We start from the raw sequence: 276,000 nt of genomic DNA on the forward strand, positions 1-276,000 counted from the left end.
TGCCATGGCCCATGGCTAGACCTTACACCTCTGGTGCTGCCAATGTGGGGCCACTAGTACAAATTTTTTCCAGGGCCGCTTTTTGTTCCCAATCCGCCACTGCCCCTACCAGACCTGTCCCTGCACACACACCCGGTCCCCTACCAGACCTGTCCCCGCACACTCACCCTGTCCCCTATCAGACCTGTCCCTGCACACACACCCTGTCCCCTACCAGACCTGTCCCTGCACACACACCCTGTCCCCTACCAGACCTGTCCCTGCACACTCTCCCTGTCCCCTACCAGACCTGTCCCTGCACACTCACCCTGTCCCCTACCAGACCTGTCCCCTCACACTCACCCTGTCCCCTACCAGACCTGTCACCACACACTCACCCTGTCCCCTACCAGACCTGTCCCCGCACACTCACCCTGTCCGCTACCAGACCTGTCCCTGCACACTCACCCTGTCCCCTACCAGACCTGTCCCCACACACTCACCCTGTCCCCTATCAGTCCTGTCCTGTACACTCAGCCTGTCACCCACCAGACCTGTCCTTGTATACTCACCCTGTCACCCACCAGACCTGTACTCCATGCCCACAGCGTGATAAAAATGAGGTTGTGGCTCGTTGGTATGGCACTGTGACGCCACAACCCTTGTTATGAGACCACACTCACCTTCCCAGGAGCGTGCGCAAAAGCCAACACCCCCCCCCCCCCTCCCGCCTTCCCCTATCATGGTGTTTTGGATCCGCCCCTGCTTCTACCCCATCACCCGTCCTAACCCTCTGCTACATGCTGTCTGCCCCTCCGCTTGTAAGCAGGGCCCTCTCTCCACATGAGCTATTCCCTCTCTTAGGGCAATATTGAAGTCGGATTATCCAAACAGGCGAAGAACGGACATTTTCGCCCGCTGATACGTGGCTTTTGTCGAATTTGCGGGCGTTTTCGCCCATGCGGATTCGACAAAAAAAAAGTCTAATCCTCATGGTCGAAAATGTATTAAAAAAACGTTGAAAACGCCCACTATTGAATACTGACAGTCAAATTAGTGCCGGGTTTTCGGCATGCAGAAAATGAATCGGATATACCTATTAGACTATTTTCTACTCCATACTTTCTTCAATAGCACCTACACCTTGGTTTCTGCCACCCTGATGATTATGTCAGTGTTCTACCCCCTGATGCAGCAATGTTTATATACCATGTACTTGTCCTACATTACCTTCACACTCACTCTGTCCCCTACCAGACCTGTCCCCGCACACTCACCCTGTCCCCTACCAGACCTGTCCCCTCACACTCACCCTGTCCCCTACCAGACCTGTCCCCGCACACTCACCCTGTTCGCTACCAGACCTGTCCCCGCACACTCACCCTGTCCCCTACCAGACCTGTCCCCTCACCCTATCCCCTACCAGACCTGTCCCCGCACACACACCCTGTCCCCTACCAGACCTGTCCCCACACACTCACCCTGTCCCCTATCAGTCCTGTCCTGTACACTCAGCCTGTCACCCACCAGACCTGTCCTTGTATACTCACCCTGTCACCCACCAGACCTGTACTCCATGCCCACAGCGTGATAAAAATGAGGTTGTGGCTCGTTGGTATGGCACTGTGACGCCACAACCCTTGTTATGAGACCACACTCACCTTCCCAGGAGCGTGCGCAAAAGCCAACACCCCCCCCCCCCTCCCGCCTTCCCCTATCATGGTGTTTTGGATCCGCCCCTGCTTCTACCCCATCACCCGTCCTAACCCTCTGCTACATGCTGTCTGCCCCTCCGCTTGTAAGCAGGGCCCTCTCTCCACATGAGCTATTCCCTCTCTTAGGGCAATATTGAAGTCGGATTATCCAAACAGGCGAAGAACGGACATTTTCGCCCGCTGATACGTGGCTTTTGTCGAATTTGCGGGCGTTTTCGCCCATGCGGATTCGACAAAAAAAAAGTCTAATCCTCATGGTCGAAAATGTATTAAAAAAACGTTGAAAACGCCCACTATTGAATACTGACAGTCAAATTAGTGCCGGGTTTTCGGCATGCAGAAATTGAATCGGATATACCTATTAGACTATTTTCTACTCCATACTTTCTTCAATAGCACCTACACCTTGGTTTCTGCCACCCTGATGATTATGTCAGTGTTCTACCCCCTGATGCAGCAATGTTTATATACCATGTACTTGTCCTACATTACCCGCACACTCACCCTGTCCCCTACCAGACCTGTCCCCTCACACTCACCCTGTCCCCTACCAGACCTGTCCCCGCACACTCACCCTGTTCGCTACCAGACCTGTCCCTGCACACTCACCCTGTCCCCTACCAGACCTGTCCCTGCACACACACCCGGTCCTCTACCAGACCTGTCCCCGCACACTCACCCTGTCCCCTACCAGACCTGTCCCCGCACACACACCCTGTCCCCTACCAGACCTGTTCCTGCACACACACACGGTCCCCTACCAGACCTGTCCCCGCACACTCACCCAGTCCCCTACCAGACCTGTCCCTGCACACACACCCTGTCCCCTACCAGACCTGTCCCTGCACACACACCCTGTCCCCTACCAGACCTGTCCCTGCACACTCTCCCTGTCCCCTACCAGACCTGTCCCTGCACACTCACCCTGTCCCCTACCAGACCTGTCCCCTCACACTCACCCTGTCCCCTACCAGACCTGTCCCCACACACTCACCCTGTCCCCTACCAGACCTGTCCCCGCACACTCACCCTGTCCCCTACCAGACCTGTCCCCACACACTCACCCTGTCCCCTATCAGTCCTGTCCTGTACACTCAGCCTGTCACCCACCAGACCTGTCCTTGTATACTCACCCTGTCACCCACCAGACCTGTACTCCATGCCCACAGCGTGATAAAAATGAGGTTGTGGATCGTTGGTATGGCACTGTGACGCCACAACCCTTGTTATGAGACCACACTCACCTTCCCAGGAGCGTGCGCAAAAGCCAACACCCCCCCCCCCACCCGCCTTCCCCTATCATGGTGCCCCCCCTGTCATTTTGTTCTGGATCTGCCCCTGCTTCTACCCCATCACCCGTCCTAACCCTCTGCTACATGCTGTCTGCCCCTCCGCTTGTAAGCAGGGCCCTCTCTCCACATGAGCTATTCCCTCTCTTAGGGCAATATTGAAGTCGGATTATCCAAACAGGCGAAGAACGGACATTTTCGCCCGCTGATACGTGGCTTTTGTCGAATTTGCGGGCGTTTTCGCCCATGCGTATTCGACAAAAAAAAAAAAGTCTAATCCTCATGGTCGAAAATGTATTAAAAAACGTTGAAAACGCCCACTATTGAATACTGACAGTCAAATTAGTGCCGGGTTTTCGGCATGCAGAAATTGAATCGGATATACCTATTAGACTATTTTCTACTCCATACTTTCTTCAATAGCACCTACACCTTGGTTTCTGCCACCCTGATGATTATGTCAGTGTTCTACCCCCTGATGCAGCAATGTTTATATACCATGTACTTGTCCTACATTACCTTGTACTGTAAAGTGGCTGTGTGGCTCATTTACTTATGTACTTTGCTAGGCACTGCAGAACCCTTGTGGTGCTATATATATATATATATAAACAATGATAATAATAATAAAGCAAAATTTCAAATAATAAATATTTTTGTAAACAAAATGTTAGTTATTTGGTGTGTTTGGTGCAAATGATGTACAAGGTTACTCTCATTTTCTCCTAGTTTATATATATAAATATATATATACATATGTTGAGAGGCACTCAGTTATGCTGTACAGCTGCCGGGGTGCCGTTCCTATGAATAATCCACAGCAGATCCCATATATATGGGAAGGATGGCACTCCACGGACTTCTTAATCAGAATACATTTATTGTCCAACGTTTCAAGGCCTAAACAGCCTTTTTATCAAGGTGCTGATAAAAAGGCTGTTTAGGCCTTGAAACGTTGGACAATAAATGTATTCTGATTAAGAAGTCCGTGGAGTGCCATCCTTCCCATATATATGGGATCTGCTGTATATATATATATATATATATATATATATATATATATATATATATATATATATATACACACACACACAGGTATGTGATCTGCAGAAAGTCCTAATAATGTCATAAAGGTCCGTTTCTTCTCTCAGGCACTATTAGGAGTGCTGCTACTGTTACACTCTGGGGAAGATGACGGTCCCGCTGTCAGCCTCTGACAACACTGCTTCCCCCCCTCCCCCCCATAAGCAAATCACAATTTCCTTTGTAATAAATTCCTTTTATTCAAGGACGGTTCAGCCTATCAGAGAAGTATGTAATGAACGGGTATGGATCAATGAGTCAACCTGAATGGGTCGACAGTCAATAGGTCAACATGGGAAAAGGTTGACACAGTAAGTAAGGTCGATGCTGGAAAGGTCAACACATGAAAATGTTTTGGTGTCGTTCTCTCCGTAACATACTGTAGACCAGGAACACAATTAGTGCGACGCATCCCCTTGCATGGTTTGTTTCGCTGACCATGCTGTGGGCAAAGTTACGTTTTTCTTTTTTAAAACCTCATGTTGACATTTTCATGTGTCGAACATTGCCATGTTGACCTTTTAACAATGTTGCCCTTTTATTCATGTTGACCTAATGCACGTCGACCAACAGTGGTCAACCTAAGTACTGGCGACATAACATCCGGATACCATAATCAACATAATTTTTCTTACAGCAATTGCAAATACAAATGCAGCCACGCTCATCTGTGCCACATGGATGGCGCGACTAGTGTGCCCGTGAATGAGTCGCACGCCATTCATTCCTATACGCAAGCAGTCGATGTTCCTCATTATTGCGTCGGTGCGGCACATGTGAGCGCAGTTACAAAGGACTGTGCGATGTCTCTGCTGGCCGTCTATTCTTTTCTGGGCAGTAGAATCACTTGCATTGATTAGCAATTCCCTTGCCTAAAGATTCACAACTGCGCAGGTTAGTACACGCAACATTGAATAATGTCGTCTATGTATTGTCTCACTCTCTGAGGACACAGAACGTGGTCTGGGAAGGATCTAAAGCACCTATAGAAATCCAGACTGCGCTGGAGGCGGACGGGAAGAAAAACAGTTGGCCGCTGTTGATGTCATGGCCAGCGGCCAGGGACTACTTCCAGGCTCCACATGACCCAGTCACACATCAGGCTCCTCTTCTGCGATGGCCTCTCCGGCATCCACCGGCTTCTGGCTCTTCTGTCCTGCGGCTGCCCCTCCAATTCCAGTAACCGGGAACATTTGTGTGTCCTGAAGGCAGTTATTGGGACGCTGGGACAGAAGCCCAGACACCAGGACGATCCCACGATCCTAGGAAAACTAGGATGTCCCTACTTTGGCTCTTCTTTATAATGCTCAGTGCAAGATTAACAATGGGGCAGATGGGACTACAGCCCCAGGCCTAAACATAGCTCCACCACTGTTGGGATGCAGACGCCGGAAATCCATCTCCACTCAGGACATCGGCACAGAGTCACTGACAGCCGACATCCCGTAGGTGAGCATCGGTGTAAGGCCCGGGGCGGGGAGTGTTAGCCCTAGCCACAAACCACGAGGGTTAGGTATAGCCGCTACCCCCTGAGGGTTAGGGTAGGGGGGGGGTGAGAAATACTTACCCCCTCCCATGTCGGGATGCCACGGTTGGTCATGTGACCGCCGGGATATAGTATGTATTCCCTTATGACAACATGATGCTGACCAAATGGTGCAAGTTTTCTTCTTTTACATATTTAGGAAGACAGTGGGGCTGATAGTGTAGGGATGTACATGCCCACATAGCACTGGCCACACCCACAGCACTAACCACACCCACACAGCACTGGCCACGCCCACACAGCACAGCGTCGGCATTACATGCCGTTTTGGGATTTCGGCACCGGCATTCCGACTGCTAGGATCCCGAATGCCGGAATCTTGCCCGGATCCCTTTAGCACACTCTTATCAGTTTATGACTCAACAGCTTTACTGCAGGAGCCGACCATGGGTCTTCATTTCAGATACAAGATTCACATGGACAGAGTTGACCATATAACTTCCTGGCCGGTGCTGAATTTGTATATACTGTATATTAGTCTTTAATGCCTTAGTTTACATTGCTAACACTGTCACTAGCAGTTCTTGCCGGTGGCCACTAGATGGCAGTGCAAGATCCCAACTGCAATAGCATGGCCAAACAAGTTATCTCTTAGGGCCCAATTCAGACCTGATCGCTGCTGTGCGAATTCACAAGGCGGACAATTATCGATCGACTGGGCATGCGGACGGATCGTAGTGAGCACGCGCGAGCCCACACTGCGACTGGTATCCAAGGCTCACCCCTCCAGTGCAGAGTCTGCACTGCTGTAAACAGCTGTTGACTAGGAGGTCAGCACTGAGGGTGAAGCCTGTGAGGCAAATACAGCGAACTGAGGCTATGGGCTAGGACAGAGGTTCCCAAACGTGGTCCTCAAGGCAGGGCCGAAACTAGGGATTTTTGTCACCCGGGGCAAGGTAGTCATTTGACCCCCCCCCCCCCCCCCATACAATAAATAAATAAAAAAATAAAAAAATTAAACAATTTAAAATAAATAAATAAATGAATAAAAATATTATATATACATATATATACATATATATATATATATATATATATATATATATATATCTTTCAGAACTTTTTTACCTGAAAAACTGCCTTTTCTAACATAAATTTCATATCCAGGAAAAAGTGTCCCCATTTTACACATTGCGGCAGACAGGTGTCCCCATTTTACACATTGCGGCAGACAGGTGTCCCCATTTTACACATTGCGGCAGACAGGTGTCCCCATTTTACACATTGCGGCAGGAAAAAGTGTCCCCATTTTACACATTGCGGCAGACAGGTGTCCCCATTTTACACATTGCGGCAGACAGGTGTCTCCATTTTACACATTGCGGCAGGAAAAAGTGTCCCCATTTTACACATTGCGGCAGACAGGTGTCCCCATTTTACACATTGCGGCAGGAAAAAGTGTCCCCATTTTACACATTGCGGCAGACAGGTGTCCCCATTTTACACATTGCGGCAGACAGGTGTCCCCATTTTACACATTGCGGCAGGAAAAAGTGTCCCCATTTTACACATTGCGGCAGACAGGTGTCCCCATTTTACACATTGCGGCAGGAAAAAGTGTCCCCATTTTACACATTGCGGCAGACAGGTGTCCCCATTTTACACATTGCGGCAGACAGGTGTCCCCATTTTACACATTGCGGCAGACAGGTGTCCCTATTTTACACATTGCGGCAGACAGGTGTCCCCATTTTACACATTGCGGCAGGAAAAAGTGTCCCCATTTTACACATTGCGGCAGACAGGTGTCCCCATTTTACACATTGCGGCAGACAGGTGTCCCCATTTTACACATTGCGGCAGACAGGTGTCCCCATTTTACACATTGCGGCAGACAGGTGTCCCCATTTTACACATTGCGGCAGGAAAAAGTGTCCCCATTTTACACATTGCGGCAGACAGGTGTCCCCATTTTACACATTGCGGCAGGAAAAAGTGTCCCCATTTTACACATTGCGGCAGACAGGTGTCCCCATTTTACACATTGCGGCAGACAGGTGTCCCCATTTTACACATTGCGGCAGACAGGTGTCCCCATTTTACACATTGCGGCAGACAGGTGTCCCCATTTTACACATTGCGGCAGGAAAAAGTGTCCCCATTTTACACATTGCGGCAGACAGGTGTCCCCATTTTACACATTGCGGCAGGAAAAAGTGTCCCCATTTTACACATTGCGGCAGACAGGTGTCCCCATTTTACACATTGCGGCAGACAGGTGTCCCCATTTTACACATTGCGGCAGGTACGTGTCCCCATTTTACACAGTACGCTGGCAAGTGTCCCCATTTTACACATTGCGGCAGGAAAATGTGTCCCCATTTTACACATTGCGGCAGGAAAAAGTGTCCCCATTTTACACATTGCGGCAGGAAAAAGTATCCCCATCTTACACATTGCGGCAGGCACAGGTCCCCATTTTACACATTCCGGCAGGTGGTGGGGAGAGGGAGGGAGAGAGAGAGAGAGAGAGAGGAAGGGAGAGGGGCTGACTTACATTTGAAGCGGTTCTCGCCGCTCTTCAGCCGCCTCTCCCTCCTCGTCTGCGCGGCTCCCCCTTCTCCCGAGTGCCCAGCTCGGGGGGCGGGGTTTCGTGGAATGATGCGTTTGCGTTGTGACGTCACGACGCAATCGCGTCATTCCGCAAGACCCCGCCCCCCGAGCTGGGCACTCAGGAGGAGAGAGAAGGGGGTTTCAAAGTACGAAGAAGTGCCGCGGCGGGCGCCCCGTGCGGTTGCACGGCTCGCCCGCCGCAAGAAACGGCACTGCTGCTACCATTGGGAGGGGGTGTTAGGGGGTCTCGGCGCCCCCTCCAATCCGGCACCCAGGTCGCCTGCCCCCCTAGCCCCCCCCTAGTTTCGTCCCTGCTCAAGGCTCCCAATGGTCCTGGTTGTAAATGTATCCATGCTTGGCCACAGGTGACTTAATTAGCACCTTAATCAATTTAATTTAACCATCTGTGCTGAGCCATGGCTATACCTAAAATCTGGACTGTTGGGGTGCCTTGAGGACCGCCTTTAGGAACCTCTGGGCTAGGACGTTACATATGTTTTACACACGTACAAAGTAGCAAATGAAGCACAATGTAACGTGACGCGAGAAAAATCAGCGGCCGCTCCATCGCAGCACTTCGTATATACTATATACTTTGTATAAAGCAGGAACCTACTAAGTCCCTATGCAAAGCGGATGTCCAACCAAAAGACAAAAAAACTTCACTAATGGAAACCAGTGGCCAATATCCGCACCAGCTCTGTGCTTCTGGGACTCGTGGAGATGGAAAGACTAAAAAACCTGTATTGTGCCCCCTCTATACTTACCTCCGTCTTTATTATGTTTGTGAGTACTATGATTGCGTTCGCCGTGTTCACTGATTAAAGCCTCCATGAGCCTATGTAAATCCTCATATGTAACCCGGTCCTCAACGGTGTTTAGGAGCTCCTCATTCTTCACGGAATTACCGGCGGACGGTTAAATCCATCTCCTGAGGCGGCTGCCTTGCGCAGCTATCATGTGTGACCATATTCACTTATTTTGAAATAGTCACGTATACTGTCATGGCCTGGGAACGGTATCTGGACTTTTGCCACCCGTTAAGATACCACTACTTGGTGGCCAACGAGAAGGTGGTAAAACTCAAAACTGGTAGTCTGATCTTCTCTCTTACGGCTAGGGCAATTCCCGGACCATTTTTTTCAATCACGGGTATTGGGAATTAAAAATGGTCAATCCCGGGTTCCCGGTTTTGGCTTTTTCCCTGTGTGTCCACCTCATCCCCCCCCCCCCCCACACCATTGGCGTTTCTATAATGGCTAAAAGCTTTGACTGTTCCCATGATGCATAGCGCCGCCTCCTCTATAACCCCGCCTCCAGGCACACAAGCTCAGTTTTGTCAACCAGCCCAACGCAGTAGCAGGTAAAAGAGATGACAACCGTTAGTAGCCACATACACCCCATTCTCACGACAGCAGAAGGTATCAGCGGCTAATGCCACACAAACCCAAAGAAGCTAAGTGCGTCAGGGTGGGCGCCCTATGGAACCCAGTGTACCTCGCAGAAAGAGATTTAACAACGGTAAGTTCTTACCATAAATCTATTCTGCAGCGGGGTACACTGGGTTCCACAGGGATAAAATCGGGGATGTTCTAAAGCAGTTCCTCATGGGAGTGGACGCATCGTAGCAGGCACAAGGACCTGGCGTCCAAACAAAGCATCCTAGGAAGCCTAAGTATTGAAGGCATAGAACCTTATGAACGTGTTCACTGAGAACCACGTAGCCACATTGCACAATTGTTCAAGGGTCGCACCACGGCGGGACGCCCAAGTAGGTCCAACCGACCGAGTAGACTGGGCTTTGATGGTAGCAGGAGCTGGAAGACCAGCCTGTACATAAGCTTGTGCAATCACCATTCTAATCCATCTGGCCAAGGTCTGCTTATTCGCAGGCCAGCCAAGTTTGTGAAAACCATAAAGTACAAAGAGAGAATCATACTTCCTAACGGAGGCTGTCCTCTTTAGATACGGAGAGCCCGTACCACATCCAAAGACCGCTCTTTGGATGATAAATCAGGAGAGATAAAGGCTGGAACCACAATCTCTTGGTTAAGGTGGAAAGAAGGCACCACTTTAGGTAGATAACCAGGGCGTGTCCGAAGAACCGCCCGGTCACGGTGAACAGTCAGAAAAGGTGACCGACAGGATAAGGCACCCAAGTCTGAAACCCGTCTAGCAGAGGCAATAGCCAGAAGAAAACAATACCTTAAGAGTAAGCCACTTAAGGTCCACAGATTCAAGAGGTTCAAACAGAGACTCTTGCAAGGCCTCCAGAACCACGACAAATCCCAAGAAGCCACCGGCGGGACATAGGAAGGTTGAATCCTTAGCACACTCTGAAACCATAAAGACAAGGCAGAAATATGAACCTTGATGGAGGCCAGACGAAGGCCTAAGTCCAGGCCCAGTTGTAGGAAGGACAAAAGTTTGGCTGTACTAAACTTGTAAGGGTCATGATTGTTAGAAGCGCACCAAGCAAAGTAAGAATTTCAGGCCCTATGATAAATCCGGGCCGAAGCCGGCTTACGGCCCTTCAACATGGTTTGAATGACTGCCTCAGAAAAATCCTTTGGCCCTCAGAACTGAAGCTTCAAGAGACATGCCGTCAAAGGCAGCTGGCCCAAATCCTGGTAGACACAAGGGACCTGAATGAGGAGGTCTGGGCGTTGCAGAAGTAGAAGAGGACACTCTATCGAGAGACCCTGCAGGTCTGAGAACCAATGCCGTCTGGGCCACGCTGGAGCAATCAGAAGTAGGATTCCTCCTTCTTGCTTGAACTTCCTTATCACCCTGGGCAGAAGTAATACCGGAGGGAACACGTATGGCAGCCAAAAGTTCCATGGAATTGCCAGTGCGTCCATGAACGCTGCTTGAGGATCCTTTGTCCTTGCTCCGAAGACCGGAACCTTGTGATTGGTCGAAACGCCATCCGGTCTACGTCTGGTAGGCCCCACTTGTCCACTAGAAGTTGAAATACTTCTGGTTGGAGGCTCCACTCTCCGGCGTGTACGTCCTGACGACTGAGGAAGTCCGCTTCCCAGTTGAGAACCCCCAGAATGAACACAGCCAATATGGCTGGCAGATGGCGCTCCGCCCACTGAAGAATCTTTGACACGTCCATCATTGCCATGCAGCTTCGAGTGCCGTCTTGATGATTTATGTACGCCACCATGGTGGTGTTGTCAGACTGTACTTGAACAGGCCTGTTCTGTATAAGATACTGGGCCAGGGTCAGAGCATTGAACACCGCCCGCAATTCCAGAATGTTTATCGGGAGCAGTGACTCCTCCCTAGTCCACCGACCCTGAAGAGAGTGTTGCTACAACACCGCGCCCCAACCCCTCAAACTGGCATCCGTTGTCAGTAGGACCCAGTTGGAGATCCAGAAGGGACAACCCCTGCTCAATCGTTGGTCCTGTAGCCACCAGCTCAGTGACAGACGAACCTCCGGAGACAAGGAGTTCATGGGAGACCCGATTCGGTGAGGCAGGCCGTCCCACTTGGCAAGAATCAGCTTCTGCAGTGGGCGGGAATGAAATTGAGCGTACTCTACAATGTCGAAAGCCGACACCATGAGGCCTAGTACTTGCATCGCTAAGTGTATCGACACTCGTGGGCGAGAGAGGAAGCACTGAATCCTGTCCTGAAGGTTCAGGACCTTCTCCTGAGACAAGAACAACCACTGGTTGTGAGTGTCCAACAATGCCCCTAAGTGCGCCATGCTCTGAGCAGAGACCAGGGAAGATTTCTTCCAGTTGATTAGCCTCCTGTGGGCTTGTAGAAACTGGACTGTCAGATCCAGATGACGGAGGAGAATTTCTGGGGAATTTGCCAGGATCAGCAAATCGTCCAGATACGTCAGGAGCCTGACAACCTGACGGCGGAGTAGGGCAGTCATTACCGCCATGACCTTTGTGAATACTCGCGGAGCCGTGGTCAATCCGAAAGGTAAGGCCCAAAATTGATAATGGATGTTGCCAATAGCAAACCGCAGATATTGCTGATGCGACATGGCAATAGGAATATGGAGGTAAGCATTCTGTATGTCCAGGGAGACCATATAGTCCCCGGGTTCCAAAGCCAGAACATTAGAGCAAAGAGTTTCCATATGAAACATGGAGACCCTCACAAATTTGTTCAAGGACTTGAGGTTGAGAATGGGCCTGGAGGAACCATTCGCTTTCGGGACTAGGGACAGCGGTCATTAATACCCCTTACCTCTCTGAGGCAGAGGCACTGGCACTACCACTCCTGTGTCCAGGAGGGATTGCACCACCAAATGAAGAGTTCTTGCCTTCACCTGATCCGAAGGAATGTCTGTCAGGCAAAATCGATGAGGGGGACATTTCTTGAAGGATATGGCTTATCCATGAGTTACGACTTCCCATACCCAGGCATCGGAAGTGGTCTTCAACCATTCCTCTGTAAACCGTAGAAGTCGGCCTCCCACCCTGGTATCCCCCAGGGGGTGGCCCGTCCCGTAATGCAGTAGGCTTGTCTGATTTGGAAGCATGCTGACGGGCAGCCCAGGCACCTTTAGGTTTGGGCTTAGTGGTTTTGGAAGTGCGAGCCTGTTTTGGGTACGCCTTACCCTTTGCTTTACCTGGAAGACGAAAGGAATGAAAGGAAGTACTCTTAACCTTCGGGACCGAAGGAGCAGTACTAGGTAGACATGCCGTCTTAGCAGAAGCTAAGTCAGCCACAATCTTGTTGAGATCCTCACCAAAAAGAATGTCTCCCTTAAAAGGGAGCACCTCCAGGGTTTTCTTAGAGTCCAGATCCACAGACCAGGACCGTACCCAGAGAATCAGGCGAGTCAAAATGGACGTAGTAGAAGCCTTGGCCGCCAGAATACCAGCATCAGAGGTCGCCTCCTTAACGTAATAAGATGCTATGACAATGGCCCTCATTCCGAGTTGATCGCTAGCTGCTTTCGTTCACAGCGCAGCGATCTGGCAAAAAATCTGCACTTCCGCAAATGCGTATGCGGCTCAATACGCACGTGCGATGTACTTTCACAAAAGACAATGCAGTTTTACACAAGCTCTAGCGACGCTTTTCAGTCGCACTGATGGTGGCAGAGTGATTGACAGGAAGTGGGTGTTTCTGAGTGGTAACTGACCGTTTTTGGGGAGTGTGTGTAAAAACGCAGGCGTGTCAGATAAAAACGTAGGAGTGGCTGGGGAAACGTAGGGGTGACTTGGCGAACGCAGGGCGTGTTCGTGACGTCAAAACAGGAACTAAATAGTCTGAAGTGATCGCTAGCTAGGAGTAGGTCTCGAGCTACTCAGAAACTGCACAATCTTTTCTTGTAGCAGCGCTGCGATCCTTTCGTTCGCAATTCTGCTAAGCTAAGATACACTCCCAGAGGGCGGCGGCTTAGCGTTTGCACGGCTGCTAAAAGCAGCTAGCGAGCGAACAACTCGGAATGAGGGCCAATATATGAGAGACATTGTCTAGCATTATCAGAAAAATTGGACGCCAGCTCCGCTTCCACCTCCTGAGCCAACGCTTCAATAGCTTCTGCAGCCCAAGTAACTGCAATAGTGGGCCGATGCACAGCTACTGCAAGGGTGTAAATCGCCTTCAAGCAACCCTCCACACGCTTATCCGTCGGTTCTTTCAGAGAGGTGATGGTAGTTACAGGCAGAGCAGAGGATACCACCAGCAGCGCCACTTGCGAATCCACCAGCGGTGGTGTTTCCCAATTCTTACTTAGTACTTAGCTCCGGAGCGAGGGGATAGCGAGCCGGCATCTTCTTGTGAGGTGTGACTTTCTTTCCTGGATTTTCCCAGGATTCCTGACGTATGTCAACTAAGTGGTCAGAATGAGGTAAAACTTGTTTAATAATCTTCTGACGTTTAAATCTGTCCGGTTTCTTAGAGGTAACTACAGGTTCTGGGTCCTCCTCAATTTGAAGAATCAGCCTGATAGCCTCTAATAGGTCAGGAACATCCACCTGCGAAACAGATTCCCCATCAGAAGCATCTGGATCAGTGTCTGAGGGGTCAGTATACACGCCATCTTCATCAGACGTAGTGTCTGGAACATGGGTGGATTGTGAGGAAGTAATTGCCCGCCTAGAGGACCCCTTGGTCTTAGGCGGGCGAGGGTTAGGTTTCTGTTTGTTCAGTAATTCAATTGCTGTAACTGAGAGGACAGGAGATCTGCCCATGGCGGATTAACCGCAGGGACAATATGTGGCTGCACCGGCACGTGAGGTCCCATAGGGGGCGTAAGTCTAGTTACCAGCGTATTCAATAGAGTAGAGAAAGTAGCCCAAGGTGGGTCATTATGGACCCCCGCTGCCACAGCCCTACTGGGGGGTAGGGAACCCCCAGAACCTGAACCCTCCGCTGCTATGTTTTCCTCTAATGTGTCTGCGGATTCACCACCACGTAATGTGGGATCAGCCCCAGCACCGACGCCCCTTGAGGCGGACATATCTGAAAGCGTAAACACGGGCAACACAGTACACTATCAGCAGTATAATACCTGACCAAGAACCCCCTGTGCAGTGTGATAGCACAAACAGAGGATTCAAGAGGTATACAGTGACTGAAAATCAGAGAAAAATACAAAATAAGTATATCCTGTGAAACACCTACAGTATATCAAATAATAACCCTGATGCACTTAGCCCCCTCAGGGTACAGAATATAGGGATAGCAATCTGAGTGAGATACACTAAGTAGAAATCACACAGCAGCTATATGCACACACAGAGTCACATGTACAAAGCAGAAATTATGACAAGCAATAAAACTGCACTGGACTAGCAATACTAATTAATACTAAGTAAAGCTACAGAGACTTATAGATATATCAATGCACAGTAAAGACTGGATGTATATCACAGGGTACTTGTACTACATAACATTGAAGTAATGCACTGTTTCTAAACGAACACTGTCAACAGACATGTAGAATACTTAAGTGTCCTGTAAAATGCACAGCGCTGATAATGCAGGAGGCTTAACAGAGGAGGCTTTGCCCATACAGTCCCAGGATCAGCTCAGCATGTGAAGATGGCGCCCAAACGCTGACAGGGAGTGAGGGAGAGAGATGCAGTTCCAGGGTGGGAACATTTACTCTAAATGGCGCCCTGAGACTGGGGGAGGGGCTACAGGTTAGAGCCTTATCCCCTTGCTGGACTTCAGCACCGGGTACTGTGGGCCGTAGTAAAACAGTTTTTAGTGAAACCGACCTGTGGCACTGCCCTGGTGGTCTAGTGGGGTCCCTGTGCTGACACAGTGTCCACGCCAGCACGCGCGGCCCGCCTCCTAATGGCCACGCCGGATCGTGATTTCCAGCAGGTCCCACCTGGGGGACCCTCTTACCTCCTCCCTAGATGCGGCCACGCGATCCCAGAGAGCTGCGGAGAGTGTGTGTGCATGACCTGCCGAACCGGAGCCCTCCGCTGTAAGTACCCGGCAACCAGAGCGCGGGAGTATACAGCGCCGCCAGGGGAGGTGATGGAGCTGCAGGAGGAGATGTCAGAATGATATCTAGCACTAGAGTGCTTCTGCTGCAGCCCTTGAAGTCTTCTATCTTCACTTTTAAAAGCTCTTTTCAGGGCTGCTGCCTGTTAGCAGCCTGCACTGCAGTCACCAACTTACAAACTGAGCTCCTGTGCACGGAGGCGGGGTTATAGAGGAGGCGGCGCTGAGCATCTTGGGAACAGTCAAAGCTTTTAGCCTGTTGGTGCCTCGGATCAAGATCCTACTCTACACCCCAATGTTATCCCTGTGGAACCCAGTGTACCCCGTTGCAGAAAACCTTTCATTTGTCTTACACTCTCAAGAGTCGAGGAATAAAGTGTTCCACACACATTTACTCAGCTTTTCCATTTTCTTGACGAGCACTCTGTTAGTTTTCATTCGTTACAGACCAATGCGGCCATCCGCTCGCTGCGCACAATCGTAGTTCCATGGCGGGTCTGGTCACCCCTCCCCTCTTCGATCCTCTTATATATGGACTGAAAACAAAAGATCAGAAAATAAAAGTGATTCGCCACCTACGGAAATTGCACTTTTCCAGTATTCAAACACAAAACAGGGAAAAAGGGAAGGTGACACACTGCTTCTGCACCAAAGGGTTTGAAAATCACTTTTGTGTCCCCAAGTAATTGTGACGTTTCATGGGACAAGTATGGTGTGGGGATGCAGCCTGAGACAATAAATACAATTAGTTGATTAGGAATACAAAGAAAATAAGAATTTACTCACCGGTAATTCTATTTCTCGTAGTCCGTAGTGGATGCTGGGAACTCCGTAAGGAAGGGGGCGAGTGCGGCAGTCAGAGGTCGTCCACGGCATTCTCCTTCGGACTGTGCGGCAGCTGAGCAGTCACCGGCTGCAGTGTCACCAGGGTGCAGGGAGTGTACAGGGAGGAGGGAAAGAGGGGACTGGGCGGAGATGGGGAGGGGACTGGGTGGGGAAGGGCGGACCGAGGGAGGGTACTGTTCCTGGCCTGCATCCAGCCACCCGGATCTGTGACTGTGACTCCGCCCAGCATTAGAACGGCAGGCACAGAGTCACAAGGCTATTATATAGGATATTCCATTGTGCGCCAACAAAGAGACAATCTTTTCTCTGACGTCCTAGTGGATGCTGGGAACTCCGTAAGGACCATGGGGAATAGACGGGCTCCGCAGGAGACTGGGCACTCTAAAAGAAAGATTAGGTACTATCTGGTGTGCACTGGCTCCTCCCTCTATGCCCCTCCTCCAGACCTCAGTTAAGGAAACTGTGCCCGGAAGAGCTGACACAACAAGGAAAGGATTTGGAATCCAGGGTAAGACTCATACCAGCCACACCATTCACACTGTACAACTTGTGATAACCATACCCAGTTAACAGTATGAACAACAACTGAGCCTCAGTAACAGATGGCTCATAACAATAACCCTTTAGTTAAGCAATAACTATATACACGTATTGCAAAGAGTCCGCACTTGGGATGGGCGCCCAGCATCCACTACGGACTACGAGAAATAGAATTACCGGTGAGTAAATTCTTATTTTCTCTGACGTCCTAGTGGATGCTGGGAACTCCGTAAGGACCATGGGGATTATACCAAAGCTCCCAAACGGGCGGGAGAGTGCGGATGACTCTGCAGCACCGAATGAGCAAAGGCAAGGTCCTCCTCAGCCAGGGTATCAAACTTGTAGAACTTAGCAAATGTGTTTGAACCCGACCAAGTAGCAGCTCGGCAAAGCTGTAAAGCCGAGACCCCTCGGGCAGCCGCCCAAGAAGAGCCCACCTTCCTTGTGGAATGGGCTTTTACCGATTTAGGATGCGGTAACCCTGCCGCAGAATGAGCTTGCTGAATCGTGTTACAGATCCAGCGCGCAATAGTTTGCTTTGAAGCCGGAGCACCCAGTTTGTTGGGTGCATGCAGGATAAACAGCGAGTCAGTTTTCCTGACTCCAGCCGTCCTGGCTACATAGATTTTCAAAGCCCTGACTACGTCCAGCAACTTGGAAGCCTCCAAGTCCCGAGTAGCCGCAGGCACCACAATAGGTTGGTTCAAATGAAATGCTGATACCACCTTTGGGAGAAATTGGGAACGAGTCCTCAATTCTGCCCTGTCCATATGGAAGATCAGATACGGGCTTTTACATGACAAAGCCGCCAATTCTGACACACGCCTAGCTGAAGCCAAGGCCAACAGCATGACCACCTTCCACATGAGATACTTTAGCTCCACGGTCTTAAGTGGCTCAAACCAGTGTGATTTCAGGAAATCCAACACAACGTTAAGATCCCAAGGTGCCACTGGAGGCACAAAAGGGGGCTGAATATGCAGCACTCCCTTAACAAACGTCTGAACTTCAGGCAGTGAAGCCAGTTCTTTTTGAAAGAAAATAGATAGGGCCGAAATCTGGACCTTTATGGATCCTAATTTTAGGCCCATAGTCACTACTGACTGTAGGAAGTGCAGGAATCGACCCAGCTGGAATTCCTCTGTAGGGGCCTTCCTGGCCTCACACCAAGCAACATATTTTCGCCAGATACGGTGATAATGTTTTGCTGTCACATCTTTCCTAGCCTTTATCAGCGTAGGAATAACTTCATCCGGAATGCCCTTTTCCGCTAGGATCCGGCGTTCAACCGCCATGCCGTCAAACGCAGCCGCGGTAAGTCTTGGAACAGACAGGGCCCCTGCTGTAACAGGTCCTGTCTGAGAGGCAGAGGCCATGGGTCCTCTGAGATCATTTCTTGTAGTTCTGGGTACCAAGTTCTTCTTGGCCAATCCGGAACGATGAGTATAAACCGACTGGTACACCCACGGTGTCACTAGTGCGTCCACAGCTATCGCCTGAGGGTCCCGTGACCTGGCGCAATATTTTTTTAGCTTTTTGTTGAGGCGGGACGCCATCATGTCCACCTGTGGCAGTTCCCAAAGGTTTACAATCTGTGTGAAGACTTCTTGATGAAGTCCCCACTCTCCCGGGTGGAGGTCGTGCCTGCTGAGGAAGTCTGCTTCCCAGTTGTCCACTCCCGGAATGAACACTGCTGACAGTGCTAGCACGTGATTCTCCGCCCATCGAAGAATCCTTGTGGCTTCTGCCATTGCCATCCTGCTTCTTGTGCCGCCCTGGCGGTTTACATGGGCGACCGCCGTGATGTTGTCTGACTGAATCAGTACAGATTGGTTTTGAAGCAGGGGCTCTGCTTGACTCAGGGCGTTGTAGATGGCCCTTAGTTCCAATATATTTATGTGTAGAGAAGTCTCCAGACTTGACCACTGTCCTTGGAAGTTTCTTCCCTGAGTGACTGCCCCCCATCCTCGGAGGCTTGCATCCGTGGTCACCAGGATCCAGTCCTGTATGCCGAACCTGCGTCCCTCGAGAAGATGAGCACTCTGCAGCCACCACAGCAGAGACACCCTGGCCCTTGGGGACAGGGTGATCAACCGATGCATCTGAAGATGCGATCCGGACCATTTGTCCAACAGATCCCACTGAAAGATCCTTGCATGGAACCTGCCGAAGGGAATTGCTTCGTAAGAAGCCACCATCTTTCCCAGGACTCGCGTGCAGTGATGCACCGACACCTGTTTTGGTTTCAGGAGGTCCCTGACCAGAGATGACAATTCCTGGGCCTTCTCCTCCGGGAGAAACACCTTCTTCTGTTCTGTGTCCAGAATCATTCCCAGGAAAAGCAGACGCGTCGTAGGGATCAGCTGCGACTTTGGGATATTCAGAATCCAGCCGTGCTGTTGCAACACTTCCTGAGAGAGTGCTACACTGACCAACAACTGCTCTTTGGACCTCGCCTTTATGAGGAGATCGTCTAAGTACGGGATAATTATAACTCCCTTTCTTCGAAGGAGTATCATCATTTCGGCCATTACCTTGGTAAATATTCTCGGAGCCGTGGAGAGACCAAACGGCAACGTCTGGAATTGGTAATGACAGTTCTGTACCACAAACCTGAGGTACTCCTGGTGAGGTGGGAAAATGGGGACATGCAAGTAAGCATCCTTGATGTCCAGCGACACCATAAAATCCCCCTCTTCCAGGCTTGCAATAACCGCCCTGAGCGATTCCATTTTGAACTTGAACTTCTTTATATAAGTGTTCAAGGATTTTAAATTCAGGATGGGTCTCACCGAACCGTCCGGTTTCGGTACCACAAACATTGTGGAATAGTAACCCCTGCCCTGTTGAAGGAGGGGGACCTTGATTATCACCTGCTGGAGGTACAGCTTGTGAATTGCCGCCAGTACTACCTCCCTTTCCCTGGGAGCAGCTGGCAAGGCTGATTTGAGGTAACGGCGAGGGGGAGTCGCCTCGAACTCCAGCTTGTATCCCTGAGATACAATTTGTACAGCCCATAGATCCACTTGTGAGCGAACCCACTGGGTGCTGAAGTTTCGGAGACGCGCCCCCACCGCACCTGGCTCCGCCTGTGGAGCCCCAACGTCATGCGGTGGACTTCGTGGAAGCAGGGGAGGATTTTTGTTCCTGGGAACTGGCTGCCTGGTGCAGCTTCTTTCCTCTACCCTTGCCTCTAGCCAGAAAGGATGCTCCTCTGACCCGCTTGCCTTTCTGAGGCCGAAAGGACTGCATTTGATAATACGGTGCTTTCTTAGGCTGTGAAGGAACCTGAGGCAAAAAAGTCGACTTCCCAGCAGTTGCTGTGGATACGAGGTCCGAGAGACCGTCCCCAAATAGTTCCTCACCCTTATAAGGCAAAACCTCCATGTGTTTTTTAGAATCAGCATCACCTGTCCACTGCCGAGTCCATAATACTCTCCTGGCAGAAATGGACATTTCATTAATTCTAGATGCCAGCAGGCAAATGTCCCTCTGTGCATCCCGCATATATAAGACGACGTCTTTTATTTGTTCGATGGTTAGCAAAATAGTATCCCTGTCGAGGGAATCAATGTTGTCTGACAGGGTATCAGTCCATGCTGCTGCAGCACTACACATCCAGGCTGAAGCAATAGCAGGTTTTAGTAGAGTACCATAGTGTGTATACACAGACTTCAGGATAGCTTCCTGCTTTCTATCCGCAGGATCCTTTAGGGCGGCCGTATCCTGAGACGGCAGTGCCACCCTTTTAGATAAGCGTGTTAGTGCCTTGTCCACCCTAGGGGATGTTTCCCAACGTAACCTATCCGTTGGCGGGAAAGGGTACGCCATCAGTAACCTCTTAGAAATCACTAGTTTCTTATCAGGGGAACTCCACGCTTCTTCACACAAATCATTTAATTCATCAGATGGGGGAAAAGTCACTGGCTGCTTTTTCTCCCCAAACATAATACCCCTTTTGGTGGTAACCGGGTTAATATCAGAAATGTGCAATACATCTTTCATTGCAGTAATCATGCATCGGATGGCTTTTGTAGACTGTACATTTGTCTCATCCTCATCTACACTGGAGTCAGACTCCGTGTCGACATCTGTGTCTACCATCAGAGCTAGCGGGCGTTTATGAGCCCCTGACGGCTTCTGAGTCGCCTGGGCAGGCGCGGGCTGAGACCCCGGCTGTCCCAAGGCTGCTGCGTCATCAAACCTATTATGTAAGGAGTTGACACTGTCGGTTAAGACCTTCCACATATCCATCCAATCAGGTGTCGGCCCCGTAGGGGGCGACACCACATGTATCTGCCCCTGCTCCGCCTCCACGTAACCCTCCTCATCAAACATGTCGACACAGCCGTACCGACACACCGCACACACACAGGGAATGCTCAGACTGAGGACAGGACCCCACAAAGTCCTTTGGGGAGACAGAGAGAGAGTATGCCAGCACACACCACAGCACTATATAACACAGGGATTTTTACTGCTAATAAGTGATTTTCCCAATAGCTGCTTGTTTGTATCGATTTGCGCCTAAATTTATGTGCCCCCCCTCCCTTTTTAACCCGTCTTGTACCTGGATACTGCAGGGGAGAGCCTGGGGAGCGTGCTTCCAGCGGAGCTGTGAAGGGAAAATGGCGCTGGTGTGCTGAGGAAGAAGGCCCCGCCCCCTCAGCGGCGGGCTTCTGTCCCGCGTTTTGTGTGACTTAATGGCGGGGTTTTTCACACATATACAGTGCTAGACTGTATTATGTGTGTAATTTGTGCCAAAAGGTATTATAATTGCTGCCCAGGGCGCCCCCCCCCAGCGCCCTGCACCCTACAGTGACCGGAGTGTGTGGTGTGCTGTGGGAGCAATGGCGCACAGCTGCAGTGCTGTGCGCTACCTTAATGAAGACCGGAGTCTTCTGCCGCCGATTTCATCTGTTCTTCTGTCTTCTGGCTCTGCAAGGGGGACGGCGGCGCGGCTCCGGGAACGGACGATCGAGGTCAGGCCCTGTGTTCGAACCCTCTGGAGCTAATGGTGTCCAGTAGCCTAAGAAGCACAAGCTAGCTGCAAGCAGGTAGGTTTGCTTCTCTCCCCTCAGTCCCACGTAGCAGTGAGTCTGTTGCCAGCAGATCTCACTGAAAATAAAAAAACCTAACAAATACTTTCTTTCTAGCAAGCTCAGGAGAGCCCACTAGGTGCATCCAGCTCTGGCCGGGCACAGATTCTAACTGAGGTCTGGAGGAGGGGCATAGAGGGAGGAGCCAGTGCACACCAGATAGTACCTAATCTTTCTTTTAGAGTGCCCAGTCTCCTGCGGAGCCCGTCTATTCCCCATGGTCCTTACGGAGTTCCCAGCATCCACTAGGACGTCAGAGAAAAGATTGTCTCTTTGTTGGCGCACAATGGAATATCCTATATAATAGCCTTGTGACTCTGTGCCTGCCGTTCTAATGCTGGGCGGAGTCACAGTCATAGTTCCGGGTGGCTGGATGCAGGCCAGGAACAGTACCCTCCCTCGGTCCGCTCTTCCCCACCCAGTCCCCTCCCCATCTCCGCCCAGTCCCCTCTTTCCCTCCTCCCTGTACACTCCCTGCACCCTGGTGACACTGCAGCCGGTAACTGCTCAGCTGCCGCACAGTCCGAAGGAGAATGCCGTGGACGACCTCTGATTGCCGCACTCGCCCCCCTCCCACCTGCGGCACCCACAGCCTTCACAACATCCGCACCCCACCTGCGGCACATGCCCCGCTCCTACCCGCACCCTGCCCCCTGCGGCACCCACACCTGCAGCATCCCCCACCAGCGGCACCCACAGACTTCATAACATCTGCCCCCCACCCGCCGCACACGCCCCGCTCCTCCCACCAGCGGCACCCACACCTGCAGCACCCCCCGCCCCTCCCCCACCCATTGCACCCACATCTGCAGCACCCCCCGCCCCTCCCCCACCCATGGCACTCCCGCCCCTTCCCCACCCGCGGCATTCCCGCCCCCACCCATTGCACCCACACCTGCAGCACCCCCGGCACTCCCGCCCCTCCCCCATCCGCGGCACATGCCCCTCCCCGACCCACGGCACTGCTGCTCCCTCCCCCACCCGTAGCACCCACACCAGCAGCACCCCCCCGCCCCCTCTCCCACCCACGTAACTCCCGCCACCTCCCGCAGCACCCCCCACCGGCAGCACCCACAACTGTCCCCCACCCAACGTTACACGCCCTCACCCACCACTCCTGCCCCCTTCCCCACCCGTAGCACCCATAAACAACGCCATCCCCACCCCTCCCCCCTACACCCCCTCAACCCCACCCGCCCCTCCCCCACCCGCACCACCCACAGTATCCATTACATCCGCCACCCACCCATAGTACCCACACCCGCAGCACCCCCTGCCCCTCCCCGCGACACTCCCGCCCCCACCAGAAGCACCCCACCCGCCGCACCCACATCCGTCCCCCACCCCGGCACACGCTCCTCCCCCACCCGCGGCACCCATATCACCCACAACCCGCAAAACCCCCGCCCCTCTCCCAGCCGCAGCACCCCCGCACCTCGACCACCCCACCCCCATACCCACCTCTCCCCCCCGCTACACCCCTGCACCCTCCACCCGCCCCGCCCACGGCACCCCCCCCACCCCACCCCCATACCCCCCTCTCCCCCCCCCGCGCCCTCACCTCCCCCACCCGCGGCACCCACAGCATCCACATCTGCCCCCCACCCGCGGCACACGCCCCTCCCCCACCTGCTGCACTCCCTCCCCCACCCGCAGCACCCCCGCACCTCTCCCCCCCCCACTACACCCCCGCACCCTCCACTCCGCCCGCCCCTCCCCCACCCGCGGCACCCACAGCATCCATCACATCCGACCCCCACCCGTGGCACATGCCCCTCCCCCACCCGTAGCACTCACTGGCACTCCGGCTCCCCCATACCCACCCCACCCACAGCATCCATCCCCCACCCGCGGCACACGCCCCTCCCCCACCCTCCCATAGCACCTACATCCGCAGCACCCCCTCCCTTGCCCGCAGTGCATCCAGACCCCCACCACACCCCAGCAGCCGCACCTCCCCCACCCCCACCCCTCCCCGCACCCTCCACCCCACCCGCGGCACCCACAGCACCCACCACATCCGTCCCCAACCCGCGGCACTCCCGCCCCCACCACTCCCCCCAGCTACACCCCCGCCCGCCCCTCCCCCACCCGCGGCACCCACAGTATCCACCACATCCAACTCGCACCCCCTACCCTACCTGTAGCACCCACACCTGCAGCACCCCCCGCCCCTCCTCCACCCGTGGCACTCACCACATCCGTCCCCCACCCCCGGAACACGCCCCTCCCCCACCCACAGCACTCCCGCCCCCTCCACCACCCGTATCACCCAAAACCCGCAAACCTCCCCCCCCCCCCGCCCCTCCCCCACCCGCGGTACCCCCACACCTCCCCCATACCAACCTCTCCCCCTGCCCGCACCCTACACCCCACCCGCAGCACCCACAGCATCCACCACATCCGCCCCCCACCCGCAGCACACGCCACTCCCCTACATGTAGCACCCACACCCCCAGCACCCACCACCCGCGCCACCCCCAAACCCCAATACCCACCCCTCCCCCACCTGCGGCACCAACAGCATCCACCACATCCGCCCCCACCCGCGGCACACGCCCCCCCTCCCACCCACAGCATCCACCACATCCCCCTCCCACCCGCGGCACTCCCTCCCCCACACGTAGCACCCACACCCGCAGCACCCCCCCCTCCCCTGCCCGCAGCGCATCCAGACCTCCACCACACCCCTGCAGCCACCACTCCCCCAACCACAGCACCTCCGGACCCCTCCCCCACCCACATCATCTATAAACACCTTCCCCCATTCGTGGACCTAACACACCTCCCCCACCCGCAGCACCTCCGGACCCCATCCATGGCTCCCCTGTAGCCACCCCTCCTCCACCCGCAGCACTTCTGGAACCTATCACCCAACCTCACCCCCCCTGCAACCCCACCTCCCCACACACACACCCCCACTGCATCGCCGCTCCCCCACGCACACCACCTCCAGACCCCCTCCTTCATCCACAGACCCCCGCACCCACCCCTCCCCCACCAACAGCATCTACACTCCCCTTCCGCACCCGCACCTCCCCCACCCGCAGCACTTCTAGACCCCCTCCCCCATCCGCGCCCCCTCCACACCTATCCCTCCCCCACCCACAGCACCTCTGCACCCTTTCCGCCATCCGTGCCACTGCACCCACCCCTCCACCACCCGCAACCCCTCTGGACCACCTCCCGCACCCACCCCTCCACCACACGTAGCACCTCGGACACCATCCGCAGCCCCTACAAGTGATTCCCTGAATCGGGGTGATCAGCGGCACAGATAGGCACCTCCACCTCACTGAACCCACCCCCTTTCCAAACCCCCCCCCCCACACACACACACACTGAACTTCTGTGAGTATAGTTCCTACCAGTGGACATTGGATTAATAAAAAAAATTAATACTGTGGCCATTATGTGTCTAAGCAACACTGCTACCTGTGGCCATTGTGTATAAGTGGCACTGCTACCTGTGGGCACTGTGTGTATACGCGGCTCTGCTACCAGTGGCCATTGTGTGTATAAGTGACACTGCTACCTGTGGCCATTGTGTATAAGTGGCACTGCTACCTGTGGCCATTGTGTGTATAAGTGGCGCTGCTGCCTTTGGCTATTGTGTGTATAAGTGGCGCTGCTGCCTGTGGCCATTGTGTGTATAAGTGACACTGCTACCAGTGGCCATTGTGTGTATAAGCGGTGCTGCTAAAAGTGGCCATTGTGTGTATAAGTGACACTGCTACCAGTGGCCATTGTGTGTATAAGCGGCTCAGCTACCTGTGGCCACTGTGTGTATAAGCGCCTCTGTTACCTATGGGAATTGTGTGTAGAAGTGGTACTGCTACCGGGGGCCATTGTGTGTATAAGAACCACTGCTACCTGTGGACATTTTGTGCACAAACTGCTTTGCTACCTGTGGGCACGTTGTGTATAAACGTCTCTGCTACCTGTGGGCACTGTGTGTATAAGCGGCTCTGCTACCTGTGGGCACGTTGTGTATAAACGTCTCTGCTACCTGTGGGCACTGTGTGTATAAGCGGCTCTGCTACCTGTGGGCACTGTGTGTATAAGCGGCTCTGCTACCTGTAGGCACTGTGTGTATAAACTGCTTTGCTACCTGTGTGCACGTTGTGTATAAATGTCTCTGCTACCTGTGGGCACTGTGTGTATAAGTGGCTCTGCTACCTGTGGGCACTGTGTGTATAAGCGGCTCTGCTACCTGTGGGCACGTTGTGTATAAACGGCTCTGCTACCTGTGGGCACTGTGTGTATAAGCGGCTCTGCTACCTGTGGGCAGTGTGTGTATAAGCGGCTCTGCTACCTGTAGGCACTGTGTGTATAAACTGCTTTGCTACCTGTGGGCACGTTGTGTATAAACGTCTCTGCTACCTGTGGGCACGTTGTGTATAAACGTTTCTGCTACCTGTGGGCAGTGTGTGTATAAGCGGCTCTGCTACCTGTAGGCACTGTGTGTATAAACTGCTTTGCTACCTGTGGGCACGTTGTGTATAAACGTCTCTGCTACCTGTGGGCACTGTGTGTATAAGCGGCTCTGCTACCTGTGGGCAGTGTGTGTATAAGCGGCTCTGCTACCTGTAGGCACTGTGTGTATAAACTGCTTTGCTACCTGTGGGCACGTTGTGTATAAACGTCTCTGCTACCTGTGGGCACTGCGTGTATAAGCGGCTCTGCTACCTGTAGGCACTGTGTGTATAAACTGCTTTGCTACCTGTGGGCACGTTGTGTATAAACGTCTCTGCTACCTGTGGGCACTGTGTGTATAAGCGGCTCTGCTACCTATGGGCACTGTGTGTATAAGCGGCTCTGCTACCTGTGGGCACTGTGTGTATAAGCGGCTCTGCTACCTGTGGGCACTGTGTGTATAAGCGGCTTTGCTACCTGTAGGCACTGTGTGTATAAACTGCTTTGCTACCTGTGGGCACGTTGTGTATAAACGTCTCTGCTCCCTGTGGGCACTGTGTGTATAAGCGGCTCTGCTACCTGTAGGCACTGTGTGTATAAACTGCTTTGCTACCTGTGGGCATGTTGTGTATAAACGTCTCTGCTACCTGTGGGCACTGTGTGTATAAGCGGCTCTGCTACCTGTGGGCACTGTGTGTATAAACTGCTTTGCTACCTGTGGGCACGTTGTGTATAAACGTCTCTGCTAGCTGTGGGCACTGTGTGTATAAACTGCTTTGCTACCTGTGGGCACGTTGTGTATAAACGTCTCTGCTACCTGTGGGCACTGTGTGTATAAGCGTCTCTGCTACCTGTGGGCACTGTGTGTATAAGCAGCTCTGCTACCTGTGGCCGCTGTGTGTATAAGCGGCTCTGCTACCTCTGGCCACTGTGTGGATACGTGGCTCGGATACCTGTGGCCACTGTGTGTATAAGTGCCTCTGCTACCTGTGGGTATTGTGTGTATACGCAGCTCTGCTACCTGTGGGTATTGTGTGTGTATAAGCGGCTCTGCTACCTGTGGGTGTTGTGTGTATAAGCTGCCCTGCTACCTCTGGCCACTGTGTGGATACGTGGCTCCGTTACCTGTGGCCATTGTGTGTATAAGCGGGTCAGCTACATGTGGCCATTGTGTGTAGACGCGGCTGATACCTCTGGCCACTGTGTGTATAAGCTGCGCTGCATACACTAGCAGTATGTACTACACTATGTTATTCATTGTGCCCAGCGGCCACTCTTCACGCCCTCACAAAGGCCTACACCCCCTTGACAATCGCACGCCCTTCCCCTTTGCAATATTTACCCACTAGCATAAATTTTTCTGCAGGTAATACTCCATATAATAACAATTATAGCACAGCTGAAGCCCGTGCAGGGGTTAACGGGTCGTAGCCTCTTGCAACGGTATTTTCTGTCTGACACCTTCCCTCTCTTTATCCTCTCCCTACCACCCTGCCTCTCCCTATCCTTTACGCATCGCACAGCGTTTCTGTACATTCCCTTTCTCCCCCCCCCCCCCCCCCCCTACGCCTCTCTGTTTTTTCTCAATCGGACACCATTTCTGTATGCCCTCTATACTGCCCTGCATTTCTGGATCTGTTATCTGCCGGCCTGCGTATGTTCACAGGCATGCAGGGGTTAACGGGGCATAGCCCCTAACGACGGTGTGAAAAGCGCCTGTAGGGCGCGATGAATCACCTAGTTGTATATGAAATCTAACCTTTATTGGATATTCATTAAAATCACCTCTTAGTGAAAATAAGTTTAAAAACGTTTTTGTGAACTTACCTTTCGTCTTACCTAAGAATCTTAATGAGTAACCCCAGAAGCCTATTCTTACAAGACCTTTACTACTGACTAAGTGCTCTCAGTGGAATAAATCGATTTCTAGATTTATCTCAAATGATGTAGACGCCTCCTGCTGCAGTAGTGATCCGAGCTCATCCTAAGGCACAGCATCGGATCACTGCGGCACCACGGAGATCCCTGGTCTCTTCCCTCCCCCTAAACGGCGGGCATACATGGGAAACGAAGTCAGTCTTCGCCCCCTTCCTGCCCCCCAAACGGCAGCAGACTGTCCATCACTGACAGTTTGCTACCGTTCTGCTTCCTATACAGCAGGACCCGTTCATGCACACGCAGAACGGGTCCTGCTCATGCCCAAAGTACCAATAATCAGTACTTTGCATCCCAGCCCGGGATAGTAACATAGTATCTAAGGTTGAAAAAAAGACAATTGTCCATCGGGTTCAACCTATTTGTGGTCTCCTATGAAGGATTATTTTATTTAAAATTTTGACTGATGTTGATGACTGCCGTTACGTTTTACCCCTCTTTTCTCATACGTCCTAGAGGATGCTGGGGCGACATCAAGACCATGGGGTATAGATGGGATCCACAGGAGACATGGGCACTCTAAAGACTTTTCATTGGGTGTGAACTGGCTCCTCCCTCTATGCCCCTCCTCCAGACCTCAGTTTTAGAAATGTGCCCAGGTCGACTGGATGCACTCTGAGGAGCTCTACTGAATTTCTCTGAAAAGACTTATGTTAGGTTTTTTATTTTCAGGGAGAACTGCTGGCAACAGTCTCCCTGCTTCGTGGGACTGAGGGGGCAGAAGTAGGAACCAACTTCCTTAAGAGTTTCATGGCTCTGTTTCTGGCTGACAGGACACCATTAGCTCCTGAAGGGAACTGAACGCTAGCCGTGTCTAGATGCTCACTCCCACAGCACGCCGTCACCCCCCTCACTGAGCCAGAAGTCAGAAGACAGGTGAGTATGAGAAGAATGATCTTCAATCAAGTAAGTGACGGCTAAAGGTACCGCGCGGCTGGCGGGAGCGCAGCGCGCCATGTTGCCCACACATACACAGGCACTGCGGGGTGCGGGGCGCCCTGGGCAACATGAAACCTATGGAAACTGGCATAAATAAGGGGCATAAGTTGCTGAGGCACAGTCCTACCCCCACCAGTATAAAAAATTACCTCATAAAAGTTGAGGAGAAACACACCATGGAAGAGTGGAGCTTCTTCCTCAGTCAGCCAGCACGCTGCTCTGCGCCATTTTCTCTCTCTCCTCAGGCTGCAGAGACAAGGCTGGTCCTCCTCCACTACTGAACAAGTATCAGGGTGCAAAACAGGGGGGGGCACAGTGAATTTGGTGCTATATAATTGTGTGATTAACATTATAAAAGCGCTGAATGTCAGTGAGCATTTTGTGTTCACAGACATTGTGTTACTGGCGCTGTGTTGTGAGCTGGCAAATCCCATCTGTTTCCCACTGACAGATTTTAATGTGGGTCTGTCCCCCTATAAGTCCCGGAGTGTCTGTGGTGTGGTTCTGCACGTGTGTGACATGTCTGTGGCAGGGAACTCTGTGAAGACATGTTAGGGACACAGAGGTGTAATATGACACCAAGAGCCTGACTGGGTGAAAAGTTAAATGATAGTGTGAATCATATCAGTAAGAGGTTGGACTGAATCTCATACAGAAAATGAAAATAATCTGTTGAAGATGTGATTTTTAATAGTTCTGCCTTTCATCCACAGGAACCTTTCTGGGTCACATACAAATTTGCACAAGTAGTACAAACTGATACCGACACGGACTCTGATTCCTGTGTCGACACTAGTGATTTCAGGGGAATAGGTCCTAAGTTAGCAAAAAAAGCATTCAAAACATGTTTTAGCTATAAAGCAGGTGTTAGAAGTTACGAAGCACCCTCTTTTACCACAAGGAGAGGGTTTACTTTAGTAAAGAAGTAATGTAATTTTCCCTCCACCTCAGGTCTGATTTAACCTGAAAAGAAATGTCAGATTCCCAAAAGGAATTCAGGCAGCTTACCTTTTTCAAAAAAAGGTGGCGGTCACCCCACATTTTAGACAGGGCCCTGTCATAAAAGAGAAAAGGTGTTTCTCCCTGCGCCTGGAATGGCTTCACTTAAGGAGCCAACAGACCGCAAGCGAGTGAGGTGATTTATTGATGTGGCCAATGGGACACTACTCAGGCCTATCATTGTCTGTGAGTGGGTGAGTAGTGCTATTGAAAAGTAGTCAGAAAACAGTCATTAGACATTGACACAATAGAAGGAGACGAGATACTCCTAACGTTAGGTCATATCAAAGACGCTGCTGCGTACGTACTAGAATCCATGAAATATATTGGTTTCTTGGGATCAAGAACCGCTACCATGGCAGTATCGGCTCGGAGGGCGTTGTAGATTCGCCAGTGGAATGCTCATGTAGATTCCAAATTAAAATATGGAGGCTCTCCCATATAAAGGTGAGACCTTGTTTGGTGATGGGCTGGATGCGTTAGTCTCGGCGGCTACCGCAGGTAAGTCGACATTTTTGCCTTATGCTCCTATACCGGCGAAAAAGACATCACTCTCACATACAGTCCTTACGGTCCAACAAATACAAAAAGGCCAAAGGTCTCCCCTTTGTTTGCAGGTAGGGGAAGGGGAAAAGGAAAGAAATCTGCAGCGTCTCCCGGATCGCAGGAGCAGAAGTCCACCCCTGCTTCTGCCAAATCTGCAGCATAACGCTGGGGCTCCCTTGCGGGAGTCCGCTCGGGTGGGAGCACGTTTTAAACTTTTCAGCCAAATCTGGATTCAATCTGGCCTGGACCAATGGGTCTTACAAATAGTGTCCCATGGGTACAAACTAGAGTTTCAAGACGTCCCCCCATGCCGATTTTTCAAATCGACCTTGCCAGCTTCTCTTCCGGGAAGAGAAGCAGTAACAACGGCAATTCAAAAATTATGTCAGGATCAGGTAATTGTCCTGGTACCCTTGGCACAGTAAGGAGAAGGTTTTTTTATTCAAGCCTCTTCGTAGTTCCGAAGCCAGACAGCTCGGTCAGACCGATTTTAAACCTGAAAATCTGAATCTCTACCTGAAAAGGTTCAAGTTCAAGATGGAATCCCTGAGGGTAATGATTTCCAGTCTGGAAGAGGGGGACTTCATGGTGTCAGTAGACATAAAAGATGCTTACTTGCATGTTCCCATTTATCCTCCTCACCAAGCTTATCTGAGATTCGCAGTACAGGATTGCCATTACCAGTTTCAGACATTGCTGTTCGGACTCTCCACGGCACCAAGGGTATTCACAAAGGTGATGGCGGAGATGATGGTCCTCCTTCGTTAAAAAGGAGTCAATATAATGCCTTATCTGGACGATCTCCTGATAAAAGCGAGATCCAGGGAACAGTTGGTGCAGAACATCGCACTCTCCCTGTCAATACTCCAACAACACGGTTGGATCATGAATTTTCCAAAGTCGCAGTTGGAACTGACGACAAGATTGTCCTTTTTAGGGATGATTCTGGATACAGAAGTACGGAGAGTATTTCTTCCAGTGGAAAAGGCTCTGGAAATCTAGAAAATGGTCAAACAAATATTGAAACCAACAAGCGTGTTGATCCATCAATGCATTCGGTTGTTGGGGGAAATGGTAGCGGCCTACGAGGCCATACAGTTTGGCCGATTTCATGCCAGAGTATTCCAGTGGGACCTGTTGGACAAGTGGTCCAGATGCCACCTACACATACACCGCAAAATAATCCCCCAAAGCCAGGATTTCCCTCCTGTGGTGGCCACACAGTTCTCACCTACTAGAGGGACGCAGGTTTGGGATTCACGGCTGGGTCCTAATAACCACGGATGCAAGTCTCCGAGGCAGGAGAGCTGTCACACAGGGGGAAAGCTTCCAAAGAAAAGGGTCAAGTCAGGAAGCCTGCCTTCACATAAACGTTCTGGAATAGAGAGCCATTTACAACGGCCTTCTAAAAGCGGTACATCTTCTTCAAGATCCCGTGCAGATCCAGTCGGACAATGTAACAGCAGTCGCGTACATAAACAGGCAAGGCGGAACGAAAAGCAGAGCGGCAATGGCAGACGTGACAAGGATTCTCCTCTGGGCAGAAAGACATGTTCGAGCTCTGTCAGCAATTTTCATTCCGGGAGTGGACAACTGGGAAGAAGACTTCCTCAGCAGACACGATCTCCATCCAGGAGAGTAGGGCCTCCACCAAGAAGTCTTCGCAGAGGTGACGAGTCTTTGGGGAGTACCTCAAGTAGACATGATGGCATCTTGTCTAAACAAGAGGCTTCAGAGATATTGTTCCAGGTCGAGAGACCCTGAAGCAATAGCAGTGGATACACTGGTGACCCAGTGGGTGTTTCGGTCGGTATATGTTTTCCCTCCACTTCCACTGATTCCAAAAGTTCTCAAAATAATAAGAACAAGAGTTTGAGCAATCTTCATTGCCCCAGACTGGCCAAGGAGGGCTTGGTATCCAGATCTTCAGGAGTTGCTCATAGAAGATCTTCGGCTTCTTCCTCCTCGAGAGGACCTACTACAGCAAGGGCCGTGTGTGTATCAAGACTTACCGCGGCTACGTTTGACGGCATGGCTGTTGAGCGTCGGATCCTAGCCCGAAAGGGTATTCCCAAGGAAGTCATCCCCACTCTTATTCAGGCCAGGAAAGGAGTAACGTCTAAACATTACCACTGTATTTGGAGAAAATATGTGTCTTGGTGTGAATCCAAGAAGGCTCCTACGGAAGAGATTGAGTTAGGACGTTTTCTCCATTTTCTGCAGGCTGGTGTGGATGCGGGCCTTAGATTGGGGTCAATCAAGGTCCAGATTTCGGCCTTATAAGTTTTCTTTCAAAAACAATTGGCCTCCTTTCTAGAAGTTCAGACGTTCGTGAAAGAGGCTCTGCACATCCAGCCTCCATTTGGGCCTCCAGTGGCACCATGGGACCTTAATGTGGTGTTGCAGTTCCTTCAATCGGGTTGGTTTGAGCCTCTACAAGAAAGAGAGTTGAAGTTTCTCACTTGGAAAGTGGTGATGCTTTTGGCGTTGGCATCCGCAAGGCGGGTGTCTGAATTGGGGGCCTTGTCCCACAAGAGCCCTTACCTGATCTTCAATGAAGATAGGGAAGAGTTGAGAACTCGTCAACATTTTCTTCCAAAGGTGGTTTCCTCTTTCCACATAAACCAACCTATTGTGGTGCCAGTTGCTACTGACACGTTCGCTGAGTCAAAGTCTCTAGATGTGGTTAGAGCTTTGAAGATTTATGTCGCTAGAACAGCTCGAATACGGAAAACAAAGGTTTTCTTTGTCCTGTATGCTCCCAACAAGATTGGGTGTCCTGCTTCCAAGCAGACTATTGCGCGCTGGATCAGAGGTACGATACAGCAAGCTCATTCTACGGCTGGATTGCCGTTACCGATGTCGGTGAAGGCCCATTCTACTGGGAAGGTGGGCTCCTCCTGGGCGGCTGCCCGAGGGGTCTCGGTATTACAACTTTGCCGAGCAGCTACTTGGTCAGGGTCAAACACATTTGCAAAATTCTACAAGTTTGACACCTTGGCCGATGAGGACCTAAAGTTTGGTCAATTGGTGCTGCAGGGTCATCCGCACTCTCCCGCCCGTACTGGAACTTTGGTATAGACCCCATGGTCTTGATGTCGTCCCCAGCATCCTCTAGGACGTATGAGAAAATAAATAATTTACTCACCGGTAATTCTATTTCTCGTAGTCTGTAGTGGATGCTGGGACTCCATAAGGACCATGGGGAATAGCAGCTCCGCAGGAGACTGGGCACAACTAAAAGAAAGCTTTAGACTAACTGGTGTGCACTGGCTCCTCCCACTATGACCCTCCTCCAGACTTCAGTTAGGATACTGTGCCCGGAAGAGCTGACACAATAAGGAAGGATTTTGAATCCCGGGTAAGACGCATACCAGCCACACCAATCACACCGTATAACTCGTGATACAATACCCAGTTAACAGTATGATAACAACTGAGCCTCTCAACAGATGGCTCAACAATAACCCTTTAGTTAAACAATAACTATATACAAGTATTGCAGACAATCCGCACTTGGGATGGGCGCCCAGCATCCACTACGGACTACGAGAAATAGAATTACCGGTGAGTAAATTCTTATTTTCTCTGACGTCCTAAGTGGATGCTGGGACTCCGTAAGGACCATGGGGATTATACCAAAGCTCCCAAACGGGCGGGAGAGTGCGGATGACTCTGCAGCACCGAATGGGCAAACTCTAGGTCCTCCTCAGCCAGGGTGTCAAACTTGTAGAATTTAGCAAATGTGTTTGACCCCGACCAAGTAGCTGCTCTGCAAAGTTGTAGAGCCAAGACCCCTCGGGCAGCCGCCCAAGAAGAGCCCACCTTCCTCGTGGAATGGGCTTTCACTGATTTAGGATGCGGCAGTCCAGCCGCAGAATGTGCAAGCTGAATCGTACTACAGATCCAGCGAGCAATAGTCTGCTTTGAAGCAGGTGCACCCAACTTGTTGGGCGCATACAGGATAAATAGCGAGTCAGTCTTTCTGACTCCAGCTGTCCTGGAAACAAATTTTCAGGGCCCTGACTACGTCCAACAACTTGGAAGCCTCCAAGTCTTTAGTAGCCGCAGGCACCACGATAGGTTGGTTCAGATGAAAGGCTGATACCACCTTAGGGAGAAATTGGGGACGAGTCCTCAATTCTGCCCTATCCATATGGAAAATCAGATAAGGGCTTTTACATGACAAAGCCGCCAATTCTGATACACGCCTGGCCGAAGCCAAGGCCAACAACATGACCACTTTCCACGTGAGATACTTCAATTCCACGGTTTTAAGTGGCTCAAACCAATGTGACTTTAGGAATCCAACACCACGTTGAGATCCCAAGGTGCCACTGGAGGCACAAAAAGGGGCTGAATATGCAGCACTCCCTTAACAAAAGTTTGAACTTCAGGTAGTGAAGCCAGTTCTCTCTGGAAGAAAATCGATAGAGCCGAAATCTGGACCTTCATGGAACCCAATTTTAGGCCCATAGTCACCCCTGACTGTAGCAAGTGCAGGAAACGGCCCAGCTGAAATTCCTCCGTTGGGGCCTTCCTGGCCTCACACCACGCAACATATTTTCGCCATATGCGGTGATAATGGTTTGCGGTTACTTCTTTCCTAGCTTTAATCAGCGTAGGAATGACTTCCTCCGGAATGCCCTTTTCCTTCAGGATCCGGTGTTCAACCGCCATGCCATCAAACGCAGCCGCGGTAAGTCTTGGAACAGACAGGGCCCCTGCTGCAGCAGGTCCTGTCTGAGCGGCAGAGGCCATGGGTCCTCTGAGATCATTTCTTGAAGTTCCGGGTACCAAGCTCTTCTTGGCCAATCCGGAACAATGAGTATAGTTCTTACTCCTCTTCTCCTTATTATCCTCAGTACCTTTGGTATGAGAGGAAGAGGAGGGAACACATAAACCGACCGGTACACCCACGGTGTCACTAGAGCGTCCACAGCTATCGCCTGCGGGTATCTTGACCTGGCGCAATATCTTTCTAGCTTTTTGTTTAGGCGGGACGCCATCATGTCCACCTGTGGCCTTTCCCAACGGTTTACAATCAGTTGGAAGACTTCTGGATGAAGTCCCCACTCTCCCGGGTGGAGGTCGTGCCTGCTGAGGAAGTCTGCTTCCCAGTTGTCCACTCCCGGAATGAACACTGCTGACAGTGCTAACACGTGATTTTCCGCCCATCGGAAAATCCTTGTGGCTTCTGCCATCGCCGTCCTGCTTCTCGTGCCGCCCTGTCGGTTTACATGGGCGACCGCCGTGATGTTGTCTGACTGGATCAGCACCGGCTGGTTTTGAAGCAGGGGTTTTGCCTGACTTAGGGCATTGTAAATGGCCCTCAGTTCCAGAATATTTATGTGTAGGGAAGTCTCCTGACTTGACCATAGTCCTTGGAAGTTTCTTCCCTGTGTGACTGCCCCCCAGCCTCGAAAGCTGGCATCCGTGGTCACCAGGACCCAGTCCTGTATGCCGAATCTTCGGCCCTCTTGAAGATGAGCACTCTGCAGCCACCACAGCAGAGACACCCTGGTCCTTGGAGACAGGGTTATCAGCCGATGCATCTGAAGATGCGATCCGGACCACTTGTCCAACAGGTCCCACTGAAAGGTCCTTGCATGGAACCTGCCGAATGGAATTGCTTCGTAAGAAGCTACCATCTTTCCCAGGATCCGCGTGCAGTGATGCACCGACACCTGTTTTGGTTTTAGGAGGCCTCTGACTAGAGATGACAGCTCCTTGGCCTTCTCCTCCAGGAGAAACACTTTTTTCTGTTCTGTGTCCAGAACCATCCCCAGGAACAGTAGACGTGTCGTAGGGACCAGCTGTGACTTTGGAATATTTAGAATCCAGCCGTGCTGTTGTAGCACCTCCCGAGATAGTGCCACCCCGACCAACAACTGCTCCCTGGACCTCGCCTTTATCAGGAGATCGTCCAAGTACGGGATAATTAAAACTCCCTTCTTTCGAAGGAGTATCATCATTTCGGCCATTACCTTGGTAAAGACCCTCGGAGCCGTGGATAGACCGAACGGCAACGTCTGGAATTGGTAATGACAATCCTGTACCACAAATCTGAGGTACTCCTGGTGAGGATGGTAAATGGGGACATGCAGGTAAGCATCCTTGATGTCCAGTGATACCATGTAATCCCCCTCGTCCAGGCTTGCAATAACCGCCCTGAGCGATTCCATCTTGAACTTGAATTTTTTTATATATGTGTTCAAGGATTTCAAATTTAAAATGGGTCTCACCGAACCGTCCGGTTTCGGTACCACAAACATTGTGGAATAGTAACCCCGTCCTTGTTGAAGTAGGGGCACCTTGACTATCACCTGCTGGGAATACAGCTTGTGAATTGCCTCTATCACTGCCTCCCTGCCTGAGGGAGTTGTTGGCAAGGCAGATTTGAGGAAACGGCGTGGGGGAGACGTCTCGAATTCCAGCTTGTACCCCTGAGATACTACTTGAAAGATCAAGGGATCCACCCGTGAGCGAGCCCACTGATCGCTGACATTTTTGAGACGGGCCCCCACCGTACCTGGCTCCGCCTGTGGAGCCCCAGCGTCATGCGGTGGACTTAGAGGAAGCGGGGGAGGACTTTTGCTCCTGGGAACTGGCTGTATGCTGCAGCTTTTTCCCTCTACCTCTGCCTCTGGGCAGAAAGGACGCGCCTTTAATCCGCTTGCCTTTCTGGGGCCGAAAGGACTGTACTGTACCTGATAATACGGTTCTTTCTTTGGCTGTGAGGGAACATGGGGTAAAAATGCTGACTTCCCAGCTGTTGCTGTGGAAACGAGGTCCGAGAGACCATCCCCGAACAACTCCTCACCTTTATAAGGCAAAACTTCCATGTGCCTTTTTGAGTCTGCATCACCTGTCCACTGCCGAGTCCATAACCCTCTCCTGGCAGAAATGGACATTGCACTTATTTTAGATGCCAGCCGGCAAACATCCCTCTGTGCATCTCTCATGTATAAGACTGCGTCTTTAATATGCTCTACGGGTAGCAATATAGTGTCCCTGTCTAGGGTATCAATATTTTCTGACAGGGAATCTGACCACGCAGCTGCAGCACTGCACATCCATGCTGACGCAATAGCTGGTCTCAGTATAATACCTGTGTGTGTATATACAGACTTCAGGATAGCCTCCTGCTTTCTATCAGCAGGTTCCTTTAGGGCGGCCGTATCCGGAGACGGTAGTGCCACCTTCTTTGACAAGCGTGTAAGCGCTTTATCCACCCTAGGGGATGTTTCCCAACGTGACCTATCCTCTGGCGGGAAAGGGTACGTCATTAGTAACCTTTTAGAAATTACTAGTTTCTTATCGGGGGAAGCCCACGCTTCTTCACACACGTCATTTAACTCCTCAGATGGAGGAAAAACTACTGGTAGTTTTTCTCTCCAAACATAATACCCTTTTTTGTGGTACCGGGGGTAACATCAGAGATGTGCAACACATTTTTCATTGCCTCAATCATGTAACGTGTGGCCCTATTGGAAGTTACATTAGTCTCATCGTCGTCGACACTGGAGTCAGTATCCGTGTCGACATCTGTGTCTGCCATCTGAGGTAGCGGGCGTTTTAGAGCCCCTGATGGCTTTTGAGACGCCTGGGCAGGCACAGGCTGAGAAGCCGGCTGTCCCATATTTGGTATGTCGTCAAACCTTTTATGTAAGGAGTCGACACTGTCACGTAGTTCCTTCCACATAACCATCCACTCAGGTGTCGACCCCGCAGGGGGTGACATCACATTTATAGGCATCTGCTCCGCCTCCACATAAGCCTCCTCATCAAACATGTCGACACAGCCGTACCGACACACCGCATACACACAGGGAATGCTCTGACAGAGGACAGGACTCCACAAAGCCCTTTGGGGAGACAGAGAGAGAGTATGCCAGCACACACCAGAGCGCTATATAACACAGGGATCTCACTATAAATGAGTGTTTCTTCCCTTATAGCTGCTTATATTATATATACTGCGCCTAAATTTAGTGCCCCCCCTCTTTTTTTTACCCTTATGTAGCTTGACACTGCAGGGGAGAGCCAGGGAGCGTCCTTCCAGCGGAGCTGTGAGGGAAAAATGGCGCCAGTGTGCTGAGGGAGATAGCCCCGCCCCTTTTCCGGCTGACTTCTCCCGCTTTTTCTGGAATTCTGGCAGGGGTATTTTTACACCTATATAGCCTTCCTGACTATATATGGTGTAGATTTGCCAGCCAAGGTGTATTATATTGCCCTCAGGGCGCCCCCCCCCCCCCCCCCCAGCGCCCTGCACCCATCAGTGACCGGATGTGAGGTGTGCATGAGGAGCAATGGCGCACAGCTGCAGTGCTGTGCGCTACCTTGTTGAAGACAGAAGTCTTCTGCCGCCGATTTTCCGGAACACTTCTTGCTTCTGGCTCTGTAAGGGGGACGGCGGCGCGGCTCCGGGACCGAACGATCGAGGTCGAGGCCTGTGTTCGATCCCTCTGGAGCTAATGGTGTCCAGTAGCCTAAGAAGCCCAAGCTATCTCCAGTCAGGTAGGTTCGCTTCTTCTCCCTTTAGTCCCTCGCTGCAGTGAGTCTGTTGCCAGCAGATCTCACTGTAAAATAAAAAACCTAAAATATACTTTCTTTCTAGGACCTCATGAGAGCCCCTAATGTGCATCCAGCTCAGCAGGGCACAAGATTCTAACTGAAGTCTGGAGGAGGGTCATAGTGGGAGGAGCCAGTGCACACCAGTTAGTCTAAAGCTTTCTTTTAGTTGTGCCCAGTCTCCTGCGGAGTCGCTATTCCCCATGGTCCTTACGGAGTCCCAGCATCCACTTAGGACGTCAGAGAAAATAAGATTTTACTCACCGGTAAATCTATTTCTCGTAGTCCGTAGTGGATGCTGGGGACTCCGTAAGGACCATGGGGAATAGATGGCTCCGCAGGAGACTGGGCACATCTAAGAAAGATTTAGGACTATCTGGTGTGCACTGGCTCCTCCCCCTATGACCCTCCTCCAAGCCTCAGTTAGGAACTGTGCCCGGAAGAGCTGACACAATAAGGAAGGATTTTTGAATTCCGGGTAAGACTCATACCAGCCACACCAATCACACCATATAACACGTGATAGGAACCCCGATTAACAGTATGATAACAAATTGGAGCCTCTGAAGAGATGGCTCACAACAAAACACGATTTTTGTAACAATAACTATGTACAAGTATTGCAGACAATCCGCACTTGGGATGGGCGCCCAGCATCCACTACGGACTACGAGAAATAGATTTACCGGTGAGTAAAATCTTATTTTCTCTGACGTCCTAGTGGATGCTGGGGACTTCGTAAGGACCATGGGGATTATACCAAAGCTCCCAAACGGGCGGGAGAGTGCGGATGACTCTGCAGCACCGAATGAGAGAATTCCAGGTCCTCCTCAGCCAGGGTATCAAATTTGTAGAATTTTGCAAACGTGTTTGCCCCCGACCAAGTAGCTGCTCGGCAAAGTTGTAAAGCCGAGACCCCTCGGGCAGCCGCCCAAGATGAGCCCACCTTCCGTGTGGAATGGGCTTTTACAGATTTAGGCTGCGGTAAGCCTACCGCAGAATGCGCCAGCTGAATAGTGCTACAAATCCAGCGCGCAATAGACTGCTTAGAAGCAGGAGCACCCAGCTTGGTGGGTGCATACAGGATAAACAGCGAGTCAGTCTTCCTGACTCCAGCCGTCCTGGAAATATAAATTTTTAGGGCCCTGACTACGTCCAGCAACTTGGAATCCTCCAAGTCCCTAGTAGCCGCAGGCACCACAATAGGTTGGTTCAAGTGAAAAGCTGAGACCACCTTTGGGAGAAACTGAGGACGGGTTCTCAATTCTGCCCTATCCATATGGAAAATCAGATAAGGGCTTTTACAAGACAAAGCCGCCAATTCTGAAACCCGCCTGGCCGACGCCAAGGCCAACAGCATGACCACTTTCCACGTGAGATATTTTAAATCCACAGTCTTAAGTGGTTCGAACCAATGTGATTTCAGGAATGCCAAAACCACATTGAGATCCCAAGGTGCCACTGGGGGCACAAAAGGAGGCTGAATATGCAGTACTCCTTTGACAAAGGTCTGAACTTCGGGCAGAGAAGCCAGTTCTTTTTGGAAGAAAATCGACAGAGCCGAAATCTGGACCTTTATGGACCCCAATTTGAGGCCCAACGTCACCCCTGCTTGCAGGAAGTGCAGGAATAGACCCAATTGAAATTCCTCCGTCGGAGCCTTCATGGCCTCACACCAAGCAACATATTTTCGCCAAATGCGGTGATAATGTCTTGCGGTGACATCCTTCCTGGCTTTGATCAGGGTAGGGATGACTTCCTCCGGAATGCCCTTTTCCTTCAGGATCCGGTGTTCAACCGCCATGCCGTCAAACGCAGCCGCGGTAAGTCTTGGAACAGACAGGGTCCCTGCTGCAGCAGGTCTTGTCTGAGCGGCAGAGGCCAAGGGTCCTCTGTAAGAATCTCTTGAAGTTCCGGGTACCAAGCTCTTCTTGGCCAATCCGGAACCACGAGTATGGTTTTCACTCCTCGCCTTCTTATTATTCTCAGTACCTTGGGTATGAGAGGTAGAGGAGGAAACACATAAACCGACTGGTACACCCATGGTGTCACTAGAGCGTCCACCGCTATCGCCTGAGGGTCTCTTGACCGGGCGCAATATCTTTTCAACTTCTTGTTGAGGCGGGACGCCATCATGTCTACCTGTGGTTTTTCCCACCGGTTGACCAGCATTTGGAAGACTTCTGGATGAAGTCCCCATTCTCCCGGGTGGAGGTCGTGCCTGCTGAGGAAGTCTGCTTCCCAGTTGTCCACTCCCGGAATGAACACTGCCGTCAGTGCTAACACATGATTCTCTGCCCATCTGAGAATCCTTGTGGCTTCTGCCATCGCCATCCTGCTTCTCGTGCCGCCCTGTCTGTTTACATGGGCGACCGCCGTGATGTTGTCTGACTGGATCAGTACCGGCTGGTTTTGAAGCAGGGGTCTTGCCTGGCTTAGGGCATTGTAAATGGCCCTTAGCTCCAGGATATTTATGTGAAGAGAAATCTCCTGATTTGACCACAGTCCTTGGAAATTTCTTCCCTTTGTGACTGCCCCCCAGCCCCGAAGGCTGGCATCCGTGGTCACCAGGACCCAGTCCTGTATTCCGAATCTGCGGCCCTCTAGTAGATGAGCCCTCTGCAGCCACCACAGCAGCGACACCCTGGTTCTGGCCGATAGGGTTATCCGCTGTTGCATCTGGAGATGGGACCCGGACCATTTGTCCAACAGGTCCCACTGGAACGTCCTTGCGTGGAACCTTCCGAATGGAATTGCTTCGTACGAAGCTACCATTTTTCCCAGGACTCGTGTGCATTGATGTACCGACACTTTTCCTGGTTTTAGAATGTCTCTGACCAGAGATGACAATTCCTCGGCTTTTTCCAGTGGAAGAAACACTCTTTTCTGGTCTGTGTCCAGAATCATTCCCAGGAACAGAAGACGTGTCGTCGGGACCAGCTGTGACTTTGGAATGTTTAGAATCCAGCCGTGCTGTTGTAGCACTTCCTGAGAAAGTGCCACCCCCACTATCAACTGTTCTTTGGACCTCGCCTTTATCAGGAGATCGTCCAAGTACGGGATAATTAAAACTCCCTTCTTGTGAAGGAGTATCATCATTTCGGCCATTACCTTGGTAAAGACCCTCGGTGCCGTGGATAACCCGAACGGCAGCGTCTGGAACTGATAGTGACAGTCCTGTACCACAAATCTGAGGTACTCCTGGTGCGGAGGGTAAATGGGGACATGCAGGTACGCATCTTTGATGTCCAGGGATACCATGTAATCCCCCTCCTCCAGGCTCGCAATAACCGCCCTGAGCGATTCCATCTTGGACTTGAACCTTTTGATATAAGTGTTCAAGGTTTTTAAATTTAAGATGGGTCTCACCGAACCGTCCGGTTTCGGTACCACAAACATTGTGGAGTAGTAACCCTTTCCTTGCTGAAGGAGGGGTACCTTGACGATCACTTTCTGTGAATACAGTTTTTGAATAGCCACCAACACTGCCTCCCTGGCAGAGGGAGTTGCCGGCAAGGCAGATTTTAGGAAACGGCGGGGGGGAGACGTCTCGAATTCCAGCCTGTACCCCTGAGATACTACTTGAAGGACCCAGGGATCCACTTGTGAGAGAGCCCACTGTGTGCTGAAAAACCTGAGACGTGCCCCCACCGTTCCCGATTCCGCCTGAGCAGCCCCAGCGTCATGCTGTGGACTTACCGGACGCAGGGGAGGACTTCTGCTTCTGGGAACTAGCTGTGTGTTGCAGCTTTTTCCCCCTTCCTCTGCCCCTCGGCAGAAAGGATGATCCTCTAGCCCGCTTATTTTTCTGGGGCCGAAAGGACTGTACCTGATAATACGGTGCTTTCTTTTGCTGTGGGGTAGCCTGTGGCAAAAAGGTCGATTTCCCAGCAGTAGCTGTGGAAACGAGGTCTGAAAGACCTTCCCCAAAAAGTTCCGCCCCTTTATAGGGTAAAACTTCCGTGTGCCGCTTGGAGTCGGCATCACCTGACCATTGCCTAGTCCATAGCCCCCGTCTGGCGGCAATGGACATAGCACTTATTTTTGATGCCAGCCGGCAAATATCCCTCTGTGCATCACGCATGTATAAGACCGCATCTTTTATGTGGTCAATCGTTAGCAAAATATTGTCCCTATCCATGGTATCAATGTTTTCCGACAGGGAGTCTGACCACGCAGCAGCAGCACTGCACATCCAAGCTGATGCAATAGCGGGTCTCAATATAATGCCAGTGTGTGTGTATATAGCTTTTAGGGTACTTTCCAGCTTTCTATCAGCAGGTTCTTTTAGGGCGGCCGTATCCGGAGACGGTAGTGCCACCTTCTTTGATAAGCGTGTCAATGCTTTATCTACCCTAGGGGGTGTTTCCCAGCGTGACCTATCCTCTGGCGGGAAAGGGTACGCAGCCATTAACCGTTTGGAAATGATCAATTTCTTATCTGGGGAAGTCCACGCTTCCTCACACACCTCATTTAATTCGTCAGATGCAGGAAAAACTACTGGTAGTTTTTTCTCACCAAACATAATACCCTTTTTTGTGGTACCTGGGGTATCATCAGAAATGTGTAATACATTTTTCATAGCCTCAATCATATAACGGGTGGATCTATTGGAGGGTACACTCGTCTCATCATCGTCGACACTGGAGTCGGTATCCGTGTCGACATCTGTATCTGTCATCTGAGGTAGCGGGTGTTTTATAGCCCCTGATGACATTTGAGACACTTGGACAGGCACAAGCTGAGTAGCCGGCTGTCCTATGTCGTCAAACCTTTTATGTAAGGAGCTGACACTGTCACGTAATTCCTTCCATAAGTCCATCCACACTGGTGTCGACCCCGCAGGGGGTGACATCACATTCACAGGCATTTGCTCCGCCTCCACATCATTATCCTCATCATACATGTCGACACAGCAGTACCGACACACAGCAGACACACAGGGAATGCTCTTACAGAGGACAGGACCCCACAAAGCCCTTTGGGGAGACAGAGGGAGAGTATGCCAGCACACACCAGGGCGCTATATAACACAGGGATATCACTATACAGAGTGTTTTCCCCTATAGCTGCCTATAATATACATATACTGCGCCTAAATTTGTGCCCCCCCTCTCTTTTTTACCCTTTCTGTAGTGCAGGACTGCAGGGGAGAGCCAGGGAGCGATCCTTCCAGCGAAGCTGTGAGGGAATAATGGCGCCAGTGTGCTGAGGGAGTTGGCTCCGCCCCTTTTTCGGCGGGCTTTCTCCCGCTATTTTATCGTTTCTGGCAGGGGTTAATATACACCTATATAGCCTCTGGGGCTATATATGGTGTTAGTTTTGCCAGCCAAGGTGTTATTATTGCTGCTCAGGGCGCCCCCCCCCCAGCGCCCTGCACCCATCAGTGACCGCAGTGTGTGGTGTGCATGAGGAGCAATGGCGCACAGCTGCAGTGCTGTGCGCTACCTTGGAGAAGACAAAAGTCTTCAGCCGCCGATTTTCCGGACCACCTTCTTGTTTCTGGCTCTGTAAGGGGGACGGCGGCGCGGCTCCGGGAACAGACGACGAGGTCGGGTCCTGTGTTCGATCCCTCTGGAGCTAATGGTGTCCAGTAGCCTAAGAAGCCCAAGCTACCACCACTTAGGTAGGTTCGCTTCTTCTCCCCTTAGTCCCTCGTTGCAGTGAGCCTGTTGCCAGCAGGACTCACTGAAAATAAAAAACCTAAACTATACTTTCTTCTAGGAGCTCAGGAGAGCCCCTAGTGTGCATCCAGCTCAGCCGGGCACAGAAATCTAACTGAGGCTTGGAGGAGGGTCATAGGGGGAGGAGCCAGTGCACACCAGATAGTCCTAAATCTTTCTTAGATGTGCCCAGTCTCCTGCGGAGCCGTCTATTCCCCATGGTCCTTACGGAGTCCCCAGCATCCACTAGGACGTCAGAGAAAATAGGATTTTGATAACCTACCGGTAAATCCTTTTCTCCTAGTCCGTAGAGGATGCTGGGCGCCCGTCCCAGTGCGTACTTTACCTGCAGTTATTACAGTTACACAAGTTGTGTTATCTTGGTTTCAGCATGTTGCTGCAATTAGTTCATGCCTGTTGGCGTGCTATGTTGAATGCCATGTGTGCGGCATGGTTGAGGGTGTGAGTTGGTAGATATCTCACCACTAGTTAAGTAATTCCTTTCCTCAAAATGTCAGTCTCCCTGGGCACAGTTCCTACAACTGAGGTCTGGAGGAGGGGCATAGAGGGAGGAGCCAGTTCACACCCAATAAAAAGTCTTTAGAGTGCCCATGTCTCCTGCGGATCCAGTCTATACCCCATGGTCTTGATGTCGTCCCCAGCATCCTCTACGGACTAGGAGAAAAGGATTTACCGGTAGGTTATCAAAATCCTATTTTTTATAATAACCATAGTGTGGGACTATGCCCCATAACCATGGATATCCTTATCCATTAGGAATTTATCTAACCCATTCTTAAAGGGGTTGACTGAGTCGGCCATTACAACTCCCTCAGGCAGGGAATTCCAAACACGTATCGTCCTTACCGTAAAAATAGGATTTTGGTACTTACCAGGTAAATCCTTTTCTTTGAATCCATAGGGGGCACTGGAGTACTCTTGGGATATGGACGGCTTCCGTAGGAAACAGCACTGAATATTTAAATTTAGCACACTCCACCCCTCCATATCCCCGAGTACCTCAGTGTTTTATACTGAGTCGAACAGGAACTATAGAGAGGTTGACAATGGAGTATTACATATAACATAACGGACAACAACGAAGTTGACACATAACGTTACTGACAACTAAACAGTTGACACCATAACCAGCACTTGATAATTTGAACCAGTCGGTGAGAGTGTGTTACCATAAGATCCTCAGAACTTACCACAAAACAGGTAAAACTGCTCTGGGTGGGCGTCTAGTGCCCCCTATGGATTCAAAGAAAAGGATTTACCTGGTAAGTACCAAAATCCTATTTTTTTTTTCATCCACTAGGGGTCACTGGAGTACTCTTGGGACGTACCAAAGCTTCCCCCGTGGGCGGGAGAGCTGTTTGGCACCTGTAACACTAGGCGGCCAAAGCTAGATGCTGATGCCGCAAACGTATCAAACTTGTAAAAGCGCACAAACGTGTGCACTGATGACCATGTAGCCGCACGGCAAAGCTGCGTCGTAGAAGCTCCCCGACCAGCTGCCCATGAAGTTCCCACAGAACGTGTGGAATGAGCTGTTACTGATGTAGGCGGCTGTTACCTAGCATGAAGGTAAGCCTGACGTATGGTCAGTTTTATCCATCTGGATAAGGTTTGTTTAGACGCTGGCCAACCCATCTTGGCAGCATCATAGAGAACAAACAACGTATCCGTCTTACGAACTGAAGACGTTCGTGATACATAAACGCGTAATGCGCGTACCACATCCAGAGTTCCAGAATGTGCTGTCAACACAGGAACTACTATTGGTTGATTGATGTGAAAAGATGACACTACCTTTGGTAAGAAAGCGGGATTCGACCGAAGTTCCGCTCTGTCATCATGAAACACCAAATACGGTGGCTTGCATGACAAGGCACCCAAATATGAAACACGCCTTGCCGAAGCTAAGGCTAGAAGAAAAATTGTTTTCCAAGTGAGAAACTTTATATCCACTTGCTGTAAGGGTTCAAAATATGTAGACTGTAAGAAATCTAAAACCATATTCAAGTCCCATGGCGCTGTAGGTGGAATGAATGGAGGCTGTACTCTGAGGACACCCTGCAGAAAAGTGTGTACCGACGGCAACAGAGCCAATCGTCTTTGAAAATAAATTGACAACGCAGATACCTGCACCCTTAGTGTAGATAAACGCAGTCCTCCATCTAACCCCGTTTGTAGACATAACAGAAGACGGGATAACTTGAAAGATGATGTCGGAAACTTACGAGTTTCACACCAACCTATATAGGCACGCCAAATTCTGTAATAATGAGCTGCCGTAACTGGCTTCCTAGCTCGTAACATGGTTGGTAGAACCGATTCTGGAATGCCCTCTCTTCTTAAGAGGGCGGTCTCAACAGCCACCCCGTCAAACGCAGCCGCGCTAAATCGGGGTATAGGAACGGACCCTGTTGTAACAAGTCCGGACGTAGAGGGAGCGGCCAAGGTTCGTCTGCGAGTAGTCCGCGGAGATCCGAGAACCAAGCTCTTCGAGGCCAATGAGGCGCCACTAGTATGACTGTGACAGACTCTCTTTTGATCCGTTTTAGCACCAGAGGGAGTAACGGAAACGGTGGAAATAGATACACAAGACTGTACGGCCACGCGACGGTGAGAGCATCCACTGAAACTGCCTTTGGATCTCTCGTTCTGGACACATACTGGAGCGTTTGGTGATTGTGTCGAGACGCCATCAGGTCCACCTGAGGATAACCCCACCGCTGAACCAACATGTGAAACACTTCTGGATTTAATGCCCATTCTCCTGGATGAAAATCCCGACGACTGAGATAATCCGCTTCCCAGTTGTCTACTCCCGGAATGAACACTGCCGACAATATCACCTGGTGGTATTCCGCCCAATTGAGGATTCGAGCTACTTCCCGCATTGCCATGCGGCTTCTCGTTACTCCTTGTTTGTTGATGTATGCGACCGCCGTCGCATTGTCTGACTGCACCTGGACAGAGTGAGACCGAAGCATGTGCACTGCTTGTCGTAGCGCATTGTAAATTGCGCGGAGTTCCAGGACATTTATAGACAGCAATCTTTCGTGATCCGCCCAGAAACCCTGGAGCTGACAATTTTGAACTACAGCTCCCCAACCTCTGAGACTGGCGTCCGTCGTTAGAATTATCCAATTCCAGCCGACGAACAGTCTCCCTGCAGTTAGATTGTGTTCCTTGAGCCACCAGAGCAGAGACACCCTTGCCCTTGGCGACAACCTCACCCTGTGGTGAATCTGCAGATGCGAGCCCGACCACTGTGCGAGCACATCCAGTTGAAATGGACGCGAGTGAAATCTTCCGAACTGAAGCGCTTCGAAAGCTGCCACCATTGTGCCTAAGAGGCGAATGCACAAATGTACAGACACTGTGCGTGGCTTGAGCACTAATTGTACCAGATGTTGTAGAATCTGTACTTTCTGTTGTGGTAGGTAAATTCTTTGATTGACCGTATCGAAAATCATACCTAGGAATTGAAGGCGTTGAGACGGAATTAGATGTGATTTCTTGAAGTTGACACTCCAACCGTGGTGAACCAGTACATTGTACGTTAGCAGCGCATGTTGGAGAAGTATGTGTTGAGACGGAGCTTTGATGAGCAGATCGTCTAAATACGGAACTATTGTCACTCCCAGGGATCTGAGATGAGCTATCATCACAGACATCACTTTGGTGAACACCCGAGGCGCGGACGATAGGCCAAACGGTAGAGCCTGAAACTGGTAATGGTTTTGGCGTATTGCAAACCGCAAGAATCTCTGATGAGGCTGCCAAATCGGAATGTGTAAGTACGCATCCTTGAGATCTAGCACAATCATGAATTCCTTTGGCTCTAAACCCGCAATCACGGAACGCAGAGATTTCATCTTGAATCTGTAGTAAGTTACGTACCGATTGAGACCCTTTAAGTTCAATATTGGTCTGACTGAGCCATCCGGCTTCGGTACCACAAACAGACTGGAATAATAACCCTGACCCTGTTGATGTACAGGGACCGGAATCAAAACTGCTGAATCCAGTAGGGACTGAATGGCAATTCGTCCGACAGAGGCAATCCTGTCTTGAAAAACCGCAGTGGCGGAAGACAGTCGAACTCTATTTTGTAACCTTTTAACACTAAATTGCGGATCCACCCATCCACGGATGTCTGGAACCACGCCAACTGGAACGTCTGAAGGCGTGCTCCCACAATCGGAGAACCGAGATGGGCTGGTAGCCCGTCATGCCACTGGCTTGTCGGTAACCTTAGCGTCCTGACGACTTGTGTTGGTTTGTTGGAAACCACGTCCACGTCTACCAGGCGAGGCTGTTCCTCTGCCACGTCTTCGAAAGGACTGAGGTCTAAAGGATTTGAACGAAGGTCCAGAGTACCTCCTTCTTGGTACCGGTGGAGGCAACGGTAAGAAAACCGACTTTCCTCCCGTAGCCTCAGCAATCCATGTGTCCAATTCAGGACCAAACAACTTCTTCCCATCGTAAGGTAACGCCTCTATACCTCGTTTGACCTCTGCCTCCGCTTGCCAAGCACGCAGCCAGAGTGCTCGTCGTGCCGCAACTAGCGACGATGAAATACGAGAAGTGAGCTGACAGACGTCAGTAGAAGCTGTACAGAGATACTCTGCAGCCTCACACATTTGATCAGCAAGAAGTATAAGGTGTTCGTCATGTAAGGCAGACTTAAGTTCTGTTATCCATACTATGAGCGCCTTAGTGACCCAGATACCAACCAAGCCAGGTCTCAGCAGCACTCCTGCTGCTACATACATGGACTTTAGCATAGTTTCTATTTTGCGGTCTGAAGGGTCTTTAAGCGTAGTAGCCACTGGCACTGGTATGGTTAATTTCTTTGTAAGCTTCGACACTGACGAATCAACTATTGGTGGATTCTCCCATGTACAGGTCACCGAGTCTGGAAACGGGTAACTAGACTTAAATCTGCGAGGTATAGAAAACCGTTTATCTGGAGTCTGCCGTGTTTCTACTAACATCTGATTAAGAGACTCCGACACAGGAAAACTTATTGGAGTTCTTTGTCGTTTAGTAAATACGACCTGATCATTTGTGAGAGGCTCCTCAGTTTCTGTAAACTTCAGAGACTGACGCACCGCTCTGATGAGATTATCAATGCCGGAACTGTTAAAATCTTCACTATCTGACTCCACTTCGCCCTCCTCACCCTCATCTTGTGCCGTGAGGTCTGGCATGGAATCGTCGGAATGCAACATAGCAGAAACGGGGAAATCATAAGACATATGAAATTTATCCCGTCTACCCAAAATGGATTTGGACCTTTCGCAAGGCTGAGATGCCTCCGGTAGTTCTGGCGGTCTCACCCTAGACTCAGCTCTTGCCGTTTCCCGCTCCTGTCGAGCGGCGGTCAATTCTGATTGCAAACCAGCCATTACATTGGCTAGCATTTCCCAAGGAGGGTTCGAGGAGGAAATTGGCTTTAAAACCGGAGCCGAAATTGTATTCTGAACCGAATCCACAAAACATACTGTACATGTGGTAGATCCATCCGGTAACACATTGCTACAGACTTTGCAATTATGCTTTTTAGTTTTTGCTGGTGCCTTACTCATTATGGCGACAGACAATACAATACACAAAAAAAACAGACACTTGCACGACTCAGTAAAATAGTACGAAGGTGTCTCTATATATATATATATCTGGCCAAGTGCAGTACACGTGGCCAGTACTATGAAATGTGATCCCAAATCCCCACTAACACCCCTGCGCCTCCGGTGGAGTAGAGATGTAGTACTGGAACGTTCTGGAATCACAGAGGAAGACACAGGAAGCATGGTTAAAAATGGCTGCCATGCTTAAAGTTATAATCACAATACAGGTTACCACCTTAAAGTGACATTTATCCTGTGTAATTAACCCTGCAGCCTAGCATACTGCTGGTGCTGCAGGGTATCCCCCCTCATGCCGCTTATTATATATCACCGTAATGCCCCCCCCCCCCCGTACTCCGTGCAGTGCGGGCGGCAGCGTTTGGGGCCGCCAGCGGGAGCCGGGTATTGGGACGCAGGGACCGACAGCGGGGAGCGCGTATTGAAGCGCTCTGAGCAGCGCCGGAGCAGCGGTGGGGGCTGGCGACGGCCAGAGCAGCTGTGGGGCTGGCGACGGCCGGAGTAGCGGCGGCGGGCTGTAGCATATAAACAATGTCCCCACACATCGGGGCGGCAGCGGGAGCTGACCGCCCCGTTCCACATACCTTCACTCCTGCTGCTGTGGTAAGGCTCCGACGGGGCTTCTCAGTAAGCGCCGGCCAGCCTGTGTGCAGGAGATCTCTGTGTGGCTGTGAGGGAGCTCATTTAGTGAGGACCGACACGCCACTGCTGCTATCAGCAGCCTTGCACTATCCCTGACCCTGCCTTTTGGAAGAGGGAAAGGGATGTGTATAAAATAGAAAAAAAAATATTCAAAGTAATTGTGGACTCAGCCACAGAGCTGTTACTACTTCGAGCACAGAAAAAACACTGAGGTACTCGGGGATATGGAGGGGTGGAGTGTGCTAAATTTAAATATTCAGTGCTGTTTCCTACGGAAGCCGTCCATATCCCAAGAGTACTCCAGTGACCCCTAGTGGATGAAAAAGAAAAAGCCTTTACGCCGTATTGTGCGGAATCTCCTCTCCTCTAACCTGAGCGAGTGTCCACGAGTTCTCTGTGTTGATCTAACCAAAAATAGGTCCTGCGCAAGATCTGTATATTGTCCCCTTATATATTTGTAGATGTTGATCATGTCCCCTCTTAATCTTTTCCAGAGTAAACATGCTTAGTCTTGCAAGCCTTTCCTCGTATTCCAGCGTCTCCATACCCTTAATTAGTTTGGTCGCCTGCCTTTGAACCTTTTCTAGCTCCAGGATATCCTTTTTGTAGTAAGGTGCCCAGAATTGTACACAGTATTCAAGATGTGGCCTCACTAGTGATTTATATAACGGGAGTATAATACTGTCGTCCCTAGCATCAATTCCCCGTTTTATGCATGTTATATGCTAATATCTTATTATCAGTCAGGATTCTGCCTGTTGGGGTCCACACATCACGGTGCAGGAGAGGTAAGCCGCAGGAGGGGGGGGGGGGTTTAGGCTTAGGCAGCGGGGACGGGGGGTTAGGTTTAGGCACTTACAGGGGAAGGTTAGTGTTAGGCAGCAGGTTGGGAGGGTTAGGAGGGTAGGGGAGAGGGTATAACAGCCCTTTCTCACCTCTGTCGGCTTCTTCGCAATCGGGATCCCAACGTCAGTATTTTGCACGTCGGGATCCTGGCCGCCGGCTTTCCCTACTGAACCCCCCAGTCCCCAGCTACAATTATTAATCCCAGTACCCACGGGCCGATTCGGGGAGAGATGTGTGCTGAGCGGTTCGCTCATCACACATCTCTCCCGCCGCTCAGCACAGCGCGAAGTGTGCTGAGCGTGCGGGGGGAGACGGGGGGCCGCTCATTTCACCCAGCAGGTAAAGTGAACGACCCGCTAGATTGGCCTGCTAACAGGTGATTTAGATTAATTTATTAATAAATTTGGATCTGGAAGTACATACATTTTGACTGCTTTTAAATCTATCAAAACCGACCTTTAGTAAAATTTCACACTCAGTAAGAAAAAGTCCAGAAAAGACTCAGCAAGTCAGAGAGTCTGGCATCTACTTTCCTTCGTCTTGCTTCCAATGTACGTGCAGAGGAGGAGGAATGAGAGCCCCGGAATGACCCTCTGGTGTAAACCTGCATCTGCTGTCAGCGTGGAGTGTCTGGCTCCTGCAGATGATCACCGATGAGAGTGCAGGAAACAGGTAAGAGAAAATAACTTATAGTAAAGCGCTGTCTGTAGGGTATGGTCTGTTTCCTGCGGGTCCTGCTGGGAGCACATATCCTGACGATGTCCCGGCTTGTACACAGACTCTCGCTGGAGGTGTATATCTGGCTCTGATTAAGCATATGCTTTTTTAATCTTTATGATACGTGTTAAATTAACAAGCATTGACTAATCATGTTCTAATGTACACGTTGTTCTATAAGTATATTCGCCATCCTAAAAACATATATATTGTCACGTCTGAGATTTCTAAGGGGGAAGAAGCTTAGACATTTAAGATGTTGAAAGCTAAAAATAAGAATTTACTTACCGATAATTCTATTTCTCGGAGTCCGTAGTGGATGCTGGGGTTCCTGAAAGGACCATGGGGAATAGCGGCTCCGCAGGAGACAGGGCACAAAAAGTAAAGCTTTAGGATCAGGTGGTGTGCACTGGCTCCTCCCCCTATGACCCTCCTCCAAGCCAGTTAGGTACTGTGCCCGGACGAGCGTACACAATAAGGGAGGAATTTTGAATCCCGGGTAAGACTCATACCAGCCACACCAATCACACCGTACAACTTGTGATCTAAACCCAGTTAACAGTATGATAACAGCGGAGCCTCTGAAAAGATGGCTCACAACAATAATAACCCGATTTTTGTAACTATGTACAAGTATTGCAGATAATCCGCACTTGGGATGGGCGCCCAGCATCCACTACGGACTCCGAGAAATAGAATTATCGGTAAGTAAATTCTTATTTTCTCTATCGTCCTAGTGGATGCTGGGGTTCCTGAAAGGACCATGGGGATTATACCAAAGCTCCCAAACGGGCGGGAGAGTGCGGATGACTCTGCAGCACCGAATGAGAGAACTCCAGGTCCTCTTTTGCCAGGATATCAAATTTGTAGAATTTTACAAACGTGTTCTCCCCTGACCACGTAGCTGCTCGGCAGAGTTGTAATGCCGAGACCTCTCGGGCAGCCGCCCAAGATGAGCCCACCTTCCTTGTGGAATGGGCCTTAACCGATTTAGACTGTGGCAGGCCTGCCTCAGAATGTGCAAGTTGAATTGTGTTACAAATCCAACGAGCAATCGACTGCTTAGAAGCAGGCGCACCCAACTTGTTGGGTGCATACAGTATAAACAGCGAGACAGATTTTCTGACTCCAGCTGTCCTGGAATATATTTTCAGGGCCCTGACAACTTCTAGCAACTTGGAGTCCTCCAAGTCCCTAGTAGGTGCAAGGCACCACAATAAGCTGGTTCAGGTGAAACACTGACACCACCTTAGGGAGAGAACTGGGGACGAGTCCGCAGCTCTGCCCTGTCCGAATGGACAAACAGATATGGGCTTTTTTGAGAAAAAACCACCAATTTGACACTCGCCTGGTCCAGGCCAGGGCCAAGAGCATGGTCACTTTTTATGCGAGATGCTGCAAATCCACATATTTGACTGGTTTTAAACCAATGTGATTTGAGAAATCCCAGAACTACGTTGAGATCCCACAGTGCCACTGGAGGCACAAAAAAGGGGTTTGTATATGCAATACTCCCTTGACAAACTTCTGGACTTCAGGAACTGAAGCAAATTCTTTCTGGAAGAAAATTTACAGGGCCGAATTTGAACCTTAATGGACCCCAATTTGAGGCCCATAGACACTCCTGTTTGCAGGAAATGCAGGAAACGACCGAGTTGAAATTTCTTTGTGGGGCCTTCCTGGCCTCACACCACGCAACAAATTTTCGCCACACGTGGTGATAATGTTGTGCGGTCACCTCCTTTCTGGCTTTGACCAGGGTAGGAATGACCTCTTCCGGAATGCCTTTTTTCCCTTAGGATCCGGCTTTCCATCGCCATGCCGACAAACGCAGCTGCGGTAAGTCTTGGAACAGACATGGTACTTGCTGAAGCAAGTCCCTTCTTAGCGGCAGAGGCCATAAGACCTCTGTAAGCATCTCTTGAAGTTCCGGGTACCAAGTCCTTCTTGGCCAATCCGGAGCCATGAGTATAGTTCTTACTCCTCTACGTCTTATAATTCTCAGCACCTTAGGTATGAGAAGCAGAGGAGGGAACACATACACCGACTGGTACACCCACGGTGTTACCAGAACGTCCACATCTATTGCCTGAGGGTCCCTTGACCTGGCGCAATACCTGTCCCGTTTTTTGTTCAGACGGGACGCCATCATGTCCACCTTTGGTATTTCCCAACGGTTTACAATCATGTGGAAAAAACTTCTCAATGAAGTTTCCACTCTCCCGGGTGGAGGTCGTGCTGAGGAAGTCTGCTTCCCAGTTTCCATTCCCGGGATGAAAAACTGCTGACAGTGTTATCACATGATTTTCCGCCCAGCAAAAAGTCCTTGCAGTTTCTGCCATTGCCCTCCTGCTTCTTGTGTCGCCCTGTCTGTTTACGTGGGCGACTGCCGTGATGTTTTTCCCACTGGATCAATACCGGCTGACCTTGAAGCAGAGGTCTTGCTAAGCTTAGAGCATTATAAATTTACCCTTAGCTCCAGTATATTTATGTGGAGAAAAGTCTCCATACTTGATCACACTCCCTGGAAATTTTTCCCTTGTGTGACTGCTCCCCAGCCTCTCAGGCTGGGCTCCGTGGTTACCAGCATCCAATCCTGAATGCCGAATCTGCGGCCCTCTAGAAGATGAGCACTCTATAACCACCACAGGAGAGACACCCTTGTCCTTGGATATTGGGTTATCCGCTGATGCATCTGAAGATGCGATCCGGACCATTTGTCCAGCAGATCCCACTGAAAAGTTCTTACGTGAAATCTGCCGAATGGAATTGCTTCGTAGGAAGCCACCATTTTTACCAGGACCCTTGTGCAATGATGCACTGTTTTTAGGAGGTTCCTGACTTGCTCGGATAACTCCCTGGCTTTCTCTTCCGGGAGAAACACCTTTTTCTGGACTGTGTCCAGAATCATCCCTAGGCACAGCAGACGTGTCGTCGGGATCAGCTGCGATTTTGGAATATTTAGAATCCACCCGTGCTGATTGTAGCAGTATCCGAGATAGTGCTACTCCGACCTCCAACTGTTCCCTGGACTATGCCCCTATCAGGAGATCGTCCAAGTAAGGGATAATTAAGACGCCTTTTCTTCGAAGAAGAATCATCAATTCGGCCATTACCTTGGTAAAGACCCCGGGGTGCCGTGGACAATCCAAACGGCAGCGTCTGAAACTGATAGTGACAGTTCTGCACCACGAACCTGAGGTACCCTTAGTGAGAAGGGCAAATTTGGGACATAGAGGTAAGCATCCCTGATGTCCCGGGACACTATATAGTCCCCTTCTTCCTGGTTCGTTATCACTGCTCTGAGTGACTTCATCTTAATTTGAACCTTTGTAAGTGTTCAAAAAAAAATTTTTTAGAATAAGTCTCACCTAGCCTTCTGGCTTCAGTACCACAATATAGTGTGGAATAATACCCCTTTTCTGTAGTAGGAGGGGTAATTTAATTGTCACCTGCTGGGAACACAGCTTGTGAATTTTTTCCCATACTACCTCCTTGTCGGAGGGAGACTTGGTAAAGCAGACTTCAGGAGCCTGCGAAGGGGAAACGTCTCGACATTCCCATCTGTACCCCCGGGATACTACTTGTAGGATCCAGGGGTCCTGTACGGTCTCAGCGCCATGCTGAGAACTTGTCAGACGCGGTGGAACGCTTCTGTTCCTGGGAATAGGCTGCCTGTTGCAGTCTTCTTCCCTTTCCTCTATCCCTGGGCAGATATGATCTTATAGGGACGAGAGGACTGAGGCTGAAAAGACGGTGTCTTTTTCTGCAGAGATGTGACTTAGGGTAAAAAACGGTGGATTTTCCAGCAGTTGCCGTGACCACCAGGTCCGATGGACCGACCCCAAACAAGTCCTCTTCCTTTATACGGCCATACTGTGCCGTTTGGAATCTGCATCACCTGACCACTGTCGTGTCCATAACATCTTCTGGCAGTTATGGACATCGCGTTTATTCATGATGCCAGAGTGCAAATATCCCTCTGTGCATCTCGCATATATAGAAATGCTCTATAGTCAATAAAATACTGTCCCTGTCAAGGGTATCAATATTTTTAGTCAGGGAATCCGACCAAGCCACCCTAGCTCTGCACATCCAGGCTGAGGCGATCGCTGGCCGCAGTATAACACCAGTATGTGTGTATATACTTTTTATTATATTTTCCAGCCTTGTCAGCTGGTCCTTGAGGACGGCCCTATCTATAGACGGTACCGCCACTTGTTTTGATAAGCGTGTGAGCGCCTTATCCACCTTAAGGGGTGTTTCCCAACGCGCCCTAACTTCTGGCGGGAAAGGGTATACCGCCCATAATTTTCTATCGGGGGGAACCCACGCATCATCACACACTTTATTTAATTTATCTGATTCAGGAAAAACTATGGTAGTTTTTTCACATCCCACATAATACCCTCTTTTGTGGTACTTGTAGTATCAGAAATACGTAACACCTCCTTCATTGCCTTTAACGTGTGGCCCTAATAAGGAATACGTTTGTTTATTCACCGTCGACACTGGATTCAGTGTCCCTGTCTGTGTCTGTGTCGACCGACTAAAGTAAACGGGCGTTTTAAAACCCTTGACGGTGTTTTTGAGACGTCTGGACCGTACTAATTGTTTGTCGGCCGTCTCATGTCGTCAACCGACCTTGCAGCGTGTTGACATTATCACGTAATTTCCTAAATAAGCCATCCATTCCGGTGTCGACTCCCTAGAGAGTGACATCACCATTACAGGCAATTGCTCCGCCTCCTCACCAACATCGTCCTCCTACCTGTCGACACACACGTACCGACACACAGCACACACACAGGGAATGCTCTGATAGAGGACAGGACCCACTAGCCCTTTGGAGAGACAGAGGGAGAGTTTGCCAGCACACACCAAAAAACGCTATAATTATATAGGGACAACCTTATATAAGTGTTTTCCCTTATAGCATCTTAATATATATATAAGCATATCGCCAAATTAGTGCCCCCCCTCTCTGTTTTAACCCTGTTTCTGTAGTGCAGTGCAGGGGAGAGCCTGGGAGCCTTCCCTCCAGCCTTTCTGTGAGGGAAAATGGCGCTGTGTGCTGAGGAGATAGGCCCCGCCCCTTTTTCGGCGGCCTCGTCTCCCGCTCTTAACGGATTCTGGCAGGGGTTAAATATCTCCATATAGCCTCCGGAGGCTATATGTGAGGTATTTTTAGCCAAAATAGGTATTCATTTGCCTCCCAGGGCGCCCCCCTCCCAGCGCCCTGCACCCTCAGTGACTGCCGTGTGAAGTGTGCTGAGAGGAAAATGGCGCACAGCTGCAGTGCTGTGCGCTACCTTTAGAAGACTGAGGAGTCTTCTGCCGCCGATTCTGGACCGCTTCTTACTTCAGCATCTGCAAGGGGGCCGGCGGCAAGGCTCCGGTGACCATCCAGGCTGTACCTGTGATCGTCCCTCTGGAGCTGATGTCCAGTAGCCAAGAAGCCAATCCATCCTGCACGCAGGTGAGTTCACTTCTTCTCCCCTAAGTCCCTCGTTGCAGTGATCCTGTTGCCAGCAGGACTCACTGTAAAATAAAAAACCTAAGCTAAACTTTCCTAAGCAGCTCTTTAGGAGAGCCACCTAGATTGCACCCTTCTCGGCCGGGCACAAAATCTAACTTGCTTGGAGGAGGGTCATAGGGGGAGGAGCCAGTGCACACCACCTGATCCTAAAGCTTTACTTTTTGTGCCCTGTCTCCTGCGGAGCCGCTATTCCCCATGGTCCTTTCAGGAACCCCAGCATCCACTAGGACGATAGAGAAACATAGAATTATTTTCCAATCCTCTCCTTTAACAAAACAAAAATATCAACGAAAGAAAGACGCATATAAAAAGACAACACAACAGGGTGAAATAACGTAGCCGGAGTTTATTTTAACACCAGTCTCACAATATCGCTACAAAATAAAAAAAGCGAGAAAAAGTTTTTACGACGTAGAAAACAAAGTGGACATTACCGTAACGAGGTAAACACAATATAAGGGAGGAACACGTCTTGTTTCTGTAATGAAGATCTTCTTAGAATCCTGTAAATCAAGTTGATCACACGTCACTTAAAGCTCCGGACCAGAGAGGAGAACGCCGCTGTAGGCTTAGGTTTCCTCGGTCGCAGTTTGGTACAATGGGGCTATTCTATTACATAGTGGGGGGATAGCATCAAATGCTGGGGTACAGGTATCTCTGCAAATAAACAGGTGCAGAAACAATATCGACCAATCGGATGCCAGGCTTTCATTTTATAAACTGCACTTAAAGGGGGGTAAAAAAAAAAAAAATCCAAATCTTTTGGATTGCAATATATTGCACAGAGAGACCCCAGTCCCGGCCCCCCACCCCAGAATGGAATGATACCAATACAAGGTGTATATAACGCTATGACATTATATACAGGAAGCAGTATACAGACGCCAGCGACACAGACAATGACCGCATATATTTAGTGGTCTTAAACCGTTACAAAAGTCGCTTTAAAGATGAACCTGGAAAATAATAGGAATCGTTTTGAAATGACAAATCAGGGAACTTTCAGCTATCCCTGTTGATCAATAACATTAAACAAATAAACGCCCAGGGTGGGAATTCTATTGTACGTATATCCCGTTTGCCCCCACTGTCGGCAGATGTAATGTGTAGCAAAAGTGTTTGCCCCTCTACCCCTGCCCCACATTAGTGCATTTGAGGTATGGGGAGAGCGCAAGCCTTGTGGTCCGCACCAGTTACTACGGTGTATAGGGACCCCTGCTGGTCAGCGCTGGAAATTTAGTGGCACGAATCCGAAAATCCTAACAAACACAAAGGGCAGCTACCGCAGCGGGGAACATCCATCCGTACACCATAGCGGGGTCTCCGGGAGCTGAAAGGTGCTTTGTAAAACCGTTCTATGTAACAGGGATCAACAATGCAGAGAAGACGTCTTTTCCAACTGGCGGAAACCATATGAAACCTTACTGCAAGGCACAAAGTAACAGCACCCCTTCCTTGTCAGCACCTACTGTGCAAGTAGTATTCTCGTAAAAAAATAAAATAAAGCACGTTGAAATACAGCCCAAACACAGGACACGGACATCTACATAACAATGAAACGAATATACAGCGCTCAGTCGCAGGACAGCAGAAGCAGTGCATTGAGAAGAACATATACTAGTGCAATACGGGTGCCCCCCCAGACAAGGAGGAACCGCTTCCAATTACAGTGCAAAAAGGCGTCAATCCAAACACAAGAAGCAGCAGATTGTGTATTAGGGCAGTGGTTTATGGACTATACAGCTCGGGAAGTACCAGCAATCTGCAACCAACTCCGCGGTCCAACAGCATCTCCAAGATGCCGTGCGCAGAGCCATGCGGAGCTCTGACGCTCCATGAATAACGCGTCTGTGCTCCCGGCTCTGCTATGCTGTATATGGGTTTATCCCATAACAGGCACATTGTGCTGCAGATCAGGATGGAGTAACAGCAGTGTTATCAATGGATCCTGTTTTCTCTCTAAAGCATGAACTAAGCTGGAAATAGTAATTATTAGAAAGCCGGCTGTAACATTTACAGACGTGCAGGATTTAGTGAGTGGTATTGTTATGTAAGAATGAGGGCACTGGCGTAGAGTGTGTCTGTCTATCTATAACTAAAGTGCAGAGCAATTCCAACATATTTTATACGTTCTCACTTATGGGTATTTCAAATCGAGGCATTCTGTATGGTAAAGCTGGCATTCCGGGATTCATCCCAGCCTGAAACTCCGCCAAAACCGGTTTTAGCTCAGAAAGGATATCTGGGGGCATGTACCAACAAATATCAGATCGACATGGTTCGTAAAACACAACAAGCAACTTACTGTATGTGCCTAGGCAAAAATGGGCAATTAAGGGGAAAATTATTATTCACTATAAGCAGGATGAGGGGTAGTAATAGAGAGAGAGAGAGAGAGAGACACAGAGAGAGAGAGAGAGAGAGAGAGAGAGAGAGAGAAAAAGAGAGGGAGGGAGGGGGGGGGGAAGAGAGAAACATGCACAAGACAAGAGTGCACTGGCTGGAGAGTGGACACAGAGCGCATGAGAGGCACGCAGGTAGAGAGAGCGCATGAGAGGCACGCAGGTAGAGAGAGCGCAGGAGAGGCACGCAGGTAGAGAGAGCGCAGGAGAGGCACGCAGGGAGAGAGAGCGCAGGAGAGGCACGCAGGGAGAGGGCGCAAGAGAGGCACACAGGGAGAGGGCGCAGGAGAGGCACACAGGGAGAGGGCGCAGGAGAGGCACACAGGGAGAGGGCGCAGGAGAGGCACACAGGGAGAGGGCGCAGGAGAGGCACACAGGGAGAGGGCGCAGGAGAGGCACACAGGGAGAGGGCGCAGGAGAGGCACACAGGGAGAGGGCGCAGGAGAGGCACACAGGGAGAGGGCGCAGGAGAGGCACACAGGGAGAGGGCGCAGGAGAGGCACACAGGGAGAGGGCGCAGGAGAGGCACACAGGGAGAGGGCGCAGGAGAGGCACACAGGGAGAGGGCGCAGGAGAGGCACACAGGGAGAGGGCGCAGGAGAGGCACACAGGGAGAGGGCGCAGGAGAGGCACACAGGGAGAGGGCGCAGGAGAGGCACACAGGGAGAGGGCGCAGGAGAGGCACACAGGGAGAGGGCGCAGGAGAGACACACAGGGAGAGGGCGCAGGAGAGGCACACAGAGAGAGGGCGCAGGAGAGGCACACAGAGAGAGGGCGCAGGAGAGGCACACAGAGAGAGGGCGCAGGAGAGGCACACAGAGAGAGGGCGCAGGAGAGGCCCACAGAGAGAGGGCGCAGGAGAGGCACACAGGGAGAGGGCGCAGGAGAGGCACACCCGGAGAGGGCGCAGGAGAGGCACACAGGGAGAGGGCGCAGGAGAGGCACACAGGGAGAGGGCGCAGGAGAGGCACACAGGGAGAGTGAAAACCGATCACTTTTCTCAACACACAAATTGCCAATTACTTAGTGTAGCATACATTTCTCAGACACACATCTAGAGTACATTATGGTGGTCATTCCGAGTTGATCGCTAGCTACTTTCGTTCGCTGTGCAGCGATGATGCAAAAAAACGGCACTTCTGCGCATGCGGCGCAATGCGCACGCGCAAAATAATTTTACAACGAACTATGTAGTTTCACACAAGGTCTAGCGAAGCTTTTCAGTCGCACTGCTGGCCGCAGAGTGATTGACATGAAGCGGGCGTTTCTGGGTGGCAAATGACCGTTTTCAGGGAGTGTTCGAAAAAATGCAGGCGTGCCAGGAAAAACGCAGGCGTGGCTTGGCGAACGCAGGGCGTGTTCATGACGTCAAAACAGGAACTAAACAGTCTGAAGTCATCGCAAGCGCTGAGTAGGTATTGACCTACTCTAAAACTGCACAAAAAAATTATGCCGCCGCTCTGTGATCCTTTCGTTCGCACTTCTGCTAAGTTAAAATATACTCCCAGTGGGCGGCGGCAAAGCATTTGCACGGCTGCTAAAAACTGCTAGCGAGCGAACAACTCGGAGTGACCACCTATAAGCCTTACTAATGATCTTGCTATAAATCCCCTGGGCTGGAGTGAGACAGAGCACTGTCCCCTACATCAATGACATGGAAAGAGTGAGAAATCTTATTTTGTAATCAAACAAAAATCTAAACTCCTGCACACTGTCTGCGCGGCTCTGATGTAACGCATTGGTGAGCATCTTAAAAGGCTAATTTCACCAAAAAGATCCAATTTCCAGCATCTACACAGTGAGTAGACACTGAGCAAACTAGATGACAAAGGTGATCTAGATACATGAGGACAATGTAAGTCAAGCATCCCCCTGCCACCCTGTGAACAGAACAAAATATTCCTAATTACCTCTGTCCTCTGAACAGATAAGCAGAATTTTTTTTAACCACGCAGTGCGACGGCCTTTGTTCAGGTACCGCATTTTGAGCTATTTACCTCTTAAAATCAGCTCTTACAACTGATCAAATACCACCAACAACCTAATATCTAGCTTAGTGTTCCTACAATCTATAGGACAAAAAAAAAAAAAAAAAAGGTTAAACCATATATATAACATAGATCAGAAGCAGTATTTACAGCAATCTCTCCAAGTCATACTGTACAGTACATGGGATTGCAAGAAGATGGGTTTTACCTTGTGGAGCCATTTACAGGACTGACTGCTAGATAACGCATGGGTGCGCTATTAATTTGCCAGTAAATAAAGGTTTTAAATGGAAACTCTGCTGTAATACTACTACTTGGTCACAAGATGGCGCACTTGACACAGTAGATTCTCTTCCATGATTCACATACAGATTATCCTGATTTGCAATAACTGAGGCTGGTCACTGCGCTTAGTGTACAGCAGGTTACTGTAAAATATCCTTCTACAGCGCTACTACCATAGTCACAAGCCTAAAATAATAACTTTGATAATATACGCTGTTAATAGACTGTTCCTTAAACTTAATGCTAACAGCAACACAATATAATTTATTTTTACTACCCTAAAGTAAATGAAATGGTGCAGATATCTACCAAAGAGTATGTCTGTCTTCAGACATTCCTCCCTATCCTTCTCCCGTCCCGAGAAAAAGACGGATCCCATCCAAAATCTCCCATCGGCAAAGCTTAATCGTTAACACGCAAACGAATACTAGACACAAAACTAAGAGCAGAGTGTGTACTGTCCACCAATCGCAGAGCAGTGTCGCCATCATAATAAACAATATAATACTCCAACTGAATCCAGACACCTAAATCTAGATCACTACCGGAGCCAGACCAAAACTTCTAGCGGAAACGCCAAAGCTTACGGCAATTCCCTTTTAATACAGATACATAAGTAAAAAGTACACAGAAAAATAAATTAACATAAACGGCAAATGAACACAAACTGCCAAAATGAACACTAAAGCATCTTTGTCGAAATGTTTGTAACCCGAGTTTTCAACTTTTTTTTTTTTTTTTAAGGGGACCCATCACGTAGGCGCAATTCCGGCAGCCATACTGGAGGTTTAACCGCTATTCAGGCCGATGATAATTTCCGTAGGGACTAGAGGGAACGACCTCACCTGACTAGCTTCTACAGAACGGATTGTCTGCATGGTCATGAATATGGTATCAACTCCCAAAAAGGCCGCCAGAGGTGACAGGTCCACTTTAGGTGGAGTAATAAAGAAAGACCAGCAAGTGGCCGTTCCTGGTCACCCGTTCGTAGACTCGATAAATTATTTGGTCAAAAGCGGACAAACAAAATACAATCACAATGCAGAAATATCTTAAGCGAAGGGAAAAAAAAAGACGACAGATTAAGGTTTCCTTTTCTGAAGTGTCACCATAGTGTGATAACTCGCGTCCGCAGTGTCCTATCATGTTGTGCTGATTAATTGTCCATTTACTGCGGACACCACCCAGGATAGTGCAGACAGGGGCACTGTGTAATCTGCCCAGGAGCTGAGTGGTAGGGGCAGGAGATTACACTGCTGAGACCTCCTTACACAGATCTCCAGACCAGCCCATTCTTGCTGGGTTCCAGAAACTCCTCCACCAAAACCTGGATGACTTTCTTCAGCTCTTCCTCTAGGAAGGGTCGGTCACTGCAGAGACAGATACAGACACGTCGTGACACGTGATCGGTTAACTCAGGAAAGACACGGCGCAGAATTAACACTCACACAGCGGGACCCGGCGCTCCTATTGGCACTCACCTCTGTCCGGGTTTCCCGCACATCTCGGCGTAGTACTTGATCTTTGGTTCAGTGCCGCTTGCTCTCAAGGTGGCCACGCAGCCGTTCTGAAACGTGAACGTGATCATCTGGCTGTTCCTGCTCACGGGAAGTAACTGCAAGAGACGGGTGAGGCGGTGAGGACACGGGGGGAGACGGTGACATTATCTGCACTAAGATGACACTAACGCCTCATTATCAGTCCCAGGAAACATGATCATCCTTCACATTACACATAAAACAACTCACGACAAGTGTTTGCTGTTCAGATAATGGTTCTATTCTAAATGAAGTTGTAGTTATAGGACATGAATGAAATAACCAGTCACTGGGCATATGAGACAACCCTCTGATGTCTGTCGCAGCAAAAGCTACGTAGATTATTCCATTATTGCGTTACAGTTCTTACACATCGCTTGTCCTGCTGACTGCTGTCGTAGCCCACTGTTACGTCTCGCACATAGAGGACACCGTAGGCCCCGCACGACTGGGGGTACTGCTTCGGGGCGTTGTAATTGCGCAGCCGTTCGAATATCCTCTGGATGGTCGCAGGGTCGTAGCACAGGAAATAGGAGGTTTTCGATATGTGGTAACCATATCTGGAAATGGTGACAACAAAGGGGGTCATTCAAACCTGATCGCGCTAGGTTTTTTCGCTGCGCTGCGATCAGGTCAGAACTGCACATGCGCCACAATGCGCAGGCGCGTCGTACGGGTACAAAGTGGATTGTTGCTGAGCGATGGATTTAACGAAGAATCCATTCACACAGCCGATCGCAAGGAGATTGACAGGAAGAAGGTGTTTATGGGTGGCAACTGACCGTTTTCTGGAAGTAGCTGGAAAAACGCAGGCGTGTCCAGGCGTTTGCAGGACGGGTGTCTGACGTCAGTTCCGGGACCGGACAGGCTGAAGTGATCGCAGCGGCTGAGTAAGTTCTGAGCTACTCAGAAACTGCACAAAACTTTTTGTACCGCTCGGCTGCACATGCGATCGCAGGCTTGCAAAGCTAAAATACTCTCCCCTATAGGCGGCGACTATCTGATCGCAGCGCTGCTAAAAATATCTAGCGAGCGATCAGGTCTGAATTAGGCCCAAAACGCGCTAAGAGGACACGTGTGGAAATAGACGGCACAGAACATACAGTGCCTTTTGTGTTTTATCTGGATTTGCTAGGCTTTGGTTAAAGCTAGAGAAACTAAACAATGTAGAAACAACCTTAGTGCCTCGTGCCTCCAGAGCTGCTGGACGGCTTTAAAACCGGCCTGTCCCCAGCAGATATAATAAATACTAGCATATGCAGGGTCACCTCAGCCCGCCGCCGCTCCGCCCATCCCTGTCCAGCTCCGCCCCCTTGCAATGCTTACCTGCGCCAGTACAGGATCTGCGCCACTGACTCGTCCCCTCTCCGCTGGCGGGGAAAGGACGTGCGCTGCGGGCTCTGGACATGGCGTTATTATATATATTTTGTATCTAGTGTGGTATACTGAACATAAAGATATTCCCTGCATAGCCAATGAGAACAACTCTGATCACCCGCCCCTGTACTAGCCACATCTCTGAGGCACGAGGCACAAGGTGCAGAATAGTTTACTGATAAATGGAAAGGAGGAATCGCCTCCCTGTCACTGCATTATAATGAAAGCGTTCCAGCAATACAGTGTCTGCCAGCGACCCTGACGGCGCACACTTGTCACAATCCAGACGCAATGCCAGTTATCCGCAGAGGTTATACCAGCGGCGTTTAGTGACCCCCGGGGGAGGGGAGGAGTAAGGAACAGGATGTGTTACACTGACCGCTGTCTGCCGCAGACCGTCCCCTAACTCACGTCTCATAGATGTGGATGAGCTGCCGCTCCATGTTCGTACTGAGGCTGTCCAGGTAAGTCGCCATCTCTGCAACAACCACAGCGGCGCTCACCCCATCCTTGTCCAGCACGGCCGTCCCGCACATGAAGCCTGAGGGTAGAGCCAGGTCGTCAGAGTATATTACTGTATACCCCCTGCTCACAGCACCGGAACGATAGCACAGGCGGTGTTATAAAGGAAGAAGATATAACTCTGAACGGGATGCGGTCAAGATGCCCGGCAGACGAAATAAAGGCGCCGGGATCCCGACACCCTTCAGAATCCCGATGTCGGAACTCTGAATAAGTCAGGGATCCCTGGCATCCCGACCGTAAGGCTATCTTAGGTTTAAGGCTGGGGGGTAGGTTCAGGCAACAGGTGGGGGGGGTTGGGGTTAGGCTGCGGGGGAGAAGGGGGGAGGATAGGGTAAGGCTGCCAGGGAAAGGGGGAGGATTAGGGTTAAGCTGCGTGGGGGGGGGGGGGGATAAGGGTTAGGCTGCGGGGGAGAAGGGGGGAGGATTAGGGTTAGGATGCAGGGGAGAAGGGGGGGAGGATAGGGTAAGGCTGCCAGGGATAGGGGGAGGATTAGGGTTAGGCTGCGGGGGGGGGGGGGGGGGGAGGGGGGGGGGAATTAGGGTTAGGCTGCGGGGGAGAAGGGGGGGGGGAGGGTTAGGGTTAGGCTGCGGGGGAGAATTAGGGTTAGGCTGCAGGGGAGAAGGGGGGAGGATTAGGGTTAGGCTGCAGGGGAGAAGGGGGGAGGTTAGGGTTAGGCTGCCGGGGAAAGGGGGAGGATTAGGGTTAGGCTGCGGGGGAGAGGGGGGGGGGGGGGATTAGGGTTAGGCTGCGGGAGGAGAAGGGGGAGGATTAGGGTTAGGCTGCGGGGGAGACAGGGGGAGGATTAGGGTTAGTCTGCAGGGGAGAAGGGGGAGGATTAGGGTTAGGCTGCGGGGAAGAAGGGGGAGGATTAGGGTTAGGCTGCGGGGAAGAAGGGGGAGGATTAGGGCTAGTCTGCAGGGGAGAAGGGGGGAGGATTAGGGTTAGGTTGCGGGGGAGAAGGGGGAGGATTAGGGTTAGTCTGCAGGGGAGAAGGGGGAGGATTAGGGTTAGGCTGCGGGGAAGAAGGGGGAGGATTAGGGCTAGTCTGCAGGGGAGAAGGGGGGAGGATTAGGGTTAGGTTGCGGGGGAGAATTAGGGTTAGGCTGCGGGGGAGAAGGGGGGAGGATTAGGGTTAGGCTGCAGGGGGAGAAGGGGGAGGATTAGGGTTAGGTTGCGGGGGAGAATTAGGGTTAGGCTGCGGGGGAGAAGGGGGGAGGATTAGGGTTAGGCTGCAGGGGGAGAAGGGGGAGGATTAGGGTTAGGTTGCGGGGGAGAATTAGGGTTAGGCTGCAGGGGGAGAAGGGGGAGGATTAGGGTTAGGCTGCGGGGGAGACGGGGAGGATTAAGGTTAGTCTGCAGGGGAGAAGGGGGGAGGATTAGGGTTAGGCTGCAGGGGAGAAGGGGGAGGATTAGGGTTAGGCTGCGGGGGAGACAGGGGGAGGATTAAGGTTAGTCTGCAGGGGAGAAGGGGGGAGGATTAGGGTTAGGCTGCGGGGGAGAAGGGGGGAGGATTAGGGTTAGGCTGCCAGAAGGGAGCGTTCGGGTTGTGGGGAGAGGGTAGAACACCCCTTACCCACACCCCTGTCGGTCTTCTCATCAGCGGGATCCCAGCATCAGTATAACGACTGCCGGGATATCATACTGATTCCCGCTGAAATAATACATCCTGATGAAGTACTGTGCAGAGTACATGATATAGGGAGGGGTAATAAAGCACGGTATATGCAGAAGCTTTATGTACGTTCTATGAGGACCCGTCTATAATATGAAACGTTGCAATGATTACGCACCTATAGATTCCTCAAACGCAAACAGGACCGTCTTCCCTTTATCCAGGAGAAGTTTCACTCTGTTACCGATCCACTTGAACCCTGGCAGAGTCTCCTGTAAGAGAAGAGCACAGATCCCAGATACTGTCGCTGCAGGCTTACTCACGCTCCCTCCGTCATTGTGTAATTACCCCTCTGCCCCCTCAACACTGTGGTGCAAACCTTCAATGAGAAATCCGGCAGGGGGAACATCGCTGCCCCCCGGCTGTCCCTATACAGAATTACAATGTGGCCGGTGGAGGGAGCAGGTGCCAGTTCTGCTGTGTGATATACTGGGAGAAATGTATTACGGACGTATAATCACACAGCATCCTGGCACTGACTCGCAGAGAGCGGCATCTCAGCTGTTAGCGTCGCTCTCCCACCAGCCCCACGCAGGCTCCGATTGGGGTCTGCGTCACACACTAGAAGTCTGGTGTGCATAGGACAAAACACTTTGCCCGTAGAACTAGAAGCCTGCTCAGCTTTGGTGCAGATTGTGTACGTATGGCACGGGAGTTTTCTTGCATGCGCCAATTTCTCAGTAGCAGCATCTCTGGCGGCGAGACTAACCTCTAACTGGAAGCCCTCCCTGGAGGCGATCGCCCGCAGGATGGTGGAGGAGACGCTGGTGGCCAGCATGTAAACATCCTTGACGTCGGATTTCATCGCAGAATTCTTCCAGCAAAAGAACATCCACCACCCGAGGAGGGTGGCAAGCTCATTGCCAGTGAACACCTTCCAGCGGCCCCTGCGAGACAACATAATGACCCCTATATTACACAGACGGAAGCTACAGTATACAGGTGACAGAACAACACAAGCTGCAATCCCATGACAAATATTGATCTCCAGCAATCCGCACACAAAACTAGGGAATCAGTTAGTATGCAGCTGTCGGGATCCGGCGTCGGCTTCCTGAACGCCGGGAACCTGACAGACAGTATTTTACCTGCATCGCAGATCTAGGTCTGAGCAAGTGTTTTTATTCTGCAAAAAGGTAAAAAAAAAAAAAAAAACACTATCAAAAGAACACTCATATCAAAAATGACCTGCGCTCACTTCTGCCTGTCCTGGGGGAATATACTGTACAAAGGCTACAGAAAGTCTTCCCTGGAATAAATCAGACAGGACAGTCTTTACATGAGCTCTGCAGGTAAAGTTTAGGCAACCACCAGGGTCTACGGAGAGACAAAACGCATTGTAAGCAATAAGGCAATGGTTGCATAAATAACATCAAGCCCTGAGGAAGAGGTTATACACCTCGAAACGCGTTGGAAATTAGACATCTACACGTTTGGCTATTGGGACATCCACACTTCTGGGTCCAGGACGTTTGCGGATAGACTTCCATTGGTAAGCTTCGGAGCCAGAGCAGGGTGAAGTCTGGACTACCCTGCCGTATATACCACCTGCGGCTCCTTTGCTACCCTTTGGGTACGATTTCATTCTGAGTTTGGGACATTTGTCCTTAGGAATGTTTTATGCATGTTTGTTTTATCATATTGTATTAAATTTATTGTCATTTTTTATATAATTGGATGACATTCATTTTGAGATATTTACTGATTATACTGGTTAAAAAAGTGAATAATCAGTAATTACATCTGCACCCAGCCACTGAAAGGGGGCGCCCAGGTCACTCGATCATACATTTTCAACGCTGTAAACTGTTGCCATGAAGGCAGAGCTTCCCCCTAATGACACGCTGACGATAATGCCACCGTCCCTTTAGATATAGCGTCCCTGGGATGAGACAAGCTAGCGGAAATAAAACAATAATGGACTACATGGCTCAGAAGGCAAAACTAGAGGAAACACCCAAGAGAAACCGGAAAACACCACAATAACTGCGAGGAACCACAACTTAAATGAGCAAAACCAGATCTTGGATCAGAATGAGAATGTAAAACTGCTTACGTGTCTTGTAATTCAGCCACGGCTAGCCGGTCAGCATCTGGGTCTGTGGCCAAGACAATTCTGGCACCCTTCTTTTCTGCCAGCCTGAGCGCCAGCTCCTAGGACAAGCAGAGAAAAACACGTTAGCACTGCCAGTGGAAAGGATTTATTATTGACCTCTCTATACGTGTCTCCAAACAGCTCCCAGCATCCCAGTAACATCTAGTCCAAACAGCTCCCAGCATCCCAGTAACATCTAGACTCAGGACTCCTCTCTATGGAAGCCACCATCCTGTAACTATCTCAGCAGGATAGGAAAGTCACTATAGACGACGCTATTCAGCTGTAACATACAATATAGATTTAGAGGTTGGTTGACAGATCTCTTTAACGTTTAACCCCACACAAAGCCATCAGACAAGCCCCGTGTGCCCTCCATTTACCAGCACGCACTCTCCTTCCTCCGGGTTTGGACATTTCACAGTTGAGAAGTTATGGTCCGGGTCCTTCTGTTCGGGGACCGGAATGGGTGGGTTAAAACCAAACACTTTGAAAGCGGACTGGACGTAATCGTGGCCAACTCCGTGAAAGGACGTGTGGACGAACTTCAGCGAGGTCTTCTGGTTCAGCTCCCTGCAATACATGGAGATCAAAGCCACATTGAAGGATTACTAATCTAAACCCTACATCAGAGGTTCTCAAAAGCGTTCCTCAAGGCACCCCAGCGGTCCAGGTTTTAGGTACATCCTTGGCTCAGTGTAGATGGTTAAATCAAACGAACTAAGGTGCTAATTAGACATTTAAGACATAAGAGGGTGTGGTAGGTAGACCACTGAGTGGAAGAGGGGTGTAAGATCCTTCTAACACTGCTCACGCACAGAACTAAGGGAGGTGATGTATTAAACAGTGAATGAGTGGTGAAGTTGCCCATAGCAACCAACCAAGCATCAGGGTAGCATTTATCATCAAGAGCTTTCTATAAAATGGTAGGTACAAGTCGATGGGTTGCTACAGGTAACGTCTCCATTCTTTACACTGTTATATACTGTATCCCGAAACACGTCTCCTTCCCAAGACAAATCAAATACCTGTGGAAACAAACCATTCGGAGGTCCTCCATGTAGCTCTTGGTGATGTCTCCCAGGGGGTCTTTCATCAGTGGGCTGCACTCCACCAGGTTCTCGCTCCAGGAATCTGCCCAGGGTTCCGGGTACTGTGCCACGCTGTTCAGGATCTCTTTGTCATGCGGGGAGTTGATCTGAGCCCCGTTCTCCCAATACACCTGCATAGAGTGAGAGGGATCCCATACCTCAGTCAGTGTGTAACTGCACCATGCGCTAATGGGGGCTCATACACCGGGCAGCTACCGGGGCAATTCTCTATCTGTGTAGGCGCCTGCTGCTCTCGTTCCTCTTACCTTTCATTTGTTACACAACTCTGTACCCAGTGTTTTCTATGGTTACATTTCACTATACTCTGTATAGGATGTATGAACATTATATTACAATTGTGTTTCGACCGTGTATAAAACAATTATAGTTAATGTAAAATGTATAAGAGGGCACGAGAAGAAAAGCAGAGGAGGCATTATCAAGCAAGCGTTACTCTCTCCTTCAGGAAGTCATAGACAGACGCCCCTATTCTCATCTAACACAGGATCCACGGAACAAGTACCGCAACACACACATCATCACCTTGTAGCCATTGTCTTCTTTCCGATTGTGAGACGCAGTGATCATTATACCAGCGACGGCCTGGAGCATCTGAACAGCATAGGGCTGGAGAGAGAGAAGATGCCAGGTTTACTCAACATTGATTCACATAAATAACCAATACACGTCTTTCTGAGATGAAGGACTGTCCCATAATTAGTCCCACGCTCTAGAACTGTTTACATAAGGTCACGTGATCAATTCCATCACCTAGGACTGTGTACCTAGTGTCACGTGATCAATTCCATCACCTAGGACTGTGTACCTAGTGTCACGTGATCAATTCCATCACCTAGGACTGTGTACCTAGTGTCACGTGATCAATTCCATCACCTAGGACTGTGTACCTAGTGTCACGTGATCATTTCCATCACCTAGGACTGTGTACCTAGTGTCACGTGATCGTTTCCATCACCTAGGACTGTGTACCTAGTGTCACGTGATCAATTCCATCACCTAGGACTGTGTACCTAGTGTCACGTGATCAATTCCATCACCTAGGACTGTGTACCTAGTGTCACGTGATCAATTCCATCACCTAGGACTGTGTACCTAGTGTCACGTGATCAATTCCATCACCTAGGACTGTGTACCTAGTGTCACGTGATCGTTTCCATCACCTAGGACTGTGTACCTAGTGTCACGTGATCAGTCTCTTTACTGAAGACCGTCTATAGTGTATGTGTATATATCACATGGTAAGGCTACGCGCGCACTCAGAAGTAAGCAGAGATTGCCAGATACAAAGCACAAAGACTGAAACAGTAACATCTGTATGAAGGAAAATGACAGCGGTACTGTCACATACTTGTATTATCGCTCTCATACTATTACCGCAGATCCCAAACAATGGGTGGTTCTGGGTCCCATTTACCTAGAAGCGGTGATAGTAGAACACAGACCACCCACACGGTGCAGTGACAGCTGGGAGTGCAGTATCAATGTGCCGCATTATAAATGTCACCATCAGAATCTGGCACTTACCACAAACGGAGTGGGGACGTATGTGGAGAACAGGTACACCGGTACATCCCTGCTGAGGAGAACAGTGGCTGCCAGCTTCGCCAGTCTGCAACACAAATCAGGAGACGGGCACGTCAGCATATAATAAAGGGGGATGGGAGGGGGGGGGGGGGGCACAGATGTAATTCCAGGAATATTACTGCAACCGTCTACTATTCAAAATTCATATCATCACGGAGCTGCAATAATAAAATGGGGATTCTGTGCCACAAGAGCTTACAATCACAGTGATCCAGCTGCAGCAGGTAATGTAGGTGTTACATAGCGACGAGTAGACTGTACACCTTATTACTGGCTGTGTATGTGTACAGGTGAGGAGCACACAGTATATACCACTGCCCTGTGCTCACACCTTATTACTGGCTGTGTATGTGTACAGGTGAGGTGCACACAGTATATTCCACTGTCCTGTGCTCACACCTTATTACTGGCTGTGTATGTGTACAGGTGAGGAGCACACAGTATATACCACTGCCCTGTGCTCACATCTTATTACTGGCTGTGTATGTATACAGGTGAGGTGCACACAGTATATTCCACTGCCCTGTGCTCACATCTTATTACTGGCTGTGTATGTGTACAGGTGAGGTGCACACAGTATATTCCACTGCCCTGTGCTCACACCTTATTACTGGCTGTGTATGTGTACAGGTGAGGTGCACACAGTATATTCCACTGCCCTGTGCTCACACCTTATTACTGGCTGTGTATGTGTACAGGTGAGGAGCACACAGTATATACCACTGCCCTGTGCTCACATCTTATTACTGGCTGTGTATGTGTACAGGTGAGGAGCACACAGTATATTCCACTGCCCTGTGCTCACACCTTATTACTGGCTGTGTATGTATACAGGTGAGGTGCACACAGTATATTCCACTGCCCTGTGCTCACATCTTATTACTGGCTGTGTATGTGTACAGGTGAGGTGCACACAGTATATTCCACTGCCCTGTGCTCACACCTTATTACTGGCTGTGTATGTGTACAGGTGAGGTGCACACAGTATATTCCACTGCCCTGTGCTCACACCTTATTACTGGCTGTGTATGTGTACAGGTGAGGAGCACACAGTATATTCCACTGCCCTGTGCTCACACCTTATTACTGGCTGTGTATGTGTACAGGTGAGGAGCACACAGTATATTCCACTGTCCTGTGCTCACACCTTATTACTGGCTGTGTATGTGTACAGGTGAGGAGCACACAGTATATACCACTGCCCTGTGCTCACATCTTATTACTGGCTGTGTATGTATACAGGTGAGGTGCACACAGTATATTCCACTGCCCTGTGCTCACATCTTATTACTGGCTGTGTATGTGTACAGGTGAGGTGCACACAGTATATTCCACTGCCCTGTGCTCACACCTTATTACTGGCTGTGTATGTGTACAGGTGAGGTGCACACAGTATATTCCACTGCCCTGTGCTCACACCTTATTACTGGCTGTGTATGTGTACAGGTGAGGAGCACACAGTATATACCACTGCCCTGTGCTCACATCTTATTACTGGCTGTGTATGTGTACAGCTGAGGAGCACACAGTATATTCCACTGCCCTGTGCTCACACCTTATTACTGGCTGTGTATGTGTACAGGTGAGGAGCACACAGTATATACCACTGCCCTGTGCTCACACCTTATTACTGGCTGTGTATGTGTACAGGTGAGGAGCACACAGTATATTCCACTGTCCTGTGCTCACACCTTATTACTGGCTGTGTATGTGTACAGGTGAGGAGCACACAGTATATACCACTGCCCTGTGCTCACACCTTATTACTGGCTGTGTATGTGTACAGGTGAGGAGCACACAGTATATTCCACTGTCCTGTGCTCACACCTTATTACTGTCTGTGTATGTGTACAGGTGAGGAGCACACAGTATATTCCACTGTCCTGTGCTCACACCTTATTACTGGCTGTGTATGTATACAGGTGAGGAGCACACAGTATATTCCACTGTCCTGTGCTCACACCTTATTACTGGCTGTGTATGTGTACAGGTGAGGAGCACACAGTATATTCCACTGCCCTGTGCTCACACCTTATTTCTGGCTGTGTATGTGTACAGGTGAGGTGCACACAGTATATACCACTGCCCTGTGCTCACACCTTATTACTGGCTGTGTATGTGTACAGGTGAGGTGCACACAGTATATTCCACTGCCCTGTACTCACACCTTATTACTGGCTGTGTATGTGTACAGGTGAGGTATACACAGTATATTCCACTGCCCTGTGCTCACACCTTATTACTGGCTGTGTATGTGTACAGGTGAGGAGCACACAATATATACCACTGCCCTGTACTCACACCTTATTACTGGCTGTGTATGTGTACAGGTGAGGAGCACACAGTATATTCCACTGCCCTGTGCTCACATCTTATTACTGGCTGTGTATGTGTACAGGTGAGGAGCACACAGTATATACCACTGCCCTGTGCTCACACCTTATAACTGGCTGTGTATGTGTACAGGTGAGGAGCACACAGTATATTCCACTGCCCTGTACTCACACCTTATTACTGGCTGTGTATGTGTACAGGTGAGGAGCACACAGTATATTCCACTGCCCTGTGCTCACATCTTATTACTGGCTGTGTATGTGTACAGGTGAGGAGCACACAGTATATCCCACTGCCCTGTGCTCACATCTTATTACTGGCTGTGTATGTGTACAGGTGAGGTGCACACAGTATATTCCACTGCCCTGTGCTCACACCTTATTACTGGCTGTGTGTGTGTACAGGTGATGTATACACAGTATATTCCACTGCCCTGTGCTCACACCTTATTACTGGCTGTGTATGTGTACAGGTGAGGAGCACACAGTATATTCCACTGCCCTGTACTCACACCTTATTACTGGCTGTGTAGGTGTACAGGTGAGGAGCACACAGTATATACCACTGCCCTGTACTCACACCTTATTACTGGCTGTGTATGTGTACAGGTGAGGAGCACACAGTATATTCCACTGCCCTGTGCTCACACCTTATTACTGGCTGTGTATGTGTACAGGTGAGGTGCACACAGTATATTCCACTGCCCTGTGCTCACATCTTATTACTGGCTGTGTATGTGTACAGGTGAGGAGCACACAGTATATTCCACTGCCCTGTGCTCACACCTTATTACTGGCTGTGTATGTGTACAGGTGAGGTGCACACAGTATATACCACTGCCCTGTGCTCACACCTTATTACTGGCTGTGTATGTGTACAGGTGAGGTGCACACAGTATATACCACTGCCCTGTGCTCACACCTTATTACTGGCTGTGTATGTGTACAGGTGAGGAGCACACAGTATATACCACTGCCCTGTGCTCACACCTTATTACTGGCTGTGTATGTGTACAGGTGAGGAGCACACAGTATATACCACTGCCCTGTGCTCACACCTTATTACTGGCTGTGTATGTGTACAGGTGAGGTATACACAGTATATTCCACTGCCCTGTGCTCACACCTTATTACTGGCTGTGTATGTGTACAGGTGAGGAGCACACAGTATATACCACTGCCCTGTGCTCACACCTTATTACTGGCAGTGTATGTGTACAGGTGAGGAGCACACAGTATATTCCACTGCCCTGTGCTCACATCTTATTACTGGCTGTGTATGTGTACAGGTGAGGAGCACACAGTATATACCACTGCCCTGTACTCACACCTTATTACTGACTGTGTATGTGTACAGGTGAGGAGCACACATTATATTCCACTGCCCTGTGCTCACACCTTATTACTGGCTGTGTATGTGTACAGGTGAGGAGCACACAGTATATACCACTGCCCTGTGCTCACACCTTATTACTGACTGTGTATGTGTACAGGTGAGGAGCACACAGTATATTCCACTGCCCTGTACTCACACCTTATTACTGGCTGTGTATGTGTACAGGTGAGGTGCACACAGTATATACCACTGCCCTGTGCTCACATCTTATTACTGGCTGTGTATGTGTACAGGTGAGGTATACACAGTATATTCCACTGCCCTGTACTCACATCTTATTACTGGCTGTGTATGTGTACAGGTGAGGTGCACACAGTATATACCACTGCCCTGTGCTCACATCTTATTACTGGCTGTGTATGTGTACAGGTGAGGTGCACACAGTATATACCACTGCCCTGTGCTCACATCTTATTACTGGCTGTGTATGTGTACAGGTGAGGTATACACAGTATATTCCACTGCCCTGTACTCACATCTTATTACTGGCTGTGTATGTGTACAGGTGAGGTGCACACAGTATATACCACTGCCCTGTGCTCACACCTTATTACTGGCTGTGTATGTGTACAGGTGAGGTATACACAGTATATTCCACTGCCCTGTGCTCACACCTTATTACTGGCTGTGTATATGTACAGGTGAGGTATACTCAGTATATTCCACTGCCCTGTGCTCACACCTTATTACTGGCTGTGTATTTGTACAGGTGAGGTATACTCAGTATATTCCACTGCCCTGTACTCACACCTTATTACTGGCTGTGTATGTGTACAGGTGAGGAGCAAACAGTATATTCCACTGCCCTGTGCTCACACCTTATTACTGGCTGTGTATGTGTACAGGTGAGGAGCACACAGTATATTCCACTGCCATGTACTCACACCTTATTACTGGCTGTGTATGTGTACAGGTGATGTATACACAGTATATTCCACTGCCCTGTACTCACATCTTATTACTGGCTGTGTATGTGTACAGGTGAGGAGCACACAGTATATACCACTGCCCTGTGCTCACACCTTATTACTGGCTGTGTATGTGTACAGGTGAGGAGCACACAGTATATTCCACTGCCATGTACTCACACCTTATTACTGGCTGTGTATGTGTACAGGTGATGTATACACAGTATATTCCACTGCCCTGTGCTCACACCTTATTACTGGATGTGTATGTGTACAGGTGAGGTGCACACAGTATATTCCACTGCCCTGTGCTCACACCTTATTACTGGCTGTGTATGTGTACAGGTGAGGAGCACACAGTATATTCCACTGCCCTGTGCTCACACCTTATTACTGGCTGTGTATGTGTACAGGTGAGGAGCACACAGTATATTCCACTGCCCTGTACTCACACCTTATTACTGGCTGTGTATGTATACAGGTGAGGAGCACACAGTATATACCACTGTCCTGTGCTCACATCTTATTACTGGCTGTGTATGTGTACAGGTGAGGTGCACACAGTATATTCCACTGCCCTGTGCTCACACCTTATTACTGGCTGTGTATGTGTACAGGTGAGGAGCACACAGTATATTCCACTGCCCTGTGCTCACACCTTATTACTGGCTGTGTATGTGTACAGGTGAGGAGCACACAGTATATTCCACTGCCCTGTGCTCACACCTTATTACTGGCTGTGTATGTGTACAGGTGAGGAGCACACAGTATATTCCACTGCCCTGTGCTCACACCTTATTTCTGGCTGTGTATGTGTACAGGTGAGGTGCACACAGTATATACCACTGCCCTGTGCTCACACCTTATTACTGGCTGTGTATGTGTACAGGTGAGGTGCACACAGTATATTCCACTGCCCTGTACTCACACCTTATTACTGGCTGTGTATGTGTACAGGTGAGGTATACACAGTATATTCCACTGCCCTGTGCTCACACCTTATTACTGGCTGTGTATGTGTACAGGTGAGGATCACACAGTATATACCACTGCCCTGTGCTCACACCTTATTACTGGCTGTGTATGTGTACAGGTGAGGAGCACACAGTATATTCCACTGCCCTGTGCTCACATCTTATTACTGGCTGTGTATGTGTATGTGTACAGGTGAGGAGCACACAGTATATACCACTGCCCTGTGCTCACACCTTATAACTGGCTGTGTATGTGTACAGGTGAGGAGCACACAGTATATTCCACTGCCCTGTACTCACACCTTATTACTGGCTGTGTATGTGTACAGGTGAGGAGCACACAGTATATTCCACTGCCCTGTGCTCACATCTTATTACTGGCTGTGTATGTGTACAGGTGAGGAGCACACAGTATATCCCACTGCCCTGTGCTCACATCTTATTACTGGCTGTGTATGTGTACAGGTGAGGAGCACACAGCATATTCCACTGCCCTGTGCTCACACCTTATTACTGGCTGTGTACGTGTACAGGTGAGGAGCACACAGTATATACCACTGCCCTGTGCTCACACCTTATTACTGGCTGTGTATGTGTACAGGTGAGGAGCACACAGTATATTCCACTGCCCTGTGCTCACACCTTATTACTGGCTGTGTATGTGTACAGGTGAGGAGCACACAGTATATTCCACTGCCCTGTGCTCACACCTTATTACTGGCTGTGTATGTGTACAGGTGAGGTATACACAGTATATTCCACTGCCCTGTGCTCACACCTTATTACTGGCTGTGTACGTGTACAGGTGAGGAGCACACAGTATATTCCACTGCCCTGTGCTCACACCTTATTACTGGCTGTGTATGTGTACAGGTGAGGAGCACACAATATATACCACTGCCCTGTACTCACACCTTATTACTGGCTGTGTATGTGTACAGGTGAGGTGCACACAGTATATTCCACTGCCCTGTGCTCACACCTTATTACTGGCTGTGTACGTGTACAGGTGAGGAGCACACAGTATATTCCACTGCCCTGTACTCACACCTTATTACTGGCTGTGTAGGTGTACAGGTGAGGAGCACACAGTATATACCACTGCCCTGTACTCACACCTTATTACTGGCTGTGTATGTGTACAGGTGAGGAGCACACAGTATATTCCACTGCCCTGTGCTCACACCTTATTACTGGCTGTGTATGTGTACAGGTGAGGTGCACACAGTATATTCCACTGCCCTGTACTCACACCTTATTACTGGCTGTGTATGTGTACAGGTGAGGTGCACACAGTATATTCCACTGCCCTGTGCTCACATCTTATTACTGGCTGTGTATGTGTACAGGTGAGGAGCACACAGTATATTCCACTGCCCTGTGCTCACACCTTATTACTGGCTGTGTATGTGTACAGGTGAGGTGCACACAGTATATACCACTGCCCTGTGCTCACACCTTATTACTGGCTGTGTATGTGTACAGGTGAGGAGCACACAGTATATACCACTGCCCTGTGCTCACACCTTATTACTGGCTGTGTATGTGTACAGGTGAGGAGCACACAGTATATACCACTGCCCTGTGCTCACACCTTATTACTGGCTGTGTATGTGTACAGGTGAGGTATACACAGTATATTCCACTGCCCTGTGCTCACACCTTATTACTGGCTGTGTATGTGTACAGGTGAGGAGCACACAGTATATACCACTGCCCTGTGCTCACACCTTATTACTGGCTGTGTATGTGTACAGGTGAGGAGCACACAGTATATTCCACTGCCCTGTGCTCACATCTTATTACTGGCTGTGTATGTGTACAGGTGAGGAGCACACAGTATATACCACTGCCCTGTGCTCACATCTTATTACTGGCTGTGTATGTGTACAGGTGAGGAGCACACAGTATATACCACTGCCCTGTGCTCACACCTTATTACTGGCTGTGTATGTGTACAGGTGATGTATACACAGTATATACCACTGCCCTGTGCTCACATCTTATTACTGGCTGTGTATGTGTACAGGTGAGGTGCACACAGTATATTCCACTGCCCTGTACTCACACCTTATTACTGGCTGTGTATGTGTACAGGTGAGGTGCACACAGTATATTCCACTGCCCTGTACTCACATCTTATTACTGGCTGTGTATGTGTACAGGTGAGGAGCACACAGTATATTCCACTGTCCTGTGCTCACACCTTATTACTGGCTGTGTATGTGTACAGGTGAGGAGCACACAGTATATTCCACTGTCCTGTACTCACACCTTATTACTGGCTGTGTATGTGTACAGGTGAGGTGCACACAGTATATTCCACTGCCCTGTGCTCACATCTTATTACTGGCTGTGTATGTGTACAGGTGAGGAGCACACAGTATATACCACTGCCCTGTACTCACACCTTATTACTGACTGTGTATGTGTACAGGTGAGGAGCACACAGTATATTCCACTGTCCTGTGCTCACACCTTATTACTGGCTGTGTATGTGTACAGGTGAGGAGCACACAGTATATTCCACTGTCCTGTACTCACACCTTATTACTGGCTGTGTATGTGTACAGGTGAGGAGCACACAGTATATACCACTGCCCTGTGCTCACACCTTATTACTGGCTGTGTATGTGTACAGGTGAGGTGCACACAGTATATTCCACTGCCCTGTGCTCACATCTTATTACTGGCTGTGTATGTGTACAGGTGAGGAGCACACAGTATATACCACTGCCCTGTACTCACACCTTATTACTGGCTGTGTATGTGTACAGGTGAGGAGCACACAATATATACCACTGCCCTGTACTCACACCTTATTACTGGCTGTGTATGTGTACAGGTGAGGAGCACAGAGTATATTCCACTGCCCTGTGCTCACACCTTATTACTGGCTGTGTATGTGTACAGGTGAGGTGCACACAGTATATTCCACTGCCCTGTACTCACACCTTATTACTGGCTGTGTATGTGTACAGGTGAGGATCACACAGTATATACCACTGCCCTGTGCTCACACCTTATTACTGGCTGTGTATGTGTACAGGTGAGGAGCACACAGTATATTCCACTGCCCTGTGCTCACATCTTATTACTGGCTGTGTATGTGTATGTGTACAGGTGAGGAGCACACAGTATATACCACTGCCCTGTGCTCACACCTTATAACTGGCTGTGTATGTGTACAGGTGAGGAGCACACAGTATATTCCACTGCCCTGTACTCACACCTTATTACTGGCTGTGTATGTGTACAGGTGAGGAGCACACAGTATATTCCACTGCCCTGTGCTCACATCTTATTACTGGCTGTGTATGTGTACAGGTGAGGAGCACACAGTATATCCCACTGCCCTGTGCTCACATCTTATTACTGGCTGTGTATGTGTACAGGTGAGGTGCACACAGTATATTCCACTGCCCTGTGCTCACACCTTATTACTGGCTGTGTACGTGTACAGGTGAGGAGCACACAGTATATTCCACTGCCCTGTACTCACACCTTATTACTGGCTGTGTAGGTGTACAGGTGAGGAGCACACAGTATATACCACTGCCCTGTACTCACACCTTATTACTGGCTGTGTATGTGTACAGGTGAGGAGCACACAGTATATTCCACTGCCCTGTGCTCACACCTTATTACTGGCTGTGTATGTGTACAGGTGAGGTGCACACAGTATATTCCACTGCCCTGTACTCACACCTTATTACTGGCTGTGTATGTGTACAGGTGAGGTGCACACAGTATATTCCACTGCCCTGTGCTCACATCTTATTACTGGCTGTGTATGTGTACAGGTGAGGAGCACACAGTATATTCCACTGCCCTGTGCTCACACCTTATTACTGGCTGTGTATGTGTACAGGTGAGGTGCACACAGTATATACCACTGCCCTGTGCTCACACCTTATTACTGGCTGTGTATGTGTACAGGTGAGGAGCACACAGTATATACCACTGCCCTGTGCTCACACCTTATTACTGGCTGTGTATGTGTACAGGTGAGGAGCACACAGTATATACCACTGCCCTGTGCTCACACCTTATTACTGGCTGTGTATGTGTACAGGTGAGGTATACACAGTATATTCCACTGCCCTGTGCTCACACCTTATTACTGGCTGTGTATGTGTACAGGTGAGGAGCACACAGTATATACCACTGCCCTGTGCTCACACCTTATTACTGGCTGTGTATGTGTACAGGTGAGGAGCACACAGTATATTCCACTGCCCTGTGCTCACATCTTATTACTGGCTGTGTATGTGTACAGGTGAGGAGCACACAGTATATACCACTGCCCTGTGCTCACATCTTATTACTGGCTGTGTATGTGTACAGGTGAGGAGCACACAGTATATACCACTGCCCTGTGCTCACACCTTATTACTGGCTGTGTATGTGTACAGGTGATGTATACACAGTATATACCACTGCCCTGTGCTCACATCTTATTACTGGCTGTGTATGTGTACAGGTGAGGTGCACACAGTATATTCCACTGCCCTGTACTCACACCTTATTACTGGCTGTGTATGTGTACAGGTGAGGTGCACACAGTATATTCCACTGCCCTGTACTCACATCTTATTACTGGCTGTGTATGTGTACAGGTGAGGAGCACACAGTATATTCCACTGTCCTGTGCTCACACCTTATTACTGGCTGTGTATGTGTACAGGTGAGGAGCACACAGTATATTCCACTGTCCTGTACTCACACCTTATTACTGGCTGTGTATGTGTACAGGTGAGGAGCACACAGTATATACCACTGCCCTGTGCTCACACCTTATTACTGGCTGTGTATGTGTACAGGTGAGGTGCACACAGTATATTCCACTGCCCTGTGCTCACATCTTATTACTGGCTGTGTATGTGTACAGGTGAGGAGCACACAGTATATACCACTGCCCTGTACTCACACCTTATTACTGACTGTGTATGTGTACAGGTGAGGAGCACACATTATATTCCACTGCCCTGTGCTCACACCTTATTACTGACTGTGTATGTGTACAGGTGAGGAGCACACAGTATATTCCACTGCCCTGTACTCACACCTTATTACTGGCTGTGTATGTGTACAGGTGAGGTGCACACAGTATATACCACTGCCCTGTGCTCACATCTTATTACTGGCTGTGTATGTGTACAGGTGAGGTATACACAGTATATTCCACTGCCCTGTACTCACATCTTATTACTGGCTGTGTATGTGTACAGGTGAGGTGCACACAGTATATACCACTGCCCTGTGCTCACATCTTATTACTGGCTGTGTATGTGTACAGGTGAGGTGCACACAGTATATACCACTGCCCTGTGCTCACATCTTATTACTGGCTGTGTATGTGTACAGGTGAGGTATACACAGTATATTCCACTGCGCTGTACTCACATCTTATTACTGGCTGTGTATGTGTACAGGTGAGGTGCACACAGTATATACCACTGCCCTGTGCTCACACCTTATTACTGGCTGTGTATGTGTACAGGTGAGGTATACACAGTATATTCCACTGCCCTGTGCTCACACCTTATTACTGGCTGTGTATATGTACAGGTGAGGTATACTCAGTATATTCCACTGCCCTGTGCTCACACCTTATTACTGGCTGTGTATTTGTACAGGTGAGGTATACTCAGTATATTCCACTGCCCTGTACTCACACCTTATTACTGGCTGTGTATGTGTACAGGTGAGGTATACACAGTATATTCCACTGCCATGTACTCACACCTTATTACTGGCTGTGTATGTGTACAGGTGATGTATACACAGTATATTCCACTGCCCTGTACTCACATCTTATTACTGGCTGTGTATGTGTACAGGTGAGGAGCACACAGTATATACCACTGCCCTGTGCTCACACCTTATTACTGGCTGTGTATGTGTACAGGTGAGGAGCACACAGTATATTCCACTGCCATGTACTCACACCTTATTACTGGCTGTGTATGTGTACAGGTGATGTATACACAGTATATTCCACTGCCCTGTGCTCACACCTTATTACTGGATGTGTATGTGTACAGGTGAGGTGCACACAGTATATTCCACTGCCCTGTGCTCACACCTTATTACTGGCTGTGTATGTGTACAGGTGAGGAGCACACAGTATATTCCACTGCCCTGTACTCACACCTTATTACTGGCTGTGTATGTGTACAGGTGAGGTGCACACAGTATATTCCACTGCCCTGTGCTCACATCTTATTACTGGCTGTGTATGTGTACAGGTGAGGTGCACACAGTATATTCCACTGCCCTGTACTCACACCTTATTACTGTCTGTGTATGTGTACAGGTGAGGAGCACACAGTATATACCACTGCCCTGTACTCACATCTTATTACTGGCTGTGTATGTGTACAGGTGAGGAGCACACAGTATATTCCACTGCCCTGTGCTCACACCTTATTACTGGCTGTGTATGTGTACAGGTGAGGTATACACAGTATATACCACTGCCCTGTGCTCACATCTTATTACTGGCTGTGTATGTGTACAGGTGAGGAGCACACAGTATATTCCACTGCCCTGTGCTCACACCTTATTACTGGCTGTGTATGTGTACAGGTGAGGAGCACACAGTATATTCCACTGCCCTGTGCTCACACCTTATTACTGGCTGTGTATGTGTACAGGTGAGGAGCACACAGTATATTCCACTGCCCTGTACTCACATCTTATTACTGGCTGTGTATGTGTACAGGTGATGTATACACAGTATATTCCACTGTCCTGTGCTCACACCTTATTACTGGCTGTGTATGTGTACAGGGGAGGAGCACACAGTATATTCCACTGCCCTGTGCTCACACCTTATTACTGGCTGTGTATGTGTACAGGTGATGTACACACAGTATATTCCACTGCCCTGTACTCACATCTTATTACTGGCTGTGTATGTGTACAGGTGAGGAGCACACAGTATATTCCACTGCCCTGTGCTCACACCTTATTACTGGCTGTGTATGTGTACAGGTGAGGTGCACACAGTATATTCCACTGCCCTGTACTCACACCTTATTACTGGCTGTGTATGTGTACAGGTGAGGATCACACAGTATATACCACTGCCCTGTGCTCACACCTTATTACTGGCTGTGTATGTGTACAGGTGAGGAGCACACAGTATATTCCACTGCCCTGTGCTCACATCTTATTACTGGCTGTGTATGTGTATGTGTACAGGTGAGGAGCACACAGTATATACCACTGCCCTGTGCTCACACCTTATAACTGGCTGTGTATGTGTACAGGTGAGGAGCACACAGTATATTCCACTGCCCTGTACTCACACCTTATTACTGGCTGTGTATGTGTACAGGTGAGGAGCACACAGTATATTCCACTGCCCTGTGCTCACATCTTATTACTGGCTGTGTATGTGTACAGGTGAGGAGCACACAGTATATCCCACTGCCCTGTGCTCACATCTTATTACTGGCTGTGTATGTGTACAGGTGAGGTGCACACAGTATATTCCACTGCCCTGTGCTCACACCTTATTACTGGCTGTGTACGTGTACAGGTGAGGAGCACACAGTATATTCCACTGCCCTGTACTCACACCTTATTACTGGCTGTGTAGGTGTACAGGTGAGGAGCACACAGTATATACCACTGCCCTGTACTCACACCTTATTACTGGCTGTGTATGTGTACAGGTGAGGAGCACACAGTATATTCCACTGCCCTGTGCTCACACCTTATTACTGGCTGTGTATGTGTACAGGTGAGGTGCACACAGTATATTCCACTGCCCTGTACTCACACCTTATTACTGGCTGTGTATGTGTACAGGTGAGGTGCACACAGTATATTCCACTGCCCTGTGCTCACATCTTATTACTGGCTGTGTATGTGTACAGGTGAGGTGCACACAGTATATACCACTGCCCTGTGCTCACACCTTATTACTGGCTGTGTATGTGTACAGGTGAGGTGCACACAGTATATACCACTGCCCTGTGCTCACACCTTATTACTGGCTGTGTATGTGTACAGGTGAGGAGCACACAGTATATACCACTGCCCTGTGCTCACACCTTATTACTGGCTGTGTATGTGTACAGGTGAGGAGCACACAGTATATACCACTGCCCTGTGCTCACACCTTATTACTGGCTGTGTATGTGTACAGGTGAGGTATACACAGTATATTCCACTGCCCTGTGCTCACACCTTATTACTGGCTGTGTATGTGTACAGGTGAGGAGCACACAGTATATACCACTGCCCTGTGCTCACACCTTATTACTGGCTGTGTATGTGTACAGGTGAGGAGCACACAGTATATTCCACTGCCCTGTGCTCACATCTTATTACTGGCTGTGTATGTGTACAGGTGAGGAGCACACAGTATATACCACTGCCCTGTGCTCACATCTTATTACTGGCTGTGTATGTGTACAGGTGAGGAGCACACAGTATATACCACTGCCCTGTGCTCACACCTTATTACTGGCTGTGTATGTGTACAGGTGATGTATACACAGTATATACCACTGCCCTGTGCTCACATCTTATTACTGGCTGTGTATGTGTACAGGTGAGGTGCACACAGTATATTCCACTGCCCTGTACTCACACCTTATTACTGGCTGTGTATGTGTACAGGTGAGGTGCACACAGTATATTCCACTGCCCTGTACTCACATCTTATTACTGGCTGTGTATGTGTACAGGTGAGGAGCACACAGTATATTCCACTGTCCTGTGCTCACACCTTATTACTGGCTGTGTATGTGTACAGGTGAGGAGCACACAGTATATTCCACTGTCCTGTACTCACACCTTATTACTGGCTGTGTATGTGTACAGGTGAGGAGCACACAGTATATACCACTGCCCTGTGCTCACACCTTATTACTGGCTGTGTATGTGTACAGGTGAGGTGCACACAGTATATTCCACTGCCCTGTGCTCACATCTTATTACTGGCTGTGTATGTGTACAGGTGAGGAGCACACAGTATATACCACTGCCCTGTACTCACACCTTATTACTGACTGTGTATGTGTACAGGTGAGGAGCACACATTATATTCCACTGCCCTGTGCTCAAACCTTATTACTGGCTGTGTATGTGTACAGGTGAGGAGCACACAGTATATTCCACTGCCCTGTACTCACACCTTATTACTGGCTGTGTATGTGTACAGGTGAGGTGCACACAGTATATACCACTGCCCTGTGCTCACATCTTATTACTGGCTGTGTATGTGTACAAGTGAGGTATACACAGTATATTCCACTGCCCTGTACTCACATCTTATTACTGGCTGTGTATGTGTACAGGTGAGGTGCACACAGTATATACCACTGCCCTGTGCTCACATCTTATTACTGGCTGTGTATGTGTACAGGTGAGGTGCACACAGTATATACCACTGCCCTGTGCTCACATCTTATTACTGGCTGTGTATGTGTACAGGTGAGGTATACACAGTATATTCCACTGCCCTGTACTCACATCTTATTACTGGCTGTGTATGTGTACAGGTGAGGTGCACACAGTATATACCACTGTCCTGTGCTCACACCTTATTACTGGCTGTGTATGTGTACAGGTGAGGTATACACAGTATATTCCACTGCACTGTGCTCACACCTTATTACTGGCTGTGTATATGTACAGGTGAGGTATACTCAGTATATTCCACTGCCCTGTGCTCACACCTTATTACTGGCTGTGTATTTGTACAGGTGAGGTATACTCAGTATATTCCACTGCCCTGTACTCACACCTTATTACTGGCTGTGTATGTGTACAGGTGAGGAGCACACAGTATATTCCACTGCCCTGTGCTCACACCTTATTACTGGCTGTGTATGTGTACAGGTGAGGTATACACAGTATATACCACTGCCCTGTGCTCACACCTTATTACTGGCTGTGTATGTGTACAGGTGAGGTGCACACAGTATATTCCACTGCCCTGTGCTCACACCTTATTACTGGCTGTGTATGTGTACAGGTGAGGAGCACACAGTATATTCCACTGCCATGTACTCACACCTTATTACTGGCTGTGTATGTGTACAGGTGATGTATACACAGTATATTCCACTGCCCTGTACTCACATCTTATTACTGGCTGTGTATGTGTACAGGTGAGGAGCACACAGTATATACCACTGCCCTGTGCTCACACCTTATTACTGGCTGTGTATGTGTACAGGTGAGGAGCACACAGTATATTCCACTGCCATGTACTCACACCTTATTACTGGCTGTGTATGTGTACAGGTGATGTATACACAGTATATTCCACTGCCCTGTGCTCACACCTTATTACTGGATGTGTATGTGTACAGGTGAGGTGCACACAGTATATTCCACTGCCCTGTGCTCACACCTTATTACTGGCTGTGTATGTGTACAGGTGAGGAGCACACAGTATATTCCACTGCCCTGTACTCACACCTTATTACTGGCTGTGTATGTGTACAGGTGAGGTGCACACAGTATATTCCACTGCCCTGTGCTCACATCTTATTACTGGCTGTGTATGTGTACAGGTGAGGTGCACACAGTATATTCCACTGCCCTGTACTCACACCTTATTACTGTCTGTGTATGTGTACAGGTGAGGAGCACACAGTATATACCACTGCCCTGTACTCACATCTTATTACTGGCTGTGTATGTGTACAGGTGAGGAGCACACAGTATATTCCACTGCCCTGTGCTCACACCTTATTACTGGCTGTGTATGTGTACAGGTGAGGTATACACAGTATATACCACTGCCCTGTGCTCACACCTTATTACTGGCTGTGTATGTGTACAGGTGATGTATACACAGTATATTCCACTGTCCTGTGCTCACACCTTATTACTGGCTGTGTATGTGTACAGGTGAGGAGCACACAGTATATTCCACTGCCCTGTACTCACACCTTATTACTGGCTGTGTATGTGTACAGGTGAGGTGCACACAGTATATTCCACTGCCCTGTGCTCACACCTTATTACTGGCTGTGTACGTGTACAGGTGAGGAGCACACAGTATATTCCACTGCCCTGTACTCACACCTTATTACTGGCTGTGTAGGTGTACAGGTGAGGAGCACACAGTATATACCACTGCCCTGTACTCACACCTTATTACTGGCTGTGTATGTGTACAGGTGAGGAGCACACAGTATATTCCACTGCCCTGTGCTCACACCTTATTACTGGCTGTGTATGTGTACAGGTGAGGTGCACACAGTATATTCCACTGCCCTGTACTCACACCTTATTACTGGCTGTGTATGTGTACAGGTGAGGTGCACACAGTATATTCCACTGCCCTGTGCTCACATCTTATTACTGGCTGTGTATGTGTACAGGTGAGGAGCACACAGTATATTCCACTGCCCTGTGCTCACACCTTATTACTGGCTGTGTATGTGTACAGGTGAGGTGCACACAGTATATACCACTGCCCTGTGCTCACACCTTATTACTGGCTGTGTATGTGTACAGGTGAGGTGCACACAGTATATACCACTGCCCTGTGCTCACACCTTATTACTGGCTGTGTATGTGTACAGGTGAGGAGCACACAGTATATACCACTGCCCTGTGCTCACACCTTATTACTGGCTGTGTATGTGTACAGGTGAGGAGCACACAGTATATACCACTGCCCTGTGCTCACACCTTATTACTGGCTGTGTATGTGTACAGGTGAGGTATACACAGTATATTCCACTGCCCTGTGCTCACACCTTATTACTGGCTGTGTATGTGTACAGGTGAGGAGCACACAGTATATACCACTGCCCTGTGCTCACACCTTATTACTGGCTGTGTAAGTGTACAGGTGAGGAGCACACAGTATATTCCACTGCCCTGTGCTCACATCTTATTACTGGCTGTGTATGTGTACAGGTGAGGAGCACACAGTATATACCACTGCCCTGTGCTCACATCTTATTACTGGCTGTGTATGTGTACAGGTGAGGAGCACACAGTATATACCACTGCCCTGTGCTCACACCTTATTACTGGCTGTGTATGTGTACAGGTGATGTATACACAGTATATACCACTGCCCTGTGCTCACATCTTATTACTGGCTGTGTATGTGTACAGGTGAGGTGCACACAGTATATTCCACTGCCCTGTACTCACACCTTATTACTGGCTGTGTATGTGTACAGGTGAGGTGCACACAGTATATTCCACTGCCCTGTACTCACATCTTATTACTGGCTGTGTATGTGTACAGGTGAGGAGCACACAGTATATTCCACTGTCCTGTGCTCACACCTTATTACTGGCTGTGTATGTGTACAGGTGAGGAGCACACAGTATATTCCACTGTCCTGTACTCACACCTTATTACTGGCTGTGTATGTGTACAGGTGAGGAGCACACAGTATATACCACTGCCCTGTGCTCACACCTTATTACTGGCAGTGTATGTGTACAGGTGAGGTGCACACAGTATATTCCACTGCCCTGTGCTCACATCTTATTACTGGCTGTGTATGTGTACAGGTGAGGAGCACACAGTATATACCACTGCCCTGTACTCACACCTTATTACTGACTGTGTATGTGTACAGGTGAGGAGCACACATTATATTCCACTGCCCTGTGCTCACACCTTATTACTGGCTGTGTATGTGTACAGGTGAGGAGCACACAGTATATACCACTGCCCTGTGCTCACACCTTATTACTGACTGTGTATGTGTACAGGTGAGGAGCACACAGTATATTCCACTGCCCTGTACTCACACCTTATTACTGGCTGTGTATGTGTACAGGTGAGGTGCACACAGTATATACCACTGCCCTGTGCTCACATCTTATTACTGGCTGTGTATGTGTACAGGTGAGGTGCACACGGTATATACCACTGCCCTGTGCTCACATCTTATTACTGGCTGTGTATGTGTACAGGTGAGGTATACACAGTATATTCCACTGCCCTGTACTCACATCTTATTACTGGCTGTGTATGTGTACAGGTGAGGTGCACACAGTATATACCACTGCCCTGTGCTCACACCTTATTACTGGCTGTGTATGTGTACAGGTGAGGTATACACAGTATATTCCACTGCCCTGTGCTCACACCTTATTACTGGCTGTGTATATGTACAGGTGAGGTATACTCAGTATATTCCACTGCCCTGTGCTCACACCTTATTACTGGCTGTGTATTTGTACAGGTGAGGTATACTCAGTATATTCCACTGCCCTGTACTCACACCTTATTACTGGCTGTGTATGTGTACAGGTGAGGAGCAAACAGTATATTCCACTGCCCTGTGCTCACACCTTATTACTGGCTGTGTATGTGTACAGGTGAGGAGCACACAGTATATTCCACTGCCATGTACTCACACCTTATTACTGGCTGTGTATGTGTACAGGTGATGTATACACAGTATATTCCACTGCCCTGTACTCACATCTTATTACTGGCTGTGTATGTGTACAGGTGAGGAGCACACAGTATATACCACTGCCCTGTGCTCACACCTTATTACTGGCTGTGTATGTGTACAGGTGAGGAGCACACAGTATATTCCACTGCCATGTACTCACACCTTATTACTGGCTGTGTATGTGTACAGGTGATGTATACACAGTATATTCCACTGCCCTGTGCTCACACCTTATTACTGGATGTGTATGTGTACAGGTGAGGTGCACACAGTATATTCCACTGCCCTGTGCTCACACCTTATTACTGGCTGTGTATGTGTACAGGTGAGGAGCACACAGTATATTCCACTGCCCTGTGCTCACACCTTATTACTGGCTGTGTATGTGTACAGGTGAGGAGCACACAGTATATTCCACTGCCCTGTACTCACACCTTATTACTGGCTGTGTATGTATACAGGTGAGGAGCACACAGTATATACCACTGTCCTGTGCTCACATCTTATTACTGGCTGTGTATGTGTACAGGTGAGGTGCACACAGTATATTCCACTGCCCTGTGCTCACACCTTATTACTGGCTGTGTATGTGTACAGGTGAGGAGCACACAGTATATTCCACTGCCCTGTGCTCACACCTTATTACTGGCTGTGTATGTGTACAGGTGAGGAGCACACAGTATATTCCACTGCCCTGTGCTCACACCTTATTACTGGCTGTGTATGTGTACAGGTGAGGAGCACACAGTATATTCCACTGCCCTGTGCTCACACCTTATTTCTGGCTGTGTATGTGTACAGGTGAGGTGCACACAGTATATACCACTGCCCTGTGCTCACACCTTATTACTGGCTGTGTATGTGTACAGGTGAGGTGCACACAGTATATTCCACTGCCCTGTACTCACACCTTATTACTGGCTGTGTATGTGTACAGGTGAGGTATACACAGTATATTCCACTGCCCTGTGCTCACACCTTATTACTGGCTGTGTATGTGTACAGGTGAGGATCACACAGTATATACCACTGCCCTGTGCTCACACCTTATTACTGGCTGTGTATGTGTACAGGTGAGGAGCACACAGTATATTCCACTGCCCTGTGCTCACATCTTATTACTGGCTGTGTATGTGTATGTGTACAGGTGAGGAGCACACAGTATATACCACTGCCCTGTGCTCACACCTTATAACTGGCTGTGTATGTGTACAGGTGAGGAGCACACAGTATATTCCACTGCCCTGTACTCACACCTTATTACTGGCTGTGTATGTGTACAGGTGAGGAGCACACAGTATATTCCACTGCCCTGTGCTCACATCTTATTACTGGCTGTGTATGTGTACAGGTGAGGAGCACACAGTATATCCCACTGCCCTGTGCTCACATCTTATTACTGGCTGTGTATGTGTACAGGTGAGGAGCACACAGCATATTCCACTGCCCTGTGCTCACACCTTATTACTGGCTGTGTACGTGTACAGGTGAGGAGCACACAGTATATACCACTGCCCTGTGCTCACACCTTATTACTGGCTGTGTACGTGTACAGGTGAGGAGCACACAGCATATTCCACTGCCCTGTGCTCACACCTTATTACTGGCTGTGTACGTGTACAGGTGAGGAGCACACAGTATATTCCACTGCCCTGTGCTCACACCTTATTACTGGCTGTGTATGTGTACAGGTGAGGAGCACACAATATATACCACTGCCCTGTACTCACACCTTATTACTGGCTGTGTATGTGTACAGGTGAGGTGCACACAGTATATTCCACTGCCCTGTGCTCACACCTTATTACTGGCTGTGTACGTGTACAGGTGAGGAGCACACAGTATATTCCACTGCCCTGTACTCACACCTTATTACTGGCTGTGTAGGTGTACAGGTGAGGAGCACACAGTATATACCACTGCCCTGTACTCACACCTTATTACTGGCTGTGTATGTGTACAGGTGAGGAGCACACAGTATATTCCACTGCCCTGTGCTCACACCTTATTACTGGCTGTGTATGTGTACAGGTGAGGTGCACACAGTATATTCCACTGCCCTGTACTCACACCTTATTACTGGCTGTGTATGTGTACAGGTGAGGTGCACACAGTATATTCCACTGCCCTGTGCTCACATCTTATTACTGGCTGTGTATGTGTACAGGTGAGGAGCACACAGTATATTCCACTGCCCTGTGCTCACACCTTATTACTGGCTGTGTATGTGTACAGGTGAGGTGCACACAGTATATACCACTGCCCTGTGCTCACACCTTATTACTGGCTGTGTATGTGTACAGGTGAGGAGCACACAGTATATACCACTGCCCTGTGCTCACACCTTATTACTGGCTGTGTATGTGTACAGGTGAGGAGCACACAGTATATACCACTGCCCTGTGCTCACACCTTATTACTGGCTGTGTATGTGTACAGGTGAGGTATACACAGTATATTCCACTGCCCTGTGCTCACACCTTATTACTGGCTGTGTATGTGTACAGGTGAGGAGCACACAGTATATACCACTGCCCTGTGCTCACACCTTATTACTGGCTGTGTATGTGTACAGGTGAGGAGCACACAGTATATTCCACTGCCCTGTGCTCACATCTTATTACTGGCTGTGTATGTGTACAGGTGAGGAGCACACAGTATATACCACTGCCCTGTGCTCACATCTTATTACTGGCTGTGTATGTGTACAGGTGAGGAGCACACAGTATATACCACTGCCCTGTGCTCACACCTTATTACTGGCTGTGTATGTGTACAGGTGATGTATACACAGTATATACCACTGCCCTGTGCTCACATCTTATTACTGGCTGTGTATGTGTACAGGTGAGGTGCACACAGTATATTCCACTGCCCTGTACTCACACCTTATTACTGGCTGTGTATGTGTACAGGTGAGGTGCACACAGTATATTCCACTGCCCTGTACTCACATCTTATTACTGGCTGTGTATGTGTACAGGTGAGGAGCACACAGTATATTCCACTGTCCTGTGCTCACACCTTATTACTGGCTGTGTATGTGTACAGGTGAGGAGCACACAGTATATTCCACTGTCCTGTACTCACACCTTATTACTGGCTGTGTATGTGTACAGGTGAGGTGCACACAGTATATTCCACTGCCCTGTGCTCACATCTTATTACTGGCTGTGTATGTGTACAGGTGAGGAGCACACAGTATATACCACTGCCCTGTACTCACACCTTATTACTGACTGTGTATGTGTACAGGTGAGGAGCACACAGTATATTCCACTGTCCTGTGCTCACACCTTATTACTGGCTGTGTATGTGTACAGGTGAGGAGCACACAGTATATTCCACTGTCCTGTACTCACACCTTATTACTGGCTGTGTATGTGTACAGGTGAGGAGCACACAGTATATACCACTGCCCTGTGCTCACACCTTATTACTGGCTGTGTATGTGTACAGGTGAGGTGCACACAGTATATTCCACTGCCCTGTGCTCACATCTTATTACTGGCTGTGTATGTGTACAGGTGAGGAGCACACAGTATATACCACTGCCCTGTACTCACACCTTATTACTGGCTGTGTATGTGTACAGGTGAGGAGCACACAATATATACCACTGCCCTGTACTCACACCTTATTACTGGCTGTGTATGTGTACAGGTGAGGAGCACAGAGTATATTCCACTGCCCTGTGCTCACACCTTATTACTGGCTGTGTATGTGTACAGGTGAGGTGCACACAGTATATTCCACTGCCCTGTACTCACACCTTATTACTGGCTGTGTATGTGTACAGGTGAGGATCACACAGTATATACCACTGCCCTGTGCTCACACCTTATTACTGGCTGTGTATGTGTACAGGTGAGGAGCACACAGTATATTCCACTGCCCTGTGCTCACATCTTATTACTGGCTGTGTATGTGTATGTGTACAGGTGAGGAGCACACAGTATATACCACTGCCCTGTGCTCACACCTTATAACTGGCTGTGTATGTGTACAGGTGAGGAGCACACAGTATATTCCACTGCCCTGTACTCACACCTTATTACTGGCTGTGTATGTGTACAGGTGAGGAGCACACAGTATATTCCACTGCCCTGTGCTCACATCTTATTACTGGCTGTGTATGTGTACAGGTGAGGAGCACACAGTATATCCCACTGCCCTGTGCTCACATCTTATTACTGGCTGTGTATGTGTACAGGTGAGGTGCACACAGTATATTCCACTGCCCTGTGCTCACACCTTATTACTGGCTGTGTACGTGTACAGGTGAGGAGCACACAGTATATTCCACTGCCCTGTACTCACACCTTATTACTGGCTGTGTAGGTGTACAGGTGAGGAGCACACAGTATATACCACTGCCCTGTACTCACACCTTATTACTGGCTGTGTATGTGTACAGGTGAGGAGCACACAGTATATTCCACTGCCCTGTGCTCACACCTTATTACTGGCTGTGTATGTGTACAGGTGAGGTGCACACAGTATATTCCACTGCCCTGTACTCACACCTTATTACTGGCTGTGTATGTGTACAGGTGAGGTGCACACAGTATATTCCACTGCCCTGTGCTCACATCTTATTACTGGCTGTGTATGTGTACAGGTGAGGAGCACACAGTATATTCCACTGCCCTGTGCTCACACCTTATTACTGGCTGTGTATGTGTACAGGTGAGGTGCACACAGTATATACCACTGCCCTGTGCTCACACCTTATTACTGGCTGTGTATGTGTACAGGTGAGGAGCACACAGTATATACCACTGCCCTGTGCTCACACCTTATTACTGGCTGTGTATGTGTACAGGTGAGGAGCACACAGTATATACCACTGCCCTGTGCTCACACCTTATTACTGGCTGTGTATGTGTACAGGTGAGGTATACACAGTATATTCCACTGCCCTGTGCTCACACCTTATTACTGGCTGTGTATGTGTACAGGTGAGGAGCACACAGTATATACCACTGCCCTGTGCTCACACCTTATTACTGGCTGTGTATGTGTACAGGTGAGGAGCACACAGTATATTCCACTGCCCTGTGCTCACATCTTATTACTGGCTGTGTATGTGTACAGGTGAGGAGCACACAGTATATACCACTGCCCTGTGCTCACATCTTATTACTGGCTGTGTATGTGTACAGGTGAGGAGCACACAGTATATACCACTGCCCTGTGCTCACACCTTATTACTGGCTGTGTATGTGTACAGGTGATGTATACACAGTATATACCACTGCCCTGTGCTCACATCTTATTACTGGCTGTGTATGTGTACAGGTGAGGTGCACACAGTATATTCCACTGCCCTGTACTCACACCTTATTACTGGCTGTGTATGTGTACAGGTGAGGTGCACACAGTATATTCCACTGCCCTGTACTCACATCTTATTACTGGCTGTGTATGTGTACAGGTGAGGAGCACACAGTATATTCCACTGTCCTGTGCTCACACCTTATTACTGGCTGTGTATGTGTACAGGTGAGGAGCACACAGTATATTCCACTGTCCTGTACTCACACCTTATTACTGGCTGTGTATGTGTACAGGTGAGGAGCACACAGTATATACCACTGCCCTGTGCTCACACCTTATTACTGGCTGTGTATGTGTACAGGTGAGGTGCACACAGTATATTCCACTGCCCTGTGCTCACATCTTATTACTGGCTGTGTATGTGTACAGGTGAGGAGCACACAGTATATACCACTGCCCTGTACTCACACCTTATTACTGACTGTGTATGTGTACAGGTGAGGAGCACACATTATATTCCACTGCCCTGTGCTCACACCTTATTACTGACTGTGTATGTGTACAGGTGAGGAGCACACAGTATATTCCACTGCCCTGTACTCACACCTTATTACTGGCTGTGTATGTGTACAGGTGAGGTGCACACAGTATATACCACTGCCCTGTGCTCACATCTTATTACTGGCTGTGTATGTGTACAGGTGAGGTATACACAGTATATTCCACTGCCCTGTACTCACATCTTATTACTGGCTGTGTATGTGTACAGGTGAGGTGCACACAGTATATACCACTGCCCTGTGCTCACATCTTATTACTGGCTGTGTATGTGTACAGGTAAGGTGCACACAGTATATACCACTGCCCTGTGCTCACATCTTATTACTGGCTGTGTATGTGTACAGGTGAGGTATACACAGTATATTCCACTGCCCTGTACTCACATCTTATTACTGGCTGTGTATGTGTACAGGTGAGGTGCACACAGTATATACCACTGCCCTGTGCTCACACCTTATTACTGGCTGTGTATGTGTACAGGTGAGGTATACACAGTATATTCCACTGCCCTGTGCTCACACCTTATTACTGGCTGTGTATATGTACAGGTGAGGTATACTCAGTATATTCCACTGCCCTGTGCTCACACCTTATTACTGGCTGTGTATTTGTACAGGTGAGGTATACTCAGTATATTCCACTGCCCTGTACTCACACCTTATTACTGGCTGTGTATGTGTACAGGTGAGGAGCACACAGTATATTCCACTGCCCTGTGCTCACACCTTATTACTGGCTGTGTATGTGTACAGGTGAGGTATACACAGTATATACCACTGCCCTGTGCTCACACCTTATTACTGGCTGTGTATGTGTACAGGTGAGGTGCACACAGTATATTCCACTGCCCTGTGCTCACACCTTATTACTGGCTGTGTATGTGTACAGGTGAGGAGCACACAGTATATTCCACTGCCATGTACTCACACCTTATTACTGGCTGTGTATGTGTACAGGTGATGTATACACAGTATATTCCACTGCCCTGTACTCACATCTTATTACTGGCTGTGTATGTGTACAGGTGAGGAGCACACAGTATATACCACTGCCCTGTGCTCACACCTTATTACTGGCTGTGTATGTGTACAGGTGAGGAGCACACAGTATATTCCACTGCCATGTACTCACACCTTATTACTGGCTGTGTATGTGTACAGGTGATGTATACACAGTATATTCCACTGCCCTGTGCTCACACCTTATTACTGGATGTGTATGTGTACAGGTGAGGTGCACACAGTATATTCCACTGCCCTGTGCTCACACCTTATTACTGGCTGTGTATGTGTACAGGTGAGGAGCACACAGTATATTCCACTGCCCTGTACTCACACCTTATTACTGGCTGTGTATGTGTACAGGTGAGGTGCACACAGTATATTCCACTGCCCTGTGCTCACATCTTATTACTGGCTGTGTATGTGTACAGGTGAGGTGCACACAGTATATTCCACTGCCCTGTACTCACACCTTATTACTGTCTGTGTATGTGTACAGGTGAGGAGCACACAGTATATACCACTGCCCTGTACTCACATCTTATTACTGGCTGTGTATGTGTACAGGTGAGGAGCACACAGTATATTCCACTGCCCTGTGCTCACACCTTATTACTGGCTGTGTATGTGTACAGGTGAGGTATACACAGTATATACCACTGCCCTGTGCTCACATCTTATTACTGGCTGTGTATGTGTACAGGTGAGGAGCACACAGTATATTCCACTGCCCTGTGCTCACACCTTATTACTGGCTGTGTATGTGTACAGGTGAGGAGCACACAGTATATTCCACTGCCCTGTGCTCACACCTTATTACTGGCTGTGTATGTGTACAGGTGAGGAGCACACAGTATATTCCACTGCCCTGTACTCACATCTTATTACTGGCTGTGTATGTGTACAGGTGATGTATACACAGTATATTCCACTGTCCTGTGCTCACACCTTATTACTGGCTGTGTATGTGTACAGGGGAGGAGCACACAGTATATTCCACTGCCCTGTGCTCACACCTTATTACTGGCTGTGTATGTGTACAGGTGATGTATACACAGTATATTCCACTGCCCTGTGCTCACACCTTATTACTGGCTGTGTATGTGTACAGGTGATGTATACACAGTATATTCCACTGCCCTGTACTCACATCTTATTACTGGCTGTGTATGTGTACAGGTGAGGAGCACACAGTATATTCCACTGCCCTGTGCTCACACCTTATTACTGGCTGTGTATGTGTACAGGTGAGGAGCACACAGTATATTCCACTGCCCTGTACTCACACCTTATTACTGGCTGTGTATGTGTACAGGTGAGGTGCACACAGTATATACCACTGCCCTGTACTCACATCTTATTACTGGCTGTGTATGTGTACAGGTGAGGAGCACACAGTATATTCCACTGCCCTGTGCTCACACCTTATTACTGGCTGTGTATGTGTACAGGTGAGGTATACACAGTATATACCACTGCCCTGTGCTCACATCTTATTACTGGCTGTGTATGTGTACAGGTGAGGAGCACACAGTATATTCCACTGCCCTGTGCTCACACCTTATTACTGGCTGTGTATATGTACAGGTGAGGAGCACACAGTATATTCCACTGCCCTGTACTCACACCTTATTACTGGCTGTGTATGTGTACAGGTGAGGAGCACACCGTATATTCCACTGCCCTGTGCTCACACCTTATTACTGGCTGTGTATGTGTACAGGTGAGGAGCCCACAGTATATTCCACTGTCCTGTACTCACACCTTATTACTGGCTGTGTATGTGTACAGGTGAGGTGCACACAGTATATTCCAATGCCCTGTGCTCACACCTTATTACTGGCTGTGTATGTGTACAGGTGAGGTGCACACAGTATATTCCACTGCCCTGTGCTCACACCTTATTACTGGCTGTGTATGTGTACAGGTGAGGTGCACACAGTATATTCCACTGCCCTGTGCTCACATCTTATTACTGGCTGTGTATGTGTACAGGTGAGGAGCACACAGTATATTCCACTGCCCTGTGCTCACACCTTATTACTGGCTGTGTATGTATACAGGTGAGGAGCACACAGTATATTCCACTGCCCTGTGCTCACACCTTATTACTGGCTGTGTATTTATGTGTACAGGTGAGGTGCACACAGTATATTCCACTGCCCTGTACTCACACCTTATTACTGGCTGTGTATGTATACAGGTGAGGAGCACACAGTATATTCCACTGCCCTGTGCTCACACCTTATTACTGGCTGTGTATGTATACAGGATTAGGAGCACACAGTATATTCCACTGCCCTGTGCTCACATCTTATTACTGGCTGTGTATGTGTACAGGTGAGGTATACACAGTATATTCCACTGCCCTGTGCTCACACCTTATTACTGGCTGTGTATGTGTACAGGTGAGGAGCACACAGCATATTCCACTGCCCTGTGCTCACACCTTATTACTGGCTGTGTATGTGTACAGGTGAGGTGCACACAGTATATTCCACTGCCTGTGCTCACACCTTATTACTGGCTGTGTATGTGTACAGGTGAGGTGCACACAGTATATTCCACTGCCCTGTGCTCACACCTTATTACTGGCTGTGTATGTGTACAGGTGAGGTGCACACAGTATATTCCACTGCCCTGTACTCACACCTTATTACTGGCTGTGTATGTGTACAGGTGAGGTGCACACAGTATATTCCACTGTCCTGTGCTCACACCTTATTACTGGCTGTGTATGTGTACAGGTGAGGAGCACACAGTATATTCCACTGCCCTGTGCTCACACCTTATTACTGGCTGTGTATGTGTACAGGTGAGGAGCACACAGTATATTCCACTGCCCTGTACTCACACCTTATTACTGTCTGTGTATGTGTACAGGTGAGGTGCACACAGTATATTCCACTGCCCTGTACTCACACCTTATTACTGGCTGTGTGTGTGTACAGGTGAGGTGCACACACAGTATATTCCACTGCCCTGTGCTCACATCTTATTACTGGCTGTGTATGTGTACAGGTGACGTATACACAGTATATTCCACTGCCCTGTGCTCACATCTTATTACTGTCTGTGTATGTGTACAAGTGAGGAGCACACAGTATATTCCACTGCCCTGTACTCACACCTTATTACTGGCTGTGTATGTGTACAGGTGATGTATACACAGTATATTCCACTGCCCTGTGCTCACACCTTATTACTGGCTGTGTATGTGTACAGGTGAGGAGCACACAGTATATTCCACTGCCCTGTGATCACACCTTATTACTGGCTGTGTATGTGTACAGGTGAGGTGCACACAGTATATTCCACTGCCCTGTGCTCACACCTTATTACTGGCTGTGTATGTGTACAGGTGAGGTATACAGAGTATATTCCACTGCCCTGTGCTCACACCTTATTACTGGCTGTGTATTTATGTGTACAGGTGAGGTGCACACAGTATATTCCACTGCCCTGTACTCACACCTTATTACTGGCTGTGTATGTATACAGGTGAGGAGCACACAGTATATTCCACTGCCCTGTGCTCACACCTTATTACTGGCTGTGTATGTATACAGGATTAGGAGCACACAGTATATTCCACTGCCCTGTGCTCACATCTTATTACTGGCTGTGTATGTGTACAGGTGAGGTATACACAGTATATTCCACTGCCCTGTGCTCACACCTTATTACTGGCTGTGTATGTGTACAGGTGAGGAGCACACAGCATATTCCACTGCCCTGTGCTCACACCTTATTACTGGCTGTGTATGTGTACAGGTGAGGTGCACACAGTATATTCCACTGCCCTGTACTCACACATTATTACTGGCTGTGTATGTGTACAGGTGAGGTGCACACAGTATATTCCACTGCCCTGTGCTCACATCTTATTACTGGCTGTGTATGTGTACAGGTGAGGTGCACACAGTATATTCCACTGTCCTGTGCTCACACCTTATTACTGGCTGTGTATGTGTACAGGTGAGGTGCACACAGTATATTCCACTGCCCTGTGCTCACACCTTATTACTGGCTGTGTATGTGTACAGGTGAGGTGCACACAGTATATTCCACTGCCCTGTGCTCACACCTTATTACTGGCTGTGTATGTGTACAGGTGAGGTGCACACAGTATATTCCACTGCCCTGTACTCACACCTTATTACTGGCTGTGTATGTGTACAGGTGAGGTGCACACAGTATATTCCACTGTCCTGTGCTCACACCTTATTACTGGCTGTGTATGTGTACAGGTGAGGAGCACACAGTATATTCCACTGCCCTGTGCTCACACCTTATTACTGGCTGTGTATGTGTACAGGTGAGGAGCACACAGTATATTCCACTGCCCTGTACTCACACCTTATTACTGTCTGTGTATGTGTACAGGTGAGGTGCACACAGTATATTCCACTGCCCTGTACTCACACCTTATTACTGGCTGTGTATGTGTACAGGTGAGGTGCACACACAGTATATTCCACTGCCCTGTGCTCACATCTTATTACTGGCTGTGTATGTGTACAGGTGAGGTATACACAGTATATTCCACTGCCCTGTACTCACACCTTATTACTGGCTGTGTATGTGTACAGGTGAGGTGCACACACAGTATATTCCACTGTCCTGTGCTCACACCTTATTACTGGCTGTGTATGTGTACAGGTGAGGTATACACTGTATATTCCACTGCCCTGTGCTCACACCTTATTACTGGCTGTGTATGTGTACAGGTGAGGAGCACACAGTATATTCCACTGCCCTGTGCTCACATCTTATTACTGGCTGTGTATGTGTACAGGTGAGGAGCACACAGTACATTCCACTGCCCTGTACTCACATCTTATTACTGTCTGTGTATGTGTACAAGTGAGGAGCACACAGTATATTCCACTGCCCTGTACTCACACCTTATTACTGGCTGTGTATGTGTACAGGTGATGTATACACAGTATATTCCACTGCCCTGTGCTCACACCTTATTACTGGCTGTGTATGTGTACAGGTGAGGAGCACACAGTATATTCCACTGCCCTGTGATCACACCTTATTACTGGCTGTGTATGTGTACAGGTGAGGTGCACACAGTATATTCCACTGCCCTGTGCTCACACCTTATTACTGGCTGTGTATGTGTACAGGTGAGGTATACAGAGTATATTCCACTGCCCTGTGCTCACATCTTATTACTGGCTGTGTATGTGTACAGGTGAGGAGCACACATTATATTCCACTGCCCTGTACTCACACCTTATTACTGGCTGTGTATGTGTACAGGTGAGGTATACACAGTATATTACACTGCCCTGTGCTCACATCTTATTACTGGCTGTGTATGTGTACAGGTGAGGTGCATACAGTATATTCCACTGCCCTGTGCTCACACCTTATTACTGGCTGTGTATGTGTACAGGTGATGTATACACAGTATATTCCACTGTCCTGTGCTCACACCTTATTACTGGCTGTGTATGTATACAGGTGAGGTGCACACAGTATATTCCACTGCCCTGTGCTCACACCTTATTACTGGCTGTGTATGTGTACAGGTAAGGAGCACACAGTATATACCACTGTCCTGTGCTCACACCTTATTACTGGCTGTGTATGTGTACAGGTGAGGTATACACAGTATATTCCACTGCCCTGTGCTCACACCTTATTACTGGCTGTGTATGTGTACAGGTGAGGAGCACACAGTATATTCCACTGCCCTGTACTCACACCTTATAACTGGCTGTGTATGTGTACAGGTGAGGTGCACACAGTATATTCCACTGCCCTGTGATCACACCTTATTACTGGCTGTGTATGTGTACAGGTGAGGTATACAGAGTATATTCCACTGCCCTGTGCTCACATCTTATTACTGGCTGTGTATGTGTACAGGTGAGGTGCACACAGTATATTCCACTGCCCTGTACTCACACCTTATTACTGGCTGTGTATGTGTACAGGTGAGGAGCACACAGTATATTCCACTGCCCTGTGCTCACACCTTATTACTGGCTGTGTATGTGTACAGGTGAGGTGCATACAGTATATTCCACTGCCCTGTGCTCAAAACTTATTACTGGCTGTGTATGTGTACAGGTGAGGTGCACACAGTATATTCCACTGCCCTGTGCTCACACCTTATTACTGGCTGTGTATGTGTACAGGTGAGGTGCACACAGCATATTCCACTGCACTGTGCTCACACCTTATTACTGGCTGTGTATGTGTACAGGTGAGGTGCACACAGCATATTCCACTGCCCTGTACTCACACCTTATTACTGGCTGTGTATGTGTACAGGTGAGGTGCACACAGTATATTCCACTGCCCTGTGCTCACACCTTATTACTGGCTGTGTATGTGTACAGGTGAGGAGCACACAGTATATTCCACTGCCCTGTGCTCACACCTTATTACTGGCTGTGTATGTGTACAGGTGAGGAGCACACAGTATATTCCACTGCCCTGTGCTCACACCTTATTACTGGCTGTGTATGTGTACAGGTGAGGAGCACACAGTATCTTCCACTGCCCTGTGCTCACACCTTATTACTGGCTGTGTATGTGTACAGGTGAGGAGCACACAGTATATTCCACTGCCCTGTGCTCACACCTTATTACTGGCTGTGTATGTGTACAGGTGAGGTGCACACATATTCCACTGCCCTGTGCTCACATCTTATTACTGGCTGTGTATGTGTACAGGTGAGGTGCACACAGTTTATATCACTGCCCTGTGCTCACACCTTATTACTGGCTGTGTATGTGTACAGGTGAGGAGCACACAGTATATTCCACTGCCCTGTGCTCACACCTTATTACTGGCTGTGTATGTGTACAGGTGAGGAGCACACAGTATATTCCACTGCCCTGTGCTCACACCTTATTACTGGCTGTGTATGTGTACAGGTGAGGAGCACACAGTATATACCACTGCCCTGTGCTCACACCTTATTACTGGCTGTGTATGTGTACAGGGGAGGAGCACACAGTATATACCACTGCCCTGTGCTCACACCTTATTACTGGCTGTGTATGTGTACAGGTGAGGTGCACACATATTCCACTGCCCTGTGCTCACATCTTATTACTGGCTGTGTATGTATACAGGTGAGGTGCACACAGTATATTCCACTGCCCTGTGCTCACACCTTATTACTGGCTGTGTATGTGTACAGGTGAGGAGCACACAGTATATACCACTGCCCTGTACTCACACCTTATTACTGGCTGTGTATGTGTACAGGTGAGGTATACACTGTATATTCCACTGCCCTGTGCTCACACCTTATTACTGGCTGTGTATGTGTACAGGTGAGGAGCACACAGTATATTCCACTGCCCTGTACTCACACCTTATTACTGTCTGTGTATGTGTACAAGTGAGGAGCACACAGTATATTCCACTGTCCTGTACTCACACCTTATTACTGGCTGTGTATGTGTACAGGTGAGGAGCACACAGTATATTCCACTGCCCTGTGCTCACACCTTATTACTGGCTGTGTATGTGTGTACAGGTGAGGAGCACACAGTATATTCCACTGCCCTGTACTCACATCTTATTACTGGCTGTGTATGTGTATGTGTACAGGTGAGGTGCACACAGTATATACCACTGCCCTGTGCTCACATCTTATTACTGGCTGTGTATGTGTACAGGTGAGGTGCACACAGTATATTCCACTGCCCTGTGCTCACACCTTATTACTGGCTGTGTATGTGTACAGGTGAGGAGCACACAGTATATTCCACTGCCCTGTGCTCACACCTTATTACTGGCTGTGTATGTGTACAGGTGAGGAGCACACAGTATATTCCACTGCCCTGTACTCATATCTTATTACTGGCTGTGTATGTGTACAGGTGATGTATACACAGTATATTCCACTGTCCTGTGCTCACACCTTATTACTGGCTGTGTATGTGTACAGGTGAGGAGCACACAGTATATTCCACTGCCCTGTACTCACATCTTATTACTGGCTGTGTATGTGTACAGGGGAGGAGCACACAGTATATTCCACTGCCCTGTGCTCACACCTTATTACTGGCTGTGTATGTGTACAGGTGATGTATACACAGTATATTCCACTGCCCTGTACTCACATCTTATTACTGGCTGTGTATGTGTACAGGTGAGGAGCACACAGTATATTCCACTGCCCTGTGCTCACACCTTATTACTGGCTGTGTATGTGTACAGGTGAGGAGCACACAGTATATTCCACTGCCCTGTACTCACACCTTATTACTGGCTGTGTATGTGTACAGGTGAGGTGCACACAGTATATACCACTGCCCTGTACTCACATCTTATTACTGGCTGTGTATGTGTACAGGTGAGGAGCACACAGTATATTCCACTGCCCTGTGCTCACACCTTATTACTGGCTGTGTATGTGTACAGGTGAGGTATACACAGTATATACCACTGCCCTGTGCTCACATCTTATTACTGGCTGTGTATGTGTACAGGTGAGGAGCACACAGTATATTCCACTGCCCTGTGCTCACACCTTATTACTGGCTGTGTATATGTACAGGTGAGGAGCACACAGTATATTCCACTGCCCTGTACTCACACCTTATTACTGGCTGTGTATGTGTACAGGTGAGGAGCACACCGTATATTCCACTGCCCTGTGCTCACACCTTATTACTGGCTGTGTATGTGTACAGGTGAGGAGCCCACAGTATATTCCACTGTCCTGTGCTCACACCTTATTACTGGCTGTGTATGTGTACAGGTGAGGTGCACACAGTATATTCCAATGCCCTGTGCTCACACCTTATTACTGGCTGTGTATGTGTACAGGTGAGGTGCACACAGTATATTCCACTGCCCTGTGCTCACACCTTATTACTGGCTGTGTATGTGTACAGGTGAGGTGCACACAGTATATTCCACTGCCCTGTGCTCACATCTTATTACTGGCTGTGTATGTGTACAGGTGAGGAGCACACAGTATATTCCACTGCCCTGTGCTCACACCTTATTACTGGCTGTGTATGTATACAGGTGAGGAGCACACAGTATATTCCACTGCCCTGTGCTCACACCTTATTACTGGCTGTGTATTTATGTGTACAGGTGAGGTGCACACAGTATATTCCACTGCCCTGTACTCACACCTTATTACTGGCTGTGTATGTATACAGGTGAGGAGCACACAGTATATTCCACTGCCCTGTGCTCACACCTTATTACTGGCTGTGTATGTATACAGGATTAGGAGCACACAGTATATTCCACTGCCCTGTGCTCACATCTTATTACTGGCTGTGTATGTGTACAGGTGAGGTATACACAGTATATTCCACTGCCCTGTGCTCACACCTTATTACTGGCTGTGTATGTGTACAGGTGAGGAGCACACAGCATATTCCACTGCCCTGTGCTCACACCTTATTACTGGCTGTGTATGTGTACAGGTGAGGTGCACACAGTATATTCCACTGCCTGTGCTCACACCTTATTACTGGCTGTGTATGTGTACAGGTGAGGTGCACACAGTATATTCCACTGCCCTGTGCTCACACCTTATTACTGGCTGTGTATGTGTACAGGTGAGGTGCACACAGTATATTCCACTGCCCTGTACTCACACCTTATTACTGGCTGTGTATGTGTACAGGTGAGGTGCACACAGTATATTCCACTGTCCTGTGCTCACACCTTATTACTGGCTGTGTATGTGTACAGGTGAGGAGCACACAGTATATTCCACTGCCCTGTGCTCACACCTTATTACTGGCTGTGTATGTGTACAGGTGAGGAGCACACAGTATATTCCACTGCCCTGTACTCACACCTTATTACTGTCTGTGTATGTGTACAGGTGAGGTGCACACAGTATATTCCACTGCCCTGTACTCACACCTTATTACTGGCTGTGTGTGTGTACAGGTGAGGTGCACACACAGTATATTCCACTGCCCTGTGCTCACATCTTATTACTGGCTGTGTATGTGTACAGGTGACGTATACACAGTATATTCCACTGCCCTGTGCTCACATCTTATTACTGTCTGTGTATGTGTACAAGTGAGGAGCACACAGTATATTCCACTGCCCTGTACTCACACCTTATTACTGGCTGTGTATGTGTACAGGTGATGTATACACAGTATATTCCACTGCCCTGTGCTCACACCTTATTACTGGCTGTGTATGTGTACAGGTGAGGAGCACACAGTATATTCCACTGCCCTGTGATCACACCTTATTACTGGCTGTGTATGTGTACAGGTGAGGTGCACACAGTATATTCCACTGCCCTGTGCTCACACCTTATTACTGGCTGTGTATGTGTACAGGTGAGGTATACAGAGTATATTCCACTGCCCTGTGCTCACACCTTATTACTGGCTGTGTATTTATGTGTACAGGTGAGGTGCACACAGTATATTCCACTGCCCTGTACTCACACCTTATTACTGGCTGTGTATGTATACAGGTGAGGAGCACACAGTATATTCCACTGCCCTGTGCTCACACCTTATTACTGGCTGTGTATGTATACAGGATTAGGAGCACACAGTATATTCCACTGCCCTGTGCTCACATCTTATTACTGGCTGTGTATGTGTACAGGTGAGGTATACACAGTATATTCCACTGCCCTGTGCTCACACCTTATTACTGGCTGTGTATGTGTACAGGTGAGGAGCACACAGCATATTCCACTGCCCTGTGCTCACACCTTATTACTGGCTGTGTATGTGTACAGGTGAGGTGCACACAGTATATTCCACTGCCCTGTACTCACACATTATTACTGGCTGTGTATGTGTACAGGTGAGGTGCACACAGTATATTCCACTGCCCTGTGCTCACACCTTATTACTGGCTGTGTATGTGTACAGGTGAGGTGCACACAGTATATTCCACTGTCCTGTGCTCACACCTTATTACTGGCTGTGTATGTGTACAGGTGAGGTGCACACAGTATATTCCACTGCCCTGTGCTCACACCTTATTACTGGCTGTGTATGTGTACAGGTGAGGTGCACACAGTATATTCCACTGCCCTGTGCTCACACCTTATTACTGGCTGTGTATGTGTACAGGTGAGGTGCACACAGTATATTCCACTGCCCTGTACTCACACCTTATTACTGGCTGTGTATGTGTACAGGTGAGGTGCACACAGTATATTCCACTGTCCTGTGCTCACACCTTATTACTGGCTGTGTATGTGTACAGGTGAGGAGCACACAGTATATTCCACTGCCCTGTGCTCACACCTTATTACTGGCTGTGTATGTGTACAGGTGAGGAGCACACAGTATATTCCACTGCCCTGTACTCACACCTTATTACTGTCTGTGTATGTGTACAGGTGAGGTGCACACAGTATATTCCACTGCCCTGTACTCACACCTTATTACTGGCTGTGTATGTGTACAGGTGAGGTGCACACACAGTATATTCCACTGCCCTGTGCTCACATCTTATTACTGGCTGTGTATGTGTACAGGTGAGGTATACACAGTATATTCCACTGCCCTGTACTCACACCTTATTACTGGCTGTGTATGTGTACAGGTGAGGTGCACACACAGTATATTCCACTGTCCTGTGCTCACACCTTATTACTGGCTGTGTATGTGTACAGGTGAGGTATACACTGTATATTCCACTGCCCTGTGCTCACACCTTATTACTGGCTGTGTATGTGTACAGGTGAGGAGCACACAGTATATTCCACTGCCCTGTGCTCACATCTTATTACTGGCTGTGTATGTGTACAGGTGAGGAGCACACAGTACATTCCACTGCCCTGTACTCACATCTTATTACTGTCTGTGTATGTGTACAAGTGAGGAGCACACAGTATATTCCACTGCCCTGTACTCACACCTTATTACTGGCTGTGTATGTGTACAGGTGATGTATACACAGTATATTCCACTGCCCTGTGCTCACACCTTATTACTGGCTGTGTATGTGTACAGGTGAGGAGCACACAGTATATTCCACTGCCCTGTGATCACACCTTATTACTGGCTGTGTATGTGTACAGGTGAGGTGCACACAGTATATTCCACTGCCCTGTGCTCACACCTTATTACTGGCTGTGTATGTGTACAGGTGAGGTATACAGAGTATATTCCACTGCCCTGTGCTCACATCTTATTACTGGCTGTGTATGTGTACAGGTGAGGAGCACACATTATATTCCACTGCCCTGTACTCACACCTTATTACTGGCTGTGTATGTGTACAGGTGAGGTATACACAGTATATTACACTGCCCTGTGCTCACATCTTATTACTGGCTGTGTATGTGTACAGGTGAGGTGCATACAGTATATTCCACTGCCCTGTGCTCACACCTTATTACTGGCTGTGTATGTGTACAGGTGATGTATACACAGTATATTCCACTGTCCTGTGCTCACACCTTATTACTGGCTGTGTATGTATACAGGTGAGGTGCACACAGTATATTCCACTGCCCTGTGCTCACACCTTATTACTGGCTGTGTATGTGTACAGGTAAGGAGCACACAGTATATACCACTGTCCTGTGCTCACACCTTATTACTGGCTGTGTATGTGTACAGGTGAGGTATACACAGTATATTCCACTGCCCTGTGCTCACACCTTATTACTGGCTGTGTATGTGTACAGGTGAGGAGCACACAGTATATTCCACTGCCCTGTACTCACACCTTATAACTGGCTGTGTATGTGTACAGGTGAGGTGCACACAGTATATTCCACTGCCCTGTGATCACACCTTATTACTGGCTGTGTATGTGTACAGGTGAGGTATACAGAGTATATTCCACTGCCCTGTGCTCACATCTTATTACTGGCTGTGTATGTGTACAGGTGAGGTGCACACAGTATATTCCACTGCCCTGTACTCACACCTTATTACTGGCTGTGTATGTGTACAGGTGAGGAGCACACAGTATATTCCACTGCCCTGTGCTCACACCTTATTACTGGCTGTGTATGTGTACAGGTGAGGTGCATACAGTATATTCCACTGCCCTGTGCTCAAAACTTATTACTGGCTGTGTATGTGTACAGGTGAGGTGCACACAGTATATTCCACTGCCCTGTGCTCACACCTTATTACTGGCTGTGTATGTGTACAGGTGAGGTGCACACAGCATATTCCACTGCACTGTGCTCACACCTTATTACTGGCTGTGTATGTGTACAGGTGAGGTGCACACAGCATATTCCACTGCCCTGTACTCACACCTTATTACTGGCTGTGTATGTGTACAGGTGAGGTGCACACAGTATATTCCACTGCCCTGTGCTCACACCTTATTACTGGCTGTGTATGTGTACAGGTGAGGAGCACACAGTATATTCCACTGCCCTGTGCTCACACCTTATTACTGGCTGTGTATGTGTACAGGTGAGGAGCACACAGTATATTCCACTGCCCTGTGCTCACACCTTATTACTGGCTGTGTATGTGTACAGGTGAGGAGCACACAGTATCTTCCACTGCCCTGTGCTCACACCTTATTACTGGCTGTGTATGTGTACAGGTGAGGAGCACACAGTATATTCCACTGCCCTGTGCTCACACCTTATTACTGGCTGTGTATGTGTACAGGTGAGGTGCACACATATTCCACTGCCCTGTGCTCACATCTTATTACTGGCTGTGTATGTGTACAGGTGAGGTGCACACAGTTTATATCACTGCCCTGTGCTCACACCTTATTACTGGCTGTGTATGTGTACAGGTGAGGAGCACACAGTATATTCCACTGCCCTGTGCTCACACCTTATTACTGGCTGTGTATGTGTACAGGTGAGGAGCACACAGTATATTCCACTGCCCTGTGCTCACACCTTATTACTGGCTGTGTATGTGTACAGGTGAGGAGCACACAGTATATACCACTGCCCTGTGCTCACACCTTATTACTGGCTGTGTATGTGTACAGGGGAGGAGCACACAGTATATACCACTGCCCTGTGCTCACACCTTATTACTGGCTGTGTATGTGTACAGGTGAGGTGCACACATATTCCACTGCCCTGTGCTCACATCTTATTACTGGCTGTGTATGTATACAGGTGAGGTGCACACAGTATATTCCACTGCCCTGTGCTCACACCTTATTACTGGCTGTGTATGTGTACAGGTGAGGAGCACACAGTATATACCACTGCCCTGTACTCACACCTTATTACTGGCTGTGTATGTGTACAGGTGAGGTATACACTGTATATTCCACTGCCCTGTGCTCACACCTTATTACTGGCTGTGTATGTGTACAGGTGAGGAGCACACAGTATATTCCACTGCCCTGTACTCACACCTTATTACTGTCTGTGTATGTGTACAAGTGAGGAGCACACAGTATATTCCACTGTCCTGTACTCACACCTTATTACTGGCTGTGTATGTGTACAGGTGAGGAGCACACAGTATATTCCACTGCCCTGTGCTCACACCTTATTACTGGCTGTGTATGTGTGTACAGGTGAGGAGCACACAGTATATTCCACTGCCCTGTACTCACATCTTATTACTGGCTGTGTATGTGTACAGGTGAGGTGCACACAGTATATACCACTGCCCTGTGCTCACATCTTATTACTGGCTGTGTATGTGTACAGGTGAGGTGCATACAGTATATTCCACTGCCCTGTACTCACACCTTATTACTGGCTGTGTATGTGTACAGGTGAGGTGCACACAGTATATTCCACTGCCCTGTGCTCACACCTTATTACTGGCTGTGTATGTGTACAGGTGATGTATACACAGTATATTCCACTGCCCTGTGCTCATATCTTATTACTGGCTGTATGTGTACAGGTGAGGTATACACAGTATATTCCACTGCCCTGTGCTCACACCTTATTACTGGCTGTGTATGTGTACAGGTGAGGTGCACACAGTATATTCCACTGCCCTGTGCTCACACCTTATTACTGGCTGTGTATGTGTACAGGTGAGGTATACACAGTATATTCCACTGCCCTGTGCTCACACCTTATTACTGTCTGTGTATGTGTACAGGTGAGGTGCACACAGTATATTCCACTGCCCTGTACTCACATCTTATTACTGGCTGTGTATGTGTACAGGTGAGGTATACACAGTATATACCACTGCCCTGTGCTCACATCTTATTACTGGCTGTGTATGTGTACAGGTGAGGTGCATACAGTATATTCCCCTGCCCTGTACTCACATCTTATTACTGGCTGTGTATGTGTACAGGTGAGGTGCACACAGTATATACCACTGCCCTGTGCTCACATCTTATTACTGGCTGTGTATGTGTACAGGTGAGGAGCACACAGTATATACCACTGCCCTGTGCTCACACCTTATTACTGGCTGTGTATGTGTACAGGTGAGGTGCACACAGTATATACCACTGCCCTGTGCTCACATCTTATTACTGGCTGTGTATGTGTACAGGTGAGGTGCACACAGTATATTCCACTGTCCTGTGCTCACATCTTATTACTGGCTGTGTATGTGTACAGGTGAGGTGCACACAGTATATTCCACTGCCCTGTGCTCACACCTTATTACTGGCTGTGTATGTGTACAGGTGATGTATACACAGTATATTCCACTGTCCTGTGCTCACACCTTATTACTGGCTGTGTATGTATACAGGTGAGGAGCACACAGTATATTCCACTGCCCTGTGCTCACACCTTATTACTGGCTGTGTATGTGTACAGGTGAGGTGCATACAGTATATTCCCCTGCCCTGTACTCACATCTTATTACTGGCTGTGTATGTGTACAGGTGAGGTGCACACAGTATATACCACTGCCCTGTACTCACACCTTATTACTGGCTGTGTATGTGTACAGGTGAGGAGCACACAGTATATTCCACTGCCCTGTGCTCACATCTTATTACTGGCTGTGTATGTGTACAGGTAAGGTGCACACAGTATATACCACTGCCCTGTGCTCACATCTTATTACTGGCTGTGTATGTGTACAGGTGAGGTGCACACAGTATATTCCACTGTCCTGTGCTCACATCTTATTACTGGCTGTGTATGTGTACAGGTGAGGTGCACACAGTATATTCCACTGCCCTGTGCTCACACCTTATTACTGGCTGTGTATGTGTACAGGTGATGTATACACAGTATATTCCACTGTCCTGTGCTCACACCTTATTACTGGCTGTGTATGTATACAGGTGAGGTGCACACAGTATATTCCACTGCCCTGTGCTCACACCTTATTACTGGCTGTGTATGTGTACAGGTGAGGAGCACACAGTATATACCACTGTCCTGTGCTCACACCTTATTACTGGCTGTGTATGTATACAGGTGAGGTGCACACAGTATATTCCACTGCCCTGTACTCACACCTTATTACTGGCTGTGTATGTGTACAGGTGATGTATACACAGTATATTCCACTGTCCTGTGCTCACACCTTATTACTGGCTGTGTATGTATACAGGTGAGGTGCACACAGTATATTCCACTGCCCTGTGCTCACACCTTATTACTGGCTGTGTATGTGTACAGGTGAGGAGCACACAGTATATTCCACTGCCCTGTACTCACACCTTATTACTGGCTGTGTATGTGTACAGGTGAGGAGCACACAGTATATACCACTGCCCTGTACTCACACCTTATTACTGGCTGTGTATGTGTACAGGTGAGGAGCACACAGTATATTCCACTGCTCTGTGCTCACATCTTATTACTGGCTGTGTATGTGTACAGGTGAGGAGCATACAGTATATTCCACTGCCCTGTACTCACATCTTATTACTGGCTGTGTATGTGTACAGGTGATGTATACACAGTATATTCCACTGCCCTGTACTCACATCTTATTACTGGCTGTGTATGTGTACAGGTGATGTATACACAGTATATTCCACTGCCCTGTGCTCACACCTTATTACTGGCTGTGTATGTGTACAGGTGAGGTGCACACAGTATATTCCACTGCCCTGTACTCACACCTTATTACTGGCTGTGTATGTGTACAGGTGAGGTGCACACAGTATATACCACTGCCCTGTGCTCACACCTTATTACTGGCTGTGTATGTGTACAGGTGAGGAGCACACAGTATATTCCACTGCCCTGTACTCACACCTTATTACTGGCTGTGTATGTGTACAGGTGAGGTGCACACAGTATATTCCACTGCCCTGTGCTCACACCTTATTACTGTCTGTGTATGTGTACAGGTGAGGTGCACACAGGGTATTGCTGCTGCAGGTGTCACTGTGGACGGAGGCTGTTACGTCCCGCAGCTGCGGCCCAGCCAGGCATGGTAACAATGACAGAACCCACACAACAATACTCTAGTATTCCTTAGTGGTGTGCTCCTGTGTGTTATTAGCTTCAGAGCTTTGTGCTTCCAGCTGCGTCTATATAATCATGAGGAAGGAATGTCCCAGACACTGTAAATAATAAGACGTCTGTGTGCGGTAAGCGTTAGTAACGCAGTAATTGGAGGCATGTAATGTGGGGCGAGTCTGTCTTGCGGGGGAAACTGACTCAGAGGAGCCGTACAGCAGCAGAGCGTCAGCCTCACCTCACTAAGTAACAGGGAGAGGCTGTTTTTAGACTTGAGCAGCTAAATTTATCACATGAACACTTCGCTCCGTGAATAGCACCTCCTGACCCAGGCGCTGCGCCCCCGTCTCTCTGCAGACTGACCGGTGGCAGAAAGGCACATTACCGGTCAAACGTTATTTATTGAAATGAACACAGTGTAATGTCTCAGTGGAAAACCTATTGCAGCTAAAACGATTGGGGTGAAATAAAAACACCCTAATGGCATAAACACGCGTCTTGTAGGCTGCCCGACCGGAAACTCACCGCTCGCTGCTGCAGTCGCTGGATAGCTGCGCACGCGTGTCATATCCAATCACAAGGCCTCTCTGCTTCATGTCGGGAAAACATCTCCCCAGATAGTGGTACATACCCTGCAAGACAAACACAACGTCTCGCCAATAGCACGTACAGCGCATGTTAATAGACAGAGAATAATAAAATAATTACGGTGACATATAAGAGCGGGCAGCAACATCCAGACGATAAAGTGCGATTCCCCGGGAGCTCTGCGGAGCAGGACGCGACAGGCGAGTGACCCATCACTAACCCAGGTCACACACACAACACTGGTTATTAGATTGTGCCCTCCGCACGCCCAACAGAACCAGTACTCCGGGCAGCAACATTAGGGGACGGCAGCAGTATACAACATCACGTAGACAAGCGGCTTGTGGTGCAGAGTGTAAGACGGAACCACAGGTATACGGAGAAATGTGTGACCAGTTATACCGCCCGCGGGACTGTCCCAGAGACATTTACTCAGGATACTGTTACACCTGGCTAACTCTGCGCAATGCTGCGATTGGTGCCAATCCTCTGGTTCCGCTTGTAAAGGGCAGATGGACGGTGCTGTATGCCAGCATAACATACCAGGGGTCATATACTACATACGTGAGACCCCTAGGCGATGAGATACACACATACAGCAGTAACACACTACACTGGCAGGATTCCCCGCACATTGCACAAAACAGACGTTTCCTGGCTCTCTCTGCAGCCAGCTCTGATAAACAAGGGCTGCACGTGCAGAGCATGCTCGGCCTGCGTGCTCCGTGTGTGAGCAGCACACAGTCTCCCATCCCCCGGCACGCACAAGAGGCATCAGTAACAATACACAGCATAACACACATATCAGGAGCGAGGTTTAATCTGCAAACACATCATGCAGAGGTCACAGACACCAGGCCGGTACCCAAACGCTGGTAACAAGCGGCCAGCTGTCGTCTCAGCAGTGATCCCCTGCAGCTGGGGACGGCTGCTGTGCACCCCGTTACACTGCACCTGCGCCTTCTAATTACATATACATATACACACATATACTGGTAACAAGCAGCCAGCTGTCACCTCAGCAATAATCCCCTGCGGCTGGGGACGGCTGCTGTGCACCCCGTTACACTGCACCTGCGCCTTCCAATTACATATACATATACACACACATATACTGGTAACAAGCAGCCAGCTGTCGCCTCAGCAATGATCCCCTGCGGCTGGGGATGGCTGCTGTGCACCCCGTTACACAGCACCTGCGCCTTCCAATTACATATACACACACATATATACTGGTAACAAGCAGCCAGCTGTCGTCTCAGCAGTGATCCCCTGCGGCTGGGGACGGCTGCTGTGCACCCCGTTACACTGCACCTGCGCCTTCCAATTACATATACATATACATATACACACATATACTGGTAACAAGCAGCCAGCTGTCGCCTCAGTAATGATCCCCTGCGGCTGGGGACGGCTGCTGTGCACCCCGTTACACTGCACCTGCGCCTTCTAATTACATATACACACATATACTGGTAACAAGCAGCCAGCTGTCACCTCAGCAATGATCCCCTGCGGCTGGGGACGGCTGCTGTGCACCCCGTTACACTGCACCTGCGCCTTCCAATTACATATACACACATATACTGGTAACAAGCAGCCAGCTGTCATCTCAGCAATGATCCCCTGCGGCTGGGGACGGCTGCTGTGCACCCCGTTACACTGCACCTGTGCCTTCTAATTGACCGCGCTATCACTACTAACACCTAATATATGACTATGGTGGTCATTCCGAGTTGATCGCTAGCTGAAATTGTTCGCTGCGCAGCGATGAGGCTAAAACCCGGCACTTCTGCGCATGCATATGCGGCACAATGCGCACGCGCGACGTACTTTCACAGCGGCAGATGTACTTTTGCACAGGGTCTAGCGAAGCATTTCAGTCGCACTGCTGGCCGCAGAGTGATTGACAGGAAGAGGGCATTTCAAGGTGGCAACTGACAGTTTTCAGGGAGTGTTCGGAAAACGCAGGCGTGCCAGGAAAAACGCAGGCGTGGCTGGGAGAACGCAGGGCGTGTTTGTGACGTCAAATCCGGAACTGAATGGTCTGAAGTGATCGCAAGCGCTGAGTAGGTTTTGAGCTGCTCTAAAACTGCACTTTTTTTTTGTTGTATCCGCTCTGCGATGGAAACGATCGCACTTCTGCTAAGCTAAGATACACTCCCAGAGGGCAGCAGCATAGCGTTTGCACGGCTGCTAAAAACTGCTAGCGAGCGAACAACTCGGAATGACCCCCCATTATACAGTATATCACATGCACAATTGCTCTGTACACACATTATACATTTCTATTCTATATTACCATATAATACAGGCGTGTGTCTCAGTGCACCCGCCTCCCTTTCGGGATCCGGTCTGAAGGTCGACACTGTCTAGGTCGACCACTATAGGTCAACAGTCACTAGGTCGACAGGGATGGAAGGTAAACAGGATTTCTAGGTCGACCGGTCAAAAGGTCGACATGAGTTTCACATTTTTTTTCTTTTTTTTAACTTTTTCATATTTTACGATCCATGTAGACTACGATTGGAACGATTGGCACCTTGCCCGAAGTATGGTGAGGGAAGCGAGCCATGTAAGGGGACACGGTGCACTAATTGAGGTTCACGGTCACTCTACGAAGAAACCGACAAAAAAAACAATACAAACAAAAACTCATGTCGACCTTTTGACCTGTCGACCTAGAAACCCTGTCGACCTTACATCCCTGTTGACCTAGTGACTGTTGACCTATAGTGGTCGACCTAGATACTGTTGATTTGATGATCCACACCCCTCCATTTCTCCCATGTGTCGTGTCCTCTACATTTACAGGGCATGGTATCTGGATGCCGGTGGTCAGAATACAAACAGCGACATCCCGAAGCTCAGGACGCCGACACCTACTAGGTAAGTATGCTATCCCAAATCCCCAAACCGCTTGCCACAAACCTTCCCTGCCCGCAGCCAAACCCTAACCCTCCCCGGTGGTGCCTAAACCTAACCCTGCTCCCGCATCCTAATCCTAACCCCCCTCCATGTCCTGACCCTAAGCAGCCCTGCATACTTCTGTTTGGGATCCTGGCCCCGGCATTGCTATCCATGTCGGCATTCCAACGTCGGTATTCCGAGTAGTGTCGGATTTCCGGCGTCGGTGTTCAGGGGTTTGGGTCATAGGGTCAACATGCATTAGATCGACAGACATTAGGTTGACCACTATTGGTCGACAGTGACTAGGTCGACAGTGAAAAAAGTTTGACACTCAAAAAATGGTCGACATGAGTTTGTTTGTTTTCTACTTTTTTTTGGTGTCGTTTTCATCGTAACGTGACGGGGAACCCCAATTAGTGCACCGTGTCCGCTCGCCATGCTGCGGGCAAGGTGTCTCGCTCTGCTACCGCTGCACTCGGCACAGGTTACTATTCCCAATCGTAGTCCACGTGGATCGTAAAGTATGAAAAAGTATGAAAAAATGAAGAAGAAGAAAAAATGTGAAAAACTCATGTCGACCTAATGACCATATCCCGGTATTCAGCAGTGTCAGTATTCTGGTGTCGGTATTCCAGCTGCTGGGATCCCACTCACAACACTGCTTTGTACAGACGTGGACACATTAGCAGGTTCCCTACCATGACAACAGAAGAACCCATGTTTTTCACAGAGAACGTGAAGTGACAGACGGAACCGGTGCCCAACGTTTGTTCATTCCACATTTATTGTATCTCAGACTTTGCATTTGATGTAAGACTATTTTAAATAATAAAACAAATGATAATGTTCTGGACTAAAATGACGGGATCCGTATCCTTTTCCTGCCCAACCTTTACAGGCAATCCCTGCAGTCAGGCGATCTCTGTCGCTCTCAGTGAGACCGCTGCACTAATGTCGGCAGGTAGTCTGGGCCACTCTTCCCGAGCACTCTGCCCCAGCTGTCTCAGGTGTGATGGCGCCTCCTCCAGGCTGCATGTTTCAGCGTTCTCCATAGATGTTCCATAGGAGTCAGATCAGGGATCACAGAGGCCACTTCGGCCAATGGTGGTTATTCCGAGTTGATCACAGCCAGCAACTTTTAGCTGCTGCTGCGATCAACTAATCCCCGCCTATGGGGGAGTGTATTTTAGCTTAGCAGGGCTGCGATCGCTTGTGCAGTCCTGCTAAGCTAAAAAATTTCAAGCAAAAGTAGACTAGCCCTGGACATACTTACCCTGTGCGACGATCTCAGCGATGCTGGGGCCGGCTCTGACGTCAGACATCCGCCCTCCGTTCTCCTGGACGCGCCTGTGTTTTCTTCTCCACTCCCCGAAAACGGTCTCCAACGGTCTGGAGACGCCCAGGAACGCCTTCTTTCTGTCAATCTTCTTTGCGGTCGGCTCTGCGACCGCTTCCTTCGTAGGTCGCGACGTAACCTGGCGACCCCCGTCACAGGACAACGTCGCACACGCGCATTGCCGCCGCCGCACATGCGCAATCCGGACCCGTTCGCACCGCAGCAACAAACCGCTGCGTGCGAACGGGTCGGAATGACCCCCCAATGTTCTGTTCTTGTCCATTCTTTGGGGCTTGTAGCTGTGTGGTTTGCGTCATTATCCTGTTGGAGGACCCATGACCTGCGGCTGAGACTGGGCTCCAAATGCCCTGATAGTCCTGAGATTTCATTGTGCCCTGCACAGATTCACGGCACCCCGTGCCAGACGGGTATGGACCATCAGATCTACATTACAAAGGTCTGCAGTCATCAGGTGGCCCACTATTGGTTGACATGCATTAGCTCAACAGGGTCAAAAGGTTGACACATGAAAAGGTCAACATGACAAAAGGTAGACAGTAAGAAATGTCGACAGTATTAAAAGGTCGGCAAATGAAATGGTCGACATGAAAAAAGGTTGACACATTTTACTTTTTGTTTTTGTGTCGTTTTCGCCGTCAAAGGACATGGAACCCGAGGCACCTTGCCCGAGGCATGGCGAGCGGACACGGTGCACTATCACTGCGCTCGGCACAGGTTACTATTCCCAATCCTAGTCCACGTGGATGGTAAAGTATGAAAAAATTGATTACATGTCGACCTATTGTCCATGTCGACCTATTGTCCACGTCGACCTACTGCATGTCGACCATCAGAAACATAGAAAATAGGATTTTAATACCTTCCGGTAAATCCTTTTCTGCTAGTCTGGAGAGGATGCTGGGGACTCCAAAAGGACCATGGGGTATAGAAGGGATCCGCAGGAGACATGGGCACACTATAAGACTTTGACTGGGGGTGAACTGGCTCCTCCCTCTATGCCCCTCCTCCAGACCTCAGTTATAGGAACTGTGCCCAGGGGAGACGGACATTTAGAAGAAAAGGATTTTTGTTAAACTAAGGGTGAGACACATACCAGCTCACACCATACACACCGTACAACTGGAGTAGCAGGAATACCAGATAACAGTATGAACTAACAACAGCAACAAGCTGAATATAACTGATACACAAACCACGTGTAACCGAAAATAACAACCAACAATACAACTGCAAGTAACAGTCCGCACTGGGATGGGCGCCCAGCATCCTCTACGGACTAGGAGAGAAGGATTTACCGGTAGGTATTAAAATCCTATTTTCTCTTGCGTCCTAGAGGATGCTGGGGACTCCAAAAGGACCATGGGGTCTATACCAAAGCTCTAGACCGGGCGGGAGAGTGCGGACGACTCTGCAGCACCGATTGAGCAAACATGAGGTCCTCCTCAGCCAGGGTATCAAACTTGTAGAACTTAGCAAAAGTGTTTGAACCCGACCACGTAGCTGCTCGGCAAAGTTGAAGTGCCGAGACCCCTTGGGCAGCCGCCCAAGAAGAGCCCACCTTCCTGGTATAATGGTCCTTTACCGACTTCGGCAACGGCAGCCCAGCCGAAGAATGAGCATGCTGAATCGTATTACAAATCCAGCGTGCAATAGTCTGCTTGGAAGCAGGATTTCCAATCTTGTTGGAAGTATACAGGACAAATAGAGCCTCCGTTTTCCTAACAAGAGCCGTTCTGGCGACATAAATTGTCAAAGCTCTTATGACATCAAGAGAATTTGGCACCGCCACAGCATCCGTAGCCACAGGCACCAAAATAGGTTGATTTATGTGAAACGAAGAAACCACCTTCGGCAGAAATTGTTGACGAGTCCTCAATTCCGCTCTATCCACATGGAAAATCAAATATGGGCTCTTGTGAGACAAAGCCGCCAATTCTGACACCCGTCTGGCGGACGCTAAGGCCAAAAGCATGACCACTTTCCAAGTGAGAAACTTCAACTCAGCCTTTCGCAAAGGTTCAAACCAGCGAGACATAAGAAATTGTAACACCACTTCAAGATCCCACAGTGCCACAGGTGGCACAAATAGGGGATGGATATGCAGCACTCCCTTCACAAAAGTCTGAACCTCAGGAAGAGCGGCCAATTCTTTTTGAAAGAATATAGATAAAGCCGAAATCTGCACTTTAATGGAACCCAATTTCAGGCCTGCATCCACGCCTGCCTGCAAAAAATGGAGGAAACGACCCAGGTGAAACTCCTCCGCAGGAGCTTCTTTGGCTTCACACCACGACACATTTTCTCCAAATACTGTGATAATGCTTCGCCGTGACCTCCTTTCTAGCCTTAAGGAGAGTGGGAATTACTTCCCCGGGAATACCTTTACGAGCTAGGATTTGGCGTTCAACCTCCACGCCGTCAAACGCAGCTGAGGTAAGTCTTGAAATACGCATGGCCCCTGCAGTAACAGGTCCTCTTTGAGAGGAAGCGGCCAAGGATCTTCTATGAGCAATTCCTGAAGATCCGGACACTAGGCCCTCCGTGGCCAATCTGGAACGACGAGTACTGCCGGAACATTGTTCGTCTTATGATCCGCAACACTTTTGGAATGAGAGGAAGTGGAGGGAACACATACACCGACTGAAACACCCACGGAGTTACCAGGGCGTCCACCGCACTGGCTTGGGGGTCCCTTGACCTGGAACAATACTTCGGAAGCTTCTTGTTGAGGCGAGACACCATGTCTATTTGAGGAATTCCCCAACGCCTTGTCACTTCTGCAAATACGTCTTGATGAAGGGCCCACTCTCCTGGATGGAGATCATGTCTGCTGAGGAAGTCTGCTTCCCAGTTGTCTACGCCCGGAAGGAAGACTGCTGACAGAGCGCTCACGTGCTTTTCCGCCATTGCCGCTCTGCTCCTTGTTCCTCCCTGGCGGTTTACGTACGCCACCGCTGTTATGTTGTCCGACTGAATCAGGACAGGTAGACCTTGAAGAAGGTTTTTTTCGCTTGCAGAAGGCCGTTGTAAATGGCTCTTAACTCCAGAACATTTATGTGGAGACAAGATTCCCGGCTTGACCATTTTCCCTGGAAACTTCTTCCTTGTGTGACTGCACCCCAGCCTCGGAGACTTGCATCCGTGGTCAGCAGGACCCAATCCTGGATTCCGAACCTGCGTCCCTCTAGAACAGGGGTGGGGAACATCCAGCCCGCGGGCCGTATAAGGCCCGCGAAGCCGTTTGCTCCGGCCCACCCGCTTCTCAGTGAGACACGCCGCCGCTCAGTCCGGCGGCAGCGTGTCTCAGCTGTAAGAACAAGAAGGGCGCGGCTGTCGGGTGGGAGCGGCTGCGTGTAGGACTTGAAACCAGCCGCCGGTTCGTGAGCCAATCAGAGCTTGCGGACCGGCAGCCAATCAGGAGCCGCGGCTGCCGGTCCGCGAGCTCTGATTGGCTCGCGAACCGCCGGCCGGTTTCAAGTCCTACACGCCGCCGCCCAACATAGCCGCGCTCTCCTCCGTGTCCCGCCGAAAGGAGCGGTAAGCAGCATGGGGGGGGGGGGCATCTGTATACCTGGCACTGTGGGGGGCATCTGTATACCTGGCACTGTGAGGGGCATTTGTATACCTGGCACTGTGGGGGCATCTGTATACCTGGCACTGTGGGGGCATCTGTATACCTGGCACTGTGAGGGGCATCTGTATACCTGGCACTGTGAGGGGCATTTGTATACCTGGCACTGTGAGGGGCATTTGTATACCTGGCACTGTGAGGGGCATTTGTATACCTGGCACTGTGAGGGGCATTTGTATACCTGGCACTGTGGGGGCATTTGTATACCTGGCACTGTGGGGGCAATTGTGGATCTGTCACTGCACTATTGGGGGCATATGTGTATCACGTCCCATTTTAACTGGCCACACCCATTTTTTTGGCGCGCGCACACACAGTACCTCTAAGGGGCAGACCTACTGGGGGGCAGGGTAATTTTTTAAGTTGAGAATTTTTGTATGGCCCCCGAAGGATTTTATAAATATCCAAATGGCCCTCGGTAGAAAACAAAGGTTCCCCACCCCTGCTCTAGAAGGTGAGAACTTTGCAGCCACCACAGGAGAGAAATCCTGGCCCTGGAAGATAGACTTATTTTCCGGTGCATGTGTAGGTGAGACCCGGACCATTTGTCCAGCAGGTCCCACTGAAACACCCGGGCATGAAACCTGCCATACGGAATGGCTTCGTAAGCCGCCACCATCTTACCTAACACTCGAGTGCATTGATGAATCGACACACTTGGCGGTTTCAGAAACTCCTTGACCATGCAATGGATTTCCAGAGCTTTTTCCGTTGGAAGAAACACCTTCTGTAGTTCCGTGTCTAGGATCATGCCCAAGAAGGGCGATAGAGTTGTCGGGATCAACTGAGACTTTGGCAAATTTAGAATCCAACCATGATGTCGCAGAACCGTCAGGGAGAGATCCACATTTCTTAGCAACTGCTCTTTTGATCTCGCCTTTATCAGGAGATCATCCAAGTACGGGATAATTGTGACCCCTTGCTTGCGTAGGAGTACCATCATTTCCGCCATCACTTTGGTGAAGACCCTCGGGGCCGTGGAAAGCCCAAACGGCAACGCCTGAAATTGGTAATGACAATCCTGGACCGCAAATCTCAGGAAGGCCTGATGAGGAGGATAAATCGGGACATGTAAGTAAACATCTTTTATGTCGACTGACGCCATAAAATCCCCCCCTTCTAGGCTGGAGATCACAGCTCGAAGAGATTCCATCTTGAACTTGAAAGTTTTCAAGTACAGATTGAGGGATTTTAGGTTCAGGATCGGTCTGACCGAGCCGTCCGGCTTCGGCACGACAAAGAGGCTCGAATAGAACCCTTCCCCCCGTTGGGACGGGGGAACCGGGACAATGACCCTCTGTTGACACAGCTTTTGTATCGCAGCATTTACTACTTCCCTTTCTGGAATAGAAACTGGCAAGGCTGATATGAAAAAGTGGCGGGGGAGGCATCTCCTGAAACTCCAGTTTGTACCCCTGGGACACTATTTCCAAGACCCAAGGATCTAGGCCCAACTTAACCCAGACCCGGCTGAAGATTCGGAGACAGCCCCCACCCCCCACCCCCGGCACGGACTCCGGTAGGGGAGCCCCAGCGTCATACGGTGGACTTGGCAGAGGCAGGGGAGGACTTTTGGTCCTGGGCGCCCGACACAGCAGGCAACCTTTTTCCCCTCCCTCTACCTTTTGAAGCGGGGAAGGACGAACCCCTTCCTTTTTTGTATTTATTAGGCCGAAAGGACTGCATCTGCTGCTGGGGTGCCTTTTTCTGTTGTGTGGGAACATAAGGAAGAAAAGATGACTTACCCGCAGTAGCGGTAGACACCAGGTCAGCAAGGCCGTCACCAAACAAGACACTACCTTTAAAAGGGAGAGCTTCCATAGCTTTCTTGGAGTCGGCATCAGCATTCCATTGATGAATCCACAGCGCCCTCCTGGCCGAGACCGCCATGGCATTGGCTCTTGATCCCAAGAGGCCAATATCCCTCGCCACATCCTTTAGGTAATCTGCAGCGTCCTTGATATAACCAAGAGTCAAAAGAATGTTATCCCTATCAAGGGTATCCATGTCAGCTGCTAAATTATCAGCCCACTTAGCAATAGCACTACTCACCCACGCCGACGCCACGGCAGGCCTGAGGAGTGCACCCGTAGTAACATAAATGGCCTTTAATGTCGTTTCCTGCTTGCGATCCGCAGGATCCTTGAGGGCAGCAGTGTCCGGAGACGGAAGCGCCACCTTTTTGGACAGTCGGGACAGAGCCTTGTCCACATTGGGAGATGACTCCCACTTCTCCCTGTCGTCAGAGGGGAAAGGATATGCCATAAAAATTCTCTTGGGAATCTGCCACCTTTTGTCAAGCGACTCCCAAGCCTTTTCACAAAGAGCGTTCAGTTCATGAGGGGAGGGAGGGGGACTTCACCTCAGGCTTTTTCCCTTTAAATAAACAAACCCTTTTACCTGGAACAGCAGGTTCCTCAGAGATATGTAAGACATCTTTAATAGCCACAATCATGTACTGAATACTCTTTACCAATTTTGGATGTAAAGTGGCTTCACTAAAGTCGACACTGGAATCAGAGTCTGTGTCGGTATCTGTATCTGCCATCTGGGTAAAGGAACGTTTCTGTGACCCTGAGGGGGCCTGTACCTGAGACAAGGCGTCCTCCATGGATTTTCTCCACGTTTGTGTCTGAGAATCCGATTTATCCAGCCTCTTAGACAATAACGCCACATTTGCATTCAATGTACTCAACATATTCACCCAATCAGCAGTCGGCTGTGCCGACAGAGCCACTCCCAAATCCTTCTCTGCGCCCCCAGTAACTTCCTCCGGGGAGAAGCACTCAGCCTCAGACATGTCGACACACGGTACCGACACACACACACACTCACTGGCAAAAGGGGACAGACCCACAGGGAAGTCTGTAGAGAGAACACAGAGTGAGTATGCCAGCTCACATCCCAGCGCCCATATACTACTAAAAAAAATAAGAATTTACTTACCGATAATTCTATTTCTCGTAGTCCGTAGTGGATGCTGGGAACTCCGTAAGGACCATGGGGAATAGCGGCTCCGCAGGAGACTGGGCACAAAAGTAAAGCTTTAGGACTACCTGGTGTGCACTGGCTCCTCCCCCTATGACCCTCCTCCAAGCCTCAGTTAGGATACTGTGCCCGGACGAGCGTACACAATAAGGAAGGATCTTGAATCCCAGGTAAGACTCATACCAGCCACACCAATCACACCGTACAACCTGTGATCTGAACCCAGTTAACAGCATGATAACAGAGGAGCCTCTGAAAAGATGGCTCACAACAACAATAACCCGATTTTTGTAACAATAACTATGTACAAGTATTGCAGACAATCCGCACTTGGGATGGGCGCCCAGCATCCACTACGGACTACGAGAAATAGAATTATCGGTAAGTAAATTCTTATTTTCTCTGACGTCCTAGTGGATGCTGGGAACTCCGTAAGGACCATGGGGATTATACCAAAGCTCCCAAACGGGCGGGAGAGTGCGGATGACTCTGCAGCACCGAATGAGAGAACTCCAGGTCCTCCTCAGCCAGGGTATCAAATTTGTAGAATTTAGCAAACGTGTTTGCCCCTGACCAAGTAGCTGCTCGGCAAAGTTGTAAAGCCGAGACCCCTCGGGCAGCCGCCCAAGATGAGCCCACCTTCCTTGTGGAATGGGCTTTTACAGATTTTGGCTGTGGCAGGCCTGTCACAGAATGTGCAAGCTGAATTGTACTACAAATCCAACGAGCAATAGTCTGCTTAGAAGCAGGAGCACCCAGCTTGTTGGGTGCGTACAGGATAAACAGCGAGTCAGATTTTCTGACTCCAGCCGTCCTGGAAACATATATTTTCAGGGCCCTGACTACGTCCAGCAACTTGGAGTCCTCCAAGTCCCCAGTAGCCGCAGGTACCACAATAGGCTGGTTCAGGTGAAACGCTGAAATCACCTTAGGGAGAAATTGAGGACGAGTCCTCAATTCTGCCCTATCCGTATGAAATATTAGGTAAGGGCTTTTATAGGACAAAGCCGCCAATTCTGACACGCGCCTGGCTGAAGCCAGGGCCAACAGCATTACCACTTTCCATGTGAGATATTTTAAGTCCACAGTGATAAGGGGTTCGAACCAATGTGACTTTAGGAACCCCAAAACCACATTGAGATCCCAAGGTGCCACCGGAGGCACAAAAGGAGGCTGTATATGCAGTACCCCTTTGACAAACGTCTGAACTTCAGGAACTGAAGCCAGCTCTTTTTGGAAGAAAATCGACAGGGCCGAAATTTGAACCTTAATGGACCCTAATTTTAGGCCCATAGACAGTCCTGTTTGCAGGAAATGCAGGAAACGACCCAGTTGAAATTCCTCTGTAGGGGCCTTACTGGCCTCGCACCACGCAACATATTTACGCCAAATACGATGATAATGTTGTGCGGTTACTTCCTTCCTGGCCTTGATCAGGGTAGGGATAACTTCATCCGGAATGCCTTTTTCCTTCAGGATCCGGCGTTCAACCGCCATGCCGTCAAACGCAGCCGCGGTAAGTCTTGGAACAGCAGGGTCCCTGCTGGAGCAGGTCCCTTCTTAGAGGTAGAGGCCACGGGTCCTCTGTGAGCATCTCTTGAAGTTCCGGGTACCAAGTCCTTCTTGGCCAATCCGGAGCCACGAGTATAGTTCTTACTCCTCTCAGTCTTATAATTCTCAGTACCTTGGGTATGAGAGGCAGAGGAGGGAACACATACACTGACTGGTACACCCACGGTGTTACCAGAGCGTCCACCGCTATTGCCTGAGGGTCTCTTGACCTGGCGCAATACCTGTCTAGTTTTTTGTTGAGACGGGACGCCATCATGTCCACCTTTGGTTTTTCCCAACGGTTTACAATCATGTGGAAGACTTCTGGATGAAGTCCCCACTCTCCCGGGTGGAGGTCGTGTCTGCTGAGGAAGTCTGCTTCCCAGTTGTCCACTCCCGGAATGAACACTGCTGACAGTGCTATCACATGATTTTCCGCCCAGCGAAGAATCCTTGCAGCTTCTGCCATTGCCCTCCTGCTTCTCGTGCCGCCCTGTCTGTTTACGTGGGCGACTGCCGTGATGTTGTCCGACTGGATCAACACCGGCTGACCCTGAAGCAGAGGTCTTGCTTGGCTTAGAGCATTGTAAATGGCCCTTAGTTCCAGGATATTTATGTGAAGTGACGTTTCCAGGCTTGACCACAAGCCCTGGAAATTTCTTCCCTGTGTGACTGCTCCCCAGCCTCTCAGGCTGGCATCCGTGGTCACCAGGATCCAGTCCTGAATGCCGAATCTGCGGCCCTCTAGAAGATGAGCACTCTGCAACCACCACAGGAGAGACACTCTTGTCCTTGGGGACAGGGTTATCCGCTGATGCATGTGAAGATGCGATCCGGACCATTTGTCCAGCAGATCCCACTGAAATGTTCTTGCGTGGAATCTGCCGAATGGAATCGGTTCGTAGGAAGCCACCATTTTTCCCAGGACCCTTGTGCATTGATGCACTGAGACCCGGTCTGGTTTCAGGAGGTTTCTGACTAACTCGGATAACTCCCTGGCTTTTTCTTCCGGAAGAAACACCTTTTTCTGGACTGTGTCCAGAATCATCCCTAGGAACAGCAGACGTGTCGTCGGAATCAGCTGTGATTTTGGGATATTTAGAATCCACCCGTGCTGTCGTAACACTACTTGAGATAGTGCTACTCCGACTACTAACCGTTCCTTGGATCTTGCCCTTATCAGGAGATCGTCCAAGTAAGGGATAATTAAGACGCCTTCTCTTCGAAGAAGTATCATCATTTCGGCCATTACCTTGGTAAAGACCCGGGGTGCCGTGGACAATCCAAACGGCAGCGTCTGAAACTGATAGTGACAGTTCTGTACCACAAACCTGAGGTACCCTTGGTGAGAAGGGTAAATTGGGACATGGAGGTAAGCATCCTTGATGTCCAGAGACACCATATAGTCCCCTTCTTCCAGGTTCGCGATCACTGCTCTGAGTGACTCCATCTTGAACTTGAACCTTTGTATGTAAGTGTTCAAAGATTTCAGATTTAAAATAGGTCTCACCGAGCCGTCCGGCTTCGGTACCACAAACAGCGTTGAATAATACCCCTTGCCCTGTTGCAGGAAGGGTACCTTGATTATCACCTGCTGAGAATACAGCTTGTGAATGGCCTCCAATACCGCCTCCCTGTCGGAGGGAGACGTCGGTAAAACAGACTTTAGGAACCGGCGAGGGGGAGGTGTCTCGAATTCCAATTTGTACCCCTGAGATACCACCTGAAGGACTCAGGGGTCTACCTGCGAGTGAGCCCACTGCGCGCTGAAATTCTTGAGACGTGCCCCCACCGTGCCTAAGTCCGCTTGTAAAGCCCCAGCGTCATGCTGAGGACTTGGCAGAAGCGGGAGAGGGCTTCTGTTCTTGGGGATTGGCTGTCTGTTGCAGCCTTTTTCCCCTTCCTCTGCCCCGGGGCAGAAATGAGGAGCCTTTCGCTCACTTGCCCTTATGGGGACGAAAGGACTGCGCCTGATAATACGGCGTCTTCTTATGTTGAGAGGCGACCTGGGTAAAAATGTGGATTTCCCAGCTGTTGCCGTGGCCACCAGATCTGACAGACCTACCCCAAATAACTCCTCCCCTTTATAAGGCAATACTTCCATATGCCGTTTGGAATCCGCATCACCTGACCACTGTCGCGTCCATAACCCTCTTCTGGCAGAAATGGACAGCGCACTTACTCTTGATGCCAGTCGGCAAATATCCCGCTGTGCATCACGCATATATAGAAATGCATCTTTTAAATGCTCTATAGTCGGTAATATACTGTCCCTGTCTAGGGTATCAATATTGTCAGTCAGGGAATCCGACCAAGCCAAACCAGCACTGCACATCCAGGCTGAGGCGATTGCCGGTCGCAGTATAACACCAGTATGTGTGTAAATACATTTTAGGATACCTTCCTGCTTTCTATCAGCAGGATCCTTAAGGGCGGCCGTCTCAGGAGAGGGTAGAGCCACCTGTTTTGATAAGCGTGTGAGTGCTTTATCCACCCTAGGGGGTGTTTCCCAACGCGCCCTAATCTCTGGCGGGAAAGGATATAATGCCAATAATTTTTTAGGAATTATCAGTTTTTTATCGGGGGAAACCCACGCTTCATCACACACCTCATTTAATTCCTCAGATTCAGGAAAAACTACAGGTAGTTTTTTCTCACCGAACATAATACCCTTTTTAGTGGTACTCGTATTATCAGAAATATGTAAAACATTTTTCATTGCCTCAATCATGTAACGTGTGGCCCTACTGGAAGTCACGTTTGTCTCTTCCCCGTCGACACTGGAGTCAGTATCCGTGTCGACGTCTGTATCTACCATCTGAGGTAACGGGCGTTTTAGAGCCCCTGATGGCTTTTGAGACGCCTGGACAGGCACAAGCTGAGTAGCCGGCTGTCTTATGTCGTCAACTGTTTTTTGCAAAGAGCTGACACTGTCACGTAATTCCTTCCATAAGATCATCCACTCAGGTGTCGACTCCCTAGGGGGTGACATCTCTATTATAGGCAATTGCCCCGCCTCCACATCATTTTCCTCCTCATACATGTCGACACAACGTACCGACACACAGCACACACACAGGGAATGCTCTGACAGAGGACAGGACCCCACTAGCCCTTTGGGGAGACAGAGGGAGAGTATGCCAGCACACACCAGAGCGCTATATATATACAGGGATAACCTTAAATAAGTGTTTTTCCCCCTTATAGCTGCTATTTGTAATTATTACGCCAATTAGTGCCCCCCTCTCTTTTTTACCCTGTTTCTGTAGTGCAGGACTGCAGGGGAGAGTCAGGGAGACATCCCTTCAGCGGAGCTGTGAGGGAAAATGGCGCCTGTGTGCTGAGGAGATAGGCTCCGCCCCCTTATCGGCGGCCTTTTCTCCCGCTTTTATGTGGAATCTGGCAGGGGTTAAAATTCATCCATATAGCCCTGGGGGCTATATGTGATGTATTTTCGCCAGCCAAGGTGTTTCTATTGCTGCTCAGGGCGCCCCCCCCTAGCGCCCTGCACCCTCAGTGACCGGAGTGTGAAGTGTGCTGAGGAGCAATGGCGCACAGCTGCAGTGCTGTGCGCTACCTTGGTGAAGACAGGATGTCTTCTGCCGCCGATTTTCCGGACCTCTTCTTGCTTCTGGCTCTGTAAGGGGGCCGGCGGCGCGGCTCTGGGACCGGACTCCGAGGCTGGGCCTGTGTTCGGTCCCTCTGGAGCTAATGGTGTCCAGTAGCCTAAGAAGCCCAATCCACTCTGCACGCAGGTGAGTTCGCTTCTTCTCCCCTTAGTCCCTCGATGCAGTGAGCCTGTTGCCAGCAGGTCTCACTGAAAATAAAAAACCTAAAACTAAACTTTCACTAAGAGCTCAGGAGAGCCCCTAGTGTGCACCCTTCTCGGTCGGGCACAAAAATCTAACTGAGGCTTGGAGGAGGGTCATAAAGGGAGGAGCCAGTGCACACCAGGTAGTCCTAAAGCTTTACTTTTGTGCCCAGTCTCCTGCGGAGCCGCTATTCCCCATGGTCCTTACGGAGTTCCCAGCATCCACTAGGACGTCAGAGAAATATTATATGATATCTGCGCTGTATTATATAGCACCAATTTACTGTGCCCCCCCCCGTTTTGCTCCCAGTACTTGTAAGGAGAGTGGAGGTCCAGGCCAGTGTCTCTGCATGCACTGTGAAGAGAGAAAATGGCGCTGGTAAGCTGCTCCGGGAACAAGCAGCTAGGCGCACCAAGTGATCGAACCCTCTGGAGCTAATGGTGTCCAGTAGCCTAAGAAGCAGAGCCCTTAACTCAGCAGAAGTAGGTCTGACTTCTCTCCCCTCAGCCCCACGATGCAGGGAGCCTGTAGCCAGCAGGTCTCTCTGAAAATAAAAAACCTAACAAAGTCTTTTCCAGAGAAACTCAGTAGAGCTCCCCTAGTGTGTGTCCAGTCTCTCCTGGGAACAGAATCTAACTGAGGTCTGGAGGAGGGACATAGAGGGAGGAGCCAGTTCACACCCAGTAAAAGTCTTATAGTGTGCCCATGTCTCATGCGGATCCCATCTATACCCCATGGTCCTTTTGGAGTCCCCAGCATCCTCTAGGACGTAAGAGAAACATAGAATTTGACGGCAGATGAGAACCACTTGGCCCATCTAGTCTGCCCCTTTTTTATCCTTTAGGTAATCTCAACCCTTTTTGAGCCTTAATTCTTTGTAAGGATATTCATATGCCTATCCCAAGCATGTTTAAATTGCTCTACCGCCTTAGCCTCTACCACCTCTGATGGGAGGCTATTCCACTTGTCCACTACCCTTTCTGTGAAGTAAGTTTTCCTTAAATTTTCTCTGAACCTCCCCCCCTCCAGTCTCAGTGTATGTCCTCGAGTTCTAATACTCTCTTCCTTTGAAGAATGTTTCCCTCTTGAACATTGTTAAAACCCTTGATATATTTGAAAGTTTCTATCATGTCCCCCCTTTCCCTTCTCTCCTCCAAACGATACATGTTAGGATCTTTTAGCCTTTCAGAGTAAGTTTTGTGATGTAGGCCATGCACTATTTTAGTTGTCCTTCTTTGTACACTCTCTAATGTATTTATATCCTTCTGGAGATATGGGGGGTCATTCAGAGTTGTACGCTCGTTGCCGATTTTCGCAATGGAGCGATTCATGCGAAAATGTGCATGCGCATGGTACGCAGTGCGCATGCGCTAAGTATTTTAGCTCAAAACTTAGTAGATTTACTCACGGCAGAACAAAGAATTTTCATCGTTGAAGTGATCGGAGTGTGATTGACAGGAAGTGGGTGTTTCTGGGCGGAAACTGGCCGTTTTCTGGGAGTGTGCGGAAAAACGCAGGCGTGACAGGATGAAATGCGGGAGTGTCTGGAGAAACGGGGGAGTGGCTGTCCAAACGCAGGGCGTGTTTGTGACGTCAAACCAGGAACGAAACGGCCTAAGCTGATCACAGTGTAGGAGTAAGTCTCGAGCTACTCAGAAACTGGTAAGAATGTTCTATTCGCAATTCTGCTAATCTTTCGTTCGCAATTCTGCTAAGCGAAGATACACTCCCAGAGGGCGGCGGCCTAGCGTTTGCAATGCTGCTAAAAGCAGCTAGCGAGCGAACTCGGAATCACCCCCATGGTCTCCAGAACTGGACACAGTATTCAAGATGGGGCCGCACCAATGACCTATACATTGGCATTAAAATTACTTCTTTTTTCCTGCTACTGATTCCTCTCCCTATGCAACCAAGCATCTGACTTGCCTTTCTCATTGCTTTGTTGCATTGCTTTCCTGCCTTTAAGTCACTTGAAATAGTGACTCCTAAATCCCTTTCCTCCTCAGTAGTTTCCATTATAGTACCCTTGATACTATATTTAGCCTTTGGGTTTTTGAGACCCAAGTGCATGATTTTGCATTTTTTAGCATTAAACTGTAGTTGCCACGTTCTTGACCATTTCTCAAGCCTAGCTAGGTCATCGATCATTTGTTTTACCCCTCCTGGTGTGTCTACCCTGTTGCAAATCTATGTATCATCTGCAAAAAGGCATACTTTCCCTTTAATACCATTTGCAATGTCACCAACAAAGATATTAAAGAGAACTGGTCCGAGTACAGATCCCTGGGGTACTCCACTGGTAACATTTCCTTCCAAAGATTGCACTCCATGTACTACAACTGTCTGTTTCCTATCCTGCAACAAGGTTCTTATCAATTTAACTGTTTTGAAATCCACCCCCACGCTTTCAAGTTTATTTAGCAGTCTGCGATGTGTGCCTTACTAAAGTCTAGATATGCTACATCTACAGCTCCCCCTTGATCTATTATTTTCGTCACAGAGTCAAAAAAGTCAATAAGATTTGTTTGGCATGATCTCCCACCAGTAAATCCATGCTGTTTTGGATCCTGTAAATTGTTTGATTTAAGATATTCCACTACCTCTTTCCTTTAAATAGTTTTTCCATTACTTTCCCTACTACTGATGTAAGGCTTACTGGTCTGTAGTTACTTGCTTCTTCCTTGCTTCCACTTTTGTACAGTGGAACTACATTTGCTCTTTTCCAGTCCTCTGGAATGGCACCTGTATTTAGTGACTGGTTAAATAATTCTGTTAATGGTGCCACCAGCACATCTTTTAGCTCTTTCAGTATTAGTGGTCGACCTTGAGCCCAGACACCGTGCCAGATGCAGCAAAGCAGCCACAGAACATAACGGGGCCTCCTTCATGTGTTCACAGTAGGTTGGGTGGTGTCATTCGCTTTTACAGCTTCATTTTTTTCTTCTGTGAAGAGCTAATGTGACCTAACTCATCTGCCCAAAGGACATTCTTCCAGAAGCATTGTGTACACAGAGTGGAGTCCTCCTGGGTCTTCTACCAACGGAGCCTGCTGTTACTCTACAGCAGGCATGTCCAAACTGCGGCCCTCCAGCTGTTGTGAAACTACATATCCCAGCATGCCCTGACACAGTTTTGCTGTCAGAGAATGCTAAAGCTGTGTCAGGGCATTCTGGGATGTGTAGTTTCTCAACAGCTGGAGGGCTGCAGTTTGGATATGCCTGCTCTACAGCGTTGGATGGTGCCATCAGACTTTGATGTCCGTTGTGCTTGTATCTCTTTGGTAGTTTTTCTCGGCTCCTTTTCTAGGACTCTCAGGGTCAGATTTACTGAAACATCCAAAAATGAATAGTGGAGGTATTGTCCATAGCAACCAATTAGTTTCAAGCTATCGTTTCTCTACTGCATTCTAGAAAATGAAAGACAAAGTATGATTTGTTGCTACGGGCAACACTACCACTTGTTTGTTGTAGAAGCTTGAGTAAAACTACCCCTCAATATCCTTCTGTTAAATCCGGTGTTAATTTTCCTCTCGTGGCCGTATCCAGGCAGGCTATCAGTACCATATACTTTCATTTTCTTAATAATATTTTTAACTGTAGTCACAGGAACATAAAGCTGCTTAAAGATAATGTTAAATCCTTTACCTCTAACATGCCTGTCTATAAGTTTCTTTTGGATCTCCTCAAACAACTCTCTCCTTTGTCGTCTCTTGTTCATGTTCAGTGTGGTGCACACAGTGATACCAAACAGCAAAGTGATTATTTTTCTGCAATAATTAATCTCTTTTCACAGCTTCTTTGCTTTATTCTATGACATAGCAAATGCATACAGGTAAACATGAGGCGATAGCTTTGAATGTCATCACTTTTCTGGAGGAATGAAACATTGTTTTACTGAGCTGTAAGGGTCCCAACAAATGTGTCCACGACTCTACATATGAAATATACAAACGAAATGGGGTTTGTGAAGTGTGAAAAGTTTGTATGATACCTACTGTATCGCCTACATACCGTGCGTGTCAGCTTTTGCCGCCCAATATATATCGTGCCAGCTTCTGCCCCCCCCCCCATTACCTCACACATATCACTGCCAGCCTCTGCCCCAGACCCATCACAGTCACTGCCAGCTTCTGCCGCCCGCATACCTCACACACACACAGTCACTGCCAGCTTCTGAACCCCCCCATACCTCACACACACCGTCACTGCCAGCTTCTGCTCCCCTCCTATACCTCACATATATCGTCACTGCCAGCTTCTGAACCCCCCCATACCTCACACACACCGTCACTGCCAGCTTCTGCTCCCCTCCTATACCTCACACATACCTTCACTGCCAGCTTCTACTCCCCCCATACCTCACACGTCCCATCACTGCCAGCTTCTGCTTCTCTCCTATACCGTCATAGCCAGCTTCTGCTTTCCTCCTATACCTCACACATACAGTCACTGCCAGCTTCTGCTTTCCTCCTATACCTCACACATACCGTCACTGCCAGCTTCTGCTCCCCTCCTATACCTCACACATACCGTCACTGCCAGGTTCTGCTTTCCTCCTATACCTCACACATACCATCACTGCCAGCTTCTGCTTCTCTCCTATACCTCACACATACCGTCACTGTCAGTTTCTACTCCCCCCATACCTCACACGTCCCATCACTACCAGCTTCTGCTTCTCTCCTATACCTCACACATACCGTCACTGCAAGCTTCTGCTTCTCTCCTATACCTCACACATACAGTCACTGTCAGTTTCTACTCCCCCCATACCTCACACGTCCCATCACTGCCAGCTTCTGCTTCTCTCCTATACCTCACATATACCGTCATAGCCAGCTTCTGCTTCTCTCCTATACCTCACATATACCGTCACTGCCAGCTTCTACTTCTCTCCTATACCTCACATATACCGTCATAGCCAGCTTCTACTTCTCTCCTATACCTCACACATACCTTCACTGCAAGCTTCTGCTTCTCTCCTATACCTCACACATACAGTCACTGCCAGCTTCTGCTCCCCTCCTATACCTCACACATACCTTCACTGCCAGCTTCTGCTCCCCTCCTATACCTCACATACCTTCACTGCCAGCTTCTGCTTCTCTCCTATACCTCACACATACAGTCACTGCCAGCTTCTGCTCCCCTCCTATACCTCACACATACCTTCACTGCCAGCTTCTGCTCCCCTCCTATACCTCACATATACCGTCATAGCCAGCTTCTGCTTCTCTCCTATACCGCACACATACAGTCACTGCCAGCTTCTACTTCTCTCCTATACCTCACACATACCATCACTGCCAGCTTCTGCTTTCCTCCTATACCTCATACATACAGTCACTGCCAGCTTCTGCTTCTCTCCTATAACTTACACATACCGTCACAGCCAGCTTCTGCTCCCCTCCTATACCTCACATATACCGTCATAGCCAGCTTCTGCTCCCCTCCTATACCTCACACATACCGTCACTGCCAGCTTCTGCTTTCCTCCTATACCTCACACATACAGTCACTGCCAGCTTCTGCTTCTCTCCTATAACTCACACATACAGTCACTGCCAGCTTCTGCTCCCCTCCTATACCTCACACAAACAGTCACAGACAGCTTTTGCTTCTCTCCTATACCTCACACATACCGTCACTGCCAGCTTCTGCTTCTCTCCTATACCTCACACATACCGTCACTACCAGCTTCTGCTCCACTCCTATACCTCACACATACCTTCACTGCCAGCTTCTGCTCCACTCCTATACCTCACACATACAGTCACTGCCAGCTTCTGCTTCTCTCCTATACCTCACACATACAGTCACTGCCAGCTTCTGCTTACCTCCAATACCTCACACATACCGTCACTACCAGCTTCTGCTTCCCTCCTATACCTCACACATACAGTCACTGCCAGCTTCTGCTCCCCTCCTATACCTCACACATACCGTCACTGCCAGCTTCTGCTTCTCTCCTATACCTCACACATACCTTCACTGCCAGCTTCTACTCCCACCATACCTCACACGTCCCATCACTGCCAGCTTCTGCTTCCCTCCTATACCTCACACATACCGTCACTGCCAGCTTCTACTTCTCTCCTATACCTCACACATACCGTCACTGCCAGCTTCTGCTTCTCTCCGATACCTCACACATACCGTCACTGTCAGCTTCTGCACCCCCCCATACCTGACACACACCGTCACTGCCAGCTTTTACTACCCCACATACCGTCACTGCCAGCTTCTACTTCCCCCATAACTCACACATAACGTCACCTGCTTCTGCACCCCCCATACCTCACACATACCGTCACTTCCAGCTTCTACTCCTCCACATACCGTCACTGTCAGCTTCTACTCCCCCCATACCTCACACATACCGTCACTGCCAGCTTCTGCACCCCCCATACCCCACACATCACTACTAGCTTCTACTCCCCCCATACCGTCACTACAAGCTTCTGTACCCCGCATATCTTACACATACCGTCACTACCAGCTTCTACTCTCCCCATACCTCACATATACCATCACTACCAGCTTCTACTCCCCCCATACCGTCACTACCAGCTTCTGTACCACTCAAACCTCACACATACCGTCACTACCAGCTTCTGTACCCCGCATATCTCACACATAGTCACTGCCAGCTTCTACTCCCCCCATACCTCACACATACCGTCACTGCCAGCTTCTGCACCCCCCCATACCACACACATACCGTCACTACCAGCTTCTACTTCCCAACATACTGTCACTGCCAGCTTCTACTCCCGCCATACCGTCACTGCCAACTTCTGCTTCTCTCCTATACCCCGCATATCTCACACATACTGTCACTACCAGCTTCTACTCCCCCCAAACCTCACACATACCGTCACTACCAGCTTCTGCACCCCTCATACCTCACACATACCGTCACCTGCTTCTGCACCCCCCATACCTCACACATACCATCACTAACAGCTTCTGCACCCCACATACCTCACACATACCGTCACCTGCTTCTGCACCGCTCATACCTCACACATACTGTCACCTGCTTCTGCACCCCTCATACCTCACACATACTGTCACCTGCTTCTGCTCACACTTCATCCCCCCACACAGAAACTGAGGAATACTCTTTCTTACAATAACAAAGTAAACTGAGTCAACAGACACGGAAGCCTGTGCTGAACACTATAAAACAAGATGAGAACAATGTAAGACTGAGCATTAAAACCACAAAAGCAGCGATTAGATGGAAGATCCCCATAATCCTTTTCCTTTCATGGCGTACTTACTGCACATATTTGCAGGAACACCGACAGCTCGCTGTCTGTATACACAGCGCTGTACTGTCACTTCTCTAGTCACACTGCTGTAGCTCCCCCCCACATCCCCTTCCCCAGCTGGGATGCTGGAAATAACAGAGCGTCAGTGGGCCCCGGCAGATGGCAGCGAGGCCGGATGATCGCAGCCGGGGATTAATCAGAGTCATGAAATATTCACTTTGTGATGATAAAGTGCTGAGTGATGGGGGGATAGTGGGAGAATCATTGCAGCGCTGTTTGCTCTGCTCTTATGTAACCTTTGCTCAGATAAGCGGTTCCGCTGCTGCACGGTGATAGCACGGCAGTAACACTCAGCGACAGATCATTACACAGCTATGATTACTGCAACTTACACAACAGTGTCCTGAGCCAGGCACAAACGCCGGGCAGACCAGCACCTTGGACAGCGCACAATTCCACTGTCTATAACGCTATATACTCCGTCTGGCGCTCTTACATCTGCAGGTAATGCTGGTAGGACACACACTGCCCCGGCTGATGTGTGTGTTACTGCATCCATATCAATACGCGCTCTGCAAACTAATGGGGCGCACACACCAGACAGAAATCGGGGCAATTCCCCGTTCTACCAACACAGGGTGGGGGGGACTGGAGAAATCCATTTTGTTTAATTTCCCCAACTTATCAATTCCGACCAATAAATCAATCAGGATTGTCAATTTTGGAAATTTTATCGATGGCCACCGATTGGCGAATCTGATTGGCGCATGTATACGGCCATTATAACTTAGGAAACCCGTTGCAGTTTATAAACTTTGTCTTTATTAATAATGGAGTTAGGCCAGCGGCAGACATTTTTGTGAAGACCAAAAAACGCACAGACATCTAAGTCAACAATTCCGCCACTATGGTTTCTGCATCGGCAACAAATCTGATTGCGACAGTGGATGACGGAGCGGGAGGTAGGCGGAGAGAAGTGGCATGGCGGATATATACAGATATGGCCTACAGACTAGGCGGCTTTATCTCTTACCTGTGTGGTCTGTATGACAGTCAAGTCATTGATTTTGGAGAAGCCAGCCCCCATCGCGGCGCGTAACCCAGCTGTACCAAAGGACATCCGGCAGCAGAGCCTGTCCCGCAGCTCCTTGTTCTTCCCATCCTGGAGCAGGGCCTCAATCTGCGCTCTGGTTTTCGGGTTCTGTCAGGAGAGGGACAATGCACGATTACAGGTGTCTGCTGGGAGGGAGGTGGGGATCACAGCGGGTTATCATTAGAATTATTATTCCCATGGCGCCTACAGAAGACGTATCGTTTTATTATGAAAATAAAAATCAGAGGCGTATATCTAGCTGTAAAGTCAGCAGCGTGTATATCTCTTCCAGTGTTATCCGCCATCACAGAGCAGACACAAGATCAGCAGCTTTCACCTGTATCCTGTGATCACGGCCACATAACAGGACGGAGGTGCTTACTGCCAAAGGGTGTAGGACTAAGATAACCTGTGATCTGCAAGGTGACGGAAGGTAACCCATCCACCCGGAGTGCCGGAAGGAGAACAGAAGGTTAGGAGGACAAAGAGCGGCCGGCTAATCTCAAGAACTTGGTTTAGAAGAAAGAGCTGGCCGCTATAAAGAACACTACGCCTGTACGGATTGGCCACTATAGATTTCTGGGTCTGACAGGCGTCTATAGATCCCTAATTTGAGATCTGTTGAAAGCTGCGGTGAACAGGCGTCATGGGGCACACACACAATACTGCAAATACACAATACAAACTTCATGTAAGGTATAATCACTTTGCTTGCTTTTAGTATTTCATGAATATAGTTTCCAGACATTGTATATGTTATACTACCATCCAGCAATCTATAATTATTTACTAGAATACTAAAGATTCATTTATCTCTATCCAAGCCATGAGTTCCCATTTTCTATCAAACAGGGTACAGCTACTACTTGTACCGGATGTGGCTCTATTCCCAACAGTCCCAATAATGTGCTGCAAATGTTATACAGGTTGAGTATCCCATATCCAAGTATTCCAAAATACGTAATTTTTTTAGCGAGAGTGAGATAGTGAAACCTTTGTTTTCTGATGGCTCGATGTACACAAACTTTGTTTAATACACAGTTAATCAAAATATTGTAATTAAATGACCTCCAGGCTGTGTGTATAAGGTGTATATGAAACATAAATGCATTCTGTGCTTAGACTTGGGTCCCATCGCCACGATATCTCATTAGGGTGTGGTTCATCAAATCGACTGTGTCTAGGTCGACAGTGTTTAGGTTGACCACTATTGGTCGACAGTCACTAGGTCGACATGGATGGAAGGTCGACAGGGTTTCTAGGTCGACATGTCTAAAGGTCGACATGAGGATTTTTTTTTTTGGTGTCGTTTTCTTCGTAGAGTGACCGGGATCCCAAATGAGTGCACCGCGTCCCCTCGCATGGTGCCTTCGCTCGGCACACTTTACCGTTCCAATCGTAGTCCACGTGGATCGTTAAGTATGAAAAAATTCAAAAAAAGAAAAAAATGTGAAAAACTCATGTCGACCTTTAGACCTGTCGACCTAGCACATGTCGACCTAGAAACCCTGTCGATCTTCCATCCATGTCGACCTATAGTGGTCGACCTAAACATTGTCAACCTAGACACTGTCGATCTTCAGACCGGATCCCATCTCATTATGGTATGCGATTATTCCAAAGTACGGAAAAATCCGATATCCAATATAATTCTGGTCCCAAGCGCTTTGGATAAGGGATACTCAACCTGTATCTATAACAGTAATGTTTCAGGTCTTGAGCTCAGTATTACAGGCAGTAAATGGGTCCCTTCCTTCAGTGTATGGGATATAGTAACACAAACTCTTCGCTGCCGGGTCTCCGTACCAAAACTGCCCACCACATTTTTAAATGCTTTGTTTATATTTTAAATCTACCCAACTGAGGGGGTCATTCTGAGTTGTTCGCTTGCTGCCGTTTTTAGCACAATTGCGATCAGGCTAAAAACCGGCAATTCTGTGCATGCGTATGGGCCGCAGGGCGCACGTGCTAAGTACTTTCACTCAAAACTATGCAATTTTACACAGGGCTGTGCAACGCTTTTCAGTCGCTCTGCTGATCGGGGAGTGATTGACAGGAAGTGGGTGTTTCTGGGTGGTAACTAACCGTTTTCCGGGAGTGTGCTAAAAAACACAGGCGTGCCAGACGAAAACGTAGGAGTGGCTGGCGGAACGGGGGAGTGGCTGGCCGAACGCAGGGCGTGTTTGTGACGTCAAACCAGGAACCAAACAGTCTGCAGTGATCGCAATCTAGGAGTAGGTCTGGAGCTGCTCAGAAACTGCAGGGAAATATTTAATTGCAGAACTGCTAATCTTTCGTTCGCACTTCTGCTAAGCTAAGATACACTCCCAGAGGGCGGCGGCCTAGCGTTTGCAATGCTGCTAAAAGCAGCAAGCGATCGATCAACTCAGAATAAGGGCCTAAATCTATATAATAACAGGGGGTGGTCTGTCACGTCTCAGCCATGTGAGGCGAGCGCAGAGGAGCACGCCAATCCACAGAGACGGACGTAGGACAGCTCACAAGGACGTGACAGAAGGACGGGATGAGGATGGATTGGAGGGGGGGGGAGCGGGCTGGGGTGACCCGGTTCATGCTGGCTTCACTTTGCTAGTATTATAATATTATGGTTCAGTATTTTCACACCGCAGTTGGATAAATGTTTCATTTACGGACATCGTAGAGCTGAAAGTACTTTTTCACGGTTCATCTGTAAGCAATTTATATTGAATGATCTCAAATACACCCCTTATATACTGTACACTGCGACTGTCAGTGACTAGAGGATACCGACTGCACTATATGGACTCTCGGCACTGGGCCGCAATACAATATACATATACGCTGTGTTCGTGCGTCTGTTCCATTAGGGAACCAGCCGTTGTCATGTCACCCGGGACGCACAGTAACGCAAGGAGAGAAATGACTCTCCCCACGTGTGTATTCAGTAATCGGGTGTCCGGGAGAACCTCTGGTCTCTGTATAAGCCTGAGCTGTGTGCTAAGGAGTGGGACAGGCTGCATACATTCTACTGTATGTTAATGGCAGTGAAAGGGTCACTGGACAATCTACCAATCATACCGTCATCTCTGCGCAGATCCGGCGATGTAGGTTTGTGTACAGTGTGCGGAGTGCATTAAGGCAGATCTTCTAGTGGTACAAAGGTTACAGTGACTGAATATAAAATATGAAATACAAAAGTAAGAAACCAGTATCACAGGATGTTCACTCACCGCTCCCCATTACAGTACCAGGTGAGGTAGCCATCTTGGGGGCACTATAGGTAACGACTAGCGGGATGAGCTATAACTGAAGAAATGATGACACTTTGGGGAGATACAAAGTACAAGATACATGAACAAGCTACCCACAGAACCATCAGTTTCATATTTAATTGCCTTGGAAAGATCTTTTCATGCATTTTTTTTTCCTATTGAGCAATTCAGTATGGGAGTAATGTGGGCAACACACAACGCGCGAGGTCTGCACAAGTGAATCTGCACCGCACATGCTGTGAACGATGGTGCAGGTGAGGCTCAGTCGTGAACATTTCCATCGCATCTACACTAACAGCCCCATGAGTTACAGTATACACACCCAATTTACCTCCGACTCTGCATACGGACAATTAAATCTCCATTTTGCAGCTAGATTTTCCCCTAACCCTGCAAAACTGAGGCCCTTTTGCAGAGAAAAGGAGTTTGACACCTGCATTCAGTGTAGCCCGTAGGAACGGAAGCCTTGGGCGCAGTTAGTGCGAGAGATTGGGAAGACATGAATTACCGCCGTGCCTCTAGTAAGATACACGAGTATTCTGGGAACGATTCTTATGTACAGTATAGAGGGGTCCTTTTACGCAGTAACGTCAGTCACGCCAAACGCAGTTTCCCAGGCAACTCCGAATCTTCCTCGCTGTACATGTGCGTCTTATTCGCATAACTAAAAAAAAAAAGAAGGATACAAAACTATATTTCTAGAGTGATCAACTGCTGTGCAACACGTGTACATCTGGGTGCGACCAAGTCTCACTCTGTATACGAAGCGCCGCGGCAGCCGCAACTTTGTCTCATGCCAAGCTGTGCTTCATCTGCGACTCTGCACGTGTGCAAGATGGAGAACAAGCTCCAGCAACCACCTGCAGAATAACATTATACAAACCTCTATGAGTGTAAAGCGTAAACCTGCGTTATCACAGGACTGCAGTGTCAGGGAACGCTCGGTGCGCTCTCTGCACCATTTATCAGTCTCAGAAACCAGATTACAGGAACCTGATAGAGAGAGGACTCGGGTCACCCCCTGTAATCAGCCGGTATCGCACAGCCGAGTGTGAAGTGCAGGAAGAGAGCAGCCCGGGTTACAGAAACGTGGATGACATTTCCCAGTCACAGGTCAGCCAGTCCGTGGTATCTGCCAGCAGCGTTTCCTGCAGCAGGATCCATGTGCGCTGAGCGTAGGGAGATATATATGGAACATCCCCGCATTCCTTGTACCTCAGTATCTGCTGTTACATGTCACGCACGGCTATGTGCTGCTTTTATAGAGAGGAGATGGCACTTATTTACTAACGTTCCTCCCAGAGACTACAAACCAGTCACATTCTGGTGCACCGGCCTATGTTCTGGAGTCCGTGATCTGAGGAAAGCCATCAGGCTAAATGCTAGGCTGACGGATCGGCCGGAGCTATGGGGCGATGGGTAAGTGCATACACACTTACCGATCGTCGGCCCGATGTGTTGTGCCTGACGTCACAACTGGGTGGGCAATTACATTTGCCCACCCAGTAGTCACCGGCCTCTGCAGACCGGCCATACGCACTGCACGGTGCGCTGATATAGCTGCACATATATCGGCCATGCTGCAGGGCCGACGCGATATGCCTGTGAACCATCTCATTCACATATATGTCAGGGATACACAGCCACCGGCGCCCGCGATATATGGGCTGTTCACCTGACCTTCCGCTATATCGGCCAGTGCGTACCCAGCTTACGGGTGCCTTCACTATGACCATGTACAATAGTGATACAGCTGCCCCTAATGACGGGTACACACTGAGCGATATGTTATCCGATCCGGTGAATCAGAACATCATATCGCTCACATTGGCACACATCGGGCAGTGTGTGTGCCGGATAGGCGGGAGCCTGTGGTCGCTATCGGCAACATGATTGCTAATGAAAGATGGAACTGTGGGGGTAATTCAGATCTGATCGCTGGGCTGCGTTTTTTGCAGTCCTGCGATCAGACAGTCGCCGCCTATAGGGGGAGTGTATTTCCACTGTGCGATCACATCTGCAGCCTAGCGGTACACACGGATTCTGTGCAGTCTCTGCGCAGCCCAGGACTTACTCAGCCGCTGCCATCACATCAGGCTGTTCGGGACCGGATGTGACGTCAGACACCCGCCCTGCAAACGCTTGGACACACATGCGTTTTTCCAAACACTCCCTGGTCAGTTTACACCCACAAACGCCCTCTTCCTGTCAATCGCCTTGCGAACGCCCGTGCAAATGGATCCTTCGCACAAACCTGCCGCTGACCGCCGATCCCCTTTGCAGCCGTGCGATCAGATCTGAATTACCCCCTGTGTTTGTTCTATCCTTCATGAACATCGCTCACAGTGTATCCAGGTTCCGATATGGTACTATCGCGTCAGTGTGTACCCAGCTTTACGCCAGCCTGCACATGCCCCAGTCCAGGCGTGCGCACATCTACGGAGTTTACAAGTGCGTACGGCTTGATCTGCCCGTCGGAGGAGCACCCGTCCAGGATAAAGTCTGGGCAGTCAGCATGTACAGGCAGATTCTCGCAGCAGGTTCCTCCGGAAATTCCTTATACACAGAGGAGAGACTGTAACATTCATCAGATCTTCATCCTATCAATCAACGGAGCACGCCACCTTCCGGTGTGTAATTAGCAATGCCCCTCCACGTTAGGGATACCCCTTTTAGTACATTCCATAGGCTTTTGGAGACTCTTACTGTGACGGTTGCTGATAACACAAAGCTCTGCACAAGTAGGCCCAGATACAGCTACAGGGAACCCGTTAGCTCCTTATCTAGATCACAGCATTACTGTATAAATAACTGGGGTTTGTGTTGTTTTTCCAGATCTCCAGCCCTGCATTGTATGGAGCCAAATCTCCACCTCTCTGAGCAGAAGGGGAAAGGGGTGGGAGTATGGTGACCCCAAATCTGCTGCTAGATGTCCCACAGAGAACCTACAAAAGGAGATTTATGGTAGACTTACCATGGTTAAATGTCTTTCTGCGAGGTACACTGGGTTCCACAGGGAATACATCAGGGGTGTAGAGATGGATCTTGATCCAGAGGCACCAACAGACTAAAGCATTGTGGGGCCTCCTCTATATAACCCCGCCTCCAGGCACTGGAGCTCAGTTTTGTTAACCAGTCCAATGCAGAAGCAGGTAAAAGAGAAGGCAGATGTTAGTCACATAGAATCACGTTCTCACGACATGAGAAGGTACCAGCGGCTAATGCCATACACACCCATAGAAGCTCAGTGCGTCAGGGTGGCTGCCCTGTGGAACACGGTGTACCTTGCAGAAAGAGATTTAACCATTGTAAGTCTATCGTAAATCTCCTTTTCTGCAGCAGGGTACACTGTGTTCCATAGGGATAACATCGGGATGTCTGAAAACAGTTCCTCAAGGGAGGAGACGCACCTTAGCGGGTACAAGAAGCCGGCGTCCAAAGAAGGCATCCTGGGAGGCGGAAGTATCAAAGACATAGAACCTAATGAACGTGTTCACAGAGGACCACGTAGCCGCCTTGCACAATTGTTCTGTGGAAGCTGGAACCCATTAGTCCAGCGAAACGCGTTGGAATTTTCTCTGTAGGACCACAAGTACCAGCACCCATATCCATCTCCTGGCTTTATTTGGACTTGCAGGCATCCACTGGATCAAATTCCGGCACAAGTTTTTCACAGACCCGGACGTATCCCCATCTGCCATCTGGACCCTATCTGCATGGGACTCGTAGGGGACTTATATCCGGAAGCAAGTCTGGTAAAATGCTCTTATACCAACTAAACTTGTGGGCAAATGTGGATTAGTGTCCTAGCCAGGAACTGTGGACATTTTGTTCAAAAGGGTTTATCCTTGTGATATTCTACAGAATTCATTTAATACATTCCATCAGTGTTGTTTTACCCTTGAGGGATAGATTATTTTCTTAGATGAATGTCTAATAAAAGATATATTTTATATTTTTGTTTATTGTGTTTTGAATCACAGCCGGCGCCAGTACTTCTTTTCTTCTTGATAGAACCTAATGAACGTGTTCACAGAGGACCACGTAACCGCCTTGCACAATTGTTCTGTGGACGCGCCACAGCGGGCCACCCAAGAAGGTCCAACAGACAGAGTAGAATGGGCCTTAATAGCCGCAGGAGCTGGGAGTCCAGCCTGCGCATAAGCTTGTGCAATCACCATTCTAATCCATCTGGCCAAGGTTTGCTTATTCGCAGGTCAGCCACGTTTGTGGAAACCAAATAGTACAAAAATGGAATCTGACCTCTTGATAGAGGCAGTCCTCTCCACATATATACGGAGAGCCCTTACCACATCCAAAGACCGTTCTTTGGAGGACAATTCAGAAGAGATGAAGGCCGGAACCACAATATCTTGGTTAAGGTGAAAAGATGACACCACATTAGTTAAATAACTGGGGCGAGTTCTGAGAACTGCTCGTCACAATGAAACCTCAAAAAGGGTGGACAGGACAGGACAAAGCGGCCAAGTCCGAGACCTTTCTGGCAGAGGCAATAGCCAATAAGAAAAGGACCTTAGCCGTAAGCTATTTAAGATCCACAGACTCAAGAGGTTCAAACAGACTCTTGCAGGGCATTCATGACAGACAAATCCCATGGAGCCACAGGAGGGACATAGGGAGGCTGAATCCGCAGTACGCCCTGAGTGAATGTATGAACGTCAGGCAGAGAAGCAATTATTCTCTGAAACTACACCGACAAGGCAGATATGTGAACCTTGAGGGAGGCCAGCCAAAGTCCGAAATCCAGGCCTTGTTGCAAAATAGCCAGAAGTCTGGAAGTACTAAATTTGTAAGCATCGTAATTCTTAGCAGCAACTAGGTGAAGTAAGAACTCCAGACCCTATAATAAATCTGTGCAGAAGCCGGTTTGCGGGCTTTAGCATAGTTTGGATAACCGCCTTGGCGAATCCTTTGGCGCTCAGGAGTTAAGCTTCAAGAGCCACACCGTCAAAGCCAGAGCCCTGAACGAGGAGGTCTGGGTGTTGAGGAAGTGGAAGAGGACGCTCTATCGATAGACCCTGTAGGTCTGAGAACCAATGCCGTCTGGGCCACGCTGGAGCGACTAGAAGTAGTATTCCTTCTTGTTTGAACTTCTGTAGAACCCTGGGCAGGAGTGACACTGGAGGGAACACGTAGGGCAGCTGAAAGTTCCATGGGATTGTCAGTGCATCCACGAACGCTGCTTGAGGATCCCTTGATCCGAAGCCCAGAACTTTGTGACTGTGTCGAGACGCCATCAGATCTACATCTGGTAGACCCCACTTGTCCACTAGGAGTTCAAATACTTCCTGATGCAGACTCCACTCTCCGGCGTGCACGTCCTGACGACTGAGGAAATTAACTTCCCAATTGAGGATTCCCGGAATGAACACTGCCAATGTTGCTGGCAGATGGCTTTCCGCCCAACAAAGGATTTTTGACACTTCCACCATTGCCATGCGGCTTTGAGTGCCGTCTTTATTTAGGTACACCACCATGGTGGCGTTGTCGGATTGTATTTGAACAGGCGTGTTCTGTATCAGAGGCAGGGCAAGAGTCAAAGCATTGAATACTGCCCGTAGTTCCAGAATGTTTATTGGGAGGAGAGATTCCTCCTTGGTCCACCGACCCTGGAGAGTGTTGTTCCAGCACCATGCCCCAACCCCATAGAATGGCAGCCGTAGTCAGTAGGACCCAGTTGGGGATCCAGAAAGGATGGCCCCTGCTCAACTGCTGGTCCTGTAGCCACCAGCTCAGTGACATACGAACCTCAGGAGTCAATGAGATCATTTGAGACCTGATCCGAGGAGGCAGGCGATCCCACTTGGAAAGGTTTAACCTCTGTAGTGGCGGGAATGAAATTGAGCATACTCCACCATGTCGAAATTCGACACCATGAGGCCTAGTACTTGCATCGCCGAGTGTATCGACACTCTTGGGCAAGAGAGGAAGTATCTTATCCTGTCCTGCAGTTTCAGGACTTTCTCTGGAGACAGAAAGAGACTTTGGCTGTGTCTGTCTAGCAGTGCTCCCAGGTGCACTGTGCTCCCAGTGCACCATGCTCCGAGTAAGGACCAGCGAGGACTTCTTCCAGTTGACGAGCCACCTGTGGGCTTGTAGGAAGCTGACTGTCAGTTGCAAATGATTGGGGAGGACATCTTGGGAGTTCACCAGGATCAGCAAGTCGTCCAGATCCAGCAGAATCGTGATTCCCTGACGACGTAGATGAGCCGTCATCACGGCCATAACCTTGGTGAAGATCCGAGGGGCCGTGGCCAGTCAAAACGGCAGAGCCTTGAACGGATAGTGAAGGTTGCCAATAGCAAACCGCAGATATTGCTGATGCGATATGGCAATAGGTATATGCAGATAAGCATCTTGTATATCCAGGGATATCATATAATCTCGGGGTTCCATGGCCAGAACAATTGAGCGCAGTTCTTCCATACGAAACTTGGACACTCTCACAAATTTGTTCAGTGATTTGAGGTTGAGTATAAACCGGAAAGACCCATTGGGATTTGGTACTAGAAACAGGGTCGAATAGTGTCCTCCGCCTCTCTGGGACAGGGGTACCGGCACTACCACTCCTGTATCCAGAAGGGAACGCACAACCAGGTGTAGAGCTTGTGCCTTCGACTGGTCCGAAGGAATAACCATCAAGCAGAACTGGCAAGGGGGACGTCTCCTGAAAGAGACTGCGTACCCATGAGAGACGACTTCCCGCACCCATGCGTCTGAAGTGGTCTCTAAGCAGACCTGGGTAAACTGCAGAAGTCGGCCTCCCACCCTGGGATCCCCCAGGGGGAGGCCCGTCCTGTCATGTAGCAGGCATGTTTTGTTTGGAAGCAGGCTGACGGGTGGCCCAGGATTGTTTTGCTTTGGGCTTTGTGGTTTGTGGTTTTTGGGAGCACGAGCTTGTGTCGGGTATGCCTGACCCTTTGCTTTCCCTTGAGGTCGAAAGGAATGAAAAGTGGTACTCTTCCTTCTGTGCAGAAGAATTAGTATTCAGGAGAAATGTAGTCTTAGCAGCCGCTAAGTCAGTCACAATCTTATTCAGATCTTCCCTAAATAGGATGTCTCCCTTAAAAGGAAGTACCTCCAAGGTCTTTATGGAATCTAGGTCCACCTTCCATGATCTCAAACACAGAATTCGGCGAGCCAGAATGGACGTAGTCGACGCCTTGGCCGCCATTACACCTGCGTCAGAGGACGGCTCCTTAATATATTGGGAGGCGGTGGTAATATGAGACAGATATTGTCTGGCAGTATCAGATATATCCTGAGGCAGGTCTTCCTCTATTGCCTGAACCCAGGCTTCAATTCCTTTTGTGGCCCAGGAGGCTGCTATAGTGGGTACAGCACCTGTAAGGGAGTAAATAGACTTCAGGCATCCCTCCACACGCTTATCGGTCGGTTCCTTCATTGAGGTGACAGTGGCGACAGGCAGAGTAGATGACACCACAAGACGGGTGACATGGGAATCCACCGGTGGTGAATTTTCCCACTTAATACACAACTCAGCAGAGAGAGGAAAACGAGCTAGCATCTTTTTAGGCAGGGAGAATTTCTTTCCTGGAAAAGACCAGGGTTCCTGACGCATGTCTTCTAAATGGTCAGAATGCAGCAAGACTACTTTAGACACCTTCTGACGTTTAAACTTAGCAGGTATTTTAGACGCAGTAGTGGGATCTACCTCATCATCGATTTCTAGGATCAGCTTAATAGCCTCCACTAGATCAGGGACATCAACCCGAGTTGTAGGTTCCTCGTCAGAAACAGCTGTATCAGTGTCTGACGAATCAGTATACTGCCCATCCTCATCAGAAGTATCATCTCCTATATATTAGCCCAAATCTGTGACTCCGTGCTGCAACGCTGGGCGGAGTTACAGTGGTGGGTGGAGTTATTCAAATGAGTCACAGAACTGGGCAAATCTATAGGAGACCAGCAGCAGAAGCAGATGGTATGGGCATGGCACAGGCAGGGGTGCATACCTCCCAGCTTTCTTCAGACAGAAGGAGGGACACACACACACAAAACACCACATGGCAAAAAGGGGGCGTGGTCAACGAAAGGGCGTGGCTTCACGGGAGGGCACCCGTTTTCGTCAGTGAGGGGGCATGCCCAGCGCTCTGTGAGCTGCTGGCATGCCCCCAGGGGCAGATTATGAGTCTGGGGGGCCCAGGGCACTTAAGACAAGGGGCCCTATCTCATTGCTGTGCCTGCTGTGGGATTGTGGGCGTGGCCTAATCATGCCTGCGAAGCCACACCCCCTTATGCAAATTCCAGGAATTTTTTTTTTTTATGGAATTTTGGCCCCTCAGCTAGAGGTAAATCCAGAGGAGGTGGTCGCTCCCCCCTACACACCCGCACAGGCAGAAGAAAGCATGGAGACTGCTGCCTCCCTGCACCACCACAGACCTGCCAACACGCAGCAGCGTGTGCTGACTGTAGCACAATGCTGCCGCTGTTACTGGCAGGACGGGGGGGGGGGGGGGAGCTTCTGAGCTGGGACACAGCTACTCCAGCCGAGGGGCCCCCTAAAATTGTGGGGCCAACAGTACGTACCCCCTGCCCCCCATTAATCTGGCTCTGCTGCTGGAACCCCCCCTTAATCCGTACCCCCGGATGCCCCCTCTCCCTCTGTCTCCACTAAATTCACCGCTGCTCTAAGCAGAACAGCGAGTACAGGAGCTTCCCAACTGCCCCCCCCCCCACCCCACCCCGCAACACCACCACCGCCGCGGGACACTGTGGCCCACGGGTGGGACAGCGGGACAGACCCTAAAAAATGGGACTGTCCCGCAAAAATCGGGACGGTTGGGAGGTGTGGGGGTGTGTGAGGGGGTATGCCGTACAGACAGACGGGCACCGGCTCACTGTGTGCTTGACCCCCCACATCAGCATACTCAGCAGGGTCTCTCTGGCGCGGAGGAGCGTCACTTTCTGCTACACTCCACGCTTCTTAGCTGCAGTTTTGTGGGGCACCTGCCGCTGTGCAGGTTCCGTACCGCCTCTGTTATCTCCAGTCCCGGCAACCCCACCGCTAGCTGCAGTGCTGCCGCCCACAGTGAGGTGCGCCCAGCTCCTTCACACACTTTAGCTGGCGGGCAGCGCTGCAGAAGTCTGCGCTGCTTGCAGGCTCCGACTCCCTCCTCCCTCCAGCCACAGCGTCTCCTGGGGGCTAACCAGTCACTCCCAGTCTCCCCTTACCACAGTGCCCGGCAGCTGCTCAAGGTCTGCGGTGTGTGACTGAGGAGGGGGGGAGGGATGCGGACGGGCAGAGGAAGCAGGACTCCAGCCTGAGAGAGTCAGCCATGCCAAGTCTCCACCAGCAGCAGATCCCAACAGGTTGGAGTGGAACAGCAGCAGCCAGCAGCAGTGACTCCGGTAAGACACATCTGTCTGTCACCACTGTTCTGTCCCTAATACCAATCTCTCCCTGTGTTCTGTCATGTCCCTGTCACCGTTATCCTGGCCCTGTCACCCCTATCCAGGCCCTGTCACCCCTGTGCTTGCCCTGTCAACCCTATACTGGCCCTGTCACCCCTGTCCTGGTTCTGCCGCCCCTACCATGGCCATGTCACCCCTATCCTGTCCCTGCAATTTCTGTCCTGGCCCCGTCGCCCCTGTTCTGGCCCTGTCACCCCTGCCCTGGCCCTGTCACCCCTGTTCTGGCCCCGTCACCCCTGTCCTGGCCCCGTCACCCCTGTCCTGGCCCCGTCACCCCTGTCCTGGCCCCGTCACCCCTGTCCTGGCCCTGTTACTGCATACCCTCCAACTACCTTTTTGGCAGGTACAGTACCCGTAGCGCCTCCAGACCCCTCCCCAATGCACCACACCTCCGCACCTTCCCCTCTACCACATGCGGCACCCCACCCCTCCCCCACACGCTCTGCCTCCAGACCCCCTACACCGCCCGCGGCTTCCACTCCTTCGCCCCTCCACCACCCACAGCACCTCCAGACCCCCTCCACCATCCACCCCCCATATATATGTCTCCCCCCACACCTGCCCCCCCTCCACCCGCAGCATCTGCAGACACCCTCCTCCATCCGCGGTGCCCCCCTCATCCACCCCTCCCCCACCTGCCCCTCCACCACCTGCAGCACCTCCGGACCCCCTTCCCCATCCGCCGCACCACCTGTACCTGCCCCTCCCCTACTCACGGCACCTCCGGACCCCCTACCCCACCCCCGCCCCTTCCCATCCCATCCCACAGCACCTCCGGAACCCTTCACTCATACGCAACATCCCCGCACCTGCCCCTCTCCCACCCTTGGCACCCCTGCCCTTCCCCCACTGGCAGTGCCTCGGGACCCCATCCCCCATCTGCAGCCCCCACTCCTCTGCCCCTCCCCCACCATCTCCTGACCCTTCCCCATCCGGCCCCCCCCGCTTCCACCCCCCTCTATCCGCAGCATCTACAGACACCCTCCCCCTTCCACAGCCCCCCCCCCCCCCCCTGCACCTGCTACATTCTGTACATTGTGCCCTGCAGGTGCTGTTCACGCCGTCGCAAGGGGCTGCGCCTCCTTCACCATCGCATGCCCTTTCATTGTGCAATATTTAACCACTAACAAAGGAATGCAGGTAATACTCCATATAATACAAATATTGAACCCCAGAAAGGCATACAAGGGTTAAGGGGGCGTAGCCCCTTGCGACGATGTGAAGAGCGCCCGTAGGGCGCGATCAAGCACCTAGTCTGAAATATTAGTGGAGGAGGAAGTGGACAGAGGGACATGGGGTAGGTTTTTGTCTAACCAAAGACTGAATCAATTGCTGTATCTGGGTAGACAGAGTATCCGCCCAGGGCAGATTTACCACAGGGACAATATGTGGCTGCAATGGCACAGGTGTAAGGCGTGTCACAAGCATATTTGAGAACGCCACCCAAGGTGGCTCCTGATTGGCTACAGGAGCAGCGGGCTGACTGGGAGATGTATGGAACATATTACACAGACCATCCTTCAAAACTTCCCCCCCCCAGGCAAATCCTTGGCGCAAGCACTGCATGATGCAGGAGCGTCCGCGGATTTCCCGCCCTTTGTGGTAAACATTATAGTGAATGTAACCCTAGAGTGTAAGAGTACGATACAGCCAGACAAACGCAATACCTGCAAATAAATCCCCTATGTATGGGACAGTGTATACAGGACACAAACAGAGAATAAATGCGGTATGAGGTGACTGGAATACACAGTAGAATACACTTATCTGTAAATACTGCGTAGCACTATATATTAGACCCTGACGCACCTAGTCCCTTAGGATACAGAATACAGTGATAGCTATAGCTGGGATACACTGAAAGTGAAATCCACACAGCAGGTACAGGCACGCACAGTAACAATGCAGATAATTATTTTAGTCAGACAGCTCCAGGGTGGAAACACCAGCAGCAGATGGCGCCCGGAGCTGGGGAAGGGGCTACAGGTCAAGCGCCTTTTCCCCTATGCTGGTCTTCACCACCGGGTACTATGGAGCCTTATTAAAAGGGATAGTTTTGCTGTCCGACCTGTGCTCCCATGCCCTGGTGGATATAGTGGGTCCCTGCACGACCACAGTGTCCACGCCAGCGTCGCGCTCCGTAGACCGCGACCGGAACGCAATTTAATGGCGGGTCCCGCCTGGGGACCCTCTTACCTCCTCCCTTAGTAGCAGCCACGCGATCCAGGAGAGCGCCAGCAGTGGTGTGCCTAGAAACCGGAGCGCCTCCGCCGCAAGTACCCGGGAACAGAGCCAGCGGAAGTATGCGACGCCGCTGGGGAGGTGATGGAGCCGCAGCACAGTATTGTCACACTGACATATGAAGTGCTGCAGCCCTTGAAGTCTTCTAAATAGCTTTTTCAGAGCTGCCTAGCGCAGCCCCCCTGTTAAGTGACCGGCTTCATGCAGGCACCAACTCTAAAACTGAGCTCCAGTGCCTGGAGGCGGGGTTATAGAGGAGGCCCCGCAATGCATCCTGGGAGAGTCTAAAGCTTTAGCCTGTTGGTGCCTCTGGATCAAGATCCATCTCTACACCAATGTATTCCCTTTGGACACAGTGTACCCTGCTGCAGAAATATAAATATTCCACAAGTAATGATCAGCCTGATATGGTCTAATGCACTGTACACCGAGTGCACAACGGAGATGAAGCACTAACATCTGCCCCTCTACAGTACATCCGCCCCTCTACAGTACATCCGCCCCCTCCTACAGTACATCCGCCCCCTCCTACAGTACATCCGCCCCCTCCTACAGTACATCCGCCCCCTCCTACAGTACATCCGCCCCCTCCTACAGTACATCCGCCCCTCTACAGTACATCCGCCCCTCTACAGTACATCCGCCCCCTCCTACAGTACATCCGCCCCCTCCTACAGTACATCCGCCCCCTCCTACAGTACATCCGCCCCCCTACAGTACATCCGCCCCCCCTACAGTACATCCGCCCCTCTACAGTACATCCGCCCCCCCTACAGTACATCCGCCCCCTCCTACAGTACATCCGCCCCTCTACAGTACATCCGCTCCCCTCTACAGTACATCCGCCCCCCCCCCTACAGTACATCTGCCCCCCCTACAGTACATCTGCCCCCCCCCCTACAGTACATCTGCCCCCACCCTACAGTACATCCGCCCCCTCCTACAGTACATCCGCCCCTCTACAGTACATCCGCCCCCCTACAGTACATCTATGATGGTCATACAGTGAGGTACAGTGACATGTAAACACTATGCAGCGACACAGACAAAATGATGGCCCAGGAGAATATAGCCACTCACCTGCCCTCCCAAAACATCCATGAATAGGGCTCATTGACATTACTAAGTGCTGTGGATGTGCGCCGCAGCACGCCGGTATTACACCTGTGCGCCTTGAGGATGCTGCCTATTCTCCGCACCAGGTGATGACTCCGCAAACTAGAACACGCCTAAGCTTGAAGACAGGAGGACGAGGCGCACAGGACAATAGCGTCACATCATAAGGCTACTACCTGTAACGCTATTATTACATACCCTAAAACGCTAACAAAAAAATGTCGGACACCTTGCGTGTGTTGGTGACGGGTGCACTTCAGCAACCGCACCTAATGATGTATACACAGACTCTGCAACAAGACCCCCTCAGAGGGGCAGTAGTGGTGTAGCAGCAGGGCAGTCACATAGCGGTGCTGGGATATAGGTGTAGCAGTGCTGGGGTATAGAGGAGCAATAGCACTGCAGTAGGGGTGCAGTAGAGGGGCACTGGTGCTACAGTAGAGGGGCACTGGTGCTACAGTAGAGGGGCACTGGTGCTACAGTAGAGGGGCACTGGTGCTACAGTAGAGGGGCACTGGTGCTACAGTAGAGGGGCACTGGTGCTACAGTAGAGGGGCACTGGTGCTACAGACACATATAGGTGCTGGGATATAGGTGCAGTAGTGCAGGGGTATAGAGGGGCAGTAGTGGTACAGTAGAGGGGCAGTGCTGGGCTATAGATGTAGAAGTGCTGGGGTATTGGGGGGCAGCAGTGGCACAGTAGCGGGGCAGTAGTGGCACAGTAGCGGGGCAGTAGTGGCACAGTAGCGGGGCAGTAGTGGCACAGTAGCGGGGTAGTCACATAGCGATGCTGGGATATAGGTGTAGCAGTGCTGGGGTATAGAGGGGCAGTAGTTGTACAGTAGCGGTACAGTAGAGGGGCAGCAGTGGTACAGTAGAGGGGCAGTCAACGGTGCAGTCACATAGCGGTGCCGGGATAGAGATGTAGCAGTGCTGGGGTATAGAGGGGCAGCAGCGGTACAGCAGAGGGGCAGCAGCGGTACAGCAGAGGGGCAGCAGCGGTGCAGCAGAGGGGCAGCAGCGGTGCAGCAGAGGGGCAGCAGCGGTGCAGCAGAGGGGCAGCAGCGGTGCAGCAGAGGGGCAGCAGCGGTGCACAGTAGCGGTGCAGCAGAGGAGCAGTAGCGGTGCAGCAGAGGAGCAGTAGCGGTGCAGCAGAGGGGCAGTAGCGGTGCAGCAGAGGGGCAGTAGCGGTGCAGCAGAGGGGCAGTAGCGGTGCAGCAGAGGGGCAGTAGCGGTGCAGCAGAGGGGCAGTAGCGGTGCAGCAGAGTGGCAGTAGTGGTGCAGCAGAGTGGCAGTAGTGGCGCAGTAGAGGGGCAGCAGAGTGGCAGTAGTGGCGCAGTAGAGGGGCAGTAGTGGCGTGGCAGAGTGGCAGTAGTGGCGCAGTAGAGGGGCAGTAGTGGCGTGGCAGTAGTGGCGCAGTAGAGGGGCAGTAGCGGTACAGAAGAGGGGCAGTAGCGGTACAGAAGAGGGGCAGTAGTGGCGCAGTAGAGGGGCAGCAGAGTGGCAGTAGTGGCGCAGTAGCGGTACAGAAGAGGGGCAGTAGCGGTGCAGCAGAGGGGCAGTAGTGGCGCAGTAGAGGGGCAGCAGAGTGGCAGTAGTGGCGCAGTAGAGGGGCAGTAGCGGTACAGAAGAGGGGCAGTAGCGGTGCAGCAGAGGGGCAGTAGCGGTACAGCAGAGGGGCAGTAGTAGCGGTACAGCAGAGGGGCAGTAGTAGCGGTACAGCAGAGGGGCAGTAGTAGCGGTACAGCAGAGGGGCAGTAGTAGCGGTACAGCAGAGGGGCAGTAGTAGCGGTACAGCAGAGGGGCAGTAGTAGCGGTACAGCAGAGGGGCAGTAGTAGCGGTACAGCAGAGGGGCAGTAGTAGCGGTGCAGCAGAGGGGCAGTAGCGGTGCAGCAGAGGGACAGTAGCGGTGCAGCAGAGGGACAGTAGCGGTGCAGCAGAGGGACAGTAGCGGTGCAGCAGAGGGGCAGTAGCGGTGCAGCAGAGGGGCAGTAGCGGTGCAGCAGAGGGGCAGTAGTGGCGCAGTAGAGGGGCAGTAGTGGCGCAGCAGAGTGGCAGTAGTGGCGCAGTAGAGGGGCAGTAGTGGCGTGGCAGTAGTGGCGCAGTAGAGGGGCAGTAGCGGTACAGAAGAGGGGCAGTAGCGGTGCAGCAGAGGGGCAGTAGTGGTGCAGCAGAGGGGCAGTAGTGGCGCAGTAGAGGGGCAGCAGAGTGGCAGTAGTGGCGCAGTAGCGGTACAGAAGAGGGGCAGTAGCGGTGCAGCAGAGGGGCAGTAGTGGTGCAGCAGAGGGGCAGTAGTGGCGCAGTAGAGGGGCAGCAGAGTGGCAGTAGAGGGGCAGTAGCGGTACAGAAGAGGGGCAGTAGCGGTACAGAAGAGGGGCAGTAGTGGTGCAGCAGAGTGGCAGTAGTGGCGCAGTAGAGGGGCAGCAGAGTGGCAGTAGTGGCGCAGTAGAGGGGCAGTAGCGGTACAGAAGAGGGGCAGTAGCGGTGCAGCAGAGGGGCAGTAGTGGTGCAGCAGAGTGGCAGTAATGGCGCAGTAGAGGGGCAGTAGCGGTACAGTAGAGGGGCAGTAGCGGTACAGTAGAGGGGCAGTAGCGGTGCAGTAGAGGGGCAGTAGCGGTGCAGTAGTGGTGCAGTAGAGGGGCAGTAGTGGCGCAGTAGAGGGGCAGTAGTGGCGCAGTAGAGGGGCAGTAGTGGTGCAGTAGTGGTGCAGTAGAGGGGCAGTAGTGGTGCAGCAGAGGGGCAGTAGTGGGGCAGTAGCGGTGCGGTCACATAGCGGTGTCAGGATACAGATGTAGCGGTGTCAGGTACTCACCCTGTCCCAGTGCAGCCACTTGAAAACGGCGGCGTCCAGCTCCGTGTCCCCGGTGGAGCGGTGTATGAGCAGGTTGGAGTTGACATCCTCCCCGGGATCCCCCATCCTCGCTCCCCGGTCTCCTCCGATACACACACGGCGCCAGACACTGACTACAGCACTACGCAGCCAAGCAGCAGCAGCACACAGCACTACGCATGCGCATGTCCCGGCTCTCACACCGGCCGCACCGCGCATGCGCCTGTCTCAGTTATCGCATACATGCCGGGACCAGGAGCGCGCATGCGCAGCCCGAGCCCCCTGTTACATAACAGCCCATGGTTCCCCAGTCACCCAGTGGCTATAACGGAGAAACGGCTTCTGCTTTCCTGTACCTGTTCCAGTGTGATAACCTGATACACATCCCCAGGCAGTGTAATCAAACAAGCTGGAACCATCATGTGCAATAAACAACTTCATTGGTACATAAAAAATAAATAAATACTGGAGCGAAAGAGCAGTACAATGACAGAAAATGACCGTATAATCACGCTATACATGTGTGGTAAATGTGTATTTCTCTTACATCCTAGAGGATGCTGGGGACTCCGTTAGGACCATGGGGTATAGACGGGCTCCGCAGGAGACATGGGCACTATAAAGAACTTTAGAATGGGTGTGCACTGGCTCCTCCCTCTATGCCCCTCCTCCAGACCTCAGTTAGAATCTGTGCCCAGAGGAGACTGGGTGCATTACAGGGAGCTCTCTTGAGTTTTTCTGATAAAGAATTTTGTTAGGTTTTTTATTTTCAGGGAGCACTGCTGGCAACAGACTCCCTACATTGTGGGACTGAGGAGAGAGGAGCAGCCCTACTTTCCTGGACTGATGGGCTCTGCTTCTTAGGCTACTGGACACCATTAGCTCCAGAGGGTCGGAACACAGGTGTCGTTCTCGCTGTTCATCCCAGAGCCGCGCCGCTGTCCTCCTCACAGAGCCGGAAGATAGAAGCCGGGTGAGTATAAGAAGAAAAGAAGACTTCAAGGCGGCAGAAGACTTCAGATCTTCCCTGAGGTAAGTGCGCAGCGGTAATGCTGCGCGCCATTGCTCCCACACACTACACACACTAGCAGGCACTGATGGGTGCAGGGCGCAGGGGGGGCGCCCTGGGCAGCAATATAAACCTCTGGACTGGCATTTATAAGTATATAGGCTACGGAGGCAGTTAATATATAAATCCCCCGTAATTTTTTATACAATTGAGCAGGACCGAAGCCCGCCGCTGGAGGGGGCGGAGCTTGGTCCCTCAGCACTAACCAGCGCCATTTTCTCCACAGAGCACTGCAGAGAAGCTGGCTCCCCGGACTCTCCCCTGCTGAACACTTTGACACAGGGCTGGAAAGAGGGGGGGGGGGGGGGGGGGCACTTGTAGGCGCAGTGAGTGTATTACACGATTTTATATATATATATATATATATATATATATATATATAAAAGCGCTATATCTGGGAATTGTTTCCAGTGTCAGTTGGCGCTGGGTGTGTGCTGGCATACTCTCTCTCTGTTTCTCCAAAGGGCCTTGTTGGGGAACTGTCCCCTTATAGATATATCCCTGTGTGTGTGGGGGGGTGTCGGTTCGCGTGTGTCGGCATGTCTGAAGCGGAAGGCTCGTCCAAGGAGGAGGTGGAGCAGATGATTGTGGTGTCTCCGTCGGCAACGCCGACTCATGATTGGTTGGACATGTGGAATATTTTAAATGCAAATGTAACCTTATTACATAAGAGAATGGACAAAGCAGAGTCCAGGGGAAAAGCTGGGAGTCAATCCACGGATTTGACTGGGTCACAGGGCCCTTCAGGGTCTCAAAAACGTCCCCTATCCCAAATAGCAGACACTGATACCGACACGGATTCTGACTCCAGTGTCGACTACGATGAGGCAAGGTTACACCCAAAGGTGGCCAAAAGTATTCATTATATGATTATTGCAGTAAAAGATGTTTTGCATATCACAGATGACCCCTCTGTCCCTGACACGAGGGTGCCCATGTATAAGGAAAAGAAACCTGAGGTAACCTTTCCCCCATCTCATGAACTGAACAAATTATTTGAAAAAGTTTGGGAGACTCCAGACAAAAAAATGCAGATTCCCAAGAGGATTCTTATGGCGTATCCTTTCCCTGCACAGGACAGGGTACGGTGGGAATCCTCGCCCAGGGTGGACAAGGCTTTAACGCGTCTGTCCAAGAAGGTGGCGCTACCGTCTCCAGACACGGCAGCCCTCAAGGATCCTGCTGATCGCAGACAGGAAACTACCTTAAAGTCTATTTATACGCATGCGGGTGCTTTGCTCAGGCCGGCAATAGCATCGGCATGGGTTTGTAGCGCAGTTGCAGCGTGGACAGATACCTTATCAGCTGACATTGATAACCCTAGACAGGGATACCATTTTACTGACCTTAGGTCACATTAAAGACGCAGTTTTATATATGAGAGACGCTCAAAGAGACATTGGGCTGTTTGGTTCCAGAGCCGCCATGGCAATTTCTGCGAGACGAGCTCTGTGGACCCGCCAATGGACGGGTGATGCCGACTCAAAGAAGCATATGGAGGTTTTACCTTACAAGGGTGAAGTTTTGTTTGGGGATGGTCTCGCGGACCTGGTTTCCACAGCTACCGCGGGTAAATCTACTTTCTCTAACGTCCTAGTGGATGCTGGGGACTCCGTCAGGACCATGGGGATTAGCGGCTCCGCAGGAGACAGGGCACAAAAATAAAGCTTTAGGATCAGGTGGTGTGCACTGGCTCCTCCCCCTATGACCCTCCTCCAAGCCTCAGTTAGGTTTTTGTGCCCGTCCGAGCAGGGTGCAATCTAGGTGGCTCTCCTAAAGAGCTGCTTAGAAAAAGTTTTTAGGTTTTTTATTTTCAGTGAGTCCTGCTGGCAACAGGCTCACTGCATCGAGGGACTTAGGGGAGAGAAGTCAACTCACCTGCGTGCAGGATGGATTGGCTTCTTAGGCTACTGGACACCATTAGCTCCAGAGGGATCGAACACAGGCCCAGCCATGGAGTCCGGTCCCGGAGCCGCGCCGCCGACCCCCCTTGCAGATGCCGAAGATGGAAGAGGTCCAGAAGCAGGCGGCAGAAGACTTTTCAGTCTTCCTGAGGTAGCGCACAGCACTGCAGCTGTGCGCCATTGTTGTCAGCACACTTCACACAGCGGTCACGGAGGGTGCAGGGCGCTGGGGGGGCGCCCTGGGCAGCAATGTATAATACCTTTTTATGGCTAAAAAATACATCACATATAGCCCTTGAGGCTATATGGATGTATTTAACCCCTGCCAGATCTCACAAACTACGGAGAAGAGCCCGCCGAAATAGGGGGCGGGGCTTATTCTCCTCAGCACACAGCGCCATTTTCCTGCTCAGCTCCGCTGTGAGGAAGGCTCCCAGGACTCTCCCCTGCACTGCACTACAGAAACAGGGTAAAACAGAGAGGGGGGGCACTTTTTTTGGCGATATTACTATATTTAAGCTGCTATAAGGATACAACACTTATATAGGGTTGTTCCCATATATATTATAGCGCTTGGGTGTGTGCTGGCAAACTCTCCCTCTGTCTCCCCAAAGGGCTAGTGGGGTCCTGTCTTCAATAGAGCATTCCCTGTGTGTCTGCTGTGTGTCGGTACGTGTGTGTCGACATGTATGAGGACGATGTTGGTGTGGAGGCAGAGCAATTGCCGGTAATGGTGATGTCACCCCCCAGGGAGTCGACACCGGAATGGATGGCTTTGTTTATGGAATTACGTGATAATGTCAGCACATTACAAAAATCAGTTGACGACATGAGACGGCCGGAAAACCAGTTAGTACCTGCCCAGGCGTCTCAGACACCGTCAGGGGCTGTAAAACGCCCTTTACCTCAGTCGGTCGACACAGACCCAGACACGGACACTGAATCTAGTGTCGACGGTGAAGAAACAAACGTATTTTCCAGTAGGGCCACACGTTATATGATCACGGCAATGAAGGAGGCTTTGCATATCTCTGATACTACAAGTACCACAAAAAGGGGTATTATGTGGGGGGTGAAAAAACTACCTGTAGTTTTTCCTGAATCAGAGGAATTGAATGATGTATGTGATGAAGCGTGGGTTAACCCAGATAGAAAAGTGCTAATTTCAAAAAAGTTATTGGCATTATACCCTTTCCCGCCAGAGGTAAGGGCGCGCTGGGAAACACCCCCTAAGGTGGATAAGGCGCTCACACGCTTATCAAAACAAGTGGCGTTACCGTCTCCTGATACGGCCGCCCTCAAGGATCCAGCTGATAGGAGGCTGGAAACTACCCTAAAAAGTATATACACACATACTGGTGTTATACTGCGACCAGCCATCGCCTCAGCCTGGATGTGCAGTGCTGGGGTGGTCTGGTCGGATTCCCTGACTGAAAATATTGATACCCTGGATAGGGACAGTATTTTACAGACTTTAGAGCAATTAAAGGATGCTTTTCTTTATATGCGAGATGCTCAGAGGGATATTTGCACTCTGGCATCGAGAGTAAGTGCGATGTCCATATCTGCCAGAAGAAGTTTATGGACACGACAGTGGTCAGGTGATGCGGATTCCAAGCGGCATATGGAAGTATTGCCGTATAAAGGGGAGGAATTATTTGGCGTCGGTCTATCGGATTTGGTGGCCACGGCAACTGCCGGGAAATCCACCTTTTTACCTCAGACCCCCTCCCAACAGAAAAAGACACCGTCTTTTCAGCCGCAGTCCTTTCGGTCCTATAAGAAGCGGGCAAAAGGACAGTCATATCTGCCCCGAGGCAGAGGAAAGGGTAAGAGAGGGCAGCAAGCAGCTCCTTCCCAGGAACAGAAGCCCTCCGCGGGTTCTGCAAAGCCCTCAGCATGACGCTGGGGCTTTACAAGCGGACTCAGGAACGGTGGGGGGTCGACTCAAGAATTTCAGCGTGCAGTGGGCTTGCTCACAGGTGGACCCCTGGATCCTGCAGGTAGTATCTCAGGGTTACAGGTTGGAATTCGAGAAGTCTCCCCCTCGCCGGTTCCTAAAGTCTGCTTTGCCAACGTCTCCCTCAGACAGGGCGACGGTATTGGAAGCCATTCACAAGCTGTTTTCTCAGCAGGTGATAGTCAAGGTACCCCTCCTACAACAGGAAAAGGGGTATTACTCCACGCTATTTGTGGTACCGAAGCCGGACGGCTCGGCAAGACCTATTCTAAATCTGAAATCTTTGAACCTGTACATACAAAAATTCAAGTTCAAGATGGAATCACTCAGAGCAGTGATAGCGAATCTGGAAGAAGGGGACTTTATGGTGTCCCTGGACATAAAAGATGCTTACCTGCATGTCCCAATTTGCCCTTCACATCAAGGGTACCTCAGGTTCGTGGTGCAAAACTGTCATTATCAGTTTCAGACGCTGCCGTTTGGATTGTCCACGGCACCTCGGGTCTTTACCAAGGTAATGGCCGAAATGATGATTCTTCTGCGAAGAAGAGGCGTATTAATTATCCCTTACTTGGACGATCTCCTGATAAGGGCAAGGTCCAGAGAACAGCTGGAGGACGGAGTAGCACTAACCCAAGTAGTGCTGCAACAACACGGGTGGATTCTGAATTTTCCAAAATCTCAGTTGACCCCGACAACACGTCTGCTGTTCCTGGGAATGATTCTGGACACGGTTCAGAAAAAGGTGTTTCTTCCGGAGGAGAAAGCCAAGGAGTTATCCGAACTTGTCAGGAACCTCCTAAAACCAGGAAAAGTGTCTGTGCATCAATGCACAAGAGTCCTGGGAAAGATGGTGGCTTCTTACGAAGCAATCCCATTCGGCAGATTCCACGCACGAACTTTTCAGTGGGATCTGCTGGACAAATGGTCCGGATCGCATCTGCAGATGCATCAGCGGATAACCTTATCGCCACGGACAAGGGTGTCTCTTCTGTGGTGGTTGCAGAGTGCTCATCTGTTAGAAGGCCGCAGATTCGGCATACGGGACTGGGTCCTGGTGACCACGGATGCCAGTCTGAGAGGCTGGGGAGCGGTCACACAGGGAAGAAACTTCCAGGGAGTATGGTCAAGCCTGGAGATGTCTCTTCACATAAATATACTGGAGCTAAGAGCGATTTACAATGCTCTAAGCCTGGCAAAACCCCTGCTTCAGGGTCAGCCGGTGTTGATCCAGTCGGACAACATCACGGCAGTCGCCCACGTAAACAGACAGGGCGGCACAAGAAGCAGGAGAGCAATGGCAGAAGCTGCAAGGATTCTTCGCTGGGCGGAAGATCATGTGATAGCACTGTCAGCAGTGTTCATTCCGGGAGTGGACAACTGGGAAGCAGACTTCCTCAGCAGACACGATCTACACCCGGGAGAGTGGGGACTTCATCCAGAAGTCTTCCACATGATTGTGAACCGTTGGGAAAAACCAAAGGTGGATATGATGGCGTCTCGCCTCAACAAAAAACTGGACAGGTATTGCGCCAGGTCAAGAGACCCTCAGGCAATAGCTGTGGACGCTCTGGTAACACCGTGGGTGTTCCAGTCAGTGTATGTGTTTCCTCCTCTGCCTCTCATACCCAAAGTACTGAGAATTATACGGCAAAGGGGAGTAAGAACGATACTCGTGGCTCCGGATTGGCCAAGAAGAACTTGGTACCCGGAACTTCAGGAGATGCTCACGGAAAATCCGTGGCCTCTACCTCTAAGACGGGACCTGATTCAGCAGGGACCGTGTCTATTCCAAGACTTACCGCGGCTGCGTTTGACGGCGTGGCGGTTGAACGCCGAATTCTAAGGGAAAAAGGCATTCCAGAAGAGGTCATTCCTACACTGGTTAAAGCCAGGAAGGAGGTGACTGCACAACATTATCACCGCATTTGGAGAAAATATGTTGCGTGGTGTGAGGCCAGGAAGGCCCCCACGGAGGAATTTCAATTGGGTCGATTCCTACATTTCCTACAAACAGGATTGTCTATGGGCCTCAAGTTGGGGTCCATTAAGGTTCAAATTTCGGCCCTGTCGATTTTCTTCCAGAAAGAATTGGCTTCAGTTCCTGAAGTCCAGACTTTTGTAAAAGGAGTACTACATATACAGCCCCCGGTTGTGCCCCCAGTGGCTCCGTGGGACCTTAATGTAGTTTTGGATTTTCTCAAATCCCATTGGTTTGAGCCACTCAAATCGGCGGATTTGAAATATCTTACATGGAAAGTAACCATGCTACTGGCCCTGGCTTCAGCCAGGAGAGTGTCAGAATTGGCGGCTTTATCGTATAAAAGCCCATATCTGATTTTCCATTCGGACAGGGCAGAACTGCGGACGCGTCCTCATTTTCTGCCTAAGGTGGTGTCAGCGTTCCACCTGAACCAGCCTATTGTGGTGCCTGCGGCTACTAGCGATTTGGAGGATTCCAAGTTGCTGGACGTTGTCAGGGCATTGAAAATATATATTTCAAGGACGGCTGGAGTCAGAAAATCTGACTCGCTGTTTATACTGTATGCACCCAACAAGCTGGGTGCTCCTGCTTCTAAGCAGACGATTGCTCGTTGGATTTGTAGCACAATTCAACTTGCACATTCTGTGGCAGGCCTGCCACAGCCTAAATCTGTCAAGGCCCATTCCACAAGGAAGGTGGGCTCATCCTGGGCGGCTGCCCGAGGGGTCTCGGCATTACAACTCTGCCGAGCAGCTACGTGGTCGGGGGAGAACACGTTTGTAAAATTCTACAAATTTGATACCCTGGCTAAAGAGGACCTGGAGTTCTCTCATTCGGTGCTGCAGAGTCATCCGCACTCTCCCGCCCATTTGGGAGCTTTGGTATAATCCCCATGGTCCTGACGGAGTCCCCAGCATCCACTAGGACGTTAGAGAAAATAAGATTTTACTTACCGATAAATCTATTTCTCGTAGTCCGTAGTGGATGCTGGGCGCCCATCCCAAGTGCGGATTGTCTGCAATACTTGTACATAGTTATTGTTACAAAAAAATCGGGTTGTTTCTTGTTGTGAGCCGTCTGTTCAGAGGCTCCTACGTTGTCATACTGTTAACTGGGTTCAGATCACAAGTTGTACGGTGTGATTGGTGTGGCTGGTATGAGTCTTACCCGGGATTCAAAATCCTTCCTTATTGTGTACGCTCGTCCGGGCACAGTATCCTAACTGAGGCTTGGAGGAGGGTCATAGGGGGAGGAGCCAGTGCACACCACCTGATCCTAAAGCTTTATTTTTGTGCCCTGTCTCCTGCGGAGCCGCTAATCCCCATGGTCCTGACGGAGTCCCCAGCATCCACTACGGACTACGAGAAATAGATTTATCGGTAAGTAAAATCTTATTTTTTTACCTTTTGTTCCCCCACAGCAAAAGAAAACTCCACAATATCAGATGCAGTCCTTTCAGTCGCATAAGTCCAGAAGAGGTCGGGGCTCCTCCTTCCTCGCCAGAGGTAAGGGTAGAGGAAAGAGAACACCTGCTTCGGCTAGTTCCCAGGAGCAGAAGTCTTTCCCTGCTTCTGCTAAATCAACCGCATGACGCTGGGGCTCCACGGAGCGAGTCCGCACCTGTGGGGGCACGTCTTCGACTCTTCAGCCAGGTCTGGGTTCTTTCAGACGTGGATCCTTGGGCGATGGAAATTGTATCCCAAGGTTACAAACTGGAATTCGAAGAGGTGCCCCCTCGCCGATTTTTCCAGTCGGCCTTGCCAGCTTCTCCCCCGGAGAGGGAAGTAGTATTAGCTGCAATTCAAAAGCTGTGTCAACAGCAAGTGATTGTCAAGCTTCCCCTGGTCCAACAGGGGAAAGGGTACTATTCAACCCTGTTCGTGGTCCCGAAGCCGGATGGTTCGGCCAGACCCATTTTAAATCTAAAATCCCTAAACCTGTACTTGAAAAAGTTCAAATTCAAGATGGAATCACTCCGGGCTGTGGTATCCAGTCTGGAAGGGGGGGATTTTATGGTGTCACTGAACATGAAGGATGCCTACCTTCATGTCCCCATATATCCTCCTCATCAGGAGTACCTGAGATTCGCTGTACGGGACTGTCATTACCAGTTTCAGACGTTGCCGTTTGAGCTTTCCACGGCACCGAGGATTTTCACCAAGGTGATGGCGGAGATGATGAGAGTGCTACAACAGCACGGTTGGATTCTCAATCTGCCAAAGTCACAATTGGTTCCAACGACTCGACTATCATTCCCAGGCATGATTCTGGACACGGAACAGAAGAGGGTTTTTCTCCCAATGGAAAAAGCCCAGGACCTCCAGAACATGGTCAGGGACCTGCTAAAACCAAAAAGAGTGTCTGTTCATCAATGCACTCGAGTTCTGGGGAAAATGGTGGCGGCCTACGAGGCCATCCCCTTCGGCAGGTTCCATGCGAGGACATTTCAGTGGGACCTTCTGGACAAGTGGTCAGGGTCCCATCTGCAAATACATCAGGAGATAAGCCTGTCCCCCAGGGCCAGGGTGTCTCTCCTGTGGTGGCTGCAAAGTGCTCACCTTCTAGAGGGTCGCAGGTTCGGCATTCAAGACTGGGTTCTGGTGACCACGGACGCGAGCCTCCGAGGATGGGGAGCAGTTGTCACAACTGAGGGCCTGAGCTGACGGGAGGCAGCCTCAGTTGTAGGGGCTGAGATGTACCGGAACCTGGGAGGTTGTATCAGACCCCTGGACATGTAAGTAACATGAATAATAACTGCCCGAAGGCGTGACCACGACAACTTGGATAAAAGTCAATGATGTTTATTATGACAACTCCGCAACACAGCAGCAGTAAAAGAAAACGTAAAAGTCAGCAAATAATAAATACAGTTCCTGGGTACTACAGGATGGCAGGAGCCACAGGGCACTGGTAGTGTGAGATAGTTCTTATGATCTTCTAGATGGAAAGTCCTTACCAGGCCCGACTGTAGCAATGGAGATAACCCAGGATTGTGCCAGCTGGTGTTCCAGGAAAAGCTGGGTTGCTGAAGGTAAAACAGCTGCTGTGGATACTGGCTGGAACCAGACTGTTGTTAGCACGGAGTGGATACTGGCTGGAACCAGTTAAATAATAAATGAACTTGGGAGCGATGAAATATGAACTGAAATGTAGAACTTGAGAGCGGAGAAATAATAATACCGGTGGAGAGTGGTAAAGTGTAGAAAGGACACCGGCCCTTTAAGGGAAGCTGTACTCTGCTGGAAGCTGAGCTGGAAGCAGGTAGTGTTGTAGCTGGAAACAGATGAATCCACAATGGATTGGAGAGTCAGGCTACACCGCAGGTGGAATGCTGGTGCGGGTCTCTATGGTGGAAGTCTTGAGACAGGAGCTGGAACCTGGAAGACAATCACAGGAGAGAGACAAACAGGAACTAGGTTTGACAACCAAAGCACTGACGCCTTCCTTGCTCAGGCACAGTGTATTTATACCTGCAGCAAAGAAGGGATTGGCTAGGCAATTATGCAGATTAACAATACTGACAACAGATTGGAGGAAATGATCAGCTGACAGAATCCAAGATGGCTGCGCCCATGCAGACACTTGGAGGGAAGTTTGGTTTGTAATCCATGTGGTAATGAAAACAGTAATGGCGGCGCCGGCCACTGGAGACAGGAGACGCCAGGCTGACAAGTGCACATCCAACCACGCGGCCTCAGCGGAGGCCGCGGCTGACGTAATCGCCACTCTGACACTCTGCATGCAAAAGCTCAGGGACGGCGGCGGAGGCCGCGGGAGACGCCATGCCAGATGTAATAAGGCGTTACTGTGACAGCGTCTCAGAGAGACAGGAGAGGATGCAGGAATGTGAACATTAGGATAACAGATGGGATCCGGTCCTGGAGCGCTGAGCCAGCCTTAGGAGGCATCTGATGGGTAAGAAATGGCGTCCAGATACCCGGATCGTGACAGCAGTCACACAAGGAAGAAATTTTCAGGGACTATGGTCAAGCCAGGAGGCTTGTCTACACATCTATGTGCTGGAATTGAGGGCCATATACAACGGCCTACGACAAGCGGAGAATCTTCTTCGCGACCTACCGGTGCTGATTCAATTAGACAACGTCACAGCTGTGGCTCATGTAAACCGCCAAGGCGGGACAAGGAGCAGAGTGGCAATGGCGGAAGCCACCAGGATTCTTCGCTGGGCGGAAAATCACGTAAGCGTTCTGTTGGCAGTCTTCATACCGGGAGTGGACACCTGGGAAGCAGACTTCCTCAGCAGACACGATCTCCATCCAGGAGAGTGGGGACTTCATCAAGAAGTCTTTGCAGAGATAACAAGTCATTGGGGAATTCCTCAAATAGACATGATGGCGTCACGCCTCAACAAAAAGCTTCGGAGGTATTGTGCCAGGTCAAGGGAACCTCAGGCAGTAGCGGTAGACGCCCTAGTAACACCATGGGTGTTTCAGGCGGTCTATGTGTTCCCTCCTCTGCCTCTCATCTCAAAAGTGTTGAGAATCATAAGACGAAGAAGAGTACAGACAATACTCGTTGTTCCAGATTGGCCTCGAAGGGCCTGGTATTCAGATCTTCAGAAAATGCTCACAGAAGATCCGTGGCCTCTTCCTCTCAGGGAGGACCTGTTGCAGCAGGGGCCCTGCGTATTCCAAGACTTACCGCGGCTACGTTTGACGGCATGGCGGTTGAACACCGAATCCTAGCTGGGAAAGGTATTCCGGAGGAAGTCATCCCTACCCTGATAAAGGCTAGGAAGGAGGTGACGGTGAAACATTATCACCGTATCTGAAGGAAGTATGTATCTTGGTGTGAAGCCAAGAATGCTCCTACTGAGGATTTCCATCTGGGCCGTTTTCTCCACTTTCTACAGATAGGAGTGGATATGGGCCTGAAGTTAGGCTCCATTAAGGTACAGATTTCGGCCCTGTCTTTATTCTTTCAGAAGGAATTGGCTTCTCTCCCAGAAGTCCAGACTTTTGTGAAGGGAGTGCTGCACATCCAGCCTCCTTTTGTGCCTCCTGTGGCACCATGGGACCTTAACGTGGTGTTAAGGTTCCTAAATTCTCACTGGTTTGAACCTCTTCAAACGGTGGAATTAATTTCTCACTTGGAAGGTGGTCATGTTATTGGCCTTGGCATCTGCAAGGCGGGTGTCCGAATTGGCGGCCTTGTCTCACAAGAGCCCCTATTTGATTTTCCATGTGGATAGAGCAGAGTTGAGGACTTGTCCTCAATTCTTGCCTAAGGTCAGAGGCGGAACTACCGCCAGTGAAACCAGTGCGTTGCACTGGGGCCCACCTCTGTCCAGGGGCCCAAAGCATGTAATGAGTCAAACTGACTCATTACATGCCGCTGTGCGCTGCGGGCAACCGCTGCCCGCAGCGCACAGCTGCCCGGAGAGAGGAGAGGAGCAGCGGTACGGGGGAGAAGGAGGAGGAGGGAGCCGAAGGAGGGAGCCGCAGCAGCGCTTTACTACTGGTGGAGGCGCTGCTGCTGCTGCCCCTCTGCTTCACTATAGGCTGTCTTCTGAGAACAGCCTATAGTGAAGCAGAGGGGCAGCAGCGCCTCCACCAATGACACAGCGCTGCTGCGGCTCCCTCCTCCACCTCCCTCCTCCTCCTTTTCTCCAGCCCGGGAATCGTCTGACGCTGCACCAAGGAGCCTGAGCCAGCGGAGACGCCGGAGAGGGTAAGTATAATTCTTTCTTACTGTCTCTTTCTTTCTGTCTCTTTCTTTCTTTCTTGGGACTGCCTGCCGCTATGTGTAAAAATGGGGGACTGCCTGCCGCAGTGTGTAAAAATGGGGGACTGCCTGCCGCTATGTGTAAAAAGGGGGAATCTGCCTGCCGCAATGTGTAAAAATGGGGAATCTGCCTGCCGCAATGTGTAAAAATGGGGGATTGCCTGCCGCAATGTGTAAAAAGGGGGAATCTGCCTGCCGCAATGTGTAAAAACGGGGGACTGCCTGCCGCAATGTGTAAAAAGGGGGAATCTGCCTGCCGTAATGTGTAAAAAGGGGGACGCTGTCTGCCGTAATGTGTAACAAGGGCACGCTGTCTGCCGTAATGTGTAAAAAGGGGACGCTGTCTGCCGTTATGTGTAAAAAGTGCACGCTGTCTGCCGTAATGTGTAAAAAGGGGGACGCTGTCTGCCGTTATGTGTAAAAAGTGTACGCTGTCTGCCGCTATGTTTAACAAGGGCACGCTGTCTGCCGTTATGTGTAAAAAGTGTACGCTGTCTGCCGCTATGTGTAATAAGGGCACGCTGTCTGCCGTTATGTGTAAAAATGGGACGCTGTCTGCCGTTATGTGTAAAAAGTGCACGCTGTCTGCCGTAATGTGTAAAAAGGGGGACGCTGTCTGCCGTAATGTGTAAAAAGGGGGACGCTGTCTGCCGTAATGTGTAAAAGGGGACGCTGTCTGCCGTAATGTGTAAAAAGGGGACGCTGTCTGCCGTAATGTGTAAAAAGGGGACGCTGTCTGCCGTAATGTGTAAAAAGGGGATGCTGTCTGCCGTAATGTGTAAAAAGAGGAATCTGTCCGCTGTAAGGTGTAAAAGGATCTCTACCTGGTGTAGTGGTGCTACTGTGCGGCGTAATTTGAAGAATGGAGACTACTGTGCACCGTTTTATGAATTGGTATTATTTTGTGGCCACACCCCTTCCCCACAAAGCCACGCCACTATGTATTTTTGCGCGCGCCTACGGCGCTCACTGCCCCTGTTTTGCATGCAGGGGTGGGGCTCCGATGCCGTTTCTTGCACACAGTGCTAAAATGTCTAGTTACGGCACTGTTGCTAGGTATCCATTTCTCTAGCCCTGAGCAGGTCCCCCTCACCAGATCCTCTCCAGGGGTGAGGGGGTGGACTTGGATGGAATGTGGAGGGGGGCCCAAAGCATTTTGTCGCACCTGGGCCCACCGCTCGCTAGTTCCGCCACTGCCTAAGGTGGTTTCTTCTTTTCATATGAACCAACCTATTGTGGTGCCTGTGGCTACGAGTGACTTGGAGGACTCCAAGTCCCTGGATGTAGTCTGGGCCTTAAAAATTTATGTAGCCAGGACAGCTAGGGTTATGAAAACAGAGGCTCTGTTTGTCCTGTATGCAGCCGACAAGGTTGGCGCTCCTGCTTTGAAGCAGACTATTGCACGCTGGATCTGTAATACAATTCAGCAGGCTCATTCTACGGCTGGATTGCCGTTACCAAATTCGGTAAAGGCCCATTCCACTAGGAAGGTGGGCTCTTCTTGGGCGGCTGCCCGAGGCGTCTCGGCATTACAGCTTTGCCGAGCAGCTACTTGGTCAGGGGCAAACACGTTTGCAAAATTCTACAAGTTTGATACCCTGGCTGATGAGGACCTCGCGTTTGCTTAATCGGTGCTGCAGAGTCATCCGCACTCTCCAGCCCGGTTTGGAGCTTTGGTATAAACCCAATGGTCCTTACGGAGTCCCCAGCATCCTCTAGGACGTAAGAGAAAATAAGATTTTAAACCTACCGATAAATCTTTTTCTCCTAGTCCGTAGAGGATGCTGGGCGCCCGTCCCAGTGCGGACTAAATCTGCAAGACTTGTATATAGTTGTTGCTTACATAAGGGTTATGTTACAGTTGGGATCGGTCTTTGACTGATACTGTTTTTTGTTCATACTGATAACTGGTTGTGTATATTCCAGGTTATATGGTATGATTGGTGTGGGCTGGTATGAATCTTGCCCTTAGATTAACAAAATCCTTTCCTCAGATTGTCCATCTCCTCTGGGCACAGTTTCTCTAACTGAGGTCTGGAGGAGGGGCATAGAGGGAGGAGCCAGTGCACACCCATACTAAAAGTTCTTTATAGTGCCCATGTCTCCTGCGGAGCCCGTCTATACCCCATGGTCCTTACGGAGTCCCCAGCATCCTCTACGGACTACGAGAAAAAGATTTACCGGTAGGTTTAAAATTTTATTTCTCTAACGTCCTAAGTGGATGCTGGGAACTCCGTAAGGACCATGGGGAATAGCGGCTCCGCAGGAGACTGGGCACAACTAAAGAAAGCTTTAGGACTACCTGGTGTGCACTGGCTCCTCCCTTTATGACCCTCCTCCAGACCTCAGTTAGAATTTTGTGCCCGGCCGAGCTGGATGCACACTAGGGGCTCTCCTGAGCTCTTAGAAAGAAAGTAATATTTAGGTTTTTTATTTTCAGTGAGATCTGCTGGCAACAGACTCACTGCTACGAGGGACCTAGGGGAGAGAAGCGAACCTACCTGCTTGCAGCTAGCTTGGGCTTCTAGGCTACTGGACACCATTAGCTCCAGAGGGATCGAACACAGGCCCAGCCTCGGTCGTCCGGTCCCGGAGCCGCGCCGCCGTCCCCCTAGCAGAGCCAGAAGCAAGAAGACGTTCCTGGAAATCGGCGGCAGAAGACTTCGGTCTTCATTAAGGTAGCGCACAGCACTGCAGCTGTGCGCCATTGCTCCCCAGGCACACCACATACTCCGGTCACTGATGGGTGCAGGGCGCTGGGGGGGGGCGCCCTGGGCTGAAATATAAGTACCTTACTTGGCAAATTAACACATAATATAGCCTTTAAGACTATATATGTGTAAAATCCCCTGCCATAACTGTATAAAAAAAGTGGGAGAAGCCCGACGGAAAAGGGGCGGGGCTATCTCCCTCAGCACACTGGCGCCATTTTCCCTCACAGCTCCGCTGGAAGGATCGCTCCCCAGGCTCTCCCCTGCAGTTCCAGACTACATAGGGTAAAAAAGAGAGGGGGGGCACTAAATTTAGGCGCAATCTTTGATATATAAGCAGCTATAAGGGGTAAAATCACTGTGTAGTGTGTATCCCTGTTTTATATAGCGCTCTGGTGTGTGCTGGCATACTCTCTCTCTGTCTCCCCAAAGGGCTTTGTGGGGTCCTGTCCTCAGTCAGAGCATTCCCTGTGTGTGTGCGGTGTGTCGGTACGGCTGTGTCGACATGTTTGATGAGGAGGCTTATGTGGAGGCGGAGCAGGTGCCGATAAATGTGATGTCACCCCCTGCGGGGTCGACACCTGAGTGGATGGATATGTGGAAGGAATTACGCGACAGTGTCAACTCCTTACATAAAAGGTTTGACGACATATCAGATGTGGGACAGCCGGCTTCCCAGCCCGTGCCTGCCCAGACGTCTCAAAAGCCATCAGGGGCTCTAAAACGCCCGCTACCTCAGATGGCAGACACAGATGTCGACACAGATACTGACTCCAGTGTCGACGATGATGAGACTAGTGTACATTCCAATAGAGCCACACGTTACATGATTACGGCAATGAAAAATGTGTTGCACATTTCTGATATTACCCCAGGTACCACAAAAAAGGGTATTATGTTTGGGGAGAAAAAACTACCAGTGGTTTTTCCCCCTTCTGATGAATTAAATGAAGTGTGTGAAGAAGCGTGGGCTTCCCCCGATAAGAAACTAGTAATTTCTAAAAAGTTACTAATGGCGTACCCTTTCCCGCCAGAGGATAGGTCACGTTGGGAGACATCCCCTAGGGTAGATAAAGCGCTCACACGCCTGTCAAAGAAGGTGGCACTACCGTCTCCGGAAACGGCCGCCCTAAAGGAGCCTGCTGATAGGAAGCAGGAGGCTATCCTGAAGTCTGTTTATACACACTCGGGTATTATACTGAGACCATCTATTGCTTCAGCATGGATGTGCAGTGCTGCAGCTGCGTGGTCAGATTCCCTGTCAGAAAATATTGATACCTTAGACAAGGACACTATATTGCTAACCATAGAGCATATTAAAGACGCAGTCTTATACATGAGAGATGCACAGAGGGATATTTGCCGGCTGGCATCTAAAATAAGTGCAATGTCCATTTCTGCCAGGAGGGGTTTATGGACTCGGCAGTGGACAGGGGATGCAGATTCTAAAAGGCACATGGAAGTTTTGCCTTACAAGGGTGAGGAGTTGTTTGGGGATGGTCTCTCAGACCTCGTTTCCACAGCGACAGCTGGGAAGTCAGCATTTTTACCCCATGTTCCCTCACAGCCAAAGAAAGCACCGTATTATCAGGTACAGTCCTTTCGGCCCCAGAAAGGCAAGCGGGTTAAAGGCGCGTCCTTTCTGCCCAGAGGCAGAGGTAGAGGAAAAAAGCTGCAGCATACAGCCAGTTCCCAGGAACAAAAGCCCTCCCCCGCTTCCTCTAAGTCCACTGCATGACGCTGGGGCTCCACAGGCGGAGCCAGGTACGGTGGGGGCCCGTCTCAAGAACTTCAGCGACCAGTGGGCTCGCTCACGGGTGGATCCCTGGATTCTACAAGTAGTATCTATGGGGTACAAGCTGGAATTCGAGACGTCTCCCCCTCGCCGTTTCCTCAAATCTGCCTTGCCAACAGCTCCCCCGGACAGGGAGGCAGTGCTGGAGGCAATTCACAAGCTGTATTCGCAGCAGGTGATAGTCAAGGTACCCCTCCTTCAACAAGGAAGGGGTTACTATTCCACAATGTTTGTGGTACCGAAACCGGACGGTTCGGTGAGACCCATTTTAAATTTGAAATCCTTGAACACCTATATAAAAAGGTTCAAGTTCAAGATGGAATCGCTCAGGGCGGTTATTTCAAGCCTGGAGGAAGGGGATTGCATGGTATCACTGGACATCAAGGATGCTTACCTGCTTGTCCTCATTTACCTTCCTCACCAGGAGTACCTCAGATTTGTGGTACAGGACTGTCATTACCAATTCCAGACGTTGCCGTTTGGTCTGTCCACGGCACCGAGGGTATTTACCAAGGTAATGGCCGAAATGATGATACTCCTTCGAAAAAAGGGAGTTTTAATTATCCCATACTTGGACGATCTCCTTATAAAGGCGAGGTCCAGGGAGCAGTTGTTGGTCGGGGTAGCACTATCTCGGGAGGTGCTACAACAGCACGGTTGGATTCTGAATATTCCAAAGTCACAGCTGGTTCCTACGACACGTCTACTGTTTCTGGGGATGGTTCTGGACACAGACCAGAAAAGGGTGTTTCTCCCGGAGGAGAAAGCCAAGGAGTTGTCGTCTCTAGTCAGAGATCTCCTGAAACCAAAACAGGTCTCGGTGCATCACTGCACGCGAGTCCTGGGAAAAATGGTAGCTTCCTACGAAGGAATTCCATTCGGCAGGTTCCAGGCAAGAATCTTTCAGTGGGTTTTGTTGGACAAGTGGTCCGGATCCCATCTTCAGATGCATCGGCTGATAACCCTGTCTCCAAGGACCAGGGTGTCTCTGCTGTGGTGGCTGCAGAGTGCTCATCTTCTAGAGGGCCGCAGATTCGGCATACAGGACTGGGTCCTGGTGACCACGAATGCCAGCCTTTGAGGCTGGGGGGCAGTCACACAGGGAAGAAACTTCCAAGGGCAATGGTCAAGCCAGGAGATTTCCCTACACATAAATATTCTGGAACTAAGGGCCATCTACAATGCCCTAAGTCAGGCAAGACCCCTGCTTCAAAACCAGCCGGTACTGATCCAGTCAGACAACATCAGGGCGGTCGCCCATGTAAACCGACAGGGCGGCACGAGAAGCAGGACGGCGATGGCAGAAGCCACAAGGATTCTCCGATGGGCGGAAAATCACGTGTTAGCACTGTCAGCAGTGTTCATTCCGGGAGTGGACAACTGGGAAGCAGACTTCCTCAGCAGGCACGACCTCCACCCGGGAGAGTGGGGACTTCATCCAGAAGTCTTTCAGCTGATTGTAAATCGCTGGGAACGGCCACAGGTGGACATGATGGCGTCCCGCCTCAACAAAAAGCTAGAAAGATATTGCGCCAGGTCGAGAGACCCTCAGGCAATAGCTGTGGACGCTCTAGTGACACCGTGGGTGTACCAGTCGTTTTATGTGTTCCCTCCTCTTCCTCTCATACCAAAGGTACTGAGGATAATAAGACGAAGAGGAGTAAGAACTATACTCATTGTTCCGGATTGGCCAAGAAGAGCTTGGTACCCAGAACTTCAAGAAATGATCTCAGAGGACCCATGGCCTCTGCCGCTCAGACAGGACCTGCTGCAGCAGGGGCCCTGTCTGTTCCAAGACTTACCGCGGCTGCGTTTGACGGCATGGCGGTTGAACGCCGGATCCTGAAGGAAAAGGGCATTCCGGAGGAAGTCATCCCTACGCTGATTAAAGCTAGGAAAGAAGTGACCGCAAACCATTATCACCGCATATGGCGAAAATATGTTGCGTGGTGTGAGGCCAGGAAGGCCCCAACTGAGGAATTTCAGCTGGGCCGTTTTCTGCACTTCCTACAGTCAGGGGTGACTATGGGCCTAAAATTGGGTTCCATTAAGGTCCAGATTTCGGCTCTATCGATTTTCTTCCAGAAAGAACTGGCTTCACTACCTGAAGTTCAGACATTTGTTAAGGGAGTGCTGCATATTCAGCCCCCTTTTGTGCCCCCCAGTGGCACCTTGGGATCTCAACGTGGTGTTGAATTTCCTAAAGTCACATTGGTTTTAACCACTTAAAACCGTGGATTTAAAATATCTCACGTGGAAAGTGGTCATGCTGTTGGCCTTGGCTTCGGCCAGGCGTGTGTCAGAATTGGCGGCTTTATCATGTAAAAGCCCTTATCTGATTTTCCATATGGATAGGGCGGAATTGAGGACTCGTCCCCAATTTCTCCCAAAGGTGGTTTCAGCTTTTCATTTGAACCAGCCTATTGTGGTGCCTGCGGCTACTCGTGACTTGGAGGATTCCAAGTTGCTGGACGTAGTCCGGGCCCTAAAAATCTATGTTTCCAGGACAGCTGGAGTCAGAAAGACTGACTCGCTATTTATCCTGCATGCACCCAACAAGTTGGGTGCGCCTGCTTCAAAGCAGACTATTGCTCGCTGGATCTGTAGCACGATTCAACTTGCACATTCTGCGGCTGGACTGCCGCATCCTAAATCTGTAAAAGCCCATTCCACGAGGAAGGTGGGCTCTTCTTGGGCGGCTGCCCGAGGGGTCTCGGCTTTACAACTTTGCCGAGCTGCTACTTGGTCGGGGTCAAACACATTTGCTAAATTCTACAAGTTTGATACCCTGGCTGAGGAGGACCTAGAGTTCGCTCATTCGGTGCTGCAGAGTCATCCGCACTCTCCCGCCCGTTTGGGAGCTTTGGTATAATCCCCATGGTCCTTACGGAGTTCCCAGCATCCACTTAGGACGTTAGAGAAAATAAGATTTTACTCACCGGTAAATCTATTTCTCGTAGTCCGTAGTGGATGCTGGGCGCCCGTCCCAAGTGCGGATTGTCTGCAATACTTGTATATAGTTATTGGTTAACTAAAGGGTTATTGTTGAGCCATCTGTTGAGAGGCTCAGTTATATTTCATACTGTTAACTGGGTATAGTATCACGAGTTATACGGTGTGATTGGTGTGGCTGGTATGAGTCTTACCCGGGATTCCAAACCCTTTCCTTATTGTGTCAGCTCTTCCGGGCACAGTATCCTAACTGAGGTCTGGAGGAGGGTCATAGAGGAAGGAGCCAGTGCACACTAGAGATGAGCGGGTTCGGTTTCTCTGAATCCGAACCCGCCAGAACTTCATGTTTTTTTTCACGGGTCCGAGCGACTCGGATCTTCCCGCCTTGCTCGGTTAACCCGAGCGCGCCCGAACGTCATCATGACGCTGTCGGATTCTCGCGAGGCTCGGATTCTATCGCGAGACTCGGATTCTATATAAGGAGCCGCGCGTCGCCGCCATTTTCACACGTGCATTGAGATTGATAGGGAGAGGACGTGGCTGGCGTCCTCTCCGTTTAGAATTAGAATAGATTAGAGAGACACTTGATTTACTAATTTTGGGGAGCATTAGGAGTACTCAGTAGTGTACAGTGCAGAGTTTTGCTGATAGTGACCAGTGACCACCACTTTTATTTATAATCCGTTCTCTGCCTGAAAAAAGCGATACACAGCACACAGTGACTCAGTCACATACCATATCTGTGTGCACTGCTCAGGCTCAGGCCAGTGTGCTGCATCATCTATTATCTATATATAATATTATATATATCTGTCTGACTGCTCAGCTCACACAGCTTATAATTGTGGGGGAGACTGGGGAGCACTACTGCAGTGCCAGTTATAGGTTATAGCAGGAGCCAGGAGTACATAATATAATCCGTTCTCTGCCTGAAAAAAGCGATACACAGCACACAGTGACTCAGTCACATACCATATCTGTGTGCACTGCTCAGGCTCAGGCCAGTGTGCTGCATCATCTATTATCTATATATAATATTATATATATCTGTCTGACTGCTCAGCTCACACAGCTTATAATTGTGGGGGAGACTGGGGAGCACTACTGCAGTGCCAGTTATAGGTTATAGCAGGAGCCAGGAGTACATAATATATTATATAGTGAGTGACCACCAGACACACAGTGCAGTTTATTTAATATATCCGTTCTCTGCCTGAAAAAAGCGATACACACAGTGACTCAGTCAGTCACATACCATATCTGTGTGCACTGCTCAGGCTCAGGCCAGTGTGCTGCATCATCTATATATATTATATATCTGTCTGACTGCTCAGCTCACACAGCTTATAATTGTGGGGGAGACTGGGGAGCACTACTGCAGTGCCAGTTATAGGTTATAGCAGGAGCCAGGAGTACATAATATTATATTAAAATTAAACAGTGCATACTTTTGCTGCAGGAGTGCCACTGCCAGTGTGACTAGTGACCAGTGACCTGACCACCAGTATATAATATTAGTAGTATACTATCTCTTTATCAACCAGTCTATATTAGCAGCAGACACAGTACAGTGCGGTAGTTCACGGCTGTGGCTACCTCTGTGTCGGCACTCGGCAGCCCATCCATAATTGTATATACCAGTGACCTAACCGTGGTTTTTTTTTCTTTCTTTATACATACATACTAGTTACGAGTATACTATCTCTTTATCAACCAGTCTATATATTAGCAGCAGACACAGTACAGTGCGGTAGTTCACGGCTGTGGCTACCTCTGTGTCGGCACTCGGCAGCCCGTCCATAATTGTATATACCACCTAACCGTGGTTTTTTTTTCTTTCTTTATACATACATACTAGTTACGAGTATACTATCTCTTTATCAACCAGTCTATATATTAGCAGCAGACACAGTACAGTGCGGTAGTTCACGGCTGTGGCTACCTCTGTGTCGGCACTCGGCAGCCCGTCCATAATTGTATATACCACCTAACCGTGGTTTTTTTTTCTTTCTTTATACATACATACTAGTTACGAGTATACTATCTCTTTATCAACCAGTCTATATATTAGCAGCAGACACAGTACAGTGCGGTAGTTCACGGCTGTGGCTACCTCTGTGTCGGCACTCGGCAGCCCGTCCATAATTGTATATACCACCTAACCGTGGTTTTTTTTTCTTTCTTTATACATACATACTAGTTACGAGTATACTATCTCTTTATCAACCAGTCTATATATTAGCAGCAGACACAGTACAGTGCGGTAGTTCACGGCTGTGGCTACCTCTGTGTCGGCACTCGGCAGCCCGTCCATAATTGTATATACCACCTAACCGTGGTTTTTTTTTCTTTCTTTATACATACATACTAGTTACGAGTATACTATCTCTTTATCAACCAGTCTATATATTAGCAGCAGACACAGTACAGTGCGGTAGTTCACGGCTGTGGCTACCTCTGTGTCGGCACTCGGCAGCCCGTCCATAATTGTATATACCACCTAACCGTGGTTTTTTTTTCTTTCTTTATACATACATACTAGTTACGAGTATACTATCTCTTTATCAACCAGTCTATATATTAGCAGCAGACACAGTACAGTGCGGTAGTTCACGGCTGTGGCTACCTCTGTGTCGGCACTCGGCAGCCCGTCCATAATTGTATATACCACCTAACCGTGGGTTTTTTTTCTTTCTTTATACATACATACTAGTTACGAGTATACTATCTCTTTATCAACCAGTCTATATATTAGCAGCAGACACAGTACAGTGCGGTAGTTCACGGCTGTGGCTACCTCTGTGTCGGCACTCGGCAGCCCGTCCATAATTGTATATACCACCTAACCGTGGTTTTTTTTTCTTTCTTTATACATACATACTAGTTACGAGTATACTATCTCTTTATCAACCAGTCTATATATTAGCAGCAGACACAGTACAGTGCGGTAGTTCACGGCTGTGGCTACCTCTGTGTCGGCACTCGGCAGCCCGTCCATAATTGTATATACCACCTAACCGTGGTTTTTTTTTCTTTCTTTATACATACATACTAGTTACGAGTATACTATCTCTTTATCAACCAGTCTATATATTAGCAGCAGACACAGTACAGTGCGGTAGTTCACGGCTGTGGCTACCTCTGTGTCGGCACTCGGCAGCCCGTCCATAATTGTATATACCACCTAACCGTGGTTTTTTTTCTTTCTTTATACATACATACTAGTTACGAGTATACTATCTCTTTATCAACCAGTCTATATATTAGCAGCAGACACAGTACAGTGCGGTAGTTCACGGCTGTGGCTACCTCTGTGTCGGCACTCGGCAGCCCGTCCATAATTGTATATACCACCTAACCGTGGTTTTTTTTTCTTTCTTTATACATACATACTAGTTACGAGTATACTATCTCTTTATCAACCAGTCTATATATTAGCAGCAGACACAGTACAGTGCGGTAGTTCACGGCTGTGGCTACCTCTGTGTCGGCACTCGGCAGCCCGTCCATAATAGTATATACCACCTAACCGTGGTTTTTTTTCTTTCTTTATACATACATACTAGTTACGAGTATACTATCTCTTTATCAACCAGTCTATATATTAGCAGCAGACACAGTACAGTGCGGTAGTTCACGGCTGTGGCTACCTCTGTGTCGGCACTCGGCAGCCCGTCCATAATTGTATATACCACCTAACCGTGGTTTTTTTTTCTTTCTTTATACATACATACTAGTTACGAGTATACTATCTCTTTATCAACCAGTCTATATATTAGCAGCAGACACAGTACCGTGCGGTAGTTCACGGCTGTGGCTACCTCTGTGTCGGCACTCGGCAGCCCGTCCATAATTGTATATACCACCTAACCGTGGTTTTTTTTTCTTTCTTTATACATACATACTAGTTACGAGTATACTATCTCTTTATCAACCAGTCTATATATTAGCAGCAGACACAGTACAGTGCGGTAGTTCACGGCTGTGGCTACCTCTGTGTCGGCACTCGGCAGCCCGTCCATAATTGTATATACCACCTAACCGTGGTTTTTTTTTCTTTCTTTATACATACATACTAGTTACGAGTATACTATCTCTTTATCAACCAGTCTATATATTAGCAGCAGACACAGTACAGTGCGGTAGTTCACGGCTGTGGCTACCTCTGTGTCGGCACTCGGCAGCCCGTCCATAATTGTATATACCACCTAACCGTGGTTTTTTTTTCTTTCTTTATACATACATACTAGTTACGAGTATACTATCTCTTTATCAACCAGTCTATATATTAGCAGCAGACACAGTACAGTGCGGTAGTTCACGGCTGTGGCTACCTCTGTGTCGGCACTCGGCAGCCCGTCCATAATTGTATATACCACCTAACCGTGGGTTTTTTTTCTTTCTTTATACATACATACTAGTTACGAGTATACTATCTCTTTATCAACCAGTCTATATATTAGCAGCAGACACAGTACAGTGCGGTAGTTCACGGCTGTGGCTACCTCTGTGTCGGCACTCGGCAGCCCGTCCATAATTGTATATACCACCTAACCGTGGTTTTTTTTTCTTTCTTTATACATACATACTAGTTACGAGTATACTATCTCTTTATCAACCAGTCTATATATTAGCAGCAGACACAGTACAGTGCGGTAGTTCACGGCTGTGGCTACCTCTGTGTCGGCACTCGGCAGCCCGTCCATAATTGTATATACCACCTAACCGTGGTTTTTTTTTCTTTCTTTATACATACATACTAGTTACGAGTATACTATCTCTTTATCAACCAGTCTATATATTAGCAGCAGACACAGTACAGTGCGGTAGTTCACGGCTGTGGCTACCTCTGTGTCGGCACTCGGCAGCCCGTCCATAATTGTATATACCACCTAACCGTGGTTTTTTTTTCTTTCTTTATACATACATACTAGTTACGAGTATACTATCTCTTTATCAACCAGTCTATATATTAGCAGCAGACACAGTACCGTGCGGTAGTTCACGGCTGTGGCTACCTCTGTGTCGGCACTCGGCAGCCCGTCCATAATTGTATATACCACCTAACCGTGGTTTTTTTTTCTTTCTTTATACATACATACTAGTTACGAGTATACTATCTCTTTATCAACCAGTCTATATATTAGCAGCAGACACAGTACAGTGCGGTAGTTCACGGCTGTGGCTACCTCTGTGTCGGCACTCGGCAGCCCGTCCATAATTGTATATACCACCTAACCGTGGTTTTTTTTTCTTTCTTTATACATACATACTAGTTACGAGTATACTATCTCTTTATCAACCAGTCTATATATTAGCAGCAGACACAGTACAGTGCGGTAGTTCACGGCTGTGGCTACCTCTGTGTCGGCACTCGGCAGCCCGTCCATAATTGTATATACCACCTAACCGTGGTTTTTTTTTCTTTCTTTATACATACATACTAGTTACGAGTATACTATCTCTTTATCAACCAGTCTATATATTAGCAGCAGACACAGTACAGTGCGGTAGTTCACGGCTGTGGCTACCTCTGTGTCGGCACTCGGCAGCCCGTCCATAATTGTATATACCACCTAACCGTGGGTTTTTTTTCTTTCTTTATACATACATACTAGTTACGAGTATACTATCTCTTTATCAACCAGTCTATATATTAGCAGCAGACACAGTACAGTGCGGTAGTTCACGGCTGTGGCTACCTCTGTGTCGGCACTCGGCAGCCCGTCCATAATTGTATATACCACCTAACCGTGGTTTTTTTTTCTTTCTTTATACATACATACTAGTTACGAGTATACTATCTCTTTATCAACCAGTCTATATATTAGCAGCAGACACAGTACAGTGCGGTAGTTCACGGCTGTGGCTACCTCTGTGTCGGCACTCGGCAGCCCGTCCATAATTGTATATACCACCTAACCGTGGTTTTTTTTTCTTTCTTTATACATACATACTAGTTACGAGTATACTATCTCTTTATCAACCAGTCTATATATTAGCAGCAGACACAGTACAGTGCGGTAGTTCACGGCTGTGGCTACCTCTGTGTCGGCACTCGGCAGCCCGTCCATAATTGTATATACCACCTAACCGTGGTTTTTTTTTCTTTCTTTATACATACATACTAGTTACGAGTATACTATCTCTTTATCAACCAGTCTATATATTAGCAGCAGACACAGTACCGTGCGGTAGTTCACGGCTGTGGCTACCTCTGTGTCGGCACTCGGCAGCCCGTCCATAATTGTATATACCACCTAACCGTGGTTTTTTTTTCTTTCTTTATACATACATACTAGTTACGAGTATACTATCTCTTTATCAACCAGTCTATATATTAGCAGCAGACACAGTACAGTGCGGTAGTTCACGGCTGTGGCTACCTCTGTGTCGGCACTCGGCAGCCCGTCCATAATTGTATATACCACCTAACCGTGGTTTTTTTTTCTTTCTTTATACATACATACTAGTTACGAGTATACTATCTCTTTATCAACCAGTCTATATATTAGCAGCAGACACAGTACAGTGCGGTAGTTCACGGCTGTGGCTACCTCTGTGTCGGCACTCGGCAGCCCGTCCATAATTGTATATACCACCTAACCGTGGTTTTTTTTTCTTTCTTTATACATACATACTAGTTACGAGTATACTATCTCTTTATCAACCAGTCTATATATTAGCAGCAGACACAGTACAGTGCGGTAGTTCACGGCTGTGGCTACCTCTGTGTCGGCACTCGGCAGCCCGTCCATAATTGTATACTAGTATCCAATCCATCCATCTCCATTGTTTACCTGAGGTGCCTTTTAGTTGTGCCTATTAAAATATGGAGAACAAAAATGTTGAGGTTCCAAAATTAGGGAAAGATCAAGATCCACTTCCACCTCGTGCTGAAGCTGCTGCCACTAGTCATGGCCGAGACGATGAAATGCCAGCAACGTCGTCTGCCAAGGCCGATGCCCAATGGCATAGTACAGAGCATGTCAAAACCAAAACACCAAATATCAGTAAAAAAAGGACTCCAAAACCTAAAATAAAATTGTCGGAGGAGAAGCGTAAACTTGCCAATATGCCATTTACCACACGGAGTGGCAAGGAACGGCTGAGGCCCTGGCCTATGTTCATGGCTAGTGGTTCAGCTTCACATGAGGATGGAAGCACTCAGCCTCTCGCTAGAAAACTGAAAAGACTCAAGCTGGCAAAAGCACCGCAAAGAACTGTGCGTTCTTTGAAATCCCAAATCCACAAGGAGAGTCCAATTGTGTCGGTTGCGATGCCTGACCTTCCCAACACTGGACGTGAAGAGCATGCGCCTTCCACCATTTGCACGCCCCCTGCAAGTGCTGGAAGGAGCACCCGCAGTCCAGTTCCTGATAGTCAGATTGAAGATGTCAGTGTTGAAGTACACCAGGATGAGGAGGATATGGGTGTTGCTGGCGCTGGGGAGGAAATTGACCAGGAGGATTCTGATGGTGAGGTGGTTTGTTTAAGTCAGGCACCCGGGGAGACACCTGTTGTCCGTGGGAGGAATATGGCCGTTGACATGCCAGGTGAAAATACCCAAAAAATCAGCTCTTCGGTGTGGAGGTATTTCACCAGAAATGCGGACAACAGGTGTCAAGCCGTGTGTTCCCTTTGTCAAGCTGTAATAAGTAGGGGTAAGGACGTTAACCACCTCGGAACATCCTCCCTTATACGTCACCTGCAGCGCATTCATAATAAGTCAGTGACAAGTTCAAAAACTTTGGGTGACAGCGGAAGCAGTCCACTGACCAGTAAATCCCTTCCTCTTGTAACCAAGCTCACGCAAACCACCCCACCAACTCCCTCAGTGTCAATTTCCTCCTTCCCCAGGAATGCCAATAGTCCTGCAGGCCATGTCACTGGCAATTCTGACGAGTCCTCTCCTGCCTGGGATTCCTCCGATGCATCCTTGCGTGTAACGCCTACTGCTGCTGGCGCTGCTGTTGTTGCCGCTGGGAGTCGATGGTCATCCCAGAGGGGAAGTCGTAAGCCCACTTGTACTACTTCCAGTAAGCAATTGACTGTTCAACAGTGCTTTGCGAGGAAGATGAAATATCACAGCAGTCATCCTACTGCAAAGCGGATAACTGAGTCCTTGACAACTATGTTGGTGTTAGACGTGCGTCCGGTATCTGCCGTTAGTTCACAGGGAACTAGACAATTTATTGAGGCAGTGTGCCCCCGTTACCAAATACCATCTAGGTTCCACTTCTCTAGGCAGGCGATACCGAGAATGTACACGGACGTCAGAAAAAGACTCACCAGTGTCCTAAAAAATGCAGTTGTACCCAATGTCCACTTAACCACGGACATGTGGACAAGTGGAGCAGGGCAGGGTCAGGACTATATGACTGTGACAGCCCACTGGGTAGATGTATGGACTCCCGCCGCAAGAACAGCAGCGGCGGCACCAGTAGCAGCATCTCGCAAACGCCAACTCTTTCCTAGGCAGGCTACGCTTTGTATCACCGCTTTCCAGAATACGCACACAGCTGAAAACCTCTTACGGCAACTGAGGAAGATCATCGCGGAATGGCTTACCCCAATTGGACTCTCCTGTGGATTTGTGGCATCGGACAACGCCAGCAATATTGTGTGTGCATTAAATATGGGCAAATTCCAGCACGTCCCATGTTTTGCACATACCTTGAATTTGGTGGTGCAGAATTTTTAAAAAAACGACAGGGGCGTGCAAGAGATGCTGTCGGTGGCCAGAAAAATTGCGGGACACTTTCGGCGTACAGGCACCACGTACAGAAGACTGGAGCACCACCAAAAACTACTGAACCTGCCCTGCCATCATCTGAAGTAAGAAGTGGTAACGAGGTGGAATTCAACCCTCTATATGCTTCAGAGGTTGGAGGAGCAGCAAAAGGCCATTCAAGCCTATACAATTGAGCACGATATAGGAGGTGGAATGCACCTGTCTCAAGTGCAGTGGAGAATGATTTCAACGTTGTGCAAGGTTCTGATGCCCTTTGAACTTGCCACACGTGAAGTCAGTTCAGACACTGCCAGCCTTAGTCAGGTCATTCCCCTCATCAGGCTTTTGCAGAAGAAGCTGGAGGCATTGAAGAAGGAGCTAAAAGGGAGCGATTCCGCTAGGCATGTGGGACTTGTGGATGCAGCCCTTAATTCGCTTAACAAGGATTCACGGGTGGTCAATCTGTTGAAATCAGAGCACTACATTTTGGCCACCGTGCTCGATCCTAGATTTAAAGCCTACCTTGGATCTCTCTTTCCGGCAGACACAGGTCTGCTGGGGTTGAAAGACCTGCTGGTGACAAAATTGTCAAGTCAAGCGGAACGCGACCTGTCAACATCTCCTCCTTCACATTCTCCCGCAACTGGGGGTGCGAGGAAAAGGCTCAGAATTCCGAGCCCACCCGCTGGCGGTGATGCAGGGCAGTCTGGAGCGACTGCTGATGCTGACATCTGGTCCGGACTGAAGGACCTGACAACGATTACGAACATGTCGTCTACTGTCACTGCATATGATTCTCTCAACATTGATAGAATGGTGGAGGATTATATGAGTGACCGCATCCAAGTAGGCACGTCACACAGTCCGTACTTATACTGGCAGGAAAAAGAGGCAATTTGGAGGCCCTTGCACAAACTGGCTTTATTCTACCTAAGTTGCCCTCCCACAAGTGTGTACTCCGAAAGAGTGTTTAGTGCCGCCGCTCACCTTGTCAGCAATCGGCGTACGAGGTTACATCCAGAAAATGTGGAGAAGATGATGTTCATTAAAATGAATTATAATCAATTCCTCCGCGGAGACATTGACCAGCAGCAATTGCCTCCACAAAGTACACAGGGAGCTGAGATGGTGGATTCCAGTGGGGACGAATTGATAATCTGTGAGGAGGGGGATGTACACAGTGATATATCGGAGGGTGAAGATGAGGTGGACATCTTGCCTCTGTAGAGCCAGTTTGTGCAAGGAGAGATTAATTGCTTCTTTTTTGGGGGGGGTCCAAACCAACCCGTCATATCAGTCACAGTCGTGTGGCAGACCCTGTCACTGAAATGATGGGTTGGTTAAAGTGTGCATGTCCTGTTTTGTTTATACAACATAAGGGTGGGTGGGAGGGCCCAAGGACAATTCCATCTTGCACCTCTTTTTTCTTTTCTTTTTCTTTGCATCATGTGCTGATTGGGGAGGGTTTTTTGGAAGGGACATCCTGCGTGACACTGCAGTGCCACTCCTAGATGGGCCCGGTGTTTGTGTCGGCCACTAGGGTCGCTAATCTTACTCACACAGTCAGCTACCTCATTGCGCCTCTTTTTTTCTTTGCGTCATGTGCTGTTTGGGGAGGGTTTTTTGGAAGGGACATCCTGCGTGACACTGCAGTGCCACTCCTAGATGGGCCCGGTGTTTGTGTCGGCCACTAGGGTCGCTAATCTTACTCACACAGTCAGCTACCTCATTGCGCCTCTTTTTTTCTTTGCGTCATGTGCTGTTTGGGGAGGGTTTTTTGGAAGGGACATCCTGCGTGACACTGCAGTGCCACTCCTAGATGGGCCCGGTGTTTGTGTCGGCCACTAGGGTCGCTAATCTTACTCACACAGTCAGCTACCTCATTGCGCCTCTTTTTTTCTTTGCGTCATGTGCTGTTTGGGGAGGGTTTTTTGGAAGGGACATCCTGCGTGACACTGCAGTGCCACTCCTAGATGTGCCCGGTGTTTGTGTCGGCCACTAGGGTCGCTAATCTTACTCACACAGCTACCTCATTGCGCCTCTTTTTTTCTTTGCGTCATGTGCTGTTTGGGGAGGGTTTTTTGGAAGGGCCATCCTGCGTGACACTGCAGTGCCACTCCTAGATGGGCCCGGTGTTTGTGTCGGCCACTAGGGTCGCTAATCTTACTCACACAGCTACCTCATTGCGCCTCTTTTTTTCTTTGCGTCATGTGCTGTTTGGGGAGGGTTTTTTGGAAGGGACATCCTGCGTGACACTGCAGTGCCACTCCTAGATGGGCCCGGTGTTTGTGTCGGCCACTAGGGTCGCTAATCTTACTCACACAGTCAGCTACCTCATTGCGCCTCTTTTTTTCTTTGCATCATGTGCTGTTTGGGGAGGGTTTTTTGGAAGGGCCATCCTGCGTGACACTGCAGTGCCACTCCTAGATGGGCCCGGTGTTTGTGTCGGCCACTAGGGTCGCTAATCTTACTCACACAGCTACCTCATTGCGCCTCTTTTTTTCTTTGCGTCATGTGCTGTTTGGGGAGGGTTTTTTGGAAGGGCCATCCTGCGTGACACTGCAGTGCCACTCCTAGATGGGCCCGGTGTTTGTGTCGGCCACTAGGGTCGATAATCTTACTCACACAGCTACCTCATTGCGCCTCTTTTTTTCTTTGCGTCATGTGCTGTTTGGGGAGGGTTTTTTGGAAGGGACATCCTGCGTGACACTGCAGTGCCACTCCTAGATGGGCCCGGTGTTTGTGTCGGCCACTAGGGTCGCTTATCTTACTCACACAGCGACCTCGGTGCAAATTTTAGGACTAAAAATAATATTGTGAGGTGTGAGGTATTCAGAATAGACTGAAAATGAGTGTAAATTATGGTTTTTGAGGTTAATAATACTTTGGGATCAAAATGACCCCCAAATTCTATGATTTAAGCTGTTTTTTAGTGTTTTTGGAAAAAAACACCCGAATCCAAAACACACCCGAATCCGACAAAAAAAATTCGGTGAGGTTTTGCCAAAACGCGTTCGAACCCAAAACACGGCCGCGGAACCGAACCCAAAACCAAAACACAAAACCCGAAAAATTTCAGGCGCTCATCTCTAGGCACACCAGGTAGTCCTAAAGCTTTCTTTAGTTGTGCCCAGTCTCCTGTGGAGCTGCTATTCCCCATGGTCCTTACGGAGTTCCCAGCATCCACTACGGACTACGAGAAATAGATTTACCGGTGAGTAAAATCTTATTTTTTTGTTGCAAGCGGATACACTGGCCAGCCTGTGAGCAAAGAGGTATTAAATGGCAACTGTCTTCCGAGAATACGGAACCGGCGTGATTTCAGCGAGTTTACGCTAAATTGAAAGTGTCGAACATTAATGAGTCAAAACCAGTTATAAATGACTGCCACATTATGGGGGTCATTCCGAGTTGTTCGCTCGTTGACGATTTTCGCAACGGAGCGATTAAGGCGAAAATGTGCATGCGCATGGTACGCAGTGTGCATGCGCTAAGTATTTTAGCACAAAACTTAGTAGATTTACTCACGTCCGAACGAAGATTTTTAATCGTTGAAGTGATCGGAGTGTGATTGACAGGAAGTGGGTGTTTCTGGGCGGAAACTGACCGTTTTCAGGGAGTGTGCGGAAAAACGCAGGCGTGCCAGGATAAAACGCGGGAGTGTCTGGAGAAACGGGGGAGTGGCTGGCCGAACGCAGGGCGTGTTTGTGACGTCAAACCAGGAACGAAACAGGCTGAGCTGATCGCAGTGTAGGAGTAAGTCTCGAGCTACTCAGAAACTGCTAAGAATTTTCTATTCGCAATTCTGCTAATCTTTCGTTCGCAATTCTGCTAAGCTAAGATACACTTCCAGAGGGCGGCGTGTGCAATGCTGCTAAAATCTGCTAGCGAGCGAACAACTCGGAATCACCCCCTATATTCAGCAGCAAACTCGCCAAATTCATGCCGGTTCCATATTCTATGAACTTATTCAATACCCCACCCTACCCTCTTATATCAACCCATGTGTATGAAATAGCGATGCAAAACACGGGTGAGAATACTGTGCAGTGTATAGATAGCTTCTTATACATCCCACATGTACAATTGGGTGTGGATCATCAAATCGACAGTGTATAGGTCGACAATGTTTAGGTCGACCACTATAGGTCGACAGTCACTAGGTCGACATGTGCTAGGTCGAGAGGTCAAAAGGTCGACATGGGGTTTTGGGGGGGTTTCGGTGTTGTTTTCTCCGTACAGTGACCGGGAAGCCGAATTAGTGCACAGTGTCCCCTCGCATGGCGAGCGAACTTCGGTCAAGATTACCATTCCAGTCGTAGTCCACGTGGATCGTTAAGTATGAAAAAGTTAAAAAAAATAAAAAAATGTGAAAAACTCATGTCGATCTTTTGACCTGTCAACCTAGCACGTATCGACCTAGAAACCCTGTCGACCTGCCAACCCTGTCGACCTAGTGACTGTCGCCCTATAGTGGTCGTCCTAAACATTGTCGACCTAGAGTCCTATACAGTGTCGATCTTCAGACCGGATCCCGTACAATTTGCTGGTGGGAGGTATGTGTAGTGTGCTACGAATGGCTGCAGGTGAAGGCAGGTGTGCGCATTATTGTATGTGTGCCAACAGTTTTACCAAATCATAAATCATGACTGAAAAGCTCAATGTGTCTTCTTCTTCTTCTTCTTCTTCTTCTTCTTCTTCTTCTTCTTCTTCTTTTCAGCAAACCGCATTCATTTTTCTTTTTTGCACTCTACATTACAGCACATTGGCCCTCATTCCGAGTTGTTCGCTCGCTAGCTGCTTTTAGCAGCCGTGCAAACGCTAAGCCGCCGCCCTCTGGGAGTGTATCTTAGCTTAGCAGAAGTGCGAACGAAAGGATTGCACAGCGGCTACAAAATAATTTTGTGCAGCTTCGGAGTAGCTCCAGACCTACTCCTAGCTTGCGATCACTGCAAACTATTAAGTTCCTGTGTTGACGTCACGAACACGCCCTGTGTTCGGCCAGCCACGCCTGCGTTTCCCCAGGCACGCCTGCGTTTGTATGTGACACTCCTGCGTTTTTTCACACACTCCCCGAAAACGGTCAGTTACCTCCCAGAAACACCCACTTCCTGTCAATCACTCTGCGGCTAGCAGTGCGACTGAAAAGCATCGCTAGAGCTTGTTTGAAACTGCAACGGCCGTTGTGAAAGTACGTCGCGCATGCGCATTGCGCCGCATGCGCAGAATTGCCGTTTTTTTGACTGATCGCTGCACAGTGACCGAAAACAGCTAGCGATCAACTCGGAATGAGGGCCAATATTCTCACCTGGAGGCTGCACATTGTGTGATAGAGATTGTATACAATTTATCCCACTGGTGCAATTAAGACATCCGTACGTCCCTGTAGGGAAGTCCCATCTCTTCTGTCAGTCATGGTATATCTCCAATGGGACATGCAAATCCTGTTATTAATTTTTTGCTGTAATTATATAACTTAAAATGTTAATTGTTTCCATATCTACATATTTAAAACATTAGTTATATATTCAGTCCACATTAAGCGCATAGTTCCAACATTTTTCCCTAATGGCGCAGTAGCACCAGAAGTTAAATTTTTTCTATATGGCGGTGGTCATCTTAGCCACGTGGCTCAGTTCCTGGCCTCACTGTTGCACTTCTGGCACTATGCCACTTTACACACTTCACTGCTCTACTTCACACCTTTCTAAATGTCTGCTTCTTCGCTCTGTGATCTTTTGGTCTCTCACAATGGAACTTCTCCTACTCAGGTGAGCACCCCATTGATCTGGTCTTCACCATTCCCTCTCTCTGACCATCATCTTCTTTACTTCCTGCCTGTCAAGGCAAATTCCCATAATACTTTCTCCTCCTCAGTCAACCTTTCCACATTGCCACCCTCATATGCCCTTACCCTACTACCCTCCTTTCCTCTCTCTCCACCGTCACCTACCACTAGGCTCCCCTCACCCCACTCACTTTCCCTCCAGCCACTGTTCCCATCTCACCTACCTCTGCAACCTATCTCTATCATCAGGCATAGCCCCTCTGAGTTCAAGTACACATTAGACTCTCCATTTTTTTATTTTCCTTCCAATCTCCTTGAGTATATGTTATACAATTATCTTACCACCAGGGCTGCCATTAGAAATTGTGGGGTCCAAGACTGACAAAATAGACAGGGCCCCCACCACCCAAAAAAAAAAAATGATTCTGCCACTCCGCCCCACCCCTTTGTGATGTCACACATCATGATGTTTCATATAGACGGAACGATTAACAGAGCTGATGCGAAGGGAAGGCTTGTTTTAAGTCCTCGCTGCGCATCAGCCCACTGTTGTTGCGCTGCCTGTGCAGCTCTCCAGGTATTGGCTGAAGGAGCCAGGGATGGGCCCCCTCTCTGTAAGGGCCCGGGACTGCATTCCCAGCAGTCCCACCCTGATGGTTGCCCTGCTTACCACTATTCTATCCTTCCACTTCCTTCTTGACCCACATCAGTCTGGCTTTCGTCCTCTCCACTCCACTGAAACCACCCTTACTGAAGTCAGTAAATACCGTATAGCTGCCAAATCTAAAGGCCATTACTCTTTGCTCATCCTTCTTGACCTCTCTGCTGCCTTTGTCACCATTGGTCATTTTATCCTCCTGCAAATCCTTCACTCCCTTGCAGTGCCGTAACTAGACATTTTGTGTACAAGAAACAGCATAGGCACCCCCCCTCCCCCTTATATCAAATAGGACGTGTGCGCGCCGTAGGTGTGTGTAAAAAATATAGGGAAGTGGCTTCTTGGGGAAGGGGCGTGGCCACATAATAATACCAAATCAAATTACGCTGCACAGTAGTCTCCATTATTCAAATTACGCTACACAGTAGCACCACTTACACACATTACACCAGGTAGAGCCCGTCACATATTACGCCAGGTAGAGCCCCATTTTACACATTATGGCAGGTAGAGTCTACTTTTACACATTACAGCAGGTAGAGTCCCCTTTTAGACATTACGGCAGGTAGTGTCCACTTTTACACATTACGGCAGGTAGAGTCCCCTTTTACACATTACGGCAGGTAGAGTCCCCTTGAACACATTACGGCAGCAGAGTCCCCTTTTACACATTACGGCAGGTAGAGTCCCCTTTTACACATTACGGCAGGTAGAGTCCCCTTTTACACTGTACGGCAGGTAGAGTCCCCTTTTACACTGTACGGCAGGTAGAGTCCCCTTTTACACTGTACGGCAGGCAGAGTCCCCTTTTACACATTAGGCAGGTAAAGCTCTCTTTCTCTATCGTCCTAGTGGATGCTGGGGTTCCTGAAAGGACCATGGGGAATAGCGGCTCCGCAGGAGACAGGGCACAAAAAGTAAAGCTTTAGGATCAGGTGGTGTGCACTGGCTCCTCCCCCTATGACCCTCCTCCAAGCCTCAGTTAGATTTTTGTGCCCGGCCGAGAAGGGTGCAATCTAGGTGGCTCTCCTAAAGAGCTGCTTAGAAAAGTTTAGCTTAGGTTTTTTATTTTACAGTGAGTCCTGCTGGCAACAGGATCACTGCAACGAGGGACTTAGGGGAGAAGAAGTGAACTCACCTGCGTGCAGGATGGATTGGCTTCTTGGCTACTGGACATTAGCTCCAGAGGGACGATCACAGGTACAGCCTGGATGGTCACCGGAGCCTCGCCGCCGGCCCCCTTGCAGATGCTGAAACGAGAAGAGGTCCAGAATCGGCGGCAGAAGACTCCTCAGTCTTCTTAAGGTAGCGCACAGCACTGCAGCTGTGCGCCATTTTCCTCTCAGCACACTTCACACGCAGTCACTGAGGGTGCAGGGCGCTGGGAGGGGGGCGCCCTGGGAGGCAAATGAAAACCTTTTTTGGCTAAAAATACCTCACATATAGCCTCCGGGGGCTATATGGAGATATTTAACCCCTGCCAGAATCCGTTAAGAGCGGGAGACGAGGCCGCCGAAAAAGGGGCGGGGCCTATCTCCTCAGCACACAGCGCCATTTTCCCTCACAGAAAGGCTGGAGGGAAGGCTCCCAGGCTCTCCCCTGCACTGCACTACAGAAACAGGGTTAAAACAGAGAGGGGGGGCACTAATTTGGCGTTAGAAATATATAAAAAAGATGCTATAAGGGAAAACACTTATATAAGGTTGTCCCTATATAATTATAGCGTTTTTGGTGTGTGCTGGCAAACTCTCCCTCTGTCTCTCCAAAGGGCTAGTAGGTCCTGTCCTCTATCAGAGCATTCCCTGTGTGTGTGCTGTGTGTCGGTACGTGTGTGTCGACATGTATGAGGACGATGTTGGTGAGGAGGCGGAGCAATTGCCTGTAATGGTGATGTCACTCTCTAGGGAGTCGACACCGGAATGGATGGCTTATTTAGGGAATTACGTGATAATGTCAACACGCGCCAAGGTCGGTTGACGACATGAGACGGCCGACAAACAATTAGTACCGGTCCAGACGTCTCAAAAACACCGTCAGGGGTTTTAAAACGCCCGTTTACTTTAGTCGGTCGACACAGACACAGACAGGGACACTGAATCCAGTGTCGACGGTGAATAAACAAACGTATTCCTTATTAGGGCCACACGTTAAGGGCAATGAAGGAGGTGTTACATATTTCTGATACTACAAGTACCACAAAAGAGGGTATTATGTGGGATGTGAAAAAACTACCGTAGTTTTTCCTGAATCAGATAAATTAAATGAAGTGTGTGATGATGCGTGGGTTCCCCCCGATAGAAAATATGGGCGGTATACCCTTTCCCGCCAGAAGTTAGGGCGCGTTGGGAAACACCCCTTAGGGTGGATAAGGCGCTCACACGCTTATCAGAACAAGTGGCGGTACCGTCTATAGATAGGGCCGTCCTCAAGGAGCCAGCTGACAGGAGGCTGGAAAAATATCATAAAAAGTATATACACACATACTGGTGTTATACTGCGACCAGCGATCGCCTCAGCCTGGATGTGCAGAGCTGGGGTGGCTTGGTCGGATTCCCTGACTAAAAATATTGATACCCTTGACAGGGACAGTATTTTATTGACTATAGAGCATTTAAAGGATGTATTTCTATATATGCGAGATGCACAGAGGGATATTTGCACTCTGGCATCAAGAGTAAGTGCGATGTCCATATCTGCCAGAAGATGTTTATGGACACGACAGTGGTCAGGTGATGCAGATTCCAAACGGCACAAAGGTGTATTGCCGTATAAAGGAAGAGGAGTTATTTGGGGTCGGTCCATCGGACCTGGTGGCCACGGCAACTGCTGGAAAATCCACCGTTTTTACCCTAAGTCACATATCTGCAGAAAAAGACACCGTCTTTTCAGCTTCAGTCCTTTCGTCCCTATAAGAGTCATATCTGCCCAGGGATAGAGGAAAGGGAAGAAGACTGCAGCAGGCAGCCCATTCCCAGGAACAGAAGCGTTCCACCGCTTCTGACAAGCTCTCAGCATGACGCTGAGACCGTACAGGACCCCTGGATCCTACAAGTAGTATCCCAGGGGTACAGTTTGGAATGTCGAGACGTTTCCCCTGCGCAGGCTCCTAAAGTCTGCTTTACCAAGGTCTCCCTCCGACAAGGAGGCAGTATGGGAAAAAATTCACGAGCTGTATTCCCAGCAGGTGATAATTAAATTACCCCTCCTACAACAAGAAAAGGGGTATTATTCCACACTATATTGTGGTACTGAAGCCAGAAGGCTAGGTGAGACCTATTCTAAATCTAAAAAAAAAAAAAAAAAATTTGAACACTTACAAAGGTTCAAATCAAGATGGAGTCACTCAGAGCAGTGATAACGAACCGGGAAGAAGGGGACTATCTGGTGTCCCGAGACATCAGGGATGCTTACCTCCATGTCCCAAATTTGCCCTTATCACTAAGGGTACCTCAGGTTCGTGGTACAGAACTGTCACTATCAGTTTCAGACGCTGCCGTTTGGATTGTCTACGGCACCCCGGGTCTTTACCAAGGTAATGGCCGAAATGATGGTTCTTCTTCGAAGAAAAGGCGTCTTAATTATCCCTTACTTGGACGATCTCCTGATAAGGGCAAAGTCCAGGGAACAGTTGGAGGTCGGAGTAGCACTATCTCGGATACTGTTACAACAGCAGGGGTGGTTTCTAAATATTCCAAAATCGCAGCTGATCCCGACAACAAGTCTCCTGTGCTTAGGGATGATTCTGGACACAGTCCAGAAAAAGGTGTTTCTCCCGGAAGAGAAAGCCAGGGAGTTATCCGAGCTAGTCAGGAACCTCCTAAAATCAGTGCATCATTGCACAAGGGCCATGGTAAAAAAATGGTGACTTCCTTCGAAGCAATTCCAGTCGGCAGATTTCATGCAAGAACTTTTCAGTGGGATCTGCTGGACAAATGGTCCGGATCGCATCTTCAGATGCATCAGCGGATAACCCTATATCCAAGGACAAGGGTGTCTCTCCTGTGGTGGTTACAGAGTGCTCATCTTCTAGAGGGCCGCAGATTCGGCATTCAGTTTTGGATGTTGGTGACCACGGAGGCCAGCCCGAGAGGCTGGGGAGCAGTCACACAAGGAAAAAATTTCCAGGGAGTGTGATCAAGTCTGGAGATTTTTCTCCACATAAATATAGCTAAGGGTAAATTTATAATGCTCTAAGCTTAGCAAGACCTCTGCTTCAAGGTCAGCCGGTATTGATCCAGTGGGATAAAACATCACGGCAGTCGCCCACGTAAATAGACAGGGCGGCACAAGAAGCAGGAGGGCAGTGGCAAAAACTGCAAGGACTTTTCGCTGGGCGGAAAATCATGTGATAGCACTGTCAGCAGTGTTTCATTCCGGGAATGGAAACTGGGAAGCAGACTTCCTCAGTAGGCACGACCTCCACCCGGCAGAGTGGGAACTTCATGGGGAAGTTTTCCACATAATTGTAAACCGTTGGGACTTACCAAAGGTGGACATGATGGCGTCCCGTCTGAACAAAAAACGGGACAGGTATTGCGCCAGGTTAAGAGACCCTCAGGCAATAGCTGTGGACGTTCTGGTAACACCGTGGGTGTACCAGTCGGTGTATGTGTTCCATCCTCTGCTTTTCATACCTAAGGTACTGAGAATTATAAGATGTAGAGGAGTAAGAACTATACTCATGGCTCCGGATTGGCCAAGAAGGACTTGGTACCCGGAACTTCAAGAGATGCTCACAGAGGACTTATGGCCTCTGCCGCTAAGAAGGGACTTGTTTCAGCAAGTACCATGTCTGTTCCAAGACTTACCGCAGCTGCGTTTGACGGCATGGCGGTGGAACGCCGGATCCTAAGGGAAAAGGCATTCAGGAAGAGGTCATTCCTACCCTGGTCAAAGCCAGAAAGGAGGTGACCGCACAACATTATCACCACATGTGGCGAAAATATGTTGCGTGGTGTGAGGCCAGGAAGGCCCCACGAAGAAATTTCAACTCGGTCGATTCCTGCATTTCTTGCAAACAGGAGTGTCTATGGGCCTCAAATTGGGGTCCATTAAGGTTCAAATTTCGGCCCTGTCGATTTTTCTTCCAGAAAGAATTGGCTTCAGTTCCTGAAGTCCAGAAGTTTGTCAAGGGAGTATTGCATATACAACCCCCTTTTGTGCCTCCAGTGGCACTGTGGGATCTCAACGTAGTTCTGGGATTCCTCAAAACACATTGGTTTAAAACCAGTCAAATCTGTGGATTTGAAGCATCTCACATGAAAAGTGAACATGCTCTTGGACCTGGCCTGGACCAGGCGAGTGTCAAATTGGTGGTTTTTTTCTCAAAAAAGCCCATATCTGTTTGTCCATTCGGACAGGGCAGAGCTGCGGACTCGTCCCCAGTTCTCTCCCTAAGGTGGTGTCAGTGTTTCACCTGAACCAGCTTATTGTGGTGTCTTGCGCCTACTAGGGACTTGGAGGACTCCAAGTTGCTAGATGTGGTCAGGGCCCTGAAAATATAGGTTCCAGGACGGCTGGAGTCAGGAAAACTGACTTGCTGTTATCCTGTATGCACCCAACAAACTGGGTGCTCTTGCTTTTAAGCAGACTTTTGCTAGTTGGATGTGTAATACAATTCAGCTTGCACATTCTGTGGCAGGCCTGCCACAGCCAAAATATGTAAATGCCCATTCCACAAGGAAGGTGGGCTCATCTTGGGCGGCTGCCCGAGGGGTCTCGGCTTTACAACTTTGCCGAGCGGCTATTTAGTCAGGGGCAAACACGTTTGTAAAATCCTACAAATTTGATACCCTGGCTAAGGAGGACCTGGAGTTCTCTCATTCGGTGCTGCAGAGTCATCCGCACTCTCCCGCCCGTTTGGGAGCTTTGGTATAATCCCCATGGTCCTTTCAGGAACCCCAGCATCCACTAGGACGATAGAGAAAATAAGAATTTACTTACCGATAATTCTATTTCTCGGAGTCCGTAGTGGATGCTGGGCGCCCATCCCAAGTGCGGATTATCTGCATTACTTGTAAATAGTTACAAAAATCGGGTTATTATTGTTGTGAGCCATCTTTTCAGAGGCTCCGCTGTTATCATACTGTTAACTGGGTTCAGATCACAGGTTGTACAGTGTGATTGGTGTGGCTGGTATGAGTCTTACCCGGGATTCATAAATCCTTCCTTATTGTGTACGCTCGTCCGGGCACAGTACCTAACTGAGGCTTGGAGGAGGGTCATAGGGGGAGGAGCCAGTGCACACCACCTGATCCTAAAGCTTTACTTTTTGTGCCCTGTCTCCTGCGGAGCCGCTATTCCCCATGGTCCTTTCAGGAACCCCAGCATCCACTACGGACTCCGAGAAATAGAATTATCGGTAAGTAAATTCTTATTTTTACACATTATGGCAAGTAGAGTCCCCTTTTCACTTTACGGCAGGTAGAGTCCCTTTTTACACAGTACGGCAGGCAGAGTCCCCTTTTACACAGTACGGCAGGCAGAGTCCCCTTTTACACTGTACGGCAGGTAGAGTCCCCTTTTACACTGTACGGCAGGTAAAGCTCTCTTTTACACATTATGGCAAGTAGAGTCCCCTTTTTCACTTTACGGCAGGTAGAGTCCTTTTTTACACAGTACGGCAGGCAGAGTCCCCTTTTACACAGTACGGCAGGCAGAGTCCCCTTTTACACAATACAACAGGTAGAGTCCCCTTTTACACAGTACAGCAGGTAGAGTCCCTGTGACCAGACGATTCCGTACAAAAGCCCTCACTGCCTCGCATCCCGCCCCAGTCACAGAATGGCATTTAGGACACACGGGACCTGGCCTAATAGGGGATTACAGCTTACCATCTGTAACCGCCTGTTACTGACTCCACCCACTGCGCAGTGGGCGGGTACAATGCTGCCACCACCAGACTCCTTGCTGACATGGCATCTGGAACGGATCTGGGACTCAGGGTCGACACCACTTAGGTCGACAACACTTAGGTTGACAGCAGTTGGTCGACACACCTTAGGTCGACACTGCAAATAGGTCAACACTGACAAAAGGTTGACATGAACAAGGTCGACAGGAAAAAAGGTCGACATGAGTTTTTAATGTGTTTTTGGTGTCGTTTTCTTCGTAATGTGCCCGGGAACCCCAATTAGTGCCCCGTGTCCCCTCGCATGGCTCGCTTCGCTCACCATGCTTTGGGCAAGGTGCCTCGCTCCGCTACTGCTGCACTCGGCACAGGTTACCATTCCCAATCGTAGTCCACGTGCATCGTAAAGTATGAAAAAGTTCCAAAAATGAATAAAAAAGAGAAAAACTAATTTCGACCTTTTTCCTGCCGACCTTGTTCATGTTGACCTTTTGTCCATGTCGACCTATTTGCAGTATCGACCTAAGGTGTGTCGACTAAGTGGTATCGACCTAAGTGGTGTCGACCTAGAGTCCGGATACTGTGGAACCACGGTTCTGCTCTGTATGCGTTGACGCGCTGTCTTACCACACCTGTGTGGTGTTGACGAATCCCCACTGGTTGCTTGACCAAGCCTCTGCACAGTAGCTGGCAGGAGGCGGAGCTTGGAGACGCTGGCTGTTACCCAAAACAGCCGGAAACGGAGTTATGTTTGGCATAGCCCTTCAGGTCACATGATGAAGCGGTCGTCTTGAGGCAGAAGATGTTTATTTGCCCAAATAGTTCTGAAAAGAACTCTTCCCTATTTCTAGGGGCAACAGCAATACAACAGATGTTTACAGCAGAAAGTAGTTGGTATAATACACTCTGAGGCTCACAGGCCTCCTCTTTATATCTCAAACCAACACACAGTACCACAGGGGGGTAAGCCCTCCCTGTCTTCTCCAATCATTCAGGTTATCTCACAAAATATAAATAAATACAAGTTATATTTCAAAAGAGATAAGAATCGGATAAAGCAATGTTCTGCTCCTTTTCATATATGAACCAAACCAGTGTGCTTTCCCAAACACAATCTGATTATATGTCCCTGTCTCTTTCACAAATGGAAATATAACTTGAATTTCAATTGCATTCATCCCCTCACTCATAGACAAAGTTTTTGTCATTTAAACATAAATCTGCACCCTACATAATGCAGCCTAGGAAATCTTAATTGTTGTTACACGAAACCCACTAGTTCGCATTCGTAAAACACAATCTGATTTAGCATCTACTTTTGTCTTTCACATCTCCATGCAAAACCAGTTTTGGCTTATCACACAACAGGAAATGCTGAAAGCACAAACAGTCTTCTTTCCAAACCTTAGTTTGTATCTTAAAGAAAATGTTTGGCCCACAAAAGCCTGCAAATTGACACCTATCCCCTGCTGGAGACAATTAACATATGACTTTCTATGCAAAAGTGTCTCAAGAACAATTGTCAAGGCCTTTAAGAAACAAAACTCGTACTTTTCTCATAAGTGCCTTGTCCATGCAGTTCTTTAACCGTGCAGTTCATAATTCTCCAACTGCGCACAGCGCAGTGCTATAACATAGAACACATTATTAAACATGCATTTACAGAACATGGCGCCAAGTGCCAATTCATCTATTTAAAAATGGCGCCGGGGATGTAGGGTTAACCTCTTACGTGCCATGGCTGCCAGTGTCCATGTGGCTGACGGGATCTCCAGCCACACTCCCCTTTTACACAGTACGGCAGGTAGAGTCCGCTTTTACACAGTACGGCAGGCAGAGTCCCCTGTTACACATTACAGCAGATATAAGTATTTTTGGAATAATATCACTTAAAAGTGCGTCCAGGAAGAGGACCAGGCAATGGGCTGTAGTAATAGGATGCAGTAGCCAGTGGAGGGACTGAGGCAGTCAGAGGTTACAGCAGCTGCCAATTGCCAAGACACACGGGCCAAGTGCACAACCTGTGATTTGTGGGTCTATGAAGGGGCGGAGCCAAATTCGGGAGGGAAGTTTAAATAGCAGCCCACGGCTCCGACTTCTTTACATAAAATAAATTATTTGGTCTGCCCCAGAAACCCCCCCCACTGCATGCAGGGCAGCGCTGGTCGGCGGGAGGCAGTAAGAGAGAGCAGTCAGCGGCAGTGCAGGTGGTGCTGCCAGATGGTGAGCCCACAGGTCAGTTGCGCTGTGTGCGAGGCACCATTGGCACACACCTAGTTATGGCCCTGCTCCCTTGGTCTGCATGGCACTACCCTCTCCTGGCTGTCCTCCTTCCTCTCTGACCACTTTTTCATGACTCAACATCTCCCCTCGTCCATTGCCTGTTGGCATCCCTCAGGGCTCCTCTCTTGGCCCCCATCATTTTCTCCCTATTGTGGCCTGCATGATTATCATTACTCAGACCTAGCTCTCCTAGACCTCTCCCCTCTCTCCTCACTTGTATCTCCAGCTGTGCCTCTGTTATTGCCTCCTGGATGTCCCAAACTTTCTGAAACGTCACAGGTCTAAGATTGAGTTCATCATTTCCATCTATTTTTTGTCCATTGATAATGTCGCCATCTCTTAGGTCCCACTAGCCCACTGTCTAAGAGTTGCCGTCAACTCCGCCATATCTCCTTCAAACCAACATTCAGCCACTCCATTCTTGTTGCTTTTTACCTTCCTTCTATATTCAGGAACAGCCCGGGATCACCAGGATGTAACCAAAACCTTCATCCACTCATTGGTCATTGCTTAACTGGACTTCTTGCACCCTATGTTAATTGACCTTCCCGACTTCCACCTCTCTCCACTCCAATCCATTCTCAATGCTGTTGATCGTCTTATCTTTCTTTCTAACCGCTATGTCTCTGCCTCCCCTCCCCTGGGCACTACACCGGCTGCACTACCCCCACAGAGTCCAATTCCTTCCAGCCCATCTTACTCTGCCAATGACTGCCACTTCTCTTCCTAAGAAATCTCTCCCTCTGCCAATCAGACTCTCTACCTTTCTGCTAGGCTTCAAATGGGCTATAAAACTAATTTCTTTATCAAAGTCCACCAGTACAAATCCTAGGCCTTCCCTTTTGTCCCTGCCCACTGACTGGCCAATATGTGTCACCCCTGTCTGGGCATTCTTTCCTCCTTACATATGCCATTAATTCCTGCCCCATGCTGACAGTGGCTCTATACCTGTCTGCTGCACCCATTAACTAGGGAACAGGTTCAGCCAGCCCCAATTTTGTGGTTATGACTGTACTATGGGTCTGATTCATGCTTGTAAGTAAAGCAAGCAACCAGGGGGTAAATTTACTAAGGTGGGAGATTTTTAGAACTGGTGATGTTGCCCATAGCAACCAATCAGATTATATCTATTATCTGCTAGAAGCAGCTAGATAAATGGTAAGTAGAATCTGATTGGTTGCCATGGGCAACATCACCAGTTCTAAAAATCTCCCACCTTAGTAAATTTACCCCCATGTTGCACTGCTAGTGGGGCAAATGTAACATATGCAGAGAGATTTAGATTTGGGTGGGTTATATTTTTTTCTGTAAATACTGCCTGCTTTTGCATGTAGCCCAAAAATACTGTACAGCTTTATTTTTACAATGCAATTAAGATTTCAGTTTGAACCATACTGCCTGCTCTCCCGCAAGTGACGGGAGACTCCCGATTTCAGGCCAGTACCCTGCACCCACGGAAGTGTGGCCAAATCTCCTGCATACCCATTCCTAGTGAAGCGGGCAGGATGAGGAGATCATACACTGAATTTCGCTGCCGTATGGAGGGGGCGGAACTAAAGGACAGACCCACGAATCACAAAGTGATGTGTAGCCCCGCCTCCTACACTGGCAAGCAGCAGAGATTTTAAATGACATCAACTATGGTTTGAACACACTCCACCCAAATCCAAATCCCTCTGCACGTTACATCTGCACCACCTGCCCAGTTACTTGCTTTTTTTTCTTTACTCACAAACATGAATAATGCCCTATATGCATAAAGGCAGTGGCAAACGCAGGATTTGCATGGGGGGGTTTCCAGAACTGGGCGGAGCCAATCACGGGGGTGGGGACTGAGGTGACCCAGTATATGCTGGGTCTGTAAAACTAGTGTGTCTGTGTGTGTGTGTGTGTGTGTGTGTGTGTGTGTGTGTGTGTGTGTATATATATATATATATATATATACATACATATACACATATACATAGCATATTAAACATGCATACATATATATATATATATATATATGTACACACACATACAGTACACATATATATACACATGTATATATATATATATATATATATATATATATCATATGTGTGTGTGTGTGTGTGTGTGTGTGTGTGTGTTTATATGTATGTATGTATATACATGTGTATATATGTATGCAGATGGATATATATGTACTATAATTAAAATAAAGTAAACTTTTATTGCACTTACAAGTGCCACCAGGAAGACAGCAGGCTGCAGAGGACGCTAGACAGCCATTAATAATACTCATGCAGCTATTAAAAAAAAAAATTTTTTTTTTTTTTTTAGTGGAGGTTTTTTTTTGGGTGCTCGGAAACCCCCCTGGGTGCGCCACTGAAAGGTGCATTCATTGTTTAATATAGTTATATACGTCTGTTTGTATTGCAATGATATGCGTTATACCCAGCATAACATTATATAGCATTATATTTATATACTTTATATCCTGTTATGTTTGCACAATGGGCCTAATTCAGACCTGATCACTCGCTAGCTATTTTTTGCAGCGCTGCGATCAGATAGTCGCCGCCTACGGAGGAGTGTATTTTCGCTTTGCAAGTGTGCGAACGCATGTGCAGCCGAGCGGTACAAAAAATATTTGTGCAGTTTCTGACTAACTCAGAACTTACTCAGCCGCTGCGATCACTTCAGCCTGTCCAGGGCCGGAATTGACGTCAGACTCCCGCCCTGCAAACGCTTGGACACGCCTGCGTTTTACCAAACACTCCCAGAAAACGGTCAGTTGACACCCACAAACGCCTTCTTCCTGCCAATCTCCTTGCGATCGGCTGTGCGAAAGGATTCTTTGTTAAATCTATCGCTCAGCAACGATCCGCTTTGTACCCGTGCGACGCGCCTGCATATTGCGGTGCATACGCATGCGCAGTTCTGACCTGATCGCAGCGCAGCGAAAAAACCTAGCGTGCGATCAGGTCTGAATGACCCCCCAATGCGCTGTATCTGAATGTGCACTCTGGAAAAATGCTGCTGAGCCTTTGGGGCACCCTATGAATAAAGATTAAAATAAGAATTTACTTACCGATAATTCTATTTCTCGTAGTCCGTAGTGGATGCTGGGGACTCCGTCAGGACCATGGGGATTAGCGGCTCCGCAGGAGACAGGGCACAAAAGTAAAAGCTTTAGGATCAGGTGGTGTGCACTGGCTCCTCCCCCTATGACCCTCCTCCAAGCCTCAGTTAGGATACTGTGCCCGGACGAGCGTACACAATAAGGAAGGATTTTGAATCCCGGGTAAGACTCATACCAGCCACACCAATCACACTGTACAACCTGTGATCTGAACCCAGTTAACAGCATGATAACAGCGGAGCATCTGAAAAGATGGCTCACAACAATAATAACCCGATTTTTGTAACAATAACTATGTACAAGTATTGCAGACAATCCGCACTTGGGATGGGCGCCCAGCATCCACTACGGACTACGAGAAATAGAATTATCGGTAAGTAAATTCTTATTTTCTCTGACGTCCTAAGTGGATGCTGGGGACTCCGTCAGGACCATGGGGATTATACCAAAGCTCCCAAACGGGCGGGAGAGTGCGGATGACTCTGCAGCACCGAATGAGAGAACTCCAGGTCCTCCTCAGTCAGGGTGTGCCCCTGACCAAGTATCAGCTCGGCAAAGTTGTAAAGCCGAGACCCCTCGGGCAGCCGCCCAAGATGAGCCCACCTTCCTTGTGGAATGGGCATTTACATATTTTGGCTGTGGCAGGCCTGCCACAGAATGTGCAAACTGAATTGTACTACACATCCAACTAGCAATCGTCTGCTTAGAAGCAAGAGCACCCAGTTTGTTGGGTGCATACAGGATAACAGCAAGTCAGTTTTCCTGACTCCAGCCGTCCTGGAAACTATATTTTCAGGGCCCTGACAACATCTAGCAACTTGGAGTCCTCCAAGTCCCTAGTAGCCGCAGGTACCACAATAATCTGGTTCGGGTGAAACACTGACACCACCTTAGGGAGAAATTGGGGATGAGTCCGCAGCTCTGCCCTGTCCGAATGGACAATCAGATATGGGCTTTTTTGAGACAAACGCCGCCAATTCTGACACTCGCCTGGCCGAGGCCAGGGCCAACAGCATGGTCACTTTCCATGTGAGATATTTCAAATCCACAGATTTAAGCGGTTTAAACCAATGTGATTTTAGGAATCCAGAACTACGTTGAGATCCCACAGTGCCACTGGAGGCACAAAAGGGGGTTGTATATGCAGTACTCCCTTGACAAACTTCTGGACTTCAGGAACTGAAGCCAATTCTTTCTGGAAGAAAATCGACAGGGCCGAAATTTGAACCTTAATGGACCCCAATTTGAGGCCCATAGACACTCCTGTTTGCAGGAAATGCAGGAAACGACCGAGTTGAAATTTCTTCATGGGGCCTTCCTGGCCTCACACCACGCAACATATTTTCGCCACATGTGGTGATAATGTTGTGCGGTCACCTCCTTCCTGGCTTTGACCAGGGTAGGAATGACCTCTTCCGGAATGCCTTTTTCCCTTAGGATCCGGCGTTCAACCGCCATGCCGTCAAACGCAGCCGCGGTAAGTCTTGGAACAGACATGGTACTTGCTGAAGCAAGTCCCTTCTTAGCGGCAGAGGCCATGAGTCCTCTGAGCATCTCTTGAAGTTCCGGGTACCAAGTCCTTCTTGGCCAATCCGGAGCCACAAGTATAGTTCTTACTCCTCTACGTCTTATAATTCTCAATACCTTGGGTATGAGAAGCAGAGGAGGGAAGACATACACCGACTGGTACACCCACGGTGTTACCAGAACGTCCACAGCTATTGCCTGAGGGTCTTTTGACCTGGCGCAATACTTGTCCAGTTTTTTGTTCAGGCGGGACGCCATCATGTCCACCTTTGGTCTTTTCCAACGGTTCACAATCATGTGGAAGACTTCCCGATGAAGTCCCCACTCTCCCGGGTGGAGGTTGTGCCTGCTGAGGAAGTCTGCTTCCCAGTTGTCCACTCCCGGAATGAACACTGCTGACAGTGCTATCACATGATTTTCCGCCCATGGAAAAATCCTTTCAGTTTCTGCCATTGCCCTCCTGCTTCTTGTGCCGCCCTGTCTGTTTACGTGGGCGACTGCCGTGATGTTGTCCCACTGGATCAATACCGGCTGACCTTGAAGCAGAGGTCTTGCTAAGCTTAGAGCATTGTAAAATTGCCCTTAGCTCCAGTATATTTATGTGGAGAAAAATCTCCAGACTTGATCACACTCCCTGGAAATTTTTTCCCTGTGTGACTGCTCCCCAGCCTCTCAGGCTGGCCTCCGTGGTCACCAGCATCCAATCCTGAATGCCGAATCTGCAGCCCTCTAGAAGATGAGCACTCTGTAACCACCACAGGAGAGACACCCTTGTCCTTGGAGATAGGGTTATCCGCTGATGCATCTGAAAATGCGATCCGGACCATTTGTCCAGCAGATCCCACTGAAAAGTTCTTGCGTGGAATCTGCCGAATGGAATCGCTTCGTAATAAGCCACCATTTTTCCCAGGACTCTTGTGCAATGATGCACTGACACTTTTCCTGGTTTTAGGAGGTTCCTGACTAGCTCGGATAACTCCCTGGCTTTCTCCTCCGGGAGAAACACCTTTTTCTGGACTGTGTCCAGAACCATCCCTAGGAACAGCAGACGTGTCGTCGGAAACGACTGCGATTTTGGATATTTAGAATCCACCCGTGCTGTCGTAGAACTACTTGAGATAGTGCTACTCCGACTTCCAACTGTTCTCTGGACCTTGCCCTTATCAGGAGATCGTCCAAGTAAGGGATAATTAAGACGCCTTTTCTTTGAAGAAGAATCATCATTTCGGCCATTACTTTGGTAAAGACCCGGGGTGCCGTGGACAATCCAAACGGCAGCGTCTGAAACTGATAGTGACAGTTCCGTACCACGAACCTGAGGTACCCTTGGTGAGAAGGGCAATTTGGGACATGGAGGTAAGCATCCTTGATGTCCAGGGACACCATATAGTCCCCTTCTTCCTGGTTCGCTATCACTGCTCTGAGTGACTACATCTTGATTTGAACCTTGATTGTAAGTGTTCAAAGATTTCCCATTTAGAATAGGTCTCACCGAGCCGTCTGGCTTCAGTACCACAATATAGTGTGGAATAATACCCCTTTCCTTGTTGTAGGAGGGGTACTTTGATTATCACCTGCTGGGAATACAGCTTGTGAATTGTTTCCAATACTGCCTCCCTGTCGGAGGAAGACGTTGGTAAAGCAGACATCAGGAGCCTGCGAGGGGGAGACGTCTCGAATCTCCAGTCTGTACACCTGGGATACTACTTGTAGGATCCAGGGGTCCACTTGCGAGTGAGCCCACTACGCGCTGAAACTCTTGAGACGACCCCCCACCCAGGGCCGGCGCTACCATTAGGCAGCTTTAGGCAGCTGCCTAGAGCGCCGGCCGCTGGAGGGCGGTACTTAATCAGCAGCTCAACTATAAAATGAGGGATGAGCCGCCAATCCCCCCCCCCACACTCCCCGCAACCCACAGCACCGTTTTTATTTCATATATTTCTGTTGGTTCCATCGGGGGTGCTTGAGCACAAGTGACAGCATTTAGGCAGCAGGCGGCCGCCCCTCGCTAGTAGCAGCCTCCAGTCCCGCCCCTCACCAGCTGCCGCGCACTATGGAGCCGGAGGCAGCCACAGGTGCAGTGACTCCCCGCCAGCAGCAGCGCTAACCCGGGCGGAAGATGCTGGAAACAGCGAGGAGCAGTAACCCCTCCACAGCATCCTGGCCAGCGGTAAGATGCCGCCTCTTTGTTATGGTGGGGAACCCGGACTAATGGCTGCCTGAAGTCACACCCCAGGGGAAGTGTGCACTGGCTGGGGGAGGCGGGTGATTGGATTTATGTATGTACTGTATTTATGTATGGAGACAGTATGTGTATATATAGATGTATGGATGAATGTATATATGTGTGTATGTATGGAGGCAGTGTATGGATGTATATATGTGTGTATGTATGGAGGCAGTGTATGGATGTATATATATGTGTGCATGTATGGAGGCAGTGTATGGATGTATATATGTGTATGTATGGAGGCAGTGTCTGGATGTGTATATATGTATGTATGGAGGCAGTGTATGGATGTGTATATATATATATATATATATATGTGTGTGTGTATGGTGGCAGTGTATGGATGTGTATATGTGTGTATGTATGGAGGCAGTGTATGGATGTGTCTATATGTATGTATGTATGGATGTATGTATGGAGGCAGTGTATGGATGTGTGTATATATATATATGTGTGTGTGTGTATGGAGGCAGTGTATGGATGTGTATATGTGTGTATGTATGGAGGCAGTGTATGGATGTGTCTATATGTATGTATGTATGTATGTATGTATGTATGGAGGCAGTGTATGGATGTATATATGTGTGTATGTATGGAGGCAGTGTATGGATGTATGTATGGGAAATGCAGTGTATGGATACATGTATGTATGTATGTATGTATGTATGTGAGAGTCAGTGAATGTACAGTATGTATGTATGAAAGAGTCAGTGAATGTACAGTATGTATGTATGTATGTATAAAATAGGGGGTGGGGTCATTGCGGGTAATAAAAGGGGGCGGCCGGCGGCGTCACTGTTGGGGGCGTGCCCAGCACCTACGGAGGTGCTGGGCTTCCCCCAAGCGCTCTCTCAGCGTGAATGAATGCTGTGCGCATACGCGCGTCATCTTTACACGCTGTGAGGGCAGGAAGTGGGCAGCAGTTTTAGCAGGGCGCCGCAGAAAGGGCAGGGCGGATTTTGCCCTTAAAAAATCGGGCAGAGTGCGGCGCCCTGCTAAAACTGCTTAGCGTGAACACTATGTATGTGTGTGTGTATGGGAGAGGCAGTGTATGGATGTATGTATGGAGAGGCAGTATATGGATGTATGTATGAGAGAGGCAGTGTATGTATGTATGTATGTATGTATGTATGTATGTATGAGAGAGGCAGTGTATGTATGTATGTATGTATGTATGGGAGAGGCAGTGTATGGATGTATGTATGGGAGAGGCAGTGTATGTATGTGAGAGGCAGAGTATGGATGTATGTATGTGTATGTATGGATGTATGTATGAGAGGTAGTGTATGGATGTATGTATGAGGCAGTGTATGGATGTATGTATGGATATACTGTATGTATGAGAGGCAGTGTATGGATGTATATATGTATGTATGTATGTATGTATGTATGTATGAGAGACAGAATTAAATAGAAAGAGAGATGTGTGTGTGGCAGAAATAAAGGGAGATAGTTTATGTGAAAAAGAGAGCGAGAATGAGACAGACAAAGAAAAAGTAGAGAGATGTGAAGGAATGGGAGAGACAGACTATGAATGTATATATGAGAGGCAGTGTATGGATATGTATGTATCTATGAGAGACGAATAGAAAGAGATAAGCAGCTGGGTAGGGTGCCAGGATCCGGGAAGGGGGTGCCACTGAGTGTACCCATCAAAAAATTAAAGATGTCTTTGAGAGATGCATCCTTGTTGTGCAGTCAGACAGCTGAGAAACGTAGAAGACGCCGCCTATGCACTGTCACCTTAGTGTCTGGGAAAGTGAGTAATTGATGGTGTTGGGGGGGGGTCAATAGGCAGACATTTTGCCTAGGGTACCAAGAATCCTTGCACCGGCCCTGCCCCCACCGCACTTGAGTCCGCTTGTACGGCCCCAGCGTCATGCTGAGGACTTGGCAGAAGCTGTGGAGGGCTTCTGTTCCTGGGAATGGGCTGCCTGCTGCAGTCTTCTTCCCTTTCCTCTATCCCTGGGCAGATATGACTGGCCTTTTGCCCGCTTGCCCTTATGGGGACGAAAGGACTGAGGCTGAAAAGACGGTGTCTTTTTCTGCTGAGATGTGATTTGGGGTAAAAAAGGTGGATTTTCCAGCTGTTGCCGAGGCCACCAGGTCCGATGGACCGACCCCAAATAACTCCTCCCCTTTATACGGCAATACTTCCATGTGCCGTTTGGAATCTGCATCACCTGACCACTGTCGTGTCCATAAACATCTTCTGGCAGATATGGACATCGCACTTACTCTTGATGCCAGAGTGCAAATATCCCTCTGTGCATCTCGCATATATAGAAATGCATCCTTTAAATGCTCTATAGTCAATAAAATACTGTCCCTGTCAAGGGTATCAATATTTTCAGTCAGGGAATCCGACCAAGCCACCCCAGCGCTGCACATCCAGGCTGAGGCGATCGCTTGTCGCAGTATAACACCAGTATGTGTGTATATACCTTTTTAGGATATTTTCCAGCCTCTCAGCTGGCTCCTTGAGGGCGGCCCTATCTGGAGACGGTACCGCCACTTGTTTTGATAAGCGTGTGAGCGCCTTATCCACCCTAAAGGGTGTTTCCCAACGCGCCCTAACTTCTGGCGGGAAAGGGTATACCGCCAATAATTTTCTATCGGGGGAAACCCACGCATCATCACACACTTCATTTAATTTATCTGATTCAGGAAAAACTACAGGTAGTTTTTTCACACCCCACATAATACCCTTCTTGTGGTACTTGTAGTATCAGAAATATGTAACACCTCCTTCATTGCCCTTAACATGTAACGTGTGGCCCTAAAGAAAAATACGTTTGTTTCTTCACCGTCGACACTGGAGTCAGTGTCCGTGTCTGTGTCTGTGTCGACCGACTGAGGTAAATGAGCGTTTTACAGCCCCTGACGGTGTTTGAGACGCCTGGACAGGTACTAATTTGTTTGCCGGCCGTCTCATGTCGTCAACCGACCTTGCAGCGTGTTGACATTATCACGTAATTCCTTAAATAAGCCATCCATTCCGGTGTCGACTCCCTAGAGAGTGACATCACCATTTCAGGCAATTGCTCCGCCTCCTCACCAACATCGTCCTCATACATGTCGACACACACGTACCGACACACAGCACACACACAGGGAATGCTCTGATAGAGGACAGGACCCCACTAGCCCTTTGGGGAGACAGAGGGAGAGTTTGCCAGCACACACCAAAAACGCTATAATTATACAGGGACAACCTTTATATAAGTGTTTTTCCCTTATAGCATTTTAATATATATATATACATATCGCCAAATAAGTGCCCCCCCTCTCTGTTTTAACCCTGTTTCTGTAGTGCAGTGCAGGGGAGAGCCTGGGAGCCTTCCCACCAGCATTTCTGTGAGGGAAAATGGCGCAGTGTGCTGAGGAGAATAGGCCCCGCCCCTTTTTCGGCGGGCTTCTTCTCCCGTTTTTCTGAGACCTGGCAGGGGTTAAATACATCCATATAGCCCCCAGGGGCTATATGTGATGTATTTTTAGCCAGAATAAGGTACTATCATTGCTGCCCAGGGCGCCCCCCCCCCCCCAGCACCCTGCACCCTCAGTGACTGCTGCTATGAAGTGTGCTGACAACAATGGCGCACAGCTGCAGTGCTGTGCGCTACCTTATGAAGACTGAAGAGTCTTCTGCCGCCGTTTCTGGACCTTCACTTTTCGGCATCTGCAAGGGGGGTCGGCGGCGCGGCTCCGGGACGAACCCCAGGGTGAGACCTGTGTTCCGACTCCCTCTGGAGCTAATGCAGTGCCGTTTCTTGCGGCGGGCGAGCCGTGCAACCGCACGGGGCGCCCGCCGCGGCACTTTATCATACTTTGAAACCCCCTTCTCCCTCCTCCCGAGTGCCCAGCTCGGGGGGCGGGGTTTCGCAGAATGACGCGATTGCGTCGTGACGTCACGACGCAAACGCGTCATTCCGCGAAACCCCGCCCCCCGAGCTGGGCACTCGGGAGGAGGGAGAAGGGGGAGCCGCGCAGACGAGGAGGGAGAGGCGGCTGAAGAGCGGCGAGAACCGCTACAAATGTAAGTCAGCCCCTCTCCCTCTCTCTCCCTTTCTCCCTCCCCACCACCTGCAGTAATGTGTAAAATGGGGACCTGTCTGCCTTAATGTATAAAATGGGGACCTGTCTGCCTTAATGTGTAAAATGGGGACCTGTCTGCCTTAATGTGTAAAATGGGGACCTGTCTGCCTTAATGTGTAAAATGGGGACCTGTCTGCCTTAATGTGTAAAATGGGGACACCTGTCTGCCGCAGTGTGTAAAATGGGGACACTTGCCTGCGTACTGTGTAAAATGGGGGCACGTGTCTGCCGCAGTGTGTAAAATGGGGACACTTGCCTGCGTACTGTGTAAAATGGGGGCACGTGTCTGCCGCAATGTGTAAAATGGGGACACCTGTCTGCCGCAATGTGTAAAATGGGGACACTTGCCTGTCGTACTGTGTAAAATGAGGACACTTTTTCCTGCCGCAATGTGTAAAATGGGGACACTTGCCTGCCGCAATGTGTAAAATGGGGACACTTGCCTGCCGTGCTGTGTAAAATGAGGACACTTTTTCCTGCCGTAATGTGTAAAATGGGGACACTTGCCTGTCGTACTGTGTAAAATGGGGACACTTTTTCCTGCCGCAATGTGTAAAATGGGGGCACGTGCCTGTCGTACTGTGTAAAATGGGGACACTTGCCTGCCGTGCTGTGTAAAATGGGGTAGCGTGCCTGCTGTAATGTGTAAAATGAGGACTTTTTTTTTTTTTAATATCCTGTGGTGGCCGTGTTGATGAGATCAGATGAGGCCACGCCCATCTTAACAAAGCCACGCCCATTTTAACGAGGTCACGCCCCTTACCGGGAGCGCGCGCGCATGCTTTTCCTCTTTATATCTATGGGGGGGGGGGGGGGGGCGCATTTTTAAATCTCGCACTGGGAGCCAAATTGGCTAGAAACGGCCCTGAGCTAATGGTGTCCAGTAGCCTAAGAAGCCAATCCATCCTGCACGCAGGTGAGTTCACTTCTCTCCCCTAAGTCCCTCGATGCAGTGAGCCTGTTGCCAGCAGGACTCACTGAAAATAAAAAACCTAACAAACTTTTACTCTAAGCAGCTCTTTAGGAGAGCCACCTAGATTGCACCCTTCTCGGCCGGGCACAAAAATCTAACTGAGGCTTGGAGGAGGGTCATAGGGGGAGGAGCCAGTGCACACCACCTGATCCTAAAGCTTTTACTTTTGTGCCCTGTCTCCTGCGGAGCCGCTAATCCCCATGGTCCTGACGGAGTCCCCAGCATCCACTTAGGACGTCAGAGAAATAATATTATAATGTGAACACATAGGGGAGTCTGCCAGAAGAACATTGGGCCTAATTCAGACCTGACCGCTACTCTGTGAATTTGCAGAGGTTTACGATTGGATAGTTGCTGCCCAGATAGAGTTAAAATCCACCTCGGGCAAGTCTGCGTACGCCGTACGAAAAGCTTTGCAAACGCCGGTCAGCTGCAAATCCGTTCACAACTCACTCACCATGTAATGATTTTTCCAGTCTGTGCAGTGTGTACGCAGCCCAGGACTTACTCCTACAGTGTAATAGAATCAGGCTGATCGGGGCCGGAGCTGACGTCACACACCCGCCCTGAAAACGCTTGGGAACGCCTACGTTTTTCCTGACACTCCCAGAGAACTGTCAGTTACCACCCGTAAACATCCGCTTCCTGTCAATCAGTCAATCAAAAAAGATGCTGAATTCTTTTGCAGTTTGGCCTCGCGCGTGCGCATTTCAATCCGTACACATGAGCAGTCGATCAATAATCGTCCGCCTTGCAAATTCGCACAACAGCGATCGGGTCTGAATTTGGCCCCATTATTCTCATGGCTGCGTCGCTTGCAGTTGCCACCAGTTTATAGGGATAATAGAATTAGCTGCGAGAGCTTTCAGCGGCTTTGCTGGAAGTGTCTGTAACGGCTGATTTCTGCTCTCAGCTTATAGAGGAGCGAGCTGAAATCACCTAACACAATGGGATGATGGCTAACCAGATCTGCCACAAAGACTCTGACTATAATAGGCGTTACATTAGGCATGCGGCAGCCAAACAATGCTTACACTTCTCTTCTTCGCAGCGGTGAAGAGTAGCGTGTCCTGCAGAGAGCTGCGGCATTGTTACTGCAGCCAAGGTAAACACGGTGACATCATAAACACTAATGACAATTACTTAGTAAGAGATTTCATAACTTCAATCCTGAGGCACGTACATATTGGCCCTCATTCCGAGTTGTTCGCTCGCTAGCTGCTTTTAGCAGCATTGCACACGCTAAGCCCCCGCCTACTGGGAGTGAATCTTAGCTTATCAGAATTGCAAACGAAAGATTCGCACAATTGCGAATAGAAATTTCTTTGCAGTTTCTGAGTAGCTCGAGACTTACTCCTACACTGCGATCAGTTCAGTCAGTTTCGTTCCTGGTTTGACGTCACAAAAACACCCAGCGTTCGCCCAGACACTCCCCCTTTTCTCCAGCCACTCCCGCGTTTTTTCCAGAAACGGCAGCGTTTTTTCGCACACACCCATAAAACGGACAGTTTCCGCCCAGAAACACCCACTTCCTGTCAATCACACTCCGATCACCAGAACGAAGAAATTTCTTCATTAAGCCGTGAGTAAAATACCAAACTTATTAGCAAATTTACTTGGCGCAGACGCACTGCGAACATTGCGCACGCGCATTAGCGACTAATCGCTCCATTGCGGAAAAAAAATAACGAGCGAACAACTCGGAATGAGGGCCATACTATGGTCTTCTACTTAAATAAAAAGAAAACATAACCGCCTCCGGAGAGGTATTGTAGTAATAAGCTATGGCAATAAAGTTAAGAGAACGACGGGCGTATGTATCATAACCTGGAGAGAGATAAAGTGGAGAGAGAGATAAAGTACCAGCCAATCAGCTCCTAACTGCTACAGCCTGTAAAGTGACAGGAGATGAGATGACCCAAGGTGATAATCTAACAACTATCTACTCCCATTAGTTGATTTACAAATGTCATTGGGAGTCATTCAGACCCGATCGCTCGCTAGTGTGTTTTGCAGTGCTGCGATCAGGTCAAAACTGCGCATGCGTATGCACCACAATGCGCAGGCGCGTCGCACGGGTACAAAGCGGATCGCCGCTCAACGATGGGTTTGTGCGAAGAATCCATTCGCACGGGCGATCGCAAGGAGATTGACAGGAAGAAGGTGTTTGTGGGTGGCAACTGACCGTTTTCAGGGAGTGGTTGGAAAAACGCAGGCGTGTCCAAGCGTTTGCAGGGCGGGAGTTGAAAGGATTTGCCCTTATACCTTAACCCTCGATGTGATGGCCTCTTAGACGTCTGGAGTGTAAACTCTTAGCCACAAGGTACATGCACAACACAAGCAGTAAGAATTCACACTGTTTTATTGAATGTTTAACATTGGTATAACAAGAGAACACATAAGGGTGTAACTGATAAGTGTAAAAGGGCTCATTGGCTTAGGGGTAGGTGCCTGGGTGGGGTATGTAGGGGTGGTTAATACTTGACATAACATAATTGGATATAGCAGTTGCTAGGCAGATGTTATATACGTTGCATCAGACGGAACTTAACAAAGGATCTTTTAGTAACACACAGAAGTAGAAAAAGCAGGTTTCATCTAGTATAGAGCTGACCTTGGATGCCAGACCCACACAAGCCTGGTATCTGTATGAGAGACAAAGGCATCTAACACAGGGCAGCACGCATCCATTGCAAACACATAAGAGTTCATAAAGCATGTTTTAACCCTTCACTAGGGAAATAGAAATATTCACTTTTACACTGTAACTATTATAAGGAAATTGATCATATAAAAAGTAATATGTACAAAGACAGAAGAGGTAACCCTTCAATCCCCTCTTAGAATCATGATTATTATATGACATGATTCTTGAGTGAGGCTCCTTTCTTGTTTCTCCAGTTCTTGAGATATTGGACATAATCGTCGGGTCCCTCACTATCAGAGGAGGTGACAGGACTGGTGGTTATATCATAATACATCAGGGCCTTATCAATGCCTTTGGAGGTAAGTTTCTTTCCACAGGGAATTATACAATAAACTATAATGCCTAAAAGAATTAAAGTTATGAGTATAAATATGCTTATTTGCACAAGAGCCTGTTTCCAATTTTCAAATCACCCAAAATATTGGCTCCATGGGTTATCAATACCTGAATTTTTCTTAAGTTCTATGGATAAGGTTTCTAACTTGTTTATGGCTAAAGTAACCTTACCATTGGGACCAGTGTTGTCAGGAATATATGTACAACAGCCTTCCACCTTACTAATGTAAACACATGTACCGCCTTTTTCTGCTAGGATCATGTCAAGGGCCATTCTATTTTGGAATGTCATTTGGGAAGTGGCTTCTAGCTGTTCAGCTATACCTTTAAGAGCATCTTTGGTATCATTAACAAATCTTTGTTGATTATAATATATATAATTAATCCAGGCTACGTTTTTATTTACAGTTACTATAGGGAACAATGACTCAAAACCCGCAGCCACCTCATCTCTAGCTTTGAACTCATTTGGAACACCTCTTGGGACCCCTATAGCATCAATGTATACGTGGGGGTCAAAGCTACCTCCTGGGAGTGCTCTTTTCTTTCGATTAACAGGAGTATTAGAGGGAGGAGTGGGGTCATCGGTGATCATTAAAAAGGCTGAAAAAAAAACAATTTTCTTGTTCTAGGGGTATATTAAGGGGCACTGTACCTAGGTGGGGCCTAGATTTGCCACAGACATAACAGTTGCTTTTATTGTGTTTGTTAGCACTATACTTCATCCATTCTAACCAAAAATTAATGGACAATCTTTGAAGTAAGTTCAGATGTTGACCATATCTGTTTCTGGCAGCTGATGGGCGATATCCCCAATCTGTTCCTGTATTCCACCCCACAGCTTCCCAGGAATTACAATTAGATCCATAATATCTAATGTCATAGTACCATTCGTCAGTAACACAAATATATACTGTCTCAGACATTCCTGATTTCCTTTTCTGCTGTATGAAATGTTTGTTGTCAGCAAGTTTAGGGAACATGAAATAATCAAGGATGTATGTGGCTACGTGTGTATTGGAGGAATTGTACCACAAGGTGGGGACCCCATCTGTTTGTGTGATGTCGACTTCACATATTGTGAGGTGAATGAGGGCCAGTAGGGCTATCGAGATAGTCCCCAGGATAAAGATAGGGGACAGGTTCCTCATCTTCTTCTGTTCTTCTTTCTTCGCTAGGTGGGAGGTCAGGGCTGTCTGCCCCGGTTCGTACCTCACTGGAATCACTTGCTTCCCTCTCTAGGTCTGGTCTAGGAACCTTTTTTTACTCGGGATGCATGGATCCAGGTAGGACTTTCCTCTGTCAGGACTGCTGTCCGGGTAACTGCTACGACCTCTGTCTCTGGACCATAGGTGAAGTCTCCTGGGCTCTTGTTCCTGGGGAGCACCTTCACCACGACTCTGTCTCTGACTTTAAAGGGGTGTGTAGGTTCCTGTGGATTCAAAGGGTTTTTACAAACAACCTCATGTTCAATTTCATTCAGTTTTGTTATCAGGGACCTGACATACTCTTCTCTGATGAGTTCTAGATCTCCTTCCTGTATTACTAGTGGTTTCTTAGCCCAGGGTGTAGGAAAAGGCCTGCCCATTAGTATTTCAAATGGGGAGTAACCTAGAGTTTTCTGTGGGGTATTCAAGATGCTGGTGTTTAGCTTTATTAGGGTTGTTCCTGAGGCAAGTGATGCACCTGCTAACATACTGGTCCACAAGTGATTTGGCATTAGTAACATAAAAATCATTGGTTAGTAGGAGGAGTGTTGTGGCTTCACCACGGTGACCAACACCACGGCACTGGGCAACGAGCAAAGGGGCACTGGACTGGGGCATACAGGGTTTCCCCTCTTTGCAGATTAATCCTGATTTAGGATTTTTTCTGCAGAATTGGGTAAGTCCAGTCGGAGAGATCAGTATTAGTCGCAGCAGCTTGAAGTTGAGTGAGCAGATGGACGTTGTAAAGGGAGGGACATGCTCTAGTGAGTGCAATGAGTTCTGCAGCTTGCGCGGACTGATAAGGTATTGGTAGGGTTTCCAACACAGTATCAGGGAGGGTGACAATGGCATAGCCAGCCTGGTATGTATTGTCATTGGGCCTACTACATGAGCCGTCAACAAAAACTACGTCTGCGCCTGGTATGGGAACGGGAGACATGTCAAGTCTGGGAGAAGTTTCAGCTTCAATAGAAGCAGCACAGTCATGTAGGTCGGGTGGTTCATCCTCGGGACCTTTCAAGCCTAAAAGGGCATTGAGAATGGGTGCAGGGCCAGAAGAACTAGCAGTGTATTTAATGGTAAGGGTGGGGTTACTCAAAAGGAGTACTTCATATCCACTAAGGCGTTGTGCTGACATGTGCTGTGTGTAAGCCTTTAAGTATTGCCAGGACATCATGTGTGGTGTGGAGTACTGTGATGTGGCCTAAAGTGAGGGTAGTGGCCATTTCTGCAACCATTGCACAGGCTGCCAAAGCCCTGAGGCAGGCAGGCATACCTTGCACAGACACTGGCATGACTTTGAAAAAAAATGCCACGGGGCGCAACTTCCCTCCATGAAACTGTGTGAGCACCCCCGCCATGGTTTTACAATTGTCCCTTGCATATAGATGGAAAGGTAGCACATAACTGGGGAGGCCAAGTGCCGGACTTTTTATCAACATACATTTTAAACTTTCATATGCAGTTAACATTTCTTGTGACCATTGTACAGTTTTAGGTTTGTCCTTCAGTGTGGCTTGTCTCAAAATGTTATCACAATAAGAGCAATCAGATATCCACTGTCTGCAGTAATTTACCATACCCAGGAAGGACAGTAGTTCCCTCTGGGTAGTTGGGGTGACCAGGCCCAATACAGACTGTATGCGTTGTGGACTGACTTTCCTCTCTCCCTGAGTGAGCACAAAACCTAAGTAATTAACATGCTTTTTACACCATTGCATTTTTATTTTGGACACCTTGTGTCCACATTCACAAAGCCAGTTTAGTAATGAAACACCATCCTCTCGGCAGGCCTCCTCAGTTTTACTACAGAGCAGCAGATCATCTGCATACTGTAGCAGGACTGAACCATGGTGAGGTTGCCAGGGCCCCAATGTGGCCTGGAGACAACAGGTGCGTCAATAATCTGCACCAGGTAAGTTGTTTACCCTCAAAAGAAAAGGCAAAAGTAATTGTGTCTGTGAATCTACAGGTATGCTGAAAAAAAAAGCATTCTTCAAATCAATTACAGAGAACGCAGCATCTGCAGGGATTGCAGAAATGAGTGAGTTTACATCTGGAACAATTGGTGCAATCGGGACAATTGGCTGATTGATCGCTCTGAGATTCTGTACAAATCTTATACTACCATCAGCTTTGGCAACAGGGTTCACAGGAGTACAGTATGGTGATACAATATGTCTGAGAATACCCTGTTGTAAGAATTGCTGTATCATGGGGCGGAGACCTTCTATCTTTTCTGGTGAGAGGGGATACTGCATAAGTCAGAACACAAAACACTGGTTGTTGCACCGCTGTCCACTAAAAAGGGAATTTTACTTCCATTTATAATAAGTGGCAGCAGAGGTGAATCTTTACTATGACGGGAGAGTTGAATAAAGGCTGGGATACCCTCCTCCGGGCCCCGTCAGTGCGCGGGGTCTTTGGAATCTTCCCTGACTGCGGGGTTGGTTCTGTCTGTCAAAGCGTCTGGAGTTCTGATAGTTATGAGTGAGTGGGGAAGTGAGTAAGCTTTCTGAGTTAAGCAAAGGTAAGCCAGCGTCATCTGTCCAGCAGTCCTTAAACCTTTTCCAAAACGCAGTAACAGACTATGAAGGTTTCTGTTTACAAGCTACAGCGACAGGCAAAAAGCACAGGCTTTAAAGACTTCCTTCATATGTGTATAGCTGCGTCCTTTGCAAGCTTTGCGCAAATAAGATATACAGCCATCGAGGGTAATAGTGGGCTTGGGACAGTGTTTTACTATTATCTAAACTCTGGGTTATTGGTGCTAGGGATAGAGCTAGTGGACGCACCCTCCAGCAGTGGAGCTGGAGGCAATCCCATCTAGTGTGAAAGGGTTACTGCTGCCAAGAGATTTGTGTCTCTGAGCGCAGGATACATTGGAATGCAAAGGGGGGAGGCGAGAGGGATCTCTCTGCAGCCTCGCTTCTGTGCTGTTGGGAACTGACATTTTTTCTTAAATCTCCATATAGAAAAGGTAATTACTGCCTTCCCGTAGGAATGGGTCCTGTCCTGCTTTCTCTGTCCATCCCGCTAAATTATCCACCCATGGGTTAACTAAATAATACTCTGAGGTAGAGTTACGGGCAACATACATCCTGCATGTCTCACCAGGGAGGGGCGGGGGATATGCAGTTTTTTACTCTGACTAGAGCCCATTGTCAGACAGTAATATAAATCAACAATACAACTTTTAAAAGAAAATTATCTAAAATATACAACACTCTACTTACTATACATGCATCAGCTTAACCAGTTAATTAGTCATTGACAATATCACAATATTATCTGTATAGTGAGAACATGAAATCTTTTGACGGGTACGCTTACCTTCGTACAAGATGTCAGAAAAATACAGCGTTTTAAACAGGAAGCAAGAAAAGTGTTTGAGTAAAGATATCTGGCAGACGAAAACTTACCAGCCGTCTGGACCAAATATAAGAACTTATCTCACTACAAACATACAAGAATATATAGGCGATCAAATCGGGGTATTCTCTACGTTACGTATAGACCCCAGGTCTATGTTTTTTTAAGTATCCCAGATACTGACGTCTTTGGAGAATTGCGCTTGGACCCCGGGTCCTTTCTCAGACGTATTCTTTAAGTCCCAGACATTAAAGATTCTATGGTATCCCTGATACCTGTTTTATGCTTTTACATAAAACTTCGTAATATTAAGTCCCGGACTTAAATATTACCTTGTCACGTGTTCCCGGAACACTGACACGGATTCAGCTTCAGTGTATGACCGCAATCCTGTATGGCAAAGACAGACAATAAATTCTCTATTTTTACCATTCAGGGACGATCACTGAATCGCGGACGTAGCCCCCAGCTGAAAGGATTTGCCCTTATACCTTAACCCTCGATGTGATGGCCTCTTAGACGTCTGGAGTGTAAACTCTTAGCCACAAGGTACATGCACAACACAAGCAGTAAGAATTCACACTGTTTTATTGAATGTTTAACATTGGTATAACAAGAGAACACATAAGGGTGTAACTGATAAGTGTAAAAGGGCTCATTGGCTTAGGGGTAGGTGCCTGGGTGGGGTATGTAGGGGTGGTTAATACTTGACATAACATAATTGGATATAGCAGTTGCTAGGCAGATGTTATATACGTTGCATCAGACGGAACTTAACAAAGGATCTTTTAGTAACACACAGAAGTAGAAAAAGCAGGTTTCATCTAGTATAGAGCTGACCTTGGATGCCAGACCCACACAAGCCTGGTATCTGTATGAGAGACAAAGGCATCTAACACAGGGCAGCACGCATCCATTGCAAACACATAAGAGTTCATAAAGCATGTTTTAACCCTTCACTAGGGAAATAGAAATATTCACTTTTACACTGTAACTATTATAAGGAAATTGATCATATAAAAAGTAATATGTACAAAGACAGAAGAGGTAACCCTTCAGGAGTCTGACGTCAATTCCGGTCCTGTACAGGCTGAAGTAATCGCAGCGGTTGAGTAAGTCCTGGGCTGTCTAGAGAGACTGCACAAGATCTGTTTGTACAGCTCTGCTACACATGGGATCGCACACTTGCACACCGAAAATACACTCCCCCTGTAGGCAGCGACTATCTGTTCGCAGCGCTGCGGAAAAAAACCCTAGCGAGCGATCAGGTCTGAATTAGGGCCATTGTACAGTATGTCTGCGGATAAAAGTCTTTGTCACCTTTACTGAAACGTTAGTTTGGATACCTGAATAGTCCCCAGAAGTGAGATTCTGAAAGTAACTGTGTAATCTCAGTGGCGGGCTAGGTCAGGGGGCAGGGGCCATATTCCCCCCGGGCCAGTATGATTTCAGTGTTTTGGGGCGGCTGTATACATCAGCCGGGAGACAAGCAGAGGATGCTCCATGGCCGCTCAGTTTGTATTACAAGGATAATCAGTGCCGCGGATCAGGCATTTGGGAGCAGCAGCACTGGATCAGGAGTCACGTCTCCCTGGGGAGAGGGGAGCCGGGAGACCCGGTAACCGCAGCAGCAGTGAGCGGTGGCATCCTCTGCTTGGGCTCAGTTGCCCTTCTAACCCCAGCACAGGAGCCGGGAACTGAGGGGAGGATGACACTATCTGTGATAGAATAGCAGCAGCTGTTTAATTCTTGCTGCATATTAAGGGAGGAGGGGGGGGTGGAACGGCAGCGGTGGCGGGGGGGCTGCTGGCTTGTCTTGCCCCCCCACAGGCTGAAAGTTGCCAGCCAGCCCCTGGTAGCACTCAAATAATGGCAGCTGCCGGGTTCAGCATTGAGCACTTCTGTGGAAGGACTGCAGGCATGGAATAATACTAATGTCACAAGGGGACTGGGATCACCCCACCAGGTGGATGTGAGATAATTTACCTCAGCTTCATCCTATTTGTGTGACTGGATATATATAGCTGATTAAACATGGCCTGTAGTTACCTGAGCTCTGATTGGTGCAATGCGCAGTGAGAGGTCAGCTGATGCTGCTGACCAGCCCATGGCTGCCAAAACAAACCAAGTGTCACTGGTCATTGGCCCTGACGTCTGTACCAGGCGTATCATGCTGTCTCATGTGAGACAATAAACAGTAGAGGAGAGATGTACTAAGCCTTGGAGAGCGATAAAGCGGAGAGAGATAAAGTACCATCCAATCAGCTCCTAGCTGCCACATTACCGTCTGTGTTTGAAAAATGACAGGAGCTGATTGGCTGGTACTTTATCTCCATCCACTTTATCGCTCTCCAATGCTTGGTACATCTGCCCCCGAGGTGACTTTCTTCTGGAATGACCGGTACTGCAGCCATTCTAGACCATGCCAGTCGATGGAAGACTCAATAGCACAGCACATACAGGCCGCACGTGGCGCCCAACACCCAGGAACATTACTTATATGATATCTTCCATTGCTTGTCCTCTACCTGTGGCTGCGCCTTCCTGGCTGCTCTGTCATGGGATTATTGGCTTAGCACACAAAATAGCGGCTTTCTTATGTAATATGGAGTAGATTTACCTGACTCAACAAACAAGGACCGCTCATAAAAAGCCCATAGTACAGTATGCTGTAAAGTTCTGTGTGTCCGTGGGGATCCGGTCTTTAGGTCGCCAACACTTAGGTCGACACTCATTAGGTCGACCACTATTGGTCGACATGGTCATTATGTCGACTTGATCACTAGGTCGACGTGGCAAAGGTCGACGCATGAAAAGGTCGACGTGAGTTTTTTCTAAAAAAAAAATAATTTTTTTAACTGTTTCATCATACTTTACGATCCACGTGGACTACGATTTGGAATTGTACCCTTGCCTGAAGCATGGGTACACGGGACACGGTGCACTAATTGGGGTTCCTGTTCACTTTACGAAGATAACGACACCCAAAAAAATTAAAACCTCATGTTGATCTTTTTCCATGTCGACCTATTTCAGGTGTTGCCCAAGTCACTGTCGACCTATAGTGGTCAACCGGATGATTATTGACCTAGTTACTGTCGACCCTATGATCCACACCCATGTCTGTTTGTACAGTAGATCTATCACTTTTCCGAGGTGTCTGCATCACAATCCTACAATACACCTGTAATAAGCACATGACTCACACCTGTGCGCAAGGTCTGTGTTATGCTGTGTCATTACACCTGACCAGGAGCCGCTGATTATCACTCATTAGTCTCACTCTGTCAGTATTGTCACTAGTTATCCAGCTGGCAAACAGGTCTCTCATCTGCGCTGTTACAGATCTCTCATCTGCGCTGTTACAGATCTCTCATCTGCGCTGTTACAGGTCTCTCATCTGCGCTGTTACTGATCTCTCATCTGCGCTGTTACAGGTCTCTCATCTGCGCTGTTACAGATCTCTCATCTGCGCTGTTACAGATCTCTCATCTGCGCTGTTACAGATCTCTCATCTGCGCTGTTACAGATCTCTCATCTGCGCTGTTACTGATCTCTCATCTGCGCTGTTACAGATCTCTCATCTGCGCTGTTACAGGTCTCTCATCTGCGCTGTTACAGATCTCTCATCTGCGCTGTTACAGATCTCTCATCTGCGCTGTTACAGGTCTCTCATCTGCGCTGTTACAGATCTCTCATCTGCGCTGTTACAGGTCTCTCATCTGCGATGTTACAGATCTCTCATCTGCGCTGTTACAGGTCTCTCATCTGCGCTGTTACAGGTCTCTCATCTGCGATGTTACAGATCTCTCATCTGCGCTGTTACTGATCTCTCATCTGCGCTGTTACAGGTCTCTCATCTGCGATGTTACAGATCTCTCATCTGCACTGTTACAGGTCTCTCATCTGCGCTGTTACAGATCTCTCATCTGCACTGTTACAGGTCTCTCATCTGCGCTGTTACAGATCTCTCATCTGCACTGTTACAGGTCTCTCATCTGCGCTGTTACAGATCTCTCATCTGCACTGTTACAGGTCTCTCATCTGCGCTGTTACAGATCTCTCATCTGCGATGTTACAGATTTCTCATCTGCGCTGTTACAGGTCTCTCATCTGCGCTGTTACAGGTCTCTCATCTGCGCTGTTACAGATCTCTCATCTGCGCTGTTACAGATCTCTCATCTGCTCTGTTACAGATCTCTCATCTGCGCTGTTACTGATCTCTCATCTGCGCTGTTACAGATCTCTCATCTGCTCTGTTACAGATCTCTCATCTGCGCTGTTACTGATCTCTCATCTGCGCTGTTACTGATCTCTCATCTGCGCTGTTACTGATCTCTCATCTGCGCTGTTACAGATCTCTCATCTGCGCTGTTACAGATCTCTCATCTGCTCTGTTACTGATCTCTGATCTGCTCTGTTACAGATCTCTCATCTGCGCTGTTACTGATCTCTCATCTGCGCTGTTACAGATCTCTCATCTGCGCTGTTACAGGTCTCTTATCTGCGCTATTACAGATCTCTCATCTGCGCTGTTACTGATCTCTCATCTGCGCTGTTACTGATCTCTCATCTGCTCTGTTACAGATCTCTCATCTGCGCTGTTACAGATCTCTCATCTGCGCTGTTACAGATCTGTCATCTGCGCTGTTACAGATCTCTCATCTGCGATGTTACAGATTTCTCATCTGCGCTGTTACAGGTCTCTCATCTGCGCTGTTACAGATTTCTCATCTGCGCTGTTACAGGTCTCTCATCTGCGCTGTTACAGATCTCTCATCTGCGCTGTTACTGATCTCTCATCTGCGCTGTTACAGATCTCTCATCTGCGCTGTTACAGGTCTCTCATCTGCGCTGTTACAGATCTCTCATCTGCGCTGTTACAGATCTCTCATCTGCGCTGTTACAGGTCTCTCATCTGCGCTGTTACTGATCTCTCATCTGCGCTGTTACAGATCTCTCATCTGCGCTGTTACAGATCTCTCATCTGCGCTGTTACAGGTCTCTCATCTGCGCTGTTACTGATCTCTCATCTGCGCTGTTACAGATCTCTCATCTGCGCTGTTACAGATCTCTCATCTGCGCTCTTACAGGTCTCTCATCTGCGCTGTTACAGATCTCTCATCTGCGCTGTTACAGGTTTCTCATCTGCGCTGTTACTGATCTCTCATCTGCGCTGTTACAGATCTCTCATCTGCGCTGTTACTGATCTCTCATCTGCGCTGTTACAGATCTCTCATCTGCGCTGTTACAGGTCTCTCATCTGCGCTGTTACAGATCTCTCATCTGCGCTGTTACAGATCTCTCATCTGCGCTGTTACTGATCTCTCATCTGCGCTGTTACAGATCTCTCATCTGCGCTGTTACAGGTCTCTCATCTGCGCTGTTACAGGTCTCTCATCTGCGCTGTTACAGGTCTCTCATCTGCGCTGTTACAGGTCTCTCATCTGCGCTGTTACTGATCTCTCATCTGCGCTGTTACTGATCTCTCATCTGCGCTGTTACTGATCTCTCATCTGCGCTGTTACAGATCTCTCATCTGCGCTGTTACTGATCTCTCATCTGCGCTGTTACAGATCTCTCATCTGCGCTGTTACAGATCTCTCATCTGCGCTGTTACTGATCTCTCATCTGCGCTGTTACATATCTCTCATCTGCGCTGTTACAGATCTCTCATCTGCGCTGTTACTGATCTCTCATCTGCACTGTTACTGATCTCTCATCTGCGCTGTTACAGATCTCTCATCTGCGCTGTTACAGATCTCTCATCTGCGCTGTTACAGGTTTCTCATCTGCTCTGTTACAGATCTCTCATCTGCGCTGTTACAGGTTTCTCATCTGCTCTGTTACAGATCTCTCATCTGCGATGTTACAGATCTCTCATCTGCGCTGTTACAGGTTTCTCATCTGCTCTGCTACAGATCTCTCATCTGCGATGTTACAGATCTCTCATCTGCGCTGTTACAGGTCTCTCATCTGCGATGTTACAGGTCTCTCATCTGCGCTGTTACAGGTCTCTCATCTGCGCTGTTACTGATCTCTCATCTGCGCTGTTACAGGTCTCTCATCTGCGCTGTTACAGATCTCTCATCTGCGCTGTTACAGGTCTCTCATCTGCGCTGTTACTGATCTCTCATCTGCGCTGTTACAGGTCTCTCATCTGCGCTGTTACAGGTCTCTCATCTGCGCTGTTACAGGTCTCTCATCTGCGCTGTTACAGGTCTCTCATCTGCGCTGTTACAGGTCTCTCATCTGCGCTGTTATAGATCTCTCATCTGCGCTGTTACAGATCTCTCATCTGCGCTGTTACAGGTCTCTCATCTGCGCTGTTACAGGTCTCTCATCTGCTCTGTTACAGGTCTCTCATCTGCGCTGTTACAGATCTCTCATCTGCGCTGTTACAGGTCTCTCATCTGCGCTGTTACAGGTCTCTCATCTGCTCTGTTACAGGTCTCTCATCTGCGCTGTTATAGATCTCTCATCTGCGCTGTTACAGGTTTCTCATCTGCGCTGTTACAGATCTCTCATCTGCGCTGTTACAGATCTCTCATCTGCGCTGTTACTGATCTCTCATCTGCGCTGTTACAGATCTCTCATCTGCGCTGTTACAGGTCTCTCATCTGCGCTGTTACTGATCTCTCATCTGCGCTGTTACAGGTCTCTCATCTGCGCTGTTACTGATCTCTCATCTGCGATGTTACAGATCTCTCATCTGCGCTGTTACTGATCTCTCATCTGCGCTGTTACTGATCTCTCATCTGCGCTGTTACAGGTCTCTCATCTGCGCTGTTACAGATCTCTCATCTGCGCTGTTACAGGTCTCTCATCTGCGCTGTTACAGGTCTCTCATCTGCGCTGTTACAGATCTCTCATCTGCGCTGTTACAGATCTCTCATCTGCGCTGTTACAGGTCTCTCATCTGCGCTGTTACAGATCTCTCATCTGCGCTGTTACAGATCTCTCATCTGCGCTGTTACAGATCTCTCATCTGCGCTGTTACTGATCTCTCATCTGCGCTGTTACAGGTCTCTCATCTGCGCTGTTACAGATCTCTCATCTGCGCTGTTACAGATCTCTCATCTGCGCTGTTACAGGTCTCTCATCTGCGCTGTTACAGATCTCTCATCTGCGCTGTTACTGATCTCTCATCTGCGCTGTTACAGGTCTCTCATCTGCGATGTTACTGATCTCTCATCTGCGCTGTTACAGATCTCTCATCTGCGCTGTTACTGATCTCTCATCTGCGCTGTTACAGGTCTCTCATCTGCGCTGTTACAGGTCTCTCATCTGTGCTGTTACTTATCTCTCATCTGCGCTGTTACAGATCTCTCATCTGCGCTGTTACAGATCTCTCATCTGTGCTGTTACTTATCTCTCATCTGCGCTGTTACAGGTCTCTCATCTGCGCTGTTACTGATCTCTCATCTGCGCTGTTACAGATCTCTCATCTGCGCTGTTACAGATCTCTCATCTGCGCTGTTACAGGTCTCTCATCTGCGATGTTACAGATCTCTCATCTGCGCTGTTACAGGTTTCTCATCTGCTCTGTTACAGATCTCTCATCTGCGCTGTTACAGGTTTCTCATCTGCTCTGTTACAGATCTCTCATCTGCGATGTTACAGATCTCTCATCTGCGCTGTTACAGGTTTCTCATCTGCTCTGCTACAGATCTCTCATCTGCGATGTTACAGATCTCTCATCTGCGCTGTTACAGGTCTCTCATCTGCGATGTTACAGGTCTCTCATCTGCGCTGTTACAGATCTCTCATCTGCGCTGTTACTGATCTCTCATCTGCGCTGTTACAGATCTCTCATCTGCGCTGTTACAGGTCTCTCATCTGCGCTGTTACAGATCTCTCATCTGCGATGTTACAGATCTCTCATCTGCTCTGTTACAGATCTCTCATCTGCGATGTTACAGGTCTCTCATCTGCGCTGTTACAGATCTCTCATCTGCGCTGTTACAGATCTCTCATCTGCGCTGTTACAGGTCTCTCATCTGCGATGTTACTGATCTCTCATCTGCGCTGTTACAGGTCTCTCATCTGCGCTGTTACAGGTCTCTCATCTGCGCTGTTACAGATCTCTCATCTGCGCTGTTACTGATCTCTCATCTGCGCTGTTACAGGTCTCTCATCTGCGATGTTACAGGTCTCTCATCTGCGCTGTTACTGATCTCTCATCTGCGCTGTTACTGATCTCTCATCTGCGCTGTTACAGATCTCTCATCTGCGCTGTTACAGATCTCTCATCTGCGCTGTTACTGATCTCTCATCTGCGCTGTTACAGGTTTCTCATCTGCGCTATTACAGGTCTCTCATCTGCGCTGTTACAGATCTCTCATCTGCGCTGTTACAGATCTCTCATCTGCGCTGTTACAGATCTCTAATCTGCGCTGCTACAGATCTCTCATCTGCGCTGTTACAGATCTCTAATCTGCGCTGTTACAGATCTCTCATCTGCGCTGTTACAGATCTCTCATCTGCGCTGTTACTGATCTCTCATCTGCGCTGTTACAGATCTCTCATCTGCGCTGTGTCTCTCATCTGCGCTGTTACAGATCTCTCATCTGCGCTGTTACAGATCTCTCATCTGCGCTGTTACAGGTCTCTCATCTGCGCTGTTACAGATCTCTCATCTGCGCTGTGTCTCTCATTTGCGCTGTTACTGATCTCTCATCTGCGCTGTTACAGGTCTCTCATCTGCGCTGTTACAGGTCTCTCATCTGCGCTGTTACAGGTCTCTCATCTGCGCTGTTATAGATCTCTCATCTGCGCTGTTACAGGTTTCTCATCTGCGCTGTTACAGATCTCTCATCTGCGCTGTTACAGATCTCTCATCTGCGCTGTTACTGATCTCTCATCTGCGCTGTTACAGATCTCTCATCTGCGCTGTTACAGGTCTCTCATCTGCGCTGTTACTGATCTCTCATCTGCGCTGTTACAGGTCTCTCATCTGCGCTGTTACTGATCTCTCATCTGCGATGTTACAGATCTCTCATCTGCGCTGTTACTGATCTCTCATCTGCGCTGTTACAGATCTCTCATCTGCGCTGTTACAGATCTCTCATCTGCGCTGTTACAGATCTCTCATCTGCGCTGTTACAGATCTCTCATCTGCGCTGTTACAGATCTCTCATCTGCGCTGTTACAGATCTCTCATCTGCGCTGTTACAGATCACTCATCTGCGCTGTTACAGGTCTCTCATCTGCGCTGTTACTGATCTCTCATCTGCGCTGTTACAGATCTCTCATCTGCGCTGTTACTGATCTCTCATCTGCACTGTTACAGGTCTCTCATCTGCGCTGTTACAGGTCTCTCATCTGCGATGTTACAGATCTCTCATCTGCGCTGTTACAGATCTCTCATCTGCGCTGTTACAGATCACTCATCTGCGCTGTTACAGGTCTCTCATCTGCGCTGTTACTGATCTCTCATCTGCGCTGTTACAGGTCTCTCATCTGCGCTGTTACAGGTCTCTCATCTGCGCTGTTACAGATCTCTCATCTGCGCTGTTACAGATCTCTCATCTGCGCTGTTACAGATCTCTCATCTGCGCTGTTACAGATCACTCATCTGCGCTGTTACAGGTCTCTCATCTGCGCTGTTACTGATCTCTCATCTGCGCTGTTACAGGTCTCTCATCTGCGCTGTTACAGGTCTCTCATCTGCGCTGTTACAGATCTCTCATCTGCGCTGTTACAGGTCTCTCATCTGCGCTGTTACAGATCTCTCATCTGCGCTGTTACAGATCTCTCATCTGCGCTGTTACAGATCTCTCATCTGCGCTGTTACTGATCTCTCATCTGCGCTGTTACAGGTCTCTCATCTGCGCTGTTACAGGTCTCTCATCTGCGATGTTACAGATCTCTCATCTGCGCTGTTACAGATCTCACATCTGCGCTGTTACAGGTCTCTCATCTGCGATGTTACAGATCTCTCATCTGCGCTGTTACAGATCTCTCATCTGCGCTGTTACAGGTCTCTCATCTGCGCTGTTACAGGTCTCTCATCTGCGCTGTTACAGGTCTCTCATCTGCACTGTTACAGATCTCTCATCTGCGCTGTTACAGGTCTCTCATCTGCGCTGTTACAGATCTCTCATCTGCGATGTTACATATCTCTCATCTGCGCTGTTACAGATCTCTCATCTGCGATGTTACTGATCTCTCATCTGCGATGTTACTGATCTCTCATCTGCGCTGTTACTGATCTCTCATCTGCGCTGTTACAGGTCTCTCATCTGCGCTGTTACTGATCTCTCATCTGCGCTGTTACAGATCTCTCATCTGCGCTGTTACAGGTCTCTCATCTGCGATGTTACAGATCTCTCATCTGCGCTGTTACAGATCTCTCATCTGCGCTGTTACTGATCTCTCATCTGCGCTGTTACAGATCTCTCATCTGCGCTGTTACAGATCTCTCATCTGCGCTGTTACTGATCTCTCATCTGCGCTGTTACTGATCTCTCATCTGCGCTGTTACAGATCTCTCATCTGCGATGTTACATATCTCTCATCTGCGCTGTTACAGATCTCTCATCTGCGCTGTTACAGATCTCTCATCTGCGATGTTACATATCTCTCATCTGCGCTGTTACAGGTCTCTCATCTGCGCTGTTACTGATCTCTCATCTGCGCTGTTACTGATCTCTCATCTGCGATGTTACTGATCTCTCATCTGCGATGTTACTGATCTCTCATCTGCGCTGTTACTGATCTCTCATCTGCGCTGTTACAGATCTCTCATCTGCGCTGTTACAGATCTCTCATCTGCGCTGTTACAGGTCTCTCATCTGCGCTGTAACTGATCTCTCATCTGCGCTGTTACAGGTCTCTCATCTGCGCTGTTACAGGTCTCTCATCTGCGATGTTACAGATCTCTCATCTGCGCTGTTACAGATCTCTCATCTGCGCTGTTACTGATCTCTCATCTGCGCTGTTACAGGTCTCTCATCTGCGATGTTACTGATCTCTCATCTGCGCTGTTACTGATCTCTCATCTGCGCTGTTACAGATCTCTCATCTGCGCTGTTACAGATCTCTCATCTGCGCTGTTACAGGTCTCTCATCTGCGCTGTTACAGGTCTCTCATCTGCGCTGTTACAGGTCTCTCATCTGCGCTGTTACAGATCTCTCATCTGCGCTGTTACAGATCTCTCATCTGCGCTGTTACAGGTTTCTCATCTGCGCTGTTACAGGTCTCTCATCTGCGCTGTTACAGATCTCTCATCTGCGCTGTTACTGATCTCTCATCTGCGCTGTTACAGGTCTCTCATCTGCGCTGTTACAGGTTTCTCATCTGCGCTGTTACAGGTCTCTCATCTGCGCTGTTACAGGTCTCTCATCTGCGCTGTTACAGATCTCTCATCTGCGCTGTTACTGGTCTCTCATCTGCGCTGTTACAGGTCTCTCATCTGCGCTGTTACAGGTCTCTCATCTGCGCTGTTACAGATCTCTCATCTGCGCTGTTACAGGTCTCTCATCTGCGCTGTTACAGGTCTCTCATCTGCGCTGTTACAGATCTCTCATCTGCGCTGTTACAGGTCTCTCATCTGCGCTGTTACAGGTCTCTCATCTGCGCTGTTACAGATCTCTCATCTGCGCTGTTACTGATCTCTCATCTGCGCTGTTACAGATCTCTCATCTGCGCTGTTACTGATCTCTCATCTGCGCTGTTACAGATCTCTCATCTGCGCTGTTACTGATCTCTCATCTGCGATGTTACAGATCTCTCATCTGCGCTGTTACTGATCTCTCATCTGCGCTGTTACAGATCTCTCATCTGCGATGTTACAGGTCTCTCATCTGCGCTGTTACAGATCTCTCATCTGCGCTGTTACAGATCTCTCATCTGCGATGTTACTGATCTCTCATCTGCGCTGTTACAGGTCTCTCATCTGCGCTGTTACTGATCTCTCATCTGCGCTGTTACTGATCTCTCATCTGCGCTGTTACAGGTCTCTCATCTGCGCTGTTACTGATCTCTCATCTGCGCTGTTACAGATCTCTCATCTGCGCTGTTACTGATCTCTCATCTGCGCTGTTACAGGTCTCTCATCTGCGCTGTTACAGATCTCTCATCTGCGCTGTTACTGATCTCTCATCTGCGATGTTACAGGTCTCTCATCTGCGCTGTTACAGATCTCTCATCTGCGCTGTTACAGGTCTCTCATCTGCGATGTTACTGATCTCTCATCTGCGCTGTTACTGATCTCTCATCTGCGCTGTTACAGGTCTCTCATCTGCGCTGTTACAGGTCTCTCATCTGCGCTGTTACAGATCTCTCATCTGCGCTGTTACTGATCTCTCATCTGCGATGTTACAGGTCTCTCATCTGCGCTGTTACAGGTTTCTCATCTGCGCTGTTACAGGTCTCTCATCTGCGCTGTTACAGGTCTCTCATCTGCGCTGTTACTGATCTCTCATCTGCGCTGTTACTGATCTCTCATCTGCGCTGTTACAGATCTCTCATCTGCGCTGTTACAGATCTCTCATCTGCGCTGTTACAGATCTCTCATCTGCGCTGTTACAGGTCTCTCATCTGCGCTGTTACAGGTTTCTCATCTGCGCTGTTACAGGTCTCTCATCTGCGCTGTTACTGATCTCTCATCTGCGCTGTTACTGATCTCTCATCTGCGCTGTTACAGATCTCTCATCTGCGCTGTTACAGATCTCTCATCTGCGCTGTTACAGATCTCTCATCTGCGCTGTTACAGGTCTCTCATCTGCGCTGTTACAGATCTCTCATCTGCGCTGTTACTGATCTCTCATCTGCGCTGTTACAGGTCTCTCATCTGCGCTATTACAGGTCTCTCATCTGCGCTGTTACAGGTTTCTCATCTGTGCTGTTACTGATCTCTCATCTGCGCTGTTACAGGTCTCTCATCTGCGCTGTTACTGATCTCTCATCTGCGCTGTTACTGATCTCTCATCTGCGCTGTTACAGATCTCTCATCTGCGCTGTTACTGATCTCTCATCTGCGCTGTTACAGGTCTCTCATCTGCGCTGTTACAGGTCTCTCATCTGCGCTGTTACAGGTCTCTCATCTGCGCTGTTACAGATCTCTCATCTGCGCTGTTACAGGTTTCTCATCTGCGCTGTTACAGGTCTCTCATCTGCGCTGTTACAGATCTCTCATCTGCGCTGTTACAGGTCTCTCATCTGCGCTGTTACAGGTCTCTCATCTGCGCTGTTACAGATCTCTCATCTGCGCTGTTACTGATCTCTCATCTGCGCTGTTACTGATCTCTCATCTGCGCTGTTACAGGTTTCTCATCTGCGCTGTTACAGGTCTCTCATCTGCGCTGTTACAGATCTCTCATCTGCGCTGTTACAGGTCTCTCATCTGCGCTGTTACAGATCTCTCATCTGCGCTGCTACAGATCTCTCATCTGCGCTGTTACAGATCTCTCATCTGCGCTGTTACAGGTCTCTCATCTGCGCTGTTACAGATCTCTCATCTGCGCTGTTACAGGTCTCTCATCTGCGCTGTTACTGATCTCTCATCTGCGCTGTTACTGATCTCTCATCTGCGCTGTTACTGATCTCTCATCTGCGCTGTTACAGGTCTCTCATCTGCGCTGTTACAGGTCTCTCATCTGCGCTGTTACAGATCTCTCATCTGCGCTGTTACAGGTCTCTCATCTGCGCTGTTACAGGTCTCTCATCTGCGCTGTTACAGATCTCTCATCTGCGCTGTTACAGGTCTCTCATCTGCGCTGTTACAGGTTTCTCATCTGCGCTGTTACAGGTTTCTCATCTGCGCTGTTACAGATCTCTCATCTGCGCTGTTACTGATCTCTCATCTGCGCTGTTACAGGTCTCTCATCTGCGCTGTTACAGGTCTCTCATCTGCGCTGTTACAGGTCTCTCATCTGCGCTGTTACAGATCTCTCATCTGCGCTGTTACTGATCTCTCATCTGCGCTGTTACAGATCTCTCATCTGCGCTGTTACAGGTCTCTCATCTGCGCTGTTACAGATCTCTCATCTGCGATGTTACAGATCTCTCATCTGCGCTGTTACAGATCTCTCATCTGCGCTGTTACTGATCTCTCATCTGCGATGTTACAGATCTCTCATCTGCGCTGTTACAGATCTCTCATCTGCGCTGTTACAGATCTCTCATCTGCGCTGTTACTGATCTCTCATCTGCGCTGTTACAGGTCTCTCATCTGCGCTGTTACAGGTTTCTCATCTGCGCTGTTACAGGTCTCTCATCTGCGCTGTTACAGGTCTCTCATCTGCGCTGTTACAGGTCTCTCATCTGCGCTGTTACAGATCTCTCATCTGCGCTGTTACTGATCTCTCATCTGCGCTGTTACAGGTCTCTCATCTGCGCTGTTACAGGTTTCTCATGTGCGCTGTTACAGGTTTCTCATCTGCGCTGTTACAGGTCTCTCATCTGCGCTGTTACAGGTCTCTCATCTGCGCTGTTACAGGTTTCTCATCTGCGCTGTTACAGATCTCTCATCTGCGCTGTTACTGATCTCTCATCTGCGCTGTTACAGATCTCTCATCTGCGCTGTTACAGATCTCTCATCTGCGATGTTACAGATCTCTCATCTGCGCTGTTACAGGTCTCTCATCTGCGCTGTTACAGGTTTCTCATCTGCGCTGTTACAGGTCTCTCATCTGCGCTGTTACAGGTCTCTCATCTGCGCTGTTACAGGTTTCTCATCTGCGCTGTTACTGATCTCTCATCTGCGCTGTTACAGATCTCTCATCTGCGCTGTTACAGATCTCTCATCTGCGCTGTTACTGATCTCTCATCTGCGCTGTTACAGGTCTCTCATCTGCGCTGTTACAGATCTCTCATCTGCGCTGTTACAGATCTCTCATCTGCGCTGTTACTGATCTCTCATCTGCGCTGTTACAGATCTCTCATCTGCGATGTTACAGATCTCTCATCTGCGCTGTTACAGATCTCTCATCTGCGATGTTACAGATCTCTCATCTGCGCTGTTACAGATCTCTCATCTGCGCTGTTACAGGTCTCTCATCTGCGCTGTTACAGATCTCTAATCTGCGCTGTTACAGATCTCTCATCTGCGCTGTTACTGATCTCTCATCTGCGCTGTTACAGGTCTCTCATCTGCGCTGTTACTGATCTCTCATCTGCGCTGTTACTAAACTCTCATCTGCGCTGATACAGGTCTCTCATCTGCGATGTTACAGGTCTCTCATCTGCGCTGTTACAGATCTCTCATCTGCGCTGTTACAGGTCTCTCATCTGCGCTGTTAAAGATCTCTCATCTGCGCTGTTACAGATCTCTCATCTGCGCTGTTACTGATCTCTCATCTGCGCTGTTACAGATCTCTCATCTGCGCTGTTACAGATCTCTAATCTGCGCTGTTACAGATCTCTCATCTGCGCTGTTACAGGTCTCTCATCTGCGCTGTTACAGGTCTCTCATCTGCGCTGTTACAGGTCTCTCATCTGCGCTGTTACAGGTCTCTCATCTGCGCTGTTACAGATCTCTCATCTGCGCTGTTACTGATCTCTCATCTGCGCTGTTACAGATCTCTCATCTGCGCTGTTACAGGTTTCTCATCTGCGCTGTTACAGGTTTCTCATCTGCGCTGTTACAGGTCTCTCATCTGCGCTGTTACTGATCTCTCATCTGCGCTGTTACAGGTTTCTCATCTGCGCTGTTACAGATCTCTCATCTGCGCTGTTACTGATCTCTCATCTGCGCTGTTACAGATCTCTCATCTGCGCTGTTACAGATCTCTCATCTGCGATGTTACAGATCTCTCATCTGCGCTGTTACAGGTCTCTCATCTGCGCTGTTACTGATCTCTCATCTGCGCTGTTACAGGTCTCTCATCTGCGCTGTTACTGATCTCTCATCTGCGCTGTTACTGATCTCTCATCTGCGCTGTTACAGATCTCTCATCTGCGATGTTACAGATCTCTCATCTGCTCTGTTACAGATCTCTCATCTGCGATGTTACAGGTCTCTCATCTGCGCTGTTACTGATCTCTCATCTGCGCTGTTACAGGTCTCTCATCTGCGATGTTACAGATCTCTCATCTGCGCTGTTACAGATCTCTCATCTGCGCTGTTACAGATCACTCATCTGCGCTGTTACAGGTCTCTCATCTGCGCTGTTACTGATCTCTCATCTGCGCTGTTACAGGTCTCTCATCTGCGCTGTTACAGGTCTCTCATCTGCGCTGTTACAGATCTCTCATCTGCGCTGTTACAGATCTCTCATCTGCGCTGTTACAGATCTCTCATCTGCGCTGTTACAGATCACTCATCTGCGCTGTTACAGGTCTCTCATCTGCGCTGTTACTGATCTCTCATCTGCGCTGTTACAGGTCTCTCATCTGCGCTGTTACAGGTCTCTCATCTGCGCTGTTACAGATCTCTCATCTGCGCTGTTACAGGTCTCTCATCTGCGCTGTTACAGATCTCTCATCTGCGCTGTTACAGATCTCTCATCTGCGCTGTTACAGATCTCTCATCTGCGCTGTTACTGATCTCTCATCTGCGCTGTTACAGGTCTCTCATCTGCGCTGTTACAGGTCTCTCATCTGCGATGTTACAGATCTCTCATCTGCGCTGTTACAGATCTCACATCTGCGCTGTTACAGGTCTCTCATCTGCGATGTTACAGATCTCTCATCTGCGCTGTTACAGATCTCTCATCTGCGCTGTTACAGGTCTCTCATCTGCGCTGTTACAGGTCTCTCATCTGCGCTGTTACAGGTCTCTCATCTGCACTGTTACAGATCTCTCATCTGCGCTGTTACAGGTCTCTCATCTGCGCTGTTACAGATCTCTCATCTGCGATGTTACATATCTCTCATCTGCGCTGTTACAGATCTCTCATCTGCGATGTTACTGATCTCTCATCTGCGATGTTACTGATCTCTCATCTGCGCTGTTACTGATCTCTCATCTGCGCTGTTACAGGTCTCTCATCTGCGCTGTTACTGATCTCTCATCTGCGCTGTTACAGATCTCTCATCTGCGCTGTTACAGGTCTCTCATCTGCGATGTTACAGATCTCTCATCTGCGCTGTTACAGATCTCTCATCTGCGCTGTTACTGATCTCTCATCTGCGCTGTTACAGATCTCTCATCTGCGCTGTTACAGATCTCTCATCTGCGCTGTTACTGATCTCTCATCTGCGCTGTTACTGATCTCTCATCTGCGCTGTTACAGATCTCTCATCTGCGATGTTACATATCTCTCATCTGCGCTGTTACAGATCTCTCATCTGCGCTGTTACAGATCTCTCATCTGCGATGTTACATATCTCTCATCTGCGCTGTTACAGGTCTCTCATCTGCGCTGTTACTGATCTCTCATCTGCGCTGTTACTGATCTCTCATCTGCGATGTTACTGATCTCTCATCTGCGATGTTACTGATCTCTCATCTGCGCTGTTACTGATCTCTCATCTGCGCTGTTACAGATCTCTCATCTGCGCTGTTACAGATCTCTCATCTGCGCTGTTACAGGTCTCTCATCTGCGCTGTAACTGATCTCTCATCTGCGCTGTTACAGGTCTCTCATCTGCGCTGTTACAGGTCTCTCATCTGCGATGTTACAGATCTCTCATCTGCGCTGTTACAGATCTCTCATCTGCGCTGTTACTGATCTCTCATCTGCGCTGTTACAGGTCTCTCATCTGCGATGTTACTGATCTCTCATCTGCGCTGTTACTGATCTCTCATCTGCGCTGTTACAGATCTCTCATCTGCGCTGTTACAGATCTCTCATCTGCGCTGTTACAGGTCTCTCATCTGCGCTGTTACAGGTCTCTCATCTGCGCTGTTACAGGTCTCTCATCTGCGCTGTTACAGATCTCTCATCTGCGCTGTTACAGATCTCTCATCTGCGCTGTTACAGGTTTCTCATCTGCGCTGTTACAGGTCTCTCATCTGCGCTGTTACAGATCTCTCATCTGCGCTGTTACTGATCTCTCATCTGCGCTGTTACAGGTCTCTCATCTGCGCTGTTACAGATCTCTCATCTGCGCTGTTACAGGTCTCTCATCTGCGATGTTACAGATCTCTCATCTGCGCTGTTACAGGTCTCTCATCTGCGCTGTTACTGATCTCTCATCTGCGCTGTTACAGGTCTCTCATCTGCGCTGTTACAGGTTTCTCATCTGCGCTGTTACAGGTCTCTCATCTGCGCTGTTACAGGTCTCTCATCTGCGCTGTTACAGATCTCTCATCTGCGCTGTTACTGGTCTCTCATCTGCGCTGTTACAGGTCTCTCATCTGCGCTGTTACAGGTCTCTCATCTGCGCTGTTACAGATCTCTCATCTGCGCTGTTACAGGTCTCTCATCTGCGCTGTTACAGGTCTCTCATCTGCGCTGTTACAGATCTCTCATCTGCGCTGTTACAGGTCTCTCATCTGCGCTGTTACAGGTCTCTCATCTGCGCTGTTACAGATCTCTCATCTGCGCTGTTACTGATCTCTCATCTGCGCTGTTACAGATCTCTCATCTGCGCTGTTACTGATCTCTCATCTGCGCTGTTACAGATCTCTCATCTGCGCTGTTACTGATCTCTCATCTGCGATGTTACAGATCTCTCATCTGCGCTGTTACTGATCTCTCATCTGCGCTGTTACAGATCTCTCATCTGCGATGTTACAGGTCTCTCATCTGCGCTGTTACAGATCTCTCATCTGCGCTGTTACAGATCTCTCATCTGCGATGTTACTGATCTCTCATCTGCGCTGTTACAGGTCTCTCATCTGCGCTGTTACAGATCTCTCATCTGCGCTGTTACTGATCTCTCATCTGCGCTGTTACAGGTCTCTCATCTGCGCTGTTACAGGTCTCTCATCTGCGCTGTTACAGATCTCTCATCTGCGCTGTTACAGGTCTCTCATCTGCGCTGTTACAGGTCTCTCATCTGCGCTGTTACAGATCTCTCATCTGCGCTGTTACAGATCTCTCATCTGCGCTGTTACAGATCTCTCATCTGCGCTGTTACAGGTCTCTCATCTGCGCTGTTACAGATCTCTCATCTGCGCTGTTACAGGTCTCTCATCTGCGCTGTTACAGGTCTCTCATCTGCGCTGTTACAGATCTCTCATCTGCGCTGTTACAGGTCTCTCATCTGCGCTGTTACAGGTCTCTCATCTGCGCTGTTACAGATCTCTCATCTGCGCTGTTACTGATCTCTCATCTGCGCTGTTACAGATCTCTCATCTGCGCTGTTACTGATCTCTCATCTGCGCTGTTACAGATCTCTCATCTGCGCTGTTACTGATCTCTCATCTGCGATGTTACAGATCTCTCATCTGCGCTGTTACTGATCTCTCATCTGCGCTGTTACAGATCTCTCATCTGCGATGTTACAGGTCTCTCATCTGCGCTGTTACAGATCTCTCATCTGCGCTGTTACAGATCTCTCATCTGCGCTGTTACTGATCTCTCATCTGCGCTGTTACTGATCTCTCATCTGCGCTGTTACAGGTCTCTCATCTGCGCTGTTACTGATCTCTCATCTGCGCTGTTACAGATCTCTCATCTGCGCTGTTACTGATCTCTCATCTGCGCTGTTACAGGTCTCTCATCTGCGCTGTTACAGATCTCTCATCTGCGCTGTTACAGATCTCTCATCTGCGATGTTACAGGTCTCTCATCTGCGCTGTTACAGATCTCTCATCTGCGCTGTTACTGATCTCTCATCTGCGATGTTACAGGTCTCTCATCTGCGCTGTTACAGATCTCTCATCTGCGCTGTTACAGGTCTCTCATCTGCGATGTTACTGATCTCTCATCTGCGCTGTTACTGATCTCTCATCTGCGCTGTTACAGGTCTCTCATCTGCGCTGTTACAGGTCTCTCATCTGCGCTGTTACAGATCTCTCATCTGCGCTGTTACTGATCTCTCATCTGCGATGTTACAGGTCTCTCATCTGCGCTGTTACAGGTTTCTCATCTGCGCTGTTACAGGTCTCTCATCTGCGCTGTTACAGGTCTCTCATCTGCGCTGTTACTGATCTCTCATCTGCGCTGTTACTGATCTCTCATCTGCGCTGTTACAGATCTCTCATCTGCGCTGTTACAGGTCTCTCATCTGCGCTATTACAGGTCTCTCATCTGCTCTGTTACAGATCTCTCATCTGCGCTGTTACAGATCTCTCATCTGCGCTGTTACTGATCTCTCATCTGCGCTGTTACAGATCTCTCATCTGCGCTGTTACAGATCTCTCATCTGCGCTGTTACAGGTCTCTCATCTGCGCTGTTACAGATCTCTCATCTGCGCTGTTACTGATCTCTCATCTGCGCTGTTACAGGTCTCTCATCTGCGCTATTACAGGTCTCTCATCTGCGCTGTTACAGGTTTCTCATCTGTGCTGTTACTGATCTCTCATCTGCGCTGTTACAGGTCTCTCATCTGCGCTGTTACTGATCTCTCATCTGCGCTGTTACTGATCTCTCATCTGCGCTGTTACAGGTTTCTCATCTGCGCTGTTACTGATCTCTCATCTGCGCTGTTACAGGTCTCTCATCTGCGCTGTTACTGATCTCTCATCTGCGATGTTACAGATCTCTCATCTGCGCTGTTACAGGTCTCTCATCTGCGCTGTTACTGATCTCTCATCTGCGCTGTTACTGATCTCTCATCTGCGCTGTTACAGGTTTCTCATCTGTGCTGTTACTGATCTCTCATCTGCGCTGTTACAGGTCTCTCATCTGCGCTGTTACTGATCTCTCATCTGCGATGTTACAGATCTCTCATCTGCGCTGTTACAGATCTCTCATCTGCTCTGTTACTGATCTCTCATCTGCGCTGTTACAGGTCTCTCATCTGCGCTGTTACAGGTCTCTCATCTGCGCTGTTACAGGTCTCTCATCTGCGCTGTTACAGATCTCTCATCTGCGCTGTTACAGGTTTCTCATCTGCGCTGTTACAGGTCTCTCATCTGCGCTGTTACAGATCTCTCATCTGCGCTGTTACAGGTCTCTCATCTGCGCTGTTACAGGTCTCTCATCTGCGCTGTTACAGATCTCTCATCTGCGCTGTTACTGATCTCTCATCTGCGCTGTTACTGATCTCTCATCTGCGCTGTTACAGGTTTCTCATCTGCGCTGTTACAGGTCTCTCATCTGCGCTGTTACAGATCTCTCATCTGCGCTGTTACAGGTCTCTCATCTGCGCTGTTACAGATCTCTCATCTGCGCTGCTACAGATCTCTCATCTGCGCTGTTACTGATCTCTCATCTGCGCTGTTACAGATCTCTCATCTGCGCTGTTACAGATCTCTCATCTGCGCTGTTACAGGTCTCTCATCTGCGCTGTTACAGATCTCTCATCTGCGCTGTTACAGGTCTCTCATCTGCGCTGTTACTGATCTCTCATCTGCGCTGTTACTGATCTCTCATCTGCGCTGTTACTGATCTCTCATCTGCGCTGTTACAGGTCTCTCATCTGCGCTGTTACAGATCTCTCATCTGCGCTGTTACTGATCTCTCATCTGCGCTGTTACAGGTCTCTCATCTGCGCTGTTACAGGTCTCTCATCTGCGCTGTTACAGATCTCTCATCTGCGCTGTTACAGGTCTCTCATCTGCGCTGTTACAGGTTTCTCATCTGCGCTGTTACAGGTTTCTCATCTGCGCTGTTACAGATCTCTCATCTGCGCTGTTACTGATCTCTCATCTGCGCTGTTACAGGTCTCTCATCTGCGCTGTTACAGGTCTCTCATCTGCGCTGTTACAGGTCTCTCATCTGCGCTGTTACAGATCTCTCATCTGCGCTGTTACTGATCTCTCATCTGCGCTGTTACAGATCTCTCATCTGCGCTGTTACAGGTCTCTCATCTGCGCTGTTACAGATCTCTCATCTGCGATGTTACAGATCTCTCATCTGCGCTGTTACAGATCTCTCATCTGCGCTGTTACTGATCTCTCATCTGCGATGTTACAGATCTCTCATCTGCGCTGTTACAGATCTCTCATCTGCGCTGTTACAGATCTCTCATCTGCGCTGTTACTGATCTCTCATCTGCGCTGTTACAGGTCTCTCATCTGCGCTGTTACAGGTTTCTCATCTGCGCTGTTACAGGTCTCTCATCTGCGCTGTTACAGGTCTCTCATCTGCGCTGTTACAGGTCTCTCATCTGCGCTGTTACAGATCTCTCATCTGCGCTGTTACTGATCTCTCATCTGCGCTGTTACAGGTCTCTCATCTGCGCTGTTACAGGTTTCTCATGTGCGCTGTTACAGGTTTCTCATCTGCGCTGTTACAGGTCTCTCATCTGCGCTGTTACAGGTCTCTCATCTGCGCTGTTACAGGTTTCTCATCTGCGCTGTTACAGATCTCTCATCTGCGCTGTTACTGATCTCTCATCTGCGCTGTTACAGATCTCTCATCTGCGCTGTTACAGATCTCTCATCTGCGATGTTACAGATCTCTCATCTGCGCTGTTACAGGTCTCTCATCTGCGCTGTTACAGGTTTCTCATCTGCGCTGTTACAGGTCTCTCATCTGCGCTGTTACAGGTCTCTCATCTGCGCTGTTACAGGTTTCTCATCTGCGCTGTTACTGATCTCTCATCTGCGCTGTTACAGATCTCTCATCTGCGCTGTTACAGATCTCTCATCTGCGCTGTTACTGATCTCTCATCTGCGCTGTTACAGGTCTCTCATCTGCGCTGTTACAGATCTCTCATGTGCGCTGTTACAGATCTCTCATCTGCGCTGTTACTGATCTCTCATCTGCGCTGTTACAGATCTCTCATCTGCGATGTTACAGATCTCTCATCTGCTCTGTTACAGATCTCTCATCTGCGATGTTACAGGTCTCTCATCTGCGCTGTTACAGATCTCTCATCTGCGCTGTTACAGGTTTCTCATCTGCGCTGTTACTGATCTCTCATCTGCGCTGTTACAGGTCTCTCATCTGCGCTGTTACTGATCTCTCATCTGCGCTGTTACTGATCTCTCATCTGCGCTGATACAGGTCTCTCATCTGCGATGTTACAGGTCTCTCATCTGCGCTGTTACAGATCTCTCATCTGCGCTGTTACAGGTCTCTCATCTGCGCTGTTAAAGATCTCTCATCTGCGCTGTTACAGATCTCTCATCTGCGCTGTTACTGATCTCTCATCTGCGCTGTTACAGATCTCTCATCTGCGCTGTTACAGATCTCTAATCTGCGCTGTTACAGATCTCTCATCTGCGCTGTTACAGGTCTCTCATCTGCGCTGTTACAGGTCTCTCATCTGCGCTGTTACAGGTCTCTCATCTGCGCTGTTACAGGTCTCTCATCTGCGCTGTTACAGATCTCTCATCTGCGCTGTTACTGATCTCTCATCTGCGCTGTTACAGATCTCTCATCTGCGCTGTTACAGGTTTCTCATCTGCGCTGTTACAGGTTTCTCATCTGCGCTGTTACAGGTCTCTCATCTGCGCTGTTACTGATCTCTCATCTGCGCTGTTACAGGTTTCTCATCTGCGCTGTTACAGATCTCTCATCTGCGCTGTTACTGATCTCTCATCTGCGCTGTTACAGATCTCTCATCTGCGCTGTTACAGATCTCTCATCTGCGATGTTACAGATCTCTCATCTGCGCTGTTACAGATCTCTCATCTGCGCTGTTACAGGTCTCTCATCTGCGCTGTTACTGATCTCTCATCTGCGCTGTTACAGGTCTCTCATCTGCGCTGTTACTGATCTCTCATCTGCGCTGTTACTGATCTCTCATCTGCGCTGTTACAGATCTCTCATCTGCGATGTTACAGATCTCTCATCTGCTCTGTTACAGATCTCTCATCTGCGATGTTACAGGTCTCTCATCTGCGCTGTTACTGATCTCTCATCTGCGCTGTTACTTATCTCTCATCTGCGCTGTTACAGGTCTCTCATCTGCGATGTTACAGGTCTCTCATCTGCGCTGTTACAGATCTCTCATCTGCGCTGTTACAGATCTCTCATCTGCGCTGTTACTGATCTCTCATCTGCGCTGTTACTTATCTCTCATCTGCGCTGTTACAGGTCTCTCATCTGCGATGTTACTGATCTCTCATCTGCGCTGTTACAGATCTCTCATCTGCGCTGTTACAGATCTCTCATCTGCGCTGTTACTGATCTCTCATCTGCGCTGTTACAGGTTTCTCATCTGCGCTATTACAGGTCTCTCATCTGCGCTGTTACAGATCTCTCATCTGCGCTGTAACAGATCTCTCATCTGCGCTGTTACAGATCTCTAATCTGTGCTGTTACAGATCTCTCATCTACACTGTTACAGATCTCTAATCTGCGCTGTTACAGATCTCTCATCTGCGCTGTTACAGATCTCTCATCTGCGCTGTTACTGATCTCTCATCTGCGCTGTTACAGATCTCTCATCTGCGCTGTGTCTCTCATCTGCGCTGTTACAGATCTCTCATCTGCGCTGTTACAGGTCTCTCATCTGCTCTGTTACTGATCTCTCATCTGCGCTGTTACAGATCTCTCATCTGCTCTGTTACAGATCTCTCATCTGCGATGTTACAGGTCTCTCATCTGCGCTGTTACTGATCTCTCATCTGCGCTGTTACTGATCTCTCATCTGCGCTGTTACTGATCTCTCATCTGCGCTGTTACAGATCTCTCATCTGCGATGTTACAGATCTCTCATCTGCGCTGTTACAGGTCTCTCATCTGCGATGTTACAGGTCTCTCATCTGCGCTGTTACAGATCTCTCATCTGCGCTGTTACTGATCTCTCATCTGCGCTGTTACAGATCTCTCATCTGCGCTGTTACAGATCTCTCATCTGCGCTGTTACTGATCTCTCATCTGCGCTGTTACAGGTTTCTCATCTGCGCTATTACAGGTCTCTCATCTGCGCTGTTACAGATCTCTCATCTGCGCTGTTACAGATCTCTCATCTGCGCTGTTACAGATCTCTAATCTGCGCTGTTACAGATCTCTCATCTGCGCTGTTACAGATCTCTAATCTGCGCTGTTACAGATCTCTCATCTGCGCTGTTACAGATCTCTCATCTGCGCTGTTACTGATCTCTCATCTGCGCTGTTACAGATCTCTCATCTGCGCTGTGTCTCTCATCTGCGCTGTTACAGATCTCTCATCTGCGCTGTTACAGGTCTCTCATCTGCGCTGTTACAGATCTCTCATCTACGCTGTGTCTCTCATTTGCGCTGTTACTGATCTCTCATCTGCGCTGTTACAGGTCTCTCATCTGCGCTGTTACAGATCTCTCATCTGCGCTGTTACAGATCTCTCATCTGCGCTGTTACAGGTCTCTCATCTACGCTGTTACAGATCTCTCATCTGCGCTGTTACAGATCTCTCATCTGCGCTGTTACAGGTTTCTCATCTGCGCTGTTACTGATCTCTCATCTGCGCTGTTACTGATCTCTCATCTGCGCTGTTACTGATCTCTCATCTGCGCTGTTACTGATCTCTCATCTGCGCTGTTACAGATCTCTCATCTGCGCTGTTACAGATCTCTCATCTGCGCTGTTACAGATCTCTCATCTGCGCTGTTACAGGTTTCTCATCTGCGCTGTTACAGATCTCTCATCTGCGCTGTTACAGGTCTCTCATCTGCGCTGTTACAGATCTCTCATCTGCGCTGTTACTGATCTCTCATCTGCGCTGTTACTGATCTCTCATCTGCGCTGTTACAGGTCTCTCATTTGCGCTGTTACTGATCTCTCATCTGCGCTGTTACAGGTTTCTCATCTGCGCTGTTACAGGTCTCTCATCTGCACTGTTACAGATCTCTCATCTGCGCTGTTACTGATCTCTCATCTGCGCTGTTACTGATCTCTCATCTGCGCTGTTACAGATCTCTCATCTGCGCTGTTACTGATCTCTCATCTACGCTGTGTCTCTCATTTGCGCTGTTACTGATCTCTCATCTGCGCTGTTACAGGTCTCTCATCTGCGCTGTTACAGGTTTCTCATCTGCGCTGTTACAGGTCTCTCATCTGCGCTGTTACAGATCTCTCATCTGCGCTGTTACTGATCTCTCATCTGCGCTGTTACAGATCTCTCATCTGCGCTGTTACAGATCTCTCATCTGCGCTGTTACTGATCTCTCATCTGCGCTGTTACTGATCTCTCATCTGCGCTGTTACTGATCTCTCATCTGCGATGTTACAGATCTCTCATCTGCGCTGTTACAGGTTTCTCATCTGCGCTGTTACTGATCTCTCATCTGCGCTGTTACTGATCTCTCATCTGCGCTGTTACAGGTCTCTCATCTGCGCTGTTACAGGTCTCTCATCTGCGCTGTTACAGATCTCTCATCTGCGCTGTTACAGGTCTCTCATCTGCGATGTTACTGATCTCTCATCTGCGCTGTTACAGGTCTCTCATCTGCGCTGTTACTGATCTCTCATCTGCGCTGTTACAGGTCTCTCATCTGCGCTGTTACAGGTCTCTCATCTGCGCTGTTACAGATCTCTCATCTGCGCTGTTACAGGTCTCTCATCTGCGATGTTACTGATCTCTCATCTGCGCTGTTACAGGTCTCTCATCTGCGCTGTTACTGATCTCTCATCTGCGCTGTTACAGGTCTCTCATCTGCGCTGTTACAGGTCTCTCATCTGCGCTGTTACAGAACTCTCATCTGCGCTGTTACTGATCTCTCATCTGCGCTGTTACTGATCTCTCATCTGCGCTGTTACAGATCTCTCATCTGCGCTGTTACAGATCTCTCATCTGCGCTGTTACAGGTTTCTCATCTGCGCTGTTACAGGTTTCTCATCTGCGCTGTTACAGGTCTCTCATCTGCGCTGTTACAGGTCTCTCATCTGCGCTGTTACAGGTTTCTCATCTGCGCTGTTACAGATCTCTCATCTGCGCTGTTACTGATCTCTCATCTGCGCTGTTACAGATCTCTCATCTGCGCTGTTACTGATCTCTCTGCGATGTTACAGATCTCTCATCTGCGATGTTACTTATCTCTCATCTGCGCTGTTACAGATCTCTCATCTGCGCTGTTACAGGTTTCTCATCTGCGCTGTTACAGGTTTCTCATCTGCGCTGTTACAGGTCTCTCATCTGCGCTGTTACAGGTCTCTCATCTGCGCTGTTACAGGTTTCTCATCTGCGCTGTTACAGATCTCTCATCTGCGCTGTTACTGATCTCTCATCTGCGCTGTTACAGATCTCTCATCTGCGCTGTTACAGATCTCTCATCTGCGATGTTACAGATCTCTCATCTGCGCTGTTACAGGTCTCTCATCTGCGCTGTTACTGATCTCTCATCTGCGCTGTTACTGATCTCTCATCTGCGCTGTTACTGATCTCTCATCTGCGCTGTTACAGATCTCTCATCTGCGCTGTTACAGATCTCTCATCTGTGCTGTTACTGATCTCTCATCTGCGCTGTTACAGATCTCTCATCTGCGCTGTTACTGATCTCTCATCTGCGCTGTTACAGATCTCTCATCTGCGCTGTTACAGATCTCTCATCTGTGCTGTTACTGATCTCTCATCTGCGCTGTTACAGGTTTCTCATCTGCGCTATTACAGGTCTCTCATCTGCGCTGTTACAGATCTCTCATCTGCGCTGTTACAGATCTCTCATCTGCGCTGTTACAGATATCTAATCTGCGCTGTTACAGATCTCTCATCTGCGCTGTTACAGATCTCTAATCTGCGCTGTTACAGATCTCTCATCTGCGCTGTTACAGATCTCTCATCTGCGCTGTTACTGATCTCTCATCTGCGCTGTTACAGATCTCTCATCTGCGCTGTGTCTCTCATCTGCGCTGTTACAGATCTCTCATCTGCGCTGTTACAGGTCTCTCATCTGCTCTGTTACTGATCTCTCATCTGCGCTGTTACAGATCTCTCATCTGCGATGTTACAGATCTCTCATCTGCTCTGTTACAGATCTCTCATCTGCGATGTTACAGGTCTCTCATCTGCGCTGTTACTGATCTCTCATCTGCGCTGTTACTGATCTCTCATCTGCGCTGTTACAGGTCTCTCATCTGCGATGTTACAGGTCTCTCATCTGCGCTGTTACAGATCTCTCATCTGCGCTGTTACTGATCTCTCATCTGCGCTGTTTTAGATCTCTCATCTGCGCTGTTACAGATCTCTCATCTGCGCTGTTACTGATCTCTCATCTGCGCTGTTACAGGTCTCTCATCTGCGCTATTACAGGTCTCTCATCTGCGCTGTTACAGATCTCTCATCTGCGCTGTTACAGATCTCTCATCTGCGCTGTTACAGATCTCTAATCTGCGCTGTTACAGATCTCTCATCTGCGATGTTACAGATCTCTCATCTGCGCTGTTACAGATCTCTCATCTGCGCTGTTACTGATCTCTCATCTGCGCTGTTACAGGTCTCTCATCTGCGCTGTTACAGATCTCTCATCTGCGCTGTGTCTCTCATTTGCGCTGTTACTGATCTCTCATCTGCGCTGTTACAGGTCTCTCATCTGCGCTGTTACTGATCTCTCATCTGCGATGTTACAGGTCTCTCATCTGCGCTGTTACAGGTCTCTCATCTGCGCTGTTACAGGTCTCTCATCTGCGCTGTTACTGATCTCTCATCTGCGCTGTTACAGGTCTCTCATCTGCGCTGTTACAGATCTCTCATCTGCGCTGTTACAGATCTCTCATCTGCGCTGTTACAGATCTCTAATCTGCGCTGTTACAGATCTCTCATCTGCGATGTTACAGATCTCTCATCTGCGCTGTTACAGGTCTCTCATCTGCGCTGTTACAGATCTCTCATCTGCGCTGTTACAGGTCTCTTATCTGCGCTGTTACTGATCTCTCATCTGCGCTGTTACAGATCTCTCATCTGCGCTGTTACAGGTCTCTTATCTGCGCTGTTACTGATCTCTCATCTGCGCTGTTACAGGTCTCTCATCTGCGCTGTTACAGGTCTCTCATCTGCGCTGTTACAGATCTCTCATCTGCGCTGTTACAGGTCTCTCATCTGCGCTGTTACAGATCTCTCATCTGCGCTGTTACAGGTCTCTCATCTGCGCTGTTACAGATCTCTCATCTGCGCTGTTACAGGTCTCTTATCTGCGCTGTTACTGATCTCTCATCTGCGCTGTTACAGGTCTCTCATCTGCGCTGTTACAGGTCTCTCATCTGCGCTGTTACAGGTCTCTCATTTGCGCTGTTACTGATCTCTCATCTGCGCTGTTACAGGTTTCTCATCTGCGCTGTTACAGATCTCTCATCTGCGCTGTTACAGGTCTCTCATCTGCGCTGTTACAGGTCTCTCATCTGCGCTGTTACAGGTCTCTCATCTGCGCTGTTACAGATCTCTCATCTGCGATGTTACAGATATCTCATCTGCGCTGTTACAGATCTCTCATCTGCGCTGTTACAGGTCTCTCATCTGCGCTGTTACAGATCTCTCATCTGCGCTGTTACTGATCTCTCATCTGCGCTGTTACTGATCTCTCATCTGCGCTGTTACAGGTCTCTCATCTGCGCTGTTACAGGTCTCTCATCTGCGCTGTTACAGATCTCTCATCTGCGATGTTACAGATATCTCATCTGCGCTGTTACAGATCTCTCATCTGCGCTGTTACAGGTCTCTCATCTGCGCTGTTACAGATCTCTCATCTGCGCTGTTACTGATCTCTCATCTGCGCTGTTACAGATCTCTCATCTGCGCTGTTACAGATCTCTCATCTGCGCTGTTACAGGTCTCTCATCTGCGATGTTACAGATCTCTCATCTGCGATGTTACAGATCTCTCATCTGCGCTGTTACAGGTCTCTCATCTGCGCTGTTACAGATCTCTCATCTGCGCTGTTACTGATCTCTCATCTGCGCTGTTACAGATCTCTCATCTGCGCTGTTACAGATCTCTCATCTGCGCTGTTACAGGTCTCTCATCTGCGCTGTTACAGATCTCTCATCTGCGATGTTACAGATATCTCATCTGCGCTGTTACAGATCTCTCATCTGCGCTGTTACAGGTCTCTCATCTGCGCTGTTACAGATCTCTCATCTGCGCTGTTACTGATCTCTCATCTGCGCTGTTACAGATCTCTCATCTGCGCTGTTACAGATCTCTCATCTGCGCTGTTACAGGTCTCTCATCTGCGCTGTTACAGATCTCTCATCTGCGATGTTACAGATCTCTCATCTGCGCTGTTACAGGTCTCTCATCTGCGCTGTTACAGATCTCTTATCTGCGCTGTTACAGGTCTCTCATCTGCGCTGTTACAGGTCTCTCATCTGCGCTGTTACAGGTCTCTCATCTGCGCTGTTACTGATCTCTCATCTGCGCTGTTACAGGTCTCTCATCTGCGCTGTTACAGATCTCTCATCTGCGCTGTTACAGGTTTCTCATCTGCGCTGTTACAGATCTCTTATCTGCGCTGTTACAGGTCTCTCATCTGCGCTGTTACAGATCTCTTATCTGCGCTGTTACAGGTCTCTCATCTGCGCTGTTACAGATCTCTCATCTGCGCTGTTACAGGTTTCTCATCTGCGCTGTTACAGGTCTCTCATCTGCGCTGTTACTGATCTCTCATCTGCGCTGTTACAGATCTCTCATCTGCGCTGTTACTGATCTCTCATCTGCGATGTTACAGATCTCTCATCTGCGCTGTTACAGGTTTCTCATCTGCGCTGTTACAGATCTCTCATCTGCGCTGTTACAGGTTTCTCATCTGCGCTGTTACAGGTCTCTCATCTGCGCTGTTACAGATCTCTCATCTGCGCTGTTACAGATCTCTCATCTGCGCTGTTACAGATCTCTCATCTGCGCTGTTACAGATCTCTCATCTGCGCTGTTACAGATCTCTCATCTGCGCTGTTACAGGTCTCTCATCTGCGATGTTACATATCTCTCATCTGCGCTGTTACAGGTCTCTCATCTGCGCTGTTACAGATCTCTCATCTGCGCTGTTACAGGTCTCTCATCTGCTCTGTTACAGGTCTCTCATCTGCGCTGTTACAGATCTCTCATCTGCGCTGTTACAGATCTCTCATCTGCGCTGTTACAGATCTCTCATCTGCGCTGTTACAGATCTCTCATCTGCGCTGTTACAGATCTCTCATCTGCGCTGTTACAGGTCTCTCATCTGCGCTGTTACAGATCTCTCATCTGCGCTGTTACAGGTCTCTCATCTGCGCTGTTACAGATCTCTCATCTGCGCTGTTACAGGTCTCTCATCTGCGCTGTTACAGGTCTCTCATCTGCGCTGTTACTGATCTCTCATCTGCGCTGTTACTGATCTCTCATCTGCGCTGTTACAGATCTCTCATCTGCGCTGTTACTGATCTCTCATCTGCGCTGTTACAGGTCTCTCATCTGCGCTGTTACAGGTCTCTCATCTGCGCTGTTACAGGTCTCTCATCTGCGCTGTTACTGATCTCTCATCTGCGCTGTTACTGATCTCTCATCTGCGCTGTTACAGGTCTCTCATCTGCGCTGTTACAGGTCTCTCATCTGCGCTGTTACAGGTCTCTCATCTGCGCTGTTACAGGTCTCTCATCTGCGCTGTTACTGATCTCTCATCTGCGCTGTTACTGATCTCTCATCTGCGCTGTTACTGATCTCTCATCTGCGCTGTTACAGGTATCTCATCTGCGCTGTTACAGATCTCTCATCTGCGCTGTTACAGATCTCTCATCTGCGCTGTTACAGGTCTCTCATCTGCGCTGTTACTGATCTCTCATCTGCGCTGTTACTGATCTCTCATCTGCGCTGTTACTGATCTCTCATCTGCGCTGTTACAGGTCTCTCATCTGCGCTGTTACAGATCTCTCATCTGCGCTGTTACAGATCTCTCATCTGCGCTGTTACAGGTCTCTCATCTGCGCTGTTACAGATCTCTCATCTGCGCTGTTACAGATCTCTCATCTGCGCTGTTACAGATCTCTCATCTGCGCTGTTACAGATCTCTCATCTGCGCTGTTACAGGTCTCTCATCTGCGCTGTTACAGGTCTCTCATCTGCGCTGTGTCTCTCATCTGCGCTGTTACAGATCTCTCATCTGCGCTGTTACAGATCTCTCATCTGCGCTGTTACAGGTCTCTCATCTGCGCTGTTACAGATCTCTCATCTGCGCTGTTACAGGTCTCTCATCTGCGCTGTTACAGATCTCTCATCTGCGCTGTTACAGATCTCTCATCTGCGCTGTTCAAATCTCTCATCTGTGCTGTTACAGATCTCTCATCTGCGCTGTTACAGATCTCTCATCTGCGCTGTTACAGATCTCTCATCTGCGCTGTTACAGATCTCTCGTCTGCGCTGTTACTGATCTCTCATCTGCGCTGTTACAGGTCTCTCATCTGTGCTGTTACAGGTCTCTCATCTGCGCTGTTAAAGATCTCTCAGCTGCGCTGTTACAGATCTCTCATCTGCGCTGTTACAGGTTTCTCATCTGCGCTGTTACAGATCTCTCATCTGCGCTGTTACAGATCTCTCATCTGCGCTGTTACAGATCTCTCATCTGCGCTGTTACAGGTTTCTCATCTGCGCTGTTACAGATCTCTTATCTGCGCTGTTACAGGTCTCTCATCTGTGCTGTTACAGGTCTCTCATCTGCGCTGTAACAGATCTCTCATCTGCGCTGTTACAGGTCTCTCATCTGCGCTGTTACAGGTCTCTCATCTGTGCTGTTACAGGTCTCTCATCTGCGCTGTTACAGGTCTCTCATCTGTGCTGTTACAGATCTCTCATCTGTGCTGTTACAGGTCTCTCATCTGCGCTGTTACAGATCTCTCATCTGCGCTGTTACAGGTCTCTCATCTGCGCTGTTACAGGTCTCTCATCTGCGCTGTTACAGATCTCTCATCTGCGCTGTTACAGGTCTCTCATCTGCGCTGTTACAGATCTCTCATCTGCGCTGCTACAGATCTCTCATCTGCGCTGTTACAGATCTCTCATCTGCGCTGTTACAGATCTCTCATCTGCGCTGTTACAGGTCTCTCATCTGTGCTGTTACAGGTCTCTCATCTGTGCTGTTACAGGTCTCTCAGCTGCGCTGTTACAGATCTCTCATCTGCGCTGTTATAGGTTTCTCATCTGCGCTGTTACAGATCTCTCATCTGCGCTGTTACAGATCTCTCATCTGCGCTGTTACAGGTTTCTCATCTGCGCTGTTACAGATCTCTCATCTGCGCTGTTACAGATCTCTTATCTGCGCTGTTACAGGTCTCTCATCTGCGCTGTTACAGGTCTCTCATCTGCCCTGTTACAGGTCTCTCATCTGCGCTGTTACAGGTCTCTCATCTGCGCTGTTACAGGTCTCTCATCTGCGCTGTTACAGATCTCTCATCTGCGCTGTTACAGGTTTCTCATCTGCGCTGTTACAGATCTCTCATCTGTGCTGTTACAGATCTCTCATCTGCGCTGTTACAGGTCTCTCATCTACGCTGTTACAGGTCTCTCATCTACGCTGTTACAGATCTCTCATCTGCGCTGTTACAGATCTCTCATCTGCGCTGTTACAGGTCTCTCATCTGCGCTGTTACAGATCTCTCATCTGCGCTGTTACAGGTCTCTCATCTACGCTGTTACAGATCTCTCATCTGCGCTGTTACAGGTCTCATCTGCGCTGTTACAGATCTCTCATCTGCGCTATTACAGGTCTCTCATCTGTGCTGTTACAGATCTCTCATCTGCGCTGTTACTGGTTTCTTATCTGCGCTGTTACAGGTTTCTCATCTGCGCTGTTACAGATCTCTCATCTGCGCTGTTACAGATCTCTCATCTGCGCTGTTACAGATCTCTCATCTGCGCTGTTACAGATCTCTCATCTGCGCTGTTACTGGTTTCTCATCTGCGCTGTTACAGATCTCTCCTCTGTGCTGTTACAGATCTCTCATCTGCGCTGTTACTGGTTTCTTATCTGCGCTGTTACAGGTTTCTCATCTGCGCTGTTACAGATCTCTCATCTGCGCTGTTACAGATCTCTCATCTGCGCTGTTACAGATCTCTCATCTGCGCTGTTACAGGTCTCTCATCTGCGCTGTTACAGATCTCTCATCTGCGCTGTTACAGATCTCTCATCTGCGCTGTTACAGGTCTCTCATCTGCGCTGTTACAGATCTCTCATCTGCGCTGTTACTGGTTTCTTATCTGCGCTGTTACAGGTTTCTCATCTGCGCTGTTACAGATCTCTCATCTGCGCTGTTACAGGTCTCTCATCTGCGCTGTTACAGATCTCTCATCTGCGCTGTGTCTCTCATTTGCGCTGTTACTGATCTCTCATCTGCGCTGTTACAGGTCTCTCATCTGCGCTGTTACTGATCTCTCATCTGCGATGTTACAGGTCTCTCATCTGCGCTGTTACAGGTCTCTCATCTGCGCTGTTACAGGTCTCTCATCTGCGCTGTTACTGATCTCTCATCTGCGCTGTTACAGGTCTCTCATCTGCGCTGTTACAGATCTCTCATCTGCGCTGTTACAGGTTTCTCATCTGCGCTGTTACAGATCTCTCATCTGCGCTGTTACTGATCTCTCATCTGCGCTGTTACAGATCTCTCATCTGCGCTGTTACTGATCTCTCTGCGATGTTACAGATCTCTCATCTGCGATGTTACTTATCTCTCATCTGCGCTGTTACAGATCTCTCATCTGCGCTGTTACAGGTTTCTCATCTGCGCTGTTACAGGTTTCTCATCTGCGCTGTTACAGGTCTCTCATCTGCGCTGTTACAGGTCTCTCATCTGCGCTGTTACAGGTTTCTCATCTGCGCTGTTACAGATCTCTCATCTGCGCTGTTACTGATCTCTCATCTGCGCTGTTACAGATCTCTCATCTGCGCTGTTACAGATCTCTCATCTGCGATGTTACAGATCTCTCATCTGCGCTGTTACAGGTCTCTCATCTGCGCTGTTACTGATCTCTCATCTGCGCTGTTACTGATCTCTCATCTGCGCTGTTACTGATCTCTCATCTGCGCTGTTACAGATCTCTCATCTGCGCTGTTACAGATCTCTCATCTGTGCTGTTACTGATCTCTCATCTGCGCTGTTACAGATCTCTCATCTGCGCTGTTACTGATCTCTCATCTGCGCTGTTACAGATCTCTCATCTGCGCTGTTACAGATCTCTCATCTGTGCTGTTACTGATCTCTCATCTGCGCTGTTACAGGTTTCTCATCTGCGCTATTACAGGTCTCTCATCTGCGCTGTTACAGATCTCTCATCTGCGCTGTTACAGATCTCTCATCTGCGCTGTTACAGATATCTAATCTGCGCTGTTACAGATCTCTCATCTGCGCTGTTACAGATCTCTAATCTGCGCTGTTACAGATCTCTCATCTGCGCTGTTACAGATCTCTCATCTGCGCTGTTACTGATCTCTCATCTGCGCTGTTACAGATCTCTCATCTGCGCTGTGTCTCTCATCTGCGCTGTTACAGATCTCTCATCTGCGCTGTTACAGGTCTCTCATCTGCTCTGTTACTGATCTCTCATCTGCGCTGTTACAGATCTCTCATCTGCGATGTTACAGATCTCTCATCTGCTCTGTTACAGATCTCTCATCTGCGATGTTACAGGTCTCTCATCTGCGCTGTTACTGATCTCTCATCTGCGCTGTTACTGATCTCTCATCTGCGCTGTTACAGGTCTCTCATCTGCGATGTTACAGGTCTCTCATCTGCGCTGTTACAGATCTCTCATCTGCGCTGTTACTGATCTCTCATCTGCGCTGTTTTAGATCTCTCATCTGCGCTGTTACAGATCTCTCATCTGCGCTGTTACTGATCTCTCATCTGCGCTGTTACAGGTCTCTCATCTGCGCTATTACAGGTCTCTCATCTGCGCTGTTACAGATCTCTCATCTGCGCTGTTACAGATCTCTCATCTGCGCTGTTACAGATCTCTAATCTGCACTGTTACAGATCTCTCATCTGCGATGTTACAGATCTCTCATCTGCGCTGTTACAGATCTCTCATCTGCGCTGTTACTGATCTCTCATCTGCGCTGTTACAGGTCTCTCATCTGCGCTGTTACAGATCTCTCATCTGCGCTGTGTCTCTCATTTGCGCTGTTACTGATCTCTCATCTGCGCTGTTACAGGTCTCTCATCTGCGCTGTTACTGATCTCTCATCTGCGATGTTACAGGTCTCTCATCTGCGCTGTTACAGGTCTCTCATCTGCGCTGTTACAGGTCTCTCATCTGCGCTGTTACTGATCTCTCATCTGCGCTGTTACAGGTCTCTCATCTGCGCTGTTACAGATCTCTCATCTGCGCTGTTACAGATCTCTCATCTGCGCTGTTACAGATCTCTAATCTGCGCTGTTACAGATCTCTCATCTGCGATGTTACAGATCTCTCATCTGCGCTGTTACAGGTCTCTCATCTGCGCTGTTACAGATCTCTCATCTGCGCTGTTACAGGTCTCTTATCTGCGCTGTTACTGATCTCTCATCTGCGCTGTTACAGATCTCTCATCTGCGCTGTTACAGGTCTCTTATCTGCGCTGTTACTGATCTCTCATCTGCGCTGTTACAGGTCTCTCATCTGCGCTGTTACAGGTCTCTCATCTGCGCTGTTACAGATCTCTCATCTGCGCTGTTACAGGTCTCTCATCTGCGCTGTTACAGATCTCTCATCTGCGCTGTTACAGGTCTCTCATCTGCGCTGTTACAGATCTCTCATCTGCGCTGTTACAGGTCTCTTATCTGCGCTGTTACTGATCTCTCATCTGCGCTGTTACAGGTCTCTCATCTGCGCTGTTACAGGTCTCTCATCTGCGCTGTTACAGGTCTCTCATTTGCGCTGTTACTGATCTCTCATCTGCGCTGTTACAGGTTTCTCATCTGCGCTGTTACAGATCTCTCATCTGCGCTGTTACAGGTCTCTCATCTGCGCTGTTACAGGTCTCTCATCTGCGCTGTTACAGGTCTCTCATCTGCGCTGTTACAGATCTCTCATCTGCGATGTTACAGATATCTCATCTGCGCTGTTACAGATCTCTCATCTGCGCTGTTACAGGTCTCTCATCTGCGCTGTTACAGATCTCTCATCTGCGCTGTTACTGATCTCTCATCTGCGCTGTTACTGATCTCTCATCTGCGCTGTTACAGGTCTCTCATCTGCGCTGTTACAGGTCTCTCATCTGCGCTGTTACAGATCTCTCATCTGCGATGTTACAGATATCTCATCTGCGCTGTTACAGATCTCTCATCTGCGCTGTTACAGGTCTCTCATCTGCGCTGTTACAGATCTCTCATCTGCGCTGTTACTGATCTCTCATCTGCGCTGTTACAGATCTCTCATCTGCGCTGTTACAGATCTCTCATCTGCGCTGTTACAGGTCTCTCATCTGCGATGTTACAGATCTCTCATCTGCGATGTTACAGATCTCTCATCTGCGCTGTTACAGGTCTCTCATCTGCGCTGTTACAGATCTCTCATCTGCGCTGTTACTGATCTCTCATCTGCGCTGTTACAGATCTCTCATCTGCGCTGTTACAGATCTCTCATCTGCGCTGTTACAGGTCTCTCATCTGCGCTGTTACAGATCTCTCATCTGCGATGTTACAGATATCTCATCTGCGCTGTTACAGATCTCTCATCTGCGCTGTTACAGGTCTCTCATCTGCGCTGTTACAGATCTCTCATCTGCGCTGTTACTGATCTCTCATCTGCGCTGTTACAGATCTCTCATCTGCGCTGTTACAGATCTCTCATCTGCGCTGTTACAGGTCTCTCATCTGCGCTGTTACAGATCTCTCATCTGCGATGTTACAGATCTCTCATCTGCGCTGTTACAGGTCTCTCATCTGCGCTGTTACAGATCTCTTATCTGCGCTGTTACAGGTCTCTCATCTGCGCTGTTACAGGTCTCTCATCTGCGCTGTTACAGGTCTCTCATCTGCGCTGTTACTGATCTCTCATCTGCGCTGTTACAGGTCTCTCATCTGCGCTGTTACAGATCTCTCATCTGCGCTGTTACAGGTTTCTCATCTGCGCTGTTACAGATCTCTTATCTGCGCTGTTACAGGTCTCTCATCTGCGCTGTTACAGATCTCTTATCTGCGCTGTTACAGGTCTCTCATCTGCGCTGTTACAGATCTCTCATCTGCGCTGTTACAGGTTTCTCATCTGCGCTGTTACAGGTCTCTCATCTGCGCTGTTACTGATCTCTCATCTGCGCTGTTACAGATCTCTCATCTGCGCTGTTACTGATCTCTCATCTGCGATGTTACAGATCTCTCATCTGCGCTGTTACAGGTTTCTCATCTGCGCTGTTACAGATCTCTCATCTGCGCTGTTACAGGTTTCTCATCTGCGCTGTTACAGGTCTCTCATCTGCGCTGTTACAGATCTCTCATCTGCGCTGTTACAGATCTCTCATCTGCGCTGTTACAGATCTCTCATCTGCGCTGTTACAGATCTCTCATCTGCGCTGTTACAGATCTCTCATCTGCGCTGTTACAGGTCTCTCATCTGCGATGTTACATATCTCTCATCTGCGCTGTTACAGGTCTCTCATCTGCGCTGTTACAGATCTCTCATCTGCGCTGTTACAGGTCTCTCATCTGCTCTGTTACAGGTCTCTCATCTGCGCTGTTACAGATCTCTCATCTGCGCTGTTACAGATCTCTCATCTGCGCTGTTACAGATCTCTCATCTGCGCTGTTACAGATCTCTCATCTGCGCTGTTACAGATCTCTCATCTGCGCTGTTACAGGTCTCTCATCTGCGCTGTTACAGATCTCTCATCTGCGCTGTTACAGGTCTCTCATCTGCGCTGTTACAGATCTCTCATCTGCGCTGTTACAGGTCTCTCATCTGCGCTGTTACAGGTCTCTCATCTGCGCTGTTACTGATCTCTCATCTGCGCTGTTACTGATCTCTCATCTGCGCTGTTACAGATCTCTCATCTGCGCTGTTACTGATCTCTCATCTGCGCTGTTACAGGTCTCTCATCTGCGCTGTTACAGGTCTCTCATCTGCGCTGTTACAGGTCTCTCATCTGCGCTGTTACTGATCTCTCATCTGCGCTGTTACTGATCTCTCATCTGCGCTGTTACAGGTCTCTCATCTGCGCTGTTACAGGTCTCTCATCTGCGCTGTTACAGGTCTCTCATCTGCGCTGTTACAGGTCTCTCATCTGCGCTGTTACTGATCTCTCATCTGCGCTGTTACTGATCTCTCATCTGCGCTGTTACTGATCTCTCATCTGCGCTGTTACAGGTATCTCATCTGCGCTGTTACAGATCTCTCATCTGCGCTGTTACAGATCTCTCATCTGCGCTGTTACAGGTCTCTCATCTGCGCTGTTACTGATCTCTCATCTGCGCTGTTACTGATCTCTCATCTGCGCTGTTACTGATCTCTCATCTGCGCTGTTACAGGTCTCTCATCTGCGCTGTTACAGATCTCTCATCTGCGCTGTTACAGATCTCTCATCTGCGCTGTTACAGGTCTCTCATCTGCGCTGTTACAGATCTCTCATCTGCGCTGTTACAGATCTCTCATCTGCGCTGTTACAGATCTCTCATCTGCGCTGTTACAGATCTCTCATCTGCGCTGTTACAGGTCTCTCATCTGCGCTGTTACAGGTCTCTCATCTGCGCTGTGTCTCTCATCTGCGCTGTTACAGATCTCTCATCTGCGCTGTTACAGATCTCTCATCTGCGCTGTTACAGGTCTCTCATCTGCGCTGTTACAGATCTCTCATCTGCGCTGTTACAGGTCTCTCATCTGCGCTGTTACAGATCTCTCATCTGCGCTGTTACAGATCTCTCATCTGCGCTGTTCAAATCTCTCATCTGTGCTGTTACAGATCTCTCATCTGCGCTGTTACAGATCTCTCATCTGCGCTGTTACAGATCTCTCATCTGCGCTGTTACAGATCTCTCGTCTGCGCTGTTACTGATCTCTCATCTGCGCTGTTACAGGTCTCTCATCTGTGCTGTTACAGGTCTCTCATCTGCGCTGTTAAAGATCTCTCAGCTGCGCTGTTACAGATCTCTCATCTGCGCTGTTACAGGTTTCTCATCTGCGCTGTTACAGATCTCTCATCTGCGCTGTTACAGATCTCTCATCTGCGCTGTTACAGATCTCTCATCTGCGCTGTTACAGGTTTCTCATCTGCGCTGTTACAGATCTCTTATCTGCGCTGTTACAGGTCTCTCATCTGTGCTGTTACAGGTCTCTCATCTGCGCTGTAACAGATCTCTCATCTGCGCTGTTACAGGTCTCTCATCTGCGCTGTTACAGGTCTCTCATCTGTGCTGTTACAGGTCTCTCATCTGCGCTGTTACAGGTCTCTCATCTGTGCTGTTACAGATCTCTCATCTGTGCTGTTACAGGTCTCTCATCTGCGCTGTTACAGATCTCTCATCTGCGCTGTTACAGGTCTCTCATCTGCGCTGTTACAGGTCTCTCATCTGCGCTGTTACAGATCTCTCATCTGCGCTGTTACAGGTCTCTCATCTGCGCTGTTACAGATCTCTCATCTGCGCTGCTACAGATCTCTCATCTGCGCTGTTACAGATCTCTCATCTGCGCTGTTACAGATCTCTCATCTGCGCTGTTACAGGTCTCTCATCTGTGCTGTTACAGGTCTCTCATCTGTGCTGTTACAGGTCTCTCAGCTGCGCTGTTACAGATCTCTCATCTGCGCTGTTATAGGTTTCTCATCTGCGCTGTTACAGATCTCTCATCTGCGCTGTTACAGATCTCTCATCTGCGCTGTTACAGGTTTCTCATCTGCGCTGTTACAGATCTCTCATCTGCGCTGTTACAGATCTCTTATCTGCGCTGTTACAGGTCTCTCATCTGCGCTGTTACAGGTCTCTCATCTGCCCTGTTACAGGTCTCTCATCTGCGCTGTTACAGGTCTCTCATCTGCGCTGTTACAGGTCTCTCATCTGCGCTGTTACAGATCTCTCATCTGCGCTGTTACAGGTTTCTCATCTGCGCTGTTACAGATCTCTCATCTGTGCTGTTACAGATCTCTCATCTGCGCTGTTACAGGTCTCTCATCTACGCTGTTACAGGTCTCTCATCTACGCTGTTACAGATCTCTCATCTGCGCTGTTACAGATCTCTCATCTGCGCTGTTACAGGTCTCTCATCTGCGCTGTTACAGATCTCTCATCTGCGCTGTTACAGGTCTCTCATCTACGCTGTTACAGATCTCTCATCTGCGCTGTTACAGGTCTCATCTGCGCTGTTACAGATCTCTCATCTGCGCTATTACAGGTCTCTCATCTGTGCTGTTACAGATCTCTCATCTGCGCTGTTACTGGTTTCTTATCTGCGCTGTTACAGGTTTCTCATCTGCGCTGTTACAGATCTCTCATCTGCGCTGTTACAGATCTCTCATCTGCGCTGTTACAGATCTCTCATCTGCGCTGTTACAGATCTCTCATCTGCGCTGTTACTGGTTTCTCATCTGCGCTGTTACAGATCTCTCCTCTGTGCTGTTACAGATCTCTCATCTGCGCTGTTACTGGTTTCTTATCTGCGCTGTTACAGGTTTCTCATCTGCGCTGTTACAGATCTCTCATCTGCGCTGTTACAGATCTCTCATCTGCGCTGTTACAGATCTCTCATCTGCGCTGTTACAGGTCTCTCATCTGCGCTGTTACAGATCTCTCATCTGCGCTGTTACAGATCTCTCATCTGCGCTGTTACAGGTCTCTCATCTGCGCTGTTACAGATCTCTCATCTGCGCTGTTACTGGTTTCTTATCTGCGCTGTTACAGGTTTCTCATCTGCGCTGTTACAGATCTCTCATCTGCGCTGTTACAGGTCTCTCATCTGCGCTGTTACAGATCTCTCATCTGCGCTGTTACAGGTTTTTCATCTGCGCTGTTACAGATCTCTCATCTGCGCTGTTACAGGTCTCTCATCTGCGCTGTTACAGATCTCTCATCTGCGCTGTTACAGATCTCATCTGCGCTGTTACAGGTCTCTCATCTGCGCTGTTACAGATCTCTCATCTGCGCTGTTACAGGTCTCTCATCTGCGCTGTTATAGGTCTCTCATCTGCGCTGTTACAGATCTCTCATCTGCGCTGTTACAGGTCTCTCATCTGCGCTGTTACAGGTCTCTCATCTGCGCTGTTACAGGTCTCTCATCTGCGCTGTTACAGATCTCTCATCTGCGCTGTTACAGGTTTCTCATCTGCGCTGTTACAGATCTCTCATCTGTGCTGTTACAGATCTCTCATCTGCGCTGTTACAGGTCTCTCATCTACGCTGTTACAGGTCTCTCATCTACGCAGTTACAGATCTCTCATCTGCGCTGTTACAGATCTCTCATCTGCGCTGTTACAGGTCTCTCATCTGCGCTGTTACAGAACTCTCATCTGCGCTGTTACAGGTCTCTCATCTACGCTGTTACAGATTTCTCATCTGCGCTGTTACAGGTCTCTCATCTGCGCTGTTACAGATCTCTCATCTGCGCTATTACAGGTCTCTCATCTGTGCTGTTACAGATCTCTCATCTGCGCTGTTACTGGTTTCTTATCTGCGCTGTTACTGGTTTCTCATCTGCGCTGTTACAGATCTCTCATCTGCGCTGTTACAGATCTCTCATCTGCGCTGTTACAGATCTCTCATCTGCGCTGTTACAGATCTCTCATCTGCGCTGTTACAGGTCTCTCATCTGCGCTGTTACAGATCTCTCATCTGTGCTGTTACAGATCTCTCATCTGCGCTGTTACTGGTTTCTTATCTGCGCTGTTACAGGTTTCTCATCTGCGCTGTTACAGATCTCTCATCTGCGCTGTTACAGATCTCTCATCTGCGCTGTTACAGATCTCTCATCTGCGCTTTTACAGGTCTCTCATCTGCGCTGTTACAGATCTCTCATCTGCGCTGTTACAGATCTCTCATCTGCGCTGTTACAGGTCTCTCATCTGCGCTGTTACAGATCTCTCATCTGCGCTGTTACTGGTTTCTTATCTGCGCTGTTACAGGTTTCTCATCTGCGCTGTTACAGATCTCTCATCTGCGCTGTTACAGGTTTCTCATCTGTGCTGTTACAGATCTCTCATCTGCGCTGTTACAGATCTCTCATCTGCGCTGTTACAGATCTCTCATCTGCGCTGTTACAGATCTCTCATCTGCGCTGTTACAGATCTCTCATCTGCGCTGTTACAGGTATCTCATCTGCGCTGTTACAGATCTCTCATCTGCGCTGTTACAGATCTCTCATCTGCGCTGTTACAGGTATCTCATCTGCGCTGTTACAGATCTCTCATCTGCGATGTTACAGATCTCTCATCTGCGCTGTTACAGATCTCTCATCTGCGCTGTTACTGGTCTCTCATCTGCGCTGTTACAGGTTTCTCATCTGCGCTGTTACAGATCTCTCATCTGCGCTGTTACAGATCTCTCATCTGCGCTGTTACAGATCTCTCATCTGCGCTGTTACAGGTCTCTCATCTGCGCTGTTACAGGTCTCTCATCTGCGCTGTTACAGATTTCTCATCTGCGATGTTACAGATCTCTCATCTGCGCTGTTACAGATCTCTCATCTGCGCTGTTACTGGTCTCTCATCTGCGCTGTTACAGGTTTCTCATCTGCGCTGTTACAGATCTCTCATCTGCGCTGTTACAGATCTCTCATCTGCGCTGTTACAGGTTTCTCATCTGCGCTGTTACAGGTCTCTCATCTGCGCTGTTACTGATCTCTCATCTGCGCTGTTACAGATCTCTCATCTGCGCTGTTACAGGTTTCTCATCTGCGCTGTTACAGGTCTCTCATCTGCGCTGTTACAGGTTTCTCATCTGCGCTGTTACAGGTCTCTTATCTGCGCTGTTACAGATCTCTCATCTGCGCTGTTACAGAACGCTATGGGAGCTACGCCCTAAGCTGCTACCCTGTCACAGGACAGTGCCCAAAACCACTTAGGACAGGCATTCCTAACCGCGGTCCTCAAGGCACACCAACAGTGCAGGTGTTAGTGATATCCAGGCTTCAGCACAGATGGTTAAATCAAAATAACTGAGGTACTAATTAAGTCACCTGTGTTCAAGCCTGGATATCACTAAAACCAGGACTGTTACTGTGCCTTGAAGACCGTGGTTGGGAAACACTGACTTAGAAGCTGAATTTTCATTAGAAGTTTTGTTACAGTTTTATTACAATAGCCAGCGATTGGAAAGCGGACATTACAGACCCATCGCTGGGTACACACTGGAGGACTTTTTGAACGATATGGCCAATAACGACGTTTCTGAACGTCATTTTTTGTGAAATCATCCAGAGTGGACGCACTATGGGGGGCTTTCCGAGTTGATCGCTCGCTAGCTACTTTCTGCAGCGCTGCGATCAGATAGTCGCCGCCTATAGGGGAGTGTATTTTAGCTTTGCAAGTGTGCGATCGCATGTGCAGCCGAGCGGTACAAAAAAGTTTTTTGAAGTGTATGAGTTAGCTCAGAACTTACTCTGCCGCTGCGATCACTTCAGCCTGTCCGGGCCCAGAATTGACGTCAGACACCCGCCCTGCAAACGCCTGGACATGCCTGCATTTTTCCAACCACTCCCAGAAAATGGTCAGTTGCCACCCACAAACGCCCTCTTCCTGTCAATCTCCTTGCGATCGGCTGTGCAAATGGATTCTTCGTTAAATCTATCGCTCAGCAACGATCCGCTTTGTGCCCGTACGACGCGCCAGTGCATTGCGGTGCATATGCTTACGCAGTTTTGTCCTGATCGCACCGCAGCGAAAAAAACTAGCGTGCAATCAGGTCGGAATGACCCCCTTTATTGTCAACGATGTGCACTTCCGCTAGCGAGGTCCTCTGTCGTCTGTACAAAGACAAAAAACCCCAAGCGCTGCGGTATCTGATAATAACACTTCTACTTGAATTGTTAAATCACACTAGTATCAAATGATTATAGTAGCAGGTAGTGACCATTAATAATCACACATCCATATGGAAGAAAGAGTATTGTTTTATTTTATTTTAAAAATATATCTACACAGAGTAACACACTTTGTCTGTTACCTATCTATAATAAAGTGAGTCCTAATACCGGTATACTACATATATAACAATACAACATATAACATATAATTTTTAAAAAGTCCAAAAAAGTCCAAGAGAATTTAAAATGATATCATTTTAAATTCTCTTGGACTTTTTAAAAATTATATGTTATATGTTGTATTGTTATATATGTAGTATACCGGTATTAGGACTCACTTTATTATAGATAGGTAACAGACAAAGTGTGTTACTCTGTGTAGATATATTTTTAAAATAAAATAAAACAATGGGGGTCATTCCGAGTTGTTCGCTCTGTAAATTTTTTCGCATCGCAGCGATTTTCCGCTTATTGCGCATGCGCAATGTCCGCAGTGCGACTGCGCAAAGTAAATTTGCTATGCAGTTAGGTTTTTTACTCACGGTTTTTTCTTCGTTCTGGTGATCGTAATGTGATTGACAGGAAGTGGGTGTTTCTGGGCGGAAACTGGCCGTTTTATGGGAGTGTGCGAAAAAACGCTACCGTTTCTGGGAAAAACGCGGGAGTGGCTGGAGAAACGGAGGAGTGTCTGGGCGAACGCTGGGTGTGTGTTTATGACGTCAAACCAGGAACGACAAGCACTGAACTGATCGCAGATGCCGAGTAAGTCTCGAGCTACTCAGAAACTGCACAGAGAAGTCTTTTCGCTATATTGCGAATCTTTCGTTCGCAATTTTAAGAAGCTAAGATTCACTCCCAGTAGGCGGCGGCTTAGCGTGTGTAAAGCTGCTAAAAGCAGCTTGCGAGCGAACAACTCGGAATGAGGGCCAATACTCTTTCTTCCATATGGATGTGTGATTATTAATGGTCACTACCTGCTACTATAAATATTTGATACTAGTGTGATTTAACAATTCAAGTAGAAGTGTTATTATCAGATACCGCAGCGCTTGGTTTTTTTTGTCTTTGTCTAAACGTAATATTGGGAAAGGTGGATTCCCTCCATACCCCTTTAGCAGCTTACGTATCTGTTAGCGACAAGCGCAGTCCTTGTTTGTCATTTTTTCCTCTGTCGTCTGTACATGCGGGTCAATTTCGGCTATGTCGTTAACGACAAGATGCATATCGTCCAGTGTGTACCCTGCTTTAGGGTCTGGAACAGGCATAGAGCATACTTGCCTACCCTCCCGGAATGGCCGGGAGGCTCCCGAAAAACGGGTGACCCTCCCGGCCCCCGGAAGAGCAGGCAAGTGTCCCGATTTACGGGGGTCACCCCCTGCCCGCCGCCCACTTAACGAGTAAAGTGGGCGGTCCGGGCAGGCGATGACGCGATTCTTGTTGAATCGCGTCATCGTAACCACGCCCCCTGCTGTATAATGCCGGTAATCGCGGCATTACACAGCGGGGGCGTGGCTTAAATGCCGCGTTCCAAAAGCCACGCCCCGTTCCGCCTCCGTCCCGCCCCCCTTGCGCGTCACCTGACTGCCAGCCCCCCCTACTGAGCCAACGGGCTGCTCTCTCCCGGAGAGAGCAGCCCAGAAGTCGGTAAGTATGGCATAGAGGCAACGTTCAGCTTTGGAATCACACGCAATCTGAGTGATATAATGCGGTAAATGTTGTCACTGAGAATGTCTGACATCATCATATTTTATTCTCATTGATATAATTTGGAATGATATGTCGGGGTAGGGGGGACCTAGGGGGTAATTCAGATCTGATCGCAGCAGCAAATGTGTTAGCTAATAGACAAAACCATGGGGGTCATTCCGAGTTGATCGCTCGCTCTGGATTTTCGTAGCGCAGCGATCATGGCAAAACGGGGCTAATCTGCGCATACGTATGCGCCGCAATGCGCACGCGCGTCGTACGAGTACAAAGAGCATTGTGGTTTTGCACAGGTTCTAGCGACGCTTCCATTCGCACTGGCGAACGCAAGGAGATTGACAGGAAGTGGAAGTTTATGGGTGGCAACCGACCGTTTTCTGGGAGTGTTTGGAAAAACGCAGGTGTGGTCAGGCGTTTGCAGGGCGGGTGTCTGACGTCAATTCCGGGACCTTCGTCGCAGCAATCATCACACAGAATAAGTAACTACAGGGCTGGTCTTGTTCTGCACATAATGTGTTTGTAGCCGCGCGGCTGCACAGGCGTTCACACTCCTGCAAAGCGAAAATACACTCCCCCGTGGGCGGCGACTATGCGTTTGCATGGCTGCTAAAAGTAGCTAGCGAGTGATCAACTCGGAATGAGGGCCCATGTGCACTGCAGGGGATGCAGATGTAACATGTGCGGAGAGAGTTAGATTTGGGTGGGTTATATTGTTTCTGTGCAGGGTAAATACTGGCTGCTTTATTTCTACACTGCAATTTTGATTTCAGTTTTAACACAACCCACCCAAATCTAAATCTTTCTGCACATGTTACATCTGCCCCCCTGCAGTACACAAGGGCCCTCATTCCGAGTTGTTGGCTCGCTAGCTGCTTTTAGCAGCATTGCACATGCTAGGCCGCCGCCCTCTGGGAGTGTATCTTAGCTTAGCAGAATTGCGAATGAAAGATTAGCAGAACTGCTACTAAATAATTCCTTGCAGTTTCTGAGTAGCTCCAGACCTACTCACAGATTGCGATCAGCTCAGCCCGTTTAGTTTCTGGTTTGACGTCACAAACACGCCCTGCGTTCGGCCAGCCACTCCCCTGTTTCCCAAGCCACTCCCCCGTTTCTCCAGAGACTCCCGCGTTTTATCCTGGCACACCTGCGTTTTTTAGCACACTCCCGGAAAACGCTCAGTTACCTCCCAGAAACGCCCCTTTCCTGTCAATCATTCACCGATCAGCAGTGCGACTGAAAAGCGCCGCACAGACAACAGCAAAGCTGCTAAGTTTTTAGTTAAATAACTAAGCGCATGCGCCCTGCGTGCCTTGCGCATGCGCATTTAGCAACAAATCGCAGCATAGCGAAAATCGGCAACGAGCGAACAACCATGGTTTTGTCCATTAGCTAACAAATTTGCTGCTGCGATCAGATCTGAATTAATCCCCTGGTCCGCTCCCCAGAAGCAATAGACAGCTACAGTAATGCCAGCTGCTGTGCCGCCTACAGCAGTAGCTATAACAGATATCACGGAGACGTTAGTGCAGCGTTTGTCTGTGCCAGTCTGATAAATGTTACATGACTGAAACCCAAACCCCATCTGTAGCTGACGCGATCCGGTTGCCCTGTTCTATTATTCATTCTTAGCTGGGAAGAGCTTTGCAGTGTGGATTGCTGGCTTGGTTAGTGGTCGGTTACGGGTATTAGGAGCTTTGTCAGAGGCGATTCTGTGACATAATCACTTCCTGTAAGTAGTACAAGCATTATAGACCATGCAAACGCAAAGGCGATGTCTGTCAGGCAGTGCCAGTGTAATGCAGGTAATACTCACCGTTAGCGCCATCATGTGTTCATGCATAGAACTGACCTTCGGAATTCGGATTCTTAAAGTAAAATTTAAAATATTAGTTACTAAAAAGTGACAATGGCCCTCATCCGAGTGATCGCACGTAGCAACTTTTTGCTGCTGGTGCGATCAACTAATCCCCGCCTATGGGGGAGTGTATTTTAGCATAGCAGGGCTGCGATCGCTTGTGCAGCCCTGCTATGCTAAAAACGTTTCACTCGAAACAAGACCAGGGCTGGACATACTTACCCTGTGCGACGTGTCCAGCGATGAGGGTCATGGCTTTGACGTCAGACATCCGCCCTCCGTTCGTCTGGACACGCCTGCGTTTTCTTACCACTCCCTGAAAACATCTCCAAACGGTGAGTTGCCGCCCCGGAACGTCTTCCTGCAGTCAATCCTCTTGCGGTCACCGCTGCGACCGCTTTCTTCGTAGTCAGCGTTGTTGCAGGCAACGACACATGTGCGCAATGCGCACAGCCCGCGCCTGTGCATTCCAGACCCGATCGCACCAGGAGGAAGTGCAGCGTGCGATTGGGTCAGAATCAGCCCCAATGTTTTGGTTTTTTAAATCCAACACCTGAGTCCGATTCAGATTCGCACAGTATGCTAGTCACACAAACAGTCACAGCCTGTTCTTCTGCATGTGTTTGAGTCGCACTGCGCATGTGTTCTGATTCCCTCACCCCTCAACCACCAACCCCACACCCAACCCAAACAACCCCAACAACAACCAACAAAACACCAACACACAAACACCAACAAAACCCCCAAAACCACCCAACACACAACAACCAACCAACACCCACAAACACCAAACAACCAACACACAAACACAAACCACAACACACAACACAAACCACACAACCACAAACAAAACCAACAACACAAAACACACACAAAACAACAACACACCAAACCACCACAACACAAACCCCAAAACAAAACCACAACACACCAAACACACAAAAACCCACAACCACAACACAAACAACAAAACCAACAACCAACCAACAAACACCAACACAAAACAAAACAACCACACCACCACAAAACCAAACACACAAACAACCCACAAAACAACAAACACAACACAACAAAACCCCCCAACAACAACACACCAAAACACAACCCAAAAACAACAAACCCACCAAAAAACAAACACAAAACCCAAACAAACCCCAACCCACACCACACAACAAAACCACACCCAAACACACAAACACAACAAACCCACAACAAACCAAAACACAAACAAAACCAACAACACAACACAACCAAACACAACACACAACAACCAACAACCCACAAACAAACCCCCACAACACAACCACCAAAACCAACCACAACACCAACACAAACACAAAACCCCAACACACCCACAACAAACCCCACACAACACACACCCCACACAAACCCAACCCCAACACCACAACCACAACACAACCCACAACCAACCAACCACAACACAAACCAAACCCAACACCCACACACCAACAACCAAAAACCCCACAACACAACCACAAACCACACCACACAACCACAACACAAAACCCCCCCCACACCAACAACCCCAAAACCACAACCCCCAACAAAACCACACAACCAAAACCCAACAACAAACCACACACAAACCCCCACACAACACAACAAAAACCACAACCCCACAACAAAACACAACACACACAAACCCAACCCACAACACCCACAACAACCCCCACACCAACACACAACAACCCCACACAACCCAAACCCCAAACCCACAACACACCACAAACCAACACCAAAACCACCACCCAACACACCCACAACACAACCCAACAACCCACACCAACCCAACACCACACAACCCCACCAACCACACCCACACCAAAACAAACCCAACACCCCACACACCCCACACACACCACACAACCACCCCCACACACACCACACAACCCAAACCCCCACACCCCCACAACACCACAACAACCCCACACCCAACCACACCCACACACACAACCCAACCAACCACCCACACCCCCACAACCCCCAACACCACCACCACCAACACCCAACACCCCAACCCACACACACAACCACACAACCCCCACACCCCACACACCACACAAACCCACACCCCACTACCCACTCACACCCATCACCACACACACTCCAACTCCACATCCCCAACCACACACTCTCCCCACACCCTCACTCACATCAACCCCAACCCACTCACACTCACTCCCCATCACCTCCACTCTCTCTCACTCACTCCCACTACCCCATCTCCCTCACTCTCCCCACTCACCCTCTCCTCTCACCACATCCCCTCACTCACCAACACAACCTCCTCCCATCTCCACTCTCCACTCTCTCCCCTCTCACTCCCATCTCCCCTCTCTTCCCATCTCCCACTCCTCTCTCCATCTCTCCCATCTCCCCTCTCTCTCCCCAACCCCCATCTCCCTCTCTCCCATCTCTCTCCATCTCCCCTCTCCTCCACTCTCTCTCCTCTCTTCCCATCTCCCTCTCTTTCCCTCTCCTCTCTTCCCCATCTCCCCTCTCCTCCACTCCTCTCTTCCCATCTCCCCTCTCTCTCCCATCTCTCTCCTCTCTTCCCCATCTCCCCTCTCTCTCCATCTCTCTCTCTCTTCCCCATCTCCCCTCTCCCTCTCTCTCCCTCTTCCCATCTCCACTCTCCTCTCTTCCCATCTCCCTCTCTCTCCATCTCTCCTCTCTTCCCATCTCCCCTCTCTCTCCCATCTCTCTCCTCTCTTCCCCATCTCCCTCTCTCTCCATCTCTCTCCTCTCTTCCCCATCTCCCCCTCTCTCTCTCCTCTCTTCCCCATCTCCCCTCTCTCCCATCTCTCTCCTCTCTTCCCATCTCCCTCTCTCTCCATCTCTCTCTCCTCTTTCCCATATCCCCTCTCTCTCTCATCTCTTTCCTCTCTTTCCCATCTCCCCTCTCTCTCCCTCTCTTCCCCATCTCCCTCTCTCTCCCTCTCTTCCCCATCTCCCTCTCTCTCCCATCTCTTCCCCATCTCCCCTCTCTCTCTCCTCTCTTCCCCATCTCCCCTCTCTCTCCCATCTCTCTCTCCTCTCTTCCCCATCTCCCTATCTCTCTCCTCTCTTCCCCATCTCCCCTCTCTCTCCTATCTCTTTCCTCTCTTTCCCATCTCCCCTCTCTCTCCCATCTCTCTCCTATCTTTCCCCATCTCCCATCTCTCTCTCCTCTTTCCCATATCCCCTCTCTTCTCATCTCTCTCCTCTCTTTCCCCATCTCCCCTCTCTCTCCCATCTCCTCCTCTCTTCCCCATCTCCCTCTCTCT

At 49.1% G+C, this 276,000-nt stretch overlaps 1 protein-coding gene across 2 annotated transcripts; it reads right to left on the reverse strand.

Annotated features, from left to right (window-relative positions):
- Positions 1 to 58,901: 58,901 nt before the first annotated feature.
- On the reverse strand, positions 58,902 to 160,634 carry PGM2L1 (phosphoglucomutase 2 like 1). Of its 2 annotated transcripts, XM_063950921.1 has the most exons (14): positions 160,403 to 160,634; positions 141,463 to 141,630; positions 116,842 to 116,948; positions 73,095 to 73,179; positions 72,093 to 72,176; positions 71,487 to 71,680; positions 70,842 to 71,031; positions 70,420 to 70,517; positions 69,073 to 69,250; positions 68,482 to 68,575; positions 66,577 to 66,706; positions 65,159 to 65,348; positions 64,732 to 64,865; positions 58,902 to 64,620 (listed from the first exon to the last, which is right to left on the reverse strand). In XM_063950921.1, exons 1-14 carry the CDS (start codon positions 160,505 to 160,507, stop codon positions 64,518 to 64,520), a joined length of 1,860 nt encoding a protein of 619 aa, XP_063806991.1. In that variant the 5' UTR covers positions 160,508 to 160,634; the 3' UTR covers positions 58,902 to 64,517. The 2 variants fall into 2 exon arrangements, with proteins under 2 accessions (XP_063806991.1, XP_063806992.1); XM_063950922.1 differs by lacking the exons at positions 141,463 to 141,630; positions 160,403 to 160,634 and adding an exon at positions 117,125 to 117,271.
- Between the last annotated feature and the right edge of the window lie 115,366 nt (positions 160,635 to 276,000).

The sequence above is a fragment of the Pseudophryne corroboree genome, chromosome 2 (assembly GCF_028390025.1).
Source record: "Pseudophryne corroboree isolate aPseCor3 chromosome 2, aPseCor3.hap2, whole genome shotgun sequence".
In the NCBI taxonomy this organism is placed as follows: domain Eukaryota; kingdom Metazoa; phylum Chordata; class Amphibia; order Anura; family Myobatrachidae; genus Pseudophryne; species Pseudophryne corroboree.

Coding starts and splice junctions, on each gene's coding strand:
- PGM2L1 (XM_063950921.1), bottom strand. CDS start 160,507: ATGGGGGATCCCGGGGAGGATGTCAACTCCAACCTGCTCATACACCGC. Junction 73,180..116,841: donor AGCGACTGCAGCAGCGAGCG/GTGAGTTTCCGG, acceptor TTTGTGTTGCAG/ACTGGCGAAGCTGGCAGCCA. Junction 70,518..70,841: donor AGGAAGGAGAGTGCGTGCTG/GTAAATGGAGGG, acceptor TGCTTGTCCTAG/GAGCTGGCGCTCAGGCTGGC.